General features: G+C 37.8%; 2 protein-coding genes across 2 annotated transcripts; both read right to left on the bottom strand.

The window, feature by feature from the left end:
• Positions 1-139073: 139073 nt before the first annotated feature.
• LOC129766825 (craniofacial development protein 2-like) lies at positions 139074-139706 on the bottom strand. Its single transcript, XM_055767423.1, has one exon. It carries the CDS (start codon positions 139704-139706, stop codon positions 139074-139076), a length of 633 nt encoding a protein of 210 aa, XP_055623398.1.
• Positions 139707-149994: 10288 nt separating this feature from the next.
• LOC129765492 (protein escargot-like) lies at positions 149995-271682 on the bottom strand. Its single transcript, XM_055765864.1, has 2 exons — positions 269825-271682; positions 149995-164101 (listed from the first exon to the last, which is right to left on the bottom strand). The coding sequence occupies exons 1-2, from the start codon at positions 270168-270170 to the stop codon at positions 162645-162647; spliced, it is 1803 nt and encodes a 600-aa protein (XP_055621839.1). The 5' UTR covers positions 270171-271682; the 3' UTR covers positions 149995-162644.
• Between the last annotated feature and the right edge of the window lie 16676 nt (positions 271683-288358).

Genomic DNA, 288358 nt, shown 5'->3' with positions numbered 1-288358 from the left:
TTAAAAAAAAACTACAACCTGACGTTGTACAGAACCTTATGGACGGGGTAAAGAGGAAGGTGCGAGCATACGGGCTTGGGCTCGATGTATGAATAAAAAGAAAATGCCAAAAGTTGTTTAATAGTTTTTATTTTACTGTCTAAAATTTTCAAAAGGATCGGTCTACTGGGCGAATTTCTTCAGCGTTTTTTCCGTGATGCAATTTGATGTGACACATCCTTTAAAAAAAGAGGTCACCGGGTAGAAAAAAAGGAAGGTCCGAGTCGGTGTCCGGGGTGTCCGTGCGTGTGATTGTGGGGAGTGTTATCCGAGTGAGTTGTGGGAGAGTTTCCCACCCGACCAGGAGGACCGAGCTCAAGGACGCAGTGTCAGTTTCCCCGAGTTTCCCTCAAATCTGAGCCGCAACATCCGGTGACTGGCAGTCTCTACCAGAGTGCCGTGAGTAACCCTTATTCCGAAGTGATAAACTCTATACCCGCGAAATGTCGTCCTTCCCCCCTTCTGAGTTGCCTCATTGTGGGTAGGAACGCCCCTGTGAAATGAAACCGCATGGAAGAGGGTGTTTGAGACCCGTGAACAGTCCGCCCTGCTGGTCTCTAGCTGGACTTCTGTCTGGTAACAGCCTTCCTCGGCGTTAGTGGCTTGTCACGGTCAGGGAAAGTTCGTTACACATACACGCGCGCAACTCTTTTCGTTTGCTGGTTATCGAGAAGAAACCTGGAAAGAAATGATCTTTGCTGAAAAATAATCTGCCAGTTCCCCTTGGAATTGAAAATTACATCCAAGCGAGTTTATTTTAATGTTTTCTATCCATATAATACTGCGACCACATACATTTGGTTTTGTGATTTGTCAATCAAGTGCAGTTAGCAGAAAAGCTTCTGAAGATTATTCTTCAGAACAAGGTCATTTGTATCCAATATTGGATGCATAAAACCTTGAGCCTCCAACGTAACGCTCTCGTTTTTGAAGTCACCCAAATATTTATTTATTCATTCATTCAGGATGGATTTAGATTAAACTTCAAACAAATGATCTCTAATTCAACGATAGTCCTACGTCACCCTTGCGGTTATACCATAGATATAACCCACTTCCTGTTTTTGACCAATAGAACTATCCAATCGAGCAAACACAAACATGGCTCTGAGAATTGTGTTTGATCTTCTTAATGCCAACGAGCGTTACCCGATTGTACCAGGCAACACACATTAACTTGAATAGTGTTATAATTTATCCCTAAAAACTTCTCACAAGTAGGGTTTACCTCTATTACAATCCGATTGAATTATTATCTCATCATGCAAAAAATAGATCACAGGAGGGTTGCGTCCGAGACACGACCGCATGGTTGACGTAGGATTCCGCTAGGTTATCTGTTACATGCTGATTTTGGATATGTTCGGAGAATTACATTGTTAAACTCTTCGATAGTGATTTGGTGGCCCTGAAAAGGGCCGTTTTGTCTGGTTGTTAGATATTGTTTGTTCACTCCACCAATGTCCATAACCGAGTGATTATGATAGAAAGATGGTGTTTGGTCATTTGATGGTGCGTATCACGATAGAAGATGCCTATATGGAATGAGGTATGATGAAAGCCGCCCTCTGTGGCCCTGGACGAGCTGGCTCCTGTGTTATGTATGATAGAAAAAAAGAAAAATACTTCATCAATCTAATATAAGATAACTATCATTATCGAACACAATTATCAAATTTTCTCACCAGAAAAAAGTGTTCTTTTATTATAGAGAAAATATATTTGAAATGGAAGAGGTAATTTCATTTATAATTTCAATTGGCCATTGATATTAAATTTCACGAAGCAATTAACATAAAAGCTCAAAATTTAAATTTTATTTATGATCTATCAAACATAAGTTCTATTCAGTTCATTGGAATATCATTCTTCAATTAATCCATCGAAAGATTCTTTTTGGAACGAAAACCAGCACGTATGCAATCAGCAATGCTCAAGCTAGTTACAATGAGCACTATCCATTTGTGCGCGTCGTTAGTTAAACTATCGACCACGAGGGTATTTACATGGAATGGAATGGTTTTGTACTATAGAGACTTTAAACTTTTCAGTTCATTCGTCTCTAGCCTTGAGAAAGGCCCTTGGAAAACTCTACTCTAACTCCTGCACTACACCTCTACCCTCACTGCCTTGAGAAAAGCACTCGATCCCTCGCCGTCCAGCTCGTCCAGCAACGGTGTTGTCCAGTCGGTGTCCACACAAAGAATGAATTATTTACATGCTGATTTCCCCCAGACATCTTGGATTTGAAATCTCTGTTAGGGAATATATTTCGGTGGGAATAAAAGATCTACTTTGATGTGCCGATTTCTCCGTATCCCCGTTTTTCGTATCAGAACGTATTTCAATCAGAACGAGGTATTTCCGTTTGGAGATTTTTTTGACGTGGGACTGCGTCTAACCGGAATATATGGGGGGGTAAAATGAAAACCAAATCATGCAGGAAAAAATTAAAGATCTCGAATGTTTAAATTCGAACATTTCTTACTGGATCGGAAAGATGTTTGCATCAATTGATAGCGAATATTTTTACGCATCTATCGCAACTAACAAAATGTTATTTTTCATTAGATAAACAATTGAATAACTATAAAATATTAGGCGTTATCTAAACGCCCTAACTGCCTTCTTTTTATTTGGCCCGATTTACGGTTTCCCTAGCACAGCCATTAAAATCAAGCAACCTTGGGGAAACCGGCATTGCAAATACATGAAAGTAGGGGGACTGTTGTTCTCACCGAAAAATGTTCCCTAACACAGACTTCAAAACCAAGCAGCGATGGAGAAATTGGCATTGCAAACATATGAAACTAGGGGAACTTTTGTTCCCACCGAAATGTGTTCCCTAACAGAGATTTCTAAACCATGGTGCCTGGAGGAAATCGGCATTTCGAATTCATGCAAATCGAGGGTATTTTCGCTCCGACTCAAATGTGTTTCTTCAACACAGACTTCAAATCCATAGAGCGTAGGGAAATCGGCATTGCGAATTAATACAAGTCGTGGGTATTTTTGTTCCGACTGAAATCTGTTTCCCTAACACAGACTTCAAATCAATGGAGCATGGGGAAATCGGCATTGCGAATTCATACAAGTCGGGGTAATTTTGTTCCGATTGAAATGTGTTTTCCTAACACAGACATCAAAACCAAGGTTTCTGGGGAAAGCGGCTCTGCGAATAAATGCCTTTGTGCAGACTGGAAAATGTCTGTCCTAACATGGTCTTCTAATCTTAGGAACCTGAGAAAATCGTGCAGACATTAGAAGCGAGTGAACTTTCCAGTTTCAAGCAAATTCGCGGTTCGAGAAGGGCGTACACTTGAGAGATGTAAACTTCAGAGGGAAATGTAAAATAAAATAATCGTTTGATAATTCTTCCGTACATATATTGTGTCCTGGGCATCATACCAAACGTAAAAGGTCTGTCATTAAGTTTACTTGTAACGAAGAACAGTCTATCATAATGCGTGAATTGACTTTACATGGCATTTGTTCAATCTTTTTACTCACAAAGCAAAAATATTGAATTCAATTGGATTTGGAAACTGTTTAATTCAATCAAGAATTTATTAAATACAAACGAATGATTGCTAAGCTAAGGTAGTCCCACGTCAACCTTGCGGTTATATCATAGATATAACCCACCCATTGTTTTATTGTTTGCTAGTTAGTTTCATATGACATATTATTTTATCAATTGTGATGAATTGTTATGGAGTGCTCAATAATTGTAAGTCATGAGCCACCGCATGTGTCGTCCATTTCGACCAGTCAGAAGTGGGTATTTCCGTTAGGATAGGGGTTGAGCTTTTCTAATTATTCGATAGTTAGCTTCATGACAAATATTATTTGATTCAATGTAAAAAATTTTTATGGAGTGCCGAAATTGATTGACGCAAAAAATCTCATCAATCCATCATGAAATGACTGAGCAATAAGCGTTTGAAATTGGATAATTTTCACGATGTGCTCGATTTTCGATTTTCAATTTGTACCCCAATATGTTCCCGAAAGACGTAATCCTACGTCAATTTTTTTTGGGAAGCTACATTACTAAAGCTAGTTTGTTCGTTAAACCTGAATACATTGATTTTAAAGTTACGAACGTGTAATATTCCGCAACAAATTTAACCCTTTCACGCCCAAGGGAAATATTTTTCGCTTCTACAAAAATCGTTATCGATTGCTCAATTATTATTGAATCGATATTTCTTTATTGAATGTCAAAATAAAACGTATATCCAAGGCAGCAAATGCGTTTCTGAACGAATAAAAAGAAGCTGTCAAACATGGTCCGGTCTGACTTAGCAACGATCACATAATAAATATAATAATGCCTTTACTTGCTCTTTCGAGTGACAATCTATGTATATGCTCTTAACTAATATACTGGTTTTGTTTGTATTATAAAAGAAATCCATATATATATATATATATATATATATATATATATATATATATATATATATACATATATATATATATATATATATATATATATATATATATAATATATATATATATATATATATATATATATATATATATATATATATATATATATATATATATATATATATATATATATATATATATATATATATATATATATATATATATATAGTTATCAAAGAAAATTCGTCCAGCTCAAATCGTTGTAGGAAAATAAAGTGGGACCGTCATCATTATTACATAATGAATAGAGTACTGTTTTAGGTGTAGGTGCATGTGTGTGTGTTTTTTTTTATCTTTAGACTATGATGATGATGGTATGTTGTTTTTATTATTTTTTTTCTACAATTTTTAATAATTTTAGTTATTAGATTAGTTTAAAAATAATTGTGAAGTCTACAAGAGTTTGAGCATCGCGCGCGTGAACCGGCATAGTAAAATTTGAAATTGAACATTGGCAAAAGTGATTTTTTTCTTTGTTTTTGTTTTGTTTAATAAGATCGATCCATTCCAAGGGATTGAAAGTGGAAACTGAAAAGAAGCTAGGGATAGCTCAACCGGAATACTTGTAAATTTATCCTTTTGACAGATGATTGACGAGATCTTTCTGTGTTGTGGCAGATCTCATTGCAGATTCAGATTGACGCGATTATACCCCAGGTTGAATGAAGGGCCTGAAGTATCGGCTGGAATTAGGCTTAGGTTTGCTCAGCTGTCTGGTCTCGAAAACGATTAACAGATCGTTGTCGGGTATCCAGTAAAGCGGGATTTCCTTTGTAAATTCAAGGCTGGTACTGACATAGGTATTAGGTTCAATTCCTGATCGGTCAAGGGTCTTCCCGGGTTGGAAATTCTCTTGACATGCCTTGGGAGAGTTACTGGGCCTGAAGTGTCGGCTAGAATTAGGCTCGGGGTTGCTCAGCTGTCTGGACTCGAAAGCGATCGCATTAGTAGATCGTTCTCGGGAATCTAGTAAAGCGGGAAATCCCTTGTAAATTCATGGCTAATTCTGATATAGGCATTGGGTTCGATTCCCGATCGGTCAAGTGTCTTCCCGGATTGGAAATTCTCTTGACATGCCATGGAATAATTAGCGTTTAGATAATGCCCTTACTTGTTCTTTTGATAAACAATCTATGCCAGTGGTACAACCGGACCGTTTTTTGTTTTTAACTAGCTTACTGGTTGATTTGATATTACAAAGAAACTCCTCCATATAATTATCCACAAGATAACTCGTCCAGCTCAAACCTATGTAGGGGAAAGAGGTGGGACCATCATCATTTTTTTTTTATATAATAAATGTGTTATGTGTAATGCCCACTTGTGCTTCACAAGTAAACGAAATTGTTTCGTAGAATACTACAACTAACTATTTATTTTACTTTTGTGATAATTTTTATTATGTTTTTGTATTACAAAGCAATAAATAATATACCGATATAACAAACCTAACTCTTCGTTTATTTACTTTTATGGTCCATATGGAAAAATATTTCCCATGAAATTATAGGAAAACTATACACCCTACTATGTTTTCATGGTGATATACTCTTACTTTACACCCACAATAGCTAAAACATTGTGTTGTATTGGCTTATTTAGCCTTGGGCATCTTATGGTTCTGAAAGGGTTAAGCAATTAACACAGCGAAGTGTTTCTCGCACACAGGAAATTTAGTTGGGCGAAAAATCGACTGAAGAAATGAAACCGTTAGCCAATATCTTCTTCCCCCGGCATTGCACCACGCTCGGACCTTGCATTTTCTTGAACTTTGTACTTTTCACTCGTTTTCCCCTCATGCGTTCCCTTCACAATTTCTTCTATTTATTCTGTCTGTGGAGAAGATTTTCGAACTGCGATACACTCTGATTTGTTTCCTCTCGACTGGCTTTCGTATGCCGTGGCGAAGCAATGAATGAAGCATGGTTAACGGATTCTCCAGGAAAAACGTTACGTTCCAATTCGTACTTGGAGCAGTAGTGTAGCATGGTCCTGTCTTCGTTATGTAATGATTTGGAAGGAGGGGTGAAATGTTGCTACAAGTTGAATTTATACGAGGAGCAATCCGGGGAGCAAAGAGCAATGGTTTTCTTGGTTAGCAGCTGCTTATAGATGCACATATTTAATGGTCTCAAGTTCCTTCGCAAAAGCTGCGGCAAAAGCGAAGGTGTTGTGGTTCTCGAGCAATCTGCCGGGAATATATATTGCGATTCTCAATCAATCGAAAGAAACTCTACAAGTGAGAGGTCACAGGTCATCCCATTTCATCAGTGAACCGTTTCGTGGAAGCGTGTTCGAATATCTTGGCACATACAGCTGGTAGATTACGGTTCGAAAATACAGGAATCACACCGAAATTCACAATTCACCCACCTTGTCTTCCAAATGTGTTCACATTCAAACCACACATCCATATTGATGACCCGCCGAGCAGACACAGCAGGAAGCATTCTCCTTAATTAAAACACGCTAAGCAACGACGTCCTTATCATGTCATAATCATTATCTCAAGAAACCAGGAAAAGATTTCCCGGGCAGAGCACTCCGTCAATCTAGCGTTCAACATACACACAGTTTTCCCCCACACCCCCTCTCACCATCCGATAGTGTCTCTCTTCCGGGTGATAGGGAGAAAGCGCGAGGGTGGGCGGTGGCAAAATGTCACAAACTATTTTTTGCAGTAAATTTTCGATGTTCCTCCTTGGAAATGAAAGCCGAACATGGAAAAGGCACGGCTGAGAAAAGGACATGCAACTATAAGAAAAGTTACACCACCAGGCAGGCTGAAGAAGAGTGCTGGGTTGGATCTCTTCTACCCTTGATGTGTGGGTGTCGGCGGCGTGGTCCTTCGGTTTCAGGCGTAGGATGGCGGTGGGAGTGGCCCGGTAAAGTGTTTGTCTAGGGTTATATCCTTTATCTAGCTGTTTTCGTCTGTTGAAATTGCGCCAGCACCTCATATATATATATAAATATCATCACACACACGTTTGTTCCAGTGTGGGAAAGCGAGAAGATGGAAAAGCGATAGATAATGTTCATTAAAATAATATGTCAGAGGGAAAGAAGTCAAGAAAAGACAGCCCTTTGCTGTCTTGGTAAAGATGACTGGAAAGAAAAGTGCCGGAAGTTGTCTTACGAGATTGGGTGTGATGAGTAAGCGCTTTTAGCTTCCGCTTTTCTTTTCTTCTCGCTCCTTCTCTCACGACTTTGCCTCTCATTTGCCACAAGAATTCACTGTTTTAGTTTTACTGGCTGGCCCCCGTCATGTGTGCTTAATCGGAAGTTGATTCTTGTGGATGACTTTCGGGTACCAAGGTAGGGCTACTTCAGAATTTGCGACAGGATTAAGGAGCGATCTGTTGCTGGCATCATCAGTTTAGGAAGTTTGAGTAGAGAGATACCTTATGATGCGAAGAATTTTCCGACCAAATTGATTAGCAAAACACACCGCACCCATCGTGGCCGGATATAGCACAATACACTCATTCAGCAGTTTTTATTCTCTTTATCTCTCTTTCCGGTGTTTAGAAAACCAACAGGCATCGATGGAAGTAACTGGCCTTAACGAGCATTCATGATAGAAAAATCAACAAACAGTTATCTGTGCTATTTAACTAACCATCGGCATTGGATCACGCGATCCGTCATAACCGCGCTTCGTGTTGTATTTATGAGAAGCGAAAGATATGTTCCAATTGCACCGCTACCGCTACGAACTGCTAACGATTTTCGATTCGTGGAACAGAAAAAAAATCAATAAGAATTGAGCGTTGAACGAAAAAAAAAACACATTCAAACCCGGCGCTCATTTTATTATCAATCAATATAGTAATGCTACTGGTGTCTATCGATCAGTTCGATGCAATTTACAGGTCACGTTTTTATGAAATAAAGTTGATTTTAATAACTATTTTTGCTGCGAACGGATTTTAACGATTTGCATATCAATCGGATCGGAAATTTTCTATAATTTGTTTGATATGCTATACATTATTATCCCATAGTCTGTATATGGTTTAAATTTATGAAAATAAGAAACATTCCCATTTCCCCATACATTTGTTCTGTCCATTTGTGTGCTTTCCCGAACAGAGTTGTCAATAACGAGCAACCTATGCAACCGCTAGAATAGAAACAGTCGGAAACGAATGAATCGTTGGATTTAAAGTTTCCGTAAATGCAGAAAAAGACGAAGAAGAAGACTAGAAACAACGAAGGGGGATAGCGAAAAGAGTATATTTGCGAAGTAAGTAAGCTGTCGCTAGCGTATAAGTATAAGTAATTCTCAGAATCTTTCAGTGCCCGAAACAACAAATGTCGTTTATTCTGCTCGTTTTGTGTTTTATGTTTCCCCTCGAGCTGTGAACGCTAGCGAATATTTCACTTGAAGTTTATCGCTGCAACTGTGTGCATATATTAGACGCGTGTTTGATGCTTGTTGAATGGCGATGTACGGAAGGTGCCTCTCGTTAAATACTCAGTGCAATGCGTGCATTGTTATAAAGAAACAAATTGCGACATATGACCATTTAACGGGTATTAAATAAAAAATGAGAACTTTTTCAATCACATATAAAAAAAAAATTTTTTTCATCGATTTCAGTATTTTTTATTAATAACATAATGTATTTTCTTCAAAAAAATGTCAGTGAATGTTTGAGTAAGGGCAGTGGTCTGCTGTTCGACGCAACTTTGTCGCGATGCTCTCACAAGAACGTTGTACGGCACTTACATCCATTTTCCGGATACAATTCCGGATTCTTGTAGTCAGTTGCTTCGTGTCCTTGGCCCTCCAATTGTTTTTATACACTAGGGCACTGAGTGAGCCAAAGAAATCCTCTATTGGGCGGCACTGGGGCAAGTTTGTTGGGTTACGATCTTTCGGCACGAACGGTATCTTTTTCTCCTCAAGATACGCCAGCGTCTTCTTGACGTAATGGGAAGACACCCTGTCCGTCCAGAAGACGTACTTCCCATCCACGTGATGCTCGTTCAGGAACGGCAGCAGGATTTTATCGAGGCACTCTTCTCGATAGATTTGTTGGTTGATTGCCAGACCGCTCGGCTTTGAAATGCCCCGGTCGGAAATGGCGATACTACATAATGGCGTTGTACTACATAACCTTTTTTTCAAACTTGTACTTAAACTTGTATTTCACTTCAGGCGGTGTGGATGACTTGTCGCTGGAGTAGTAATTATCATTTCCTGGAATATGCGTTTGGACAGCGGAAAAAAGTTTTCGTCGTCCAGAACGAAAAACGTCCCGCGGTATTTTTTGGACATCCACCGACACTGTGATTTAACCGTCTCAATCTGCTCCTCCGTGTACTCCGGCGACCTCGTCTTCTTCCTGCAGACGATTCCTTCCATCTTGAGGGTCCGATGGATCAATACCCACGTATTGCAGCCATATTTCCGACCGGCGTCACGCAGGCTGGTTGCGTCCTTGTTGTCAAACAGCTTCTTTAACGATGTCTTCCTCTGCTTCGTCATTATCGTCACCGGACGACCACTTCCGACCTTCCGCTCTACGTTCAGGGAACCCAGGATACGATATACCGTACTGACAGGTACATTTTCTTCCTTAAAATGTGCCACCGTGAACTTTTTTCCTTGCTGGAAATGCGTTTCGTAGAACCGTACAATGCGTTCGCGGAGCACGTGCTGTTTCGACGCCATCTTTGCTTTGACTAAATTCAAACTAGCAAAACCAAACATGCCTACTGTTTCTAGGGAGCCCAAAGAGCAATTTTCTTGGAGAAAGAAAATTTTACGCTCTTTATTTGAGTTACTGAAAGGTATTGTAAAAATTCTCATTTTTTATTTAACACCCGTTTGTGTATTGTTTTCGCAAACGCAAAAAAGAATCGTTGTTTCTCGAAATGATTCTACAAAACCCCGCAAGCTATGATACCTACAAAATTCTTGTCAAAGGATGAAATGTTAGAAATTGTTTAAATTTTTACAAAAAAATACCAAAAATTTCGCTGACAAAAAAGTTATTTAAAAAATTAAAATTAAAATTAAAAATTAAATAAAAATTTAAATTAATTTTTCTCAAAAACGTATTTTTTTAAAATTCCCAAAAATATACATTGTAACCATATATTGTTACAATTAGAACCTCACATAAAAAAGGAAAATTTGATTCTCACTATTTGGTTTACGGGAGGGGTGGTCGAAGGAGAAAAAACAATGTTCAACGACAGCAAAATGCGGGGATCCCAAACCAACGGGAAAACCCTATTAAATTTTGAATCCCCGCCATGATGGGTGGTTGGGTGGAAATAACCACTAGGTGGCTACGATGAGCAGGACTGGATGACAGGTTGGAATGGTAGGAAAGTGGAATGGTTGGAACGGAAGAATTCGGGAAGAAGGAAAGGAGGAGGTTCGAGAAAGGAATTGGAAAGGAATTGAGGCCTCTTGGGTTTCGACCGCGGAAGCGTGCAGACCGATCGAACCGATCTAAGTTTTATTTCAAGTTTATCTATAATTTCGGTGTGTAATACCACGTTGTGAATCCGACATATCAAGCGGTGAAACCGGTTAAAATAACCCTGGTCGCTGATCATCAAGGTGTTCAGCTAAACGCCAAGGACCAGCGAAAAGAGTGTGCCTGTCTCGCCCTCATCAGCTGTCTCGCCGTTATCCCACATCGGTGGTGGTCGACGACGCCATTCCCGACCACGCCGTAGCCGAACACCACCCGCCAGTACCCGCCACCAATCTAGTAGAAGACCGATATCAACCAGTAACCGGAGAAGGATCCGTGAGTCAATAAATATTGTTCATTAACCTGAAAATTACTTCTTTTCGCTAACCCAAATCCGAAAGCTTTCCCACACAACTCACACGACGACCCTGAGACCCGAGGACCCAAAAGAGTCCTTTCGCGCCCACCTCTGTACGGTCATAGATAAGGCCGAGGGGCTTTGCGTTCCTTTCCGGAACCAGCAGATTATATCCTCGGGGGCTGAGAGCAGAGTAAATCGTAACAACATATATATATATATATATATATATATATATATATATATATATATATATATATATATATATATATATATATATATATATATATATATATATATATATATATATATATATATATATATATATATATATATATATATATATATATATATATATATATATATATATATATATATATAAATAGCCCTTACAATTTTCAACAAGTCATCCATACTTCGGAAGATGGGCTCTTTTACAGGGAAAAAGTTATTCGAACAACAACTTTTTCATATTTTCTTTGAAAAAAATACAACTTATCTTAATTTTGTTGTCTACAAAAAGTTGGTCACAGAATGAAATGTAGAAAATTACTTAGGTTTTCATTAAAAATTATCAAAGAACTTTTTTGAAAAAAAATTTCATTTTAAAAAAAAATTTGAAAATTAAAATAAATTTTTCTCGAAAAAATATGTTTTTAAAATTCTGAAAAAAATAGATATGAATAGCCTTTAAAATTTCCAACAAGTTTTCCATACATCGGACGATGGGCACATTTGAATGAAAAAAGTTTTTCGAACAACAACTTTTTCATGTTTTTCTTTGAAAAAATACTATTGATGTTCAATTCGTTACATTTTTATGTATAAATTATCGCATTTTAAATGCTGTGCTAACTTTTCTCTATTTAGAAACATGTCAAGAACATGTCAAACGTGAGAATTTACCCACAAAAATGTTACGAGCAAAACATTATTTTTTTCAGGAATCTCCATACAAAAATGACTTATATTCCAAAAACCATAAAATATAGAAAGTTGATGTCTTCGACGAAAGTTTATATTTTAACAAGATCTAAAACTTTGTCGGATATATTATATCGCTATCTTAACTTTAAACAAAATTAGGATTGGTTGTATTTTTTCCAAAGAAAACATGAAGAAGTTGTTGTTCGAAAAACTTTTTCCCTATAAAAGTGCCCATCTTCCGATGTGTGAACGACTTGTTGGAAATTTTAAGGGCTATTTATAAATTAAAAGGAAAAACGTTTTTGAGAAAAATGAATTTTAATCTTAAAATAAGTTTTTTGTTAGTGATTTTGTAGGTATCATAGTTTTTATGTTATAAATTTTTGTAAAAAATTTAGAAAAAAAATTTGGCTTTTTCCAAAAAGTAGTCTAATTATTTTTCGAATATTTCAAGTATGTAAAGTTGCTTAAATGACCCATGTCTTTACACCCACAACGTTTCACTGCTATCTGAAATAGTGCTGCCAAAGGCCAGTCGAGTTGGCATGAAATTCGTCATATGAAACTATTGCTTGAAGACTGCTGAAAAACTAATGTTTTACTCATTATATTTTTGTGTCTGAATTCCCGGGATTCATACGTTTCTAGATGGTGAAAAGTCTGCAGAGCATGTCAATCGCGAAAATTTACACACAAAAATGTTGCGAGTTAAACACTAATAGTAATCTCAAAAAAATATGTAAAAATTGTTGTTGGAAAAACTTATTTCCTGAAGGAGTACCCATATTCCAATGTATGGATAATTTGTTTCTAATTGTATGGGCTGTTCATATAATTTTCGTTCAGAATTTAAAAAAAAACAATGAAATATTTGCTTGACGAAAATTTTAACAACTTCCAGCATTTCCTTCTTTTACCAATATTTTCTAGGATTTATAGTGTTTAATGTAGAAAGTTTTGTGAAAATAAAAAAACTTTAGGTCTTTTCAAAACGTAGTTTTATTTTAATTTCGAGTAAGCAATGTTTCAATGACCAATGTCTTCACAGTCACCACTTTTCACTGCATGAAATTCGTCAATTTTGATATACTTCCTTACATTACTTATTTCTACTTTTCAGGCTTTTTTCCAGGAAGATTCACAGCCGGAGCAGGTTTTTAAATTGTCTGTGATTCAAAATACTATATGACTTCTACGATTTAACACATCAATCTATATCGTTTATATATTTTTTATATACACTCCGCAAAAAAAAAAAGAGGAACAGAGTGCGAAGTCGAAAATTTTGAGTGATTTCTGACATGTTTTGTTATGTCGTTAAGGGCAACAATATCAAGAAGAAATAAAAAATCGATTTTTCTCTGTTCTTTCAAAGATTTTTTGGACTAACAAATTTTTTTCATACCTACTCAATAGCAAACTCAATTAACCCTTTTCGGTCGTATGAAATTTGGAAATCAGTGATATATAACTTTATGAGATTATATGCAGTATATTCAGAACATGTGAGATTATAAAAGATGAACATGATTATTTTTTTTTGTAAACTTCAGATAAGTATTTTCTAAACATGTATTTCAATGTGTTTCTTTCTTATAAAGAATATGTGTTAAATTTCTCTTCGTGTGATATCTTTAGAAACAGCCCCTAAAATGCAGCCCTGGTTTTCACATATATCACAAAAATAATTATTTTGATATCCTTGATATCCGCCTTCAATCTTTCTGTTTGAACATACAGAACAATGTTCTTTACATCTACACATTGTCGCAATACAAGAAATTTCGCGTTAATCTTTTCCTCAAGCTTATACTGAGTACCCTTATTTATTGTTCATAGAAGCACCGTTTTGATTCGTGAACAAGTAGGGGAACTTTGGGTAAGATGCACCGGGTCGGTAAAACGCACAACCATGAAAAATCATGGAAAACGCAGTAATCGGCAGGATTTTTCTGTGCTTACAACTTCCTTCTTTCAATATAAACACAATTAAATGTATTGTAGCACCAAAAATCACGTCTGCCTTCATAAAATAATAATATATTATAAACTGCATGATTTCATGCAACTTTGACCGTTTCTGTCGTAAGACTTTTGAAGCATTCAAAACTTATTTAAATTTTACAAACTCCAATACATTCTCAATTGTTACCACAGCTATCAATTGAGTTTGAATGAAAAAATATTGAAAATTCATTTTTTATATCAAAATGCAATTTTATAATCCTTCTCATAATGGGGCACATCGCTCCAGTATAGAGAATAATAAAGAGTTAGTCAGTTCCAGTGTTACCAATTCACTCAGATATTTTCTGCAATTGTTTCATACCCAGATGGTTTCTGAAAACCATGAAACCATTTTCACATATTATGTAACAAGAACCAGAACGAACAAAATTATTTCTATATTTCTGACTACTGAAATCCACCCATTACTAAGAATAATGCAAACCTTAGAATCAAAACAATAACTCATAAATACAAAGGCCAAAAGTTTGGCAGCACTTTTGTGAACAACGGCACGTAGCAATATATTTATGAACAGCGGCACATATTGATACGTTTGTAAACAAAAATAAAGGATTCATAATTCTTTGGCGTTTTCGGCGTTTGATAACAAAAATGCCTCGAAAATTCGAGATCATCTGATGATTCTAACTGGTAGAAACATAACGGATCTGGAAGATATAAGCAGCGAACCAAGAGTTATCCAAAATAAACGCTTCGATATAGTTTGACATTTTGACTCGTTGTCGTGCGTTTTGGACACGCATATGGGCATCTTACCTCGCTTATTTGAGAATGGTGTAATATGAATGCGTTATTTCTGTTGGTTTGCCTATCCGTAATCGTTATTGCTCATTTCATTACAAAGAAAACAAACGTGGTTACGTTGTGGATATGAAAAAACATTGAAATATGTAGTAAAAATACATGTTTCATCCTGTTTTGCTTAGCAGGGGCTTCTTGCCCGGACTTCCCCTACTCATAAATTGTTGCGTAAAGTATAAGATTAATATAGATCCTTACTGTGGTGGCTGAGAGCAGACAAACGACCCCAAAGAGTTAAACTTATCAACCAGCTTTCATTTGGTTATGCGGGCGCTACACGATTCGTCCACCGTTTCACTCGAATGTTGGACTCAAACATTTGACTCGATGAATCGACAAATGTTGTGACGAATGTGCTGCTACACGGTGAAGTGAATGTTCGATTCAATGCAATCGGTCCAAACAATCCGCGAGTATGTGGATCGAATGTTTATTGTTTTTATTTACCATCAAAAACGTTAGGAAACTGAATGACGATGTGAGCATTGAAATTGCTGCCGTAGCAATTGTACTGATATCGGGCAGTAAATTAAAAATGCTTGAAATCAACATTATTAAACTGAATTATTTTACCGAATATTTTGAATTTTGTGAATCAATTTCATAGTTCCTTCATCTAAAACTTGTAAACAAACCAATCTGTCAAAAATAGATTCGGACGAATCGTGTAGCGGTGTATCGAATGTCATCGAGTGTCGAATCAACGAACGACAAAAATCCTTTGACTCGTGCCACTCGCGTTGGAAGGTAATCCACAACGAACGGATTACCTTCCAACTCGAATATTCGACACTCGACATTGGAGGTTCGTAGCTCGTCAGTCGACTACACGATGCGTCCAACATTCGAGGGTGTTCGTAGCATCGTGTAGCGCTGGCTTTACTATAGCATTCCTGTAGGACCTTCCCATACAGAGATATTTCAGTAGAAGAGTGCGTGCATATATGTGGAAATGGACCGCATACGTGTGAGTATCATCACTCCTTGGAATCTTCGTACCTACAAACGCATGAAAACGTTCGTTCTGAGAGTCACATAGGATTTTGTACTTCTGGTACGATTTGCGATTAAATACATCCTTAATCCAAACTTTGAAAAATCGGCTGAACGTATCAATATCGTTCACAGATGTTTAGAGAATACACTAGGCTAACAATTTATCCTTCTGCAGAATTTAATGGAGTTTTCAAAACTGCCTTTCGATTTGCAGTACGATGGTTGTTCATTGAATAATTCATCATCAAAGGATTTTTTTACTCAAACTGAAATATATTTGTATGGGAAGGTTCTACAGGAACGTTATAGAAACTAAATGAAAACTAAGTGATGATGATAATTGGATTTGCTGCTGAGTTGGTTAGCAAAAAAAACGTGTCCAGAAAATCTTCGAGAAAAATTTATTTTTAATTTCTTCCCGATATTGTTGCACCTGATATTGTTGAACCTGAAAGTAGTTTCAAAATGATGTACATCCCATCGATATGCGTTGATTTTTCACGAAGTTACAGTATATCAAAAATCAGTTAAAATTTCTGACTTCGCACTCTGTTCCTCTAATTTTTTTTTTGTCGAGTGTATATAAGAAGCTCGTGTCACGGTCTGTGTGGTTGAACTCCCCCGAAACGTCACGATTTTGATGAAATTATGTGTAAAAACTTAGCAGACATGAGAATAGGTAGTAAACTACACATGGAACCGCTAGGATACTGATTACCATATATTTAATACCGAATAGCGTGGCCGTATGCAGAAAAAAAACAAAACAAAGAACAAATACATACATATAACCCCAAATATTAACCCCCATTCCCTATTTTTAATCGCGATTTTAGTATATTTGTATGTACCACATTCAAATAATTATACCGTTCTCGTTTTTCAAACAGAATCTCATGTCTAACTACTAACTACTGTGCAATTTGCAATTTAAAGGAACCTAAACATGTAACACAGTCATTCCATGTCAAATCGATATAGTAGTTCTCAGATTTTCGTGGTAATGTGGTAATTTCGTTGTTTATCGCAAAATATTAGACCCATATTTTTTTTTATTTTTTTTTAGGGTGCCCTTTTTCCCTTCTTTTTTCCAAAAATGTAATTTTTAAAAAATTCATAACTTGTGGACTACTGAACCGATTTAGACGATCGACATATCAAATTGAAACTTAGGGGAAGTGGGGACATAGTGGTCTCCCTAAGGAATATGCCCATTTCCAGCGCCCACATACCGATTCAATTCCCGTTTATCGAAGAATATTATAGTTCAACTCATTGTTGGCCTATTCACCTAGAGTCTCAGTTTAAATTTTCTCTTGCATACAAAACGTAGTAAGAAACATATAACGTTCCGCATAATGAGGCTTGGTTTAGTTTGAATGGCATATTTATCCAGAGTCAAAGCCACAAAAGGATCTTCTTCAAGAGCATAATGTGGTGAGGTATATCAGTTTTAGTAAACAGAACATTGCAAGTTGTTATTTACCTATGACCACTTTGCCCCCAAACATCAAAATAATTTCTATGCTAATTAATCGCTGAGATTAAACAAAATATCTGTTCACCTCTTCTAGAATATGTGAACAACCCAAGTCCAAGCTGATGATATATCCAATATATCAGATTGAATAAACTAAAATTCACGATAAATTCCTTAGATACCATGCGCACAGAACTACGACCGAATGGCAATCGAGATAGTAATTTCTGTTTTTATTTGTATTTTGACATGCGACAGCTCTACTAAAGTATCGAGTGACTCGAAAGTCATTAAATTCTTCAAACATAAAATGACTATCAATACGGAATCTATAGTCAATAGCTATATTACCAAACAAGCAGGTGACCACTTTGCCCCCCATGACCAATTTGCCCCCACTACCCCTTATAAGCTAGTCATTCTTGGAAAAATGCTACGCTTGCAAAAATTAAAGGTTTTGGTTTTGTCATTATTGATTGTATTTGTTTTTTATAGTTTTCATGGTCTCGGAACCAAGGGCGCTATATTTTTTAATATTTTTTATGGAAAGCTTAGGAATTTTCACACAACATATCTCGAAACCAGGGAGGCGTTTTTTTTTCGTTTGTGAGTTATGATTTTTCAAAGTTACTCGATGGTTCAAAAAATCATGTTTCCCTTTTTTCCCAAGAATGCCTTTTTCAAAAAATTATTACTTTTGAACTACTGGACCGATTTAGATGATCGATATATCAAACTAAGGCATACTAGCTAGCCTTTCTTGAAAAAATAACACACTTGCCAATTAATTGTATTATAGTCACATACATCCAGTCTAGCCGCATAGAAATGTTGAACGAAAACTGAAAACATGTTATCTTTGAAAAATCATAACTTAAAAACAAAAAAATAAGACCTCTCTGGTATTCGGATATATTATGTGGAAAAAACCTCAGCTTTCAGGAAAAAATATAAAAAAACATGGCGCTCGTGGTCCGGAAACGATGTAAGCTATAGAAAACAAATATAATCAATAATTACGAAAACAAAATCCATTTCTATTCTGAGTGTAATATTTTTTCAAACAAGGCTAGCTTATTGGCTTTAATTTGATATGTCGATCACCTGAATCGGTCCAGTAGATCAAAAGTTATGACTCTTTGTAGTGGAAAAAATGGGAAAAAAATTATTTTCGGACCATTGGTTATCTTTGAAGAATGACTCAAAAACTCAAAAACGAAAAAAACGACTCCCTGGTTTCGAGATATGCTATGTGAAAAATTCTCAGCTTTCCAGAAAAAATATAAAAAAAATAGCGTCTTTGGTCCCGAGACCATGAAAACTATAAAAAACAAATACAATCAATAATAACGAAACCATAACTAAAATTTTCTGTAACTGTAGTATTTTTTCAAAAAAGACCAGCTAATTGGCTTTAATTTAATATGTCGTACATCTGAATTGGTTTAGTGGTTCAAAAGTTATGAATTTAAAAAAAAAGTCATTTTTGGCAAAATGCGAAAAAATGAATTTTTCGGACCACCCTAAAATGGAAATGGTCACCCTAACAAAGAAATAAAGAAATACGACTCTAATAATTTACTATAAAGAACTTCGCACTCTGTTCTGACTTCGCACTCTGTTCCTCTAATTTTTTTTTGTCGAGTGTATATAAGAAGCTCGTGTCACGGTCTGTGTGGTTGAACTCCCCCGAAACGTCACGATTTTGATGAAATTATGTGTAAAAACTTAGCAGACATGAGAATAGGTAGTAAACTACACATGGAACCGCTAGGATACTGATTACCATATATTTAATACCGAATAGCGTGGCCGTATGCAGAAAAAAAACAAAACAAAGAACAAATACATACATATAACCCCAAATATTAACCCCCATTCCCTATTTTTAATCGCGATTTTAGTATATTTGTATGTACCACATTCAAATAATTATACCGTTCTCGTTTTTCAAACAGAATCTCATGTCTAACTACTAACTACTGTGCAATTTGCAATTTAAAGGAACCTAAACATGTAACACAGTCATTCCATGTCAAATCGATATAGTAGTTCTCAGATTTTCGTGGTAATGTGGTAATTTCGTTGTTTATCGCAAAATATTAGACCCATATTTTTTTTTATTTTTTTTTAGGGTGCCCTTTTTCCCTTCTTTTTTCCAAAAATGTAATTTTAAAAAAATTCATAACTTGTGGACTACTGAACCGATTTAGACGATCGACATATCAAATTGAAACTTAGGGGAAGTGGGGACATAGTGGTCTCCCTAAGGAATATGCCCATTTCCAGCGCCCACATACCGATTCAATTCCCGTTTATCGAAGAATATTATAGTTCAACTCATTGTTGGCCTATTCACCTAGAGTCTCAGTTTAAATTTTCTCTTGCATACAAAACGTAGTAAGAAACATATAACGTTCCGCATAATGAGGCTTGGTTTAGTTTGAATGGCATATTTATCCAGAGTCAAAGCCACAAAAGGATCTTCTTCAAGAGCATAATGTGGTGAGGTATATCAGTTTTAGTAAACAGAACATTGCAAGTTGTTATTTACCTATGACCACTTTGCCCCCAAACATCAAAATAATTTCTATGCTAATTAATCGCTGAGATTAAACAAAATATCTGTTCACCTCTTCTAGAATATGTGAACAACCCAAGTCCAAGCTGATGATATATCCAATATATCAGATTGAATAAACTAAAATTCACGATAAATTCCTTAGATACCATGCGCACAGAACTACGGCCGAATGGCAATCGAGATAGTAATTTCTGTTTTTATTTGTATTTTGACATGCGACAGCTCTACTAAAGTATCGAGTGACTCGAAAGTCATTAAATTCTTCAAACATAAAATGACTATCAATACGGAATCTATAGTCAATAGCTATATTACCAAACAAGCAGGTGACCACTTTGCCCCCCATGACCAATTTGCCCCCACTACCCCTTATAAGCTAGTCATTCTTGGAAAAATGCTACGCTTGCAAAAATTAAAGGTTTTGGTTTTGTCATTATTGATTGTATTTGTTTTTTATAGTTTTCATGGTCTCGGAACCAAGGGCGCTATATTTTTTAATATTTTTTATGGAAAGCTTAGGAATTTTCACACAACATATCTCGAAACCAGGGAGGCGTTTTTTTTTTCGTTTGTGAGTTATGATTTTTCAAAGTTACTCGATGGTTCGAAAAATCATGTTTCCCTTTTTTTCCCAAGAATGCCTTTTTCAAAAAATTATTACTTTTGAACTACTGGACCGATTTAGATGATCGACATATCAAACTAAGGCATACTAGCTAGCCTTTCTTGAAAAAATAACACACTTGCCAATTAATTGTATTATAATCACATACATCCAGTCTAGCCGCATAGAAATGTTGAACGAAAACTGAAAACATGTTATCTTTGAAAAATCATAACTTAAAAACAAAAAAATAAGACCTCTCTGGTATTCGGATATATTATGTGGAAAAAACCTCAGCTTTCAGTAAAAAATATAAAAAAACATGGCGCTCGTGGTCCGGAAACGATGTAAGCTATAGAAAACAAATATAATCAATAATTACGAAAACAAAATCCATTTCTATTCTGAGTGTAATATTTTTTCAAATAAGGCTAGCTTATTGGCTTTAATTTGATATGTCGATCACCTGAATCGGTCCAGTAGATCAAAAGTTATGACTCTTTGTAGTGGAAAAAATGGGAAAAAAATTATTTTCGGACCATTGGTTATCTTTGAAGAATGACTCAAAAACTCAAAAACGAAAAAAACGACTCCCTGGTTTCGAGATATGCTATGTGAAAAATTCTCAGCTTTCCAGAAAAAATATAAAAAAAATAGCGTCTTTGGTCCCGAGACCATGAAAACTATAAAAAACAAATACAATCAATAATAACGAAACCATAACTAAAATTTTCTGTAACTGTAGTATTTTTTCAAAAAAGACCAGCTAATTGGATTTAATTTAATATGTCGTACATCTGAATTGGTTTAGTGGTTCAAAAGTTATGAATTTAAAAAAAGCCATTTTTGGCAAAATGCGAAAAAATAAATTTTTCGGACCACCCTAAAATGGAAATGGTCACCCTAACAAATAAATAAAGAAATACGACTCTAATAATTTACTATAAAGAACAGAACTACCACTTTTGACGACAATCTGAGAAACACTATATCGGTTTAGCATGGAACGGCTGAACATGTACACGATTAAAACCCGGCTCTGTTACAGCTAAAATGCTTAGTAAACAAAGGGGGTGAAAAAGAGTTATTTTCTAGGAAAATAAAAATAGTTCCATATTCAACTTTTGAGTTGGTTTTCCAACAGTATATTGTATTTTAAGAATAATTTAGTCTAAAATCACATTTTCAATTCGGCGAGAAATTTTCTAGTCATTCGTCACTGTCTAGTTACTGATTTTGCCCTTATGGAAAAAGTCTGCAGTTAAGTTTATTATAACACGGATTATTTCAGAAAATTCTTATCTATTTGATATGTCAATCATCTGAATCAGTATTCAGATGATTGACATATCAAATAGATAAGAATATAATAGATAAGGTTCAGTATTTGAAAAGTTATAAATTTTTGGAAGAAGTCATTTTTGGAAAAATTTGAAAGAAAAATATTCTTCAGACCACCCTAAAATGAAAAGGGGGAAAAGGGGGGGGGACGAGTCTAATGAATTGCGATGAGGAACAATACCATCAAATTTGCAAAATCTTAGAACCACTATACACCTATACCTCGCTATACGGCCGCTCTTTATACGGCTTTTCGTCGAACAAGCTTGGAACCGATCCGATAGAGTTTGTATGAATTTGTATTGGATTAATTGATTCGTGATACAAAAAGCCGTAGCGGCCCAGGAACTTATCTAGGCCGTAAAGCGAGGTATGGGTGTATCGGCTTGACATGGAATGGCTGAATTGCTTTATTTCTTATCATTGTTTCTCACTTGTCTCTCTGGTTATTCACTTGTCGATAGTCGAATTTTGGCCCCATAATAACGTCAGACGAATGGCGATGGGCGACGAACCGCGTGTTTTCCAAGACCGTGTTTTTTTTAATACACAATAATTTTGGGAACCAGATTTGTGTTTTTATACTGTAATAAGTAAAAAAAATATCTCCATGGTTTTGAGAGAAAAAAAAACATTATTTTTATATTCAAATATTGGGTCGGTTCTTCAACAGAGTATTTAAGATTATATTGTATACTAGCTAACCCGGCAAACTTCGTCCCGCCCATTTACTTGATTAATTCTCGAGTAATGCAGAAATTTGTGTTTTATTTGTATGGCAGCCACCCCTAAGAGAGGGGGGAGGGGTATCTAACCACCATAGAAACATTCATTGCACCCTAAAATTTCCATATGCCTAATTTGGTTTAATTTGTTTGATTAATTCTCGGGTAATGCAAAAATTTGTGTTTCATTTGTACGGCAGCCCCCTCTAAGAGAGGGGGAAGGAGTATCTTAACACCATAGAAACATTTATTGCATCCTAAAACCTCCACATGCCAAATTTGGTTTCATTTGCTTGATTGATTCTCGAGTAATGCAGAAATTTGTGTTTCATTTGTATGGCAGCCCCCCCCTTTGAGTGGGGGAAGGACTGTCTAACCATCATAGAAACATTTATTGCACCCTAAAACTTTCACATGCCATCTTTGGTTTCGTTTGATTGATTAATTTCCGAGTAATGCAAAAAATTGTGTTTCATTTGTATGGCAGCCCCCTCTAAGAGAGGGGGAAGGAGTATCTTATCACCATAGAAACCTTTATTGCATCCTAAAACCTCCACATGCCAAATTTGGTTTCATTTGCTTCATTAATTCTCGAGTAATGCAGAAATTTGTGTTTCATTTGTATGGCAGCCCCCCCTTTGAGTGGGGGAAGGACTGTATAACCATCATAGAAACATTTATTGCACCCTAAAACTTTCACATGCCAACTTTGGTTTCGTTTGCTTGGTTAATTTCCGAGTAATGCAGAAATTTGTGTTTCATTTGTATGGCAGCCCCCTCTTAGAGAGGGGGGAGGGGTCTCAAAATATCACGAAAACCTTCCCCGGCCCCAAAAACCCCTACATACCAATTTTCATGTCAATCGGTTCAGTAGTTTCCGAGTCTATAAGAATCAGACAGACAGACAGACATCACTCCATTTTTATATATATAGATTAGTAAAGCCCTGCAATTCTCCAATCAGTTTATCGAAATTCACATTTCAATCAGATGTGGTTATGGTTTTTTTTAAGTCTCAACTGAAATTGATCATATTATGGTAAAAATGACATTTCGGATATTCAACACCATATGTATAGAGTTTGGAGAACATCGGAAAGGATCGTATCAAAGATGAAAGATTTATGATCGATTACGCATAGAATTTAATTACAGAGAACTGTGAGATGACAGAAAGGACAGGTTTTGTCAGAAATAGTATTGGGAGAACTATAAATTTTGAAGAACATTTGAAGATTTCCCAACTCTGCAATTTATCATATTTTAATCGATGTTCGGGAATTAGATAAGCCTTCCTGTACTCGCGCACCGGATCTCACTGAACGAAAAATCGATAATTCTGTTTTAAGGAGGCTGAATTCAATGACGATTAAAATTAAATGTTGAAGTTGAAGAAAAAATATTTTCTGGTTTTTTTTGTCAATTATATCCTTTTCTTTAAAAAAAACCAATAACACAAAAAAAGGACACTATAGGAATATTACAGACAAACACGGTCTGTGACACTGCGCGCGAGTATGGGAGTTATGTCTTTGCACGCGAGTACAGGAGGGTTAAAATATAAAATACCGAATTTAATCACAACTTTCGTGTAGTTATCCTGTGAAATAAAAATTGAAAAAATATTAACCAAATGAGGTTAAGGTTGAGGTTAAGATGGGGATTGTCATTATAAATGAAAAAATGAATAATACTTTAACTCGACTTACCAAAACTTACCTATAAAAAAATTAGTGGGTTATATCTATGATATAACCGCAAGGTTCACGTGGAACTACCTTAGCTGAGCAATCATTCGTTTGTATTGATTAAATTCTTGATTGAATGAAACAGTTTCCAAATTCAATTGAGTTCAATATATTTGCTCTGTGAGTGAAAAAAATGAACAAATGCCGTGTAAAGTCAATTCATTTATTGTGATTGATTGTTCTTCGTTACAAGTAAATTTAATGACGGACCTTTTACGTTTGGTATGATGACTAGAACAAAATATATGTACGGAAGAATTATCAAACGTTTGATGAACCAGCCTAAGGCTGAAAATCTTTCCAATAAAGACAAAAAAAAATTATCAAACGATTATTTTATTTTACATTTCCCTCTGAAGTTTACATCCCAAAAGTGTACATACTTCTCGAATCTCGAATTTGCTTGAAACTGGGAAGTACATTCGCTTCTAGTGGCTGCACGATTTTCCCAGGTTCCTAAGTTTAGAAGATCATGTTAGGACAGACATATTTCACTCTGCACAAAGGCAAGCGAGGACAAAAGTACTCGCAGTTTGCATTTATTTGCAGAGCCGATTTCCCCAGAAACCACGGTTTTGAAGTCTGTGTTAGGGAAACACATTTCAATCGGAACAAAAATACCCCCGATTTGTATGAATTCGCAATGCCGATTTCCCCACGCTTCATGGATTTGAAGTCTGTGTTAGGGAAACACATTCCAGTCGGAACAAAAATACCCCCGACTTGCATGAATTTGAAATACCGATTTCTCCAGGCACCTTGGTTTAGAAATCTCTATTAGGGAACACATTTCGGTGGGAACAAAAGCTCCCCCTACTTTCGTGTGTTCTTTTTCTTCTTTTTGGCTATAAGAGGGTTTAAACTTTTCAGTTCACTCGCCTCTAGGCTCTTTCGTGTGCTTGCAATGCCGATTTCGCTGCTTGGTTTTAAAGTCTGTGTTAGGGAACATTTTTCGATGAGAACAAAAGTCCCCCTACTTTCATGTATTTGCAATGCCGATTTCCCCAAGACTGCTTGGTTTTGATGGCTGTGTTAGGGAAACCGTAAATCGGGCCAATCAAAACGATGCAGTTAGGGCGTTTAGATAACGCCTAATATTTTACAGTTATTCAATTGTTTATCTAATAAAAAACAACATTTTGTTAGTTGCGATAGATGCGTAGAAATATTCCCTATCAAGTGATGCAAACATCTCTCCTATCCAGTACGAAATGTTCGAGCTATAAGCATTCGAAATCTTTCATTTTTTCCTGCATGTTCTGTGTTTAGGTTTTCATTTTACCCTCCATATATTCCGGTTAGACGTAGTCCCACGTCAAAAAATTACTTACCTATTAATACTGGGTGATTTCGGATGATTAAAATAATTGCATCATTATGCATTTTTGCTTTCTACGGTGTTTATTATGAAAATATAATAATATACAAAATCGTTGTTACAGTTCGTTCATTCGTGTGTTTCGAAAAATGTTCAGCGGTTTTCCCATTGCAATGCGTCATCCAAATCAAATGCCATTTGTAGCGCTCAACTACTCTATTCTAAGTTTCAATTCTATTGCTTCTTGTTGAGTTTGGCTTCTACTTCCATCGCCCTTAGCAGTGGTTAATTTGCTTAAACTAACGTTCAACTCTCCAACATCAAAACTTTTCTTTTCATCTAGGAAACAAAAAAAAAATAAACGGACAAGGAAAAAAAGTGTTCCGGGCCTCACGGCTGCCAAGCACGGAATCTAATTAATATGATCAGGAAACTTTTTCATTTTCCCTCAGCAATTCTTTTTTCCGCTTGTTTAGATTCAGATTAATTGCTGGACTTTACTTAACTAAAATTAACCTTCTCCCCGGGAATCTCATTCGCTATTATTCCGACTCTCACTCTCATTCGTCCTTGTATACACACACCTTCAGCAGCATCTTGATTTTTTTCCATCTTCTTCTGGTTGGTTTCACTTTTTGTTCATCTATTTTTCTTGTTTGTTTCATCTAAGTGGAAATTGTTAGGAACTCCAAACGATGGTGCCTCTCAGCACCATCGTAACTGATTTACCGTTTCCCGTTAATTCATACCATCCTTTCTCGAGAAGCATTACTTGGAATCTGAATTCGAGATTCCATCTTGTTTTGTTTCTTCTTATCTGTATTTCAGTAGAATTCAATATTAACACATCATTTTAAAATATTTGAAGTTCTGACAAAAATGTCTTCCTTTCTCAAGAACGTTCACTCTAAATCGCGCACCACTTCTTTTATTAAATGCTCGTTTTTTTTTCGTCCTGTAAGGCTCAAGTTGCATTTCTTCTCAATCTCGTTTTCTTGTTTTTTTTTGTTTCTTTTTGTTTCTTTATACGATACGAGCAGAGGGCAGCTTTGCCGGCGGGGTGCAAATAAGATTACTTTCCCGGAGAAGATCCACACTCCATCATCGGTGGTGGGTGTGATAAATAGCATCATTTGCGGAACCTTGAGGCGAGCCGAACCGAAGAACAGTGAAGATTGTGGGGAGGCGAGAGGAGCGGACTGTCGCTCACGTGGGTTGGGGGATTTTTAAACAGCAGCAGCATTACAGGCGCTAATTTGACAGAAAGTGAAAGCTGTTGCAGCGCTGGAAGTGTATTTTTTTATTGTGCTGTTTTCGGTCCTTGTTGTTCCGTGACAAGCGAGATTCGAAAATGAATGAGCGCAAGATTGATGAAAGGCTGTTTGTCTCCTAAGCCCGGAGCGATTGAAGCATCTTCCATCAGAGGACCTTATTGGGACTGAAGGACTGGGATTGGGGGAGAATCTGTGGCGGCCCGGTTGGGTGAGGATAATGACAAACGAACGTTTAATTGGAGTCATTTTTATTGAATCTTAGGTAGAGCGATATGCTCAGATAGACAGCTTTTTGTTTGTCTTATCGGTATTAATGGTAAGAGTTTTAAAGTAAATGGTTAAACTAGTTATGGTAACTAGATAATAACTTTATCTTCTTCCTTGAAAATTATCGTTATATAGAAAAAGAGTCTTATAGCAGTATCACTCTAACGCTCCCCGCTGTAACCGTCTTTGCCACAAGAACATATGGGAAAATATTCCCAATTTATAGTTTTTTCTAGTTATAGTTTTCAATTACAAAAAATTTAAATTAAATTTTTCTGATCTACTAGAAACACGACCATCGACCTACTACTCCTCCTAGCTATTAAAATTACTATGATAAAATACAGTTTTGAATTGTTAGTAGATCAACGAAAAGCATTTTAAAATGAATGGGCATAACATAATACTAACCCTTCATCATCCATTACTGAAAAATATTATATGTACAGATAAAATTATTGAAGTTATGACTAGAAATCGTTATTAAAAACAAGTTTGGTTCGAGATTGTTTCATTGTTTGCAGAAAACTTTTCAAATTGTTGATGGGGATCTTTATTTGATACGAGAAATTTAATTTTCATTTCGAAATGTGTTGATTTCTCGTACGACTATGAAGGCTAAAGTTGCTGCATTCCTCCAAGCGATAAAATGTGTAGGGTTGAAGAATAATGATAATGCGGAATGGAGTGATTCTTGCTGATAATGTTAATGCTACTGATCGTGAAAGGCCCGTTTTACAGTCACCAGGGGAAAGGAAGGAATGTTAGTATGATATTCGCGGCCATAAGGGTCGCCTCTATAGCGTGGTTCCCTTGCGTTTATCATGGAAGGGATAGATATTAGTAGCGATTGTGTGCTCTGTAATCCGTCCGTAATGCTCGAAAAACATTTGCCGGTTTTTCATCATTTTTATAGTATAATTTAACAAAATTAACACATTGTGCGATGCTAAAACGATCCATATTGTAAAATGGCAGACATTCAACTAACGATATGACGCTTTGGTTGACAGTTATGCCAAACGGTTGTCAGCGCAGGGCTGTATACTTTCGGAAGCCCGAAATGGAAAACCCTGTATTGAAAATTAATTTTTTTTTCAAAAACATGTGTTTTGAAAATTTCGAGCAAGCAAAATTTTGAACAAGTTATTTATACATCGGAAGAAAGGTGCTGCCACAGAGAAAAAGTTTCCCTAACAATACCCTATTCATGTTTTTTTTTTTTGAAAAATTACTATTAATGTTTAGCTCGTAACATTTTAGTGTGTAGATTGTCGCGATTGACGTTTTATGCAAACTTGTTTTGCTATTTAGCAACACGTCAAGAACATGTCAAACGCAAGAATTCACACACAAAAATGTTATGAGGAGTTTTTCAGGATTCTCCACATGAAAATGCCATATATTACAAAAACTTTAGAATATATGAAGTTGATATGATCGTTTGATCGTTTTTTTTTAAATTTGTTTAATAGTTTTTAATGAAAACATAAATAGTTTCCAACATTTCATTCTTTAACCAACTTGTTATAGTTCCTATAGCTTTTGAGTGAAGATTTTTTTGAAGTTTTGAGTTTTTTTAAACAAAATATTGGCTAATGGATAAAATGTAGGAAATTATTTAAGTTTTCAATCAATAATATCAAAAAATTGAAAAAAATTAATTTCATCGAAGCAACACTATTTTGAAAATTAATATATTTTTTTTCAAAAACATGTATTTGAAAAATTTTGAGCGAGTAAAATTTTGAACAAGTTATTCATACATCGGAAGAATTGTACTACCACAGAAAAAAGTCTTCCTAACAATACCCAATTCATGATTTTTTGAGAAAAATTACTATTAATGTTTAACTCATAACATTTGAGTGTGTAGATTATCGCGTTTGACCTATTATGCAAACATGTTTTTCTATTTAGCAACACGTCAAGAACATGTCAAACGCAAGAATTCACAATGTTATGAGGAGTTTTTCAGGATTCTCCACATGAAAATGCCATATATTACAGAAACTATAGAATATAGAAAGATGACATCTTCGACAAAAGTTCATGTTTTGATTAGATGTAAAACTTTGACAAAGACACTACATTGCTATCTCGACTCTCTATAAAATTATTATAAGTTGTACTAAAACTCTTTTGACGTAGGACTACGTTTTTGATTTCTATATAGGGTGGTCACTCCACGAAAAATGTAACGAAAAATTGAGAAATTTTACGCAAAATCGTTCTTACAATATATGTTATAATACACCGTTCTGAATCATATTTCGGACACTGTAATAATAAATTGAAATGCTTAATGCCCTGAGATATTGCTGCCAATGGCCAGTCGAGTTGGAGTGAAATTCATCTGGAGACGTGCCTTCAAACGTTTGAACTTGCCAGTCCACAGAAACTCTTTTAGAAAAACATCCTGAGAAGAGCTGATAAATTATTTCCTTCTGCTTGGTAAATGATGGAATAAAAGACAAGTGGGTAATGGAGTGTACTTAACCGGACACACGTAGGATTATACCAAAGGCTGGGAATTTAAATATATTCTTTTATTCTCATTTGTTCGAATTTTCCAAAAGGTGATGTGGCTTATGAGTGAGTTGATCTATCAAAAAAAAAAAAAAAATAATAATAATTGTGTATTTCTTGTGAATTGAATGTGACTCGAAAAACTAGTTAATGTTTTGCTCAATTTCATCTTTCATACTTCATAGAAAGCGAAAGACAAATTGCATTATTGTGCCTAAATCCACGAAAAAGTTTAGATTATTATTACACGGTTCTCTGAAGGTAAGTTATTTCCATTTTGCAAACAACCAACACGGTGCAAAATTCGGTTGCGCTGTTATTGACGGCGCGGCAAGAAATGAAGATACCGACTTTAATTACTTTCCTCATCGCGAATACCCATTGTTCATTCCGACGTGACGACAGCAATTTCGCTCAGATAACATAACTGTTGCCTTCATCAGCACCCTTTCGCGAAACAAGAAATGACTTCTCATTATGCTGAGACTTCCGGTTTTCGAAATGAGATTCGTTTCCCCCATCTCGCTGTCCGCCCGCCTGCCGCAACCGTCGTCCGGTGGTGCAAATTAATGTCTTTCCTGAAAAATGACGATATAATCATGGGTTTCGGTCTTTCTTGACTCGCGTTCTTTTTTTTTTTTTGAAAGGAAGAAACAAATAATATGATCGCGCGCGATGAACAGCCAAACAGGGAAATCTAACACTTCGATATGCACTCCTCTGTCTGAAAGTGATTTAAATCGCATCCAGAAATTCTTCAATTAACTCGATCCCTTCATTTTTCGTGGAAGAGAAAAGCTTCCCTCGCGCTTCATCCTCTGCAGCGCCTATTGCAATCCATTGCGAAGAGCGGAGCGGATTAAAATTCTAATTATTCCTTCTTGATTTTCCAAGCGACAGCCAGACGACAATGGGTTCGCTTTCCCAACCCTCCCACAGCAAGTTGCATTGGTGGAAAAATTCTTAATATTTGAAGCGTTGAAAATGACTCCGAATTGCAGAGGACATTTGTGTACAGTTCGTAGATTTTAATGACGCCACTTTCGGCTGGGCGTGACATTGCCATCTGCCATTTTAGTGCCAGCGTCGCCAGCCAGCTTAAAAGTTAATCCAATTAATTATGATAATGATGACACAGCCGTAGTGTTCTTCGCGCCACCTGAATGAAGTTTCCAACGACGCCACCAAAGTCAACAACATTAACCATATTCTTGGTTTAGCCCCCGGGCTACTCCTTTTTCCCCGGCGCGGGTGGATTAGTTCGGGGAAAAAGGGGGACCCCCATCGTGTCGTGTGATTACAAGTAATTAGTATTCAATTAATCCATAAAGGCAAAAAGCAGCTTTTATTGGGTTCCCTCTTTCTCCTTCTAAGCTGGAGGCAGCCATCAATCCCGAGTGTGGGTGGTGTCGTCCGATGGGAGGAACTGGTGCTCAGCATGATGCATTTTTTCCCCCGATGCTTTGCTGTTTCGTTTTTCCTCAATCATTGGATTGCCAGAGGGAAAGAAGGAAAAAAAGGGGGAATTCGACGCCAACCGTTAATGGGTCGGTTAATTTGGCTTCTGTTTTGGAATGGTTATTTTTATTGCGGCTCCCTTTTAGGCTCCCTTCGATTGTGATTGTAAATCCGGGCTTACGCCGCTTGATTGATGTTAATTTTGTCACTAACTGCCTTCCTTCATTGACACCCGTTCGTGGTTTGATCTGATCATTTCTTTAATTTAACGGAGTCTTTTCTTCGAATTACAGTGTACTTAATGCACTGCGATATCAATACAGAAGTGTAACCATTGAATCGTAATAATAAAGGATTGTTAAGACTACCTTTCAATTACCTTGATACTGTTTTGAAAAGTGTTCATTAACTAAAAATTCAAAAGCATCTTAATCTGGGTTTAGTAGATTTCAAATCATTCGATTCATTCGTCTCCAATATATGATTTAAGTCTTTCTGAATAAATCAGGTTCGTAACATTTCGGACAAGTACTTGGTCGATAAAGCTGTAGGGGAACTGGGGATAAGCGCGTCACTGAGGGTAAGACCAGCACCCTTTGAGTATTACTAGAAAACTCTCATTAACTACTAGCTGACCCAGCTAACTTCGTCCCGCCCAAAATTATTGTTTTGATATAAGTTCTTTAGTACAATTTTCTAAACTTTTTCTCATAATAACATTGTTCTATGGGCAGAATACAAAAAAAACAATAAAATGAAGACGGCTCCTTTTTCGGATTTAGCGATTAGCAACACTTTTGGCATTCCTTTTTTATTTATATATAGATAGGAATGCGTTATTCCGCCTGAAAATCCATTTCCACCTTCAAACAAAGATCAATTTCGTTGGCCGAAACAACGAACTTTCTTCAGACGCCACTTCGGGTGCACGAAGCCGAAGCCCCATCGGATGTACGAAGACGTCACGAACAAACGAAGCATCATGTCGTCAATGCTAATTTTCTTCGTTTTTTTTGGTTCGACTTTCTCGAACCGGACCCACTTGTTTCGGGTTGGGTTCGGTTTGATTCGAGTCGGTTTTCGGCACGTCGGCAAGCCCGGGCGGTACGTCCACATTTGGTCGGCTTTACCGGGCGGCCAAGGCCGCTCGGCGTAATGTGGACGCGTCTTTAGCAACACATTTGGCCTTCCATTTTTATTTGTTTAGATATAGAAGATATATAGATATAGGAGTGCGTTATTTCACCTGAAAATCCATTTCCACTTTCAAACGAAGATCAATTTCAATAGCCCAAACATCGAATGGATCGACAATGTTTATCATGATGCAATTTAAAAAAAAAGGATAAAAATTTTCTGAATCTTCCGACCTTCCTTCAGAGTTTTCCGAAAATTTTCCGATTTTTCTCTCCATAACATTGATATACGGGCAGAAACGAGTACATCAAAATAAAGAGGGTTCAAATCGGACGATTCCTTCCTCAGGTTTCGCGGTTAGCAACAAATTTGACCTTACATTTTTATTCACATAGACTTGTTGACCCGGCGAACTTCGTCCCGCCCAAAATTATTGTTTCGATATGAATTCTTTAGAACAAATTTCTAAACTTTTTCTCATCGCTAATCTGCATTTTTCAAAATTGTGTTCAACCACAAGTGTAATGCATTCCTTAATCAATTTGTTTTCATTTATTAAGATATTATTTTGTAAAAAACAGCAAAAGTGAGTCAATATAAATACCATTCAAGGAAATTAGCCGAGAGCCGTTGCAAAATACTAATGTGTTTTGTGATGATATTATGTTAATAACTAGCATGTAGGGTAACACGGATTTGGTCATATGGGGTGATTTGGACCACCCCTTCATCTCAAAAACTACGGCTCAACTTGGATTTTTTATAATGTCATTTCCTTCTATTGTTGAACCGTATGTACCTAACGTAAAAAACTTTGGTAAAACTTCACAAGTAGAGGGAAACGGTAGCATGAACACAGCAAGCACTTTGATCGTCAAAAAATGTGAGTTTTCCGATAGTGGTTTTAAGGTTTTTCCCGCTAATTAAACAAACTTTTCGTGTTTTGTGCAGTAAAGTTCTGTTCGCCTACAGAAGAGGAACAATTTGATGTAGCGAAACTGTAAGTTTGATAACAATAAGTGAAATTAATTGCATTTTAATTTTTGCGTGTTGTGTGGGGTGACATGGACACGTTTCTGTGGGGTGAATTGGTCCTACAGGTTTGAGACTTTTCTTTGGTCTAATTGACTCCAGATGTCGTTGAATTACAAAAAGAGGATGGACAGACAACGTTGGAAGAAGGAGGAGCTTGAAAAAGCAACGCAGGCCATCGAGAACGGATTTTCTTTGACCAAGCATCAAAATTGTTTGAAGATGCTCGATCAACAGTGAAAAGATTCATGCAGAATTCGAGATGGTGTCAATTCAACTTTTCTGGTCTGGAATCTGGCCAAGACACCTGTTATTGATCGCAAAACATTGTTACTGATTGTAACATAATCCCAAAATACTTTACATAAACATAAGTATGTTTTTTTCGATGAAACACACACTGGTCCAAATCACCCCACAGATGGTCCAAATAACCCCGCATCAAATTTTAATGTCCAAAAATCATCTCTTTTATTTTATGATATATTTGGTAGATTGAAGCTTTATATAATGATTAAACATTATTTATTGGGAGAAAACAAGTGTAGCTCAATATACAATGGGACATTTTTTATTTAGACCGTATAGATTTGGAAATATTAGGCGATTTGCTTAGGTGGTCCAAATTCCCCCCTTTTCCCCTATTTGGTTCGCTCCGGCTGCAAAGAGAAGGAAGTTTTGCGTGTCAAGCAGAAACATAATTTTGATTCATATTTCTGAATCTTTCTGATTTTTTTTATTCAGGTTCTGATTCTGAATCAAAAATTGACGACGATGTGTGCTTACAGCATGAAAAGTAGTATTATGTTTGACATCCTGTTTGTAGCACGTGAGCGGTAAAATGATAGGTTCGATCCGACACAGTCAATTAGTGGGAGCCCAAACTTCAAATTGAAATATCTCAAAATAATGTTTTTGGCGCTTGGTTCGCTCTGGCAGAACCCCGAGCATATGTGATATCAATTTTCCGAATTTTCCGACCTACCTTTAGGGTTTTCCGCAAATTTTCCGATTTTTCTCTCTATAACATTGATCCTTACATTTTTGTTTATATAGATATTTTTGAACACTGTACATTTTAGTATTCATTCTTTTTATTTAATTTGTTTTATAAAATCCAACCCACCGTGATTCGTCAAATGTTAAAATATCAATAAAAACAAACGCGAGTGCCGATGATGTGCAACCGGATGTAATTTTTCGGTAGTGGATTTTATGCTTTTATTTTTGAACGAGGTTTAAACCCCTTTTCCATTGTTCTACAGATTGTCCCATGGATTGTTAATTATCACTGGGAATCGAGTTGAGTTAAGCCGAAGGTGGAATGTAGCTATTGTAGTAGTATAGGTAAAACCACGTGTAAAAATGGGGTAATAATGTTTGTGAGAGAAGAGCAAAGCACACGTAAAAAGATCAATTCACTTATCAGACTGTGTTCACTGACACAAGTCTTAGAATTCATTTGAAAAAAAAAAAAAAATAAGTATGAACGATGTGTCCCGATGAGCAAATGCAAATGCAAATATAAATATATAGAAGGTGTATTTGCGTATGAAATAAAATTCTGATTATACGCGAGCGTAACATGAGCAAATTTATAACACATGTGAAATGGGGCTCTTTTGGTATTAACAAGTTCTTCCGCACAGTAACTCGATGGAGGAGTAAATTCGAAAAATTCAATCTGATTGTGTTCTACAATGGATTTTAATATATATATATATCGCCTATATCGCCTTCTATCTATATAAAAAAATGGATCGCCGAACGTTTTGATAAGAGCAAAACTCTAGAAAGGAATTGTCCAATTTAGGGCTGTCTTCATTCTATCATATTTTCTGTATCAGACATGTTATTTATTATGTTATTTGCAAGTGGATGACAAATCTTGTACGAGAATTGTGTCCGAAAATAAACTGATATTATAATGTCGAGTGTTGGTAGAAGTACTGAAATTTTATAGTAACAAATATTTTCAAAAGGTAGATTAGAAGATCAATCAATGAACAGCTCTGCGAATGGATCCATGAACGTGCGCTTAGTAAGAAATTGTTGATGTGATAACGAAAAATAATTTTTGGACGGGACGTAGTTTACCGGGTCAGCTAGTTGCCCCATATTTTCCTTCGTTGATCGTATTGTTTTCATATATTCACGCTGGAGAGCTTTAATTGAATGTAATACTTTTCCCTTTACTATTTTACTGCGAGTTTACTGCGAGCACAAATTCTTTATAATATATGTCTTGAACAATATTGACATTAAAACCAGCCGCAGGAAGTTTATGGAGATGCTTTCATATCATCTCATTATGCCCCATCTGATTCCAAGTTTACCTAGAACACTAAGACAACGAATATCAGAAGTATCTAAATCTGATATTCCAGAACCTTCATCATCTGGTAGGAAGGTCGTTATACATTATACTATTCGAAAAAAACGAAAAACAAGTTATGAAATGTGAAATGTGGGAATATACTTTTGTATTGAGCATGTATGAATGGTATGCTCGGATTGTTACAACAATGGAACCTTAATTGATTAATACGTTTTTATGTTATTTTATAGTTCTTTACACTTTTGTTCATTATATTCGATTGCTTAAATTTAGTTAATAAAAGAAAACAAACCCAATTTTTATATTTGTGTTGATGTACCAAAATTCAATAACTATTTAGAGGCTGAAAAAATTACTGTTAAAACTGAATGAAATGAAAGAAAAAATATTTTCTGGAGTTATTTCATTCAATTACATCCTCTTCTTCAAATAAATACCAAGAACGCCTTAAAAGTACACAATAGTAATATTACAGAAAAGTTCAACTTTCGGTCTGTGACACCGCATGAGTTATAATTTTGCACGCGAGTACAGGAGGGTTAAAAGGCCACAACTCAGCATTAACCTGGTCGCCTGGTCTTATAGAAGTTGGACAGAGTGTATGTGGTAGCGTTTGCTAGTTCACATCGACTAAGAAGTAGGTTTAGAAGATGTCTATTGGTTGTTTGGCAATTGTTGTATGAAAACAAAACAAAATACTTATACAAAACAAATACAAGCTCTGCTTGCGCCAGTGTATCTTATCCAAAATGCGTTCAACTCTGCAGCATTCTAAGAATATATGACCAACGTTTTTTCGTTTTTACGTTTTTTCAAACCAATGAAAAGGTGTCTGGGTTACTATACTTGAAGCCATTGATTACTAATCTTTTACTGATCCAAATTCATTTCCCAAAAATAACCTGCAAAATAGAAGTGCTTCGTTGAATTCCACAGATCCTGTGAATAAGACTATCCCTGACACAGTATTCCTTTACATTTGTGCTGTTCGAAATTTGAGCCAGTGCAAAAAATAGTATTCAGAATTTGAGTTGAATAAAATTGAAAGTATTATTAGTTATCTGTCATGAATAGGTATTTACAAATCAATTTTGATGTAGTTAAGTGGAAAAAAGACTCTATCGCATTCAAAAATCCAATTACTATCACGAAACAGTTCAATTCTGAGTAATTAGACACTATTAAAAGACCAACGCAGCTCAATTGTTCGGAATTTGAGTACATCATATTTCAGCATTGTATTTCGATATAAAATGCGAGCTGAACGACTAAACATTTAAAAGAAGTTTATTTTGATTTCGTCGAGGTACCTGAATTAATAATGTCAAAAATGCATAACGCACAGGTGATTTTGTCGCCTAAAATGTTAGTTAATGACATGTTAGCAGTCGTGACGATTTCCAGTAGCTACTAGCCGACCATAAGACAGTTTCATATAATTTGCGAAGTTGGTAATCCGACGTTTACATCAGTTTACGTAAAAATAATATTTTTTTCGCCAACCTAAACTATCTACGAAATTTACTGCATTTGTTGTTGAAATTACAGTGTATGGGAACTATTCCATCATGAGCTATTTTTGTGGTCATAGTTATTCAACTATTTATTTGGACAGTTCCGCAATGGAGAATGATTCGTTTATGAATGTCCCTCCGGAGACTTTTGGAACCAAAAGGTTTTACAGAGGATCTTTCAGCACAGTCGGATCGTAGAAAGATTTTTGAAATATGTCCCAAGATTTTCGGAGACTACAAAGAGCTTTCATGCCTAATTTACGCCTGCATTTCAAACGGCGATACCCAACAATTTTCGTTAACCATTCAGTGTGTCAAATCAACCCTAGATTAGGTCTATGGTCCAAATTGATACTATAAAAGTTTTGTCCTTCGAATGTTTTGTCTTTAGGGGAAATCAGGATAAATCCTACACCCTAAGGATTTACACATATTTTCAAGATCTCTCATGTTTCTGAAAGTTAAAATCGTTACAGAGCTTTCCTCCTCTGTCGATCTTTATTAGGTAGAACTCCAATTTTGATAGAAAACAAAAATTGATGTTTTTAGGTGGAATAAATGGTGTGTGGGTAAAACTTATACTTTCAGAAAAACTAATGAAAACTTGTTACAATAATTTCAAAGTACTAGGAGATTATCCATATAAAGCCTGTCCACGTTAAATTTCGGACACTTTTCTTTCAGTGTAGTTTATGAAATGTTTCACTAATCAATGAAATATTTCTCTTACATGACAGCTGAAACCCTCCTCTTTATTTCGATGTCCAACATGTTTACCTTCTTCTTAAGTTTGGTGAAATGGCGTCGAATCAAGTGGAAGTACGCAAACGCATTTTGCGCGAATGGCAGCAAAATCCAACACTGTCGGTACGCGATCTCGCCAAAAAGCTAAAACTGCCGAAGAGTACCGTGTTTAGTGTGTGCAAATCGTTTGACCAGCGCTTAACTGTGGATCGGAAGGTTGGAAGCGGAACAAATCGAAAAGTATGCTCCCGACAGATGGACCGAAAGGTGGTTGCCATTATTGAGAAACATCCCAACCTTTCAGTTAGAAATGTGGCTCGAAAGGTTGGAAAATCAAGATCATATGTACAAAAAATGAAGCAGAGGCATGGACTGAAGGCGTACAAAGTGAAAAAGGTGCCCAATCGTGATGATAAGCTAAATTTCTCTGCAAAAAAGCCGTGCTAAGGTGCTCTACATCCAGTTTTGGCAAAAATGTTCATGCACCATAATGGACGAAATACTCATGTTCTCGAAGACTTCAAACAGCTTCCGGGTCTCGCTTTTTATACTGCAATGCGAAGGAATGCCGTAGCCGAGTGTTTCCGGACCAAAAAGCAGTCTAAATTTCCCAAAAAGTACTTGGTTTGGCAGGCCATATGCAGTTGTGACCGAAAATTCAAATCTTTCGTCTCTACCGGCACTATCAACATGTCTACGAGAAGAAATGTCTCCAGAAGCGGTTGCTACCATTCATAAGAAGCCACGACTTCCTAGCGTTGTTTTGGCCAGATTTGGCCTCTTGTCACTATGCAAAATCCATCCTGGAATGGTATAATGCACATGAGGTCAAATATGTGCCAAAAACAGCAAATCAACCGAATTGTCCAGAACTTCGCTCAGTGGAAAAGTACTGGATTCTGATTGAGCGAAAACTATTCGAAACTAAGAAGAAAGCAAATGGCATTAATGATTTCAAGAGGTGACAGAAAAGCGCCGCCGCCAGCATATCTGATGATACTGTACGGAACCTAATGGCAGATGTTCCCAAGAAAGTTCGTGAATTTTACAGACAACGTAATAAACATCGAAGTGAGCTTTCTTTGCTTTAGATACAAGTCTATTTTACTGAAATAATCAATCGGTATTGTTGTATTACGTGAATTTTTGTTTTACTGTTGGTGTCCGAAATTTAACGTGGACAGGCTTTACTAATAGTTCGGCTGAAAAGCTCATAAGGTTGATGTCTAGATAGCACCTTTCGGAAAAATCTACTTGACTATCACAAAGCACTATCTTTCAATGGATACGTGTCAAAATTTGACAGCAATCAGTCGATTGGTTCGTGAATTACAGCATTGAGAGTGGACCAATTTTTGTTATTGTGAAAAAAATGGAAAAATCACAAATCAATGAAAACGATGGCAAATTTGCATAAATTGGGCTTCGAATTGCTTCCGCATCCATCGTATTCTCAAGATCTGGCCCCCAGCGACTATTTTCTGTTCGCAGATCTGAAGAGAATGCTCGCTGGCAAGAAATTTAAGACCGATGATGAAATGATTACCAAGACTGAGGCCTATTTTGAGGAAAACCCGAAAGAGTACTATAAAAATGGTATCGAAGAGATGCAAGATCACTATAATTGCTGTATCGCCCTCGAAGGCAACTATACTGAATATAAAAATTGAATTTTGCAAAAAAAAAAATTGTTTTACTGTGTTACCTTACTAACTTTTTAGTCGAACTGTTATGTGGGAATTTGGAAAGGGGTGAATGGGGATAGTTGCAGTTACGTAATTTATTGGTATAAGACTATTGAACCCCATAGCTATCGCTGCTGATGTGGGTTCGCGGAACGAATGGTCTGGATTTTGGGCACGAAATCTCAGCCAGCAATTATCTTTTTGGTAATGAAAGGATGTTTCAAGTTGTTTTATTTATTGGCCAATTCAAAAGCCAGATGACGGATATCGGTAATAGGAGCTCATAAAAAAGGTACCTAAGACCAAGCAAGTTCATATGCTCATATGTTTTAAACTCACGAGCGATGCAACGTACGTGAAAATAGATTTTGAGCATGTTCACAAGGACATGGTTCGAGGATATATTCTCATCAAGTTCGAGGTTATTTTCGACCCGAAACCTCCTGCAAAATTAAGCAACCGGTCGCCGTAGCGTCCCCCTTTTTTTTGGCTTCTCTCGTGGACTTATTCCATCATGTTTCGATTATTATGAAAATACTTCGCGCAACAGCTACAATTAGGTATATTTTATTGCGGTTAAAATTATTGGAGTGAATAAATTTATGAATGACACCAATCAATCTGTTGGTGTGTTGTATTTTTCCCGTTGTTTCTTTACTATTTTCGGTCTCCGTCATGTTTGAGTGCAGTACCTGTCATTTGGGCGTCTCGTACAGACGAATGAATGAGGTTTGCTCAGTCGTTTGATGGATTAAAATTATATCCAGACTCGTTTCGCCTGACTGACAGAACATTAACCGATTGTTTTTCCAGACCAAGTTGAATTTTCTGTTAACAATCCCCCATAGTCGACTCGGGCCAAAATGCAAATCCTTCCGAAAAATCCACTGAGCTGACTAAATTGTGACGTTTTGCTTCCACTTTGCGGAATATCCTGTTAAGGGGGAGGGGGGGGGGTAAGGGGTAGTGTGGGCGTATTTTTGGTACTTTACTTTGGGTATGTATGGTTTTGGTATAAATTATGGAAATGAATATGTTTATTACGATAATCAGAAGCAGCAGCAGCAGTAGTAGCGGCACCAACAACAACAACCCATCGGTGGGAAGTCGGCAATGCGCGCGACTGGTAGTCACATCACTCATTTCGCTCGTTTCCGGGGGTGGTAAGCGGGAGGAGCGGTAGGGAGAGTGTCAAGAACGGAACTGGCTTCCATATTCAGTCTCATTCTCGCGGTTTTACGCGCGCGCCCCAATGCATTAAATTAGGGAATGTGTGTTTATTACAATGATTGAAGAGTTTTATGCGACAGCGAACGATATAAAAGGACAATTTTCGCAATACAGTGTGGCAACCGCAGCCATGTCGCGGAGCAAGGACGAAAAAAATCATAAAATCAAATGAAATGGCTAAATTCAGCAAACAGAAAAAAGGAAAGCCAAAGGGTCCAATCTTGTTTTTTTTTGCCGTGGTTTTGTTTTATTTTGGAGCCATTGCTGGTTGATTGGTGGTGGTGGTGGCAAACTCTTTGACTTGCCAATCTGGAAGAGGTAATAATATTGCGCCGTTCTGTCGCAGGATTTTTGCGCTCGCTATACGAGTGTTGCTAAATAATTGGAGCCACTGTTTTATGTGATTCCTAATGTTTAGTGGGAATCATCAATTTTTTGTATAATTCTATTAGCTTGCAGAGATGAGCCGTGTCGATGGGTTAGGGATGCACAGTTTTCTTGCTATCCACGCTTATTTGTGCTAGCCTTCAGGCTTGTGAGCACATGAGTAGTTGCCTACCTACCTACACACAACAGAGAAAGATATGTACGTAAAATTATCAATACCTGAAAGTTGTAGCTTCAAAATGATGTGCATTCCATCGATATGCGTTGATTTTTCACGAAGTTACAGCATGTCAAAAATCATTTAAAATTTCCGACTTCGCACTCTGTTCCTCTAATTTTTTTTGTCGAGTGTGTTTGGTGGTCATTAAAATCTAAGCAGTACTCAAATTGCCAATTAAATAATATTATAAGTTGATATTAATTTAATTTCAGAAAAATTCTGAAATTTAAGTAATTAAACCTTATTAAGAATGTTGTATCAATGATGTTTTGGTTTATCTTCCTTTAATTAAAAATTATTGATTTTCTCTAATATCCGTTATCCTGCCGGATAGTAGGTCACAATCCGGTATCCGGTCGGATAGCAAATATTGCCCGGAGAGACCGGATACCAGATACTAATCCGTTTCATCTGTAATGATAACCCTCGAACAGCAGAAGTGTAAATGGGTGCTTTGGGAAATCTCCATAAAATGCCACTGCTGCCTTAACCTTACTCCTCGAAAATGGGTTCACGCCGTCATAAACGTCGATTCTCCAGGAAGAGCAGCCCATAAAGCGTCTTAGTGGAATTACATGAAATTATCTGGGCCGCACTCAGGTGACCATAAATGCATTGTCTCGACTGCAGCTGTCAAATCAGAAATGAATACACACTCGCAAACATGACCGTCAGTTGAATGCTTATGTTTTCTCTCTTTCAATCGAAAGCACCAAGAAGAGCGGTAAGTGTATACTATTTACTTTCTACCATTCGCCGACATAACTGTCCTATGATTCCTGTTCATTTGATTTTAGTACGAATGTCATTTGATTGCCAATGATTTGAATATCGTTGCTCGTTGTGAACACGGTTTTTTTTTTATTACAGAGCGATAAACGTCAATGAGTAAAAGGAACAAATGTCAAGGGTTTAAATTCCGAAAGTAAATTGAAATAAAACACACTTAGAATTCGAATTTCGATGAAACTTTTATTTCAAATTAAAGTTTAGTTTATGCCATTATGTGTGAAATACAACACCATTCAAATGTCCACCTAGGGCTTCCTCGCACACCTTGATCCGGAACAGGTAATTTTCGATGACTTTTCGGCACATATGGGGCGGTATCTCGGTCATAACTTCACGAATGTTGTCTTTCAAATGTTCAAAAGTTTGCGGAGAGTTGGCATAGACACGGTCTTTCGCATAACCCCACAAAAAAAAGTCTAGCGGGTTCAAATCGCATGATCTGGACGGCCAATGGGCATCACCAAAACGTGAAATTATGTGTCCCTCAAATTTCGTTCGCAATATGGCCATGTTCGGTCGTGTTGTGTGGCACGTGGCGCCGTCCTGCTGAAACCACATGTCATCCGTATCCATTAAGATGCGGCCATAGCGCTCACCATTCACAGTTACCGTCTCGCCGTCCTCATTTTCAAAGAAATACGGCCCGATGACTCCACCAGACCATAATGCGCACCAAACAATGACTTTTGGCGGATGCAATGGCCTCTCAACAATCACGTGTGGATTTTATGAGCCCCATATACGGAAATTTTGGGTGTTCACATAGCCACCGAGCTCGAAATGTGCCTCATCGCTGAAGAAAATTTGATGCGAAAATTCAGCATTTTGCTGCCCGACGCATTCCATGGTCACCACGCTCTAATTTTTGTACCAGTTGGACTTTATATGGATGTAGGTGCAAGTCCAAATGCAAAATTCGCCACAATGATGTGTTTGACAAGCCCAATTGCTGAGCACGCCGTGGAATCGAAACATTCGGGTCATCCTCCACACTGGCAGCAACAGCAGCAATATTTTCGGCCGAACGCACATTACGATGACGCTCAGGTTTCACAATATCCGCTACGGATCCAGTTTGTTCGAATTTACGCACTAAATTAGCGATTGTGTGCTCTGTAGGCCGTCCATGACGACCAAAATCCGTCCGTAATGCTCGAAAAACATTTGCCGGTTTTTCATCATTTTCATAGTATAATTTAACAAAATTAACACGTTGTGCGATGCCAAAATATTTTGTGCGATATGACGCTTTGGTTGACAGCTATGTCAAACGGTTGTCAGCGCAGGGCTGTATACTTTCGGAAGCCCGAAATGGAAAACCCTGTACAATTCTAAATTCAGACGTCGATTAAATGATCCCTTTATGATGATCATTAATGACATAGCACAAACGCCTCCATAAATAAGCCTGTGATGGCGACCATTGGGAAGAAATTGGATCGGGCATACTCAGAATAAGGACACAAATGAGTCTGGAAGGAAGCACTCGGTTGGAATCGCAGGAACCGCAAAGATTATACAGAAGAGTTAGATCCAAAAGCTCATTTGCGGCTGTAGTAGTTGTTGGCGATAATCTATTTTGGCGACAAATCAAAACGATAGCGGTCAATCGTCAGCAGCGGAGATCTTTTGGTACAGTCTTATGCGCGGGACCAGTTATTTGGTCAAAACCTAAGCACTCCTCAGTTTATAGCTGCCTGTGTGTGTGTATAGAATGGTTTCTCTGTTTTGATTTTGACGTTTTCTATTCAGTTCTTAAAATCTGACAAAACTGGGGAAATCGGTTTAGTTTACACGGTCATGGGAAGGAGAAAAGTGGCATGGTTTTGAAGATGGAACTGTTCATATTTCCAAAAACAAATTTGTTTTGAGAAATCATCAGCACCTGCGACTGGAAAAGCTATATTTTCATCGCAATCAGAACCATCAACCATGACATATACGTCGAGACACGATGAATCCATTCGGTAAACTGGTGTTATTTTCTGCGACGAATAAAATCGACGACTTTTTCGTTTTTTTGCTTTCGGAGGCTTCATTCGTCTTCGGACGAGGCCACTGTACAAAAATTTCAAGCGTTGTTCCTCTTGCTTGGACTTCATTTTGAGAACTCAAGAGCAATCTTCAAAATTAAAATTAAGAAATCATTCTACATCTACATCGTATATTGTTACAATTTACATTCTCAAATAATAAGAGGTGAATATTTGATCCTCAAGGCGAAAAAAAATGTTTTGCGACAATAAGGGTTCACCCCAAACCAATGAGCAGACACACCAGAAACTGAATCGTATCAACACACTTTCAAAATTAAAGATGTTCATTTTTTTTTTAAATGTGCACTCGGAAATTAGGAGAATTAGATGAAATTTTTGATGACCAAAATTCAATCGCTTCACCCTTAATTCAACTCTTCAACATTCTTATCACATCAAACTCTACTATGATAAAAGTGACTAAATCTTTATGTGTTGCAACGGTTATGTGGAAATGCCACCATGGGAGATGTTGTCATACACTGTGAAGTAAATTCTCTCGAAATGTGTCTCTCAATCCTAGGGATTCAAGGTAATGAAATTGGCCGGTTCAAGCTTTTAACAGAAACCCCTACGAAACTTTGTAGGGAGATGAATAAAGGACAATTAATTTTTTTAATGATTTTTGTTTAATTTATAGTTTTGCTGCAAAGCATGACCGAAACAATCTATTGATTAACTAGTGAAAGGGGGTCTCCGTAGCCACATTGGTTGCGCGTCCGCTTAGTAAGCGATCGATCGTGAGTTCAAAACTCAGGGCCCTCATTGACCATATTTGTGTTGTTACAGAATAGCTACATCCACGCAACAATCATCAGCGATGGAGATCGATCCACGGTCGAAATAAGATCGATTCATCCATACAACTGCTTTGCTCTGCAAGACACATCGGACTGCTGTTCTATAAATAACTCAACAATGATCAATGACCTGTCTCTGTCGCTGTCCGGTCTAACTGGATAATGGAAGAACAGAAGGAAAACTCTTACGCCTAAATGGCTACTGTGTAAATGTGTACCATATGCAATGGTATAGAAGGGAATACTCTAACGCCGAAAAATGGCAACTGTGTAATGTGCTAATTATAGATATGATAAACATGTGACATGTACACGATTAAAATTCGGCTCTGTTACAGCTAAAATGCTTATGAGCCTAAAATAAACAAAAGGGATAAAAAAAACTAATGACAACCAGAACTAAAGATTTTTTAAGGGTGTTATACTCAAAACCAAAAAAAATATCAGAGAAAAATGAGAGTGCGTATAAAGCTCGAGTCACTTAAAACTTTGGCGTCCGGCGACACCACAGTGGTTACGCACGAAAACAAGCGGCTGACTGCCGGCGACACCACAGTGGTTACGTGCGTATATTATCTCAGTGGCCGGCGACAGCACATTAGTATCGTTTGCATTCTGTTGAGATTTTGTTTAGGTAACATTAACTTGCAAACGCCAACATGTTTTATGTTTTTTATAAATTGGGGAGGTGGGGAAATACGGACAAAGAACTTCAATTATATCTTTTGAAACTCATGTTTCTCTAAACTTAAACGCAGTTTCTTGCAATTCAATATACTGTTCCTCGAATTGAAGGGCCGAATGTTTTTTCCTGTTTTTACTAAAATTATAACAGACCGAAAAGTAGAATATTTTTTCGATGATCACTCACATGGACATATAGTGGGCGGATTATGGACAGGTTTGTAATATTTGCGTCTGTATATTGTCGAAATATCATGAAAGTAGAGGAACAGGGTTGAGAACTTATGCAAACTAACGATGAGATTGGTAAAACTCAACAATTTATAATTTCCCGATAATGTCAAGAACGGGCGACAACAAGCCAAGTAATCCGAGTTAGCGCTACCGGCGCCAAGCGAATATTTTTTTTACGAAACGCGCGGACGTCAAAGTGTTAATATCTGTAAACACTGTTTATTTCACTGATGCGCTCTAGTGGTCGTATCTGGAATGTTTTGACAGCAGTTTGTTTTTGTATATTTCCTCTTTCAATACTGAAGAGTAGGGATTACATTACCGTCCCAAATTTCAATAACCGGTTATTCGGTAATGGAAATTTCAGTACCGATAAAACCAGTAAATTACCGGTAAAAAAAACTTCAAAACAAACCATTTTCTTAAAGGAACGGCTTTTATTGATAATTATTAGTTTACAAAAAAAATGATTTTGCTACTTAGTTTGTTGGTTAGAGTAATACTTGAGGAATCAAATAATCTTAATTGTGTCGTCTTCTAATCTAGATGGGAACTCATGGTTGCTCCAATAAATGACCTAGCATAAATTGCAATCCGACGTCAGCTCCATAAAGGGTGCGGTTCTTACGACATAGCAATTCAACAGCGACCAGAACTGGTTCAAGGGCATAAACCCATTCCTTCATCGCTGTCTGTTCTGCATCGCTGAAGCTTATCCTGTGTTTCGTTTTCAGATCGAACACCGATGTTTGAACTGAAGTTCGGAGGCCGTAAAATCGACGCAACACTGCCAGTTGTGTTTTTTCGATCTTATTTTGATTCTCGGGTAATGTTTTAAAGCGGCGTAAAGGCAAATATTATTTATGGTGTAAAAATGAAAATTACCGAAATAACCGGTTATTGATTGTAAAATTACCGGTAATTCAGTAATGAAAAATGATCCGGTATTACCAGTAAAACCGGTTAACAATCCCTACTGAAGAGTTCGCCATGATTCATTTTGTTACAAAGAAATAACACATGATAGAAACCGTGAACCGAAGATTGATTTTAGATACCATTTCGAAAACCCGATAGGTTCAAAAATCACGAAGCCGTTGAAATTGGCTAAATCGACCATGTGCAGCATTTTCAAACATTTCCTTGAGCAGCATACTATCGATCGGCAAGATCTGAATAAGCAGCGTAGTGGAACTAATGCTCGGAAGCTACGATTGAACGTGTTGAGAACGATTAGGGTAAACTCAGAGCTGTCGGATTATGATATCGTTAAGAAATTAAATTTCTGATAAAAATTAAATTTTTGAGAAACTAAATTTCTGATTTCTGATTTTTATCCGGGTGAGTTATCAAACACTAAGGAGGTTCTTACGAAGTACGAATGATGCATTCTCATGGACGATGAAACGTATGTGAAGAAGGATAATGGACAGCTTCCCGGCCAAAAGTTCTACAAGTCCACTGGTCGAGGGACATCCTAGCAAGTTCATTGTCGTTTAAATTCGATAAATTCGCAAGAAAGTATATGATCTGGCAGGATATTAGCTGCTGTTGACAAAAAACAGGCTTTCGTGACAAACAAGACTATGACTGCCTGCAAAACGTGCTATTCCATATATTAACATATTGAGCCCCGATTAAGCTAGGGGACTGACAGTGAACATAACGTCTGGCCCTTGTCGGCCTCGGGGATCAACAGTGGATTTTTATAAAAATCATCGAATCAGCTTTGTTATTGTCGTTCACAATGCGGTTGCTCTTCATACAAAAAAATCCACTGTCGGTCCGATGAGACCGGCTTGCGGAAAATTCAGTGTCAATCCTCATGGACCGACGCGGGGCTCAACGTGTTCAGGCTCACAATCGTCCTATAATTTTTTGGCTTGATTTGGCAAGTTTTTACCGAAACAACGGGATGTATTTCTTCAAAAAGGATATCAATCCACCCAACCGCCTTCAATTCCGCTCAATTGTCGAATAGAAGTCGGAGGAGAGTGGGTAGGTGACTCGGGATGCGATAGAGATGAAGAGATGATGGAACAAAATGGTCGCTGGTGTTAGCCAACAAAGTGTCCAAAATATGATTTGTGGTATTGGAAGATACGTTCGAGATTGCATCAAAACCAAATCGGACTTATTTATTCGCTATATTTCCTTTAAATATTAGGCTGTCAAAAAAGTCCTGCGGTATTTTTTTTTGAATTTTCATTTGTTCATAAAATTAGTTACAATCATCTGTTTTAAGTCAAATATGCGCCGTTTTGTTCGATGACTTGTTCCCAACGAGATGCCAACTTCATAATACCCCTGTTATAGAAGCTCGCTTCCTTATTGACAATAAACTCGGATAGCCAATTTTCACAGGCCTCTTTTGTGGCTAACTTCTGACTACCTAGCTCGTTCGCCATGGACAAAAACAGGTGGTAGTCACTTGGTGCAAGGTCCGGACTATACGGCGGATGCAAAAGAACCTCCCATCCGTGCTCCCGGAGCTTCTGGCGCGTCACCAAAGAAGTGTGTGGCCTGGCGTTGTCCTGATGGAAGACAATGCGGCCTCTGTTTATCGAAGATGACCTCTTCTTCATGAGTGCTACCTTCAAGCGGTCCAGTTGTTGGCAGTACATGTCCAAATTGAGCCATTGGCCATAGGGAAGCAGCTCATAATAGATTATTCCTTGACAATCCCACCAAACACACAGCAGAACCTTCCTGGCCGTTAATGAGGGCTTGGCCACCATTTGAGCCGCTTCAGCGGGCTTCGACCACGACCGTTTGCGCTTCACGTTGTCGTAAGTGACACACTTTTCATCGCCAGTCACCATCTGCTTCAGAAACGGGTCGATTTTGTTACGATTCAGCAGCGATTCACATGCGTCGATACGGTCAAAGATGTTTTTTTGCGTCAACGTGTGTGGCACCCATACATCGAGCTTCTTTGTGAATCCAAGCTTCTTCAAATGGTTAATAACGGTTTGATGACTTATCCCCAGCTCTTGGCCGATGCTACGGCTGCTACTATGCCGGTCTTTCTCGACTAATTCAGCGATTTTGTCGCAATTTTCGACGACAGGCCTTCCGGAGCGTGGCGCATCTTCGACGACCTCTACACCAGAACGAAAACGTTGAAACCATCGTTGTGCGGTGGAAATGGAAACTGTATCGGGTCCATAAACTGCACAAATTTTATTGGCAGCTTGAGATGCATTTTTGCCTTTGTCATAGTAGTACTGTAAAATATGTCGGATTTTCTCTTTATTTTGCTCCATATTTGCGACACTATAACTCACGAACGACTTAACCAAACAAAACACTGTCAAGGACTATATTATAGCGCGCAAAAATACCTTCCCAACAAGCTATAGTATGACTCGATACAATGAATACAATAGAATTACGCGCTTACAACGACACCTTGCGGAAATACCGCAGGACTTTTTTGACAGCCTAATATATGACCGTCATATTGAGCACTCAAAATTTGTATTTCATTCAAGCGGTTCCGTGACAGATTAGAAAATAGATTGACATGGAACCGGAACATGAAGGAACATTATCACGCATTCATGAAGTAATATACGGATATGCAAGCAAAATATACCGGATTAGAAGTTCAAACAAGAAACCCACGGAACGGACCGGTGGAAGGTACTTTATTTGCCGTACCACACGGTGATCCAAAGATCAAGTACAACTACAATAAGCGCGCGTCGTATTCGATGCTGCGGCTTGAACAGCCGATGCTTCCACAATGACGTTCTTTTGGAGAACCCGTAATTCCGGAAGATTTACTGATACTGTTATTGTACATCCGCAAGTATTGAGTGGTACTTGTAGGAGATGCAGAATAAAAGTACAGATATGTTCTTCCTGATTTCGAGGACAATTTACATAATTGAGGGGCTTAGAATGCAAGGGGTGTAAGTGACTTGATCGATTTCTCTTCATCAAATTTTTCTTTACTTAATAACTCAACTGCAAAAAAGATCCAATTTAAGTTTGCTATATAATCCGGTAGATGAGGTTCTGAACTATCTTCCACATTGTCAAATACAGCTGGGAATGTATTTGCAGCTAAGTTATGACCAAAAGAGAGAGTTGATGTAGAGAAATCGATCAAATCACTTACACCCCTTTCATTCTAAGCCCCTCAATTAGAATGGATCTCATAGATGTCTACGAACGACCCTTAGTCACGTATGAACCCCCGTCGTTAGCTTTTCTGATGACGCGGGTGTTGCAAGAGTTAACTGCATACATAGGAATGGAAGGTTCTAAGACTTGATTAGCACTAGAAAAGGTGCTGGTGAGCTTTCTTCGTGCATCTTGGCATTTCCTGAGGTCGAATGATATGTATACGCTGCAATAGAAAATTGTTAGTTAGGACCAGTCTTCAGAATGCAACTCGGTGCTGATGCGCAACAAGATTTTTGTACCCAGTTGAGCTCCCACTCTTTGTGCACACATGCGCTATGGCGAATGAGCACGCTCCGAAACACAGATGAAATGTTTGGTTGTCAGCGCCGTTCTATCGCAGAGATTCGCGCCCAGTGTTAAGCTGAGTTTTACGCTGAAATTTGCGCCTTGTTTGCGCCGTATTTCTATACTGCGCGCTTGAATCTGGATTGCTCTCTCTGTTGAGATATTTTTCTTCACATTAGGGTATCCGATTCAAATGGGGGCGCGCTGTTGTTTTTATGCTTTGATTAGAACGAACGAAGACAAAGCGGTCGCTACAGTTTGATGTGTATGTGTGTGTGTATAGAATGAGATGCGCATCACACAAGTGAGAAGAAATGTTCAGTATCTGAGTACTGCGCCGGGTACATTTTGCGCTGTCGCGCTTATGAATTTTGTGCTCTTCGCACCAAGATAGAATACGAGTTTTCTTTGAGCGCGCGGTGATGAAAATTAGAATCAAGCGCAGCGGTGCGTTTGTTTTCTGAAGACTGGTTAGGACCCGTTGATTTCCTGGGCTCTTCCTGGCTTTAATACATGGTTGGTTGTATATTTTCGTTCTGGAGTTTGACATACCATAGATAATCTCAACGCTCTGAAATTGTATGGTTGACTATCACTATCACTATGACTTCATCTATTAATGGCTGGTAACGGTTCGGATTATCCCATTGGCCGGTGTCGGTTGATATTAGGCATTTTTATGTTGTTATTCTCAGTGAAAAACTCTGCTGTTCATTTAAATACTGCGAAATCAGAGGATTTACTGGCTATCTTCAGGAGTCAAATCACTAGGCCAAACAATTAAATGAGGGGCTTAGAATGCAAGGGGTGTAAGTGACTTGATCGATTTCTCTTCATCAACTTTTTCTTTAGTTAATAACTCAACTGCCAAAACGTTCCAATTTGAGTTTGCTATAGAATCCGATAGATGAGGTTCTGACCTATCTTTCACATTTTCAAATACAGCTGCGAAAAAGTTTGCAGCTAAGTTATGACCAAAAGAGCGAGTCGATGTAGAGAAATCGATCAAATCACTTACACCCCTTTCATTCTAAGCCCCTCAAATAGTATTAAATAGTGAATTGAATCCCGAAATAAAGATTAAATTCCTTGTGGACTAGAATGTTGTCATACACTGAGAAAATAGAAGTATATGTCCTGGTAATGTATCTTCCAGTTGGATGCTGATTGTAAATATATAAATAATGGCTTCAAAATAATAATAATGAATGAATGAACTGATCGACTTTACCTTCTTAGCAACCATTAAGTATTTTTGGAGAGATATCCATAAGGCCAGTTCACGTTTAAGTTTAGTTAACACTCCTATATTCGCGCATTGGTCTGTCAGACCGAGAAATCAATAATTCGTGCATTTCTCAGAAAATATCAACACTACGATTTTGAGATTCTATCTAGCTTTGTTATTAAATAGTCGTTCGTCATCGTTTAGCGTATCGCATGTGTTGATACAAAGGGAACGTGTGCCACTTTTTAACACTTTCGGTCTGACACACCGACGCGAGTATAGGAGTAACTTTTTTGGACAAGTGCCTTTTTTCATATTCTAGAATATTGTTGAATGAAATGTAAAAATTAATGTTAGTGGCGTGGAATATTTATTGAATATAATGCACAAGGTCATTATTGGACTATTCTTATTTGATTTCAGTCCCTTTAGTCCCTTTTGTAACAGGATTGAACGGATTTTACTATTCGTCGTTAGATTCATATGTTCAAAAGCAAAATATAAATGTTTGACTTTCGTATAGTTATTCGCTAAATATAATGGTCATACATATACACACTTGTGAAAGCATTTCACTTGTGGAATAATTGTAAACAGTAAACTATAAACTAATCGGTGGCTTATAATAATTTTTAACAGTTACAGTTTCGGGGATTTTGTTTTTATAATGAATAATATTGACAAGAAAAAAAAGAAAAAGAAAAGGAAGCTCCTAGAAATCCTTTTATATCATCTTTTTATGCCCCATCTAAAAAAAAGCATTAATTCTTAATTTACCAAGAATACAGAATATTAGAAATATGCAAACTTTATATTCCAAAATCTTTATCATCTGATAATTATCAAAAAGGTCGTTATACATTCTTCTCTTCGATAAAAGACCCGAAAAACATGCAACAACTGCATGAAATGTAAAAAAATATGTTTGTTTCGAGCATGCGGTTATGCTATGTTCTGATTCTTACTCCAATGAAACCACAATCTATTAATACGCTTTTATGTTATTTTATAGCTCCTTATACTTCCATGAATTATATTCAGTTGCTTATTTTTTATTAATAAGAGTGAAAAATTCGAATTTCGTTATTTGTGTTGGAGTGTCAAAAATTACTCTGTCTTGAGGTGCTGATTTAGATGACTATTAAAACTTAATAAAGACGACAAAAACATATTTTTTGGAGTTTTTCATTCAATCATACCCTCTTCTTCAAAAAAATGCCAACGAAGCCTGAAAAATACACAATAGCAACATTACAGAGAAGTTCAATTTTCGGTCTGTGACACCGTGCGCGAGTATACGTGTTATGATTTTGCACGCGAGTACAGGAGGGTTAAGAAAAGTATTGTTTCGCTGCTATTGTTTTGAGTATGGCTGGAAAGATCTATCGAATATTTCGAACCAACTTTTTTCCTAAATCCAATCTTATTATGACACATAAATAGAATACATTGTGCATCGAGCAGAAATACTCTTTAATGACTAAGTGAATAATAACCTTCAGAAATTCAAAACAACTCTTATTAGTAATTTATGTTCGGTTCTTTAATTTTTTTATGTGTGTTCTGTTTCGTCCATAAACCTGTTTCGATGTAATTCGCTCATGCATAATTTCAACTGATTATTTTTTTGTCGTTTGTTTTACAATCAAATGTTTTTCTTCGGGTTGAATCATGTTACATGATTTTGAAATATTTCGAGTTATTCGGAGCAATCGAACATCCCTCGTCATGCAATGATTCCTACGTAAGCATTTTTCCTTCATTCATATCCACGCTTCCCTCCTTCCCCCAAGAAGCTCATAATTCGATGTCACGAAAACCGTGTTTCATATTTCATGTCCTGCTGTTTCGCTAAGTACTAATTTCCACTTAACGCTCTTTGTTGGGTTCTTTGGTTGGCATATACAAAAAAAGCAAAATCTCATTACTCACACACATACACACTCTCCCACCGCACTCCCTATTCGCTTAATCGAAATCACAAATTGCAGCACACGCCTCGCGGAAAATCACCAATTTACGACCTCTTCTTATCCGCCCAGCAGCCTTCCCCATCCCGAGAACCATCACGCCTGTTTGACACAGTGTATCATCCATGATTCGATTATTTACAGCTTCATCCACAAAATCGCTTGCTTACGCTAAATTGCTCTTGCTGTCTTGTAATATCATTATCATTATTACTACTTCACTGCTGGCGAACTGTATAGTGAATCCTTAATGTCTAATTTTTATTTGCCTTTTGATTCACTTCCTTCTTCTTCTTCTTCTTTTTTTTGTTTGGAAGGGGCACAAATACTTACATGCTAAGTTTTATTGCTTTTCGATACTTCGACACTTTTCATGTTTCATTTTCGGCTTTGGCGCCCCGTCCAGAGGATACTTACTGTTGTGATGATTTGAAATCTGTTTTTTTTTCGTTGTTGGTTATCGTTGTTTTGGTTGTTATTAATATGAACGTTTTATCGCGATACAACTCATGAAGGAACACTTACATCGTTGACCATGCAACTTGAAATTGATAAACGTGTTAAAATGCTGATTGGCCACAGTTCGGAAACACACGAAGCTCCACGCTTAGTTAAACTATCAGTTTCATTGACAACTTGTAGCATTTCCTTCACCCATGGAGAAGCATTACTTAGAGAATGCAGTTTCCCAGAAAAGTAAGTCGCTCGTGGCGAGGGCACTATTCTTATCCACTCAGTGAATAATTCAGCATACAGAACCATCGTTCTCCATGACCCAAGTGTATGTGTAATGGTGGAAAAAAAATTCAATTTTCCAGCACCAGAACGCATCTGGGCGGGAAGGGACTTTTTTTTCTCGGAAAGCACCAGTGCAGTCTGGGAAACGGGAACGAGTCGCGGTAGACCATACCAAGCATAAATAACTTGTTGTTCTTGTATGTTCTCAGAAAACAATCAAATCGTCTGCCAGCTGGAAGGGCATACAAAATTGATTCCAATTTGTCAATTAAGTATCCGCTGCTCGGCAATCTAGTTTTGACGTTGATTTTAGCCAGGCCACGATTTGCGGGCCAAATAATGCATGATATTTTGTTCCCCCGTCTTGCAGCAATTCCAAAGGAAGGAATATGGAAATTTAGCAAATTTAGTTTACTGAATGGCAAAAAAAGAACGATTATTTGATCAGTTCTCTGTAGTGTATTGAATAAGAATTTAGATTAGTTGAATTTCAGGATGTTTTCGAACATCTATTAAATGAGTATATTGTGTGTTCGTAAACTCAAAACTCCTACATCTGCATTGCATCCACGAACCACAACATTCCACTTCACCCTATCACGGATCAAGCTCATACTCGCCGTTAAACGGTTGACCACTAGTGATAGTGGTGCGCTTAGGAGGCTGCGAGTAAATTATCTCGGAGAGGACTCTTCAATGCACGATCAACTAGTACCAAGATACGTCGTGGAATATTTTAGCATTTTCATACTTTATTCCTCAATTCCATTTATAATTTACAAAATTAATTAGTTCAAATAAACAGATTTGTTTCTGTATAACCTTGTTCAGGAATAATTTACGGCCAACCAGACGTTGGAGGACAAACGCGCGCTAGCGAGAACACCGTCGTATATCACTCCACTCCGGCTGTCGATCATTGGTCCTTCGAGCCGGATAGACGTCGATAGGAATCCGTCTATCCGGCCCATTCGTCCTTTCAACGTAATTGTGGAACAATATCGTTGGCTCTACTTACACGGCTTCATTGCGTAATTGGACAATAGACTCAATTCATCGCATTGTGATTCCCTCACGAAGGCTTTACCATAATACAATTGGAAGGATCATCGTACGCTAAATACTGTTCACAAGGATAATTGAATCAATATTCAAGGCATTTCGTTTGCCTTGAGAAGGTAATTAGCGTTCCTTTTCAATTATTTTTCCTGCGCGTTCTGCGTGGTTTTTCGCTTGCAGATCGTTTCGCTCTATTCCACGATGGCGACGGGGGCTGAACGTAAGCTTCGGGGATTGAAGAATCGTAAACGCAGTATACTGCCATCGTTTGCGTGCATCACAGAATTCGTCGACAATTTCCAAGCAGAATGTGATGCACTGGAACTTCCTGTTCGTTTAGACAACCCAGCTGCATTATGGCCGGAGTTTAACTCAGTGCAGTCCTAATTGGAGGTTTTGGAAGACGTGGACGAAGTAATGGATGCGTATCTGAAGGATCGCACCGAGTTCGACAGATGCTATTATCGCACTAAAGGTAAACTTCTTCAGTACAGTAAGGAATTACCTGGTGAACAGGAAGGACAAAACCCACAACATGATCCTTCTCCTCAAATGAGCTATAAAGGGCGAACACGAAATTATTGCGACACATTCAACAGGGCATAACTTTTTTACCATTGGGTAAAAATCAACCAAATTTTGCACACTTTCTCATTGATGTGTATTGCATACATGCTGTCAAACTCGAAGTCGTGTTTTTCGATTCAACGGAAATGGAGGTGAACCAACGCGAGTCGAGAGAACAAATTCTTTCCAAACACCTTGAATTTCCTGACCTGTCGCACCGGCAGTTGGGAAAAATGTTGAACATTCACCATTCAACCGTCTCCAGAGTGTTGAAGCGGTTCCAGGAGCGGTTGACGTTGGACCACGGCAAAGGAGCTGGAAGAAAACCGGGACCGAAGAACAAAAAGACGGAGGGAAAGGTGAAGCGGATGATTAAAGCAAATCCCAACGTCTCAAGCCGTGATTTGGCTAAAAAGATCGGCATGTCGCAGAGCTATGTCCAGAATGCAAAGAAGAGAGCTGGACTACATACATACAAGGTACAGAACTTCCCAAACCGCGATGAGCGGCAACAATCGACGGCTAAAACTCGGGCACGGAAGCTCTACGAGAAGATGCTGACAAAATATGGCTGCTGTGTGATGGACGACGAAACGTATATAGAAGCCGATTTTAAGCAAATTCCGGGGTTGGAGTTTTTCACCGGCAAGAGCAAGTTCGATGTGGACGACAAATTTAAGAAGAAGAAAATGTCGAAGTTCGTCTCCAAATATCTCGTTTGGCAGGCCACCTGCTCTTGCGGACTGAGGAGTGAGCCTTTCGTGACAAAGGGCACAGTAAATGGCGAGATCTACAAATCTGAGTGCCTCGAGAAGTGCCGTTCTTGCAGCAGCACGACGAAGCTCCGCTATTTTGGCCAGATTTGACATCATGTCACTATTCTAAAAGTGTCCTGGAATGGTATGAGGCCAATTCTGTCCATTTTGTTCCAAAGGACATGAGCCCGCCAAACTGCAATAATGGGCAATAATGAAGCGGGAACTTCGGAAGAGCAAGAAGACAGTCAAAGACGAGAAGGACATGTTAAGAAAATGGAAAAAAAAACTGAGAAACTGGTACCGGATGACACTGTAAAGACTTTGATGGAGGGCATCAAGCGAAAATTCAATTTTACACTCAAGGCTCCATCGATTAACTTTTCTTTTGATTTTTGAAGTAAATATATGTATGAAACTTCCCTTAAAATTTTGGTTTGATTCTAAACATTATAAGAAAATTGGCATGACATTTTCGGTGTCGCAATAATTTCGTGTTCGCCCTTTATAAAACTACCAGACATCAAGTTTATCAATGCAGCGCATTGCCAAAAATGTCCGCAGAAGAGAAAGAACGATTCATTCGGCGTAATCAGCTTTGCCGTAATTGCCTGCGTCGAGGTCACGTTTTAAAGGAATGTCCATCAGAGGGCAATCGCCGCAAATGCGGTGGAAGACATCACACCCAACTCAGAGGTCAGATGTATCGAAACACACAGTATCAAATCAAACATCATCAGTCACAAATCAACCCAGTCACTTGAAGAGGAACGAATATTATTTATCATCAACACCCGCAGTGCATATAGGAATCACGAATTGTATGAAAAATTATAACGTTAGTCGCAGAGTTTTACTGGCTACAGCAGTTGTCCTATGAGTAGACGACAATGGTGTCTCCTGTTCGAGTCCTACTGGACTCTGGAAGCGAGTGTTGCTTCGTTACGGAACGTGTGAGTCAGCTGATGCACATACAACGCAGAAAGGTGAATCTACCAATAGCAGGAATAGGTCGATCCTCAACGCAAGTACGTTTCATGTTCCGGTCGATGCTCAAATCCCGACATAGTGATTATTCTGCTGAGATTGATCTATACGTTCTTCCTCGGGTTACTGTAGACTTGCCTAGTGTCTCAGTAGACGTATCAACATGGGACATTCCAAACGGAATTCAATTAGCCGATCCTTCGTTTTAAAAACCGAGTAATATTGATGTTATTATAGGGGCAGAACTATTCTTCGATATTTTCAACCCGTCGGAACGTATATTATTGGGAAATTCATTGCCATGGTTAATAAACACGAAGGTTGGCTGGATCGTCTCCGGCAACACACATCATAAGTACACAAATATCCCATTTGCATGTAACATTGCTACTACATACTCCGTGATATGGAGCGTTTTGGGTCCATCGAAGTTGATTCGATGAAGGCATTCTCACCTCAAGAAACAGCGTGTTAAAATTATTTCGCGGACACGACATCTCGTGAACCAGATGGTCGATACACGGTTCGCCTTCCTTTCAAAAAGGAATTTGTGCACAACCTTGGAGATAATAAACAAACCGCTCTTCGCCGTTTTCGGCACATTGAAAGCCCCTTCAATCGAAATCCAACTCTTGCCAAGGAATACCGAGATTTCGTGGACGAGTATTTGAGACTCGGTTATATGCAACAAATTGAGGAAGTTCAAACTACTACAAGTTCAAACTAATCCACATCATCCGGTCATCCGTGAAGACCACACAACGACCAAGGTTCGCGTCGTGTTCGACGCATCGTGCAAGTGAGCAACTGGTTTGTCATTGAATGACATTCTTGAGGTTGGACTAGTAATCCAGGACGATCTACGCTCAATTGTTATGAGATCGCGGTTGCATTCTTTGTTACTGATTGCAGACATAACAAAAATGTTTCGTCAGATAGATCTCCACCATGAAGACACACCTTACCGAAGGATATTTTGGCGTTCCTCATCATCGGAGCTAGTTCGGATGTATGAGTTAAAAATCGTCACATATGGTACTGCATCGGCCCCATATCTTGCAACTCGTGTACTCAAGCAGTTGGCGAAGGACGAGGAACAAACTTAACCACTTGCATCCAGAGCCACACTGGTTGACTTTTACATGGATGATTTCGTTTCTGGTACAAGCACTATACACGAGGTAATCGAACTCCAAACCAGATGGATTCCATGTTCTAATCTGCCGGCATGCAATTCCGAAAATGGGCATGCAACTCATCGGAAGTTTTAAACCATATTCCTGAAAACAAACGAGCATTAAAATCATCCGTTGACCTTGATAAGGACAAGTGGATCAAAACATTGGGAACCCATGACTGATAGATTGAAATACATGATACAACTGGAGCCCGACGATGTTACACAGCCAATAACGAAACGTACAACGCTTTCTTGCATTGCGCGGATATTTGATCCGTTAGGATTAGTCACCACCGGACCGGTGGTTACTGCAAAAATACTCATGCAGATTTTATGGAGTCTGAGAGAGGAAAATGGAAAGATATACGACTGGGTTTGCGAATTGCCCGCAAACATTAAAAATCAATGGAATACATTCTACATGCAATTGGATCGTCTTAACGAATAGCGTATCGAACGACAAGTGCTACTTCCGGATGCAACGTCTATCGAAATGCATATTTCCTCTGACGCTTCTGAGCACGCTTACGGAGCGTGCGTATACTTACGCACAACAAACAGTTTAGGCGAAATCAAGGTTGCACTTCTTACGTCACGTTCCAAGGTGTCGCCACTGAAACAATTAGGTATCCCACGCTTGGAATTGTGTGCAGCTTTGATTGCCGCAGAATTGCATCAAAAGGTTTTGGATTCCTTATGTCTGGAAATAATGACCAATTTCTGGGTCGATTCAACGACTGTGTTGAGTTGGTTAAAATGTACTCCTTCTACATGGACCACCTTTGTGGCCAATAGGGTCTCCTTTGTGGCCAATAGGGTCTCCAACATGCCACTCCCAACTGCAAATGGAGTCATGTTGCTGGCAGCGAAACCCCTGCTGATATTATTTCGAGGGGACTCTCGACGACGGATTTGATCACTAGTAGGCTCTGGTGGGAAGGTCCTCAGTGGTTAGTACAAGACAGGACATTCCGGCCCTACCAGGAAAACATCCGTTCACGACTCTATTAGTTCGTTGTTATCACGAGCGTTTACTCCACGCAGCTGTTCAACTGTTAACTAACACCATTAGATTACGATTTTGGATTTTGGGTGGTCGCAGTATTGCACGTCAGGTTGTCCACACACTGTAACATGTAACATGTTTTCGGGCCAAGCCGATATTAGTCGAACAGTGTATGGCCGATCTTCTCACTAAACGAGTGACTATCTCACGACTATTCTCCGTTGTTGGCATCGACTTTTGGGGACCGATCCACCTGCAACATCGTCACCGCCGAGATGCACCAGTAAAGGCGTATGTCGCAGTTTTTGTATGCTTCTGTGTCAACGCCGTCCATTTGGAATTGGTCACCAATCTCAGCACTTCCAAATTTCTTCAAGCTTTCCTCCGTTTTGTTTCCCGAAGGGGACTCTGTTCGGAGATCTATACCGATAACGGCAAGAATTTTGTTGGTGCCGCAAATGAGCTCCGGCGACTGATACGGAGTGATGAGTTCAAGACATCTTTCGCTCATGAGTGCAGTGAAAACCAAATTCACTGGCATTTCAATCCTCCTAGAGGGTCTCATTTCGGAGGACTTTGGGAGGCAGCAATTAATTCGGCACAGGAGCACTTCGTTCGTGTTCTGGGCGAGAGGAACTCGCATTCGACGACATGGAAACTCTATTGACACAGATAGAGTGATACGCATGGCCATTTCCTGGTTGGCACCTCACTGAAATCTGTTCCAGATTGCAACTACGAGAACATATCGATTAATCGTCTTCAACAATGGCAACAGGTTCAGAAGTTGTATCATGACACTTGGAAACGTTGGCAAGCAGAATATTTGTCATCCCTTCAACCTCGAACAAAATGGTCGCCTCCAAAATGGCAAGCCTCCTATTGAACTTCAAAGGAACCAACTTGTTCTGATAATGAACGAAAATACGCCACCAATGCAATAACTAACCGCACGCACAATTGAGCTACATCCTGGAAAGGACGGGGTAGTGTGTGTCGTCACACTGAAGACACCAAATGGAATTCTTACTCGTCCCGTGGCAAAAATTTATATATTACCGATAGAAACACCGTCTGGCAACCCTGCAAAACAGCTGAGCAGCGAACAAATGAATGTAACATCATATCATGATCATCATCAATTTTTTTTATGCAATTAATACAATCTATTTAGAGGGTCCAGGTGAGGATCTTTCCAATAATTATTTTTCTCAAAAATAGGCTACTGGTCTTTATTTTACATGCGAACAAGTCTACAAGAGGAGCAGCTCCAACGCACCAACATTCTCGAGAGGAAGTTATCTTCAGAAATGGTTATTTCTGCCGGGGCCAGGATGTTCGTAAACTCAAAACTCCTACATCTGCATTGCATCGACGAACCACAACATTCCACTTCACCCTATCACGGATCAAGCTCATACTCGCCGTTAAACGGTTGACCCACTAGTGATAGTGGTGCGCTTAGGAGGCTGCGAGTAAATTATCTCGGAGAGGACTCTTCAGTGCACGATCAACTAGTATCGTCGTGGAATATATTAGCATTCTCATACTTTATTCCTCAATTCCATTTATAATTTATAAAATTAATTAGTTCAAATAAACAGTTTTGTTTCTGTATACCCTTGTTGTGGTACCTAGAATAGAAGAGGAATCTATCCTGTCCCTGTCCAGGAATAATTTACGGCCAACCAGACGTTGGAGGACAAAAGCGCAAGGGAGAACACCGTCGCATATCACTCCACTTCGGCTGTCGATCATTGTATAGACATTTTAGATAACTTAATTTATTCGTGTATTCAGCATTCAGCGTGATAAACATTCTACCGTCAAAGTAGTTAGTTGGAATAAAGTTTCTTTCCGATTTCGACTCCCAAACAAGTCACTCTATGTTAGAGAGTGCTTGTCATAGATCGTGTTTTCCTATGTAAATCATACTATATCGAATAGAAACAAAAACTGTCGACAACACATTATTAAAATAAGCATTCATCCATATTCTATGTGTTTTTTTTGCGTTTTGCGCAAGATTTTTTTTTTATTATTCCCATTGACACAAACCATATTCTCTTCGTGATCGCAGCAAATTAGCCGTAGTAAAAATACGCACTAATTAGTTTCATCGGAGCGTCATAAATCAATACCGGAATGGCTTGTCGCTTCGATTCCAATCGTCTAATATGCCCGCGCTCAGTCAGCAGAAGATAATTGATGAGCATTATGACTGGCGATTGACTGCAGCAGTAGACAAAGTCATTAAAGTCATTAAATCAGGAAGGATTTTGCACTCCTAAATCGAACTAGTCCTATGGCGCCTAAATTTGGGGGAATTTTTTAACGTTTGCTAATAAACATCGTGTTAGTTGTCCAAGTGACAATTTTTACTTGACGTGATATTGATCCAACAGTCAAACTGCAGTTGTCTTCCCATTGACAGTGTACACTTCAATATTTCAATATCTCGCGACTGCAATAATAATTATTCATTGTTGTATTTATTACCTATCGCTCTAATCAACCCCACTCTGCATTGACTCGAATAGCCGGTGGGGGTAAGTGCCAACCAGCGAGGCAAAAACAGGCGTATTTTTTTAATGACAACCATTCCTCTGGTTTGTTGTTCTATTCTTGTTTGTACAATGCACTATGATTAGCGATTAAGCAGCCGCCAGTCTTCGAATTTTCACATATAATGCGCGACAACAGAGGGGTACAAGAAAAATTTCCTCGTCGTAAGCCACGCGGGGGTTAATAAAACTTTTACGATCAGTGCTGAAAGCGCTCCAGGCAGTAATTTGCGCTGCTGTTCGTGGAAACTACTCCAAAAAACGGCAGCCATCAATCCATGGTGCCATCAGTGAGATGTTATGAACAAGAATTAATGACAGCGAAGGCATAAATGTTCTGCTAGTCACGATAGGGGAGGACGCACTCTTTAACTGCGTAGGGTCAAGCTTACCACGTTTGAATGTCGCTTCAACCCTGCCAATTAAGCAACCGCAACAAATCATAATCCACTGATTTACCCTCCCGAAATATAAAATTTTGACAATTCGTTCAGAACCTATATCTTTTGAGTGCGTGGAAATGAGACAACTGTGGAAGAATATTAATTTAGCATTTACCGAGTTATAACGTAGTTTCTCGATTTCCAAATTATCGCAGTCGGGATTCATTACTAGTTTCACTCGACCGCGACAAGACTCAATTTACGATGATCTTGTGTTTTACCCTTCCGCTGGGCGCTAGAATCTAGTGACCAAAAATGGCTAGTTGAATCCCACGACTCAAACTGGTAGACACAAAATTAGGAACTCATTCGGTCTAATATCGCTCAATTAATCGCGTCGTATTTCTACTGTTTCCATTGCCGCTTCCAGCATCACGGCTATTCTTTCCACTCGATAAATATTTATAGAAAGCTCTAAATGGAAATTCCAGATGTGACTCCGCTATGATTGTCTCCAGCAGTTAAGACAATTTTGCGGAAGATGAATACGTAAGAATGAAAGTCATAACGAGGACGCAGAGATGAGTGGGTTGACTTATTTTCAACGCGGAAACAAATCTGTGTTTCGCTTATTTATTATGGGATGTGTATCTCGATTCAAATGTATTTTGACGTAATTGAAGAAGCTCTATTATTTAATGCGTGAACCCGTCATTCACAAACGAAGGCAAAACGGACAAGCAAAACAGTCAAATATAGGATCTTGAATCATTAAATCAAATAAGTAAATAAAATAAATAAAACATTAGACGAATTAGAGACGAGACTAGATGAATCATCTAAATTCAAAACTATATACAGTGTGCCACTCAAGTTTTGGGATCGGCTGTGGAAATGAGTTTTTTTGAAATTTTATTAGCGTATTTGTTTTTGATAATATTGTCGAAAAAATCTTTTTACAGGATGTACAAGTATGAAACCGATTTCCGTTTTCTTTGAGGAAACACAGGTTTATTGAATTGAAATAAAAAATCCTATACATTTTTCACACCTATCTAACAATTTGTGGATGCCACGCAAAAAAAGGTTTTGACGTAGAATTACGTCTTTCGGGAACATATTGAGAGTACAAATTGCAAAACGAAAATCGATCGCATCGCCAAAACTTACCAATTTCGAACGCGTTTTGCTTAGTCGTTTGCTGATGGGTTTACGAATTTTTTGTATCAATCGATCTGGCCACTCCATAGCAATTTATTGAAATGAAGAAAATTATATATTTTACGAAGCTAACTATCGAACAAGTGAAACTCTCAAGCATTATCTTTATGAGAATTCCGCGTTTTGATTGGTCGATTCGCAGAAGTGATTCACTTCCAGTACGTCTGCATTCTTTAGAAATGAGAATACGGAACTGTGCAATGAAATATTTGTATTTGTGTCACACATAGCACATGTTGGTGTAGGGAGAGATTAGTTGTTGTTCAAGTGTCTTTGTTCGTGCTAGAGACTGCAAACTCGGAGAGTTCATTCGCCTGAAGCTTGAATTTTCCAAATTGTCATTTTCAAGCCCACATTTATAATTATAAAAAATCATCGGCATCACTGACTATACAATCAAGCTGCAGTGCCTCTTCTACACAATCCATAGAATTTCGCATACATTGGTGCAGATTGCTAGGTGTTCAGACCCTGCCGAGGAACGAGAGCTGCATCTCAAGCAATTCACTGTCCTCGAACTTAATGATAACTCTCGCTATAATACGGCAAAAAAGGGGTTGTATCTAGGACACGACCGCATATTTTGGACGTAGAACTACGCAATTATATTATGCAAACTACTTGTTTACCACTTCGAATATTATTTTAGAATGCATCGAATTTTTTGTAATATATTATGTTCTTCGTTACAAATAAATTTGATGAACGTTCTTTTACGTTTGATATGATGCCTAGGACTACCAAAATATATGAAGGGAAGAATTGTCAAACGATCATTGTATTTTACATTTTCCTCTGGAATTATTGTACATCTCATGTTTACATAGTTCTCGACCCGTGAAAGTTCATCCACCAGTATCTGAAATGACGGTTTTCCCAGGCTTCTCAGTTTCAAAGTACGTTTTAGGGAAACATATTCCGGTCTGCACAACGACAAGCGAGTACGAAAGTACTCAACACCAAAAAATACCCTCGACTTGCATGTTTTTGCAAAGCAGATTCCCCCAGACAAATTAATTTGGAAGCCCGTGTTAGGGAAACACTGCTCGGTGGGAACAAAAATACCCCCGACTTGCATGTATATTTGCAAAGCGTATTTCCACAGGTACATCGATTTTGAAGTCTGTGTTGGGGAAACCGTAAATCGGGCCAATCAAAACTTGGCAGTTAGGACGTTTAGATAACGCTTGACATTTTACAGTTATTAAATTGATCAACTCATGAAAAATAACATTTTATTAATTGTGATAGGCGCGTAAAAATATTTCCGTAATATTTAGCGTAAAAAATAAATCCGATCTGTTAAGAAATGTACGAGTTATAAGCATTCGAAATACGGGTAGGGTTAGCACATAAATCGGCAGAACAAATGTATGGAAAATAGTGGAATGGTCTGAGCCTAGGTGCACAGACGGGAGTTTGACGTAGGACTGTGATTGTTCAGAACACTTTGTTATTTTAAATGTAATTCTTTTCATTGTTCAGAAAACTGTGAGTTTGACTCTTTTGAAACTCTAAATAGTAGACCTGAAAAGGGCCGTTTGGTGTATGTACTCATAACCTTCAAACGGTTTGTAACGAACAAAGAAAGACAATAAGCTTCTAGCAGGAAGTTCAATTACAAGTGATTATATTGAATATGAAATTTATGGGGAAGAAATGAAAAAAACAAGTTGAAAATACTCACGATTTCGTTATATTTTGAGGTAAAATACACATGAAATCATGAAGTTGCTTTATTTTTAATGGATAGCTATGGTATTATGTTTTCTTTCCATTGTCTTATTCTTATTATTAGGCATTGGGAGCAGTAGCTTTTTCGGTGGAATAATGTTCATTTGCAGACTATCATAATCAAGTCGTATTGGTTCTACTGCTCAGTCTATCATAGAAGGAATTGAGTCATTGAGAATTATGAATATGAGTCATGAAGAATGAATATTTCATTTCGTTTAATTTTTGTGATACGATGTAATTAATTAATGAACGATCACTGTATGGGTAACACTTTCCTCGTTACTTTGATGAAATCTTGCATGAAGATTGAGTGATGCATGAAATCTTGCATTTGATTACTTTAACATGTTGCTAATTTGTTCGATAGAACGCATGAATTGCACGCAATTTTGTGTTACATACAACATTCATGGGAACGAAGTTGGAAGAAAGAATGCATTATATTATACATGATTTACCTTCGCATCCGCTCGCAAAACATACCTCTTTTGTTTGTAAAACAGCTCACTTGTTTTATAATTTCCACTGTTGATGTCTCAGACAAAATAAAACAAAAATGGGTGGGTTATATCTGTGATATAACCGCAAGGTTGACGTAGGACTATCTTAGCTTAGCAATCATAAAATCATAGCAATCATGTTGATAAAATTTTTGATTGAAACAATTTTCGAATTGAATTGAGTTCAATATATTTGCTTTGTAAGTAAAGAGATTGAATAAACGTCATGTAAAGTCAATTCATGCATTGTGATAGATTATGTTCATCCTTACAAGTAAATTTGATGACAGTCCTTTTACGTGTGGTTTGGGAATTATCAAACGATTATTTTATTTTACATTTCCCTCCTCAGCAGTATTGAATAACCGAGCCAAAGCGTTGTGTTCGCACTCGCTTTTGTAATCCATGAATCAACAACTTCAACTTCTACTTTTTATACTATAGAGGCTTTAAACTTGAAAGTTCATTCGCCTCTAATGTCTGCACGATTTTCCCAGATTCCTTAGTTTAGAAGACCGTGTTAAGGAAACATATTCTAGTCTGCATAAAGGCAAATGAGTACAAAAGTACACGCAGTTTGCATTTATTTGCAAACCTGATTTCCCCATACACCTTGGTTTAGAAGTCTGTATTAGGTAAACACATTTCAGTCGTAAGAAAATTACCCCCGAATTGCATGAAGTTGCAATGCCAATTTCCTCACACTCCATGGGTTTGAAGTCTGTGTTAGGGAAACACATTCCAGTCGAAACAAAAATACCCCACAAAAATACAAAAAATGTATATGCAATGTCAATGTGTTGGGGAAACACATTTCAGTCGTAACAAAATTACCCCCGACTTGCATGAAGTTGCAATCCCAATTTCCCCGCGCTCCATGGATTTGAAGTCTCTGTTAGGGAAAAACATTTCAGTCGGAACAAAAATACCGCTGACTTTCATGTATCTGCAATGCCGATTCCTCCAACACTGCTTGGTTTGGAAGTCTGTGTTAGAGAGCACATATCGGTGGGAACAAAAGTGACCATACTTTCATGTATTTGCAATGCCGATTTCCCCAAGGCTGCTTGGTTATGATGGCTGTGTTGGGGAAACCCTAAATCGGGCCAATCAAAACGAGGGAGTTAGGGCGTTTAGAAAACGCTTCACATTTTACAGTTATTCAATTGTTTATCTAATGAAAAAAAAAAATTTTATTAAACGCGATAGATGCGTAGAAATATTCCTTATCAATCGATGCAAACATCTTTCCGATCCAGTAAGAAATGTTCGAGTTATAAGCATTCGGAATCTTTCATTTTTTCCATCATGTACTGTGTCTACGTTTTCATTTTACCCCCATTATACTCCGGTTAGACGTAGTCCCACGTCAAAAAAATTCTGGATAAATTTTCCGTCTAATTGTATATATTATAACATATATCGTAAGAACGATTCTGCGTAATATGCACTTGAAAACACTTAATAAACGTTACATTTTTCGTAGAGTCAAAACAAATTTCCTCTCGGTATACGTAATATAGTTATGATTTGTACTTATTTATTTAACGGTTTTATCTAGGTTGACCCGTTTATATGTTTGTGACTTTGTAGCTTTGTAACTTTGTCTGTAGCGCTATACCACATTTATAGAAATTGAACCCTCTTCTTGTTGACCGATTGATCTGAAGTTGCAACACATCTTTATCTCTGGTGTCATTATAAAACTGCGTGTTCCATGATCTTGAAAATCCAAGATTTTTGGCGCTACCAAATGGCGGATTATGGACATATTTTCTCAAAATACCATCAATATGGGTTTTCCCAAAACCCCATCAATATGGGTGTCGAACAAAAGGAAAGGGCTTGACCAATAGAATACAGTTATCTATGGAAAATGAAAATCCAAGATGGCGGCCAGTCAAATCATTTCAATTGATACCAATATTGAGGGGATTGCAAAAAATACATAGTCGACCATTTTGTGGGGGCGACCTTTTCGAATTTATGTTGTTCATAGTTTAGTGTATTCTCCAAATCAAGCCATTCAGCAATTTTTAGCGGCGGCAAAATTGAATTTTTCAAGATCATCGTATACGCAGTTCTATAATGGCAGTAGAATTGAAGGTATGATCCAAATTTCAGATCGATCAGTCAACAGGGGTCAATTTTCTATTGATGAGGAACAACCCTAAAAAACACTCAAACGTTAATACAAACAGGGCAAGCTGAATGGAACCATTGAAAAGGAATTGTTTATTTGGGACCTGCGGTCATCTTGGATTTGGATTTTTTATGATCTACTGTGTTCTACCAGTCAAGCCCTTTCATTCAATACCCATATTGATAGGGTTGTGAAAAAAATATATATGGCGCCATCTTGTGGCGGCGGCCATTTTGGATTTGCATTTTTCATAAATAAATGTGTCCTACTAGTCAATCCCTTTCATTTGGCATACATATTGATGGGGTTCTGAGAAAATGTGTAATCCGCCATTTTGTAGCGGCCGTTATCTTGGATTTGCATTTTTCATAAATAACTGTATTCTACTAGTCAAGCCCTTTCATTTGATACCCATATTAGCTATTCAATATGGAGTGATTATACAAATTATTAAAAATTTACGAAAATAAAAAAAATACTCCGGATAATCGAGTCTAAAATTCCGGATAATCGAGTTCGACCTGTACTAGTAATATGGCCCAATATTCAATTCCAAAAATCTCATTTCTCATTCATCATTGTTGTTCTTTTCCTTTCTTGAGAGAAATCTGCACAATTGATTCACATTACTCATCATAGTTGTAAAATAAAAATAACAATACTTCATTAAACTCGCATTCGCAGTCTTCGAAGGCGAGGTTTTCTCCAAAAATTTGGGTTTCTTTGATTTTCGAAACCATATTCCGGATGTTTCATATTTCAAATAAAAAAAAAATTAAATTCAAAAAAATATATTACAAGTTAAGTGTTCGGCCTTAACTTGTAATATATTTTTTTGAATACTGGGTGTGGTAATATAAAATAACTAACAATCTGGAAAAAGATATTAATACGGTAACTTTGATGAAGAAATATCTACCCTTACAACTAATATGTTTTATTGAGCTTAGCATGAACACCTTATAAACCGATCAAGATATGAAGTGAAGTTGAAGTGAAGTGAAGGTAAAGGGATATTTAATCCCGGTGAAGGGATATTTTATCCGGTAGACCGTTTGGCCATTCCTGCTATATAAGGAACTGTACACTCTGTATCATGTATTTTAGTGACGAATGAACTGCAAAGTTTAAAGTCTCCTAAAACAAAAAAAGGCAAGTCAAGTATCTTGTATTTGTTCTGTCAAAGTTGTAAAATATAAATTCGATTTGGGGAGCTGCGACTGCCTCAAACCATGCAAAGAGTACAGAATCGGTGTCCAAAACAAGTTTCGGCTCTTCGTAAATTCCAGTACATAACTCAAATTCAAAAAAATCCGAGTCAATACATCCGCTCAATCATTCAATACTTCATGACAGCAGCAGGGTTGCCACATATACAGAATATTCTGTATTTTACAGATTTTTTACAGATTTCGAAACTGTATAGAATTACAGATGTTTAGCAAAGATGCAGAATAAAGCAATTTAAAATATTAAATTTATTACAGTGCATTTTATAATCTATCTTCTTACTAATGAACTTAGTTTGTTTTTCGTTGAGTCATAAAGATATCAAGACATATAAAAATGTAAGACCATATGCCAGTTTTTTCATTTTTTAGAATGAGATGGTGGAACATGAAGGTAATATGATTTATTTTGTTGTATTAATATTATTTTGACAACCCATAAATACATAAAATAAATTCAAAATGAAAATAAACCTTTTTTTTTTCATTTTTTCCGTTTATTTATTGATACAGATTCTTTTGCTAAAAATACAGATATACAGATTTTTTCAGATAATTTTATAGAATTTAAAGGGGCAACCCTAGACAGCATAGCTATCTGTTATGGAACCAAAACGCTTTCTCTATCAGACGATCGAGGGCCAAACCAACGAAACGACTTTCAAGTTATGGAAAACACCCTTATAACCTGTTAAGGTAAGTAGCTTACGGACTCAGAGTAACGGAAGACTATTCAAAATCAACTACGGTTGAATATTAGGGAAAAATCCGAAATCACATTATCTGGGATTTTAAATCCTTCACTTCAGACTGCACTTCTGACTTTAACGATTTAGTTGTTCTAAGTTGTAATAAAGAAGAGTTTTTTCTACAGTTAGCTTCCCTGTTGAACCGGATCATTCAACAACTGATATAGCAAAACAATTTATGTGAATGTTTGCTTGATATTGCTGCATAATTTAAATTTTCCAAAGCTGTATCGATTGTGAAAATTAAAATCTGCATTTTCGCCTTGTTCTACGTATCGTAGACGTAAAAATGCTGTGTAACGAAAACGTAAATTATACGTTGCCTGAATAACTTATTAACTGGACAATGGTTATCTAACTGAAAATTATTCTCCAATTTTGTTTTTCGTTTTCACTTTGATGTTCTTTCCAACTAGGTATTGTAATTCGAATATAGAAATAGATCAAATAAAATTACATGGTTCATGGCTTCATACAGTGAATTGCTACATCGAAATGATGATGGAAAGATAATCCAGTATCCCACGTAGATCCACGATGCAAATGTTTCATTCATTGCTCACCATTTCATGCCCATTTCCTTGAACCTCATTATCATCACACGAAGTAAGTTCCCCGAGATGGGGCGCCGTGTTGCCTTATTGCTTATCATGTCGAAAAATTGGTTTCCCTAACACAAAATTTGAAAAAATTGCTCTTATTGTATGAAGACATTAGTTTGCTTTAATTGCATTATTCTTACCGCTAGTCTACGAACTACAGTTTCGTTGTATTTAATTAGTCATTAAACTATATATGTATTGCTTTGCTAATATCGCTCTAATTGCTCGCATATTGCTTGATAAAATTTCACTACTATGCATATTAATATTGCTATGTGGTTCTTCATACTAATAAAATTTGAAAAATCGTTCAATATAATCGTTGTTTTCTCTGTACACTGTTCAAGTCGTTGGATTAGTTGCTGTGGCCTGGCGAGACGATATATTTTTCTTATATAATAGTTTATCTACAACTAAATTACTAGCCCAAAACAATCAAGTGTTATTAAATATATTCTTGCTAAAAGATGCAGTTTATAAAACAGTAAGTAATGTAGTTCGTGCAATTTGTATCAAACAAAATGAAAATAAATATGTTATAAATATTGTCAATATACAGTAATAATACATGCATAAAATATATACAGTTCAACATATCAAACTAGAAAATGTTAACTAACTACAACCTTCGGGAAAGAGGAAATAAACCTAGAAAACCATCATGTTGACTTCAATAAACCGCTGAACTTCATCTTCCGAATAGCTTTCAGCGAACGAACTGCCATCGTTTTCCTGATAAAGAAAATCGAATAAACCTCAAATCTTACCAATTTCCGCTCTCAATTTGAACGATAAATTTCATAAAAGGACCAAATTATCACCCATTTTTTTTTCTCTCTTCCTAGTCCTCCAGTGCCAATCCAGGGCCTCTCCTTCCGCAACCTATTAAGTGATTGATTATCGATTCCTTTCTCGCTTCGAAGCACTTTTCGTCCACCCCTCACTTCCTCATAGAAGTAAACTGCCGATACCGGGAAGTCACCCTCCGAGGATAACCCAGTGCCGCATAATCTTGAATGTCATCCTACTCATTTGTCACGACACCACCCGTTCAATAGTGGCCAACCCTCGCTCACCCCACGATCCAACCAATCACAAAACCAATCGTCGCAGACTGGCCGACTAAGCTGGTCAGAGGAACTTGTATAGCGAAACCGAAACCATTGTTTGTCCTCGAAAACGGTTCTGCCACGGCCACCGACAGTCGACATTTCGTGGGGGGAGGTGCTCTCACAAAAATCAACACTCGCTCTAAAAGTGTTAACACGCCATCCATCAAATAATAAACGTTAAATCAAATTTTATTTTTATTTTCAATATTCCGCGCCCTTTTCGATTCGTTTTCAATTCCTAATCGAATCAGTGCTGCTGCCCCATCCCTGCCTGCCCTGCCAGAGGCGCCGACAGGCTTTGGGGGCCTTGGAATGTTTTGAGAGGTCGAAACCGGAAATGTATCGAAAGTGGAGTTGGTAAAACTGGGCGAAAGGATGGGGAAGGTGGCGGATCGGAGGAATAGCCTAGATAGCGCGGCACTCGGGTGGTGTCGGTGTCGGGTCAGGTGCAAAGCGAGCCGGAAAACGTTCGAACGAAGATCTTCAACAACAAATACCTAACCGTCATAAATAATCAATTTTCACCGTAATAAACTCGATTTATTTCATTCCGGAACTGATTCCATTACAAACGGTTCGGTGCGGCATTAGACTTGCACCCAGCGCGGATAGTGTTCCGCTGTTCCATTTCGATTGCTGGAATTTTGTGGGGCTAGTTAAGTTCATTTGGGTAATAGTGTTTTCTAGCAACTGGCACAGAGTAATCTCCACTTCTCCGCCAGTGGCATTTAACTTCATAGATAAACACTCGCCTTCTCAAGTTCCTTCACCCACTTACCGGAAAAACTCCGGTCATTAGCTATATTTTCCCTTATCTCTCAGGAGCATCAAACATTGGAATTTATTTCGGTGCGAAGCGCCATTGAACTATTGATTTGAATGAGCTAATATGTTTGTAAGTATTATGTAAAGATGATATACCAAGAATAAAGAAGAGAAACATAGAACTTTTCTTTTTCTCCTCTGGTTGATTGATAGCGCACTAACGTGAAGCAATTTATAGCAAATTACCCTAAATTGTACTTTCATCATACATTATTCAAAATGTGAATTATAGATGCCATGTTTATTCAACGCTCTGGAACACCTTAGCCACGATGGGAAAGTAAAAAGTGTAATTTTAGCAGACTATTTTGCGTTCGTGGTTTGAATTTGCGTGTCATTTGAATTTTTTTTTTACATTCAGAATATTGAGCTCGAGGGGGGTAATCGATCGATTATGAAGCGCAACCTTTACGTAAAATATTACCAGAGAACAATATTTATTAAGCTGTTAATTTGATCGGGGCAAGATTTCATGTAAAAGTCGTGAACCATGTCAGAAAATAGTAAGACTATTTTGAGTACGTCAAATACTCGAAGTTAGTTTTATTTGAGTTCTGATGGTTCACAATTTCGCAATTCATGTTGTATATCAGTCATTCCTAGCCCAACCGATATAGTGGTTCTCAGATTTTCGTGAAAAGTGGTAGTTTTGTTCCTTTTCGCAAAATATTAGACCCATATTTTTTACTTTTTCAATAGGGCACTCATTTCCATTTTAGGGTAGTCCGAAAAATATTTTTTTCCCGTTTTTTTCAGAATTAATTTTTTTTTCAAATGTTCATAACTTTTGAACCACTGAACCTATTCAGATGATCGAAATCTCAAATTAAAGCCTATGAAGTAATCTACTTTGATAAAATAGCATTTGGAATTGGATTTCATTTTGGTAATCATTATTTCTTTTTATACTTTACATGGTCTCGGAACCAAAGACGCTATATTCTTTTTAAATATTTTTTCTTGGAAGCTGATTTTTTTCCACAAACTCCAAACTTTGATCGATCGGCTAGAAAAAAAAACTACTGAACGTATCAATATAAAACGTTCACCAGAATGTAAGGGATACACTAGGCTGTAAAATTTACAGAAGGTTTTACAAAATAACAGAAAATTTGTGTTTTTGGTACGTGAAACATTCTATTTTTTTTTTTTGTTATATCAACAAGTCAGCGTTATACAAAATTTATTGGAGTTCTCAAAACTACTTCCTTTCGATTTGCAATGCGATCATTATTTATTTAATTATTCATGATCAAAGACGAAAAAAAACAGAAATAAATATGTGAGAAATGTGTGAAATGTGTGTTGGAAAAAACAGAAAGAAATCGGTTTTTTATTTTTCCTGGATAAAAACAAACTCGTAAAGTATTTATTCCAGAACTAGAAAGTTGAAGCTTCGAAATGAGGTACATCCTATCATCATGCGTTGGTTTTTCACGAAGTTACAGCCAGGGTTGCCATTAAATAATCTGTGTTTTTGATCTCAAAAAATCTTTTTATCTGTGTTTTTCTCAGAAAATCTGTATTAAACCTTTGCGGTCCTTTGTCTGCTAAGCGGTCCCACAGCCAAGAAGTGTTCTAATATTATAATTCATGCAACAATGTATCAGTTCACACTTTTTTATTTTAACTTATTCACGAGCCAAATCGGTGTAAATATGAATGATAGATAACGGTACGGTATAAACAAAAGTTGTCATACATGCTTGAGGAAAGGATTAATGGAAAACTCCATGTATTGCAGCACTGTGTAAAGACCATTGTTCTGTATGTTCAAACAGAAAAATAAAAAGCGAAAGACGCCAAACTAATTATTTTTGTGGTACATGCGAAAGATATCACACGAAGAAGCATTATAGCAAATATTTTTTAAACATAAACATAAGAAACATTGTTTAGTAAATACTTATCAGGAGATTAGAAAAAATAGAAGGAATCTTGTTCATCTTTCATAATCTCACAAAATTATATATCACTGCTTTTTCAAGTAATAATGATTGCGACCAGTATGACACACATGTCAAAATTTTATACGATCGCAAAGGGTTAAGAATTTTGAAGCATAGTCTTAGCTATAATATAGCATTGACTAGCTGACCCGGCAAACTTCGTCCTGCCCAAAATTTGTTTTTTGTTATCAATACCTTCAAACATTCACGTTTTCTTACTAAGCGCAAGTTCATGAGTCCAATCGCAGAACTGTTCATTGATTGATCTTCTAATCGACCCCGTTGAATTTACCTTTTACTATAAAATTCCTAGTACTTCTACCAAAACTCATCATTATAATATCAGATTATTTTAAGACACAATTCTCGTTCAAGATTTTTCAACCACCTGCAAATAACATGTTTCTCCGTTACATGGAATAAATTTTGATACAGAAAATATGATAAAATAATGACAGACCCCTTCCCTCTTCTTCCCTTTGAGAGGGGGGAGGAGTGTCTATTCACCATAGAAACGTTTCGTGCCTCCTGAAATCTTCACATTCCAAATTTGGCTCTATTTGCTTGATGGGTTTTCGAGTTATGCAGAAATTTGTTTTTCATTTGTATGACAGCCCACCCTAAGAGAGGGGGAGGAGTATCTAACCACCATAGAATCATTTATTGCACCCTAAAACCTCCAAATACCAAATTTGGTTTCGTTTGCTTGATTAATTCTCGAGTAATGCAGAAATTTGTGTTTGATTTGTATAACAGCCCACCCTAAGAGAGGGGGAGGAGTATCGAACCACCATAGAATCATTTATTGCACTCTAAAACCTCCACATGCCAAATTTGGTTTCATTTGCTTGATTAGTTTTCGAGTTATGCAAAAAATTGTTTTTCATTTGTATGACAGCCCACCCTAAGAGCGGGGGAGGAGTATCTAACTACCATAGAACCATTTATCGCATCATAAAACATCCACATGCCAAATTTGGTTCCGTTTGCTTGATTAGTTCTCTGGTGATACAAAAATTTGTGTTCCATTTGCATGGCAGCCCCCCCTAAGAGAGGGGGGAGGAGTATTTAACCACTGTAAAAACATTTATTGCACCCTAAAACCTTCACATGCAAAATTTGGTTTCGTTTGCTTGATTAATTCTCGAGTAATTCCCCGGCTCCAAAAACCCCTACATACCAATTTTCTTGTTGATCAGTTCAGTAGTTCCCGAGTCCATAAGAATCAGACAGACAGACAGACAGAAATCCATTTATATATATATATAGATTGGCAAATTATGATTTTGACGATGTTGATGGTATCCACGAAAAAATTCACTGTGCTTTAGTAGGAAGAAGATAAACAGTGTTAGTTATTTATTGTAAAGCAAGCCGATGAAGCGGACTTTTGCATCTTTTCGCCTTAGATTGAACATGAGAAAGCAGTACTACACGCTACATATGAATGCCAAAATGACTTTCATTCAAACTGATTCGAATGCTATATGTACAAAATTGGTGAGTTGGGAAAAAATATTGAGATCAAGCCATAACTAATATTGGATCGTTATTTTGAAAAATCTGTAAATATGTATGGAAACTAGAAAAATCTGTAATCTGTATCTACAGATACTTGGTTTCAAAAAGTCTGAAAAATCTGTATAAATACAGATTATTCTGTAGATATGGTAGCCCTAGTTACAGCATTTCAAATATCACCTAAAATTTTCGACCACGCACTGTGTTCCTCTATTTTTTTTTGTCGAGTGTGTATATAGCCTCTCATAACGGCTTCTAATGAGCTTCATGAGATCATCCAAGTATTCAAATATTAAGTAACGCAGTCAGGGAGAGAGGAGGAGATGCTTTGTGGAATAAGGTTTAAAAATCAATAGATATTCTAAACATTTTTATGCAAATGACCGTTTGTTGCGTGTTGAGAAGAGAAATTAAAGTAGAAAATAGAAGAAAATTTGCTTTACGTCATATTTAAATGACCCCTAGTTGGAAAACTAACAAATCTGACTTGTCTCTGAGCAGGAACGAAATAAAAATGTTTCTTATTTTTAAAACTTATCATCATTCACTCATACAGAAATCTCCAGTGAATAACCTCCGACATCAGTTAATACATTAAAGCTTGCAGCAAAGTGTGTTAAAGGTCGGTTCTCACTGCTGTTTCAACATAACCCTGCGGTGGAATACAGAAAAAGACTTTTCGGCTTCATTTTTAAAGTCACTACACTTAATGATCACTGTTTGATTGTGTGCTATTGATGACGTACAATTCTGATATTTTTTTTTCATTTAGATTTCACGAACGACGAAAAGTAAACAAAGGAGCGGATCGCATTCCAATATTCATAATTGTCATAAGGTATATTGTAGAAGGTAATGTTTACTGATAAAATATATCACGTCAATCCTTCATTCCTGGTAAATGTTATGGCTTCCGTTTCAAATTACACCAGTGTTCCTTATCTCAAAATTATGTTGCAGTTCGCTTCCCTATTTTTATGAGGATTGTATATTGGGAATCGTTTTAAGATTTGATTTTCTGTATTTTTAATTATTAAAATCGATAACCCTTATCTTATTTTGAATTCTGATCTGTTTTCAAACATTACTGAAGCTCAATCAGTACAAACTCCAGGACTTTTTTCCATGCTAAGTGATCTAAATCAAAAATGTGTTGATATTTTTCGATGATGCAGCATACTTGCAGCAGCTCAGATTCTTTGCCTTGGAACGGCTCTCCAAGTCTTCCCAATTATGAAGATTACAGTAACATGTACTTGTACTAGATTTACTTTACTCTATGTAGAGACGTGTCTAAGTCGATATACGTATCAGACCTAATCCTGAAATATCGACTGTTCAGACTATCATTGATTAATCGATAATTATGAGGCTCAGTGGCCGCGTGATTAGCGTCATGCACACCATGTACGAGGTTACGGGTTCGATTCCCACCTCTAGTCGGGCGAATTTTCATCATAGAAATTTCTTCCGATTTGCACTGGTACATAGAATACACAGAATCAAGTCATGCAATGGGCATAGAAATCTCAACCATGTACTAGTAAAAGAACCATTAAATTGAAGTAATATATTTTGGCGTATTTGGCGTGTTTCAACCGCGTTTTTACTATCCTCGACTTGAACTTCTTTATATTTGAATGAAAATTCTATTGCTATCGCTTTTGAACATTAAGAGCAACCATGATGAGGGAATTCAATTTTAGGTCTGTTGATAATAAATCATCTTCTAAATAAGGTACACCGGTGCAAGTTGAAATTCGGGATAAGTTAAAACGGAAATCATAACTTTTACTAGGAATGATGGATCGACATGATGAAAATATATATAGTAAACATTATCTTTCACCTCACCTCATGACAGCCATTACCAGAATATTTGGACGCCTTAACGCTATCCGTGCCTTTGTTTACTTTTCCCTGTTCCGTGAAATCAAAACAAACATTTTTGCGCGCCGACTCAATCGGTCCGAAAACACTGATATTTTCAAAAATATCGCCAGAATCGCACGTCAGTTAATCAAGTAAAGTCAACTTTGTTAATTATGCAACCATGGGTCGTTCAAATATTACGTAACGCAATTTTTTACTATTTAAGACTCCCTCTTCTCTACATAACATGTAACAATGACCATTTGCATGAAAGTGATTAGATTTAGTCAGATTTATTACTAAACATGTTTCGACAACCCACCTCCTACTCCCTTTCAGAGTGCGTTACGTAATATTTGAAAATTTGAATGACCCCACAAACCACATTAGTGGCCGTTTCGAGTGGCTCTACTCTGACATGAAGGCGTCCAAAATAGTATTCTTGAGGTTATTGTTTCGTATATTAATTCCTAGTATATAGTGTCCATTTCGTGTGTATTAGACTACACCCCCATTTTTTTATCGAAAGTCATCTGTTATGAGAATATAGTCACGATGCAGGGTATTCTATTCATGAATTATGAAATATAATTTTTATATAACATCATTAAGCCATCAATTTCTAGTGAAATTCCGACGAAAACGACGCCTATATCAACGTTCGATACAACCGTTAGGGTTGAAGGAGATTTATTCTGAACGGAAAATTTAATCATCGTTAATTATGTTTATGTAAAAATGGGTTTGTTACTCCCTAAAACGTTATCCTTCATTTGCCTCACACACATGCAGTTTCTTCCATTTTCGTATTGGAAAATAAAGAGCCGGATATTCGGCCACCCGGCCTCAGAACCAAAACTACTATCCGTTTCATCACTGATAATACTCTTTGATACAAATATTTGATAGCAATACGGGAATGTTTCACGAAGCAATTTGCGGTGGAGGCAAAACCAATAGCATCGAAACAAATTTTCACATTCAGTCGTCCACCGAAGAACACAATTCTCAACGCTGAAAAACGCGTCGTTGCGTCACTTTTAACCCAATAATAATAATTGAGGGGCTTAGAATGCAAGGGGTGTAAGTGACTTGATCGATTTCTCTTCATCAACTTTTTCTTCAGTTAATAACTCAACTGCAAAAACGTTCCAATTTGAGTTTGCTATAGAATCCGATAGATGAGGCTCCGACCTGTCTTCCGCATTGTCAAATACAGCTGGGAATTTATTTGCAGCTAAGTTATGACCAAAAAAGAGAGTCGATGTAGAGAAATCGATGAAATCACCTACACCCCTTTCATTCTAAGCCCCTCAATTGAAATCACGTAAATTGAATGATCGATTGAAAAACAAAAACAAATAAGTCATTCACGATTTATGAATCATCCAGCTAGCTACTGGATGGCAACACGGTTTTCCAAATGGTATTTCTCAAGACCGAGTTGTTTAGTCTGATTTTTCAAATAAGTGTTTTTCAAGGCTAGAGGCGAATGAACTGAGAAAGCTTCTTCCTCTATAATTTAAAATACACCAATAAATAATCATACACTCCTGGATTCACAAAAACTCCCTTCAGCTAGAAATAAATATGAAATAATTTTTTTGAATGCATAGAAATTTCTAAAATAACTTTCCACTCGAAAGTTTTAGTTGCCCTGAAAAGGAAAGATGGATTTGCGTTGTTTTGTAGACGCAGTTGAAGATGGTCTGCTCTGCACTATCCTTGCTTCTTGCATATTTTGACGGTGCATTCTGTGGCGAAAAGCAAAATCACTGTGTGTGTGACATCAGCATTGAAAAAGACTGCTGTCTGATAGCTGTAGCGAGCAATTTGAATGATGATGATGATGTTTACAATTATAGAAGCTTCAGAAGCTTCATCAGTTCATTCGTCTCTGGCCTTGAAAAGGAAAAAGGTCGCTAGCTAGATGACTGATGAGTTGTGAGTACTGTAATTTGAAATTGTGATCGGCTTGTTTATACTCATTGAATAGAATACGGCGGAGCTGAGTTGCCAATATTTTCTCCATCCACATTGTTCGTAGAACGTTTGCTGCATTTGCAATTCGAGTGATCGATTTACGCTCGTCTGATTAGCAGTGATATTCAATTATTGTACCTCGTTCATACATATTCGGTCACGGTAATACGATGGGAAAATGTGTATTCTTCCAATTTTCCTTAAATCTAATCATTTATAGGTTTGGGAACCGTAACGTAGAATGTACCGAAAAATTTTATAAAATTTCCGACTCGATTGGAATCCAAACCATCATAATCCCGTTCAGAGCTAAAATAAATATTAACGGAAAAACTATTTCATAAAAAAATGTGAACTGTTTTCTTATTTGGTACTTTTGCTGAAAGACGTAGTCTTATGTCAAAAATGGGTAATGATTTCATATTCATATTTTCATACCCATATTTTAATTTTTATTCACTAATGTCGACAGGATTAGCCGTAATGATCGGATAAAATATATTTGATAGATATTTAATATATTCTTACAACATAACTAGACAACTAACTAATGTGTTATAAAGTGTAATGTGTCAGACTCCATTATTCTCATCTCATGTTTCCTAAATGATTAAGTTTACGTGATAGTAGCACATACAAAATGGTATCGGGTCAGACGAGCCAACCAGAAAAGCCCGGTGGGCCACAGGTTGGGTATAGCTGTTGTAAACCATACATTTAATACCAATTAGGGTATATATGGTTATATCAAAAAATTAAAAATTCCGAACATGTTTTTTTTGTATTTTTTCATTATTTTTAGCATCAAAAACGCATATAATCCCAAATCTACACCTCCAACCCTATATTTAAATTGCGATTTTAGGATTTCTGTATAAACTATATCCGAACAATTTGACCATGGTCCATTTTTCAAACAGAATGCACTCATTCACGTTGTATGACAGATGGCGCTACGTCCGCTTCATCGAATTTTTATCCATGCATGCGCAAGTAACCCCAATCCATCTAAAGCCAGGTGCACTGCCGGCGAACTGGGAGCAGTTTTGAATGAGCACATAGGATTATTGAAATTCACATAGATCCAATACACATTTTGTTGCAGACATTGCCGGAATTATGGTAAGCGACTGCACAGCGACGTGAGAAATTATGATTCGAACAAGAAACAATAATTTGGAGTACATCGTCGACACACTTGCGTTATTTTTATTAGTACTTAGTTCAGATTTCTATGCCAAGAAACACGCCTTGATTGTATTTTGAGTGGCAAGCTCTACAATATATGTGACGACAGTGCAAGTCAGAGCAATTTATTTGACGAAAAATCCCCCGGCCGCTCTGAAGTGATAACACGAATATTGCATAGACATTAAACAACGAGATTCCGCCAGAGGAACTTCAATCAGTATGAACATTATTACACATTTTTAATCAATATGCAGGGGATTAGACGAGACGAAACAAACAAACAAACGATTCGACCCGGGCTGGACAACATCATTCTACGATGTCGTGAGCTGTGTCAATAATTCGTGTACGTGAAGGTAGATAGCGAACGATTGCGATTCCCACGACACAATTAACAGAAGTGGCGTGAGGAAAAATAGATTTACTTGCGAAATGCTATCATAAGCAACACCGACATAACCTTTGCTGTTGCCAGGCCAAAACGCATGCAATGTCATAACATTACAGCACATGTATTCAAACAATAAATGAAGTCTTCAATCAGCTTCATCACAACATTACACGTATTCTGTTCAACACGTAGCAGGATGTATTAGGTTGGATGGCAAAAGCGAGGATTACCTTATACACATATTTTAAATTTGGTTAGTCGACAAAATACGCCCTGTGGAAATCGTTAGTGTAGTTTCATTTGAAATACTAGATATGTCTACTGATCAGACACATCACAATATTGCATTCTATAATCCGTTCAACTCAAGTCAAACCGGGTTGTGCAAATGTGGCAACCTTGCTACGAAATTCGATGTAAATTACATTGAAATTCGTGTTCCATTTCTGTCAACGCTTTCAAAACAGACACAATAAATAAAAATAGGCTCTACCGAAAAGAATAAAAGTAGGCTCTAATATGTGTGCTATGTAAAAAAGTAGGGTAAATGATCATGGTTTGTCCGATTTAGGGTGTTTTCACGCGACTAGTGAATGCGAATCGATTGCGAATCGATAATCAATACGAGTTTGGGTTTGTTGGAAAGCCCCAAGTCTTTAGTTGCTGATGCTACTATAAGGCGTTTAAATTATTCATATTTTAATGTTTGTTAACGATTTTCCTCAAAGAGAAATTATGATCATGGTTTATACACCTCTGATCATGGTTTGTCCAAAAAATGATCATGGTTTGTCCGGTTTTAGAAATCAAAATTTTTTAATGAAAAAATCGAATTTTCAAGTAGATGTTGCACTTTTAATTGCTTGAGTTTACTGTCATCATATTGATCTATTCATAATTTAGACTTTCTTCAGAATATTGCATTTTCTGTGGCATTTTAAAAGTGTTCACCTCAACACACTCAACACAGAGAAACTTTGTTTCTGCTATGCGCGAAGGACACCATAAACAAACATGCAGCGCACCAAGCGGTTGCCATAGAGATCATGTGGAGAAAACAACATCAGTGAATCGGACAACTCATGATCAGAATTGAGGTTATCGAAATATATTAATTAACCATGTACTAGGCGGTGGTAACACTGGATGCAGAAATGTGGTCGTACGAATTGTGTGCAATTGTGAAAGTAAACAACCACATTGAGTTGTATTGGTGTGGTTACATTGCGTCCCCCTTGTTTCGTTCGAATTCGTTAGCTTCTATCGAACAAAATTGTTTGTTTCTATTCGTACAATCAAATTTTCCTGCGTACTCCGAGCCAATGTCACCTTACCTTTAGCTAAGTAAATCTGATACAAATGGTGTGCAAGCTTAATGTTTACAATATTTGTAAGTGTTATAATCCAGAAAAGGTTTGAATCATCTGGTTATTGATTAAAAGTTATCTCAAATGAGGGGCGCATTGAAACCAACAGAAGGTGGATTTTAGAATCCTTTAAACATGTGAATCCGTAAAAATATACTAGAAACCACTGTAAATCATGAAAAAGACAATTTTATTTATATGTTTTGAAACATTCGGATACCTGATTCGACACAGGTGCGTTGAACTAGAGCATTCAAAAAAGTGAACAAACCATGATTATGTTTTCGACTGGACAAACCAAAATCATTTACCTTACGTGAAGATTATGGTCAGCTGGTCAACTGATGGTGTCCCTAGCAATTCCAAATTCGTTTTTGCCGATAAATTCGCACAAAAGCTTATGATCTGGCAAGGTTATTGCAGCTGCGGTCAGGTTTTCTCCAAATTTTAGTAGCAAACAATACTATGAATTAAAAAAAAAAGTGCAAGCATATCTTGAAAGAACATTCTTCCATACATTCAAGCTCACAATGGAACTCTAAATTTTTGGAAAGCTGCAAGACAATGGAGACGACAAGGACATCAGTTCACCCACCTGCTCTCAGTTCTACCCGATTGAGAAATATTGGACAATTGTCCAACAGTAGTGGAAGAAGACTGGACATGTGACTCCGGATGCGACAGAGATGGAAAGATGGTGGAACAGAATGGTCGCTCAGGTTATCTAACAGAGTATATAAAAAAGATGAGTGGTATTCGAAAAAAAAAGATCGAGATTTCATCAAAACAAAATTAGAAAACATTTCTAGTTGTTTTTCTCAATGAGTGATCTTAATTTTCAGCACTCAAAATTCTCATTTTATTAGCATGGTTCCAAGACAGATCCATTTTTTTACGTCCATATATTAAATGACTTTACTTTAACCGAGGGAAAAATAACTATATAATTTTCACGAGGTACCCCCAATTTTCCAATAATTTTGCGCTGTCAAGAAAAGGTTAACATTGTACCCATTCGCACAAAAAAGCATCGCCGATACATTAATTCAATTCGAAACGCAACACAAAACCTGCGGGATGGAACAATTCCGACGAGTTCGTGCAATCGAAATTACCTTCCAGCGCGATAGCTCATCTAGCCGAATAATTACACATTTCCGTTCAACGCTTCGATTTGTTTTTTTTTTGCGTAAGGAATTTCAACCGAACAGAACAGAACAGAAAAAAATCATTGAACATGAAACCAACCACAACACAGAGCATCGGGTTAATTAAGAATTTCCGAGATTCGTATAATGACTCGGACCATACCGGGGGCGCGTTGATGGCCTAGGCTAAAAGAACCAAACAAAAAAAAAAACGCCGAGAGTGAAAGTGACGAAAAACCAGCAATGACGATAAAACAAAATCTCGCTTGTTTTCAGTTAATTAAACCTCAATAAAATATTTTCAATCAACACTGAATGAGTGCAAAAAAAATATAGGAGTGAGTGAAAACACGCAACTGTTCAGGTATGTGATGAAATGCGAAATCGGCGTGAATTTGCTCGTGATGGGCAGCTGTTAAGTTCTGATGATTGCCAGCAATTGCGTGGTTTTAATCCCCCGAGGATTGTGCTATTGTGTTCAACACGCCGTTAAGTTCACATTTCATTGTAGTAATTGTAGTTGGAGTTGTTTGTTCGACTTTTGTTGTTTTAACAGCCCCTAAAATTGCTAGTGGGTTGTTAGTTTTAGGATGTAAGCGACAGGATCAGTTAAATTTATGATGATTTGAAGAAACTGGAATCCATTTTGTTTGGTCGCTATATGATCTTTTTGAACATGCCCAACTGGCAGGGTTACTATATCTACAGAATAACTTGTGTTTATACAGATTTTTAAGATTTTTTAAACCCAATAAACTGTAGTTACAGATAACAGATTTCTTAGATTTCAATTAGAATATACAGAGTTTTTAAAATGACACTCTAATATTACTAATGGCTTCATGTCAATAATTTTCTCTCCATCACACCTATTTCATGAAATAAATCTCTTTGTAACATTCGTATGAAGCGTGATGTCCTGTTTTCTCATGTTCGGCATAAGATGTAAAAATGCAAAAGTCTGCGTCGAACATAAATCGTTTAGCGTGTAATAAAAAAATAATATAATAAAAAATATATAGCGAATAGTGAATGTGAAAATTTAATCTGCGCTCATACTGGTATCAGTTCCCATTTTGCTAAGCTCTTGTTTTAAGGATTGAGATAATCTGAAAGAACCATCGATATCTTTTGGATTACTTCTTCCAGGAATGTATTGGGAGTACAACTTCAAGAATTGAACATTGATCACTTCATGAAAATTGTCGATTTGAGCGCTCATTCTTCAATAAATTCTTGATTTGGATACTCCCCATTCATCTATTACGATATAGATGATTAAAAAATTGCCAATAACGTGTTAAAAAAGCGTTGAATTGAGATCTTCGAATAACCCATACATTTGTATAGCCTGCAATGCGTTTCTCTAACACGGACAAGGATATCGGTCTAGTCCATGTTAGAAGAACGCATTTAATAGATCTATAGAACTGTACGACTTGTGCTGCCATACAAATGCAATAAATATTTTTACGGTGGTTAGATACTCCTCCCCCCCCTCTCTCAGGGGGGGCTGCCATACAGATGAAACACAAATTTCTGCATTACTCGAGAATCAATCAAGCAAATGAAACCAAATTAAGCATATGGTAGTATCGACACGCAATCTTGACAGTGATAATCTTAGTATCACTATCGATGGGCAAACTGTGAAAGAACCACATCAATCAAATATCTTGGCGTTATTCTTGACGAAACGCTGCGCTTCGACGAACATATAAACTATACTATAAAGAATATAAGAATATGGAGTGCTTTGTAGAATTAATCGATTCTTGACCTTTGAAAGCCACCATCTACAAAGCATTGATCGCTCCACATTTCGATTATTGTGCATCCGTGCTATTTCTCGCAAATAAGAGGCGAATGAAAAGAATGCAAATTGTTCAAAACAAGGCCATGCGCTTGATATTGAGATGCGATCGACTTATTCCACGAAGATTTATGCTTGAATGCCTACAATGGATGTCAGTGGGACAGCGTATCAAATACTGCACTCTTACGTTCATATATAAGATTATTAGCGGTATGACACCGAAATATTTACAAAACACGATAACGTATGAAAGAGATATGCACCGATATAACACAAGACAAGCAAGTGACCTCAGAACCATGAACTTTCGAATGTCATGTACTCAAAACTCACTTTTTTATAAAGGATATCGCCTGTATAACACATTACCAAATGAAGCAAAGACAGCAACAAGCCTTCAAATATTCCGTAGTATATGTAAAGAGGTTTTGAAGCATGATTTAGATTTTTGACCGTGCATATAATTAATGTTAGTATGTAAGATGACGAAGTTTTAACGGATATTTGTATTTTCTTATCTATAGACTATAATGATGATGGTTATTTTTTTTCCTTTACCTGTAGACATCAACTCAAACAAAACTTGTGAAATCTTCAATAGCTTGAGCCCGCGCGCGTTAGCAAACATAAACAACTTGAGATAGAACATATGAAAAACGATTATTTTTTTAATGAAAGTATTCAAATGGGTTTAATGTGGAAACCTGAGGTAAGCTGGGGATAGCTCAATCGGAATACTTGTAAATTCATCTTCTCAACAGATAATTATATCAAGACTTTTCTGTGCTGTGGCGGATCTCATTGCAGATTCAGGTTGACACGTTTATACCCCAGGTTGAATATAGGGCCTGAAGTATCAGCTGGAATTAGATTTGCTAGGTTTGCTCAGCTGTCTGGTCTCGAAAACGATTAACAGACCGTTGTCGGGTATCCAGTGAAGCGGGAATTCCTTTGTAAATTCAAAGCTAATGCTGACATAGGTATTGGGTTCAATTCCTGATCGGTCAAGGATTTTTTCGGGTTGGAAATTTTCTTGACATGCCTTGGGATATGTAACATGATGGGCCTGAAGTATTGGCTAGAATTAGGCTTGGGTTTGCTCAGCTACTAAGACTCGGAATCGATCTCAATTGTAGGCCGTGGCCTGGGATCTGAAAAAGCAGGATTTTCCTTGTAAGTTCATGGCTAATATTGACATAGGCATTGGGCATTGGGCAATCCCTCATCGGTCTAGGGTCTTCCCGGGTTGGAAAGTCTCTCGACATGCCATGGAATAAATACGTAAGTAGAAAAGTTAAAAAATAATTGTGAAGTCTGCAATAGTTTGAGCCCGCGCGCGTTGGCAAACATAGAGTGGTTAGATACTCCAAACATAGGTGGTTAGATACTCCTCCCCCCTCTCTCAGGGGGGGGGGATGGCTGCCATACAGATGAAACACAAATTTCTGCATTACTCGAGAATTAATCAAGCAAATGAAACCAAATTAAGCATATGGAGGTTTTAGGGGGTAATAAATGTTTCTATAGTGGTTTGACACTCGCATAACTCGTGAATCAATCAAGCAAACGGAATCAAATTTTGCATGTGGAGGTTTTAGAGGGCACGAAATGTTTCTATGGTGGTTCGACACGCTGCCATACAAATACTTCTGTATAACTCGAGAATGATGTGAGGGTTTTTGGGTACGAGAAATGTTTCTATGATGGTATGACGTCCCTCTTCTGGAATGGAGAGGGGGTCGCAAAAAAAAATTACACATATTTTAACCAAACATGATAATTGAAAATTTTCGGAAAACTCTAAAGGGAAATGGGAAAATTCGGAAAATTCAATTCTCATTAGATACAAGCGTTGTTGATCCCGTCGATGTTAAAGCATACAAGGTATTGATAACAAAAAATATATTTTGGGTGAGACGAAGTATGCCGGGTCAGCTAGTTCAAAATAAATATTGAAACCGAAATATGTGGCATGTGTTGTGAATTGAAGATATCACAGGTCAACTATATTTTATGACGACCGTGACGCCAGAAAATCGGTACGGTACATTAGTCATGATTAGTGAAGAGAATTCTGAAAAGAACAATATTTGAAATTGCTGTCGTAGAATCAAACTGTGGTGATTTTGAACAGCACCTGAAGAAGCTGATTATGATATCTACGTTGGAATTGAGGCTGTAGAAACAGCTACTGAGTTGGGCAAGTACAACTTTTACAATCATCTGCTGCAATAAGTCATCAAACGGTTGAACAACTAACGTTCAACTATAAATAAAAATATTGAAATATTTGTTGACAGTTATCCAGATTCCGAGTTGTTATGCATTATTATGCTATATGTGATAATGAGAGAATTTACGTAGCTCAATGTAAAATGTATACCTCGGTAACTATTTAGATTTCCATTAAACCTCAATAAAGCATTTTATAGTGTATATGTTTGCTGGCGCTACATGAATACCATCACCATCGTTAAATCAATAATAACTATGCGAAACAATAATATTGAGGCTAAAATTATGGCTAAAGATTTTTTTAGAACAAAAACACATATTTTATTATGACAACCCAGCCAACTGGCTTAAAACTCTCGCTTATTTCAAAATTCTTTGCTGAGACCTAAAAACCAATGTTTCAAGAACTGTATGGCCCTTACAATTTAAGGAGTCTGTTAAGGCTCATCCTGAACTACCAAATATTAACATACTAAAAATAGCAAATTTGAATTCGTACACATTTCATCATGTACAAATGTGATGATTATCTGCTGTGATTTACGATTCTTCATATCGATTACCATAATATCGATACAATCGATGCGGCTGATTTCGTGCCAATGCCGTTTTTATTTGAATATTCAAATCGCATCATGCAAATCTTCGTTGAATTGGTTGCGTCTGTGCAAACTTCAAATCGGTGCCACAAACCCACATGGTTCCACCACGACTCAATTATCGACCTTCAGCACGCCCTCCTCTCTCATTACTCATTTCGTCCCGTTCGATTTCCATAAGTTATCATATTGCCAAACCATTGCTGGCGTTATGGAAAATCGAACAGATATCCGTCCCATCTCAAGAAGAGACAAGTGTCGAGTGGCATTATAGGAACGAATCGAAAAGCCCACGCACGACGGTCGACGCGTGTGGCTGTGAATACAAATGCGACAAGACTTCCGTCATCGTCCATCATCGATGTCGTAGAACTCCCAATCGTCCCAAACTTCTTGACTCAGATTCACCTTGTCAAGTGACAAACCGCAAACGTTGTTGCTCCGTGTGTAGACCCGAAAAAACTCATTTGACCTGTGAGCTTTAATCAACCGTACAAATCTGTTGAAAATTATACCTTCTGCGACTCCACACCCCCCTCGTCCACCCCCCACCCGGTAGACCGGCGGTAGAACAGAGTCGTTACGCGCCAATGGAAGGTAAACGATGCTCTCTGATTGATGGAAACATGTGAGTGGAAATCTGAACCTGTAGGCGAAGTTTTTCTTATGGTTTTCCGCCTCCAGCTGGGGATACCAGAGAAGTGTTTCGTGGGTTCGGTTGTGGTTGGACAGAAGGAACGCTGCGCTCTACGTGGGCATCCCTACGTGCTTATTAAACAATCCTTCGGTTCGACTCATGTGGCTATTGATTTCCACTGATGTGTGAGATGTTATCTATCATATCATCAGACTGAATGAGCATGTTCGTTGTCTAGGTGAGACCCTCCCTCCCTCCTCTAATAGTGAAAAGCCGAAAAAGCCACATGTAGCAATAACACGCGTGCAAACGATACTTCTTTTTCCCCACCATCTCAACCCTCCTTCCAGTTCAGTTCCTTGAGTTCGGGAAAAAGTATTACAACTGGTGCGTCGCACGTCGTCATCGTTTTCCGGTGGAATTCATTTGAAAAGAGTGATTGACGAACGGTGATAACAAACGCCAGAGAAATGAGAGGAAAATTTGATTTGGTTTTCCTATTTTTTTTTCTGCCGTGTGCGCTCACCTTCATCGTCATCGTCTCAAGATGTGCGTGGGAGTGGATGTGTGTGGTTCTGTACTATTTAACTTCTAGGAATTCCGAAGGAAGAAGAAAGCCAGCACCAGAAGTGACCGGCCAAAGTTTGTTGAACGTGACGGGTGTGTGCTTATTGCGTTTTTCGTTCATTTCGTTCTCGATCGCATTTATGGGGGGTGGTTCAGGTGAAATATCGTTGATTGGTATCGTTGGAGGAGGGCTGTTTCGGGTGAAAGTGTTGCTTGTTATAATGGAAGTTTCGGGAATGTGGCGGGCTCTTGGGGGTGATTTTTAAAGCACTTTCTGGTGTATGAATTTTTTGAACTAGAAACTAGCGTATGAGGAAATATTGGAATCAAAACTTCACTGGATTAAGATCTAAAATTGTTTAAAACAAACCATGGATAGAGATGTGCTGTGATCGAAAATTCGTCATGAGACCCAAACCAATGTTTTGAAGTTGTTTTTTGTTGTCATTTTATTATCTAAATGTTTTGCAACTCACGCAGTCATTTGCCTAATTTGACTCGAGAAAATAAAATAAAAGCATTTTCAGCGAAGCACCTGGTTTTGTGATAAAATCACTCTCTGAATTTTTCAATTCAATCGGTTGAAATTCTATTAAAAATTTGTATGATGTTTTGGCTATAATATATTCACTTTGATTACCATACATCTTTTATTCTTATGCTACATAGCTCAACATACACAGTTTGGTAGCTTTAATAATAAGGAATAACTTAGCTGAATACCGCATAACGATATGGGTCGAAATTGCCTAGATATTCGCATTTGATAATGTGAATGTTGAAGCATCTAGCTCGTTTACCCTTATCTACGAAACATTGATTATTGGGGTAAAGTTTATCTCATCACCACACAATGGAACTAGAAGATTCATGTCTTCAGAAAAGTTGCAGCTTATGGTATAATGAGCAAAATTGTTGAATATTACATAACGCTGGTAGCTATGTTCACTGAGATATTGAATGTTGAGAATGCGGAAGCGTTGTTGTTCGAACAACAACTCTTTCATTTTTTTTTAATAGTATTAATGTTTAATTCGTATCATTCTTCAGTATAAATTATCGCAATTTACATAGTCTGCCAAATTTTTGTCTATTTAGAAACATGTCAAGAACATGTCAAACGTGACAATTTACACACAAAAATGTTACGAGCAAAACATTATTTTTTCCAGGAGTCTTCATACAAAAATTGTAATCCAAATGCTATAAAAGATAGAAAGTTGATGTCTTCGAAAAAAAATTATATTTTAAGAAGATCTAAAACTTTGTTCAATTCAGTATATCAGTATCTTGACTTTAAACAAAATTAGGATAAGTTATATTTTTTCAAAGAAACATGAAAAAGTAGTTGTTCGAAAAACTTTTTCCTTGTAAAAGTGCCTATCTTCCGATGTATGGACGACTTGTTGGAAATTGTAAGGGCTATTCATATATATATTTTTGGAAATTAAAAAAAAACGTTTTTGAGAAAAATCAATTTTAATTTTTAAAATAACTTTTTTGTCAGCAAAATTTTTCCAAAAATTTTTTGATATTTTTTTGTGAAAATTTAAATAATTTCCTACATTTCATCACTTGACAAGAATTTTGTAGGTATCATAGTTTTTAAGTAAAGTTAAAAATTTAGAAAAAAAATTGGGTTTTTCCAAAAAGTAGTCTAATTATTTTTCGAATATTTCAAGTATGCAAAGTTGCTTAAATGACCCATGTCTTTACATCCACAACGTTTCATTGCTATCTGAGATGGTGCTGCCAACGGCCAGTCGAGTTGGCATGAATTCCTGTATACTCTCTCAAATCACGGAGACTTCGTTTCCGTTCCCAAGTTCGGTAGACTCCTTACCATATTTGCGATCTGGCAGGCATCAAATCAGCTGTATCTGTTAGTATCTTGAACACAAGTGAAATTTCGAATTGTTTAGAAGCATCATTAAACGAAAAAAGAAAAACGAAATCAGCTCGTAGAATAGCTTGTAGACGTTCTCACGGATTACACTTCCAGTATATTGTTTCGTTAGTACAGGTAAATTAATTTTCATTTCTTCTACGATTGTAGCCCTCGTAGCTTGGGAGCTGAACGCAGATTGTAGCGATTTTTCCTTATCTTTAGACCAGTGGTACTCAACCCACAAATACGTTTTAGTTAGGGTATCGGGGGCCCCAAAAATAAATAAATAAAAAATCATGGTATCTAAGCCACAACCACATTGCTAGCGTAGGACTACGAAATCATAAACGCCGAGAAACAAATATCATAGAAATGCAAGAATGGAACTCTTTAGTACGAATATTTGGTAGCACAGACAAGGGACGATGAATGAAAGCTTTCACATAGTGAGGGGCGCGAACGTTTCATGAACCAATAAAACGCCAATTCGAACAGATTTATGAATTCCACTCAAAATTAACATGTATTGTTGATTGTTCGCTGTCTAGAGCGACACTGAAACGCCGAGCTTACTGAGTTACCAAGTAGTTATTCAGTGTCTCTTTGCAAAATTACATTTCCAACGCTCTCAAAAACAACGCTCCAATGAACACTCAGAACGGAAACAAAAATCCGAACCAAATCTGGGTTTGAAATGCGCTTCATTTTGGCACTATTTTTATCCCGAAAAACAAAGCTCGAATTGACTAAAATTTATTGATCGATCGGAAAGCCAATAAGCCATTCCCGATTTATCACTCATCCTGCTAACGGCCAGATAGTAGTGGCTGCGAAACTTTCAAGTGGCCTTTCTCAAGGCACGCAACACGATCTATTTAATATTTCTCTTCTGCTTTACATCTGTCCATCAGAGCTCCGTACTATGCTCACTTCGCGCATATTCTTTATATTATTTTATATTTTTTATTTTTTGAAAGTGATTGTCATACCACTTCGTTCAGCGGCCAACGAGGTATTAATGCTCAAACTCTTACACCTCAAACCTAAAGCACTCGTTCTCGAAATTTTAATTTACCGCCCCAGTACTGCTGTAGAAAAGATGTGGTGCGAAAACACACTCTACCAGGCATGAAAATCGACACGGTGCCTCCACCGAACGAACTTGCACTACTGTCTGCGATATCTATCTTACATTCTTCCTTTGTATCGAGCAACATAGCTGTGTTGAGAAAGACTGTTGTCTGCTAGCTGGAGCGAGACTGTGACTTGAATGATTATCATGGTTTGAATTGCGGTTGGAATTGTTTTGACTTGAAAAAACAGTGACGTATAACTTTCTGAGATTATATGCAGTATATATATATATATAACTTGTGAGATTATGGAAAGTGAACAAGATGTATGTAAACTTCAAATACGTATTTACTAAAAAATGTGTTTATATTCATGTTTATAAAATATATGCTATAATTCTCCTCCATCTTTCTAAACAGACCCCAATATGCAGTTCTGTTTGAGCATACAGAACATTGCTCTTTATATCTTAACATTGTCGCGATACATGGAGTTTTCCTTAGGCCTTTCCTCAAGCATGGATAACAGCTATTGTTTATACAGAGTACCTCTATCTACGAGAGTCGTTCAAAAAATAAGTTTCAGTGCCTCAGAAATCGCGGAAAAATAAAGTTAGAACAAAAAACAAGATGATTTTCGTAATCAACGTTTTATTTTTTATTTTTCTACATGATCGCCGTAGCGTTCGAGGCATTCTTCATAGCGTGGCACGAGTTTTTCTGTTTCGAGCGCGAAGTGCGTAGCGTCCCACTTTTTGAAGTACGATGTAACTGCGTCACGAATTTCTTCAGTTTTATCAAATCGTTGACCGCCGAACGCCTGTTTCATCACCGGGAATAAGTGAGGTCTGGGGAGTAAGGAGAATGCTCGAACACAGTCCATTTGAATTTTTTCAATTGCTCTTGAGTTACGCGAGCAGAATGTGGCCGCGCATTATCGTGGATGAGGAACACTCCTTTCGTCAATGAACCTGGCCTTTTGTTTTTAATCGCGGTTCTTAATCGGTCCAAAACTTCACAAAAGTACGGACCAATTGAGAACTTAATCCATGTCCTGTAGATGTTTCGCAGTTACTATAAATAAAGGTTGCGAGACACAATATTCACATATTTATCATTGGTCATATGGTCGATGTCCGGTCAGACCGGACTAAGTAACAAAATAGGAAAAATATAGTTAATAGTAGCAAATAATCAAGAATTTATTTACCTTCATTATACTTTCATCAAATCACACTTATTTTTCAAACAGCCAGGTTTATGCCTAAAATTTATTTGACTGATCAACAAAAACTGATAATAGTATGCAGTCAGAGTGAACCAAGCGCATACGACCATAGCGACCATAGAGAAGCCACGTTTTTCTGCCATCCAGAAAATGGAAGGATTTTGATGTGGAATATTCGATTTTTCCGTATCACAAAATTCTTCCCTTCGTCCACCGATTAACACGGAAAAGTAACTCATATTGAAACAAAAGGTATATACTTTTCAGATAATTCATAGTTATTCACAAGTTGTTCGAATATATTACTGTATCTGGTTGGTTGGGGAAAAAGTAAACCATTATTTTTGGGTGAAATTCAAAATCTTTTTTAATATGCTTCGAATTGTCCGATTTGTGTAAAATATGCACCGTTTAAAAAAAAAAATTACAACAAAATTCTTCTCTCTGTATTTTGCTAATTGCTCATTTATCCCGGAAAATAGGGGTTCTCTGATAAAAATAAAAATGGGTGGGTTATATCTATGATATAACCGCAAGGTTGACGTGGGACTACCTAGCTTAGCAATCATTTGTTTGAATTGATTCAATTTTTGATTGAATGTAACAATTTCCGAATTCAATTGAATTTAATATATTTGCCTTGTGAGTAAGAAGATTGTATAATGCCATGTAAGGTCGATTCATGTGTTGTGATAGATTATGATCTTCGTTACAAGTATATATTATGACAGTACTTTCACGTTTGGTATGATGACCTATTGGTTTTGAAGTCTGTGTTATGCAAACACATTTCAGTCGGAACAAAAATGTATTTGCAATGATAATTTCCCCAGACACCTTGATTTCGAAGTCTGTGTTATGGAACACATCTCGGTGAGAACAAAAGCCCCATACTTTCATGTATTTTCAATGCCGATTTCACGAAGGCTGCTAGGTTTTGATGGCTGTGTTGGGGCCAATCAAAACGATACAGTTAGGGCGTTTAGATAACGCTTAACATTTTGCAGTTATTCAATTGTTTATCTAATGAAAAATAACATTTTATTAATTGGTATAAAAGCGTAGAAATATTCCCTATCAATTGATGGAAACATCTTTCCGATCCAGTAAGAAATGTTCGAGTTATAAGCATTCGGAATCTTTTCTGCATGTTCTGTGGTTAGGTTTTCATTTACCCCCCCCCCCCCCCTATACTTCGGTAAGACGTAGTCCCACGTAAAAAACCGCGAAATTTAACCTGAAAAATGTTTCCGAAATATTTTGATTTGATATTGGAACTAGATCATACGACTTTTACCGGACAGGAAATGTTTTTTGGACCATTGTGCAGCGGTCACGATAAGAATGAAAAATCTAGATTGTGTATCACTCTCTCTCGTGCTCTCTCTTTCCACTCCGGTTAAAAGCAATCAACAGTTTCCCTAATTCGGTACACTCCGGGCTTAATCGTGGCTACTCTTAACAGACCGGAATATAACTAAACAGCACAAAAGTGGAGCGGAAGAAGTGCAAATTAAAACCAACGTCTCGAATAAATCAAAAACATACCGCAATTAATCAACGGCAGCAACAGCTTTTCTTTATGCTCCCGGCTCGAATTTTGTTTGCATTAGCTGGGATCGAGCGACGAATATTAGAAACGAAATGAATTCTAAGTCCATTCCAAGAACATGCAGAGTGACTGAGTCGAATATCGTTCTAGAATTCTAAAATAATATTATTAAATATTCATATACTTCAGAACCACGTGAAGGACACTGAAGAGACAAAAATGTTCAATGGACAAAATGAAGAAAAAAAAAATATCCAAAAGTTTGCCTAATGTGGACTCCGAATGGAAAGATTTAATAAATTATATTGACAGATAGATCAGAAGTGAACATACCATAAAAGTGTGTGATTTCAAACAAAACAATGTTCATGTAATCTACCCCTTTTGACTGAATCTGCTAATAAATAAGGGACACGCGCCCTAAATCTGTGATCCAACGGTTGTTTATTGAATTCGATGTATTATACACTCCGGAGTACCCGACGCGCCATAATCAGGCACATCAACGTGAGCCCACTTAACTCCCACGGAGCATACAAGCGGACGAATGAGTGTCACCAAATGAACCGGTAATCCCGTTGAATTATTGATGACTTAAACATTTATCTAACCTGATGCCTGATGCCTGATGCCGCTACTACACTCGCTTCAATTTGTTCCTACCAAACTGAATCCGGGTCGTAACATTTCGTTTAATCATTAATCCATCTTCCCGGGGAGCTACTAGAAGCCGGTCCGGATTCTCGCAAGACGGGGCCATACATCAGAGAGCAAAGGAGGAGGAGAGGCGCCAGAGAACCTGTTGTAGGTAGTAGGAAGTAGATTTGTGGAAACGCAACAGCATACGTGGGGGAGGATCACTTTCCATCTCTCTCTCTCTCGCTCTCATAAACACACCAGGAACGCTCGCTCATGTGATTAGCTGAACCGGTAATTAATTTAGAGCTCTATTAGCAAAATGCTACACATATATCGTATCACCGCTTATGCCAGCAAAAGTGAAGCCCCACAATCTCTCCCCCCACATCGGGGATTTCTTGGAGGACATCTGCGGGAGCAGACTGTATTCGAGTGGCTCCATAAATGTCAATTAGCGAGACAGCCTGCCTCCGGATGTGGGACAAGCGGAAAGCGAGAGGGAAGCGAGGTTGGATTTCGAAGAAGCAAATAGATATTCCTCTAGATCCATATTCGAGTAGTGGTTTACCGGGCCAGATTTCCGTCTCAAAGAAAACGCAGATAAGCGTCGTCCCTCGGTATGACTTGGTGGTCCACAATTTGTAGGCCCATACTTAATTTGGCCGAAATTGGACGATCTCTATTGGCTTCGGTGGGGGTGGGCTGCGGAAAACAAAAGTTTTCTTCTCGCTCTTGCTGCTTCCAGCGGATGGTTTGGCCCCAGAGAAGCATCACCAGCAGCAGCAGAACAAGACTATAATCAGATAATTTTATTTTATTTTGATTAGGATATACGTTTTGGCAGATAACAGAGGTTCAATTTGTTGTGTCAAGCGTTTGTGACCGACGAAGAAGCTGTTATGTGTGGTTATTTGCTGCAATATAACATGATGTTCATTGTAATAGAGCGCAAGCAGCGGACTGTCCGTTTTCTGCGACTGAGGAAGATATCAACGGATTGCATGTTTTTTTTCAACTTTGGCGATAAATTTCTGGAAGTAATCTAGAATCCGACGCTGGGAAAACTGTTTCGTTGAGTAACGAAGCGACTCATATTAATAAAAAAAATATATATATTGCAATCAAATGTGTTATTCAAGTCTGTTAGAGTCGAAAATCAAGTCAATGGTAATCAACATTAGAACAATACATGTAAATTATTACCGTGACAAGTGTAAGGATATGTTTTCATTGGATGTTTCATTAAACATTATATTGAAATCAATATACACCATTTCAAAGCTCTAAATAAACAGCTTTGAGAGGTCAGTTTGTATGTTGTACGATCATTCCCAAGTTTTTATCCTTAGAAAGGTATTTCAAATACTACTGATGTTGAGAAATGTGACAGAATAATAACCTGTATACTGTATAACTGTATAAACTCTCACAAATTTGTGCCCTTCATTGGCTGCTAATGACTTCATTTAAAGATTTGGCCATTTCACGTCATTCTCCAAACAGAATAAGAATAGGGGAACTCAATATTAGATTTCAATATCAAGGTCAGTTGACCAGTAAATTTCATCAGAAGGGGACGCACAAACGAATCACTGGTGATTATTTGTGAATTGTGTGAACAGTAGGCTTTGTACACTAACAATAAAACGGAACACTCAATTGTGTATTGAGTTTGAAGAATGGAATCAACAAAGAAAAACACACTAATGTTTGAACTCCCGATGGATGCCTCGGGACCGTCTTTGTTTGAGATGAGCCGTTTTGGTAAGAAACTGACTGCAGATCGGTCGAATATGGACATGTGCTACAGGAATGTCGATGAAAAAAGGGTTTACATCCGTTTCAAAACAGCAGACGCTTCTAACGACGCTGTTTTGTACAGGGGTTTCCATTTCGGGCTTCCGAAAGTATACAGCCCTGTGCTGACAACCGTTTGACATAGCTGTCAACCAAAGCGTCATATCGTTAGTTGAATGTCTGCCATTTTACAATATGGATCGTTTTAGCATCGCACAGCGTGTTAATTTTGTTAAATTATACTATAAAAATGATGAAAAACCGGCAAATGTTTTTCGAGCATTGCGGACGGATTTTGGTCGTCATGGACGGTCTACAGAGCACACAATCACTAATGTAGTGCGTAAATTCGAACAAACTGGATCCGTAGCGGATATTGTGAAACCTGTGCATCATCGTAATGTGCGTTCGGCCGAAAATATTGCTGCTGTTGCTGCCAGTGTGAAGGATGACCCGAATGTTTCGATTCCACGGCGTGCTCAGCAATTGGGCTTGTCAAGCACATCATTGTGGCGAATTTTGCATTTGGACTTGCACCTACATCCATATAAAGTCCAACTGGTACAAAAATTAGAGCGTGGTGACCATGGAATGCGTCGCGCATTCGTCGATTGGGTGAACGAACAACAGCAGCAAAATGCTGAATATTCGCATCAAATTTTCTTCAGCGATGAGGCACATTTCGAGCTCGGTGACTATGTGAATACCCAAAATTTCCGTATATGGGGCTCAGAAAATCCACAAGTGATTATTGAGAGGCCATTGCATCCGCCAAAACTCACTGTTTGGTGCGCATTATGGTCTGGTGGAGTCATCGGGCCGTATTTCTTTGCAAATGAGGACGGCGAGACGGTAACTGTGAATGGTGAGCGCTATGGCCGCATGTTAACCGATTTTTTTTGTTGCCACAAATTGAAGATATGGATACGGATGACATGTGGTTTCAGCAGGACGGCGCCACGTGCCACACAACACGACCGAACATGGCCACATTGCGAACGAAATTTGAGGTACGCATAATTTCGCGTTTTGGTGATGCCAATTGGCCGTCCAGATCATGCGATTTGAACCCGCTAGACTTTTTTTTGTGGAGTTATGCGAAAGACCGTGTCTATGCCAGCTCTCCGCAAACTTTTGAACATTTGAAAGACAACATTCGTGAAGTTATGACCGAGATATCGCCCCATATGTGCCGAAAAGTCATCGAAAATTACCTGTTCCGGATCAAGGTGTGCGAGGAAGTCCTAGGTGGACATTTGAATGATGTTGTATTTCACACATAATGGCATAAACCAAACTTTAATTTGAAGTTTCATCGAAATTCGAATTCTAAGTGTGTTTTATTTCAATTTACTTTCGGAATTTAAAGTTGAAAAACCCTGTATAATCCAGAAATACACATTTTCGAATATAACGATGGATCAACGGTACAGGTGAAAATGTCGGTAGCAGGAGGAATATACAAATGCGTACGAATTTTCAACTTTCCTCCGGAAGTTAGCGATGACGAAATACTGACTCGATATGGGAAAATCGGGAAGCAGGTGAGAGAGAAATTTCCAACTGAATGTGAATTTGATGTCTACTCAGGAATTCGCGGAGTGTACATGTATATCAAGAAGCAGATTCCTGCATCCTTTTACATACGGAACAGCAAGGCACGAATTTACTATGAAGGATTCGAAAATCGGTGCTTCCACTGTAAGGCGGATGAACACCTAAAAGTCAACTGCCCTCAGCTTCAGGGAGGCAACCACGTGCGGGAATCAGTTCGGTGACACATGAAGGAGATTCTACAGAGCAAGGACCACTACTATATGCAAAGGTGGCATCCGGTGCAAGTTTTTTGGCGCAACGACTTGAACTGGCTAGGAAGATTGAAACTAGTGACGAACTTCAGACACCGGTGAATTCGGTGGTTGAAACCAGCCAATCGGTCCCCAGCAAAGAAGCTGTGTGTTTTGGAGAGATCAGCATAGCAAATGACGAAGGTGAGCAGAGCGCCATAATGGTAATCGACGAGAATAAGAACGAGGCTACCATCGGAACAAAACGAGCAAAGGTAGCATCACGGTCAGCATCAGGCGATTCAAATGATGAGCAGGTAAAACAGGGTAAGACAAAGAGTTTGCAGAAACTACGCCATTCGGACGTGATAATTGGAAAATCAATTCTGTTTTTTTGAGTGATGATGACACAACAAATGATTTCAAAACAGAATATGAAAAACTAAAACTACGGAAAAAATATCAAAACAAATTTTCAGAATGGTGGAGCATTGATTTTAAAGCGAAAGTCAGACAATTTTCTAAAACGAAATCAATTAACTTCAACAACAACTTAAACGATGTTTAAACGCAAATTTCACTGCGTTGAAAAACAACAATCTGGGGAGAACGTAGATGTTGAGCTAGGAATTATCAAGTCTAGAATCTCTGTAATGAAGCGTCACTTCTGGAAGAAGAAAAAGTGAGCATTTATCATGTTTCGAAAAACGCCAAGTTTCAAAATTCAGTATCCTTCAATGCTAAGGATAACAACCGTTTGACACCAACAAAATCAGCATCCGAATTCTTCAAGAAAAATTAGTGATGATCGAAGCCTTAACTATGATGATTTCCTAGCGTTGAGGCCTGTGCAAAAGTTTTTGAGTGAAATGCTTTGGTTGATATCATTGACGAGGATGAGCTTAAGATGATACTTAGAAATGCAACCAAGAAAAAATCTTCTGGTCCGGATGAAGTAAATTACGAGTTTTATGTGACCCATTGTGAGATTCTCATAGGAGATTTACTGAAGCTGTTCAATGGTCTTTTGGGCGGCAGCTTGAAGCCAATGGAAAATATTTCATCGGGAATAATAACTCTCATTCAAAAGAGATACAAAAAACCTAGACAATTTCAGACCAATAAGCTTATTAAATACGGACTATAAAATCCTGATGAAAATAATAGCAAACAGGTTTGCGAAAGTGATGGATTCGTTACTTGATGTAGGACAAACCGTAGGAAAACAGAACCAATCATGCGTTAACAATCTAGATGCAATTAGAAATCTAATAGTCAAAGCGCAACAATAGAAGAAATATGAATTTATTCTTATGGCCATTGATTTGGAAAAGGCCTTTGATTCAGTGAGCCACGTGTGTTTGTGGAACATTTTGAATAAGTTTAAAATTCCAGTAAAAATAATAAATTTGCTGAAAATGATGTACAAAAATGCATCGTCAAGAATTTTGATCAATGGATTTTTATCAGAAGAAGTTCATATTAATCGGTCGGTAACACAAGGATGTCCCATGCCAAAAATTCTGTTTTCGTTGTATCTTGAAACTTTGATAAGAACTTTGTACATAAACTTGAATGGTGTTCTTATCATGGAGAATTTTTTACAAACTATTCGGACGACCTGATATTGGTGATCAGGAATGAACAGGAGCTCGATTTAGCTCATAGTTTTATTGAAGAGTTTTCTCAATTCGCAAAAATTAGGATGAATTCAAAAAAATCGGAATTTATTCGATTCAATGAATGCAAAATGGGTCCCGCTCGATTAAAACAAGAAAAAAAGCTCAAAATCTTAGGAATGCTAGTCGAATCCAATTATAAATCAATGATTAACAGTTACTATGGCGATTTGATAAGGAAAATACAGGCGACAATTTTCACAAACTCTGCAAGGAACCTTAACTTAGTGCAAAGAACATAGATATTGAATGTATTTACCCTGTCAAAACTATGGTACATTTCTCAAATTTTGCTTATATAAAACAAACATCTGGCAAAAATAAGATTTATAACAGGAAGATTCCTTTGGGCCAGGAACCCTATATATAAAGTAGCCAGAAACCAACTATACAAATGTCCAGAATGAGGAGGACTTAACCTAGTAGACGTAGAGAGTAAAACCAAGGCGCGTAGAAGTATATACTAAGGTGGGCCAACTTGCTAAAACCACTCTTCAGCCATCTTGGAAGTCTACTGTGTTTTGTTTGTAAACAAAACACAATACGCTTGTGCCCAAGCTCGCTCGTGATCAGTCTGTCTCTTTCACGCTTCAAGAAAATAATTCCCCTTCTGCTTTCTTCCGTATTGTTTTCATATACCGCTCCCCTAACCAACTTAGTGACGAAACGGCCTCACCTAGTACCGTAGACCCGTCTTGAGTAAAACCAAAGCATTATTTGAGAATTATTTGATAAATCTGAACAGACATGTTGCTGAGGAACATTTTCTGATGCAAACTCGAACCCTGAAAAATATAACTAAAAATATAACACCCCACCCTGAAAAATATAACTCAAAGTGTGGTGAACTTGATAATAACCTACATAGGATAAAAAAATGCACAGATGCACGAAAAATATGGAAATGGATTGAAGAAATTGTTAAAATCAAACTCAAACTAAACTATAGAACACCCGAGCAGGTATTGTCAAATGACATATCAGGGAAAGATAATATCAAAAAAACAGCTCTTTTTCTAGTAGGAGAGGCAATTAATTATAATGTGAGACATTTCAAAAATGGAAGTTTATTTGATTTTCACCGGCGTTTACGTAACATACGTTGGAAAAGTATTCGAATGACACATTAGATCGACTCTCAATGCGTTTTGATAAAACGTGTGAATGAAGAAAGAGAACAGCTAGGAATGTTATGTATGTTACTTGCCAATATTTGTTTGTAAATAGTGTAGTAAGTAGTTATGAATATTGTAATTAGGAAATAATTGAAAATAAATAAATGTATAATTAAAAAAAAAAGTTCAATAACAGATAATTCAAATGATTATCTTCGCAATTTCGAATGAGAGGTCTCCGTAGCCAAACGGTTTTGTTTCCGCTTACTCTGCAAACAATCGTGGGCTCAATCCCAGAACTACTCATTGGTTAATCTTCTATCTGGTCTTGTTAAAAGTTAAGGGCGAATGAACTTTGTAGTCCAAAGCCTCTATGGTTCAGAGAATAATAAATACGTGAAGTGAAGCAATTCTAATCACGGGGAACGGGGGTTTTCTGTATCATGTTAGTGAACCTAAAGGCAGTTTGTAACTGTTGATATTTGTAAAATTTGAATGAGAATTGTTACTTAATAATATTAGAATAAATGAAACACGAAGTATTAACCCTTACTGAACCGTTTCGCTGTAAATTTTATAATATTTCCACCTGAACTCATCATTACAATATGAAAGCATTATTAGAGACAAATCTTAATCATGATTCCTTCATCACTTACAAAAACATGATACTTTATTACATGGAATACATATTTGTTGTAGTGAATTATAATTCATAATTTTCATTTTTTAAGTGAGTTATTCCAGGTGAAAATCTATAACCGTTTTCGCTTCACACCAAAGGAACACAGCATTCAATGTCGTTTACGCAAATATAAATTGTAAACCCAGAAGTAGTTTTTAACACATGTTTTGGCTTCCCGATTTATTACAATAAATGAGCTCAAAAATGTGCTACTCTCCCATACTGGTATATCATTAATATATGAGGGGCTTAGAATGAAAGGTGTGTAAGTGATTTGATCAATTTCATCAAATTCATCAACATTTTCTTCAGTTAATAACTGAACAGCAAAAACGTTTCAATTTGAGTTTGCTATAGAATCCGATAGATGAGGTTCTGAGGCTGAGGCCTATCTTCCACATTGTCAAATATAGCTGGAAATGAGTTTGCAGCTAAGTTATGATCAAAAGAGAAAGTCGATGTAGAAAAATCGATGATGCGATTTACACCACATTCATTTTGAGCCCCTCATATTTGCTCTAGTAATACACTCTGTCCAACTTCTATAAAACCACCCTGCTTCTATTTCGTTGCAACAGAAACAGTCAGAATTTCAACAAGATACATTCATACATTGTTGACTGCTTAGAATAAAGTATATTTAACGTCAATTTCGTTCAAAAGAGTTGTTTTTTTAATTATTGTGCCTTAATATGATAATTTCAGCTGTCCAGTTTCTATAAGACCATTTCAAAATTCATAAGTATTATCAATGAAAAATTCAAAACAATCAGCAGATTTACATGTCAATAATTGACAACATTGCCATTTCGGCTAATAACCTACAACAATCGTGTTGGAATACTATTTACCAAATACTACTGAACGGATTTCTAGATATTTTCCCATGTTTCCGAAATTGCAACCTGGAGCTCTTCAATCGTGGTGTACCGCTTTCCCTCAATGTTGATTCTGCGTACAAGGATCCCCCTAATATTTTCAGCAGGATTCAAGTCTGAAGAGCGAGCCGGCCAGTAAAAAAAAATATGTTTTTGGTCCTTAATCCATTGCTTAGTTCTTCGCTGCTATGAATAGAAGCATTGTTTTGCTGGAATGTGATTTTTTTTTTGACGATATCCACGCAGAAACGGTAAGAGAGAGGATTCCAGAACATGTATGTAATCCTAAAAGCTATCTTGAGCTTTCCGGTTGCACAGAATCCCGCCCAAACCATGCACGAACCTCCACCGAAATTCCTGGTTGAAAAATACTGTTCCTTCTTCCGTAAATCACGCCAGTACCCGTTAAAACCATCAGGACCATTCTAATGAGTGAAGGTAACCTATACATCGAAGAACTTTTCGTTATGGCATATAGCAAAATGTATTCTTTTGGAAACATTCTCTGTCACAACATACCATGTCCCACTGTAGGTTCATGTGAGCTTTGGCAAAATTTAGACGTCTTCCGATGTGAGATGGTGTAAGATGAGGAGCTTTAACCTTTTAAACCCTCTTTATGTGAGGATTTTTTACCAAAACTTGACGAATTGTCACCCGAGTGACATTTAAATTTTAATATTACTTTATTTGCATAAGCGAATTTGAGGTATTCGAAGCTGTTCTAGCTATTTCCCGCTTATCCCGGTCAGAGAGCTTCGATTTACGTGGAGATCTCTTCTTCTTACCGTATACTTGAGGGTTCGTCAACTAATTGATCACTACTTGATGAGTTCGTCCAATTCGACGAGAAATTTCTCTAATACCAGCATTTTCTTGGTGAAATGCATCAATTTGTCTTTTTTCTCTCTCCGTGAGAACTTTTCCCCTCGACATTTTCCAGATTTATTGATCAAAACAACTAAAACAACAGAAAAATGTGACTGGTCTTATAGAAACTTGACACTTGCGAAATACAAAACCTTTGGTTTACGCTCAGCGCTTGTACAAACACATATGAAAATTATGCAATGTATAGCCAATCCAACACACTAAAATATAAGTTGTAGCATTGTTTGTTTACAATGGCACAACGCAGCAAGATCATCACATGGTCTTATAGAAGTTGGACAGAGTGTATTTGTGCAATATGAGCGAGTAAAACAAGAGACACTGCAAATGGTACGCATTGACGGTTTTCGCATACTTTGCCACATACGCGGCCCAGACCGAGAGAGAAATAGGTTCATGTTTATGCTTTTCTTTTAGCTGTTAGGAAACACTTTCCAACTTCATTTTATAATGAGGTGTAAAATTATCACGCATTTATACAACAGCACCAGTAGCTATGTGGATAGCGTGGTCGTATAAAACAGCCTTGCATTCTAGCCAGCCTTGGCTCGATCCCTGTGGACATCATTCGGACTTTCTTGACGTGGGACTACGTCTAACCGGAGTATATGGGGGGTAAAATGAAAACCTAAGCACAGAACATGCAGGAAAAAATGAAAAATTCCGAATGCTTATAACTCGAACATTTCTTACTGGATCAGAAAGATGTTTGCATCAATAGATAGGGAATATTTCTACGCTTCTACCGCAATTAATAAAATGTTATTTTTCATTAGATAAACAATTGAATAACTGTAAAATGTTAAGCGTTATCTAAACGCCATAACTGACTTATTTCGATTGGTCTGATCTGCGGTTTCCCTAACACAGCCATCTAAACCAAGCAACCTTGGGGAAAACGGCATTGCAAATACATGAATGTCGGAGGTATTTTTGTTCCGACTGAAATGTGTTTCCCTAACAAAGACTTTAAATCCATGGAGCGTGGGGAAATTGGCATTTTTGTTACTCACAAAGCAAATATATTGAATTCAATTGAATTCGGGAATTGTTTCATTCCATCAAAAATTTAATCAATACAAATAAATGATTGCTAAGCTAAAGTAGTTCCACGTCAACCTTGCGGTTATATCATAGATATATAACCCACCCATTTTTTTTATTTAGATACAATGTATTTAGACACAATATTTCATGGAAGAATACTTTAGATTCCCAGTACGAAAAGCTTACTGTTGCATGCTCAAGGGTTCGATCACACCTTTCCGCTTGAGGAAAAAAAAAAGTGTTTATAGTTTGTCATCGCTATCTGAGTGGGAAGGTCTGGGACACTCTGGCAGCGCTGTTCAATCGTAAAGTCCCAAAGATGCGGACATATAAATGATACACGAATCAAATACTGAAGTAGTAAAATTTACTAAATAACTAAAAAGTTATTTCAAAAATTTCGATGCATTCTAGAATAACATCCGAAGCGATAAAAAAGCGGATTGAATAATATGATTCGTAGCAGTGTTGCCACACGTACAGATTTTTTCGTTATTTTTGGTACATATTGTACAGATTTTGACGTAGGATTACGTCTTTCGGGAACATATTGGGGCACAAATTGAAAATCGAAAATCAAGCACATCGTAAAAATTGTCCAATTTCAAACGCTCATTGCTCAGTCGTTTCATGATGGATTGTTAAGATTTTTTTGTCAATCTATTTCGGCACTCCATAACAATTTTTTACATTGAATAAAATTATATATGTCATGAAGCTAACCATCGAAAAATTGGAAAATCACAACCCCTATCCTAACGGAAATATCCACTTCTGATTGGTCGAAATTGACGACACATGCGGCGGCTCATGTACTTACAATTATTGGTCAGTTATTTTCTGATGGATTTACGAGACATTTGCATCAATCGATCTGAGCACTCCATAACAATTCATCACAATTGATAATATATTAATATCATATGAAACTAACTAGCAAACAATCAAAGAATCTCCAAACGGAAATACCTCGTTCTGATTGGTCGAAATTGAAGATACAGAGAAATCGGCACATCCAAGTAGAGGGAACTTTTGTTCTCATCGAAGTGTATTCCCTAACAGAGACATCAAAACCAAGCTGCCTGGGGGAAATCGGCATTGCAATTACATGAAAGTAGGGGAAACTTTTGTTTCTACCGACATATATTCCCTAACAGAGATTTCAATCCCAGGTGTCTGGGGGAAATCAGCATGTAGATACCCTCGTGGTCGATAGTTTAACTAACGACGCGCACAAATGGATAGTGGTAATTATAACTAGCGTGGACATTGCTGATTGCATACATGCTGGCGAATAAGTAGGGAGCGATGGATGAGTGTTTTTTTATTTTCGTTCCAATAAGAATCATTCGATGGATTAATTGAAGAATGATATTTCAATGAACTGAATAGAACTTATGTTTGATAGAATATAAATAAAATTTAAATTTGGAACATTTATGTTGGTTGTTTCGTGAAGTTTCATATCAATGTCCAATTGAAATTCGCATTGAGGCATGTGGCATCGTATTCCGTTGGGTTTAAATCGAAAATGGAAATGGATTGAGTAAACACTCAGAAAGTAAGTATTATGAATGAAATTAACTTTTCCATTTTAAATATATTTTCTCTGCAAAAAACAGGAAGTGGGTTATATCTGTGATATAACCGCAAGGGTGACGTAGGACTATCGTTGGTTTAGTGATCACTTGTTTCAAGTTGTATCTGAATCAATTCTGAATGAATGAATGAATGAATATTTGAGAGACTTCGAAAACGAGAGCGTTACGTTGAAGCCACAATATTCAGCAAAAGAAGCAATCACACGAAAGTTGTATATTACATAATACATTGCTTGTATTGTGATATGATTTGTATTCCATTTCCAATAGACAAAATATCTGTTGCATCAAATCAGTCTACATAATTTTTGCGTTCGCTCATCCTTTCCCACAACACCTATTTCTCGTTTGAGAAATTGTAGAGTAAACATCGTTTGCCAGTACGCGTAGAGCGGGAATTCCTTCTTAAGATTCATTGCACCTGCAATAAATTGCCGAAAGACGTGGTCTTTCGTTGATCGCACTTGATTAAAAAATCACAAAACCAAATGTATTTGGTCGCAGTGTTATATGGTTAGAAAACATTAAAACGAACTCTTCCGCTTGAATGTTTTTTTTTCAATTCCCAGGGGAACTGGCAGATTATTTTTCAGCAACGATAACATCTTTTCGGAATCTTCTCGACGCTGGACGGCAACCAAACTAAAATAGTTCCGCACGTGTATGTGTGTGTGTGTGGCGGCTGCTCCGATAGCTCGGATGTTTTTCGATGCTGATATTCTCTTGGTCGCCTTCTCTCCACCTCCCTATGGATCGGGTTTTCTGCGCTCCCTCACAGTTCCAAACAAACTGAATGCGTTTCAGGTCAGGTCGGGTCAGGCCAGGTAATGAATCCTTCGATCCCTCGTCGTTCAGCTCATTCAGCTCGTTCAGTAACGATGTTGTCTTGTCGATATCCTCACGGAAAATGAATGCATTTCACCACCAGAGTATCGCTCAAGTATGCTTTTTGTCCGTGATTGAATAGAGAGAAGGTGTGGTTTACGATGGAAATTTGGAAGGCAAACTAGAGGCGAATGAACTCTCTGAGTTTGAAACTTTCAGCGACTGAGCAATAATCGATTGAAAATTATATGATTTTCGCAATGCGAAACATTTTCCGTTGTGCGCGCATCCAATATTGGATACGAAAATATCCTACTGATGAGAAAGAAAAATCTTCAGAAGTTTTCCTGCTAATTGCACTTGACGATAACGATAACATCTTTCCAGATTCTCATCGATACTCAGAGCCCACCAGTGGTTAATGCAAACTCGATAACCACCTGTTAATTGCACTTGATTGAAAAATCACGAAACCAAATGTATTTGGTCGCAGTGTTATATGGATAGATAACATTAAAATAAACTCTTCACTTAAATGTATTTTTCAATTCCAAGAGGAACTGGTAGATTATTTTTCAGCAACGATGACATCTTTCCGGAATCTTCTCGATGCTGGATGGCAACCAAACGAAAATAGTTCCGCACGTGTATATGTGTGTTTGGTGGTTGCTCCGATGTCTCGAGCGGAATCGTTTGTGGCATCACTCTCCTCCTGATGGATTCCCTTCTGGCCTAAGGTGCACAAACAGGCTCTTGGTGACACCGTTCATCAGCGCTTTCATGATAAACCAAGTTAGCTTCACCACAACAGCGACTACATGCTCCAATCGCTGTTCGATTATAACTGAGTGGATTTCCGAGCGGCGCTCGCTCATATAGCGATTGGTTATTAAAATAGCCTGTTTTGAAAGCAATTTTAAGGCTATTGAAACAGTTTTTTGGATGAGAAAGTAACAAGTATATAACGCGTAGACATTTTATCTTTCAAATGAATTGTTTATCATACCATTTCGTTCGGTTGCTTAGGAGCTATTAACGCTCAAAATCTCGGTCTCCGGCGTAACGCTTTCGTTTTCGAAAATTTGATTTTACACCCCGGTATAGAAATGAAAGACGTAGTCCTACGTCAAAAATGAAATTTATTTTTTCTGGTGAGAAAACTTGATAATCGTGTTCGTGATACGCACTATCAAATTACTAATCACCATCTTTCTATCATTATCACTCGGTTATGGACATTAGTGGAGTGAACAAACAATACCTAACAACCAGACAAAACGGCCCTTTTCAGGGCCACCAAATCACTATCGAAGAGTTTAGCAATGTTATTTTTCAATCATAATCAAAATCAGCACGTAACAGATACCCTAACGGAATCCTACGTCAACTATGCGGTCGTGTCTCGGACACAACCCTCCTGTGACAAAGCAACATTCAGCTACATGACGACTTTAACGTCGCAGTATCGCTTGATGCTGCTGATCTTGAGAGCTTTTACAATGCAATAATTGATCAGTTTCATATGGACAAAATTCGTTTCCAGGGTTCTACGATGGGAGTATACAAGATCTGGAGAATGAATTCCGTACCCCGAAGGTAAAATTACTCCGTAAGGAAATCACAGTTTCAGAAACTACACCTCACTACTCGGCATTTTTTCTGAAAGTAATCAAAACAAAAATAAATTTAGAAATCGGCTCAGCAACGATGCGATGAACGCTATTTCGAGATCAAAAGATTTGATTGAATATAGTGGTTATGCATGAGCATCATCAAACGCACGAATGACTTGCAAATGTAAATGTAGTGTTTGTTCTAAATAAATCAGTATTTTTTTCATTCTAATCATATATACTTATTCTACTACGAATATTTTCGATAGTACGGATTTTTGGAAGAAAAAGTACAGATGTGAATGAGTTTTAACCCTTCTGGTACAGATTAATATGTGGCAACACTGTTCCGTAGTTCTACGTCGAAAAAGCGGTCGTGTTCTAGATACAACCCCTTAGAATTTTTGACTCTCGAAAACCTTCTAAGAGGAAGTGTACCTCATGAAATCGGGGTTTAAAAAAAATGGCCATCAAAAAAATACTCATCTCTGTTTTTTTATACATAAAAAATTAACTACTTGGCATCCAGTTGATTTCATATCAGTAGATCAATATAAAGACATTTGGCATCAAAACATTTTTTTTTCTAAAATCCAGATTTCATGTACTAGATGTTTTTGAAAAACTCGGTTGTTGACGTCGGCGACACTAAAAAAAATGGGTGGGTTATATCTATAATATAACTGCTAGGTTGACGTGGGACTACCTTTGGCTTAGTAATCAATAATCATTAGTGATTAAATTATTGATAGAATGAACTAATTTCCTAATTCAATTCAATCCAACATATTTGCTGTGTAAGCAAAGAATTTGAACAAACTCCATGTAATGTAAGGCACCTTGGATTGGATGGCTGTGTTGGGGAAACCGTAAATCGCTTTTTAATTAGCGCTATCTAATTAAATTAGATTTTTAATTAGATAGCGCTTGACATTTTACAGTTATTGAATTGTTTATCGCAGGAAAAAATAGGTGGGTTATATCTATGATATAACCGCAAAGTTGACGTGGGACTAGATTAAATGTTTGATTGAATGAAGCAATTTCCGAATTCAATATATTTGCTCTATGAGTAAAGAGATTGAATAAATGCCATGTAAGGTCAATTCATGCATTGTAATAGATTATGTTCTTTGTAACAAGTAAATTTAATGATAGTCCTTTTACGTTTGGTATGATGCCTAGGACAAAATATGTGAACGGAAGAATTATCGAACGATTATTTTATTTTACAAGTGTACGTACTTCTCAAACAGCGAATTTGCTTGGTTTGATGAACTTCAGGCACTTAGTGCCAGAAGTTCTGTGAGCAGAAGATATGAATACATATCGTTCAATGCAATCTTGAATGATCGAGCCAAAGCGTTGTGTTCTTACCCGCTTTTGTAATCCGTGCTAGGAAAACACTTTTCGGGGTGCAAAAAAACATGCGGGTGCAGAAGTACCCTCGGCTTGCATGAATCAACAACTTCAACTTCTTCCTTTTTATACTATAGAGGCTTTGAGCCTGAAAGTTCATTCGCCTCTAATGTCTGCACGATTTTCCCAGGTTCCTAAGTTTAGGAGTCCGTGTTAGGGAAACATATTCTAGTCTACACAGAGGCAAGCGAGTATAAAAGTACTCGCAGTTTGCTTTTATTTTCAAAGCCGATTTCCCCAGACACCTTGGTTTTGAAGCCTGTGTTGGGCAAACACATTGCAGTCGGAACAAAAATGCCCCCAACATGCATGTATTTGCAAAACCAATATCCCCACGCTCCATGGATTTGAAGTCTGTGTTGGGGAAACACATTTCGGTCGGAACAAAAATACCCCCGACTTGCATGAATTTGCAATGCCAATTTCCCTACGTTCCTTGGATTTAAAGTCTGTGTTAGGGAAACACATTTCAGTCGGAACAAAAATACCTCCAACTTTCATGTATTTGCAATGCCGATTTCTCCAGGGCTGCTTGGTTATGATGGCTGTGTGGGGGAAACCGTAAATCGGGCCAATTAAAACGAGGTAGTTAGGGCGTTTAGATAACGCTTCACATATCACAGTTATTCAATTGTTTATTCAATGAAAAATAACTTGATATTAACATTTTATCATTTTACCTCGATATAACATACACATTTCCAAAGTGTGAAGGAATAATTTTCTGAATATTTTTTTTCTGAAAGAAAATTAAACTATCGGTATTTTGATACTAAAACATGTTTTGTATTTTCAACCAAAATACAACTGGTTGTGTGAATTCCGGATTCTAGATGAATCAAGCTCTAATCAACAGTACGAACGGCAACAGGCTGGTTTCGTCTTCTAGAAGAATTTTAGCATGAACCGTACCCAAACAGCAACACAATAAAGTAATATAAGCTACGTTTCTGAGTTCTTTAGTATGCTTCGATATAACGTAGAATTCGATACAACGTACAATCATGATAGGAAAATGTACGTTATATCGAAGTTACACTGTATTCCGAAAAAACGACTCCCAGCCCAGTCACTGAGAGACGATTTGAAAAATATCGACGTTCATACAATTCGAAGATATTTAGCATCAACATTTTTCTTCAAAACCATGATTTCATGTCCCCTCCCCCTCTTTTCACCGATTAGAATAAGGAACAAAAAGCGCAAATTGTAATATGAATGCGGCCACGCTCTAATCTGTACGTTTGTTAGTAATGGAACAAATTCCAAGCAAGTAGCACATTTAAGAGTACAAGTAGTAATCAAATGAGCGGAATATTCACTACTTATGCTGCGCTCTCATAAAAACTGTCTCAAATTATAAAGAAATAATCCATTTTTGGTACATTTCGGGCAGCCACCAACAACATATGAAGAAAATTATAAATGCAGTTGCTTTTAACGTAACTGTCTGCTCAGGTAGCTACTTCACGGAAGTCGAAGACACTGCTGTATACTTTATGTTTCGTAATGTGGACAGTACTTAAATAATTATTATTTTTGATAAAAAAAAATCTTTGAATGAAAAGTATGAATCGTCTCCTGAGTTGCTTCCAAGAAGGAATGAAAAACACCAGACCGGAGTTGATTATTGAAAACATTCATTTGTTTAAATTAAAACCACACTTAAGGTTTAATTTTTCATGAAACAGATTTGAAAAGCGAAGAATGTTCATTGTTAGATGAGATGAATGCACCATGGTAAAGAAAATAAGCCATTGTTATGATTTCGCACATTTTGCACATAAGCGCGCTTTGGTAGCAGCATGCGGCTGCTTCTCTACTTCTACTCCTTCCCACCACATAATGTGAGTTAAGAATCGCCGCAAATCCGCACCAAAACTGCGTCAAATTTCCTTCCACACAAAACAGCAGTATGGGGCAGAACCATCGTCGGCCCATTGAAACATTCCTTCAATTAAAATTTCATACCGCAACCACCAATCACAATAAAACTGCAGACATATCGCAGGAACAATTTAATCTCTCGGCACAGGGTCTCTTCCCGCTCATATTCGTCCTGCATCGTCCCGGAATCCGGCAAAGGGTCGGACGACGGGCGCTTCAAGTTGCACATATTTCTCCCGCATCGTCTGCCACATGCATTCGCACATGCACTCAGTTAAGTACATGTTGAATTGCTGCAGCGTAGCCAAAACTTCCGAACGGTGCCGCCTACCGCCCACACCACACGACCCACGTACAGATACACGTACGGGTGGAGATAGAGAACCAGTTTAACTTCTTCACCGCAGGATTCAACAATAGAAAATGTGCAACTGTATAGGTGGGGGCTCTGTGTGTGTATGAGTACCTATGACTGCAGTCATGGCGGAAGCTACATCTGCCAACTATCATGTGTGGAGGCGCGCGCGTGGCAAGACACAACGAAGCGCTCGAAAGCCAGTGCCCAACACGATTGTGCCTGGGTGGAGCAACGGAATAACTCCTAAATAGACGTTTGGAAAATGACAGGGTTGAATCACTCAGAGTTTTAGTTGGAAGGTATCAGGAAGATAAGTAAATAAAGTCCCAGTATTTTGAAATGTTGAAAACACCGAAATCTATCTGAATTTAACAAATTATCTTAAATGTAGATCAAATTTTCAACGTTCAATTATTCCAACCACTAGGTTGAAAGTCAAAAAATCAATATGTCATAAATAACCACAAGCTTTGGAATAAAGTTTTATCGAAACTTGAGCTCCTTCCTTCCTGATCGGTACCTCCATTGTTACAGAGAAAATAAGCTCATTAACGTTCGACTGGGTTCAGATGTTATAAACAGCAATGAAACGAGATTTGACCAGTCTTTGTCGAACTCGAATGAGGTCGTCCAGCGAAGATATAGTCTTCAGAGAGCCTAACGTCCGTGTATGATTAATAGCAATCGGGAAACATGGATTTCAAGGGATGCTCATACATTCTCCTAAATTGCACCCATGTGCCGCTCGCTCGTCCACTTTCTTGTGTTGTTTGTTATAAACAAGAGGATATTTTTCGAAGAGGCGGCTATTAAGTACATCTTTTATGAATCTTGCTGTCCCACCACTGGAACCACGAGTACTATGCGTAAATCATGTCGAGAGGCGATGTTTTATTCCCAACGGTCCGCGCTCGAGATGATGTTACATTTCTTTTTGCGAACGCAACAACTTGAAATAATCAGAAAGAATATGGGAAAAATTGTAAGGGGTTGTGACTAGGACACGACCGCATAATTTCGACGTTGAACTACGAAATTATATTATAGAATCCAGTTTTTTTTAGCACTTCGAATATTATTTTAGAATTTTTGTAATATATTATGTTCTTCGTTACAAATAAATTTGATGTACGTCCTTTTACTTTTCATATGATGCCTAGGACTACCAAAATATTTGAACGAAAAAAATTGTCAAACGATCATTGTATTTTACATCACCCTCTGAAATTATTGCACATCTCATGTTTACGTAGTTCTCGAACCGCGAAAGTTCATTCACCTTTAGTATCTGAAATGACGAATTTCCCAGGCTTCTCAGTACAAAGCGAGTACAAAAGTACCCAAAACCAAAAATTACCCCCGATTTGCATGTATTTGCAAAGCGAATTCACCCAGGCACATTAACCCTTCACGTACACCCTCGTTCCTCTCTCCGTAGTGCGCTTGAATATCATACGGCGATAAAACGCCAGAGTAGTGAAATTACTCGATGCGTGACCCATCCATGCGTTTGGTCCCCTCTTTCGAAAATCAAATCGTACGGGAAGGGGTTAATTTTGAAGTTCGTGTTAGGGAAACACAGCTCAGTGGGAAAAAATGCCCCCGACTTGCATGTTTGACGAAGCGAATTCCCCCAGGCACATTGATTTTGAAGTCCGTGTTAGGGAAACATAGCTCGGTGGCAACAAAAATACCCCCGACTTGCATGTATATTTACAAAGCGGATTTCCACAGGTACATCGATTTGAAGTCTGTGTTGGGGAAACTGTAAATCGAGCCAATGAAGACTTGGCAGTAAGGGCGTTTAGATAACGCTTCACATTTTACAGTTATTCAATTGTCCATTTCATGAAAAATAACATTTCATTAATTGTGATAGACGCACAGAAATATTTCCTATCCTGATGCAAACATCTTTCCGATTTGTTAAGAAATGTTCGTGTTATATGCATTCAAAATACGGGTAGGGTTAGCACACAAATCGGCAGAACAAATGTATGGGAAAAATCAAGTCCTTCCAGTTTTCATGAGTTTAAACTGTTTAGAAATTAACGAATTTTAATTTATAGCACATCAAAAAAATCTTAGAAAATTCCCGATTCGATTGGTATGCAAATCATGAGAATTCGTTCACAGTGAAAATAGTTATTAACGTTAGCTTTATTTCATAAAAACGTGATCTGTTTTCTGATTTGGCACCCTTCCTGAAAGACGTAGTTCTACGTCAAAAGTTAGTGCTACATTTGGTTCAATCAAAGTGGCATTGTGTATAAAATGATTGATCCTACTTATATTAAAAACTTTAGTTCACATCGCAATAATTCAAATTATCAGGAGTACCTATTATTAAGGAAAATTTCTTTGTGTCCCGTGGCTGAGTGAATAGCGTCACACATTATCATGTCGGAGCTTCGAGTTCGATATCAGTTCTGATCGAAAAATTATTTGTTGAAGATAATAGACTGTCAAAAAAGTCCTGCGGTATTTCCGCGAGGTGTCGTTGTAAGCGCGTAGTTCTAGTTGTATTCATTGTATCGAGTCATACTTTAGCTTGTTGGAAAGGTATTTTTGCGCGCTATAATATAGTCCTTGACAGTGTTTTGTTTGGTTAAGTCGTTCGTGAGTTATAGTGTCGCAAATATGGAGCAAAATAAAGAGAAAATCCGACATATTTTACAGTACTACTATGACAAAGGCAATAATGCATCTCAAGCTGCCAATAAAATTTGTGCAGCCGAAATTTGATTCAGAGTCCATGGACCCGATACAGTTTCCATTTCCACCGCACAACGTTTCAACGTTTTCGTTCTGGTGTAGAGGTCGTCGAATATGCGCCACGCTCCGGAAGGCCTGTCGTCGAAAATTGCGACAGAATCGCTGAATTAGCCGAGAAAAACCGGCATAGTAGCAGCCGTAGCATCGGCCAAGAGCTGGGGATAAGTCATCAAACCGTTATTAACCATTTGAAGAAGCTTGGATTCACAAAGAAGCTCGATGTATGGGTGCCACACACGTTGACGCAAAAAAAACATCTTTGACCGTATCGACGCATGTGAATCGCTGCTGAATCGCAACAAAATCGACCCGTTTCTGAAGCGGATGGTGACTGGCGATGAAAAGTGGGTCACTTACGACAACGTGAAGCGCAAACGGTCGTGGTCGAAGTCCGCTGAAGCGGCTCAGACGGTGGCCAAGCCCTCATTAACGGCCAGGAAGGTTCTGCTGTGTGTTTGGTGGGATTGTCAAGGAATAATCTATTATGAGCTGCTTCCCTATGGCCAAACGCTCAATTCGGACCTGTACTGCCAACAACTGGACCGCTTGAAGGTAGCACTCATGAAGAAGAGGCCATCATTCTTTGTGTGGACACCGACTGGACAACATCGTTGCTGGACGGGCTGGACGGCGAGGGATCGAGTGCCTTTCTCAAGGCAAGAGGGCGGAGGTGGTAGCGCTGGAGTAAAATAGAGTAGGGTTTTCAAAGGGCCTTTCTCAAGGCTAGAGACGAATGAACTGAAAAAGTTTAAAGTCTCTATAATACAATACCATTACCATTACCAAGAAGAGGCCATCTTTGATAAACAGAGGCCGCATTGTCTTCCATCAGGACAACGCCAGGCCACACACTTCTTTGGTGACGCGCCAGAAGCTCCGGGAGCTCGGATGGGAGGTTCTTTTGCATCCGCCGTATAGTCCGGACCTTGCACCAAGTGACTACCACCTGTTTTTGTCCATGGCGAACGAGCTAGGTAGTCAGAAGTTAGCCACAAAAGAGGCCTGTGAAAATTGGCTATCCGAGTTTTTTGCCAATAAGGAAGCGAGCTTCTATAACAGGGGTATTAAGAAGTTGGCATCTCGTTGGGAACAAGTCATCGAACAAAACGGCGCATATTTGACTTAAAACAGATGATTGTAACTAATTTTATGAACAAATGAAAATTAAAAAAAAATACCGCAAGACTTTTTTGACAGCCTAATATTTCTTCCGACTTGCACTGTGGCATAAGAAAGTTCAACTGAGTACTACTAATAAAAATGTAATATTTACGTTGAAACGGCAAAAGTTTCACGTTAAACGTTAGTGCCATACAAGAAGAAGACAAACAGTAGGATACCGTTCTGAATCATATTTCGGACAACATCATATTTCAGACACTTTGCTCTAATATCTTGAAATGCTTAATGCACTAAATATATAACTATCAAATTGATATCACAATTGCTTCTTTAGAGCAATTCATGGGTTTCATTATCATTTCACATGAGAACTACATTTAAATTATAACATAATCGGCAGGAATCTTACAACGCTTCTCATTATCGTTTGTGTTTCACGTTTGCTTAGTGTGAGCACGTAGAATTTACCCGTTCATAAATATTTAAATTTCTCCCGTGTTTCATCAGTTCCCATCATTGTTAACAGTTTACTGTGATTGCTTGGTAAGTGTTTCACAGTTGACTATAAAATATAATCAAACGTAATGTAATTTTCGTCCAAAAAATTACTGAATAAAGTGTCCGAAATTTGAATTGAATCTGTCCGAAATTTGGTTTAGTGTCCGAAATTTGATTCTTATTAGCTTCATTTGAAAAGCATTTTATTCGATGTTTTTTTTATGTTTTCAATCAAATAGGTACCAAAGTAGGAAGCTTAAAGGCATATTGAACTAATTTATTAGAAATATCAACCAAATAATACCTGTGCGTAAAGTTTGGATCTGTTTTCTGCATCATATGCCTTAAGCGTCCGGAATATGATACTTTGGTACCTTATTGATTGAAAACATAAAAAAAACATCGAATAAAATGCTTTTCAAATGAAGCGAATAAGAATCAAACTTCGGACTCTGAATCAAATTTCGGACAGATTGAACTCAAATTTCGGACACTTTATTTTGCAATTTTTTGGACGAAAATTACATTACACTTGATTATATTTTATAGTCAACTGCGAAACACTTACCAAGGAATCACAGTAAACTGTTAACGATGATGAGAACTGATGAAACACTGTCTACGTGCTCACGCTAAGCAAATGTCAAACACAAACGATAATGAGTAGTGCTGTTGGGTTTTTTCCTACTATGTGATAATTCAAATGTAATTCTCAAATGAAGTGATAGTGAATCCGAAGGATTACTCTAAGGAAGCAATTGTGATATTAATTTTATAGTTATATCATCAGTGCATTAAGCATTTTAAGATATTAGAACAACTTGTCCGAAATATGATTCAGAACACATCAAAATCCGTTCGCATATAAATTAATAATTAACGTTAAAACTGTTGCATAAAAATCTGATCTGTGTTCAGATTTGGCACCCTTACTGCAACACGTCCTACGTCAAAAGAATTCCATTTGCAACGTGTATTTCTTTTTTCTTTTATTACAATGTAGGGTAAATGATCTTGGTTTGTCCAATTTGGGGTGTTTTACGCAACTAGTAAATGCAAATCGATTTTTTTTTTCATGAAAATTACATATAATCGATACGAGTTTGGGTTTGCTGAAAAAATCCAAGTCTGTAGATGCTAATACTACCATGAGGCGTTCAAATTATTCAAATGTTTATGTTTTTTAACGATTTTCCTCATAGAGAAATTATGATCATGGTTTGACCACCTCTGATCATGGTATGTCCAAAAAATGATCATGTTTTGTCCGGTTTTAGATATCACCATCTTTGAATGAAAACATTCGAATTCTCAAGTACATGCGGCAATTATCATTGCTTGAGTTTACTGATAACAGTATTGATCCATTCATAATTTAGGCTTTCTTCGGAATATTGCCTTTTTTGGGGCATTTTAAAAGTGTTCACCTCAACACACTCAACACAGAGAAACTTTGTTTCTGCAATGCGCGAAGGACACAATAAACAAACTGCAGCGCGCCAAGCGGTTGCCACAGAAATCATTGGACAACTCATGATCAGAACTGAGTTCATCAAAATGCGTTAATTTAATGGTTTAGCTATGTAAATCTGATACAAATGGTGTGCAAGCATGATGTTTACAATATTTGCAAGTCTTATAATAATTGTGGCGAAACATTGCTTGTTGAATTTATTCAATCGGTTTCTGGAGAATAATATTGTTCCAGATGATTGGAGACAAGTACGAGTTATAGCTATTCAAAAACCCGGAAAACCCGCGTCCGACTTCAATTCGTACCGCCCAATAGCTTTGCTGTCTTGTATACGGAAATTGTTGGAGAAAATGATCTTGTTTCGCCTTGATCGATGGGTTGAAACGAATGGCCTACTCTCAGATACACAATATGGATTCCGCAGGGGCAAGGGGACGAATGATTGTCTTGCGTTGCTTTCTTCAGAAATTCAAATGGTTTACGCCGAAAAAAAACAAATGGCTTCAGTATTCTTGGACATAAAGGGGGCTTTCGATTCTGTTTCAATAGAGGTTTTGTCGGACAAATTACACTCTCGGGGTCTTCCGCCTCTATTGAATAATATGTTATATAACTTGCTTTGTGAGAAACATTTGAACTTTTCTCACGGAGATTCGGCAGTAAGTCGGGTCTCTTACATGGGCCTCCCCCAGGGCTCATGTTTAAGCCCCCTTTTGTACAACTTCTATGTAAGCGACATCGACAATTGCCTTACACAAAATTGCAGCCTAAGACAACTTGCAGATGATGGAGTGGTGTCTGTCGTAGGATCAAACGAATCCGACCTGCAAGGACAAGATACTTTGAACAATTTTTCAACCTGGGCCATTGGGCTAGGAATCGAATTCTCCACGGAGAAAACAGAGATGGTGGTTTTTTCTAGGAAGCATAGACCAGCAAAACCAAAGCTTCAACTTTTGGGTAAACCGATCACTCATGCTATGTCATTCAAGTATCTTGGGGTCTGGTTCGACTCCAAATGTACTTGGGGGGCCCATATTAGGTATCTGAGTAAAAAATGCCAACAAAGAATAAACTTTCTCCGTACAATTACCGGCACCTGGTGGGGAGCCCACCCAGAAGATCTTATAATGTTGTATCGAACAACTATTCTCTCAGTGATGGAGTATGGCAGTTTCTGTTTTCAATCAGCTGCCAAAACACACCTCATTAAACTCGAGCGAATTCAGTATCTTTGTCTCCGTATCGCGTTGGGATGTATGCCCTCAACGCATACCATGAGTCTCGAGGTTTTGGCAGGCCTACTCCCACTAAAAGATCGCTTCAATTTATTATCTTTTCGGTTCTTCATCCGGTGTAAGGTTATGAACCCATTGGTGATCGGAAATTTTGAGCAGCTGATCGAGCTAAATTTTCACTCTGGATTCATGAGTTCATATCATGAATTCATCTCCATGCAGGTTGATCCTTCTTCATATATTCCCAACCGTGTTTGTTTCCTTGACTACATCAATTCCTCTGTGCATTTTGATCTGTCCATGAAGCAAGATATCCATGGATATTCAGATTACCAACGATCGAGGATCGCTCCAACGATCTTCGATGAAAAGTATGGGGGTATCAATTGTGATAATATGTACTTTACTGATGGGTCCACTATAAACGAGTCCACAGGATTTGGAGTGTTCAACGAATTTTTTAGCACCTCACACAGTCTTCAGAATCGTTGCTCAGTGTATATTGCTGAATTGGCAGCAATTCATTGGGCGCTGGACAGCGTCGCCTCACGACCTGTTGAACACTATTACATTGTAACGGATAGTCTTAGCTCCGTCGAAGCTATCCGTCCAGTGAGGCTGGAAAAGCACTCGCCGTACTTCCTTGAGAGAATACGAGAAATTTTGAGTGCTTTATCCAGACGCTGTTATGCCATTACCTTTGTGTGGGTCCCTTCTCATTGCTCAATTCCGGGTAATGAGAGGGCTGACTCATTAGCAAAGGTAGGTGCGATTGAAGGCGATATTTATCAGCGTCAAATCGCCTTCAATGAATTTTATTCTTTAGTCCGCAAAAATACCATCGCTAACTGGCAACGCAAGTGGAATGAAGATGAATTGGGCCGGTGGTTTCACTCGATTATCCCTAAGGTTAGCTTCAAACCGTGGTTCAAAAGTCTAGACTTGAGTCGGGACTTTATTCGCACCTTCTCCCGACTCATGTCCAATCACTGTTCGTTAGACGCGTTACTCTTTCGTTTCAATCTGGCCGAGGTTACCACGACATCGAACACGTTGTTTGGTCGTGTGAGGTGTATCTTGTTGCCAGATCGAATTTAGAAAACTCCCTTCGGGCTAGAGGAAGGCAGCCCAATGTGCCGGTGAGAGATGTGTTGGCTCGGTTAGACCTTGATTACATGTCCCATATATATGTTTTCCTTAAAGCTATAGATCTTCGTGTGTGATTGTCGCTACATCCTTATACCCTCCTTTCCTTCCTTTGCGGGTAATTCGTCCCCTTGATATAAATAGTAGAATAAGTTGTAATGTAAATACACTATAGATATACGAATAGATTTAAGAAATGAGTGTTCATCAACATTGTTACAATTTCCTTATATCCCATCCTTCTCCTAAAAATATGTCACCCTTCTAAACTCGAGTACACCGCGAGTAATCGGTTTTCCACCTTACTAACCATAGATGTAAGAAAATTGTTTATATATATAGTTTTAAAATTATATTTAAGAATTCGGCTCCTTTAAACTTAAGTAACTGAGCCTGTAAAAATAAACGAATTAATAAAAAAAAAGTGTTATAATCCAGAAAAGGTCTGAATACGTGCCAAATAATCATCCGGTGATCGATTAAAAGTCAGCTCGAATGCGCATTGACACCAATAGATGGTGTATTTTATAATCCTTTAAAACATGTGATTCCGTACAAATATACTATAAAACTACTGTAAATCTTGAAAAAGACAATTTCGAAACATTCGAATACCTGATTTCACAAAGATGTGCTGAATTAGAGCATTCAAAAAAGTGGACAAACCATGATCATATTTTCGACTGAACAAACCAAAATAATTTACCTCAATAGACAATCAAAGTACATCACTGACTTCAGCACTGCAACCGAACCGAAACAAAAATTTCCGCAGCAAGGACGACTATCGATGGAAATCGCTGTTGCTCGGCCTACCGGACTGGAGGAAAACTATAAATTGCGGAAGTGCAGGTGTTGTTTGCAGCAATCCTTTTCCATCGCTGCGGTACCCTCGGAATAACAGAGTGAACGAGGAAGGCAAAGGAAGAGCAGCCACACACAAGAAATCATTGAAGAGTGGAACGAACGATGTTAAGCGTGTTGTAGCAATAATAATTAAACCAACGACGCTTTACACAGATCCTGGTGAGTCCGTCGCACTGTGGAAGTGATACCGCATGGTTTTCCAATCTGGAGAAAGCCATTCCCCCGCACTAACTTATTAGCTGAAATGATTCTACAATCGGCGGAACGCTTCCCGCAGTCGTTGCACTTGTTTTGTGGTTTTGAGGATGGCAAATGCACACACAATTTGCTGGCATTTTACGATACCTTGCGCCGATTGGTGCTCTGAATCGATGGCACCAAACTAAGTACGAAGCACCGTGTTCAACCCATCCTGGTGGCATCATGATGTACATGGAGGGAGAAGTAATTTATTGAATCTTTAACCGATTTATCTTGAAAATTTATCAAATTGAATTGAACCTGGAACTGTTCAATTGCTAGCCATCTACCTGGCCGGTTGACGACCGCAGATGGGATAACCTGCTGAGAGCGAATGTGTTCTGTTGCGTGTCCGTGTTGTTACTCGCCGGAACTGCTGCTGGGAGGTGGTCAAGTGGGTGGCAATTTGCAATAACCAAGTGAGTGCAAATATGAGATTAATTTGCATTTCAAAAACACAGCTTCGTTTCGCTGGCTGATTGTTCACCACAGATGTTCGGTGGGTGGCACACAGTTCTGTATGCGCAATCGACCCACGATCAGAATGATTACTGCTGGAATCAGCATACCATACCATCAAGGTGGACTGGATGGGTGAGAGAAAAAATTTCCAAACGCAAACGCGTGGTATTTCGTGGATTAAGGGAATGCCGCGAGTAGTATCAGAATCGTTGGATGATATTTTCCCCTAAAAAATGATTATTTAGCCACCCTATCTCATCCAATCGAATCGTAACCGCAATCGTCATGCCTCTAATAGAATTCTTGTAGTCATATCCGGTAGTGACCAACACACTGATGGACTTGCCGATCCATACGCATGCATCTAGGGGAAGTGGGGGCATAGTGGTCACCCTAAGGAATATGCCCATTTCCAGCGCCCACATACCGATTTAATTTCAGTTTCTCGAAGAATATTATAGTTCAACTCATTGTTCTTCAAAATAGCATACGGCTTTTACTATAAAAATTCAAAATAGTACACTTTTCATCATTAGAAAAAAAGGTGAAAAATCGAACTTTTTTTTTGCTTGGAGGTAAAGTGGTCACCTAGTGGGGGCAAAGTGGTCACCCGCCCATATCAAGCTAAATGGGATAGATTTATGCATTATTTTCGTCCAAGTTTGTTCAAATCATATTTGTTATAGTAGGTACATGCATGAAATAAGCTTGGACTATTCACATAGAGTCTCAATTTAAATTTTCTATTGCATACAAAAGCGTAGTAAGAAACATATAACGTTCCGCATAATGAGGCTTGGTTTAGTTGGAGTGGCATATTTATCCAGGGTCAAAGCCACAAGAGGATCTTCTTCGAGAGCAGAATGTGATGAGGTATATCAGCTTTAGTAAACAGAACATTGTAAGTTGTTATTCACCTATGACCACTTTGCCCCCAAACATGAAAATAATTTCTATGCTAATTAATCGCTGAGATTAAACAAAATATGTATTCACCTCTCCTATAATATGTGAACAGTCGTCCAAACTGATGATTTGTCCAACATATCAGGTTGAGTACTAAACTAAAATTCACGAGAAATTCCTTAGATACCATGCGCACAGAACTACGGCCGAATGGCTATCGAGAGAGTAATTTCTGTTTTTATTTGTATTTTGACATGCGACAGCTCTACTGAAATACAGGGTGACTCAAAAGTCATTAAATTTTTCAAACATAAGGTGATTATCAATACGGCATCTATAGTCAGTAGTTATACTACCAAACAAGCAGGTGACCACTTTGCCCCCCATGACCAATTTGCCCCCACTACCCCTATTCAATCGAAAGTACAGTGCGTCAACTTCCCAACCCCACCCACATCGCAAGGATGAAAACACACTTTCGGAAATTGTTTGTAATTAATATGGCTGATTTATGAAGGTGAGATCAATCGCAAAATGTGTACCACCTCCTCACCACCGCAGGTGTCCTGCTCCTGCCCATGTGCAACGAAATGCTGATTTGACACAATCACGCGCATACAGATTGAATCACCCAAACCCAATGCCCCGCAATGGGTCGGAGGCCAAATGTTTTGATTTGTGGCAGCATGTTCGGATTTCAAGCACTTCGATTGCAATATTCACTGGTAGTGAGATTTGTTTCACCGCAGCCACCTGCTGGGAGCTCGAATCGGTACTTCACCTAGACCACCGCAGAACGAACGGACGGAAGTGTGGGAGTTGGTTGGTTCTCTGTATTTTCGGTAGGTGAAGTGGATTGCACTGATTGATTTATGAACAATATAGATGTTGGAGATCTGGTGGCAATGACTGTATCGTTTGATTTGTGTGCAGCGGCAATTGCATTCCGTAGTTTGACGTTGCAGAGCATCTTGAAAGGATGTAGTTAGAACTAAGCCGTAATAAGATGTTACATAATATTAGTTTCAGAGGGAAAACTGTGATGTTTCCTTAGTGTGATTGTGAGTGAGAAATGAATCTTTTCTCAGGATGATAGCAAAGCTTGAACCATGGGCGGATACTCGTGTTGATCGTAGGATCAACAATCGATTACAAGATACTTCGGAAAGAAAACATTCAAGGGGTTGAATCCGAGACACGACCGCTTAGGACGTAGGACTACGCAATCTTTTTTTTCGAAATTTGTTGGTTTATCATTTCGGATATTATTTGCGAATACGTCGAAATTTCATGAATAACTTTTTATTAAAAAGTTCCGGGGACCCTGAAAAGGTTTAATGGCTTGCGTGGTTTTGTAGAATCATTTCGAGAAGCAACGATTCTTTCTTGCCTTTTCGAGAACAATACACTAAATGGTCGTTTTTCTTTATATCAATGCACGTATTGCACTGAGTATTTAACAAGAGGCATCTTCCTTGCATTCAACAAGCATCAAACACGCGTCTAACATATGCACACAGTTAGGCAAGGAGCAAATTGAGACGCATATAGCGCGAGTAACTTGGCGCGATATAGCGCCTGTTTTTGTGACTAATGAAAACAGATAGAACGGCGCAAATTGGCCAGATGACGCGAGATGGTGGAGCGCTCGTGAGACACGACTCGCGCGACGCTGTGGCTGAACCACAGTTTCTCGTGCTGGTCATGCATGGTCATGTCTGTTCACACAGAGATTCCCGATATATTCATTTACTAACGCAATCACCTGACCGGTAGAACCATACGGTGCAAAACTCACGGCGCTATATGATTGTTCAACAACACAACCATCACAACCGGCACGACCAGCACGAGAAACTGTGGTTCAGCCACAGCTTCATGCGAGTAGTGTCTCACGAGCGCTCCACCATCTCGCGTCATCTGGCCAATTTGCGTCATTCTATCTGTTTTCATTAGCCACCAAAACAGGCGTTATATCGCGCCAAGTTACTCGCGATATACGCGTCTAAGTTTGCGCCTGGCCTTACAGCGATAAAAATAAAACAACGCGAGAATGACAATTAATAAAAAAATCTTGTTGCATCAAAACAGAGCCGATGCATACTAGAGCAAATACCAATGGCAATTAAAAGTATCGAAGGTGTGCTATTCACGTGTACAAAAAATGATAAAGTTCTAAGTTTCGCTCAACGAAAACAAGCAACACACACAAAGCCACACACACACTGATGGCTAGAAGCGACCAATAATCAGTTGCACTCTTTTCTTTTTTCGCCAGCTTTGCCATGGCTCGGATGGTTGTGTTAAATGCAATACCAGATGCACTTCAAGTGAAATATTCGCTAGCGTTCACAACTCGAGGGGAAACATAAAACACAAAACGAGCAGAATAAGTGACCTTTGTTGTTTCGGGCACAGAAAAATTCTGAGAATTTTGCTCAGAGGAGATGCAATACTTATACGCTAGCGACAGCTTACTTACTATGCAAGGGTGGAGTTTACTTCGCAAATATTCTCTTTTCGATTCGTTGTTCCTATTCTAGCGGCTGCATAAGTTGCCCGTTATTGAGAGCTCTTTTCGGGAAAGCACACAAATGGATAGAGCAAATGTATGGGGAAATGGGAATGCTTCCAATATTCATCAATTTAAACCATATACAGACTATGGGGTTGTATTGTATAGCGTATCAAACAAATATTAGAAAATTTCCGATTCGATTGGAATGCAAATCGTTCAAACCGGTTGGCAGCAAAAATAGCTATTATCGTTAACTTTATTTCATAAAAACGTGATCTGTTTTCTGATTTGGCACCCTTAATGTAAGACGTAGTCCTACATCAAAAATTGAGTCAACATTCCACTGTAGCAGAGTACTGGTGTTGGAATGTCCCTAATAAATTTCTCTTCTGTATTTGTAGTGGATGAATTCGATCGCCTCTAAGTTTTATATAGACTTTTGCTTTCTTTTTTCCGTTACCCCTTTGTGGTCGTTAATCTGCTCTCAGCCACCACAGCAAGGAATCATGCTAAATACTTTATTCAACCATGTACAGGTCGGACTCGATTACACGGAATTTTAGACTCAATTATCCTGAGTATTTTGGTTTTGATTTTTTTTTATCAGTAATTTTGTATAATTTGTTAATATACTTCTAAATATGATTATTTGAACAAAATTGAACGTAGCTAAGTAGAAGAGGGGACTGGAATAGAGGTTGTTGCATACAACAAGTTTAGATTATCCATAGTAGATTTATTTACGTTGAAAACTCAAAATTTAAATGAATACATTATTGGACGTAGTAAGGAAAAGGAAAAGTTTGGGTAGTAGTGTTGAGATTGTTACAAAAAATACAAAATAGGTGATAAACCTTTGAATCCGCTTGGATAGTCCTTCGATTTATTGGATTCTCAAAAGATGTCTAAGATGTCTAAGCATCTTCATATGTTACGATATTATCGCAGAACAAATCCAATTAAACTTGTTTGGCAAATTATTATTTATTTCAAATTAATGAGTAACGATGTGAATAAGAGTGCCACTGAAAATGGTAATCTCAAATTTACAACTGGGACTGAAAAATGTTGATTTCCTCGAAAACATATACTATACAAAATTCCAGCTCGGACTTTATTTACTATTGTCGAAAAGCCGCCAAAGTTTGAGTCTTCCGAAAACCGTTAAATAACCCAAGAGAGGTCATCTAAATCCCGAAATTCGATTTTTGATAATCTCCCTAGAGTGATTTAACGGTTTCCAAAAAAAAAACTGAAACTTTGAGGGATGTGCGACACAAGTAAATAAAGTCCGATTGAGCTGAAATTTTGCATAGGGCATTTTTTCGCGGGAATCAGCACTTTGAAAGAAGTCTCTTTCGAAAATTTGCAGGTCACTTTTTTTGCATACATTGGCACTCTAATGTGCATAATATGCAACAAAGCAAAAATTAAAAATTAACATTTTTCTCTAAAATATTTTCATATAATTCTCGCAGCAGGAATTGTCTTTTCAATGGCAATCCGTTTTCCTTAGTCCAAGTAATAACTTTTCCGATTTCACATAGGAGGTTTTCATTTGAAATCCTATTTTCGGACTCTTCAACTTCATCAACCTGATGAACAGGGTGGCGCATAAGTCACGCAATTTTCGTAAAGAAAAAATGTCTCACGATACAGAATCTTTATCTATCTATTTATCTTTATCTTTATCTATATATATATATATATATATATATATATATATATATATATATATATATATATATATATATATATAAATGGATTTCTGTCTGTCTGTCTGTCTGATTTTTATGGACTCGGAAACTACTGAACCGATCGATGTAAAAATTTGTATGTAGGGGTTTTTGGGGCCGGGGTGGGTTTTTACGACAGTTCCCCTGCCCCCTCTCTAAGGGGGGGGGCTACCATACAAATGAAATACAAATTTCAGCATAACTCGAGAATTAATCAAGCAAACGAACCAAAATTTGGCATGTGGAGGTTTTAGGGTGCAATAAATGTTTCTATGTTGGATAGACACTCCTCTCTCTTTCTAAGGGGTGGAGAAACTGCCATACAAATGAAGCATAAATTTCTGCATAACTCAAAAATTTATCTAGCAAACGGAGCCAAATTTGGCATGTGGAGCATTAAGAGGGCAGTAATTGTTTCTATAATAATTTGACAATCCTCCCCTCTCTCTGAAGGTGTGAGGGGCTGAATAACACGATAACTGATCAAGCAAATGGAATCAAACTTGGCATAAACAGTTTTTAGGGATGGATAAATGTTTCAATGGTGGTTTGACACTCCTCCTGCCTCCCTCAGGGGGGATGCTGCAGAACTCGAGAATCGATGAATGATAATAATATATGGGGCAATAAATGTTTCAATAGTGGTTTGACACTCGCATAACTCGAGAATGAATCAAGCAAACAGAACCAAATTTTGCATGTGGAGGTTTTAGAGGGCACGAAATGTTTCTATGGTGGTCCGACACTCCTCTCCCCCCTTAGTCCATTTGGTGTATGCGCCAACGATGATTTTTGTTCGAAAGTGGAAATGGATTCTAAGGTGATAAAACGCAGTCCTATATCTTCTTCTATCTATATAAATAAAAATGGATCGCCGAATGTGTTGATAAGAGCAAAACTCGAAGAAGGATTTATTCGATTTAGAGCTATCTTCATTCTATCATATTTTCTGTATCAAACATTTATACGATGTAACGGAAAAACTTGAACGAGAATTGTGTCTAAAAATAATCTGACATTATAATGACGAGTTTTGTACTAGGAATTTTATAGTACGAGAAGTACTAGGAATAGAAGAGAAGAAGTACTAGGAATTTTATATTAAAAGTAAAAGATCAATTAGAAGATGAATCAATGAACAGTTCTGCGATTGAACCAATGATCGTGAGTAAGAAAACGAGAATGTCTGGAGGTATTGATAGCAAAAATTTAAATTTGACCGAGACGAAGTTTGCCGGGTTAGCTAGTTCTCGAATAAAAACCGATACAAAGTCGACAACTGAACCGCTTAGGAACCAACACGCTCTATAGTTGCAGCGCGATCGTTATTTTTCTTCCTCCAGAGAGCGTTGCGTGGCTTATGCGCCATCCTGTAGTTCCAAAACTGATGAAGCATTCGCATCCTCGGCAGTCGAAAACGATTTTTCATCATCTTAAAAATATGTGTTTGATGCAAAACAATGTTGACTATGCCATCGTCGATCAGGGTCTCAAACTCCACATCCTCATCGTGCACGGTATTCTTCTGGTCAATCAATTTCTTCAGAATCGAAAGTATGAATTCTTTTACAACCGACAACGGGATATCAGCATTTTCCATGACTTGAAAGTGGAATCAGTCGGTACCTCATTCAAAGCTTCGGCTACCCAAAACATAGCATGCCGCGCGTTGTCACATTTTTATCTGTACCAGAGGGGTTGAAAATATTTTTCGTCTGTACTTTTTCTTCCAAAAATCTGTACCAAAAACTGTACTGTCGAAAATATTCGTTGTAAAGAAAAATCTATTTTATTAGCGTTAAAATAATACTCATTTATTTACTACAATTACTACATTCACATTTGCAAGTCGTTCGTGTGTTTGATGTTGCTTATACATAGTTTTTCTGAATCTAGATTGCATTATTTATTAAAAATTCCGAGCGCCGCCACAATCAAATATTTTGATCTCAAAATAACATTCATCGACTGTGCCGATTTTTAAACTTATTTTTGTTCTGAATATATTCTGAAAAAAACAGGAAGTGGGTTATATCTGTGGTATAACCGCAAAGTTGTCGAGTTGTCGTGATCATTTGTTTGAAGTTGAATGTGAATCCATTCTGAATGAATGAATAAAGGGTTAATGCATCCAATAAATATAAAATGTTCTATTGATGGGGAAAAATAATCTTCAGAAGTTTTCCTGTTAATTGCACTTGATTGAAAAATCACAAAACGAAATGCATTTGATCGCCGTATTATATGAATAGAAAACATTAAAGTAAACTCTTTCGCTTGAATGTAATTTTCAATTCCAAGGGGAATTAGCAGATTATTTTTCAGCAACGATAACATCTTTCCGGATTCTTCTCGATGCTCGATTACCACCAAACGAAAAGAGTTGCTTGCGTGTATGTGTGAATGTGGCGGCTACTCCGATGTCTCAAGCGGAAACAATTTTCGATGCTGGTACTTTCTTGGTCGCCTTTTCAGTGGCATCACTCTCTTCCCGATGGATTCCTTTCTGGCCTAAGATGCACAAACAGGCTCTTGGTGACACCGTTCATCAGCGCTTTCATGATAAACGAAGTTAGCTTCGCCACAACACCGACAACATGCTTCAATCGCTGTTCAATTATAACTGAGTGGATTTCCTAGCGGCGCTCGCTTATATATCGATTGGTGATTTCCATAGCCTGTTTTGAAAGCAATTTTAGGGCTATTGAAACAAGTTTTTGGATAAAAAGTAACAAGTGTATAACGCGTAGACATTTTATCTTTCGAATGAAGTGTTTATCATGCCATTTTTTTCAGTTGTTTAGGAGCTATCAACGCCCAAAATCTCGTTCTTCGGCGTAACACTTTCGTTTTCGAAAGTTTGAACTTACACCCCAGTATAGAAATGAAATACGTAGTTCTACGTCACAACTCGCTCGACTTTTGCCGAGGAGTGAAGCATAGTGAGATCTTTAGAAATAAGATGGATTTCTGTCTGTCTGTCTGTCTGTCTGATTCTTATGGACTCGGAAACTACTGAACCAATCGACATGAAAATTGGTATGCAGGGGTTTTTGGGGCCGGGGAAGGTTTTCATGATAGATTGAGACCCCTTCCCCCTCTCTAAGGGAGGGGTGCCATACAAATGAAACACAAATTTCTACATTACTCGCGAATTAATCACCCAAATGTAACCAAATTAGGCATCTGGAGATTTAGGGTGCAATAAATGATTCTGTGGTGGATAGATACCCCCTCTCTTAGGGGGGGCCTCCATACAAATGAAACACAAGCTAACGAAACCAAATTAGGTGTATGGAGGTTTTGGGGCGCAATAAATGTTTTCATGGTGATTAGACACTGCCATAGAAATGAAAGACAAATTTCTGCATGACTCTAAAACTAATCAAGAAAATACCAAATTTGGCATGCGAAGGTTTTAGGGGACATAAAACGTTTCTATGACGAATGGACACTCCTCCCATCTCTCTGAGGGGGGGAGGGGGGCTGCCATACAAATAAAACATACATTTCCGCATAATTCAAGAACTAATCAAGCAAACGGAATAAATTTGGCATGTGGAGGTTTTATAGGGAAGAAACATTTCTAAGGTGGATCGACACTCCTCCCCTCTCTCTAAGGGGGGGCTGCCATACAAATGAAACACAAATTTCTGCATAACTCGAAAACTAATCAAGCAAATGGAGCCAAATTTGGCATGTGAATATTTTACGGGGCACGAAACGTCTCTATGGTGAATAGACATTCCTCCCCCCCTCTGAGGGAGAAGAGGGGAGGAGTCTGTTTTTATTCTATCATATTTTCTGTATCAAACATTTATTCCGTGTAACGGAGAAACATGTTATTTGCAAGTGGTTGAAAAATCTTGAACGAGAATTGTGTCTGAAAATAATCTGATATTATAATGATGAGTTTTGTTAGAAGTACTAGGATTTTTTTTTAGTAAAATGTAAATTCAACTGGGTCGATTAGAAGATCAATCAATGAACAGTTTTGTGATTGGACTCCGTGTAGCATCTGTTGATCTGGGACAAACCATACTCCAAAAAAAGATCAGAGGTTTGTCATTAAACCTTTGGGGGAAGTCAATATTTAGTCAATAACAAAATCAACTCTGAAAATCGTGATATGCACCTCTTTACCACCGCTGCTAATAAGAGCCAACGGGTGTAAGATTTGAGATGGTTTGAGCTCCAAAATTTCCTGTATTAGCTTGAACTGGTTAGTTCTCTTTGGGCTGTTGGATATATGGGTACCGTTCTGAATCATATTTCGGAAGCTTAAGGCATATGATGCAGAAAACAGATCCAAACTTTATGCGCAGGTATTATTTGGTTGATATTTAAAACAAATTAATTCAATATGCTTTTAAGTTTCTACTTTGGTACCTATTTAATTGAAAACATAAAAAAATCATCGAGTTAAATGCTTTTCAAATGAAGCGAATAACAATCAAACTTCGGACACTATTTATAGAAAAAATTGTAGGGGGTTGTATCCATGACACGACCGCATATTTTCGACGTAGAACTACGCAATTATATTATGCAATCTACATGTTCACTACTGCGAATATTATTTAAGAATGCATCGAAATTTTTGTAATAGATTATGCTCTTCGTTACAAATAAATTCGATGAACGTCCTTTTACGTTTGATATGATGCCTAGGACTACCAAAATATGTGAACGGAAAAATTTTCAAACGATCATTGTAGTTTACATTTCCCTCTGAAATTATTGCACATCTCATGTTTACTTAGTTCTCGAACCGCGAAAGTTCATTCACCTCTAGTATCTGAAATGACGATTTCTCAGTTTCTAGCAAACATATTCCGGTCTGCACAACGACAAGCGAGTACAAAAGTACTCAACATCAACAAATACCCCCGACTTGCATGTATTTGCAAAGCGGATTCCCCCAGGCACATGAATTTTGAAGTCCGTGTTAGGGGAACACAGCTCGGTGGGAACAAAAATACCCCCGACATGCATGTATATTTGCAGAGCGGATTTCCACAGGTGCATCGATTTTGAAGTCTGTGTTGGGGAAACCGTAAATAGGGCCAATCAAAACTTGGCAATTAGGGCGTTTAGATAACGCTTGACATTTTACAGTTATTCAATTGTTCATCTCATGAAAAATAACATGTTATTAATTGTGATATACGCGTATAAATATTTCCTATCAATTGATGCAAACATCTTTCCGATCTGTAAAAAAATGTTCGAGGTATAAGCATTCGAAATACGGGTAGGGTTAGCTCACAAATCAGCAGAACAAATGTATGGGGAAAAAGGAAGATCTTCCAGTTTTCTTGAATTTAAACCATTTAGAGATTAGCGAATTGTAATGTATAGCATATCAAACAAATCTTAGATAATTTCCGATTCGATTGGTATCCAAATCATAAGAATTCGTTCACAGTGAAAATAGTTATTAACGTTAACTTTATTTCATAAAAACTGTTTTCTGATTTGGCACCCTTCCTGAAAGCCGTAGTTCTACGTCAAAACAAATTTCGGGCAGATCGAATTCAAATTTCGGACACTCTGTTTGCATAGCGGTTTCTTGTTGTTGAAATTGAATTGTGCCTAAGCACAATTTAGATTTCTCTCTGAACAATTACGAATACTATAAAATGATCAAACATCCGAAAATAACAACGACTTGGCCTGTCTAAAAGTGTGCTGCAACCTTCCATGCACACACAAACGTATTAAAAATTGTCTACAAGCATTGATGGCTGGTTAAATTGTACTAGAACTTTAACCGATTGATTTTTTAATTGATAATTTTCAACAACCTCTTTTATGATATTTTCTATTTTCACCGAAATGCTTGTCGTTTTTTGATGTTTCTTTGTAGCTTCATGGTTTAAAATACCGTAAGGCTTATATTGCTTTAATGATAATTATATATTTTAATTCAGGTTATTTGTTGTTCAAACTAATAAAATAATTGAAGGCATCAGAGCATGATTTTTAATTTTTGTTTGAAGAACTGACTATACATCTATTTTGTCATTATGCATTTGTACAAATTCATCTTTCTTAATTCTTGAATTTGCAGCTTTCTTTGTCTTTTTCAGTTCTTCAAGTTTTTCTGTCTGCTACATCCGTTCTTTCTGCTTTCTCAGCTAAGCTAATGTTTGAATTTCTTTTTCTTCCCATTTCAACTCAGTTTTCCTTTTCTTTTTCTCGAGTTTTTCGGCGCTTCGTCAGTTCAATCAACTTCTTCGCATCTTCTATTTCTTTATAAAACATATCCCAGAACTCGCTTGTGGCCACTGCAGCAGTAACGTGAGACTTACTTTTACCATGAGTTGATGCATTACCAGGATAGACGACAACATAGGGAGGATTCAAGGTTTCTTCTGTTAGAAGTTCATCCAGTTACACATTGTCCAATGATTATTCAACTTCCCTCATATCTATCTGTTGGTCTGAAGGTGAAAAACATGTGTATTATTTATACAGGATTTCAAAATATTTTGGTGCGTTATATGAATATACGCTTTGCATCCATAATAAGCCTGAAAATTCACATTGTAGTATCACCAATTTCAACTGTTCGAAATATGAATCGTAGGAAAAAAGTTCGAATCAAATTACGGACACTTTATTTTGTAATTTTTTGAACGAAAATTACATTACACTTGATTATATTTTATAATCAACTGCGAAACACTTACCAAGCAATCACAGTAAACTGCCAACGATGATGAGAACTGATGAAACGCGGGAGAATTTTAAATATTGATGAACGGGTAAATTCTACGTGCTCACGCTAAGCAAACGTCAAACACAAACGATAGTGAGTAGTGTTGTCAGATGTTTGCCGATTATGTAAATAATTCAAATGTATGATGTTCTCATATGAAATGTTTTCTCATGTGAAATGATAGTGAAACCAAGGGATTACTCTAAAGAAGCAATTGTGATATTAATTTTATAGTTATATCATCAGTGCATTAAGCGTTTTAAGATATTAGCACAAAGTGTCCGAAATATGATTCAGAACGGTGTATATGTCCCTCAACAAATGCTTAAGATAGTCAGGAATTCGACAAGGAATTCGGAATTCCGTCCCTATGAAACTGATCAATTATTTCATTGTAAATGCATCTATGATCAGCAGCACCAAGCGATACTGCGGCGTAAAAGTCATCATGTACCTTAATGTTGCTTTGTTCAAATGTAAGAAACTTCACACGCAGAAAAAAACTGTACCAATCTGTACTTTTTGACGAAAATCTGTACCACAAATAACGAAGAAATCTGTACTATAAAACTAAAAGTTGGCAAAATGAGTATGGGAATTATTTGTGTTTTGAGATATAAAAGTTTTTAATACATTTATTGTTTAATTCAATTTTTGAGCAAGATTTTTTTGCAGTTCATTTAAATTGTTATTTTCCTAAATAGTTCATCAATTTTCCAACAACTTTGTCAAACATCATATTTTAATCAGACATTTTGATTTTTTTAAAGAAAGATTAATGATTTTGAATGTTTACTTACTTACTTATGAATCCTGCGCCGGTTGGTCGGCGCATAGGGCCGAGCAAAAAGATCTCCACTGCTGACGATTGCCTGTTTTGCACTTGACTTGACGCCAGATGAGGTTCTCAAGCCTCTCCGCCATGAGCCTCTGGGCCTGCCTCTTCTCCGTTGTCCTTGGGGATTCCAGTCGAGTGCTTCTTTGCAGATCTCGTTTGCGCCCTTTCGCAATGTATGCCCAATCCACTTCCACTTGCGCTCCCGAATTTTTTTTTCAATCAGCCTTTGCTTTGCTTGAAGATCCACATTGAAAATCCAATTGCCTGGCCACCAAGCGCGGATGATGTATCGCAAGCACCTATTGACAAATACCTGCAGTTTTTGCGTTGTCTCGGTCGAGACACACCACGTTTCGCAACCGTATAGTAGTACGGGTTTGACGTTTGAATTGAAAATTCGGGTTTTCGTTCGTTGCGAGATTTGGCTTGAGCGCCAGATGTTTCTGAGACCCGCAAAGGCACACCGAGCCTTCCTAATCCGTGTGTTTATATCGGCCTTAGTGCCCCCATCTGACGTAAACTGGCTACCAAGGTCTTCAAAGGTTTCTACCTTCTCAACCTCTTGCCCTGCTATTGTGAAGTTGGAGGAATTGTTGCTATTTACTTCCATTGACTTTGTCTTTCCGACGTTTATTTTGAGACCTGCTGATTTGGAGTTTTCAGAGAGGTCATCAAACTTGCTCTGCATATCCACTCGACGTTGGGCGAGCAAGACAACGTCGTCGGCCAAATCAAGATCATTCAGTTGCTACATGGTTGAAGGATTTCACGGTAATCCTCAGTTCGGTCTGCTGTCAATAGCTCCAACTAAAATCTCGTCCATTACGATGAGAAAGAGTAGCGGCGATAATATACATCCTTATCTTACTCCAGCAGTAACCCTTATAGGGTCCGACAAGACACCATCATGTAGGACTTTACACGAAAATGCCTCGTATTGTGCTTCGATGGGATGGACTAGCTTCTCCGGGACTCCTCTACGCCTAAGTGCATCCTAGATATTTTTGTGGTTGAGTCGGTCAAACGCTTTTTCGTAACGAACACCAGCAGGAGAGAATACTGGAATTCGTTGATTTACTCCAGTATGATCCGGAGCGTGGTGATGTGGTCCACACAGGATCGGCCAGCACAGAATGCGGCTTGCTGCCGTCGGAGAGTAGCGTCGATCTTCTCTTGTATCCGATTAAGGATAACTTTGCAAAGTATTTTCAGAGTCACACATAGCAGCGTGATGCCACTGTTGGGTCAGCTTTGAGCATTTCAGCAGGAATGTTGTCTATTCCTAGGGCTTTATTGGGTTTCATGCTTTTAATTGCCGCTTCTATTTCAGCTAATGACAGTTGACGCGGTTAATGCGCCGCACTGTAGGTACCGTACGCTACGGGTTTTGTTGGTCATCCTCGCTTGGAACTCGGAAGAGTTCGCCGAAGTGCTCAGTCCAACGCTTGAGCTGATCTGTGCCCTCTGTCATTAGTTGACCTGCTCGGTCTTTCAGCGGCATTCTGGCATTTGTCCTGACACCACTAAGGCGGCGAGAAATATCGTACAATAGGCGGATATCTCCACTGGCGGCGGCTATTTCTCCCTCTTCGGCTAAGGAGTTGGTCCAGTCTCTCTTGTCCCGTCTACAAGATCGTTTTACTGCCTTCTCTAGATCAGCGTAACGCTGGCGGGCAGCTGCGATCTAGTGCGCGCCTGCCCAATGCTCCAGGTTTCATCCGTCATCCATTCCCTCCTCCCGCTACGCAGCTTACCGAGAGTTTCATCACTTGTCGTGGTAAAGGTGTTCTTGATGCCTGTCCATTGTTCTTCAACTGTTCCACCGAGTGGTAATTCAGAGGCTCGGGCTTCAAACTGTTCGACTAAGGCCCTTTTCACCTCTGGGTTCTCCAACCGGCGGATGTCGTAGCGACATCCGATTTTCTCCTCGCGTCGTTGGATGATCAGATGGTGATGATCAGATGCAATGTCAGCGCTGCGCTTGTTGCGGACATCAAGGAGACTCCTTCTCCTCTTTCGGCTGATGCAGATGTGGTCAATTTGATTTTCTGTTCAGCCATCCCAGGAAACCCAGGTGACCTTATGCGCTGGTCGGTGAGGGAAGAGCGATCGACCAATGACCATGTTATTGTTGCCACAAAACTCAGCAAACAGCTCTCCGTTTTCGCTCATCTGTCCTAGACCGTGGCGTCCCATGACGCGCTCGAGGTCCTCGTTGTCGGAGCCAATCTTCGCGTTGAAGTCACCTAGATGGATTTGGATATCTCCTTTCGGAATCTTCTCAACCACGCTATTCAGCTGGCTGTGGAAACTCTTTTTCTCTTGCAAGTTGGCAGCATCGGTTGGCGCGTAACACTGGATCGTAAGGTTTCTCACCCGTGTTCTAAATCTGGCGACGATTATTCTTTCATTTATCGGTTCCCATCTCATTAAGGCCGCGTGGGTCTCCGGGCTTAATAGGAATCCAACCCATCGTTCCCGAGTTGAATTTTCACCTCGGATGCCAGAGTAAAGCAGGGCTTGCCCGGATGGTGTCTTGTGTTCTTCTGTGGTCGGCCAACGGACTTCGCTCAGTCCCAGGATTTCTAGCTTAAGGCGGCTAGCCTCTCTGGTCAATTGGGCCAGCTTGCCCTGCTGGGCAAGGGTTAGTATATCCCATGTTCCGATTCGTGTCCGTGTTTTCATGCCAAAGGTCGTTGCCAAAAATCCAGTTGATCTTCTTATTTCGGTTTCTGTAACTTTTTAATTGTTTCGTAGACAGTAGGTTGTTGGCCTAAAGTCACTATCCCGCTATGGGGCTGCCATCTTAGATATAGCTGGCGGGAACCGCATTCCATATAATGATTTTGAATACACCTTTCTAAAAAATCAGACGTAATTTAAATTACTCATATGATAATGAAAATTGTGATTTTTGGTAGTTTCGTTAAAATCGAACAGGATTGCGTTTCTGTTTTTTAACTGATCTGACGTGTAATTGCTCTATTGACAAATTCAAATGAATTGCCTGTGAGGTGTTATCCCAATTACCATAATCACCGCAAAGTTAAAAGCCGCTACAAACGTGCTAAGAAATACAAGGAATTAGTCTCCACAATCAGTCCAGACAGTACCTCAAAGGTACTCTGGGACGATATTATTATTCATCAGCAAATCATATTATCGGTGTTCAGGACATATTACGTCATAAGATGAATTTGACACATCAATATTTTTGAAGTTTATTCCAAGACGTATCTTTGTTACAAGGTGCGGTCATTTGGTCGCTGAGTTAATTAGGGAAGTGGTAGGAGTAGTGGGGGCAATTTGGTCATGGGGGGCAAAGTGGTCCCTTGCTTGTTTGATAGTATAACTATTTACTATAGATACCATATTGGTAGTCACCTTATGTTTGAAGAATTAAATGAATTTTGGGTCACCCTGTACTTCAGTAGAGCTGTCGCATGTCAGTTATAAACAAAGACAGAAATTACTCTCTCGGTAGCCATTAGGCCGTAGTTCTGTGCGCATGGTATCTAAGGAATTTCTCGTGAAATTTATTTTACTCAATCTAATATGTTGGACAAATCATAAGTTTGGACGACTGTTCGCATATTCTAGGGGAGGTGAACAGATATTTTGTTTAATCTCAGCGATTAATTAGCATAGAAATTAGTTTGATATTTGGGGGCAAAGTGGTCATAGGCTTATAACAACTTACAATGTTCTGTTTACTAAAGCTGATATACCTCATCACATTCTGCTCTTGAAGAGGATCCTTTTAGGATTTGACCCTGGATAAATATGCCACTCCAACTAAACCAAGCCTCATTATGCGGAACGTTATGTGTTTCTCACTACGTGTTTGTAGTCATGAGAAAATTAAAATTGAGACTCTAGGTGAATAGGCCAAGCTTATTTCATACATGTACCTATTATATTAAATATGATTTGAACAAATTTGGATGAAAAAAACACATAAATCTATCCCATTTAGCTTGATATGTGCAGAATACCACTTTGCTCCTACTAGGTGACCACTTTACCTCCAAGCAAAAAAAAAAGTTCGATATTTCACCTTTTTTTTTCTTCTAATGTTGAAAAGTGTACTATTTTTATTTTTTATAGTAAAAGCCGTTTGCTATCTTGAACAACAATGAGTTGAACTGTAATATCCTTTAAGAAACGGGAATCGAAGCGGTATGTGGATGCTGGAAATGGGCATATTTCTTAGGGTGACCACTATGCCCCCACTTCCCCTATATGAAAACACAGTACGAATGAAAGCGTTTACCTGAAGCATGAAAGAAAGAGGTTGATCACAAGAGATCTGCATTCTCTCAATAAGTTCAGTAGAATTCAGCTGGTACTAGTACTAGTACTTCTGTTTGAAACACAATAGGGTTTCAAGATGGCTGCAGAGTGATTTTGTCATATTGACAAACCTGGTAGTACACCCAAAGTTGATTTTTAGCTCATGTTTTGTCATCTCGATTCATTACATTAAATGGGCGTAAACATGACAGGAAATGCCATGACTCACAAATACTGGTATGCATTTGTATAATATATATGGTACGGCAATATATGATTAATACAGACGAGCGAAACAAAAGACACGTTTCAAATAAGCACGCATTACTTCGCCACATATGTACACGGCCCAGACCGAGATGGATATAGTTCTCCTTCATGCTGAAAAGTGTTTTCTAAGAGTAAAATAAGAAAACACTTTCCAACTTCAATTTGTAATGAGATGTAATAGTATCACGCTTCTGAATACCAGCATCATTAGTTATGTGGATAGCGTAGTCGTGTAAAACAGTATATCATTCCAGCCGGCCTTGGTTCGATCCCCATTGACGCCGTTTGAACTGTTTTTTTGTGTGCAATCCCAAAAAAATACGGAAAAAAGAAAAAAAGAAAGAGATGTCTGTTTCCATACATACAAACATTTTGAAGCGTTGGGAGACACATGACATTATTTGCCTATTTGACGCTTCAAGGCAGGAAATGACATATTTTCTGTCGAAAATTAAATGCTATCTGACAACGCTAGTTTGGGTGTAGCTTTAAAGCGGCTTGGTTTATTTGACTTCGCATGGCTGCCATGTGGTTTGCAAATAGTGTCCAATTATGTAAAACTACATTCTGGAATAATTGAGAGAACAAATTGTTCTCAGACAAACTCGTAACTAGAGTTTGCATTCAAGGATGGTTCCAATCGTATCAACGAGCGCTCGTTACATTTTCTTATTTGATTCATTCAACGCACACAATAAAATGCTTCAAATCACTCATGAAACAGAAAACTGACGTGTCAACGAAAACACTGAATGAACACAGCGTGAGAGTTATCGTTTGGTATCTGAGCGCGTGTTCATCGATACTCGCTTGTATCATTTTATGACTCGTTCGTTAGTTTCTGCCGGCGCTTTACTTTCGTTTCCTGATCCGATTGGGTGCTTAGCCTCGGAGCTTTGGATCGAATCGCTTTGTGATAGAGTGGTGTCGCTCTCAGAAAAGAATTGAATCGCAAGGCAAAAATGCGATGCGATGAAAATATAACTTTTCGATGTGCTAATGGTCGCAGGTGCGCACCTAACAGTTGTCGTCCAATAACTTTTAAAAAGAAAGCCAATAGGGTTAAGTTTGCTTACCAGATAGTAACTATATATAACCTTCGATACGCAATTTATAAATACTTGGTTTTGCTTGTCCAATATTTATTATAATACAAATTGTCAAAAGCGGATTTTTGTCTAATAGTGGAGGCACAAGTTCGCAGCCTATGGGGCAAACGATCGCACTTATTGAAATAAGCTTTTGAGATAACTTGTACCAAAAATCAATGATTTATCATTGGTAGCGAGTGAAAAAATCATTAATAGCGTGTGTAGGCATCATCCAAGAGGGGATGGGTAGTTGATTACTTGCTGGCTAGACTGATTTGTTGTAAATTTCGAAAAGGCATACGATGCATCCTCATGAAGCTAGATCTCGTCCCTCTAGTTTTGTAACCTGGTTGTATCCGCGCTGGACTTTGATGGCTTTCGCAAAAACACCAAATCTTTGGAGAAATCGTTTTGTCCAATGGTCTGCAATGGATGATCAGTTTCTCAGACTGCTCACTCTCGAATAGAGATGAAAATGAATGTTGATTTTATTTTCACTCCGGATGATAGAATTTTCCGGATAATCGAATCATAAAAAAAATAAAAGGAAATCTCTCGGTAAACGTAAAATAACAATGATTCGCACTGACTTATTCGTATAATGCAGTATCTTACCCACAAATTGACTAGCGCCCCATGGGGGAGGAGTAATGTTTTGAAATTCGAGAAAAAATATCATTGCCTTGTTACAGCTCATGAACCAAAATATTATTCAAATGATCTAGTCCAAATACAAACAAAAGCTTGGCATCCAGGAGCCAAGGAGAGTTCGATGAGATGGTTAAGCGAATCAACATTAGGGATGCTATGTTTTGGGTGGCCGAGGCTTGGGATGAGGTACCGACTGATTCCATTGTGAAGTCAAGGAAAATGTTGATATCCTGTTGTCGGCTGTAAAAGAACGCACGAACGCATGAACGGTGATGTTATGGTTTTCGGAAGACTCAAACTTTGGCGTCTTTACGACAATAGTAAGTAAAGTCTGAATGAGCTAAAATGTTTTATAGTATATCTTTTCGAGGTAATCAATATTTTTCAGGAAGTCCCATTCGTAAATTTGAGATGATCATTCTCGCTGGCACTCTAATGCACATCGTTACTCATGAATTAATTTTCAAACCGAAATAAATAATAATTTGCAAGAAAAAAAAATTAAATTAAATCAAATCTATTCTGCGATAATATCGTAACATATGAAGATGCTAAATAGACATCTTTTGAGAATCCAATAAATCGAAGGACTATCCAAGCGGATTCAAAGATTTATCACTTATTTTGTATTCTTTGCAACAATCTCAATACTCCTACCCCAACTTTTCCTTTTCCTTACTACATCCGTGATTGTTCGAAAGATCATATTATATATGATGCACTGTGGATAACTGAATTAAAACATACTAAACAGACCATGCTCATCCTAACTACATCCATGTTTCATTGAATTATCATATTAGGTATGTTTAAATATTAAATCGATGTATTCATTTAAATTTGGAATTTCCAACGTATATAAATCTACTGCAGATAATCGAAACTAGTTGTATTGACCAACCCCTTTTCCAGCCCTCTCCTCTATCTAGCTTCGTACAAATTTGTTCAAATAATCATATTTATAAAGTATATTAACAAATTATTCAAAATTTCCGATAAAAAAAAATCAAAACCAAAATACTCCGGATGATCGAGTCTCAAATTCCGGATAATTGAGCCCTCTGGATAATCGAGTCCGACCTGTACTTACTCTTTCTTAACTAATTTTAAAATTATTTCAATATATTCCCAAAAAATCATAATTGTATCCTTTCAATATTCTTTCTGTTCAATATTCCTTGCAGAAAACGTGATACTCTATTAATATGTGTTCTTCGTCTTCAATCAGTTTTTAAAGTCATTTATCCTCTATAAAACAAAATTATTGATTGTCGGTCTGGGAGACCATTTGCGCGAGTATATTAGGGTTAAAAACAGGTTTAAAACGTTTTGTTGGGAGAAATAATGCATACAATCTGGCACGTAACGTTATTTGATTGTGTTAAAAGTTCTTTCGGATTTACATTAGAACATCATTTCTTTTCTGAAGAACATTCCGCAAAAACTGAAATATGTATATTCGGAAGATTACTGTACCGTATTTATTTTCCATCGATTGGTGAAACGCTATACTCCATGCGAAAACTGGTAAATATTGACCATCCGGATAACAGAAAAATTGTTGCTATCAATTTCATATCACATCTGTGTGTATATTCGCATGCATCAGACTTTTTTATTCGATATTTTCTTCTTTACGTTAGCCGTGTGGTCCTGTTTTTTGTCGTTAAAAGTTACCTGCTGGCGGTTTTCTAGTTTCCTTTAATGCTGATATTCTTCGAAAACAAACTACTGTACCACAAGCATTTACAAAACATAACATATTTAATCGCATATACAATTAGCCCACATTAATCTAAAATATGTATTACACCTGATAAATTTTTTAGAATAAGTAGGGGACATTCAAAAACAACTGATCGAATGAAAATTGCCGCTTTGTCCCTGCTTATAAATGTTTGTACGGTATGCATCACAATATACAGATATTTGCTCCATTGGCCGCTAAAACGCTTGCTGTCGGTATGATAATCGTTCAAATGAGTGCAATCACGGGAAAATTATCGCTTGGCGATCCTTCTCTGTCTCATCCGCAAACAAATCCGATCGATGGAGAGTGAATCATTGGTCGACAAAGCTGCTGTTCTTTCTACTTACGAGACAGAATGAACTTGTCTACCACATGTTTGGATTCGCTCACTCACTGATTGGTATCGTATGATGCGAGACCAACACATTGATTGAAGAAGCTGTTTTCACATGCTGAAAAAAGTTGGATGCTTTCGTCGATTCTCTCGTCAATCACCAACATTGATTGCATTACCGTGCCTAAATTTCAATAACCGGTTATTCGGTAATGAATATTTCATTACCGGTAAAACCGGTTAATTACCGGTGAAAAACACACTTTAAAATAAACCATTTTCTTAAAAAGACGGCTTTTTTGATAATGATTAGTTTACAGAAAAAAGCCTTTTGCAAGTTTTTGATACCTAATTTGTTGGTTAAAGTAATACTTAAGGAGTATTCTAGTGTACAGACACGAATTTCGGACGTTTTTTCTGAGCTCCGTAAAAATAAAACAAAGAATATTGTTTGTATCCATTATACCATTATTTGTTTAATTATCTTTAATTTAGCAATAAAACAAAAATTTAATGGTGAAGAAATATTCATAATTAGAATAGTTACAAGCTGATGAATTAAGGGGGTTCAAAAAAGTTTTGCCATAGCGTACACGATTCCAACCCTTCTGGTTATCTGAAACTAAAAAATCGACCATATTCTGAATCAGTAAAGATGCCGCTATCGCATGAACCTCGGACAAGTCAAAAACAAAATAGCGGCCGTTTGAAGACAAAAATTCGGTTTACAACGTTTTTTTAAAGTGAAATTAAAAAAATATCTTTTTTTATTGGCTCATGCTATAGAGAGATGCATGCAGATTGTATTCATATCGACATTCGACATGAATCGGTTCAGTAGAACTTGAGATATCGTGTACGCCAGTTTGAGAAAAACTAGTTTGAAGTTTATTGTTATGGCCGTACCAGATTAGATACCGCATCACTAAAACTTCTCTAACTCGGTAAATAATAGCATTTTCGAAAAATCCTCTTCGGGGTTATATTCTTGAATGCATAAACTTCAGAAATATGAAGAAAAAAATTTAGATTTTTTTCAAATTTCTAGACTAGAATACTGCCTGAAGGACACAGAGAATGTTAATTTTGTCGTCTTCTATTCTAGATCAGATCTCATTAACAAAGTATCCAGAAGAGAAAAACGCCCGTTCAGAGTCCAATTATGTTGGGCGTACAGTACGCAGAGCATCGAATACCATTGTCGTGTATTTGCCTCTGATGCCCTCTGTACGAGAACTCTCCGAGGGTTTTCATTAATCTGTTTATAGACGTAGAGCTTGGCCTGGACGTTGATACCTTTGATTGTGGCAATCGTCGTTCACGTTTTTCCTTGATGCTCAACTGTTCTGCAGGTTTCGCATCGTCCAGTGGATTCTCTCTTCCTGTTCTGCCCATATTTGCATAGGTGACGTAACCACCGACACCGCTCAGTGATCTAAAATGCTTTTTTCTTGGTTTTAGCTGAATAATCAAGGCTGGGAACAATTTATATTGATTAATCTGTCTCTATTCAATAAATATTAGCAGTCAAAAGTGACCCGGAGGAGTTATATGATTTTTGTTATTTTAATTCAGTAGGAAAACACAGTTGGCACTTACGTCAACCATGCATATTTGGGCAGTGTTGTCCTGCTACTAAAATAATATTATCATCGTCGAATTTGATCAAGTCAGGGACATTTTCAAATGCTTTTCAATGTTCTTGTGCTTGTTCAATGCAGTCCGTGACGTTTGATAGAAAACGCCAAAGTCATCATTAATTGTGTCATGACCACGAGTAGAATGATAAATCATATACGGGAACAGATCTGCATATACGAAACGTCTTTCTGCAATCCTTCCAATCAGGACTTCAAACAGTTGCTTCCAAATTTCTGGTGGTTGCTCCGAAAGCTGTTCTAGCATAAGTTACAATCTGCCATCAGATTCATGAATGGTGCATTTCTCCCACAATAACAGTTCAACAGCGAACAGAACTGGTTCGAAGGCATCAACCAATTCCTACATCGCTGTCAATTTTTTATTCGCTGAAGCTTATCTTGTGTTTAGTTTTCAGATCGAGCAGCGATTTTTGAACTGAAGTTCGGAGGTCGTAGAATCGATGCAACACTGTCAATTGTGTTTTTTGATCTTATTTGATTCTCGAGTAATATTTCAAAGCGGCATGAAAGCAAATAAAATTTATGGTGCAAAAATAAAAATTACTGAAATTACCGGTAATTCGGTAATGGAAAATAAACCGGTATTACCGGTAAAACCGGTTAACAATCCCTACTCGTAACTCGTGCATATGAGTTTTAACTGTTCCAGCATATTTCAGATAGCCGTGCGGGATAACTGCTGCTTGATAATCCTCACAACCGGATTTCGATTTTCCAATCGGATCAATTTTCATAAACAACGCCGCTATTACTTTCAAACATTTATATTCCACTCACATTAAAAGCTAATTGAATAGGCGTATCATATACAACCCAAAATATGGGCACATAATATGTATACAGCATAAAATATATGTATACGCTAGTTAGACGATTAAATGTTTGCTGGGTCCAGTCATAGAAACACTTTTCATAGCAGTATTCAGGAATTGCCCTCAGTTCACGCAGTGAATTCATTTTTTATGTCTTCAATGCTGTCAAAACGGATCCCACGAAGCAGTAATTCGAGTTTCGGAACATATACGGTGCATGTTCAATCAAATTCGTGCCAAAAATATCTTATCACAATACCTTTTTGTTTTGATTGTTTGTGATGGTCCTTCGTGTTGTTGCGGTCGGCATTGTGTTCAATGCAATTGGTTTTTGTGTAATTCGTCGACGGCAATAGAAACTATTGTGACTAGGGAAAGGATTTCCCTTCGATGTTGGGGGTCCACAAGAGCTATCGAGTTGTAAAATTTTTTCAATATTTTTTTTCTGATAGAACAATGAATTATCCGTATTGTGATGCTAAAACAAGTTTTGTACCTTGAATCAATCCCGAAATACAGCTGGTTTTGTGATTCCGGATTCTAAATGATTTTTAATCAACAGTACGAAGGGAAACATCAGCTAAGGCTAGCTTCATCTTCTGATTGAAGTTATTTATTAACTGTACTAAAACAGCAACACAATATTGTATTATAGACTACGTTTGTGAGTACTTTATTATGCTTCGATATAACGTACAATTTGATACAACGTACAATTTTCAATGTGAAATGTACGTTATATCGAAGTTTACCTGTATATGCATTAATCGACGTGATATACGATTGTGCGAATCCAAAATTCCACTGTATATACGACCTACAATATGCCAAGTTATACGATTCAATGTTTGCTAGGGATTCGTTGGAAAAAGTGTATTGCTTCAGAAGAATCTAGTTTTGAAAACGATTAAATACATTTGGATGATAAATAAAGTATTTTCATTTGAAAAACACAAATTCTCATTATATGATTTGATTTGAAAGCTGTATTTCTTTAGTTCCTGTAACGATGGCAGTTAGAAAAAAAAATGGAATTGGTGTTAGCAGGCTCTAGCTGCAAGCGATGTTAACGCCCCATAGCAAGCCTAAGGTATGTATATACGATGTAGTAGACATAAAAGGTTTCTATAGACAACTGAAAAATGTAGATATCGAAATAATTGTTTTTGGGTCGAATACTGGAGAGAGCAGTTGAGAAAAGGGAACCCAATTCAACAATTAATAAATAATCTATTTTTAACATTGGTAATACACACGACATATAAGAATTGGGAAGTACGCAAAACAGATTAAACGTTCACATAAATATTATAAAGAAAAAGCTATTGAACTGATTATATACAATACGAAAAATAGGTAAATTATAATCTCTACTGAGTTACACCAAGTTTACGTGCATTACTCCCAAAAATGAATGCAAAAATGAATAAATCTACAGATGGTTATTTTTAAACATAAAAATGTGTGTATATTGTGTGTTTAAGATGTGAGAGTGTGATGGTACATATTTGCTAATTTATATTACCATATTATAGTCTTTCAAACTGTACCTATCTACAATAAAACTTCTTCTACATTTTTTTCGACTCGGGCTCGTTAGTGTTGCCCCAAGGAACATTCTACCAACAAAGTCCAATGCTTGTATTTTATTTACTTTGTGACACTCATACTTCAATTTATCACTAGCACAAAGCATTTAGGAAAATAACAAAAAAAAACTTCAATAAAACACAACCCAAAAATGGATACAACGGGAGAAATTCAACCCGCATTGCATTGCTTCCAAGCTCTTTAAGTATTCTACAATTTCATCTAATCAACATCACGAAAACGAAAAGCAATAATTTTCAAGCGAACCAAGCATATTTCGATTAACAAATGGTCAAAGTTTTGGAGGTACTTACCCTGCCACAAAATGGATTTCTTTTGCGAAACGAGGTGAATTTCTCCGACAGGAGGAAGAAGAAAAAGGGAAAACACAACCAACCAAATTTGGGTTTGACAGCCGACAGAGAAGAAGAAGAGTCTAAATCAACACAAGGGGCAGACCGAAAGGAAGGTGAAATTTTTGGAGTGTAACCAATACGAAAATGAAAACAACTTTTGCTTTGCTTTATAAACTTTCAAATGTTTTTTTTATGTTTTCTATATTTCATTCGATTTTTCTGTTTTTCTCATCTCAATCAATAATAATATAATAATAGAGTTTTTTTTCTTTGAATGTTTCACTTCCAGTTTAGGTTTTCTATCTTAAACAATAGTTTTTTTTCTGTTATTGTATAATATCAATAATTTAATCAATAAGTACTGTATGCGTTTTTCCTTGTTTTGCTAGCACTTTTCATTACTTTCGTTACTTTTTTTCTCTCGAAGCGCTCTTGTTTTTTTTTGTTATTCGTTTGTTTGTCGGGAAATATTCCTTAAACCGTGTGCCAAACTTTGTGTGTGTGTGTTGAAACATTTCAAACGTCCAAACAACTATGTTTCCGTTGTTCGTTACTAGGTTCTTTTTGTTTGCTATAAAAATACTTTTGTTTCCACTTTTTTTTTCTTTTGTATGCGATGTTTTATTCTGTTCAATGTTTCATTTAAATATATTGTTCACTACTACTGTTTTTTTTTGACTGTTTGTTCTGCTGTGTGTTTTTTGTTGGGTGTGTGTTGATTGATTTAAACATTAATCATCGCCGCGCTTCGCTCTGTTTTAAAACTTATGTCCTTCTATATATTGCTTATATACAATTGCTTCTTTTGCGCTTCTAATTGCTAGTCTTGTTTTCATTCTCAATTAAAAATCAAGAATCGATCGAGTATATGCTTGAGTACTGGTTTTGAGAAATTTGTTTTACTTAGTTAAAATCTGCTGGATAAGTTAGATAAATTATAGAACGGTAGGGAAACGAATCTACTTAAATAGAGCTGAAAGAGAGTTTCTGCAAAACTTACTTCCTATGTTTGTTTGTTTGTTTGGTTTTGCCGTTTAGCTTTTATTATGTTTTAACGTCTCAATGGGCGTGGACTACATTATGTGACTCATCCGGGAGTACAAAAGAATATCAACTATCAACTATGCTAGAGTAAATGTCACTTTGTTTACGTTATTGTAACTCTGCTTGTTTTCCTCGCGTTATTCTTAGTTGGACTATTTTTTGGTTTTCATTCTACTGTATGGGACCTTCCCTCGGTTTTATTATATATACAGTTTCCAAGACGCGTTTGCGTCATTTTGAACCCTAACGATCCTGAGAGAGGGGATTTCCTTAAAACGTAATGAGATCATTAAAAAGCCTAGCGCGTGTCTTTTTTTTTTAATTTTGACTAGAACACACTCCTCTTACAATCGCTTGCGAATTGCTTACCAATTGCGTAGTTTTGGGGGAGGTACTCCCGCGTTGGATCCCGGGACTTTTGCGGAGATCCAGCGGCGCGGGAGGTTTTATAGTTAACTCTACTGCTGAGAACGGGGGTAATGATTACAAGGGGTTTTTTACCGAAATTTAGTGTTGAGTATATATGATGGTTGAGTAAAAGTTATCTAGGATAAGATACTAATTGCTCGATTATTATGGACCTAAAGCTCTTGTTTTCCCGTTTGGATGGATAACTAATTGTGTATGTCATATGAGAGTACAAATTAGAATTGACAATCGCTGTCCTCCCTCGCGAACCAGGCGAGACCAGCGGTAGGGATCTCCCGTATCCGAAGAAACGAAATTCAAATTGACTATACAATGCACAAAAGGCTGTCCTCGACTTATACTAGTTTCTCTTGAAATGCACACAATTTCACATTCACCACTCCAAGGTGTTGGGTTGAGGGACCCCTTCGGGGTCGCACCCAGCTCCAACCCTGCCAAATACTATTGCACGTGTTACCCACATCCGTCCACATAAGCCCGTTCCATCCAGTTTGAATGCTTCTTGGGGATTGGAATAAAAATGAAATCAAAAAACAGTGGAGGGGAAAAAAGCTATCCTTTACAAGTCTTTTCACAAGTGTCTGCTTATCATACTTTCCTCACAAATTAAATCAGATAAAAAGGGATCGCCTTTTGGATGTCGCCCATTTGACACCTGTCAACCCAAGCCAGCCGAAAGATAATTCATTATCGGTTTCTACTTCTTTTTTCTAGGGAGAAATGGCGACCCCAAAATTTACAACCGAAATACTTGAAAAAAAAACATCACGATAGAAAATTCAACGGGAACGCAAACGAAGATGATTGATTCGACAAAAACAGTTTTTTTTTGTGTTGGAAGGATAATGAATGTCATCTATTTACAGTGTCCTGTCAACTCTGGTTGAAAGCTTCACATATAAAATCTAAGGCTACCAAATCTAGCATCCGTATCTACGTATCTACATATTTGCAGCTCGGTGTCTTATATATTTGCATCACCTTTTTTGCTAGTTTGTTTAGTTTTTTTTTTGCATTGTGTGTCTCCCGTTTTTCCTATCGACTTGCGTTGCGTATTGCGAGAAATGATACATCCATTTGTTCGTGATCGGTATTTTGGAGAATATTTATAAGTTTCAGAATTTTTTTTCCTGAGATATTTTTATTCTGGAATCCGGTTGCACTGGAGACCGCTCGACTCTATTTTGATCGGGCAACACAAATGTGGCAACCTTGCCATGATGCAGAGCACGTGTCGAAATAATTCATCCGTGTTTGTGAAACAATTCACATACTCTATCAGAACAGCAAGACCGAACGCGGTTTTAGCGGGTTAAACTTGAATGAAAACTATTAAGTAGGTACTTGATTTTATTTGAATACCACATGAATGAATTTTCTTATTTTCCGCTGAAAATCCACGTTACAAAATCAAAATCAGTGACAATTTTCATTCGAGATTTTTCCTCTACTTGCCGAAAATGTGTTTTCATTTATAATTTATTTTTAAAAATGTACTTATTTCTCCTGAAAATCCACCTGCGGTTAACACAAATGACACACGGAATATGTTTCAATTTCGATCGTTATCCTGAACTTTGGACTTCCTGAATTTTCCAGAGGTCCAGAATTGATTCTATGAAAACCACGGAAAAAAATGAATTTAACTTCTCAGTTGGATTTTCTCCGAGTCAGCGGGGGAAATAGAAATAGCAAAGAATTATTTTCCGAAAAAGGTAAAATGCATGGAAATCAGTATCATTTATCTGTGTTCAATTTATAAAAACTTTATCTGTTGATGGATTCAGGTGTGTTAAATAATTTATTTTTTAATTTGTTGAATATTTATAATCGTTACACTGTTTTAACAGTTTCACTGTAAACTTTGAAAGTGTCCCAATTCTTCGTCAACTTGCACTTTTGTCTTGAATATTTTTATGATTGTTTTCATAATCCTCTGTAAAAAAATGAACTGTATTTTTAAAGTAACGAATCGGAATCCAAAATCGTTTACTGAATTCTAGAACCTGTGAATGGAACACAACTCTCGATTTGTCATGTCACTAGAATCAGGTTCCGTATCCGATATCATGAATCTGTGTCTGGATTTTGGATATGACGCGTAAATTAGCAATCTGAATCTGTCGCTTGATGAATCTTTCTGCCACCTAGAATGTGGGTCCAGAATCCATTCGGTCGATATAAATTTAATATGCGTATAAATTTTGTATTCGGTCGTTCGAATCGGAAACTAGAGCCTCTAAAATTTTAATATCGTGGCAGAGTCCAGAAATTTATTTCAAAAATTTAACTGTGTCAATCCACCCGCAGACTTAAACTTGAAAAGATTTCTAGTCTCTGTAATCATTGACATTGAAACATTTTGAATATTTTCAAATCTCATGAATATTTACACTTTTTGAATATTAATTTTCTTCGGAAAACACCGAAATGTTTTATTCTCCTTTTTTTAACTCAGAATCTAAGTCTCCTATTCGTTTTAATCGTTTGAACAGCTTTATCTGAATTCGTCGAATCGAAAGCATTTAAGTTTATTGTTTCGATTAGTGAATACGAATTTATTCAATTTGTATTTCGAATCATGAATCGGAATCCAAAATCGCCAACCAGAATATCAAACTAGAGAACAGGATACAAATCAAGATTTCTGAATCTCATAGATCCATTAAAATAGATGGATGTCGAATTGTTTACATCGTGCGAACTATTTGAACCAGCCATTGGAATATTAAAGCCTCTGTGATCATTGGGTTGTTAAGAATAACTAAATCGGAATGCGCTGTAATATTCAAATAGTAATGAATTGTTTGAATATGTAGAATCTTTGGAGTATATGGAATGTTCTGAGTTTCTTGAAGATTAATCTTCTTTGGAATCTTTTGAACATTTTTTTCTTTAATACTAGTTTGGGGAAAAATTTATCCATTATTTTCTCGGTAGCTGGCTTTAGTGTTCGATATCTCGCATAATATCGATCAGACTATTTCAAGTTTAGGCTCGTTATGAAGGTGATATTTGACACTAAAAAAAGCTTTAGCTGTTTTTTGTTTGTTCCATTCAGTTGTGAGTCACAGGGCGGTAAAAATGGAGGTCAACAAAGAGAAAATTCGGTACATTCTACACTTTTTCTTTTATAAATGCGAAAATGCAAGCCAGGCCGCTGAAATTATGAAAGGTGCTTATGGTTCCGAGAGCTAAATTGGGATGTTTTAATGCATACACCATATAGTCCGGACTTGGCACCAAGCGATTACTACCTTTTCCTCACATTTCAACATTTCCAGAGTGATAAGAAATTGGTATCATTTGAAGATTGTAAAGATCTATTGCTGGAGTTTTTCGTAAATAAAGACCAAGACTTCTATGATGGAGGCATTACGTAGCTACCCTTGGAATGGCAACACATTCCACAACAAAACGGTGCATATTTGAACCAAATCGAACAATCTGAAGCATATTGAAAATAGTTTTGAATTTCACCCAAAATTATGGATAACTTTTTCCCCAAGCTATTATCAAAGTTTGAGCCTTTTATCCGTTTTAGTCATTTCAACAGATTTAACTTGTTTTGGATCGTTGAAAGCATTTGAATCTATCGAACGGTATAGTTTTGAGCGGTTTTATTTTTAGGTGGTAACCAAAATCTCAAAACTAGAAAACAAACACCAAATCTGAATTTCTCATCTCAATGGAATAATCCAAACCTGTCGAATCGTTTGAATCATCTGAACTGTTTGAATCAAGCTTTTGTTTAGTTTGGTCTATGTAGTCATGTGGATGATGAATTGGGATGAGTCTAATATCCTTTTTTTTTAGATTTTGATTGGACTGATTCTGAATTTTTGAAAGTATTTAGTTTTTTTAGCAAATCATTTGAATTTTTTATCTTTTTATCTGTTCAAGCGTTGAAATAATAATCTTTTTTTTTCATTTGTTTTTAATGTTCCTATGGGTTTATTTGAACTTTCGAATTTATAGAATATTATAGATTTTGCCAGCTTTCAAGCTGTTTTGATCTAATGAATTGTTCGAATATTGACAACTTTTTGAATCCATCAACACCGTGCAAATCATTTTCATTAAGATTTGTCTTTGTTATATTGCGGAGTATTTCGAATGTTTAAAAGCTTTTGAATGTTTATAATCTGTTGACTTTCTTTCAAATATAAAAGCTATAAAAGATTCGTTTTTCTTTCAAAATTTTAAACTTTTTCTTGGGTTCTTTTTGGATCTTTGGAAGTATTTGAATCTATTTATTGGTTCATTTATATTATTTTTCAATCCTTTCAATCTGTTCAATCGTTCCAAAAAAATTTCTATTTTAAAAATCTATAATAGTTTATTATAGATTTATTTTTAATTGTCTTCGAAACTATTGAAGGTCGTTTTTCAATCGTTTTTCAATCGATCAACCAAACTGTTACAATGTTCATTATTTTGAACTTATCATATCCGTTTAAATCCATTGAATTTTAATTCAATCCTTTCTTTCGAATATCAGCTTCTTTTGTTCTATATTTTTTGGCTTATTTATATCTGGTGCGAACGATATAGTTTGTTACACATGGTGGAACAATCCAGAAAGTAAGTCACCATTTTTCGTGTGTCAATTTTTGGTATGAAATCGCGTCTGTGTCTTGAAGCATCCGCCATATTTACCTCTTGTTGCCTTGTAGTTGTTTCTTGTTTCCCAAAAGTGAATCAATTGAAGAAAAAAAAACATTTTTGACGACTTTAAAGCCATTTGAACGCCATCGTATATTGTGAAAGGTTCGAAACTTTCAGAAGAAATTTTTTATCGGTTAAATCAATTTAACAATCAAATTCTTCAAACAGGCAATCAACAGTTTTAGTTTTAATTTCATCTTTAAGCTATTAGAATTGACCCAACATCTTTGGAATTCTTTGTATTCTCTTCGAAACTATTGATTCTTTTGCATCTTTTTAAATTCCTCTATTCTTGGCAAAGGGTCACGCACCCTAGTTTTTTGTTCATGTTTTGGGACCATTTGTGGGGAATCGTTAGGCAATTTAATATTTTTCTTTTATTTATTCATTTATTTGTTTCTTTGTTCATTTATATATTTATTTGTTCATCTATTTATCTATTTATATATTGTTTATTCTTTTAGCGGTTCATTTTTATGTTTGCTTTTCTCATCTTTTGATTTTTTTCAATCGTTTCAGATGTTCAGTTGGCGCCATTTTTTTGTGGGAATTCTGGAACTGTTTCAACAATTCCAGGACTCTTTGAAACGATTGATCAGTATTAAATCTTTTATATTCCTCGATTCTTGGAGTTTTTCAGAACCTCGAAACTATTTTTATTTTTGGTCATGTTTGTGTTTTTCGAACGGAAGCGTTAAGTAATTCGATTCTTTATTGTTGGATTATTTGATTATCTATTTAACACAAACAATTCAAACTACTCACATTCTTCTAGCGGTTCATATCTGTGTTTTTAAATTCTTCCAAATCTGTTCAAATGGAATTGGGACCATCCTGCACCGATATGCTCGGGGCTGTTTTGGAATTTGAGAATTGTTCCAAGTTTAGAACTCTTTGGACTCTCTTCGAAACAATTGATTATTATGGATATTTATTATTATTCGATTGGTGAACCCTTTAAGTTTTTTTTTAAATTTTGTTCGATCATTTCTGGATTCGTTAAGCCATTTAATAGTTTAATTTGATTTGTTTATTCATTCATATTTTTTTAATAAGAAAAATAACATTCAAGCTGTTTAAATATTTTAGCGGGTTGTTTTTGTTTTTTTTAATCTGTTCAAACGTCCCAACAACTATCTTTCCCTATCGATTTGTTCGAAACTATTTGGAAGTTGTTCCAATAATTTCAGAGTTCTTTGGTGTCTCTTAAATGCTATTGATCTTTCCAGATCTTTCGAGTTGATCGATTCTTATGAATTCGAGTTTTCAAACTATTCTGAACCGTTTATTTTTTTCATTGGTTCGTTTCAATAAGCAATGCATTTCATTCATTCAATTAACTTGATTCGTGTTTTTTTATAATTCATTTAATTCATTGAGGTTATTGAAATATGTTAATAATTTACCTTATATGATTCATTCATTTCATTCAATTCATTCAATTCGTTTAATTAATTTAGTTCATTTAATTCATTTAATTTATTTCATTCATTTAAATAATTTAATTAGTTCAATGAAATCAAATTTAGAATCTTTTCAAACGTTCCAGCAACTTCAATTTGGTCGATTATTTATCCATTATGATTTTTTTCAAGTGTTTGAATATTTTTATTGTTTCAGTTTTCCAAACTATTAAATTTTCGTAACCGTTTTAGCCGTTTTAGCCTGTGTATTCATTGTATTCTGATTTGATGTGTTTGGGTGTTTATGATGTTTCAAATATTTTCTAATATTTTTTTCTACTCCAACTAAATCCAGCAAGCGTAAAATCGTATAAAAAGCCCGAATTGGAGACGATATACTTATAATGTCGTATATACCGATATGCGACATAATTCGATAATGATACGTAAAATCTTAGTTTTTCAAATGTGCAAAACGTATATTTTAACTGGAATATACGATTGTAAATTGATTCGTAATCATATACCATTTGTCAAATAAAAACTTATTCGATCATCATGATCGTTGCTGAGTTGATGGGCTCAAACCGTCTAAATGTGTTATCGGTCTAAATATATTAGTGGTAAAAAATGTAACACTAATATATCAGAGTCATCCTATAATTTAACACTTTTCAATAGGTCCAATTAAGCCTTAATTTTAGGCTGTTGGAATCGTTGAGTTTTTACATGGAGGGAGTTTGCGTAACCTAAATGACTGCGCGGCCCATTACCAAGCGATCGAACGTAGGTTCAATCACAGGGCTTCAAGGGCCTTTTTCAAGACTAGAGACCGAAAAACTTTGTAGTTTAAAACCTCTATAGTAGAAAGAGTAGAATCAATGTATCAAATGACAAGAAATTGTAATTTGGATTTTTGGAAATATGGAAATTCGGAAATTTGGAAATTTGAAAATTTGTAAATTGAAAACAGATTATTCATGCCAGATGGCAATACTTGTTCATGCGTTGTCGTATATTGATGACATATGTGTCATTTGAAGTGTCGTCAAACGTTCTCGCGTAGCAATCAATTCAGTATTGATAATCTGGAGAGAATGAATCAAAGCATTAATTAACCTTGTTGACAGCTGTCAAGTCGTTTTGAGTAACTATAATAGGTGGAATGATGCGAAGACATCTTCTGTAGGAGTGGTACCATCTGCGACGATTAGTTTGATATATTGTAGTATGCGGAGACATACCTCTTATTACTATGGATGATCATTTCTATCAACACACAACTCATCATCTATTGCAGCCTAATTTCGCTGATATCCTTCACGGGTAGTGTTCGCACTATGCAAATTGTTGTTAAAATTGTGTAACCAGCAGTATTCTATTTACAAAACATAAGCTCGGGAGCTAAGGTAGAAAAATTCAGCCTCCCGGGAAGGAACGATAAAAAAAATATTCACTTCACTTACGCCCTAATTCGTTGTCTAAGAAACGTTGCTTTTCGTTCAGAACTTTCGTTGCTTATTTGAACAGTTTTTCGTTTACTCTTAGTTTAGTTGTAAATTGGGGACTGTGTTTGTGTGAGGAGCGCTCCAACACAACCGAACAAAACTCAGCACATCATCTCACGAAAAACTGCTTGTTTCGTTGTCTGTTTTGCATTTTTTTGTTTTTTGTTTTCGAGAATGGGAAGGAATTTTTCCAGTATTAATTGTTAGGCTGTTAGTAGAACTTCCGGTGTGGAAAAGCGAACTAATGAAGCAAAACGGCATCTACAGAAATGTACACTCGGGGATCAAGAAACCGGCTCTCCTCAGGTTTGAAGGAAAACTGAGTCCACTGGATTTTTTTTGTTCCCAAATAAGACTAGAATAGTACTTGCTATAAATAAGTTTTCTTTGATTACACCTTAAGGACTAGGAAAATTGAAAGGGGGTGTTCTGTACGTGTGTGTGTGCTCGGTATACCATTTTCCCGTCGAAGGAAACCTGGCATACCTTACACAGCATTACCACTAGACTAGGTGAAGACTAGATTTTTCCGTGTTTGTTTTTTGATCATTCATCTTAGATTCGCTAAAATTATTATCTCATTCACTAACTCACAATTTTTCACATAACTTTTAACAATCTTTTCTTCTCGCGTTTGCTCTTAACCACTAATTGCCCTAAAAAACCCTTAACTGCTAGGGGTGCTTATATTTTCTACTATTTTACAGGTTTTTCTTTTTCAAACAAAACGGGGGCTGTAACTGTTTTTTTTTTCTTTGTTTTGATGGTTTCTTCGTACCGAAGAAATGTTCTGTTTGTTTTTAAAACTTTTATCCACTATATACCTAGTAGTAGGGACTGCAAATTACATTTGCAACTTCTTGGGGGGAAGGGGACTAATACTTCTTAGTTCTCTTAAACTCTACTTACAGATTGCTTGGACGTTTTCATGATTTAGATTTTCCTGCTCTCGAACCCGAATTGCTCTCACTTCTCTAGAAAATACTTATCATCATTCAACTGCTCCGTTATGATGGGACTGAGGGATGTTCGGCAGAATGACAATGGGCGAAACATGGCATTAGTGATAGAAGTAGGCGCGCCATGAATAAATAATTCACTAAGTAGTGAAGTAGTGAATCAGTTTCTTGGTAACAACAACATGGGGTCATCCTCGCTATTAATGTGATTGCATAGAAGAGAAAAGATCAAAAGAATGGAATAGTGAAGGAAAACCAAATTCAAAGGAAAATTCCGAGGGTATACCAAATGTGCTGAACGCTTGCAAATAATATCGCATTTGATTGCTTCTGGGAATGAAAACAGTCTAACGTTATTAAATTATAGCGCAGTAGAAAGTACTAATTAGTTTCTCAGTAGTATTGTCCATTGAATGCACGTTGTTATTGATACTTTTGAGAAAAAATAATCCAGCTGAATGTTATCTAGACTTTAAAAACGCTTGTATTAAAAAGTAAACAAATTTTACTAATTTTCATGTGTTCACCTTAATACCTGACGAAGAGACCACTTGTGCATCGTCAATCGTAGCAACCCATGAGTTTCTTAACAAAATTTGACAGTGCTGTCAGCTGAACTGCGGGAGTTATGGCGAATAAAGAAATGTGCTCCATGGTTTGTGAGCTCCATTCCGTGCCGAATAAGTAGTAAGTAAGTTGTGACTCAGAAACAAAGACTGCAAGTAATTGAGAATGAAGTTTTTCGGGCCCAACGGAACGTCACGGTCGTCATGGACGATGAGACGAACCAGTTTCTTTACGTCCCCCATCATGGGAGTAAGTTCCGACGTGAAGTACATCTCCCACATCCGGGTTCCCAAAAAAGGGTGTTTCGGTGCCTAACCATCAGCGAAAAGGGAATGTCAAAGCTGCTTTTCTTCCGTTCAGGACTTGCGGTGAACGGGGAAATTTACAGCACAAACTGCTTGCCGGAAGTTGCCTCCTTCTTCCAAAAATTTCACCCGGGCGAGGATGTAGTGTTTTTGCCGATCAAGTCTCCGCCCATTACGCGAAGGAGTCGCTGTGCAGGAGATGAACCACTTGAAGATAGATATTGTTCCTAAGTCCGCCAATTCTACGAATGTCCTCCAACTGGGTTCCATCGATAATTTCTGGGAGAACTCATAAATAAAGCTAAGCAAGAACTGAAAAACATGTCAACAAGTATGTTTTCCAGAGCAATAGCGAAAGCTCCGACCAACTGCCGGAAAATAATAAGTTAACAACTCAATTTTTATTTTCATTCAATAATTTCGATTGTGAAGATATTTATGAAAATCGTCTGGCAACCATCACTTCACTCGCGGCAAAACACTCCACAAACAGTTTGGCCGCATTGAAATCCGCATCGCATCGCATTTACTATGTCTTCGGCCTTTCGCTGTCTTTTTTTTAAAATCTATGGATAACTTTACTGCTAAGTGAAATAGAAAAATTACTAATGTATCGAAAATTGAAACAGTTATGCAAAACGCTTCGAATCTGTCACTAATGCCTTGTCCACCCGTCGCCATTGGTACTCCAGCAAAGTTAATTGTATTCTGCTTGAGCAAAATGCACTTCCCGCAAAAGCCAGCTTCGCTACAGTCCACTTGAAGTTGGTGGCGAAAGCTGTAGAACCTAGGTCAAGAAACAACCCACCTTGGTTTGATTGACGTGACCCCTGACATGTCCACCCTCCTAGTTATCGGCGACGGCTTCCCAATCGGGGTGACATTTTATCGAAATACAGATCCGTTATTACGCGATAGGAGTTAGCCACAAGTCCATGGAAAGAGAGCAACATGCGCGGTGACACGCTGTTGACGTTGTTCCCGATAACCGCAAACTTTTGAGCCCTGTCCGCCATTGCTGCTTACCCCGGGTTTTGTTCTTTGCTGTTAGACAGCGCGCGATAAGTGATAATTTGGACTTTAATGCCCGCTGAAAGTGAGTGAGAGACGGAGCGGAGAGCTAACGAAGTCGATTCTCGGGGTTGAAAAGCTAATTAACTCGCTGGTTTCATAACTTGCTTTAAATATTACACATGTTTTTCTCTCTAATAGCTTTTTGTAGCCTTGCTCTTTGTTTTTCAATTTTTTTTTGCTCTTGTTTTGATCTGTGTTTTGGTTTCTGTGTCGAGTGTCAGTTTGTTCTAATAAAAATAATAATGATAATAATAGTTTAATAAATATTATAAGAAAAGTAGCATCCTAGGCATTTAGTATAATAAATAGAGGACTGACAGCAGTGTCAAAAAACCTCACCTCACACGCTGTCAACGTATAATTGAATTCTAGTACTTCATGGGTAATTGAATTAAATTGCTTCGTTCAAAACATGAGATAGAAATGTATAATACGGGGTTTGGGGTTTGTGTAAATACTTGCTTGTTTTTGTTTCTTTTTTTTTTGTTTACATGTTCATGTGTTTTGTGTATTTATATATGTATATAACGTACGCGCACACTTTCGGCTTGAGTATAGTTTTGCGAAAAGTGTGGTTGCCTTTTTTTTGTTAATTTGTTAGATAAGAGAAGAAACAGTCAAGGAACGGGGAAATGAAAGATTCGTTAAAAGTAAAATTGCTACTTACAAATGCGCCTCCCACTCTAAAGCTTTGGAAACAAAGAACTTCAAAACCTTCTACCTTCTAGCGCAATTGCATCTGTCTGTCAGCTGAGTTTTTGAGTGAGAGGGGGGAGCGAATAGAGCTTCACACTGAACTCAGTTTAAAATAATACGATACGCCTTGGTGGCGGCCAGAGTGGCCACGTCCACTATCGGTTACCCGCTGAAGTTGACGTTTATGTGAACAGCCGCCGTTGGATGGGTGCCGCCGGTCGTCAGAATGGCAGCCGCCCCGTTGACGACCGATCCGAGCACTGCCGTCGCCGCGCTCGGGTTCGTTCTCAGAATGGCCGCCGTCGTGGCAGGAGATGAGCCGCTACTGCTCAGCAGACTGCCGGCGACATTCTTCATCACGAGTATGTTGCTTGGACCGGTGATACCACCACCTACCCCCCCAACCGTCGCCGTCGCCGCAAGGGTGGCAAAGTTTTGATTCAATGCTTCATCGTTGGTGTTTTCCTTTTTCAACATCAACTTTGGGCCCAACGTATCCAGTGCCAGTTTGCTATTGTTGTTATCGATGACTGTGTCCAGATTATTATTCGACCCAAGCACTTGGGGACTTAAACAGGAATCTTCCTTGAAGCAGGCCGACTCCAGGTGCTTGTTGAGGTATGATTTCAGGGCGAATGTTTTATGACAACGTTGGCACTGGTAGTTCTTATCGATCGAATGGGTCTGCATGTGGGCCCTTAGATTTGATCGATCCGCGAATGCTTTGCCACAGTGGGCACAGCCGTACGGCTTTTCGCCGGTGTGTGATCTCAAGTGACCCTGGAGCAGCCACGGTCTGGAGAACAGCTTACCGCAGACCCCACAACTGTGCGACAATTTGTGCGTTAGGACATGCATCGCCAGCGCGGGCATAGAAACGTAGGCTTTTCCACAGGTCATACACTTCTTCGCCGACTGCGAATCAAGACTCCGGTGCGTTTGTTTGTGCCGCGAGAGATTGCTGGATGTTGCGTATTGTTTGCCACACTCCGTGCATGTGTACTTGGCTTTAGATTCTAGGACCGTTTTTGGATCTGCGATCTTTTTCTTGGACCGTCCATCACTCACAAAAAATGCTTCATACGTGTACGCTACAGTCTTGGATGGCACTTCGTCCAAAGTGTTTGTGCTGTTCTTGTTCTCGTTCTGTTCCGGTGATCCGAGCGAACTCGGTACCGTTTGGGCTCGGTCCTCTTCCAGCAGCTGCTGGTGCTGGTGCTGCAGGATTTGATGGGGTGCGGGTGGAGGAAGGAATGCCGTCGATGCGCTGAGGTCCAGAATGGCGTGCGCCGCGTGTAGGTCTTCCTCGGCAGGGATACGAATCTCATAGTTACGAGGCCTATCGTCCAGCGAGTAGGGTCGGTAGATGTCTTTCTTTTTGGGCGGAAGCGACAGTGCCGTTCCGGAGCTGCTCGTGAACAGGGGTTTCTTAACGCATGAAGGACTGCCGCTGCTACTGCTGAGAGGTGAACTTCGCAACGAATCCGCTCCGGGTGATCGTGGAGGAGAGGTCGGAGTTGGCGGCAGGATGTAGTGGGTGGTTTGCTGCTGGTAGCCGCTGTCGTGTTCTAATTTCGGCAGAAAGGCGGAGAAGTGGTGCGAGATGTCCGGGGAGTAACCTGAATCGGAGCCGGGAGAAAAACGAGAAAAACATTATTAGAAGTGAGAAGAAGTTTTATTTTGTTTGAGAAACATTACGTGGAAGCGCATTTTGATTACACTATATAATTACTGAAAAGTTTTGATAGATATATTGAGAAAAGCAAAAGATGGATTGAAAAACCCAGAAACGTTTCTAGAAAGAGTAGTAAACTGGTCATGTGAATTTGAAAATGAATTTCTTTTGTCGTTATAAATAAATACACAAGCCGTGAAAAACTACTCTGTATATTCTGAAGCCACAAAATCGTTTCGAACATTCTTAAAATTGAACATACCAGGTTCTAATTCGGTTCAAAATGAAACAGCATATACTAAATTTGTGTTTTGAATTTGGAAAAATCTTTTCATCTTTCTTTTTTATTCGAAAATTTGTATTGATATCTGTAATAAAGTATGAACTCAACTTTTTCCCATATATTTAGCAAAATAATGGTGTGAATCACGTAGCGTAAATCATTGTAGCAATAATACTCATTTGAAGTGTAATATAGATTTACAGGGTTTTCCAACTTTAAATTCCGAAAGTAAATTGAAATAAAACACCAAATTAATTTCAATTTAAAGTTTCAAATTAAAGTTTGGTTTATGCCATTATGTGTGAAATACAACATCATTCAAATGTCCACCTAGGGCTTCCTCGCACACCTTGATCCGGAACAGGTAATTTTCGATGACTTTTCGGCACATATGGGGTGGTATCTCGGTCATAACTTCACGAATGTTGTCTTTCAAATGTTCAAAAGTTTGCGGAGAGCTGGCATAGACACGGTCTTTCGCATAACCCCACAAAAAAAAGTCATGCGGGTTCAAATCGCATGATCTGGACGGCCAATTGGCATCACCAAAACGCGAAATTATGCGTCCCTCAAATTTCGTTCGCAATGTGGCCATGTTCGGTCGTGTTGTGTGGCACGTGGCGCCGTCCTGCTGAAACCACATGTCATCCGTATCCATATCTTCAATTTGTGGCAAAAAAAATCGGTTAACATGCGGCCATAGCGCTCACCATTCACAGTTACCGTCTCGCCGTCCTCATTTTCAAAGAAATACGGCCCGATGACTCCACCAGGCCATAATGCGCACCAAACAGTGAATCTTGGCGGATGCAATGGCCTCTCAACAATCACGTGTGGATTTTCTGAGCCCCATATACGGAAATTTTGGGTGTTCACATAGCCACCGAGCTCGAAATGTGCCTCATCGCTGAAGAAAATTTCATGCGAAAATTCAGCATTTTGCTGCTGTTGTTCGTTCACCCAATCGACGTATGCCCGACGCATTCCATGGTCACCACGCTCTAATTTTTGTACCAGTTGGACTTTATATGGATGTAGGTGCAAGTCCAAATGCAAAATTCGCCACAATGATGTGTTTGACAAGCCCAATTGCTGAGCACGCCGTGGAATCGAAACATTCGGGTCATCCTCCACACTGGCAGCAACAGCAGCAATATTTTCGGCCGAACGCACGTTTACGATGATGCACTGGTTTCACAATATCCGCTACGGATCCAGTTTGTTCGAATTTACGCACTACTTTAGCGATTGTGTGCTCTGTAGGCCGTCCATGACGACCAAAATCCGTCCGTAATGCTCGAAAAACATTTGCCGGTTTTTCATCATTTTTATAGTATAATTTAACAAAATTAACACGTTGTACGATGCTAAAACGATCCATATTGTAAAATGGCAGACATTCAACTAACGATATGACGCTTTGGTTGACAGCTATGTCAAACGGTCAGCGCAGGGCTGTATACTTTCGGAAGCCCGAAATGGAAAACCCTGTACTTGGGGCATGTTTTTCTAAGTTTGTCACATTTATTGTTATTTTTTCTGGTACAATTTTTCTTCTTGAATGACGTTAACGTTCACTGTGGAACTTTTGCGCCGTCTCAACGTATGCATTAACTAGCGTCATTTATTAATACTTAGTTGAGATTTCTTAAGCCAGATAACACGCCTTGAATGTATTTCGAGGGGCAAGCTCTAGAATACGCGTGACCACAGTCGAAGGAAATTTTTTTGACGAGAAATTCCCCGACCAGAACAAGAATCGAACCCGAACATGATAATGTTCGAACATGATAATGTGAAACGCTAACCACTCGGCCACGAGTACACACAAAAACTGAAAAATAAAGCATAATAAAGCCATTGAAACCAACCATTGAAAAATTGGATAACTGTCAACGCATCTAAAGATGATATAAAATTGCTATGAGACCATGTAGTCAGGGTAAGGAGAGTTTCTCAAAGATTTATTCTTTCTCGTCTGAATTCAAACTGACTCAAAATGAATGAAACATATCGAGTAGGCAGTTTCATTAGCAAATAAAATATGTGAGGTGATATTTTAATTATTACTTCCTTGCTCGAAGGCTGAAACTGAAGCTGAGAAGACCCTTGCCCGAAAGAGGAATCTTTTTCAGAAACAGATGAACATGAGAATGAAGTTGGCGGAAATGAAGTCGACGCTGGAGGAAAAAAAAAGAGAAATAGTGTGGAAATCCGAAAATTAGGAGATATAAATGAGGTAGAAAAATACAATCGAAAGAAATAGTTGAAAACAAATTGGATGCAATGTAAGTTAGATAGCGTGATTGAATGAAAAAATAATATGAAGTATTGTCAAAACCCGTAGAAAAAAGTTCGAGACTAAATCGAGCAGTTCAACACTCTTATAAGATAGGAAAATGTAGAGTGCTAGAAAGTTAGGAGAAACAAATCAAAAACGTCTAAAGTGAACGCACAAAACATGATGATAGCGAATCTTCATCGGAAAAGACGAAAATTGACACTGACACTACAGTGATTAGAATGCCATTAGATTCATAAGGGGGGAAATATAATATACAAATAAAAGTTTATACATGAAAAGGGAACGACTCGAAATAACACCTACAAAATCGCAGTTGTCGGCCGCCCATTTCTCTCTAATGTCTTCCAACTTTCTTTGGAAAACCAGAAGAACGAGTTTTGTTCAAAACTAACAACCAGACAACCACGAAATATTTGAATTCAATAGTGCTTGTGCTGTGTTCGATTTTAACGTGTCCAAAACTGTCTTTAAAAATAGGATTAAGAATTTAATATAAGGATTCAGTCTGAGGAATTATAAACAATTCGAGACGGTGATAAATAAATAAATAAATAAATAAATAGTGTGGTCTCTCCAATCTAGAATATCTTGCATGGCTACAGGATCGGTTAAGTCGATAATTATTGCGACACTTTCAAACTTGCGTAAGTCCTGTTTATACTTGATCGTAATTAGCAATTTTTGCTTATTTTTTTCTCTTTAGAATTTTTGTTCACATCCGTTCACATCCGTTCAGTTCTGTAGTTTTCAGGGAGTTTCCGGTCGAGATGGATGGAAATCAGTAAATCGTTCGCGAAAAGATTTTATGCACCCACATGTAAAATCCTGGGTTATCGCATCGCGCATTGGGAAAACTGACTTGAATAAATACATCATTCAACCGTCTCAATGGACCTCCAAAGGTTCCAGGAATGGATTGTTGTTTTTCGTTAACTATAACCGATTTACAAATCAATCTAAGGTTTCGCAATAATTATCGACTCACCCTTTAATCACGTAGCGCTGATAAACGTATATACTATGATAAAAACACTTTGTATCATTATTGGAAGCGTATTGGAAGTTTGCACAGTTCCCAATACTTGCGTTACTTGAATGCTCTTATGGTGATATATCTCTGGTAGAAAAAGGGAATTTCTTTTCTAGTCCTCATCTATATGAATAAAAATGGAAGGCCAAATGTGTTGGTAAGCGCAAAACCCGTGAAAGGAATGGTCCGATTTTAGCGATTTGAGCGGGGAGAGACTAATACAGTAAGCCATATTTTGCTGTATTCGTCTCTCCCCGTAGATCAATATAGTGGAGAGAAAAATAGGAAAATTTTCGGAAAACTCGGAGAATTGAATTTCCATATACTCTACAAATTCATTCATGATAAGCGTTGTTAGTCCATTTGATGTTTGTGCTAACAATTTTGTTAGTTCTTTGTTCGAAAGTGGAAATGAATTTTCAGGCGAAATAACGCATTCTTACATCTTCTATCTGTATAAATAAAACTGGAAGGACAAATATGTTGATAAACGCAAAACCCGAGAAAGGAACGGTCCTGTTAGAGCTGCCTTGATATTTTAATTGGACCCACAAACGTTCGCTCAGTAAGAAAACGCGGATGTTTGAAAGTATTTATATAAAAAAAATCCATTTTGGGCGGGACGAAGTTTGCCGGGTTAGCTTGTATATATATATGAATAAAAAAAAAGATTTGGTGTCCGTTCCTCGCGATTTAACTCAAGAAAGGAGCAAAGGATTTGAACAATCAATATCAGGGTTGATGTGTCTTAGTCTGCATCAGTTTTATATGCCAAAAAAGAAATTATATACCACGAATATACATCACGTACAGAAATATAATTTCTGTGGGAACTTGAATATCCGAAATTATTCAAATGAAAACATCAATTGTGGTTAGGACGAAGCTCACGCCGACCTGGTGAGCTTCGTCCTAACCACAATTGATGTTTTCATTTGAATAATTTCAGATATTAAGTTCTAAATAAAATTCTGCTGATTGACATCGAAACTTAAAAAGAACATTCACGGTACTACTTTTAGAAACTTTTTTGAAATTGAATAAAAAAATTTGAATTTTTTTTTTCGTCAAAAAAATTATTTATTGAAGTTGAAGTTGTAGAAATCAAATGAAAGCTAGTTGATAAGGCTTATTGAATTTGCTATTGAATTAGATGGCAAAAAATAGTGTTACCCCTCAAAATCTTTCAAAAATCAGAGAAAGTTTTTTTTATTTCTTCCACATATTTCTGTTCACTACATCTACACACACCAAAATAAAAAATTGTTCGTGAAATATTCCTGAACTTGATTCTATTTACAAAAAAAGGGTTTTATTTGTGATGAAAAAAACCGCAATTGCTTTCGTGGAAAACCAATACTTGTAAGCATTGTAAATATATTTATGTGGAACATATTTGTAAGAATCACACTAAAATATTTATTGCATTAAAGAAGAAAATATAAAAATAACGAAAAAAGTTGATGGGTCTGGGCTTAGGAGCACGGACGGGATCTTGACATAGGACTGTGATTGTGTGTAGTAATTGCATTTGAATTGAGTTTTTTCATTGTTTAAAACCTGTGTTTTTTAGATGAGATAAGGTGGTAGAATCCGGAACCACATTCTGTTTATAACTGGAGAGATGGGCTTGGGCATTCGAGGAAGTGAAGCGGGTGTCTTAGGAAGCCATATATGGGTGGAATAATATAAAGATCGCGACTACTCAATCTATCATAATCTGATATGCGTGAGTATACTCTTTCGATCTTCTAAATCAGCTGCCAGTTAAATTCATTAATTGCATTTTTTAACATAATCAAACAACATGCTCGATATTATGACATCCTGGACTACAATTATATAAATTGTTAGTAGCAAGACCTACATGATAAAAACGGTAATTGAGCACGAATTTATTGAGAAACATACAATACAATAACTGATAAATGTCTACTATCGGTAAATGGAGAATAAACTGAGCGTGCAACATTTTATAATTTCAATCGGATCCCGAGTCATCTTTACACTTTTTTGGACGTTGTTTAGAGCTCTGAACAAATAAAACAAACAAACCCTGACATCTTTATCCCAACCAACACAAATTGATCGTTGGCAGCAGGGCTCACGCTCAGGGCTCAAGCTGTCAATTCAGTCAACCTGCGAGTTTATTTATTTTACCATCTTCAACTACGTCTACAGACTGTTTTCAAATTGTCGTAGCATTATAAAATAATATCTGCAGTTATAAACAAGCAACTTGAATTAAACCACAGCGTAGTTCTTCGTCAACAATGCGGTCGTGTCTTGAACACAACCTCCTATTATTTTCTTCTTCTTCTTCTTCTTTTTGGCTTTAAGAGGGTTTAAACTTTTCAGTTAATTCGCCTCTAGTATTATTTTTTTGCATTTTTGAAATGCTTATCCTCTCAGAAATGTTGTCCAAAAGGATTTTTTGATATTTAATTTCGTTGGAAAGTTACAGCCAAAAGTGCTGTACCAGCGCGTTTTTTCTCGAAACCAAGTTTTTCAGTTGGTGGAATCGATATTTCAGGATCTATTCGACCGATTTGGCTAAATTTTTTTCTTAGCATGTAGAAATGAATTGTCTAAAGCGTTACATAGTCGTTTTTGAATTTTTGTGAGCTACTAAACTGTTTTTTAGGGTTTAATGCCATGCCAAAGTTAAAAAAAATAAAATTTGAAATTCAGGATTTTTTTTTTTAATAGAGCCATCCTAATCAGTATTGAATATATGGTAATCGGTTTCCTAGCGGTATCATATATAGTTTACAACCTATTCTCATGCCTACCAAGTATTTTGCGCATAATCTCGTCGAAGTAGACCGAGCCGTTTCGGAGGAGTTCGGTAACAAACACCGTGACACGAGATTTATATATATATAGATTAATATAAAGTATAAACAGCACTAAAACATGATAATATACTTAACCCAATTATTGTTCATCAAACCAACTAAAAATTCTCACTCAGTTACATTATTTGCTTGTTATCGACCACACGGGAAGGTGATCAAAGAAATGAACAGACCAAATGTTACGTCAATTTAAAACATTTTCGGGTTCGGGAATCGTAATGTATAACATATCAAACCAATCTTAGAGAATTAGTATTGGTATGCAAGTTATTACCGTTGTGACTATTTCATAAAAACCTGACCCTTATTCGTCAATAAACGTAATTTGTTCTTATCGATTATATACAATCTATTTATACCAGAATAATGAGAGAACATTGAATACAAACTTCACTGTATGGAACAACATTTATACCTTCCTGAAATAGAGAAGCTGCTCGTCCTCATTCATCTTTATGTTCGCATCCCACAGAATCGTTATTTTCACGTTCTTAATTGATAATTTCTTCCGTCCACTGCAGCGCACTTGCAACTTATGTTCGTTCTCACAGAAGACTGCACCGCGTTTTTCCTATTTTATTTATTTTCTTCGCATTGATCCGCTCCTCGAGCGGCAACAATATTTGTGTTTTTTTTCTCGCTGCGGATTTATCCCAAAAGCGCGCGCTTTCAATTGTGGAAAAATGCTTAATAACGGTTTCCTTCGCTTTTTGCGGCATCCCCTCCCCCCTTTTTCTCAAGCAAGATCGTTTTTTCCTTGCAATACACTTCTCAAAGAAGCTCAACTCAAGCAGGACACAACTGGAAATGAATGATAATTTTATGTGTGTTTTTTCCCTCTTCCGTTTTCTTTTTTCTTTTTGCTACACAGCTTGTTTTCATTCATCTCGGGTGGTGTGGATAGTGGAGACGAGGAAACTGCCGCAATGGGGTGGCACTGCGGAAGTGAAAATCGGGGCGGGTGATGTATTATAGTGTGAGACAGAGGAAGAGAGAGAACAAGCGGACTGTTTCGTGAGAAGACGGAAATGTTGCGAAAATTATCCTGTCTCCGTTTGTCCGCAGTTCGTAAAAAAAAATGGACGGTCAGGATTTGTTGGGGTTTTTTTCTGCGCTACTAATTCAAAATATGGCTGTGTCATCAGTGAGATGTACAGCGTGGATTCATCGATTTTGGCAAAATTTGGGTTGGTAAGCACGTGCTGGAATCTCAATTGTGTCAGTAATTGGGCTTTTTAATTCGATTGTGATCTGTTTTTCGTACCAATCATCATCACACTCAGTAGTAAACAAGATAGAGTTGATTGATTCAAGGAATGTATATTTGTCATAGTTAAATATAGTACATTTTTTTTAAAGTTAAAAGCAAAAAATAAATGAATGACATGGTTTACAACCATAGTCATGATACATGACAACCAACCAAAACATCACACTAGCAGAAGAATTACACTTGTTGACAAACTTTTGCCAACCGAACCCAAAGCTATAGAGCGGCACATCCGCCATTCGCCATATCATGGCAGGCAATAACCGTCGAATCCGTACTCCTTTCACCGGGGAGGGACCATAAAACGACGAAAGCCCGAAAGGTGATTACGTTTGCAAATGATGGAATAGGTCATAAAAACCTCAATGTTTATAATAACGTGGGATAATAAAGCAATTTAAATACGACAGAAAAGTTTCACATCCAACTGCTTCCTGTCTCCTCGAAGCAGCCCCGAAGTATGACTCATAAATTCACCTGTTTTCGTAAACCTCCCAAATCCATAGCCAAACAAAAATGATGGAGCAAGAAGGGGCAACAAAAAATGATCCACACATACAAACCATATTTGGAAACGAAGAAAGTCGGCGAGAATGTTTTTTTCCTTTGAGCGGCAAAGGAAAACAACTCATCATTCTTTCCTATGCTTCACTGCTCCGAGTTTGACAAAACCATAAATAAGAAAGCTCACCTGCTTTTATATATATATATATGTTTCCTCCCCCTTCGGTGGGAGGTGGGCGGACTTGCAATTGAAATATAAAACCTGCTGAATCGGTGCCAACCGCGCTGGGAAAGAATTACAATTTTTCCCTTTGCATCTCACTCAGCTCGCCAGCCTGCTTGGGTCCGGAACCTGGTGGGTAACCCTATAATTTTGAGAACGCCCGCGGGGAAGCGAGGCAAGGTGATGCAGTTTAAATCCATGATGTGGAACGTTCTGCAAAAGCCTGGGCTAGCCTCCAACACTCCCCGTGCGGCTGTTCGTCCTTCCGTCCGGAAGGGAAGAACCATTAAAAACGGCAGGTGGGACGAACGGTAGAAGTCATGGAATAGTTTTGCGGTGAAATTTTGTCGTTAAAATATTTTCGCTTTCATAATTATTATTATTGTTATAACATAATCGTAAATGGCACTGCAGTCATCGTCATCGTTGTCGTCGTTGATGGCATCGTTTCGCATGAGGCTTGGGAGAATGAATAGCTGAGGGTGGGTTGAGGTAGCGAAGGTTTTTATGCCCTGTTTGGTTCCGCCAGTCAGCAACCATAAAAGGTGCTGCGATTCCCTTGACGAGGGACAAAGAGGTTTGCGGTTTCGGAAGCAAACAGGTCGACCGGTTTTGGGCTGAAGACTTCCACCGAAGTCAGCCCCGGTTAAATGGACTGTTGCTTTTTATTGTCCCACCCCAACAAGTGCCCAGAATCTGAATCGGAGGGATGAAAAGGACCTCTCTTAGCAAGACTGTTTAGCTTTTCGGGGGTTATGATTATAATGATGGAATGTAGTCCTAATGACGTCGATGATGACGTTGATGGCGAATGTGGAGAAGTAACGACTGTTTATGGTGGCAGTCAAAGTTATGATTCTTCGCCTGGAACAGGAATTTATGGCCCTCCGAAAGTTGCGGTAGTTTTGTTGGGCACGAGAACTTGTGTGTTAATTGAAAAATGAACGACAAGTTTTACTGCGATTCGAGTACTCGTTGAATCGTTCATGTGATGACATAGAGCTAAATTTGGAAAGCTGAAGACAGTCCTTCGCAAGTATTTCCGCATTACAATCAATTCGCTGAGAATCTGTTTCCGATAACAACACTCCGGGGGAACATTTCGATAATAAAACAGTTTCACATCACGATTACGCACAGAGAAAAAAAGACCTCCAGATAGCTTTAAGTCATTAAGCCTTATCGATGCCGGTACGCGGCATACATTCGGAAACGCGCTCCGATACCCAACAGCAGAAAAGTGTGTGTTTATGGCCTGCCTGAATTGCATTTAATTCTATCATTACCACAAAGTCCCCCCGTTATGAGCCGGGAAATCGACAGCTACTGTCCCGGACCGAACGAAACACGGGTGCGGGTGCGAAGTGGGAGAAACCATAATCTCACTTAACGTCCCCTCTCCCCTCTCTGTCTCTCTCGAGGGAATTGCGCTCCGCATCCGCAATCTGCATCACCACCACCCACACACGAACACGGGCAACCAGTAGCTCATCAATCGCTTACAAACGATAGCGAAATTTATCCCATATCTTCTCTGGCACAGAGCGGATGACTGTATTTTCTTCCTTCCACTCATCGCTTTACGACACTCGGTGGTATCGATACCACCCACCCACCGGGCGAAAGTGCTAAGAGCGTGGGTGTGGGGAAATTCTTTTATCTTTCACCATTGCTTGCCTCGTTCGCGTTGTTGAAGACAGGCTGAATTATTGGATATTTCATTGATAACTTGATCGTCGTTAAACGGCTGGAGGTGGTGAGGGTGGTGGGTAACAATGCTCTCTCCCTTCCCCCGTTTGCTCCGGTGGTGACAAACAGGCTGTTATGTGGGGAAAACCTTCGTCTCCTGCAATGAAATTGACTGAACTGAATATACAGTGCGGGTGCGATGGTCTGTTGTTTGTTGTTTTACCAAGATTCCTAACTTAATTTTGGATTGAATTCCAAAATGTACCACCACTGTGCTAGGATTCCGATGAGCATTCCAGCTTTCTGTGAGTGGGCGACATTCGGGGAAGGCAATTCACGAGAGCATTGCGCTTCCGAATCAGATTAGGAACGAGGATTTGGAATCAGATTCAGAAGAATTCATAGCGAAAACAACGTGATGTTTTCACGTTTTTGCGTGAGTTTTTACACTTTTTGTTTTGTCTGACTCGCATTGTTCCCAACTTCAGAACTGTATTTCATATTTCATGCGATCGTTTTTTTTTTTTTTATTATGGAGCAATTCCAGCAAATTTTGACGCGACCCTATTCGATTTTATTGAAACTTGGTACATATGATGGAAGACCCACAATCACAGTTTTCAAAGGGCCCATTCAAACTCATTGATCCGTCTATCGAAAAAATCGTAACCCAAAATCCGGATGTCCGATTAAAATATCATGTTTTACAAAGTTGTTGGAAAATTAATGAACTATTTAGGAAAATAACATTTTAAATGCACTGTTAGGAAATATCAAAAAATGAATTTAATATTAAATAAAAAATATGGGTGGGTTATATCTATGATATAACCGCAACGTTGACGTGAGACTATCGTTGGCTTAGTAAGCATTTATTTGTATTGATTAAATTATTGATTGAATGAAACATTTTCGAATTCAAATGATTTCTACATATTTGCATTGCAAGTGAAGAGTTTGGACTATTTGCCATGTAAGATCAATTCATGCATGGTAATAGATTATCTTCATCGTTACAAGTAAATTTGATGAAGGCCTTTTTACGTTTGATATGATGCCTAGGACTACCAAAATATGTGAACGGAAGAGCTATCAAACGATCATTATATTTTACACATTTCGGTGTGAACAAAAACACCCCCGACTTACATTGTATTTGCAAAGCGGATTCCTCATGGTATATTGATGTAGAAGTCTGTGTTGGGGAAATCGTAAATCGGGCTAATCAAAACGAGGCAGTTAGGGCGTATAGATAACATAGAATTTAAATTTAAATGTTTCCCGGGGGACATCCACTGCTTACACTGCCGGTTTGACATTTGAGGGGCTTCGAATGCAAGGGGTGTAAGTGACTTGATCGATTTCTCTTTAACCACTTTCTCTTTTGATCATAACTTAACTGCAACTGTTCTGCAACATTTGATAAACATTTTGTCTTATAACAACCTGGATAGCAAACATAAATACATATATCTCAATAAACACTATACGATTCCTTTCAACTGAAATGATGCTAAATAGATATAACTTGAAGCATATAATAGAGCAATTCCATCCCAAATCAGCCGGCCGCTAACCCGACCCTCTTTGATTTTTTTGAAACTTGGTACTTATTATGGAAACTACCTAAAATCCGTACTTTCATTGTCATATGACCAATTTAAATTAGGACTGATTTTTTTTTCGGGGGCGTATTCAAAATCAATCATATAACAAAGATAATTGTGATTTTAGGTGGTTTCCATCATAAGTAAAGCAAGGAAACTAAACAATGGACTAAGAACCAAAAACTCAATTTTTTGGTCGGCTCACTCTCCAGGTTTGAATCATGTTGAAAATCTTAGGGGGATCCTTGTACGCAGAATCTACACTGAGGGAAAACGGTACACCACGATCGAAGAGCTCAAGGTCGCAATTTCGGAAACATGGAAAAATATCGAGAAATTTGTTCAGCAGCATTTGGTAAATAGAATTCCAACACGAATGTTCCAGGTTATTAGCCGAAAATGGCAAGGTCGCATGTCCTACATGTCAATATGTAAATCAACCGATCGTTTCGAATTTTTGCATTGATAATACTTATGAATTTTAAAATGGTCTTATAGAAACTGGACAGCCAAAACTACATATTTAAGAATCTTGTTGAAATTCTAACTGTTTGTGTTGCAACGAAATTAATCAGGGTGGTCTTATAGAAGTTGGATAGAAAGTATATACAATTTTGGACTCGATTATATACAGTTTGAAACAAAATTTGAAACAAATTACAATTCAAATATGACTTGTTTCGAGAGAAAATGTAACCTTCGAACGTTAAGGAGGAATTTAAGTGGCTATTATATATACAGTGGGGTAAAAATCGTGACTTTTGAAGTTTTTGCTTGAATCTTCCCCAGGAATTGTTTATATCGATATTGCAGTCAAATTAGAAATTGGGTGTCAAAGAACAAATTGTTAAGTGGTTTGAGAACTTTAATTTTATTGATAGAAACAATCAAGTTCAATATGAATTTTTGGGATAAAATAATAATCACACATTAAAAATTACTAATTTTGAAATTTCACTCCCAAAATAGTCGTTCAAATCCACTTATTTAGATGTTCCACTACTACATCTTGTACTAAATTTTCTCACTTTCAAATGAAGGTAACAGAATTTGCTTACGCAGCATACTTTTTAGTGTAGAGTCAGTTCGAGGCAACAGAGTCTGAAACAAAAAAAACTATAACTCTGTCATTGTTGAAATTCGAACATAGGCGTAGAAGGATATTTTTCATTAAATATGAACATATATCACCTTCGGAGAGATTCTGGGAATTTTTTTTTTCGTGTCCGAAACGTGTTTTCTGAATTTAAGGGGATGAATCAAAAATTAAATTCTCGCGTAACTTTTGAAAAGGTCCTAAGTAACAAATTTAAACAAATCGAGTTAATGGATACACACTATTAGTTCTTAATCATTGTATGCATTGCAAAAACAGTCGTTCAAGTATCTATCTTTTTTACCTTTTTATCACCGATACAAAAAATGTCCAATATACTGATTCGAATATTGAGCACTCGGCTGTTACTTCGGACGCCACTTTCCTCTGACACTCGATACGTCCAAAGTAACAAAACAATCAAAACAACACAAAGTCGCACTTCGGTCATTTTGAGTTTTTGTTATTTTCGGTTGTTGATATTGTTTTTAGTGCAATTCAACGAGTAATAACGACAATGATATGTCTTTAGCACGAAGTGCAAGCATATGGATCGTTGTTCAGTAGATATTTTCAAATTCTCATCGTGCAACGTAATTTGTCCACTGTACAAAGCGGTCAGTCAAAACGTCCAATGTAACATTTTTCACTCGTAGACTTCAATTTCAAACTAAAATCACATAACAACAGTCACGATTGGTTTTTCAGAGTTATTATTGACTGCTAGTGGTAAAAGTAGCGATAAAGATCATTTCCTTTTGAAACAATCCGCGAAACAATATTCCGATTTTCAACTTCGTTTTTCTCGAGTTGATGTGAATGTTACATAGGACCTTTTCAAAAGTTACGCGAGAATTCTTCTTTTATTTTGGATCAATGAAAAATATATGCATAAAAACGATTTTTTTTTTGACTCGATTATTTACAGAATTCGATAACATAAATTATATACGATTATTAAATAAAATAAGTAAAAAAAAACTTTTTTAGTTAAACGGTTTAATTGTGATTAAACATAATAATGTACTAAAAGCTAGAAAATAATTAGGCAAGTAGTAGTTAGCAGTTATCACACATCTCCTTCATTAGTCTAGGGCATTGATAAGACTAAAATGAAATCGTGAGACATATGATGAACACATATGATGATGGATAATGGAAATCCAACATGCCGTTATTTGTCAATTTCTTAATCCTGATCAATGTTATTGATGGGTTTTCACCCAAAAACTCATGATTTCAATTTTAATTTTCTCAAATACAAAAAATAACATATCCTTAAAAATCACATATTGTCTAGAGTGAAATTTGTTCTTTCAGATTCCGTCAACAAACTTTTTTTATGTTTGCCCCAGAAAGAATGGCAAGCAATTGAAGAGAGCGTATTTTTTGGGAAGAAGTATCAATAACTTTGAGTAAAGTTGAGATATTGACAAGTTCTGCACCGAAAAATGTTTGTATTACAGCGCGGACTCGATTATATACAGTTTTTGATTTCTTTTCACTGTATATAATCGAGAAAAAAAAATTATTTATTTTTTTGCATGTATTTTTCGATTTTTTAAAATAAAAGAAGAATTTGATTTTTGATTCATCCCCTTAATATCAGAAAACATCTTTCTCACATGAAAAAAAATAATTTATCTCGATTATCTCAGGAGGTAATAGACGATCATATTTGATGAAAAAATCCTCCTACGCATATGTTCGAATTTCAACAATTTATTATAGAACTTTTTTTTTGTTTCTTACTCTGTTGCCTTAAACTGGCTCTACATTTAAAAGTACGCTACGGAAGACGATTTTGATACTCTCATTTGAAAGATGAGAAAATTTAGTACAGGATATAGTAGTGGAACAACTAAACAAGTGGATTTTAATAACGTTTTGAAAGTGAAAAACTTAAAAGTTTATAATTTTAAATGTGTTATTATTATTTAAACCTGAAAATTCTATTAAACTAGATTGTTTCTATCAATTGAATTGAAGTTGGTTAAAGAAAAAAGCTCTACAATTTGTTCCTTGATATCCAACCTCTATCTTATTTAATTTGGCTGAAATATCGATATAAAGAATTCCTGGTGAAAATTCAAGCAAAATTTTCAAAAATCACGATTTTTAAGCCACTGAACATGTAATAGACACTTAAACTTCACCTTAGCGCTGGAAAGTTACATTTCTTCTTGAAATAAGTTATATTTGAAATATAAAAAAAAATATTTTTTTCAAACTGTCCAAAACGAACGAATCCAAAATTGTATATAATCGAATCACATATAATCGAGTCTGTATATAATCGAGTCCGACCTGTAGTATGTTCTAAAAGTCTTTCGAAGACAGTTTATATGTAGAATTTGAGATATAAAAGTTAGAGAAAAAAAACAGTTTTTTTTTCTTGGTAACCTCAACGTAATATAGAAAAATGACGCTATATCAGTTATTTCAAGAAATAGAAAAAAAAGGTCTACAAAGATGTTTCAAATAACTGGGACTACAATATTGTCGAACTATGTTTACCTCTTTCTATGAATAGAAAAGAGTTATATTTTTTATTTCATCGACAATTTTGGTCACCCTATTTTTAATAACATGAAAATGAGCGCTCTATCATATGTAACAACTTTGTCGAAAACAGTTCCTGTCTAGAAAATAACTGTCGAGCTCTAAATGCTAATTTCCACTTAAATTCATCTCCTGGACCATTGTGCACCGGTGGAGCCATGATGTAGACAAATGAAAGTATCCTGACAACCGGAGTTTACTGTGACTCTATAAACTCTTAGCGTGATTTTTTTGAAAAATAGCGTTTCGTGCCCGTTTTTATTCTTGTTCAAATTGAGGAAATGAACAGTAGTAAAAAAATTTAAAAAAAAAAAGGGAATAAATTAAATAAAATTGGTACACCCATGCCTTGCTATATGGCCGCTTTTTATACGGCTTTTCATTGAACAAGCTTGGAACCGATGCGATAGAGTTTGTATGAATTTGAATTGGAATAATTGATTCGTTATTCGGCTTTTTTCTTATCGGCCCAGGAACGTATCTAGGCCGCAAAGCGAGGTATGGGTGTAACGAATCACTCATAGGTTTTACACCGCGAATTCGCAAGTCTTTGACTCAGAACAATACGAGTTTACCTTATAACAAAGACCAATTTATAAAAAAATATATTGAGATATCGATAGTCATTAAAGGGTGTGTCACATCAAATTGCATCACGGAAAAAACGCTGTAGAAATTCGCCCAGTAGACCGATCCTTTTGAAAATTTTAGACAGTAAAATAAAAACTATTAAACAACTTTTGGCATTTTCTTTATATTCATACTTCGAGCCCAAGCCCGTATGCTCGCACCTTCCTCTTTACCCCGTCCATAAGGTTCTGTACAACGTCAGGTTGAAGTTTTTTTTGAACAGAAATCCATTTTCTCTTGAAGTCCGCCTCCGATTTGACAATTTTTGGGTTCTTCCGGAGGGCCTGCTTCATAATCGCCCAATATTTCTCTATTGGGCGAAGCTCCGGCGCGTTGGGCGGGTTCATTTCCTTTGGCACGAAGGTGACCCCGTTGGCTTCGTACCACTCCAACACGTCCTTTGAATAGTGGCACGAAGCGAGATCCGACCAGAAGATGGTCGGGCCCTCGTGCTGCTTCAATAGTGGTAGCAAGCGCTTCTGTAGGCACTCTTTAAGGTAAACCTGCCCGTTTACCGTGCCGGTCATCTCGAAGGGGGCGCTCCGCTTTCCGCAAGAGCAGATGGCTTGCCACACCATGACCTTTTTGGCAAACATGGATAGTTTCTGCTTGCGAATCTCCTCCGGAACGCTGAATTTGTCCTCTGCGGAGAAGAACAACAGGCCCGACAGCTGACGAAAGTCCGCTTTGACGTAGGTTTCGTCGTCCATTACCAGGCAATGCGGCTTCGTCAGCATTTCGGTGTACAGCTTCCGGGCTCGCGTTATCCGCACCATGTTTTGCCTTTCGTCGCGGTTAGGAGCCTTCTGAACCATGTATGTACGCAGGCCCTCCCGCTGCTTGGTCCGCTGGACGAATGAACTTGACAAATTCAGCTTATTGGCGACATCCCGGACCGAACTTCTCGGATCACGTCTAAACTGCTTAACTACGCGCTTGTGATCTTTTTCACTGACGGAGCATCCATTTTTGCCGTTCTTCACCTTCCGGTCGATGGTTAAGTTCTCGAAGTATCGTTTTAGTACTCTGCTGACCGTGGATTGGACGATTACCAGCATCTTACCGATGTCCCGATGTGACAACTCCGGATTCTCGAAATGAGTGCGAAGGATTAATTCACGACGCTCTTTTTCGTTCGACGACATTTTTCCAAATTTACGAAAAATTGACAGTGAAACATGGTCAACGTGATCTATACACTCTTATCTGATTATAAGCGAAAGCTGAAGATATAATTCCTAAAAATTAAATTTCTACAGCGTGTTTTCCGTGTTGCAATTTGATGTGACACACCCTTTATAAAATTACAAGTTGTAACAAAGTTGAAATGTAAAATCACATTTCGATTCATATTCTCATTCTTCGAGTGGATCATAAACTGAAATCCGCAAATACAAAATTCGCGGACAAATTGCTCTTTTCCCACAAATGACTCTCCCTTTTGATTTTATTTTCCATCATTTTCGATCATTCATCACCGTCAATAGAACTGCATTCTCATCGTCAGCTAGAAAACAGCAACAGCAAAAAAAAAGATGGACCTCTCGCGACTGCGAGAAACAAAGCGCGTCGTAATCGATGCCTTCTTACTTTCAGCCACATCCTCCGCCCACTGGATTCAACTTTCCCTTTCCGTTAATCGGAAAGTGAGTCGGACAAAAATATGGATAGCTAAAACGATGGATGACCTCAACTGTTGAAGACCGACCGCCGCTCCTAGACAATATCGTAGACAATGTGTGCGCACGCGAAAAAAGGAATAGTATTGTCCATGGATATCGAGCCGTCAGTCAGTCAGGCCAGGCAATTTCCAGAGCCACAGGACAGTTTTTGTTATGATTTCCCGAACCCAAATTAGATCTTCGAAAGGCCAAACTTGGAAGCATTGGAGGACCGTGGGAGGGGGGAAGGGCAGAGACACAGAATCAAATTCATCATCATGACTGCCAGAGTGGTTGGCTTTCCGGAATTGGAATGAGGGTGTAGATTTTTCATCGATGCGGATAAGGGAAAAAAAGAGATGCCGATAAGCAAATACGATGGCTTTTTAGGGGGAGAGAGAGGACAAAAAAATGGTATGGGGCAGAGATATCGCGAACAATGAATGGGTGGAGAGAAGGAATCAGTACATAAAACGTGGCGGTTGAAGAAAATCCCCGAAAAAAACAACAACAGGAATGAAAAGACGAGAAAAGAACGTTGGAAAAGCGTCGATTTAATGCCGAGGGAAGGAAGCACACAAAAACATTAAGAAAACGAATCAATCAATCTCGTTTCGGTATATTGCTTTATTGTTGCGAGAATGGAGCATTTTTCTTATGCTCATCGGGGTGCTGTTGGAAATGTCATTGTGCGTGAGTCTGACGGGGATTTGGACACACTTTAATGTGGTTTCAGAAGTGTATGTCTTGAAACCAGAGAACCACTGAAAGCTGAGCAACAAGCAGCGGAAGCATCAGTTGGCTAGGAGTAAATAGGAAAATGTGTTTATACGAATATTATCATCCACGGTTGGCTCTATGTCCTGAACTGGTAGACAAACTTTTTGACGCAGTAAGCAGCTACACTGCGAACAAACTCGGAACTTATGATGTTGAGGTGTTTTAGTACCTTTTCTATTGCGCCAGCAGATGACGCTCGGCGTGGTACTCCTGCGAGTTTTGCCTGCGAAACATATTATGATAATCCAAAGCAGCGGAAGGGAATAGGTACACTAATTCACTGGTGTTTTGTACGGTGCAATGATGTTCATAATATGAAGAGCACTTTGACAAACTATGCGAGTTTTCGCATCATTCATTGGTCGTAGAGCTTCGGAAAGTGTGAATGAATTATTTATGGACCGATTTTTTTTTCTCACTCAGTCAAAATACCACAAGATTGTTTCCCTGGGTGTCGCTAATATCGCATCCTTGCGGTGTGGTGTATACCCACAAGGATGCAAAATATTCCTGGTAAGTCATACTTCTCCTCAAGTCATATTTCTTGTACGACTTTGAAACGGCAGCAGCGACGGAAACCGGCTCCCGATCCCGCTCTCTCTCTCTCTCCTGGGGAACGGATTCAGTATTCTTCAAGGATTGCATCAGCAGCACCTTTCCACCTCAAAAACGTTCACCCGTGCTGGCGAAGGCACAGCGCACGGAGGCAGCCTTACTTCTCAGAATAATGGCGTGCTGTTGAAGGGTTTTACGCAAAGCATTGTGTATGTGGGAAAATACCACCCACCCCATGCCAAACCCAGCCATGGCGGCTGAGAGATGCTGTGTAAGTGAGCAAGCATCTTCCACTGTCGATATAAAACTGAGCAGCTAGATCTGATTATTGGATTATGTTTAAAGCTGAAGGCTTTCAGTGTTACTCTGTTAAGAAGTTGTTTTGCAAGAAATGGATGGATTTGCTGCATTTTGCAGCCGCAGAGAATGGTAGAGGAATTTTCTCATCGAGGGCCATTGAGGGCTGAGATAGAGAGCAATCTCCGGTTTGAGTGGTCTATTTTGCGCAAAGAGATGGATTATGGAGCATCTAGTTTTCGATGGCTTCATCGACTGTTTCTTGTAACACAAACTTTGGTTACAGAAATACCGGTTTGAATACCTAGTAAAGGGTGTGTCACATCAAATTGCATCACGGAAAAAACGCTGTAGAAATTCGCCCAGTAGACCGATCCTTTTGAAAATTTTAGACAGTAAAATAAAAACTATTAAACAACTTTTGGCATTTTCTTTTATTCATACTTCGAGCCCAAGCCCGTATGCTCGCACCTTCCTCCTTACCCCGTCCATAAGGTTCTGTACAACGTCAGGTTGTAGTTTTTTTTGAACAGAAATCCATTTTCTCTTGAAGTCCGCCTCCGATTTGACAACTTTTGGGTTCTTCCGGAGGGCCTGCTTCATAATCGCCCAATATTTCTCTATTGGGCGAAGCTCCGGCGCGTTGGGCGGGTTCATTTCCTTTGGCACGAAGGTGACCCCGTTGGCTTCGTACCACTCCAACACGTCCTTTGAATAGTGGCACGAAGCGAGATCCGGCCAGAAGATGGTCGGGCCCTCGTGCTGCTTCAATAGTGGTAGAAAGCGCTTATGTAGGCACTCCTTAAGGTAAACCTGCCCGTTAACCGTGCCGGTCATCACGAAGGGGGCGCTCCGCTTTCCGCAAGAGCAGATCGCTTGCCACACCATGTACTTTTTGGCAAACATGGATAGTTTCTGCTTACGAATCTCCTCCGGAACGCTGAATTTATCCTCTGCGGAGAAGAACAACAGGCCCGACAGCTGACGAAAGTCCGCTTTGACGTAGGTTTCGTCGTCCATTACCAGGCAATGCGGCTTCGTCAGCATTTCGGTGTACAGCTTCCGGGCTCGCGTCTTCCCCACCATGTTTTGCCTTTCGTCGCGGTTAGGAGCCTTCTGAACCTTGTATGTACGCAGGCCCTCCCGCTGCTTGGTCCGCTGGACGAATGAACTTGACAAATTCAGCTTATTGGCGACATCCCGGACCGAACTTCTCGGATCACGTCTAAACTGCTTAACTACGCGCTTGTGATCTTTTTCACTGACGGAGCATCCATTTTTGCCGTTCTTCACCTTCCGGTCGATGGTTAGGTTCTCGAAGTATCGTTTTAGTACTCTGCTGACCGTGGATTGGACGATTCCCAGCATCTTACCGATGTCCCGATGTGACAACTCCGGATTCTCAAAATGAGTGCACAGGATTAATTCACGACGCTCTTTTTCGTTCGACGACATTTTTCCAAATTTACGAAAAATTGACAGTGAAACATGGTCAACGTGATCTATACACTCTTATCTGATTATAAGCGAAAGCTGAAGATATAATTCCTAAAAATTAAATTTCTACAGCGTTTTTTCCGTGATGCAATTTGATGTGACACACCCTTTAATACATTTTTCCGATCTCATCTATTTTCCGTATAGCCTTTGAATTTGTTTAATTCTGATGCAAACGTCTGCGTTATCGGTTAGCGTTACAATTAATAAATAACACGTTTGATGTTTTTCTTACTAAAGCACAGAGAATGAAAATTTCAAAAGTGTGCTCATACTGTCGTGGAAATTCGTTTGCTTTGAAACTTTTTTTTTTTAATTGTAAATATCTTAAAGAACCATCAAGACGTTTTTTACGCAGGATTATGTTTCGGGAGCACATGGATAATACAAATAAAAAAAAAATCAAATTTTGAGTGCTTTGTGCTCAGACATTTTATGATGAATTCATGATGATTTTGCGCCAATAGATTTGAACACTCTCTGATAATCTATTGCAATACAATAACAAAATCCCCTTGGGTGTTAGCGTTGAAAATAGAGCTTCTAAATTCCCATTAATTTGTGTAAAACGCATGGCGTTTTCCTAACACGAACTAGAAAATCGGTCTACTCCGTATAAAAAAACATATTGCGGTTAAAGTTATCTTTAGCACACCTTAAAGCGAAAAGAAGAAAATACTTTGGTTGAGAAAATATTAAAGCTCAAACTAATGAAAATGCAAAATTCTCCGGCAAAAAAAATATTCTCACTGGAATCCGTCGTTAAACATAACCTAGAGAGATTCAACTACGACCGAAACCAAAAACTGACACGAATTTTGAATCATTTAAACGTGTTGATGACCAAACCTATTTTATTGTTTTTTTTTTAACTACGTGTCACTATAGAACAAATACACGCTAAATCAGCCGAAAAACGGTAGCTTCAACGTGATCCTCTCCGATTTTTCTACATATGCTGGCAACTACCCAAAATTACTATTAGAATTAGCATATGATCTATTTTATTTACGACTATTTTTTGACGTAGGACTACGTCTTTGATTTCTATATACAGCCATTCCATGCCAAACCGATATAGTGGTTCTCAGATTTTCGTGAAAAGTGGTAGATTTGTTCTTTATCGCAAAAAATTAGACCAGTATTTTTAAATTTTTTCAATAGGGTTACCATTTCCATTTTAGGGTTGTCCGAAAAATCAAATTTTTCCTCTTTTTACCAAAAATGACTTTTTTCAAAAAATCATAAAATAATATCTTTTTTGAAAAAATACTATATCTGCAGAAAATTCGAATCATGCTCTCGTTATTATTGATTGTATTCGTTTTTTATTTTTTTCATAGTCTCGGGACCAAAGGCACTATATTTTTTTATATTTTTTCTGGAAAGCTGAGGATTTTTCACATAACATATCTCGAAACAAGAGAGGTTTTTTTTCGTTTTTGAGTTATGATTTTTCAAAGTTAACCGATGGTTCGAAAAATCAATCATTTTTTCCTCTTTTTACCAACACAAAAATTCATAACTTTTGATTTACTGAACCGATTCAGATGATCGACACATAAAATTAAAGCCAATAAGCTAGTCTTGTTGGAAAAAATATTACACTCTGAATAGAAATGGGTTTTGTTTTCGTAATTATTTATTATATTTGTTTTCTATAGCTTACACCGTTTCGGGACCAAGAGCGCCATATTTTTTTATATTTTTTCCTGAAAGCTGAGTTTTTTTTACATCACACATCCGAATACTAGAGAGGTGTTATTTATCGTTTTTAAGTTATCATTTTCCAAATTTAACATGTTTTCAGTTTTCGTTCAATATTTATATGCGACTGGACTGGATGTATGTGACTATAATCCAATTAATTGGCAAGTGTGTTATTTTTTCAAGAAAGACTAGCTAGTAGGCTTTAATTTGATATGTCGATCATCTGAATCGGTCCAGTAGGTCAAAAGTAATTCATTTTTGAAAAAAGACATTTTTGGGGAAAAAGGGAAAAAAGATTTTTTGAACCATCGGGTAGCTTTGAAAAATCATAACTCAAAAACAAAAAGAAACACCTCCCGGGTTTCGATATGATATGTTATGTGAAAAATCTTCAGCTTTCCATAAAAAATATAAAAAAAAATATAGCGCCCTTGGTCCCGAGACCATGAAAACTATAAAAAAGGAATACAATCAATAATGACAAAACCAAAACTTGGAATTTTTGCAAGCGTAGCATTTTTTCGATATTTCTTCACCCTATCAAAAAAATAAAAAAAATACGGGTCTACTGTTTTGCTACCACTTTTCACGAAAATTCGACAACCGCTATATCGGTTTGCCATGGAATGGCTGTATAGGGGGGTCACTCTACGAAAAATGTAACGTTTATTAAGAGTTTTCAAATGCATATTACGCAGAATCGTTCTTACGATATATGTTATAATATATACCGTTAGACGGCAAATTCACCTGAGCCAGGGGCACGGACGGAAGTTTGACGTAGGACTGTGATTGTTCAGAACACCTGGTTATTTTAAATGTAATTCTTTTCATTATTCAGAAATCTGTTAGTTTAACTCTTTTGATACTATAAATAGTAGCCCTGAAAAGGGCCGTTTGTTTTATGAACTCATAAACTTCAAACGGTTTGTAACGAACAAGAAAGATAATAAGCTTCTGGCAGGAAGTTTAACTGTCTAACTGGAAATGATTGATGAATATCAGTATGAACACATGACAGGGTGGAATTGTAGATGAAGTATATGTGAATCGGTAAACAAAACAAATTATATCGTCATTTATTACATTTTATATGAAATTTATTGGGAAGAAACGAGAAACAAGTTGAAAATACTCGCGATTTCGTGATATTTTGAGGTAAACTACACATGAAATCATGAAGTTGCTTTATTTTCAATGGATAGCTATGGTATTGTGATTTCTTTCCATTGTCTTATTCTTATTATTAGGCATCGAGAAAAGTAGCTTTTTCGGTGAAATAATGTTCGTTTGCAGACTATCACAATCAAGTCGTATTGGTTCTATGCCGATCTCAACAAGTCTTCGCATAATAATCGCTGCCTCCTCCTAATTAATGATCTATCCCTGTATAGTGACACCTTCCTCGTTGCTTTGATGAAATCTTGCATGAAGTTTGATTGATGCATGAAATCGTGCATCTGTTTACTTTAACATCTTGCTAATTTGTTAGATAGAACGAATTATTGCACGCAATTTTGTGTTACATATAACATTCATGGGAACGAAGTTGAAAGAAAGAATGCATAATACATGATTTACCTTCGCATCCGCTCGCAAAACATACCTCTTTTATTTGTTAAATTGCTCACTTGTTTTTCTATTTGCACTGTTAATGTCTCAGACGAAAAAAATTGTGGATAAATTTGCCGTCTAATGGTATATATTATAACATATATCGTAAGAACGATTCTGTGTAATATGCATTTGAAAACACTTGATAAACGTTACATTTTTCGTAGAGTGACCCTTCTATATAGAAATCAAAGACGTAGTCCTACGTAAAAAAAAATTAGTCAAAAATTTAATTTAATGTTATAAGCTTTTATATTTTAAAAGAAAAACCTCCCTCCCTTCGATATTTTAAGCATTTGTTTACAATTAAGTTGCGTTTACATTGGAAAAATAGCAAGAACTTAGTTGTGTGCCCAATATTGTTCGCTTTCGGTTTTTTGACAATTATCTGTTTTTCTATACAATTTATTTATTAGTTATATTTATTGTCAGTTGGTAGCTTATTGTCACATCGTGTCACACATCCGAAAAAAGTTTTCAATGCAAGAAAAAAAAATCAATAAATATGTTTATTTTTCACCCCGTCAACTGAAAGGGGCATAATTGCTTGCATTATTGATAGATTCAAAACACCGAGCCTCGATATGGAGCCCGGTGATGGGGCTAGATCCGGGGTGCGAAAAAGACCAAATAACGATGCCATCCGACCGTTTGGAACAGTTCCAAAAAATGCACAGTGCTTTTCCACTGTTTATTCCTCGTTTCGTGTCCAATTGGCGCTGCTGTTGCTGCCGGTTGCAGACCGGTGTTCCCCGCTGCCGTAGCAGAAGCCACGCTCGATTAAACAATTCACGCGTTGTCCGTTGGACGCATTGCTGCATCCTTTTCACATCCCCACGCCCGCCGTCCGCGTAATATGGTGATCATAATGGCCACCAACGGAGGGGATCGGAATAATAGGAAGTTGATAGCTGCTCTACCCCGGGAACAACAGGACGGTAAACCAACAATGTGCCGTGTGCCCCGTAGATTGGAAAACTAGCACAGTGGAGCATCGATGACTCGAAAAAATAGGGAGATTTCATGGTGATACCGAACAGATAACGTAAGCTGGTCGAGCGGAGCTCATTTTACCGGTTGCCTTTAGGATCTAGTGAGGAATATCCGCGGATTATCTTCCGATTATAAGCGTTTCGACTTTCGAAGAACGTCCACTTTTTTTTGCTACGAAACACAAATAGATGCTGAGGCTTCCTTCGCAGGATTCTCGTCTAATTTTGCTCTCCGCCCTACCCGTCCAGAACGGTTGCCATGCAATTATTTGTATGATCACTTCCAGAAGTAACAAGAAATGAAACCAGAAGCATTTTTTCCCCCTTTTTGTGGGCTATCCGGGGAACATTAAAGAGGTTTTCGTTTCGTTCGTTTGCTATACTTTTTTTTCGCGTTCCACAGTTTGGAGCCAATGTTGCACAGGACGATACCCTCTCTCACTCGAGCTGGCCGGCTGGCTGGCTCGCATCAAGGATTGATATGTCACGATGGTAAAAACTGCGTCCACTAGACCGAGGCGACCGCACTCTGGGTGCAAGGGTTCACCACAGAGGTCGATGTGTAGCTCTCCAGTACATGGTTTTCAGCGCCGGACGATGTACGTACAACATCAGGACCAAACCACAATTGCCTTTTTTTCTGAAGCGGATCGCGACTGTTGCTTGCTTGCGCCAGTATCTAACAATGGTCTGTATTGGACCAGCGTTTACTTTTTTTTTTGTTTTGCCCATCTCCATCAACCGCAAATTGAACCGAGTTAGAGGAAAAACAAAAAGGACTAGCATATCGCTGCTAGCTGCACTATAGGATTTAGCTTTGAGTCTAGGAGATAAATTCATACTCACTAATGATATAGTATTCGAAGCAAGTGCTTACCTAAAAAGAAGCAGAAAACAATATTTTATTAGAAATATTCAACATTTAAATTAGACATCTAAGCATAACCCATAACTCTATTCCCACCCGTCCGAAATCCTTCCAATAAGGATCCGGATAACACTATTTAAGTACGTACGAATGTACAGACCGTGTGTTTGTGATTTTGCTCTAATGATTTATAAACACACCGTCGCAGTTGTGCCAAAAAATGTTGCAGCAGCCCTCGAAGATTTCCCAGCTCTCCTGCTGCTGCCGCAGCCGTCGTTCGCCCTCCTTGAAAGAGACCCCGTTTGTTTGCTTTTAATATGTTTGTTGTTGCAGCAGCAAATCTATGTTCCACTTCATAATTTAGCCCACATCGGGAGCGAGAGTTTTCAGATTGGGGCCCAGGCCAAAAAAGTGTGTGGCTTTTAGGGGCACAGACAACCCGGGAACGGGGACGGGACGGTACAAATTTGGGTTGTGTTCGGCACTCGGCCGATGTGCTTCACTTTTTTTTACTCTTGGCTCCGGTTCAACTTTATTGAATTGTATTTTGATTAACAAGAGTTTTGCCGCAGTTTGCGAGCGAGTGTCTGGCTGCATGTCACCCCTTTGCCCCCGGCACGAGCCACGGCTTTTTACGCCCTAGTCTAGTAGAATGAAAAAAAAAATGAAAATCTTCTTTCCGTTTATGCGCTTGAATGGTTTGAGAAATTGGTGACAATAACGTGAAAGTGCACATAAATATATGGAGGGTTTTTCTGGATCGAGGTCGACTTTTCTTTGGTAAGAAATGACTTTATTTACGAAAACAAGTGTGCCCGATGCCGTGCCTATACCGTAGAAAGTTGCCTCTCAAAAAACGACTTTGAGAAATGGACGTTTTGGCAGTTGATGCATCGAGGATTGGGGACTAGATCGGTTTGGATTTGGTTCAAGTTTTGTGCGGAATAAACAATCGATCATGACGTGCAATGAACACTACAGGAAGTTGTAGAATTTTCTTATATCGGTGATTGAATGAAAACATAACAAAACGTTCCTATATAAGCTTGATTAAAAAACTAAACTTTTACGGAGAGCTCCCAGAATATAATTCGTTTTTAATATTTTATGTTCGTGATACAGCTGGATGAATAGAACGAAGTTCATAAAATATTGTGCAAATATTGTGAATGACGAATTTCATGCCAACTCGACTGACCATCGGCACAACATTTTCATGTTTTTTTTTATTACCCTAATTTTGTTCAAATTCAAGATAGCGATATAGTACAGGGTTTTCCAACTTTAAATTCCGAAAGTAAATTGAAATAAAACACACTTAGAATTCGAATTTCGATGAAACTTTTATTTCAAATTAAAGTTTGGTTTATGCCATTATGTGTGAAATACAACATCATTCAAATGTCCACCTAGGGCTTCCTCGCACACCTTGATCCGGAACAGGTAATTTTCGATGACTTTTCGGCACATATGGGGCGGTATCTCGGTCATAACTTCACGAATGTTGTCTTTCAAATGTTCAAAAGTTTGCGGAGAGTTGGCATAGACACGGTCTTTCGCATAACCCCACAAAAAAAGTCTAGCGGGTTCAAATCGCATGATCTGGACGGCCAATTGGCATCACCAAAACGCGAAATTATGCGTCCCTCAAATTTCGTTTGCAATATGGCCATGTTCGGTCGTGTTGTGTGGCACGTGGCGCCGTCCTGCTGAAACCACATGTCATCCGTATCCATATCTTCAATTTGTGGCAAAAAAAAATCGGTTAACATGCGGCCATAGCGCTCACCATTCACAGTTATCGTCTCGCCGTCCTCATTTTCAAAGAAATACGGCCCGATGACTCCACCAGACCATAATGCGCGCCAAACAGTGACTTTTGGCGGATGCAATGGCCTCTCAACAATCACGTGTGGATTTTCTGAGCCCCATATACGGAAATTTTGGGTGTTCACATAGCCACCGAGCTCGAAATGTGCCTCATCGCTGAAGAAAATTTGATGCGAAAATTCAGCATTTTGCTGCTGTTGTTCGTTCACCCAATCGACGTATGCCCGACGCATTCCATGGTCACCACGCTCTAATTTTTGTACCAGTTGGACTTTATATGGATGTAGGTGCAAGTCCAAATGCAAAATTCGCCACAATGATGTGTTTGACAAGCCCAAGCTAAGCACGCCTTGGAATCGAAACATTCGGGTCATCCTCCACACTGGCAGCAACAGCAGCAATATTTTCGGCCGAACGCACATTACGATGATGCACAGGTTTCACAATATCCGCTACGGATCCAGTTTGTTCGAATTTACGCACTACTTTAGCGGTTGTGTGCTCTGTAGGCCGTCCATGACGACCAAAATCCGTCCGTAATGCTCGAAAAACATTTGCCGGTTTTTCATCATTTTTATAGTATAATTTAACAAAATTAACACGTTGTGCGATGCTTAAACGATTCATATTGTAAAATGGCAGACATTCAACTAACGATATGACGCTTTGGTTGACAGCTATGTTAAACGGATGTCAGCGCAGGGCTGTATACTTTCGGAAGCCCGAAATGGAAAACCCTGTATATTCTACAAAGTTTTACATCCTATGAAAATATGAACTTTTGTCGAAGACATCAACTTACTATCTTTTATAATTTCTGGAAAACATGGCATTTTTGTATGGAGACCCCTGGAAGAGTAATGTTTTACCCGTACCATTTTTGTGTGGAAATTATCGCGTTTGACATGTTCTTGACATATTTCTAAATACAAAAAAGTTTGAAGAACATGTAAATCGCGATAATTCAGAATTTAAAAAAACATGTTTTTAAGAAAAATGGATGTTAATTTTCAGAACAAATTTTTTTCAATGATTTTTTTTTTAATTTGTTCGATATTTTTCTTACATTTCATTCTCTAGCCAACATTTCGTAGGTATTATATTTTAATAAACTTTGTCGAATACGCTATATCTGGTAGTAGTTTTTTCAAAAAACATGAAAAAGTTGTTATTAGAAAAACTTTTTCGCTTTAAAAGTGATATCTTCCGATGTAAGGGTGACTTGTTGGGAATTGTAAGAGATATTTATATAATTTATTAATAATTTAAAAATAAGCGTTTTTGAGAAAAAATGAATTTTAATTTTTCAAATATTTTTTTTCAGTGTAATGTTTCTTTTATAAACTATTGGTATTTTTTTGTGAAAAATACCTCATTATTTTAGAACCAAATAATATATCATTTAGAAAAGAATTAGCGAGTTAATAAATTTTATGATATAATTTCAATCATACATTTAAAAAATCTTACAGTGCATATCGCAGTTTATAATACGAAAAATTTGCGAAAGTAATACAAATTGTGATTTTACGTAGAGTTGTTTTCACACTTTTATCAACGGTTTCGCACTTTCAACATTTTTGTCCAGATAACTCGAATTGTCCATTGTCCAGATAACACTATTGTCCAGATAACTCGAAAACTTCAATTAATCAATAATAGATACAAAATTAGGGTGAGTCAATAAATATTGGGTCACTTTCAAACTTGCGTAACTTTTTTCCATACTTGACCGAAGTTAACCAAATTTTTCCTAGTTTCTCTTCAAAGAGTTTGTTTACATCCGCTCAGTTTTGCAGTTGTCAGTGAGATTCCGATAGAGACGGAAGAAAATCAGCAAACCGTTCGCGATAGGATTTTGTTCACCATTCGACCGTCTCGAGGAACCTACAAAGTACACAAGACAGGAGCTGGACAAAAGCCGGTAAAACTCGATTTTCGTGAAATTTCATCACAGGGCCATGGAATGATCCGCATTGCAAACGTACAAGATACATAACTTCTCAAATCGGGACGAACGCCAGCAGAGTGTTGCCCGCGACGGAAGACTTTACATGAAACTGCGTCATTGATGATGAGAATTTTTAGCAGGGATATTTCTCGGGTGAGTACAAGTTTGCTGTGGATGACCGTTTCAAGCATTCCATATGTACTTGTGGCAAACAGAGTGAACCATTCGTGACCAGGCTCCTCAATTTACTAAACTTTTAATTTGAAACTTCTTTTCATTTCAAATAGTCCTAGAAAATGATTTTCTTCGAACGAAGTGATAATAGCATCAATTGAAGTGTATTCCAACATTTCCCTGGATTTTCATTTCAGATATGGAATCCATAAAATAGACGACCATTGGTACAAGTGTATTGCAATTCAACGAGACTACACAGAAAAGTAAATGTATTTCATATCATTAAAACCAAAATGATTTGTATGTAAAAGGATCAAGCTCATTCAACAGATTTTGATTAATTTCTGTAGAAATTCTACATATATATCTTTATGTAGATAGTAGCAAGATATATATTGTAGAATTTCTACAATATATATCTTGCTACTAATCTGCGTCCTCCCTTGAACATGTAATAAAATGTAACGGACATTGAGAAAAAAGAATGCAAAACATTGAGAAACGGCGCTTGAGAACAAGTCAAAGATAAATTACTTAAGAGTTTTCGGGAATTTGGTCAAGACAAACAAGAACAGACTATAGATCGAAAGCATTCCATATACATATTTACTCCATCGAACCCTACCAAATGATTCTATTTCACATCAACTGTCACTTATAACTAAGAATCAGTGCCACAAATTATCAAAATTGAGGTTACGACTGAACGAATTAGCTTTTTCCCAGTGTCGGATGAATTCTCTTCGGTTGACACTCAACACCATATACCATATACTCATGTAAATTACATTCAGATTTCAATTTTTATATATAACTAATATATAAATTTGTTTTTTGTTATCAATACCTTCAAACATTCACGTTTTCTTACTATGAGCAAGTTCATGGGTTCAATCGCTGAACTGTTCATTGATTGATCTTCTAGTCGACCCCGTTGAATTTAACTTTTACTATAAAATTCCTAGTATTTCTAACAAAACTCATCATTATAATATCAGATTATACTCAGACTCAATTCTCGTTCAAGATTTTTCAACCACTTGTAAATAACATGTTTCTTCGTTACATGGAATAAATGTTTTATACAGAAAATATGATAGATTAATGACAGCTGGTATAGATAGAAGAAGATATAGGAGTGCGTTTAATCACATTAAAATCCATTTCCGGTTTCGAACAAAGATCAATTTCGCTAGCGCAAACATCAAATGGACTAACAGTACTTGTCACTATGTAATTGTAGAATATATGGAAATTTAATTTTCCGAATTTTCACTTTTTCCTTCGGAGTTTTCCGAAAATTTTCAATTGTCATGTTTGGTTGGAATATTTTTGGTTGAAATATGTGTAATATTTTTATGGGACCCCCTCTCCATTCCAGAGGAGGGAGAGGTGTCATACCATTATAGAAACATTTATCATACCCAAAAACTCTTACATCCCAAATTGTGCTTGACTAGCTATCGAGTTATGCAGAAGTTTGTGTTTCGTTTGTATGGCAGCCCCATTTAGAGTGGGGGGTGGAGTGTATTCACCACAAAACGTTTCGTGCCCCGTAAAACCTTCACATGTCAAATTTGGCTCCATTTGCTTGATTAATTAGTTTTCGAATTATGCAGAAATTTGTCTTTCATTTGTATGGCAGCTCCCCCTTAGAGAGCGGGGTGGAGTGTCTTACCACCGTAAAACATTTGTTGCACCTTAAAACTTCCATATGCCTAATTTGGTTTATTTGCTTGATTAATTCTCGAGTAATGCATAAATTTGTGTTTCATTTGTGTGGCAGTGTTACCACCTTTTGCCTCAATTACCGCTTTCAACCTTTCCGTCATATCTATGCACTTCCGTATTGTTAGCTGGGGTATGGTATGGTAAATTCGAGTAAGGGCTCTTTCTAAATGGTTTAAATTTTGCTAAGTCGGATACTCTCGCCGCAATCGCCGGTTCATCAAATCCCACACATGTTCTATGGGGTTACAATCTGGGCTCATCGCTGGGTGCCTCAGCACAGTGATGTCATGTTCCTCGAAGAATTGCCTTGTAATTAGAGCCGTGTGAGGACGAACGTTATCTCGCATCAAGATAAATTCTATCGAAGACTGTCGGAGAGGTAACACTACAGGATGCAGAATTTGATCTACGTAGCGTCTGGTGTTTAGATATTCGCGGATTATGACTAGCGGAGTTCGTGAATGTCAGACCCTCCGTTAAAAGCTGCAACGGGATGAACTTTATTCTGCGAAATGCGTTCTCCTTGATGGCGCCAAACCCGTAGTCGACTGTCATCGCTGTATAGGCTAAATCGTGACTCGTCAGAGAAACAGACATTATTCCATTGGCACCAGGTCCATTGGATATGTTGTTTTGCATACTCTAAACGAGCTCGACGATGTCTGATGGACAACATAGGCACCCAGATTGGACGCCTTGCTCGCAATCCGGTTTGTCGGAGACGGTTCCTAATGGTTTGAGATAAAATGTTTATCGGCCATTGGTGTGGTAGCCCTTGTTGTAGTTGTTGTCTCTCAGGGTAATCACGAGCAATATCGACCGCCTTCAAAAATGGCTCCCGCCGAACTTAGTGAACTATTGCTTGATGGGCCCGAGGAGTTGTCACACGCATCGGCCCTGCCCATGTCTACGACGGTATTCTCCGGTTTCTCGGAAGGGATTATAAATACGTGATAAACAGAACACGAAACGCCCATGAAGTTACCTACCACGCGGTAAGTGTAACTCTCTTCAATCAGCCCTATTAATCGAGCCACTGCAAGTTCACTCGAATGACGTATAACCATGGCAAAATATTAGGCTGTCAAAAAAGTCCTGCGGTATTTTTTTTTGAATTTTCATTTGTTCATAAAATTAGTTACAATCATCTGTTTTAAGTCAAATATGCGCCGTTTTGTTCGATGACTTGTTCCCAACGAGATGCCAACTTCATAATACCTCTGTTATAGAAGCTCGTTTCCTTATTGACAAAAAGCTCGGATAGCCAATTTTCACAGGCCTCTTTTGTGGCCTCGTGCAGCTCATAATAGATTATTCCTTGACAATCCCACCAAACACACAGCAGAACCTTCCTGGCCGTTAATGAGGGCTTGGCCACCGTCTGAGCCGCTTCAGCGGGCTTCGACCACGACCGTTTGCGCTTCACGTTGTCGTAAGTGACCCACTTTTCATCGCCAGTCACCATCCGCTTCAGAAACGGGTCGATTTTGTTGCGATTCAGCAGCGTTTCACATGCGTCGATACGGTCAAAGATGTTTTTTTGCGTCAACGTGTGTGGCACCCATACATCGAGCTTCTTTGTGAATCCAAGCTTCTTCAAATGGTTAATAACGGTTTGATGACTTATCCCCAGCTCTTGGCCGATGCTACGGCTGCTACTATGCCGGTCTTTCTCGGCTAATTCAGCGATTTTGTCGCAATTTTCGACGACAGGCCTTCCGGAGCGTGGCGCATCTTCGACGATCTCTACACCAGAACGAAAACGTTGAAACCATCGTTGTGCGGTGGAAATGGAAATTGTATCGGGTCCATAAACTGCACAAATTTTATTGGCAGCTTGAGATGCATTTTTGCCTTTGTCATAGTAGTACTGTAAAATATGTCGGATTTTCTCTTTATTTTGCTCCATATTTGCGACACTATAACTCACGAACGACTTAACCATACAAAACACTGTCAAGGACTATATTATAACGCGCAAAAATACCTTTCCAACAAGCTATAGCATGACTCGATACAATGAATACAACTAGAACTACGCGCTTACAACGACACCTCGCGGAAATACCGCAGGACTTTTTTGACAGCCTAATATAAAAATCACAAATAATTTTAATTTTTAAATTTTAATTTTCAGAAAATGAGAACTTCGACCAATCTGTGAAGAAAAACGACTGAACGCATAACGGAAATCGCAGGGCGTTCTCGGGATAGATTAGGCTAAAAAATATCTCCAACATAAATACTCCCTGCAATATTTGTTTATGTCATTTATTTCAATTCTATTTTTTGAAAAACGACATTGTTTTCGTCAACGCAAATGAATTTTGTACAGAATTTATTGGAGTTTTCAAAACTGTTTTTCGATTTGCGGTGCAATCATCATTTATTGACATATTCATCATCAAAGACGTAGGAGTAATTATTCATTCAATCAAAAACATATCTGTAGTAATAGACCCTCTAGGAACGTTCTAGGAATCGAATGAAAGCTGATTGATAAGGTTATTTAGATTTGCTATTGATTTGGTTAGTGGAACATTTTGTTACTCTACAAAAGTTTAAAAAAGGGAAAGAAATCTTTTTGCTTAGTTCTTCTCTATATCTTTGTCCGCTACACCTACATACACTGACATAAAAATGTGTAGGTAAAATATTCAAAAACTACAAACTTTAAGCTTTCGAATGACGTACTTTCCATTTTGATGCGTTGATTTTTCACGACGTTACAGCTTTTGAAAAATTACCCGAAAATTTCGATACTGCACTCTGTTCCTCTGTTTTTTGTAGGGAATTATTTATCCAAAACTTTGAAAAATCGGCTTGCAAAAACGGCTGATATGTAACATTCACAAAAGTTTTGAGGATACACTAGGCAGTTCACCTGCAAACATTAGTACTTTCTGCATTATTTGCATAATTACAATAAAATTTCTAAAACACTAAAAAAATGCTGTTTTTGATACTTTCTTAAAATTGATTTAAAAAATTTCGATAATTTTTTTTTTCATCAAAGTAACAAACGGACCTTATGCAGAATTGAATGCAGTTTTCAAAACTGTTTTTGGATTTGATGTGCGATCATTATTTATCGAAATATTCAACATCAAAGATGAAAGGACAGTTTTTCATTCAATCCAAAATTTATCGGTAATGAAAGGTCCTACAGGATCTTTCTAGCAACCTAAAAACATCTGATTGATACTGTTAACAAGATTTTGTATTGAATCGGTTAATAAAAAATTGTGTTAGTCTGAAAAAAAACTGGAAAAAAATGACATTTGATTTCTTCTCGATAGTTTTGTTCACAACACATACACATCTAAAGTTGAAAAAGCGTGAAATATTCCAAAACTAGAAACTTGAGGCTCTCTATTGATGTACATTTCATCTTCATGCGTTGATTTTTCACGAAGTTACAGCATTTCAAATATCACCCAAAAAATTCGATGTTGCACTCTGTTCCTCTAATTTTTAAAGTAAATTTTTTTTTCAAATAGCATAGAGTCCGTAAAGTATTGAAATTAAATGTTTTTTTTTTAATTAATATTTTCATTTTGGAGATTACGACATGGCACCACATTGCTTTACATCATATTCAAAGATGCATCTGGATTTCGGGTTACGACTTTTTGCAGGAAAGGTCAATGATTCTGGATACGCGCTCATTAAAAATCAATCGTAATTAAAACGAGTGATCTGAGAATGAATATTATAGTTTATGGTAGATGCTACTACATGTAGAAACCTTCATATAAAAAAAAATCGAAAATGGTCGGCATAACGGTCGGCTGATTTTGCGTGGAAATGCTTTGTACTAAAAACTATATTGATCGTTCCTAAATTATTTGATTATTTGAAAAACAGTGATACACGTATGATAGAACTTCCACACTCCCGCAGATTCAACGGATTTGAATTACGCTTCAATCGCTTAGAACCCATTATAATTGTTTCATCGTGCGCGTACCGGTTGAACAAAAAAAAAACTCGTCCCTCATCTCTAAATTAGGGAACAACAAAAAAGCATCCCGTGTACACTCTACACGAAGCAGCAAAAAATAAATAAAAATCCTCCACTAATTCAACCGCTTCGTGCACTGCGCTTCCATTTTCACCATTTCCACCGACGACTCTCTCTCTTTCTCCTCGAATGCTGGAGGCGATAGCTTAACGCTTACTTCCCGACACCCCCGCAAGGGATGGTTAGTGCTGATTGCTAATGAATGGTAATTTACGCTGACTACGCGCGAAGCACTCTTCCCTCCTAGATCACATCAGCCATACCGGAGAAGTGCGGGCCAAAAAAAACATCAAAGTGAGAACAACATCACGCAGTGCGAGAAGAACTGTTGCTCGGTTCGTTCGCCGAAATCTATTGGTTTTGTTTTTTTTTTGTTCCAGGGAAGTTGAATTTTTACCTTTTTTCGTGCTGCCAAAGGTCTTCCGGTGCAAACAGTTCGAAGACTTCAATATGGAAAGAGGGTTTCGCGCTTCGATGCGGTGTTTTATGATCCGCGATATTGAATAAGTTTGAATGTTTTAAAACGGATCAGGATCAGATGAATTGAACCCGTGTTTGAGCGATCCATCTTCCGAGAAGTCCGACTTGGAATCAATAACCACCAACAACTTTTATCTCCTAATTGCACATCTCGTGGAGGTCTGTAAAGGACAGTTCTTCCGTTCTTTCCGAGATCCCTTCCGCTCAACGGTAACCCCAGTGAAGGCAAAAGTGTAGAATTTCAATTTTCAACAAGTTGGTTTGGAAACATTTGTTGAGTTCCATCGCCGTCACCGTCGTCGTCGTCGTCCTCGACGGGGACAAAGGAATGTTCCTTCCCTGCTCCTCCACTTCCACTAACAGACCACGGTTAAGGTTCGTTTAGAAGTTCGAGTACTGACGTGGAGCGGGAGGGTTGGAATTCTCATCCGAGAAAGCAACAGGAGAGGTTGTTCTGCCTGCTCCAGTGATTAGATTCTCCGCGCAGAACTACAGACGAAATGTGATGCTATGCGCGATGTATGTATGTGTGCTGCCGTTGTCTGTGTGTCGGGACGGCAAGTATCAAGTTAGGAAAAAAAAAAAAAGAAACAGGTGGAACAGGTGGGAAAATTGAACTATGGAAGACTGAGCCAGAAGGAAGTAAAAATAATTTGAATTTTTCACTCGTCTCCACTTGGAGTTGAAATTCTCATTTCTCCTAATGTCACACACAACGGAAAATGGGGTTGGTTTTTTGTGGCTTGCGCCGGCAGTGGAGTCTCGCAAGTAAGTGTGGCGACGGGTTTGGGGATAAATAGCACCGAAGCGCGTCGTGTGAAGCTGCGAATCGAGGGGTCCAAGAGTGGGGGTGGTATGTGATGCGGTTCTTCAGAAAAGAGCGCAACAGCTGTTACCACCGTGTGTGCTTTGCTATGCTGCTCCACCGTGGAATGGCGGCAGCATATTTTTGTACGCATACGTATATGTATGCAAAGCGGGTAGAGTGGGTCTCGTTTGGGTTCCTGGATCGTTACAACGAGGAATAGAAGTGCCACTTCAAGCATCAAGTCGTTTATGGATGCAGAATGCCGGAATTTTTAAAGTGGAAAAGTTTCAACAATTTATGGAATCGATTTAAATGAGAAAGATTCTTTGCTATCGCTGAGATAAGGCGAAGCTTTGGCTCATTTGAAATTCCGTTCCCCAGAAGTGTGCATAACATTTATCCGACACATTCATTAGTCAGACAATGATTGTTTGAATGAATATCCAACATTCGAAAGTGTGTTTGGTGGAACTTGACGAAGGAAAAAATAGATTTTCGCTTATATTCACAAAATTTAAATTTCCATCTACAACTGAAAAGTTTTCCCGCTGAAAGACTATTGATCACGGACCTCGCAGCCGCTCGTCAGATAGCTCGTTTATACTATTTCATGTAGACAAATTGTGAGCACTGCGAAACTTTGCCGCTATATAGTGCACAAGCTCAAGTCACCCCCCCCCCCATCCCCTCTTCTCTTCCCGGATGAAACTTTTTACCATTCCCGCAGTGTTCAAGAGTCTGCCGAGTCTTTCAGACCTTTGAATCCGGTAGAGCAACGCAACAGCGCATAGAGCAATTTATTTTCCTCTCGTCTCGTCTCCCTCCCCACTCCCATCCGTCTCACGGGTATTGATAGAATGTGAAGTTTTCTCGTGGGGGGAGGGTCAGTGGGTGGAGGAGTTTTTCGGCATCAACCAAAAGTTGTTCTACTAGCGCGAACGGGACGGCGCAGTGCCGTCACACGGAAAGAACGTTTCCCATTTTGCTCGCTAACGATTTCGTTCGTTGGTTGGTTCTTTTTTTTTATTCCAGCGACCGCTTGCAGTTTCCGGTTCTATTTTCTTTGCTGAAACGAAAATTAAATTGAAATCCATACATTTTCGCGCTAGGGATCGTCGCAGCTCACAGTGGATGTGAGCTACGTCCCATTCCTATTAGTTTCGCTTTTGGACTTGTGTGACATCGTTCCTTGGATTTAGCGGGCAACAGCAGCAGTCCGAAATTTATGGCCACCGTCAGTCAGTCCACCCCGCCCCACGCCACTCACCGAGATGCAAATGCCGTCCCTTATCGGAGAAGTAAACTCTGGCGGGTATGTCGTGTGATGGGATGCTTCAAACCTGGGGGGTGGAGAGACTGTGAAGCGGGTTCTTGAAACTAGTTTTAAGAAAAGCCGGGCATAGCCGCAGGAGCCATGCCTTCAGAGTAGGGTCTTCGATTGGGTGCCTCTTGTGTGAAGGAGCAGCAATCACTTGCCGCTGGCTGGATGTCTTTGGTCGATGAAGGTACACTCACTCGGGTTCACAAAGTAACTGCCGAAGATGGCTTTTGGCATTTAATTTATCGATTCTGAATACCCGGGTCTCCTCCCGGGTAGGCATGATTCAACTTTAAGCGAACGGTTGTTGCCATGATTTCGTGATCGTTTGGAAGACATCAAATCAAACGGCAAATTGACTTTGCCAGCGTTGACTCGTCGAAGAAACATCTTCTCCTCGTACACAGGCTATCAAGCAGTCTATTTACAGAGTGCGCTGATCAAAGATGTGAGCTACAATTGAGAGTGTATTCGGTAGTCTCCATCAAGCAATCAGTTATGCATATTAGAGTGTATTAGAGCACGGGAAACTAAGCAAAACTAAAATAAAGGGTGGGTCTGTTATTTGAAAGCTGAATCGTATAATTTATTTGTATGGCAGCCCCACCTAAGAGAGGAGGGAGGAGTATCTAACCACCATAGAATCATTTATTGCACCCTAAAACTTCCACATGCAAAATCTGGTTCCATTCACTTGATTAATTCTCGAGTAATGCAGAAATTTGAATTTCATTTGTATGGCAGCCCCACCTAAGAGAGGGGGAGGGGTCTCAAACTACCACGAAAACCTTCCCCGGCCCCAAAAATCCATACATACCAATTTTCATGTTTATCGGTTCAGTAGTTTCCGAGTCCATAAGAAACAGACAGACAGACAGACAGAAATCCATTTTTATAGATATAGATTAACGGTGGGCCGGAGAGGTTGTATGTTTTTGGTTATCTTAATTTAGTTAAAAACCCAGTTATCAATTATGGAAAAATTTCAATTCATTCAAAATTCTTTCATTATTATAGTAAGACGCCGTGTGCATATTACCTAATGAAAATAAAAATTTTTGATCCCTCTCCCTTCACGTAACACAAGTCGTATACCATGCCATGAAATCGGATTTGAAAAAAAAAATGCTGCCAAATGTCTCCAAGCTGCATAAAACGTCGAGATTCACTATTATCTCAAAAAAATTGTTTATCAAAAATCAACTTTTCAGACGGTAAAACGACCGAGTGCTAAAAAGTCAGTTTATGGCCGAAAATAAATTTCGAGATAGCATTAAATCTCGACGTTTCATGCAATTTGAAGACATTTGGCTGCAACGGGAGTGTTCATTTTATCACCTCTTCCCCTGCTACTGTTTCCGGTTACTAAAGTTTGTAATGACCCGGGTCTGATGATTCTGTTTTCTGATTGCTGATACAAAGCGGGCACAGAAATATGAATAGTGTAATATGATGCTAATGCACGATGGTCTTCGACAAAGTTATTACATATGATAGAGCGCTCATTTCTATGTTATCAAAAATAGGGTGACCAAAATTGTCGATGAAATAAAAAATATAACTTTCTTATCTTTATGGATAGAGATAAACATAGTTCGACAATGTTGTAGTCTCAGTTATTTTTAACAAACTTTGTTGAACAAAACTTTTTTCTATCTTTTAATATAATCGATTTAGCGCTTTTTTTCTAAGTTGCATTAGGGTGACCATGGAAAAACAGTTTTTTTTGTTGCTTTTACTTTCATATTTTAAATTCTACATCAAAATAGTCTTCGTACGACTTTTAGATCTTATCAAGATCAACAACTTGCGATGCAAAAATTGTCAATATATTAATACTACTTATAGTTATTGATGGTTTTTCACTCAAGAACACATTATTTCAATTTTAATTTACTCAAACACAAAAAATAAAAATCACACATAATGTAGAGTGAAACACGCTCTTTCAAATGCTGCCAATAAACATTGTTTATGTTTGCCCCTGAAAGAATGGCAAACAAATGAAAAGAGTGTATTTTTTGGGAAGAAATATCAATAACTATGAGTGTAGTTGGTTTTGATTAATTAAATTTTAATTATTTGATTAATTAAATTCAGCATCGCAAAATATTAGTAAAAAAACAGGATTTTTTAATGGTGACCCTAACGCAACCTAGAAAAAAGGAAAGGAAAATTGTACAAAGAGATCTCAAATAACTTGGGCTATAACATTGTCAAATTATGTTTACTTCTATCTTTTTTTTTCATCTTCGCTTATTTTTCGTCGGTCTATTTCCCCCACTTTAGTGCCAATCACCGACATCAGGGAGGCGACTCCACCTGTTCCTACCTATCAGACTCAACAACTCATGAGCCGGGCCAACTTCTTTTACTTCCCTTCCGAAGGAAGACGTAACCAGAGATTTTTCGCCTCAGAAAATCCCAACGACGCCAGCTGGGATTGAACCCAGGCCGATCGGATTGTGAGGCTGTAACCACACAACCACTGGCGCCGTCTACTTCTATCTATAAAGATAAAAAAGTTATATTTTTTATTTTGCCGACAATTTTGGCCACCCTACTATTGATAACATAAAAATGAGGGCTCAATCATATGAAACAACTTTGTCGAAGACAGCTTTCGTCTAGATAATATCTGTCGAGCTCTAATTACTAATTTCCACATAAATGCACCTTCTGTACCATGGGCAATGCAATAGGATGCCAATGAATGTATGGAAAAAAATCGACCTTAAAATTTCAAGAAAACTATATGCATAGCTTCAGCTCAATCGGATTTAGGGGGAGTGTCGCAAAGCGAAAAGCGGTCAAAGTTTGAGTTTCTTTTTAATCAAAAAATCGCCGGAAATGGGGGTTTTCGAATTTTTTTTTTTTGATGCCGGATGTCCTCAAATTGCATGTCACGTCGAGATTTACAGTTATCTCTAAACAATTTTTTGTCAAAAATCGATTTTTCAGACGAAAAAACGACCGAGTGCCACAAAAACAAATTTTTGACAAACAAATTTTTCGAGATATCAGTAAATCTCGACGTAAGATTCAAGAATTATAAGCCATTTGGCATCAACAAATTTTTTTTACTAATAAATTTGCATATTTTATCGTGTGAAACAACATTTCGCACGAAGTTCCATATGAAAAATCGAGATAATCATTTTCATTGGCAGCCTAAACCATATGTTTTGCCTCGTATTCCCAAAAAAAGAATGCATATTTCGGACAATTGTTTTTAGATGACAGTAGATTTTGTTATTCATCCAATTTGACGACATTTGACATAAAAAAAGTAGAAGAGTCTGATCCTAGGGGCACGGACGGAAGTTTAACGTAGGACTGTGATTGTTCAGAACAGTTTATGTGTAATTCTTTTCATTGTTCAGAAATCTGTTAATTTAACTCTTTTGAAACTTCAAATAGTAGCCCTGAAAAAGGCCGTTTTTTATATGTACTCATAACCGTCAAACGGTTTGTAACGAACAAAAAAAGAAAATTAGCTTCTGGCAGGAAGTTCAACTGTCGAACTGAACATGATTAATGAATATCAGTGTGACACATAACAGGGTTAAATAGTAGATGAAGCATATGTGGATCGGTAAATAAAAAAAATATATTGTCATTGCTTACATTGGATATGAATGTGAATAAATTCACCGAAAATATGAGTATGTTCATTATATAGGTTCGCGCTAGTGTAAAGGGTTGATGCGATTTCTATAAATCTCATCATATTTCATCTGGCTTCTTACTCTTACTCTTCGACCAAGCGCGAGCAACAGGGCTTTCCAAATGAGATAAAGTTTCTGAAGACTATTTTTCCACGTCGCTAACATATGTTTTCGTATCATATATTCTATGAATAATGAAATCTTGCATGAAATTTGAATTATGCATGAAACATATATCGTAACATATTATAACATATATCGTAAGAATGATTCTGCGTAATATGCATTTGAAAACTCTTAATAAAATTTACATTTTTCGTAGAGTGACCTAGGGGGGTCATAGAAATCAAAGACGTAGTCCTACGTCAAAACGAAAACATCATGTTGATGTAACCACCCAACGTGATTTTTCGGTTTTCGAAAAACTCAAACTTTAACGCTTTGCGCCACTTTCCCTTGAGTCCGATGATGTTTTCCATGGGGTGTTTTTTCGAGGTGTTCAGATGGGGTAACTTTGGATTTTCATTGGCACCCTATTGTACATGAAGCATAAACCGAATCCTGAAATCGTCCGTTGAAGTCAGTACATAAAGATTTACATCGACACCTAAACTTACCAATGCAACATAAACGCACTACTAAACAACTAGAAGACCAGGACCTACAATGGCTACGAGACAGCTTGAAAATTTTCAGATAAACTCTCAAGACGGTTCGCTGTCTGGACCGAGACTAGAATTCAATAGTTTGTTTTAGAAGATATATAATATTCCTTATTGTGATAGAAGTATAGAAGTATTTGAAATTAATTGACACAAAAATCTTGGGGATTTATCAAGAAATGGTCATGTTATAAGTGTTCGAAGCCCTACATTATTTTTGACATGTTCAGTATTTAGATTTTCATTTTAATCCTCATATATTTCTATTAGACGTAGTTTTACATCTCTCATTTTCCCACGCAACGACGGAAAAATTTCATACTTTAAATGTAGCTCAAAACAACGTTGTACCATAAAGCCGCGAATGGAGTGGTTCACTACCATTTGGTTAACGTTGAATGTTTCATGACGATTGGGCCCGTTTTTTTTTTTGTTTTCGCAGATTTCCAACAAGTATAGCAAACAACTTTGTGTAGAACAAAACAAGTCGAGTTTGGGACCAGAAAAATAATTGTGAAAACTTCACAGCACTATTTTATTCATATGAGGCGAAGCACACAAACACACTTATTTAGATTTACTACCACTGTGTATTGAAATATGATTTAGGCGCTACAAATATAATTATTCTAAAATTGAAGACAAAGAACACTTTGGCGCACAATTGGTTCCCGAATAGGAACCAAGTTAGGAACTATCACTGGTCCTGAAAATGACCATTTCGAACTGTACTAGAGATGCACTATTCTGAGCAATCTTTAGATTCACCACAATCAGATAAAGATGGTTTATGATGGTCCCCATCCTACTGAACCCATATTTGGGTAAGACTCACGTTCGCAAAATCTGTAAGTACCTTGAATAGAACTCAAAAGTCTGTGGAGACCAAGGGAGGTTCCAAAAATGGAATCAATCGTTCTCACTAGCACTGCAACTGCTCCGAAGCCACGACTGAAAGCACTAAGGTGTTGAATACGAACAAGGAATTGGCAGGAATCCAAAAGTCGATTTTTAGTATCCGCGTGATTTTCAGATAATCTATTGGTCAGGACTAAACAGATATAGGGCAAATCAGGGAAAAGCCGACACCCCCCGATTTTTTCAGTAAGTAGTCATTTTTTGAAAATTTTCCGATATTCCGATGTACACACTTGTCATTTCTTACGTTTCGAGTCACCCCACAGCTGCGGAAGTCGCTTTGCTGTCAAAACAAACAACAAAACAGAATCGGTTAGAAAACAGGAGACAGTCCATGTAAAATTTCGCTCGTGGAATTTAAGTGGTTAAGTCGGAACATTCTGAAAAATTCAAAACTTATATGAGCTTAATTCATCGTAGATCATTGTTCAATGTAGTTTGTGAGACACAGGTGGTGTTGTTGCTTATCAATGCTTGAAAACATTGTTCAGAAATTTCGAGTCCATTCGGGGTAACACCGACACCTGGTTAGTGTTTCACAGACAGGAAAAATGCGTTCTTACTTTTTGTATATGCCTCGTGTTAATATTCGAAAGACAAAACGGCTGAGCTGAACTGATAAAACAGCCAAAACCAACGTTGAATCACGCATGTCAACAAAATTCTTCGATGTTCTTCTAAGGGGCTGTCCACATAGCACGTGGACAACTTTAGGGGGGTAGGAGGTACGAAAATGTCCACGCTTGTCCACGGTGAGGGAGGAGGGGGTTTAGATAATGTCCACGTGGACACATAAAATTAATATACATTAATATACATGAATATCTATAATAAAAAATAAATGAAATCTGCTCTGCATTTTTATCAAATTCCAATCTTGCCGCAACTTACGATTACTTCGTATTTATCAATAAGAGACCAATTTTTTTTTCATATCGGTGAAAACTGTTCCGCTGAAATGTGTATTCTGAGAGTAACGCACATGAACTGAGAGTGATGGATTTATTTACATTGGCAGAAGAGGATCATACATTCCGCCAGGACGAAGACACCACCAAAGAATGTTAGATTCTTGTAATTTGAAAAATGCACGACATAGTTTTCTAAGGTACGGGTTTGTTGTTGTATCTGTCTTTTGAAAACTCCAAAGGTGATGAACCAAAGGAAAATGAACAATAAATTACCTGGTGAAGCTTCGTTACGTATCCGTTCCATTCTATTGCGTCTTGTGTCAGGTGAGATTGGAAAGGAATTCCGTTCTATGTGCTTCTACAAAGCTTCGATAAATTCTAACAAGTACTGCTTGCAACTAAACTTAATTAAGGTCGGCGTTCCAGAACAAACTAACAAAATTAGCTAATATGATAGACATCGTATTCCACCAGGACAACGTCAAACCTCATTCTCTTTGACATCCGGGCCGAAAATGTTAGGTTTGCCTGTGAAATAGCACACCCGCCACTTTTTTTGAGCGCAATAATTTTTGAAATTGTGGAAGGATCGATTCAGCAATACCTTACACTGTTTAAACTAGGCATAAGAATTAACTAATCAATATTTTGAAAAAAAAACTACGCAGAGGAACTCGATGTTTGGAAGCCGCATGATTTATTGTAAATTTTTGCAACATTTTTTAAATTTTTAACTGACTTTTCATCAGCGAAGAACGACTAAGTCAACCCATTTCTAGAGCAAATCATCACGGGTCATAGAAATTGGTAAAATACGATATCGTTCTCAAAAGATCATGGGATAAGCAAGACAAACCACTATATATAACATCAAAACCTTGACTTCACAGAAAGGGACATTGTACATTGTACATGTACATTGTATTAATTCGCTTTAATAAAGATTTATGTGGAAAAATTACACTTTTAAAAATCAATCGTCAATCGGAAGCACTTTTTCTTCGAATTATCGAATGGAATATTTGGAAAATTCGAAGCTTTTTAAAAAAAAAAAATGTTAACGTATGCATTAGAAAATTTAAAAAAAAAATAGAGTAATTTCGGATGGCGATGGGAAAAAAAACTAGAAAAGATAATACAATGAACATTTTTTCTTTGAATCTTATGTTTATTAAACCTTCAACAAAAATGGTTCAACGCTGTTGATCCCCAGCAGCCTTGGCGAAAGCCTTCAAGCAACTTTATGATTTTTTCACACTGCAAGCTCCACCCGGAGCGAAGAAGATGGACATCCTGAGACACTTCGTGTCCGCCGGATATAACCGATATGGTATTTACAACATCCTCTCCCTGCCGCTCCTCAAGCCGGAAGATCGAAACAACCGGCCAAACGGCGGAGAAGAATCTGGCCAGAATGAACATTTTTATGCCGAAGCGTCGGACGAGGTCGGATGAAGTAGCTGGAGGTGTTGGTGAAAAACTTCTTTCCGACGAAGCGCTATGTCGTGCTTATAATGAATGACGAAACCTACTTGGCGTTAGAATTCAACGAATGGCAGGGGGCCGGGTACTCTACGTTCCCCACCAAGGAGATAACGTCTCTGGCTGACGATCGGCGAGAAGGGAATGTCCAAGCCGCTCTTCTTTCGAGTCTTGCGGTGAACGGAGAGATATGCAGTACGAACTGCCTGTCGGAAGTTGCCGCCTTCATAAAGAGATATCACGCAACACAAGATAATTGGAGGAGATGAATCGGCTGTAGATGAACATCGTATCAATATCCCCCAGCTGCGAAGGATAGAAAGATTTTGGGTGAACTTCAAACGGAAGATTTCTTTGAATAACTTCATGGATAAAACGGAGAAACAGCTGACCGCTAAAGCCACGTAAAGGTTAAAGAACATGCCGACATCCATCTTTTCATCGGTCATGGTTGAGGTTCCGGCCGTAAGTCCGCCTGGCACTTCATTTACGATACTTTATCAACCATCTCCATCTCTGTCCCGCGTAACACGGGACGTCTGGTCAGTTTACGTTTAAGTGTTTCTCGCGGGATACAATGCGCTAAGGCTGCATGTCACACTAACGTACCACTCTTCACTGCCTCGGTGGCCGCATTCATACAGGTCTTTGAACACTTTTGACAATCGGATGTTCTGATATAATTATGTACACATTTTGACAGCTGTATTTATAGGTTATGCTGAAAAAATACCTGGTCATACTGCCCCAAGCAGGTATGCCCATTCCGTCCCGTATATTTACGCTCAATAAAAATCAACTGATCTTTTACATGAAACGGTAAAGCAGCGCAACAAGTCAGTGGAAATGTTCAGAAATAATACCGGTACGTATTGATATAAAGAGCAGAGTCATAAATTTCAGTATGAAGAGAACAGAGCTTATTTTGTTGGCAGCTTTTTTATATGTTTTTCGTCATAATCAGTCAGTGTGAGATTTCTTTCAATATCTTTATAAAACAATTGAACTTGAATACGGTTTTCATGGAGATATAATAAGAGTATTTGTAACACAATTGTTGGAAAATGAGTGTTATTGGTTCAATAACAAGCCCAAACGAAGGATGGACCAACAGCTCAACAACATATGTCGGTTAATAATTGTATATGATAAAGAATAATAATAAAGAACTCCCGAGAGTAGATTCACAAGTGAATATTTCATATGAATTTCAGCGGTAAAAACAGCCTGACATGGAATTTGGAAGAAACTAACTTCCCAGGGAATGTTGGAGAGAGAATGAACGAATTCAAAACAAACCGTTATTATTAATTAAGCTACCATTTTGATCCACAAATCTATAGAATAGAAAATAGAATCAATCCCAAAATGAAATTGAAGAGATGTTTAATATTATTTTGATTTTTTTAGAAATAATTGGTTTAATGTCCACGTGGACAACAGGGGGAGGGGTATAGGAAATGTCCACGTTTGTCCACGGTGGGGGAGGGGGTGTTCAAAAACATGATTTTTCTGTCCACGTGGTATGTGGATAGCCCCTAATAGTCAATTTATGTCTGGAATAAAACCAGTCCGTTTTATTTGATATACTGGTTTTCATGTGTAAGGTTAAATTCTTAATATTATCTTAATGATGAATCGTCCAGCTAAAACCATTATAGGGGTATGAGGTGGGACCATCATCATCATCATTAAAAAAAAAAAGCCTGGCAGAGCTCATGGTATCTCTTCGTTCAACGTTCATCGCCACGCTCCACATGGATGTTCACCTAAGTTGGGATCTTATAGTGTCCACATAGTATATAGATAACCTCTTAACGATTTGAAATTGTTGTAACAAGTTTCCATTCTTTTCTTCTAAGGTGTCGGTTTTACCCGCACTCCCATTTATTTCACCTGAAAACATCGATTTTTGTATTGTGTCAAAATTCGAGTTCTACTAAAACAAATGATCACCAGATACTGTAGAATGGTTCATAAACGGTTGAAGAGAGGTTCTGTAACAATTACATGTCGAAGACATATGGTCGATCTTGGGAATATATTGAAATCCTTAGGGTGTCGGTTTTACCCTGATTTAACCTACATTCAAAAAAGCATCGATTGTAAATTTTATAGTTAACTCTCAAGCTATCATTACGAAGCGCGCTCACAAAAAAAAGTTGCAGACTTCAAACCACCAACGATTTTAGATGTGCATATTAAAAGTTTAGTGATGCTTGAAATAGCATCTCTGTTCGGTACAACAATTCTGACTTTTAGTCAGTTTGCTGTTTGCATCCGCCACACTGCCGTTCTACGCATAGTTGTCTCATGTTCCAAAATCAGCAACTGAGAAAAACGCAATCAAAGTTTTCTCGCATATTTGTCTACCAAAAGCTTAAAGCATTTCAATTTTCCAATACACCGGGTTTTTTATAAGCACTATACTATTGTTTAATGTGTTAAATGTGATAAGATCCCCTCACTGAATCAATCAAGCTTGATTATGGGTTTAAAAATTCATGGTGGGACTGTTATGCCTAAAATATCAACATGGGACAATTGAGCTTGATGTTGTTTTTTGATATACTGGGAACAAACAATATTTTTTGTGTTTTTCCGAAAGATTATGCATAGAAACATCGTTTCATGAAGAAATGAGTGATCTGCAAACCTTCGCAAAATATAAATCGCATTGTTATTAGGCATTCGCTAACAAGGTGTACACGTGTTAAACTTTTTCTTATTTGTTTGAGAATTAGTTCGTTCTGTCAAACCAGAAAAGAGTGCATTAGGCCTGCTGAAAGTGTGAAAGTGTGATTTTTGTACTTGAACCGACTTATTCGATATAGATCTACAAAAAATACATGGTGGGACAGTTATGAATAGAATATCAACATGGGACAATTGAGCTTGATGTTGTTTTTTGAAAAGTTGGGAATAAACTATATGTTTATTCTGTGTTTTTCCGTAAGAATATGTATCAAAACAACGTTTTATGAAGAAAAGCGAAAATCGTCAAAAAGTAACTTGGGACAACTATGCGTAGAACGGCAGCACAGTGCCAGGAAAAATAACCCACGAAACCGGCCATTGAATGTATCTAGAGAAGCGAAAAATTCAAAACAACATTCCAGATCCTTGTCGTCCGCCCAGCTTCTGGACTTTTACCGCCGCTTTTCCTGTCTGGAAAACCGCTCACCCCCCGTGTGCAAAAGCACACACATGACGCACACACGCTTTCTGTCGTGGCGAAGCGGAAAAAAAATTGTGAACACATGGAAATCAAGCGCTTCAGAGATAACGGAAATGGGCCATCCCTGTGGCGATGGTGCACAAACCATTGTTTTCACAATTACGCGAAGAACGACTTGATATTGAGGCTAATACGGAAATCCTCACCTGCTGTATGAAACCCCTGTCGAGTCTGATCCACCTCTCATTTCCGGCTGGTGTGGCGGATACATACGGCGGCCTTCTCAAAGTGGCGAATTTGAATCCCAGAAATAATAATATTCAATTATATTTTGCTAATTTTCTTTTCACCCTGTTTTACATATTTCGGTTGCGGTCCGTACTTGGCAGTGCTTATTTGCATAGAACTGTGAGTAATGCTTCGAACGAAAATATGTGACATTTATAACACAATTTTCCTAAGATAATATAATTTCTCGTTCTAAACCTGAAATCTGGAAAAGTCCAAAAATCATGAGTAACAATCCATTAAAAACCGCTTAAAATTTTCCCTCGGTGTCTCTTCCGCTGGATGATAATAAGCCATGCCGTGAAAACACTCACACGGGAAGAGCGAAGCGTTAAAAAATACGGAAAACAGGAGGATATAAATGTCGGTAAAATGGCGAGGAAAATCATTATGGAAAAGGATGCCCATTTCAGCAACACAAAAGTAATGCTGTTTTGTATGCCTCTGCCTCTTCGCCTTCGCCAAAACCGGTTCCGAAAACCTACCGGTTGGTAGACGACCGACACAGGTTGCATACATTCTGGCGTTCAGTTTTTCGTATGAAAGCACACAGTTTGCGGCGCTCTCGATATAAATTTTTTTTTCGCTTCGAGGAGGGGAAGGATTTCGTACCTGTCTTTTGTGCGCTTCCTTCCCCATATATTATTCTAATGCGGGTTCGCCTTTCCTCACCTGTGTTCTATCGCGCTGTTTGCTGCAAAGTTGCTGGTCTACAGTAACTTCTGCCACGGGGAAGTTGTTGTTTGTAACTAAGGTTTTTTTTGCACCGAGGAGAATATGAAGAGCCCGGTTATGCAAAATATGTGCCAGAATAAAGATGCTAAAATGTGGGTTCTAATATGTCGCCTATTTGGGAAACTGTTCAATCTGCCACTGTGTGTTTAGCAATTCAACCATCACGACTGCCATTTTGTTTGAGGAAGCTAGTGTATAAGATTATCAGCATTCAGTACAGTTTCGCACGATTTGAATTTTTTTATAATATAATTATTCCCAAAAACCAACTATGTAACTCCCAACGGAGCTTTCGAACGACACGCCAACGGTGGGGGAAAATCCTTTCAGCTATGATATGACGACGGGGAAGGGGCGCTCCGGTTTCCGGAACGAGACGGAAACCAACTGTTGAAATTAATTTTTCGTACCTTGCTTCCCCGACGGAGTTGAACTTTTCATGTTGTATCCCTCGCGGGGGAAACGAAATATATGTCGATCCCCTCATCCCAGGATTTGGAGAGCGATGGGAAGAAAATTTGTTGCGAGAGCGGGGGAAAACGGAAGATGTCAGACCTGCAAATATTTAATTTAATTCCGAGTGATTTTCCTGTTTCATCTTTTTTTTTGCGCGCGCGTTCATCCTTTTCGCGATTTTTCTCCGTCTTCCCGATCATTATCACCTGCCTGTTCGGAGCTGGAGCCAGAGTTTTGCACCTGTTCTGGTGTGAACAGATTATCCACCCATTTTGCTTGACGAGAGGCACGATGATACGTGGCGCGACGACCGGACCGGGGGAGGAGTGGTCTTCCTCATTGGATTTCGCTGCGGCAAAAGGCGCTCAAGCGTGTGGCAGCTTTTTGTCGGCAAGTTTCAGAAACTTGATCATAGTGCGGCATTTTTTTTGTTCTTGTCACGCTGTACCGTCTGTTTGAAGTTTTTTATGCTTTTTTCCTCGCAAATTTTTACTACACTTTGACCGTATCGATTTTCCGCTTAAGTTGACCAACCGACGATTTACGGTGCGCGAAGATAAATTGTTGCGGTTGTCAATTAAGTGGCGGACTTTCGGGATGTATTTCGATCCGTTGATATCTTATATTTTCTCCGTTTGGGAAAACATGCAGTGAGATTCCATTCGCTGGATTTGGCTCATTCTATTACCAAGAAAGGGATGATGTTACCTTTCTGTTGTAATGCATCACGCGTAAACGAAAGAACTTTTGAAAACAGCTTGTACATCGAATTTCAAAAACCTGGTTGACATATATACTGGATAAAAAATTAAATCCTGAAACCAACGGTTTAGCCATCAATGCCTTAGATAAGTCATCCTGGCAGTTCGAAGAGTTTCAGTGCGAAGTCTGCTGACAACGGCAAAACTTGTCAAGGTAAGATGTTTCGTTACATGCTCCAAAACTCAACCTACTGGGAATCGACAGGATTGAACAGCTGGGACTGTGGTCTGTTCCTAGTGACCTGATCTTCAACCAACTTCAAACGAAATCGGAGGACGAACTAGCTCGTGAATTTCAAGCGAAGCACGCGGTTGTTTGCAAAGCTTTGGCAACAGAGGTTCCGATCTCTTCAGAAGCACTACGGAAGGCTACAGCAACAAGCACTACACTACAAACTGCTGATAAGCATAGGGGAAGGTTGCCCTAATCCGACCGGTGGCCCTGAACCGACCACTCCTTGGAACTAGAAAATGGCTCGGCCTACCGAATTTATGATAATGTCAAGTGAAAGGTGTCACTACGCTGACAATTTGGTTGTATGGTGACCATTTTCCTGCTCCCTTCATTGTAGCATTTTGGGGCCGTTTTGTGTTTTCAATGCTTAAAAAAAGGAAAAGATAATAGGAGTACCGGTAAGTTTCTTTCTTCTTTTTTCAAAAATTAATGCTTTACTCTGCAAAAATGGTTACAAATTTAATATTTAAAGTATTGCCCATCGCTAGTCACAACTTTTTTTTCCATCTTTCTGGCAATTCACGGATCCCTTTGCGGAAATAATCGGTCGGTTTGTCGGCTAACCACGAATGGATCCAATTTTTGACTTCATCAAAATTAGAGAAATGTTTGTCAACCAGGCCATGTTGCATCGATCGAAAAAGATAGTAAACGGACGGAGCAATGTCTGGAGAATACGGCGTGTGGGATAGGATATCCCATTTCAGCGTTTTCAAGTATGTTTTGACCGGTTACGCGACATGCGGTCTGGCATTGTCGTGCTGCAAAATAATTTGATCATGTCTTTGCTCGTATTGTGGCCGTTTTTCCTTCAGTGCACGGCTCAAATGCATCAATTGTCGTCGGTAGAGGTCCCTGGTAATGGTTTCATTCGGTTTTAGTAGCTCATAGTACACCACACCCAGCTAGTCCCACCAAATAGACAGCATAACCTTCTGGCTGTGAATATTCCGCGCGGCCGTCGATGTTGATGTATGGCCGGGGTATCCATACGTTGCCATTTAGGATTGTCGTAATTGACCCACTTTTCATCACCAGTAACGATTCGATGCAAAAAACCCTTTCTTTTATGCCGTTAGAGCAGTTGTTCGCACGTGAAAAAATGGCGTTCGACGTCTCGTGGCTTCAATTCATACGGCACTCAATGTCCTATCTTTCGGATCATTCCCATTACTTTTAAACGATCGGATATGGTTTGCTGAGCTACTCCAAGTGTATCTGCAAGTTCTTGTTGCGTTTGTGACGGATCTTAATCGAGTAAAGCCTCCAATTCTTCATCTTCAAACTTTTTTGGCGGTCCGGAACGTTCTTCGTCTTTCAAGTCAAAATTACCACTTTTAAACCGTGCAAACCACGTCTGACACGTTCGCTCAGTTGGAGCATGGTCACCATAAACTCCCACCAAAATTCGATGGCTTTCCGCAGATTTTTTCTTCATATTGAAGTAATGGAGTAACACTCCCCGCAAAATCACTCTCATTGGTACGAAATTCGACATATTCGAAGTGGCAAAAAGTTGATGGGTCTGAGTTTAAGGGCACGGACGGAATCTTGACATAGGACTGTGATTGTGTGTAGCAATTACAATTGAATTGATTTTTTCCATTGATTAAAATCTGTATTTTTTCTCTTTTGATACATCAAATGGAAGCCCTAAAAAACAGTTTCTTGTTTGTACTTGTATCCCTTAAACGGGTTTTATAAGATAACGTGGTAGAATCTGTTCAAAAATGTACACAAAAATACCAATAAAACCATTACTACTCTTGTCTTCAGTTTATTCAATTACGCAAAAGAAGACAAAGAGTCATCATGTATCATTTTTAAACAGAAGTTCTAATAGGGGGCTGTCCACATACCACGTGGACAGAAAAAGCATAATTTTGGACACCCCTCTCCCTCTCCGTGGACAAGCGTGGACATTCCTTATATCCCTCCCCCTGTGGTCCACGTGGACACTTCTCCAGTTTTCGGAATCAAGAGAATTCTATATTTTTCGCTTAAATTAAATTTCAAGTTTGTTTCAATTTTCTATTACATGTTTTTATTAATAGGAATAATAGCCTTATTAATAGTAACGATTTGTTTTAAATTCACCGATGTTGATATCATCGCGCTGTTCAAATTGTCTAAATCTAGTAATATACTGCTAGTTACAGATCGTTCAACACACTCGTCACATTCTCACTCAAACGAATAAACAGTATAGTGTCCAAATTCTGTTGCTGTTCATTTAACTGATCCGAAGATTTAGAATAACATTAGTTTACCATTCGCGTTTGTATTTGTATTTCCTGCATTAAACTTTGTGCTTCGTTTATGGGAAGGGATAATGACAATGGATTGGTGGATTGAACACACTTTGAAAATAAAAATTATTTATCAAAATTTACTTCTCCGTATCAAATATGTTTTCTATGTAATTTAAAATTATATTATTTTTCGAGTGGTGAAAAATTTTAAAGGAAGGTTATGTCTAAAAATGATTTTATATTATAATGATCACTTTTAGCGGTAATATCATAGTAGTTAAGTCGGGGTCAAGACTACGTGTTTCAAGTAATCAAATAAAGTCTAAATTTCCATTCTAAATTGAAAATAATATGTTTCAGAATCCGGATGTCGCAACTAGAAGTTGACACTGTACATTCATGATCGCGGATTGCGGAATATTTTCTCGTCTTACAGAAATCTTAACAGTTGATAATCTGAAGATACCATATCTGGTGAGTAAAGTGGGTGGAGTTGTGAAAGTGCCCTTGGAGCGTTCTAGATCGTTGATTTTAATACGTTCAGCTGCGAGCAGCACTTGATGGAATTCATCGAGACTAGTTGCTTGGTAGAAGCTCATAATGCAGATCTTCTTCCAGTCCTCCCAGATCCAGAGAACCTCCTTCGGGGTTATATTCAAATGCCCAATATTGTTCTAACTCAACATTATTGTGAATGATTTGCCCTTCACAGTCGTGCCCCGTGGCCGAGTGGTTATCGTCACACATTATCATGCTAGGGATTCGAGTTCGATTCCCGTTCTGGCCGGGGGCTTTTTCGTCAAAGAAATTTCTTCCGCCTTGCACTGAGGTCGCGCGTATTCTCGTGCTTTATACTCCTGAATACATTCAAGGCGTGTTATTCAGCAAAGAGATCTCAACTTAGAGTACTACTAATAAAAATGACGCAAGTAATACCTACGTTGAGAAATCCAAAGTTCCACTGAGAACGTTGAAGCCATCCAAATCAAGTCATGCATTTTTGTTGCGTTTATGAAACGAATCGTAGATTAAAATGCATTCTTTCAAATGTTTTTCGATAAAATAAACTCCCGGAGTCCGGTTGGATTTGAAATTAGCACAATATTGCGTTCTTTCATCTGACCGAGTCAAATCCAATCGGGTTGTGCAAATGATGCAACCTTGGATTGCAGTATGCAAAAGAACTAGAAGCGTATTACAAAAATTACCAAATAGCAATAAAGAAAAACATCATTGCAAGAAACAGATCTCCACAGATACGGCCCGTGCACCCATGAAAAATTTTGTTGTTCGTTTCAATTTTCGGAAAACCTTGGGAGCTCTCGGAAAATAAATACGAAGCCGTTTTATCATCAAGAGCAGAAACTGAATCGAAACCCGCCATAAGTCGTGATTTTTCATTCTACAAAAATTCCAACATTCTTTGTGTCTTTATCCTGACGGAATACATGGTCCTCTATTACCGATTGGAATGAATAAATCGATGCCAGTTCATGAATATACATGAATATCCGGAAAGAAATCGAGCCATATGAAAAAATATGGATGTTTGACCGGGCAGCACACTCAGGCAACTCAGTCTTTTTATTGTTGAATACAGAGTACTCAGGGTAGGCGTAAAGTTAAAAATATCTTGTAAATATAGAGCAGATCTCATTAAGTTTTTACTATAAATATGAATGTTTTACTTAAAACTATACTTTACGTGTCCACGTGGACATTATCTAAACCCCCTCACCACTCCCCCTGTGGACAAACGTGGATATTTTCGTAACCCCTACCCCCCTAAAGTTGTCCACGTGGTATGTGAACAGCCCCTAGTTAAGATCTACATAAGTATAAGCCTAAGTCAATTGAATCTCTGACTACAGAAAAATATTATTGATAAAAATTGCATTTTCTCCTTCGTTGCCACGTTATCCGGAACATTGTTTGTAATAACTTTATAGCCCGATGATGTATATTGAGTATGCTATGGCCATGAATGCTCTCTTGGGAAATTCGTGTTGCTGCTGTAGTGAATTGATCTCATTGGATGCTAAGTTCTGCTTATGTATCGGAAAGGGAAAAGAGAATGGGAAAGTGCATTCGAGGAAGTGGAGCGAGCTTCTCAGGAAGACATATATGGGGAACATAATACAGCGCGGACTCGATTATATACAGTTTCTGATTTCTTTTCACTATATACAGGGTTTTCCAACTTTAAATTCCGAAAGTAAATTGAAATAAAACACACTTAGAATTCGAATTTCGATAAAACTTTTATTTCAAATTAAAGTTTTGTTTATGCCATTATGTGTGAAATACAACATCATTCAAATGTCCACCTAGGGCTTCCTCGCACACCTTGATCCGGAACAGGTAATTTTCGATGACTTTTCGGCACATATGGGGCGGTATCTCGGTCATAACTTCACGAATGTTGTCTTTCAAATGTTCAAGAATTTGCGGAGAGTTGGCATAGACACGGTCTTTCGCATAACCCCACAAAAAAAGTCTAGCGGGTTCAAATCGCATGTCCTGGACGGCCAATTGGCATCACCAAAACGCGAAATTATGCGTCCCTCAAATTTCGTTCGCAATATGGCCATGTTCGGTCGTGTTGTGTGGCACGTGGCGCCGTCCTGCTGAAACCACATGTCATCCGTATCCATATCTTTAATTTGTGGCAAAAAAAATCGGTTAACATGCGGCCATAGCGCTCACCATTCACAGTTACCGTCTCGTCGTCCTCATTTTCAAAGAAATACGGCCCGATGACTCCACCAGACCATAATGCGCACCAAACAGTGACTTTTGGCGGATGCAATGGCCTCTCAACAATCACGTGTGGATTTTCTGAGCCCCATATACGGAAATTTTGGGTGTTCACATAGCCACCGAGCTCGAAATGTGCCTCATCGCTGAAGAAAATTTGATGCGAAAATTCAGCATTTTGCTGCTGTCGTTCGTTCACCCAATCGACGTGTGCCCGACGCATTCCATGGTCACCACGCTCTAATTTTTGTACCAGTTGGACTTTATATGGATGTAGGTGCAAGTCCAAATGCAAAATTCGCCACAATGATGTGTTTGACAAGCCCAATTGCTGAGCACGTCGTGGAATCGAAACATTCGGGTCATCCTCCACACTGGCAGCAACAGCAGCAATATTTTCGGCCGAACGCACATTACGATGATGCACAGGTTTCACAATATCCACTACGGATCCAGTTTGTTCGAATTTACGTACTACATTAGCGATTGTGTGCTCTGTAGGCCGTTCATGACGACAAAAATCCGTCCGTAATGCTCGAAAAACATTTGCCGGTTTTTCATTATTTTTATAGTATAATTTAACAAAATTAACACGTTGTGCGATGCTAAAACGATCCATATTGTAAAATGGCAGACATTCAACTAACGATATGACGCATTGGTTGACAGCTATGTCAAACGGTTGTCAGCGCAGGGCTGTATACTTTCGGAAGCCCGAAATAGAAAACCCTGTATAATCGAATCAAAAAAAAAAATTTTTTTCATTCGTTTTTTTTACATGTATTTTTCTTTTTTTTTTTAATATAAAAGAGGAATTTGATTTTAGATTCATCCCCTTAAAGTCAGAAAATACCTTTCTCACATGAAAAAAAAATTATCCAGATTCTCTCAGAGGGTGATAGACGATCATATTTGATGGGAAAAATCCTTCTACGCATATGTTCGAATTTCAACAATGACAGAGTTATAGAACTTTTTTTTATTTCGGACTCTGTTGCCTCGAACTGGCTCTACATTACAAAGTACGCTACGGAAGACGATTCAGTTGCTTTCATTTGAAATATGAGAAAATTTGATACAGGATATAGTAGTGGAACATCTAAATTAATGGATTTTAATAACATTTTGGAAGTGAAAAACTTAAAAGTTAGTAATTGTTTATGTATTATTATTAATGTCATCCTGATTTTTTTATTGAACTGGATTGTTTCTATCAATCAAATTGAAGCTCTTTAACCGCTCTACAATTTGTTCTTTGACACCCAACTTCTATCTATCTTAATTTGGCTGCAATATCGATATAATGAATTCTTGGTGAAAATTCAAGCAAAATCTTCAAAAATCACGATTTTTACCCCACTGTATAAAAGTTAGTCACTTAAATTACACCTTAAAGTTGAAAGGTTACATTTCTTCTTGAAAAGAGTCATATTTGAAACATAAAAAAATATTTTTTTTTAACTGTATATAATCGAGTCCAAAATTGTATATAATCGAATCACATATAATCGAGTCTGTATATAATCGAGTCTGTACATAATCGAGTCCGACCTGTATCAGGATCGTGACTACTCAAGCTATCAGAATCTGATATGCGTAAGTATACCCTTTCGATCGATTTCGATTAAATGAGCAACCAGTTAAATTCATCAATTGCATTTTTTACATAACCAAACATGCTCGATATTATGACATCCTGGACCACAATTACATAAATTTTTGGTAGCAAGACCTACACGATAAAAACGTGAATTGAGCACGAATTTGATTGGGCAACATACAACACAATAACTGATAAATGCTTACCATCCGTAAATGGTGAATAATTCATTATACGCATCAACTCACATTGTTAGTTAACGCCCGAATTTAGACAAAAAGATTGCGTGGGGAGGAAAGCGAGTGGTTAGTGCAATCGAAAGAAAACAGAGGGGTGCCGCGGGTAATACGGAGGGGTAATATGGACATGTGGTTGATTTGTATAGTTACATTTTAAATTTCCGATTTCTGTTAATGAGAACACCTTCTACATGTTATTCTATATTATTTAAGCCACCCTATGGCAATGAATACTGATCAAAAGTGGAAAAGGGAAACAAAAACCGAAAATTGTACATGACACCGCGTGAGGATGTAATTTTAGCTGCCTCGATATTAAGCATTTTGAGTGGTTTAATATCAAAACTCAATTCGCTGATGGTTATACTTCGGTTTGTGAGTTAACAGAGAAGCGATTTTTGGTATGTACGGAAAAGTAAATTCATTTTTGAGTGGAAAAATTTAAATTATTGAAATAATTGTACTGGTGAGATAAAACGGACAGTTGCCAGCGGAAGTGAGATGAATCGTGAAAAGTCTGCTTAATTTTGGTGATTCCAATTGTTCGTTTTTTTATTTATTTGATTATTTATTTATTTATTGGAGGGAAAAGTCCATAAAGTGGGCGCAAAACCTCATCTTTTAGATATCAACAGACTACATAAAATCCTATAGATACATTTACTTAAACCTAATCTTAACTAAACGCGAACACATTTAAAAAGGTCTGGATACAAAAACAATCAATCAATTAGAAGAATACCGTAAAACAAAATCTTAAGCCTAACACGGGACACATTGAAATCGAAACAATTGTAACACTTATTGAACGCCTTGCACATGCCGGTTATCGGCTCATTTGCACCGTAGTTCGTACGAAAGACTGGGACGTTTAAAAAATAGTAAGAACGTAGATTCACGCGTCTGATGTTTATGTTCAGTTGTTGCAATAATGCACCACAATCAATATCAGATAGATCAGCGATAAATATAGATTTCGAAACGTCGCGGCGAACGCTTCGTAACTGTAGGTCCATTAAAATGCATCGGCACTTATAATCTGGAAGATTGAGCCGATTCCTCCAAGGTAACCAACGAAGAGCAAACCGTACGAATTTTCGTTGGATGGATTCGATGCGATTCACACCGTTACCGTAAATAGGAGCCCAAAAAAACCCAGCAGTACTCCAGTGTTGAGCGAACCAAAGATGAGTATAGAGCTTTCAAACAAGAAACATTCCTGAATTCTTTGGCGAACCGAAATATGAAACCGAGTTGACTTGATGCCTTGGCGGAAACGTAATCAACCTGATCCTATATGCGCCAAATGATACTGGAAACGATTCGAAAATATCATCACCTATTTTTACTGCCATATGTCGACCGGTAAGGTATGAGCGAAGCCAATTAAGAAGAGAGAACCGTGGAAGCCAAGTAACTCTAATTTGGAAATTGCAATGTCATGATTAATTTTCTTAAATGCAGCCGAGAGATCGGTGTAAATAAGGTCGACTTGATGTCTCTTTACCATCTCGTGTATGATTGAAGAGGTGTATTGTACGAGATTTGTAGCAGTAGATCTCTTCGGCATAAACCCGTGTTGCTCAGAGGCAATGTAGCTGGAACAATTGTATTACAAATAATCCAGCACCAACAGTTCAAATTGTTTAGAGACTGCACATAAAGCAGCGATACCGCGATAGTTCGTAACCGATTGCTTATCACCCTTTTTGAATATAGGAAAAACGAACGAGAGCTTCCAGATCTCGGGGAAAATTCCAGAATTCAACGAGAGGTTGAAGATCGATGCTAATGGTGAGAACAAAACTTCAATGCAGTTCTTGATGACGAGCGAAGGAGTCAACGGAGACAGAATTCTTGAGACGGAGGCTAGCTTTCCGTACGTCATCACCCGAAATTGGCGGATGCGACCGATGTATAGGAACCTCACTAGGGGCAGCTGATATATGGTCTCTAGACAAATGTTCGTTGACGAAAACACTGCTAAACTGCGACCGGAACAGATCAGCAATTTCCACTGTATCCGTTGCCTCTTGATCCGAATTAAACATAGAAGAAGGTAACCCTGACTCTTTCCGTTGATCATTCACGTGTCTCCAGAAACTTTTCGGATTCACTTTAAGCTTGTTTTGTAGTTCACGTTGATGGGCTTGATAAAACCGATTGTTAAGTCGCTTATACTGTTTGTTGGCGTTGTTATAATTCCGTTTTGACACGACCGTACGCTGTTTGCAAAATTTCTGTAAAGCAGCACGTTTATATGAATTTAGTCGCATCAGTCGAAGATTGGACCAAGGTGGGGACGGAATTTTCTCCGGTACGAACTGATTGATTGCATAAACAACAATATTCGAAAAAACGGATGAGGCTGCGTTCGCGTCACAATCCCGAAGTTCATCGTCCCAGTTAATATGATCAATAAAAGGGATCATCCCCTCGAAGTCAGCTTTACGATAATCGTAGGAAACGGTGTCTATTGTACTACGAAACGAACAAGCCTGACGTAATGTTACTTGCAGCGGTTGATGATGTCTGTATCGTTTGACTAGTGGTTCGAGTGCCTCAAAAACCGCGCAATTAGAAGCAAGTTCGCGGTTGACGAAACAAAGATCGAGTAATCTGTTGTTGTCGTTGAAGACCCCATTCAATTGCTGAAGACCAGCGGTATTATAGCAGTCCAGCAAAGATGTTACTAGAGATGTTGTACTAGAGCCATTTATGTGAAAGTTGTGGAATCCAGTTGATTAAAGCCAAGTTGAAATCACCGACAACAAATATATCGTCATTAACATTAATCGTCGATAAGATCCAAAAAATCGAATTTATGTGTTGATTTACCAAATCAAAACCGCGAAGTCGGCCCGGAGGAAGATATACCACACAAATAAACACCTTTTTTGTTGGTAGGGTCACAAAGTAGTTTTTCAGCTATTGAAACAACTTTTTGGGTTCATAAGTAATAAACATCACTCCTATACCTTTTACTTCTCTTCGTTCAGTTAGCAAAGAGGTATTAACAGTAAAAATCTCACTCCCCAAGCCAAACGCTTTCGTATTGAACATACAACAAACAAAATCAGCAAAACGAAGGGTGTTTAGATTTTTTAAATGCACACTCAAATGGAATACGTCAGCTGACGCGTTGGTATTTTGATTATTTGTGTCTACGGTTTGAACACTAGACTCAAATAGCCCAAAATATGACATTCAAAATATATTTTCTGTGATCAGAATGCATAACAAACAAAACCGCTTGGATGAATGCAAATCACAGAATGCGTTGATTTCACCCCTTAGGATGCGGAGAGCATCAACACATGCACACATCAAATCAAAACTGAACGGTTCGAAGCGCTTATTCAATACCCGACATCCTTTGATTCCCCCTTAATTAAAAAGATATCACAGTTCCGTTCGAATCGGGGCAATTTACAACTCAAAGGATAATTGACAGTCTTGTTTTTTTTGCTGTTGTTGCTTTTCTTCGTCGGGAAGGATCAGATGAAAAACGGACCGGCCGCGTCACCGTACCGAGGTGTGAAAATGCTAATTCGTTTTTTGCCTCCTTCGCTTCACTCGCTCTTTCCCTCCATCTCTCTCTTGAGTTTTGTCTTCCCCGTCAGATGAGTGCAAATTTAACGCCAAAAGTTGGACGTTTTGCGGATCGCAAACGGATCGGAATTAAATCTCCTGGCGGGCGGAAGAAAAAGAAACACCGTTTCGAAGGCGGAAGCCAAACAGCACCGCCGTGTCTGTAGCAATAAATTTATCTTTGAAACATGCATGAAAAGTTGCGATAAAATTTTATGAATTTTTAATGATTGCAAAACTTCTAAAGCTCAGGGCTCAGAGCGCATAGTGGCGGCTCAGGGCCTCGGAGCGGATGAATAGGAATGTTTATCACTAAATATTCGGACCGCCCGGAACCACCCCCTTTTATTTGGGCATGGTGATGACGCAGAGAGGCGGGGTGAGGAATGAGGGAGGACCATAGTTATGAGTTTTTACGATCCAAACGAGGCTATCACTTTGCTCTGGTAAACCTCTTTCGGTTGGTCGGTGGCAAAAACTAAGTCATGGACCTGTTTCCGTTTGACCAAACGTTTTCTCTTTTGCACACACTCACACAAAAACGGACATGCGAGGACGAATGCTGCCACCGTTGGTTGTGTAGGAAGGAAGGGTGCCCTGCTATATCATTAATCCGCATAAGAAGCTTAAATTATTCAATGGTTTATGTTACTCGTCCTCTGCGCCGCTGCAGCAATTCTATATTTATCCTCAAATATTCGTTCAATGGAGCCACTACTAAAGCCGAACGAACGAAACATACCAGTAATATTATTCGTTCTCGGCCCGGTCCGCTTTTTTGTGGACCCGGTGGGAGGGGGCGATCTATGTTGAGAACTCAGCTCAGCAAACCTCTTCCCGGCACATTGTAAGAAGAAACACTTGTGTGCGGAAGGATTAGTCCGGTAGCGGTTGGTTTAGTTCCTCACCCCCCCCCCCTCCCCCACACGAGTTTCCCTCCGTTACTTAACAAACGGGTTTTCCCCCAGCTCGGAACGGACCGGGACATGTGTGACTCCTTTACTGTGCTGTGTACGATAAGAATTTATTCCTTTCCACTTCCATAGTGGAATGCAGATTTTTGGGTGATTTACTTTTGATACTTTAATGAGGTGTGGCCGAACTGTTGGCGGCGTCTATGCGATTCGTAACTTGCCCGATGGGTGCTTCAGGTTTAATTCCCGTTCATTTTTTTTTTCAGGTAAGAAAAGTTTGTATGATTTTTAGAAATTTCGCAAAAGCATCGAGAAACATAGAAAAAAAGGAATAACGTATGATTATTTGTGTAATAAAACTAAGGAACTTAGTTTAATTAGGTGGATAAGTATGTCTTAATAGATCTTTTTCAATGCGCTCTGTCGGAAGCCACAATCTTGGTTCATCTTCCAGGCAATACACGAATTCCTAGGTGGACAATTAGGCATTGTCGGAACGGTTCTTCAGGAAGGACCGAAGCCATGAACCGGAACTAATAGTAATAAATAATAACCTGAGGGAGCAATGTCTGGGGAATATGACGGCTAATTAGAACTACCCAGTACACTTTTTCTGAATAATTCTTGACAGATTCATGTAGTCTGGCGTTGTCATGCTGTAAAGTTATCATTGTCGATTAAAATTTGGTGTATTTTACTAATCGTCCATTTGAGGGACATGAACATCCCTCATTTGTAAATTTGTACGTACAAAACGGTATCTTTATTTTGACGTAGGACTATGTCTCTCATTTCTATATAGGGGAGTCACTATACGGAAAATTAAGAGATTTCAAACGCATTTTACGTAAAATTGTTATTGATATGTATCATTAGATAGAAAATTTATTTAGCAATGTTTTTTATTACAACCTAAACAGTGGAGATATTCAAACAAGTAAATAACATGATGAATAATGTACCAATGTCTTTTTTAGATTTTACTCGCTGCTCGTACTATGGGGGAAGAGCAACAAACACACGTTCGCATACAATTCGGTAGAGATGGGCAAACCGTTCGCGAACGGTATGAAAGAACCAGTGACCCATTCCATAAGATTATGTTTGAAAAAAAAAACAAATTTTAGAGTTTGTGAAATTATTGGTTGGGTACTTGGAAGGGAAAATAGGATCTCAGAAGAAAGTGAGTAGGATTCATGAAAAGAACTAACAATAATATTAATATACAGCTTTCTCGATGCGGTGAAATTCACATTTGATATACTTTTATCGATTTTATGATGTAAGAATTCATGAATTGGGTAAACAAATAATCTTATTTTGGGAAAGCAGATTGAGAAAATGTTTTTTCTTTGCTTGCAATCCATTATTTAGCCTATTGCATGTACGTGTTATCGTGATAACCGTTATAAAATTGTTTGGGGAAATCGTCAAATATAATCACGGGATTCTTGTTCTGATTGAACTATTATAAAACATGTTCATTGGTGAGAACTGGGTTGAAAATACGAAGAAATAGCGCGAATTATTACATACAATATTGTCGGGTGAGAAACATATTTTTACACACAATTTGCTACTTTTAAGAAAGAAGCAGCTGTTTCTTCCCCCGTTAATTAAAATAACATACAAACTAGAAAATGTCTTATCTTATCTAATGATATCAATGTCAGCACATGAATAGCTGTGAAGCTGCCTATGTTTGAAGGGTTATGTGTGCCCCTTATTAAACCAAATTAGGCTTATTGGGGTTTTAGGGTGCAATAACTGATTCTACGGTGGTTAGATACTCCCGTGTTGCCCGTGTTGGGCATGCCATCCGCAAAAATGTTTCTTACATTTTTACATAGCACGGTCGTCCTGGTCCCCATTCTTATCATCATCATTTTTTTATACGGTCATTCCGATCCACAAATATTTTTACTTCCATTTTTACACAGCATGGTCGTCCCGAACTAATTTGTTTATATGGTCGTCCTGGGCTGTACTTGTTCTGCCGGTCGTCCAGATCCGCAAATATTTTTACTTTCTTTTTTACACCGCACGGTCATCTTGATCCGTATTTCTTCCCATTTTCTTTTGTACCCATACGGTCCTCCCAAGTCGTACCCGTTTGTGCGGTCGTCTCGATCCGCGCTTATCCACTTATCTGCTACTGTTTCATCGTACGGTCGTCCCGATTCCTATTATTTATCTATTTTTAACTTGCTATATTTTAAAAAAGTGGAACATATCGGTGTTAATAACTCGTTCGTTTTGCTTATGCATCTTTAGAGTAACGCTCATTATTAATATAAGACCCGTAATCTTGAGTTTCAATACGTTACTGCGAATTAATATGTACTAATGCAATGGATTTACAAGACTGATGCGCAACAGTACATTTTTCATATCACGTACGAAACATAAAAAGCATAATTAAAAAAAAACATTTTATTTTCTTAACTTATAGCAACAAAGTATTGCGCTGCATTAATTCTGTAAGTGAACTGCTTTGCCCATCTCTACTCCATGATCTGGTTTCCTTATTCTTTCTTCCACGTTTTTCCTGACGGACAAGGTGAGTCGATGCATATTGAGAACAATTCTAGTTTTGTCGACAGCAAGCTTTTATCAAAATCACAGGAGAGGAGACGATTTGGACTATTATTCCCATTGTTTCAACGAAAACCTGGTTAAACGTTAACAGAGATTTTATGAAAAGCGTGGTGGCTAATCATATCATGCTCAATGCGAGTCTCTATCATGTAGGATATGATATTGAGTACGTTGGTAATGTAGGAAATTTGGAAATGAGAGAACAACACTTCGCGATGTCTTTCCCTTCCACATAAATAGGCAGCACCCGTTGGGGCTAGTTTTCTACAGAAACCACAAAAACTTTACAAGGGAGCACTCACGATCAATAGATATCTAATCTGAATCACCTGGCAATATAATTATTACGATGTACTACAGGAAAATTTTCTGACAAGAATAATATCGCCGAGACAAGCTAGCTATTTAACACTAGGTTTACGCGGCATTTTGACGCATTTCGTATTTTATAAGGAAAATTACAAAAATCGGCTGCATTTATATTCCATTTCCACATATTCCACTTTTATGCATTGATCGTAGGTATATAAAAACGTTCGTAAACCTAGTGTTAAATGCAATTAAGAATGAAATGTAATATGATGACTTTTATCGTATTCAGCCAAATTAAATAAAGGAAAGAAAATAGGACATGGATCGTTCAATATTTCTGTAGTTTTTATTAATAAGAATTTTTATGTATATGTATACCAGAAAATACCGAATTTTTCGTCTTAGTGTTGAAATTTCTACCTGATTGAAAATAGAAAGCATTGATAATTGATGGTTCCGGATTCATACTACCACTACAACACTTACAACTCCTTTGAAGTTCAGTTCAGTCCATGTAACAAACAGCTTTTTTAGGGTTACCATTTGGAATATTGAATGAGTTAAATTTTCGGATTTCTGAACAGCTATAAGAACTCAATTCAAAAGCAATTCTCCTCGAAGTCCTTCGTAAAGTTTTCATCCATGCCTCTAGGTACAGACTATTCTATCTTTCTTTTGCTTTTTTCTATTTAGTTGTCAAAATGGTGTCGAAGCAAGTACAGGTCGACCTCGATTATATATGATTCGATGGTATGCAATTTTGGACTCGATTATATACTGTTCAGCAAAAAAATTGTTTATATTTTATTTTAGGCGAAAATGAAATATTTCAATGTTAAAGTGAAAATTAATTGACTATTATAGATCTTCTTCTTGGACGGCACTAACGTTCCCAGTGGATCTTTTGACTTTTCAACGTATGTATTACTTGCGTCATTTTTATTAGTAGTATTTAGTTGAGATTTCTGTGCCGAATAACACGCCTTGAATGTATCCTGGAGTGGCAAGCTCTAGAATACGCGTGACCTCAGTGCAAGTCGGAAGAAATTTCTTTGACGAAAAATCTACCGGCCAGAACGGGAATCGAAACCGATCCCCGACATGAAAATGTTGGACGCTAACCACTCGGCCACGTGAGCATCCTATTATAAGTACAGTGGAGAAAAAATCGTAATTTTGGTTGATTCTATTTGAAGATTCACCAGGAATGGTTTAAAATGATACTGCAGCGAAATTTAAAAAGATAGGAGTTGAGTGTCAAAGAACGAATTGTAGAGCGGTTAGAGTGCTTTAATTTGGTTTATAGAAACATTTAAGTTAATAATATTTCTCTTGCATAAAACTAAGAATAACACCTTGAAAACCACAAGTCTTTATGTTTTTCACTTCTAAAATGTTACTTAAATCCACTAATTTGGAAGTTTCACAATTGTATCTAGTATTAAATGCAACAGAAGCAACATAATTGTCATCAGAGATCGAAACAGAGAAAAAGTTCAATAAATCTGTCATTGTTGAAATCCGAACATAAGCATAGAAGTATTTTTTTCATCCAAATACGATCCTCTATCATATACTGAAAGAAAGAAGAATTGGAATTTCTTATGTGAAAAAGGTATTTTCTGTATTTTTTTATTTATTGGGGTGAATCAAAAATGACATTCTTCTTTTATATTTAAAAAACGAAAAATGTACGTATGAAAAACAAACAAAACATTGCCATGTATATCGAAATTTTGCGCGAACATTTACATTTCCGTTTTTTTCTTCAAATTTATACAATATTAAAATGTGGATAACTAATGAACTACGAAAAATACAAATTATGCCATCTTCTGAGAGCAACATCCGAAAGCTGCATCTTACACAACTCTGCTAGCTTCAATGGCATTGAACCCTCAAATCGCTATAAACTACGAGACCGAAACTACCCCGGTTTCCACCCATCCACCAAAAGCGAGAGAGGAAGATGCCAAGGATGAATCTCCGGCTTACGTCATAGAACCAAACTTTAAAGACTTCCATAAACTAGAAAGCATTCCACGTTCCACTTATCCAATTAAAAGTGTCAATAAATTTTCCCCCTTTTCTCCGTTGTGAACCCTTGCCGTTTGTAAATAGAGACACACATTCGCAACAAACAAGACAGAGGGCCCCGATTCGGAATATTTTCCGCCTCGTAATTCTCAATGTCAAAGCCTATGTTGCGTCGTTCCGGGATATCTTCCGTTCTTCTGGCTGCCATCACACACCATCACTCGTGTATTTAGACCTTCTCCGCTTTTGGCCCATAGTGTGTTTTCGGAGTTTAACTCGCCATTTAAGCTCTGATGATCTAAATTTAGGCGCCACTAGTGTCGTCTACCCGAAGAAGAAAGGGGTTTATTTGATTAAAAATTCTTTCGGAGAAAAATGTGCCCTTCCCTATCTCGATCTCTCTCTCGCCTCTGCTTCTCATCCTTCAGAGAGCTGTGTGACGATCAAGCAGAACTCTATCGAATCACAAACACATTCATACGTATAGATAGGGAATACCAATGTCAGCTGACGGGTCGAAGGGGGGGGTGAAAATTTAGCACCGTACGACCCCTCGCAGTATTTTACGAGCATCGGAAAAGCTGTAAATTTGAAGCTACAACCAAAAGGAAGACTGTCAGCACTTTCCGGTTGCAGATACTAGGTATCACACGCCGCGCAACAAGAAACAGAGCGAGGGCAGAGACTAAATTTAATTTTCCTAAAATTCTACCTCGTTCGATTCTGTTTCGGCTCGACTGGTTTGGAAGGGGCGCCGCGCGAAGTATCAAAGCGGAACCAGTATGTGTCGTGTAATCAGCGTGGAATACCCGACTAATTCCAGTCTCGAACCGTTTTCTGTTACGAGATTTCTCCGGAATTGGAGCAGGAGAACGGTGTTGAGTTTTTTTTTTGTACTGTTGTACCGACACACGAACCGTAGGCGTTCACATATCTGTGATTACTTTCTCGTATTTCAGAGGGTTGGCAAAGGAAAGGATTGTCGATCTATTAACAGATTGTTTTTCAATACGCCCTCTGCCTTCACCGAACATCATTCCCGCGAGTGAGAGGAAGCAGAGAGATACGTAAATTATTAACGCGAGCGATAGATCAAAGAGATGCGTTTGCTTTTTGAGCCGTCGTGTGTGTACAGACACACACGATGCCGGAGGGTCCTTACGGGAGGATTCAATTTTCTGCAAGCAAGGGTGCTTCGAAGAGGATTTTAATAGGGGAAGGGTCAAGTAGGTTCGGCGCCGAATTCAGCATCCTGTATTTGACTCAAATTCCGCAGTGACAACTGACAAAAGCAAATTGTCAAATTGTAGCATTCCACGAGGGTAGCAAAGTTACTGCTATCGTACGCAATTGATAGTTGAATAACCCCAAAGTTGAAATCAACAATTATTTTTTCCACCTTCAACAGATTCATGTATGACAAAAAGACAACGCTCAAAAAATGCCACAGCCGAACGACGATAAGATCACCTCCGAATGCCTGACTTGGAAACTCATAATGCTCTATTTATTTACCTTTGAGATTTTGTTTTTATTTTCACTTTCCGCCAGACTTTTCATATCGTCGACGATTTAAATTTTGCTACTTTTTTTCAGGCGCTAACTTCTCTATACCATTTTCGCATCTTCTATGACGTTTCGTCTGGATGCCAACAATTTTTATGTTTTTGTTTTCGTGGATTAATATCACTGCGCCTAGCGAGCCACCATTTAAATTTCCAAGAACTGGTGTACGGGCCCATAAGAGGCATTCGTTCTGGTAGATTAGTCAGCTGACGATCTCAGATGGAATCCAGAGTTGAATCATTTGCCTCATATACAGATCAACTGCCATATAAGATTTTGACGTTGGACTACGTCTTTGATTTCTATATAGGGGACATCCATGCCTCTCACGCTAAAGGTCACGAGTTCAATTCTCACTCCCGACATTCTTCCAAAATGGAAGTTAATGTGACGAACCAGCCAAATGAGTTGAATGTCACTATAATACAGATGAAAAAAAAATTCTATATAGGGGGGTCACTCTACGAAAAATATAGCGTTTATTAAGAATTTTCAAATGCATATTACGCAGAATCGTTCTTACGATGTATGTTATAATATATACCATTAGACGGCAAATTTATTCAGCAATGTTTTCGTCTGAGACATAAACAGTGGAAATAATTAAACAAGTGAGCAATTTAACAAATAAAAGAGGTATGTATTATGCATTTTTCTTTCAACTTCATTCCCATGAATGTTGTATGCAACAAAAAATTGGGTGCAATAATTCTTTCTATCAAACAAATTAGCAAGACCATTTTTGAATGTAAACATGTTGAAGTAATCAGATGCAAGATTTTATGCATCACTCAAGTTGCATGCGTGATTTCATCAAAGCAACGAGAAAAATGCCACCTTTGCAATGACCATTCGTTAATTGGGCCGGGAAATCAATACACATATCGAATTGCACTCGTTAACTGGACTTCAAAACACCAAAAGCATTGAAGTATTGCTTGAAGATGACATCTACTATTGACACATAACTGATCTGCAGCCCAGTTAACGTATGCCCTGTTGTAGATAAGTCCAGTTAGCGGAAGACTTCTGTATATGACGGGGTGACGAACATCTCAAGCGAGTGTCTACCGGGCTGCGGCAACATGGGAAATTGTACGGCGAAAAATGGTATCAATAGGAGGATGGCAGCGATTTCAAGCGAGGACTTATTGAGATCGGCATTACATCGCATCACAAAAATGAAACGAAATGAAATATTAAGGTAAATAATTTTGGTTTGTCCAGTCGAAAATACGATCATGGTTTGTCCACTTTTATGAATGCTCTAACTCAGCACAGTTTTGTCAAATCAGGTATTCGAATATTTCCAAACATATGAATAAAATAGTCTTTTCCATGATTTACAGTAGTTCTATAGTATATTTTAACGGAGTCACAGGATGGATGGATGATAAAATACACTTTCTATTGATGTCAATGCGCCTCTCATTTGAGCTAACTTTTAATCAATCACCAGATGATTATTTGGCACGTATTCAACGTTTTTCTGGATTGTAATGCTCACAAATATTGTAAACATCATTCTTGCACATCATTTGTATAATGTTTTCATAGCTAAACCATTAAATTAACGCATTTCGATGACCTCAATTCTGATCATGAGTTGTCCAATTAATTAAAGTTGTTTTGTCCATATGATTTCTATGACAACCGCTTGGTGCGCTGCAATTGGTTTATTATGTCCTTCGCACATAACAGAAATAAAGTTTCTCTTTGTTGAATGTGTTAAGGTGAACACTTTTAAAATACCCAATAAAAGGCAATATTCTGAATTCAAATTATGAATGGATCAATATGATGACAGTAAACTTAAACAATAATAAATGCAACATCTACTTAAATATTCGATTTTTTTCATTCAAAAATAGTATTTTCTAAAACCGGACAAACCATGATCATTTTTTGGACAAACCATAATCAGAGGCGGTCAAACCATGATCATAATTTCACTTTGAGGAAAATCGTTTAAAAACATAAAAATTTGAATAATTTCAATTCCTTATGGTAGTATTACCAACTAGAGACTTGGGCCTTTTCAGCAAACCCAAACTCGTATCGATTATATGTGATTTTCATGAAGAAAAATCGATTTGCATTTACTAGTTGCGTAAAAATACCCTAAATTGGGCAAACCAAGATCATTTACCCTAATAATCTTCATGACTCATATTCATAATGCTCAATGACTCAATTCCTTCTATGATAGAATGAGCAGCAGAACCAGTACGACTTGATATTGATAGTCTGCAAACGAACGTTCTACCGAAAAAGCTATTGCTCCTGATGCCATAGACTAAGACTAATAATAAGAATAAGACAAGGGAAAGAAATCACAATACCATAGTTATCCATTGAAAATAAAGCAACTTCATGATTTTATGTGTATTTTACCTCAAAATATCACGAAATTGTAAATACTTTCAACTTGTTTTTTTGTTTCTACAACATAAACTTCATATTCAATGTAATCAATGTGATATATGATATGATATTCATTAATCATTTTCAGTTAGACAGTTGAACTTCCTGCCAGAAGCTTATTTTCTTTTTTTTTCGTTACAAACCGTTGCACGGTTATGAGTACATATAACAAATGAACCCTTGCAGGGCATTTAAATTTAATACAAAATAATTACATTTAAAAAACAACTGTTCTGAACAATCGCAGTCCTACGTCAAACTTCCGTCCGTGCCCCTAGGCTCAGACCCTTCTACTTTTTTTTCCTTAATTTTTTACAAAAAATACTATCTCAAAAACTATAATACCTACAAAATTTTGGTCAAAGAATGATATGTAGGAAATTGTTTAAAAAAAAGTTTTTTGAGAAAAACAAATTTTAATTTTCAGAATGATTTTGTTTAATGATTTTTTTTTCTTTGAAAATGAGTTTGCAATTTTTTAATAAAAGCTTTAATAATTTCCTATATTTCATTGTCTAACCGAAATTTTGTAGTTGTTATAGTTTTTGAGTTGGATTTTTTTTTGAAATCTTGAGTTATTTTCAGCTTTTTAAAAAAAAAATTAAAATCTTTGAGACCTACAACATTTAAATCACAGAATAAAATATAGGAAATAATTTAATCTTTCATAAAATTTTCGGAATTAGTTTCCTTTGAAAGAGATCCTCTTATTTATCCACGTTAATAATATTCTGCTTACAACGAGTACCGGTATTTATTATCCGTAGAAACTGCGCATTATTTCGTGAACAAGTTCACTAGACATTAAAATTCGTTTAGAAAAAGTGTTAACTATTACATATGCTGCCGTTCTACGCATAGTTATCCGATGTTCCAAAATCAGCAATTGAGAAAAAACGCAATCAATGTTTTCTAGCATATTTGTCTACCAAAAGCTTTGAGCATTTCAGTTTGGCAATACACCGAGTTTTTTTTTGATAAGCAGTAAACTATTTTTTAATGAAATGGGAAGAGCTCCCCTCAATTGAATCAATCAAGCTTGATTACGGTTCAAAAATACATGGTGGGACAGTTATGCCTAGATTAACAACATGGGACAATTGAACTTGATGTTGTTTTTTGAAATACTGGGGACAAACAATAAGTTTTTTGGTATTTTTCCGAAAGATTATGCATAAAAACTTCGTTTTATGAAGAAGGGAGTGATTTGCAACACCTTTGCAGAATATAAATCTCATTGTTATTTGGCATTCGCTAACAAGGTGTACACGTGTTCTGTTATTTTTTTTTATTTGTTTGAGAACTAGTTCGTTCTTCTAAACCAGAAATGAGTGCATTAGTCCTGCTAAAAGCGGGACATAAAATTCTTGTACTTCAACCGATTCATTCGTTATGATTCTGCAAATAATATACAGAGGGACAGTTATACCTAAAATATCAACATGAGACAATTGAGCTTAATGTTGTTTTTTGAAAAGCTGGGAACAAACAATCAGTTTTTTGGTGTGTTTCCGAAAGATTATGCATAAAAACATCGTTTTATGGAGAAAAGTGAAAATTGACAAAAAGTAACATGGGACAACTATGGTTGGATGAAGGATTTAGTATGATTCTTTGCTGTGGTGGCTGAAAGCAGACATACGACCGCAAAGGGTTAAAAATTGAAATTCAGTTTTCTGAAAAATATATTTTTTTTAAATTCCGGATGAAAATTCTGTTGGTAGTCCATACAACTACCAACGAGATTCCCCATCAGAAACGGGCACTGTTACAGGGAAAAAAAGCTGTTTTAACAAGTAAGCGGTCAGCTTATCTATTTACTCTCAATCAACAATATGAAGAGAAACAGCAGGAGAAAGGTTGGCTTCACCTTCTAGTTGGATTTTGTCATCATTTTTTACTAACTCTACCCAATCAGCATCGCAATAAAGTAATATGCGCTATGTTTCTGAGTTCTTTATTATGCTTCGATATAACGTACAATTTTTATAGAGAAATGTACATTATATCGAATTTGCCCTGTAGCGCAAAAGTTGTAATTGGAAACTTCGAGAAAAATATGTGTTAATCATTAAACAACCGCATGAACTCACCTGACCGAAAACAACAGTCTCGTGACAACAACCCAGACTATACGTCCATCAAGCGCACAATCAGCAAGAATAGAATTGCTGTGTTTGATTCTAAAGTAGGGTATACATCTCACATTTGGGCGACTTCCTCAGAATACCATATTGACAATTTACTGAGAAACTTATTTCAAACTTCACCAGTCTGATCTCTGGAATAAGGGAAACTCCAGAGATGCCCCACTTTCACGCTCCGAACTTCAACGATGTAACCAAATTCGAGGCGCTAACGAGAAAGCCAGGTCGTCTCATCACGTCCCAACTAGCAGTGGCACGTTTGACTGCGGATGCACGTTCCGCCGTTGCTCGGAACGGCACGATAATAGCAACATGGCAGTTATACTACGCGGAAATCACATTTTTGCTCGTACGCATTTTGGGTCTGACCCGTTTCGTTTTTTGTTTGTTTCACCAATGCGGTAGAAATGCCCATTAGAGGCTCCGAATCGGATGACCACGATGACGCAATGTCTAATAACCGAGTGGGATCTCTTGTTGTGGAGACTTTATAGCTTCGGTTACTTTCTTCGTGGGACACGTTCGATCATTTGTTATTTTTAAAGTTCAGTATCGAAGCGATGGATGCTTCCGGAGAAATCCTCCGAGAAAGCATTTGCTGGTTTCATCATCAAATATTATCTGCTGCTTGGACACGTTTTTCTCTCTCCCTCAACTAACTCGTTTGATCGGGAATTCAACAGTCTCAATGTTTCCCATTCCGTTGGGACCGGAATCCCACTTACAGCGAGTAACTTTACGATTTTTTTTCCTGTTGGTTACCACAGCTAGCCCACCGAAAGCTAGCACAAAAAAAAGCCCCCAAGCAAAACAAATAACCAAAAAGCCAGCGGCGATAACGCCCTTTGCCTCGAAACCGCAAAACAAACAAATAAGACCCAAACGAAAACGCGCAGCCAGTTAAAAAGGCCATCATCATTCCGCCCAACACCCCTGGCGTACTGTTTGCTGAGGAGTGAGGGGGAGTGAGAGTGCCCAGAACATATCATACCACCTCCACCTCCACCTGCCACCGTTGGTGGCGTTGGTTCGTGCGGGGGTGTTGTTGCTGAAGAGCGTGAGGATAGCGAAAGGTATTTGTGCTTGGGCGTCTTTTTTATGTCCAACCCGAACGGCCGCCTCTCGTTTGCGCGCCGCTCGCTTCTGACTCATTTAACACTCACTTTTATTGCGCACACGTTTGGTTTTATTTTCGGGAAGAAGCCACACATTTTCTACCGCCCCCACCTCTCAGCGCCACCCCCTTCAACTGACACTCAGGATTTTTTTTTCTGTCTGTTATCACGAATGTGTTTGGCACGAGAGGCGAGTGAAAAAAAAATGGATTGAAGATTATGGCGCTATCTCTTATCTCGGACCCGGGTTTTAACGATTTTGATGTCTTTCCTGGCAGCTCATTTTCGGCAGCTGAGGGGGTTGGAGTTCCATCACCTCCTCATCTCAGACGAGCGGAGAGCAAGCAAGGAAGGCTAGGTGGGAGTGTCGTTTATGGGCCCCTCGTCATATCACACACTCCGAGGGCTGAACTTCTGAATGAGATTATGGTCATGATTATGAGGCTCTTCAATTCTATCATTTTATCATTTCATTATACTCTTCCACTCCTTCGGCCACCTCTTTCACCTTACTGTGGCAACGGGGTTATGGGCCAGGCAGTATGAGGGTTGGGGGAGCCGGTATCGTCAAGGTGAACCGTTTATTGTCTCTTTGTTGTGTGGGCTCGTTAAAGTTGCATCCTTAAGGACGAAATGAGTTATTTGGGTAGAAGTAAGGAGGATATGTAGTACTATGGCTGTCACTAGTGAGCAGAGACGGCAACAGATGATAGTCTTAGCTATGGGCGGCATACTCGAATATATAATATATTGGGAGCTAGAGTAAAATCTCGCTGGTTTTTGGTGAGCATCATTGCTTTTATTAAAGAAAGCTCCAGAAAACATATCACTGAAAGTGTTCTTCATCTCTGATTTTTAACATCTTTTCGATGTAGAGATCGAGAAGAAAGGTTTTATTGAGTGGCTCAAAGCTAGGCATTTTATTAACCCTCCTGTACTCGCGTGCAAAATCATAACACGTATACTCGCGCACGGTGTCACAGACCGAAGATAGAACTTCTCTGTAATGTTGCCATTGTGTATTTTTCAGGCATTTATTTGAAGAAGAGGGTACTATTAAATGAAAAAACTCCAAAAAAATATGTTTTCTTCGTCTTTATTATGTTTTAATAGTAATCTTATTCAGCCTCCTCAAAACAGAGTAATTTTTGATACTTCAACACAAATAACGAAATTCGATTTTTTTCTGTTATTCATAAAAAGTAAGCAACTGAATATAATTCATGGAAGTATAAAGAGCTATAGCTCATATATATCATAGCTCAAATAACATAAAAACGTATTAATCGATTGTGGTTTCATTGGAGTTAGAATCAGAACATAGCATAACTGCATGCTCGAAACAAACATATTTTTTACATTTCATGCAGTTGTTGCGTGTTTTTCGGATCTCTTATCGAAGAGAAGAATGTATAATGACCTTCTAGATAATCACCAGATGATAAAGGTTCTGGAATATAAAGTTTGCATATTTCTAATATTCTTTGTCTCTGTATTCTTGGTAAACTAAAAATTAATGCCTTTTTTAGATGGGACATAGAAAGATGATACAAAAGGATTTATAGGAACTTCCCTTTTTTTCTAGTTTTCTTGTCGATATTGTTCATTATAAATAAAATATCCCCGAAACTGTAACTGTTAAAAAATACCATAAGCCACCGATTAGTTTATATTTTACTGTTTACAATTCATCCACAAGTAAAATTATTTCACAAGTGTGTATATATATGACCATTATATTTAGCGAATAACTATACGACAGTCAAACATTTATATTTTGCTTTTGAACGTATCAATCTAACGACGAATAGTTAATATATGGATCCGTTCAATCCAGTTACAAAAAGGGCTGAAATCAAATAAGAATAGTCCGGTAATGATGCTATACATTATATTCAAAAAAAATTCCACGCCACTAACATTTCATTCAACAATATTCCAGAGTTTGAAAAAAATTGTAAAGGGTTGTATCTAGGACACGACCGCATATTTTCGACGTAGAACTACGAAATTATATCATGTAATCCACTTTTTTACCACTTCGAATATTATTTTAGAATGCATCGAAATTTTTGTAATATATTATGTTCTTCGTTGCAAAAAAATTTGATGAACGTCCGTTTGATATGATGCCTAGGATTACCAAAATATGAACGGAAATATTGTCAAACAATCTTTGTATTTTACATTTCCCTCTGAAATTATCGCACATCTCATGTTTACATAGTCCTCGAGCCGCGAAAGTTCATTCACCTCTAGTATCTGATATGACGATTTTCCCAGGCTTCTCAGTTTAAAAGTAGGTTTGAGTGAAACACATTTCGGTATGCACAACGACAAGCGAGTACAAAAGTACTCAACACCAAAAAAATACCCCCGACTTGCATGTATTTGCAAAGCGGATTCCTCCATGCACATTAATTTAGAAGTCCGTGTTAGGGAAACATAGCTCAATGGGAACGCAAATACCCCCGACTATATTTTGCAGATCGGATTTCCATAGGTACATCGATTTTGGAGTCTGTGTTGGCGAAACCGTAAATCATTCCAATCAAAACTTGGCAGTTAGGGCGTAATAAAGCTTGACATTTTACAGTTATCCAATTGTTCATCTAATGAAAAATAATATTTCATTAATTGCGCGTAGAAATATTTCCTATCAATTGATGCAAATCCGATCTGTTAAGAAATGTTCGAGTTATAAGCATTCGATATACGGGTAGGGTTAGCATACTAATCGGTAGAACAAATGTATGGGAAAGAAGGAAGTTCTTTCAGTTTTCATGAATTTAAACCGTTCAAAGATTAGCGAAATGTAATGTATATCATATCAAACAAATCTTAGAGAATTTACGATTCGATTGGTATGCAAATCATGAGAATTCGTTCACAGTGAAAATAGTTATTAACGTTAACTTTATTTCATTATAACGTGACCTGTTTTCTGATTTGGCACCCTTTCTGAAAGACGCAGGTTTATTTCGTGATCTAGCCGTAATAGACGGAACGCGAAACACGAGAAAACTCGTGAGCGGTCCGAAATTTGTTAACACCCCAAAGGTCGATTTTCAACCAAAAAATTGTTTCCAGATATTACCAGATCTCGATGTTTTACGCATTTTGAACTAATTTGGCATCGAAAACATTTTCATGGTTTTCCTAATTTTTCCCCCCTTGAGAGATTTTCGAGGGTCAAAAAATCAAAACTTTGAGCGCTTTCAGGCACTCATAAATCATGTCCGTGGTTTGCACGGTTTAAAAGTGGTAATTTTGACTTGGAAGACGGAGAACGTTCTGGACCGCCAAAAAAGTTTAAAGATAAATAATTGGAGGCTTTACTCGATCATGATCCGCCACAAACGCAACAAGAATTTGCAGATACACTTGGAGTAGCTCAGGAAACCATATCCGATCGTTTAGAAGCAATGGGAATGATCCGAAAGATAGGACATTGGGCGCCGTATGAATTGAAGCCACGAGACATCGAACCCCCTTTTTTTCACGTGCGAACAACTGCTCCAACGGCATAAAAGAAAGTGTTTTTTGCATCGAATCGGCTTTAAAAAGTGGGTCCATTACGACAATCCTAAACGTCGGGCAACGTATGGATACCCCGGCCATGCATCAACATCGACGGTCGCGCGTAATAATCACGGCCAGAAGATTACGTCTGTCTATTTGGTGGGACCAGGGTGGGTGTGGTGTATAATGAGCTACCAAAATCCGAATGAAACCATTACGGGGGATCTCTACCAACGACAATTGATGCATTTGAGCCATGCACTGGAGGAAAACGGCCACAATACGAGAAAAGACACGATAAAGCTATTTTGCAGCACGACAATGCTCGGCCGCATGTCGCGAAACCGGTCGAAACATACTTGGAAACGCTGAAATGGGAGGCCCTATCCCACCCACCGTATTCATCAGACATTGCTCCGTCTGATTACTACCTTTTTCGATCGATGCAACATGGCCTGGTTGACCAGCACTTCTCCAATTTTGATGAAGTCAAAAATTGGATCGATTCGTGGTTAGCCGACAAACCGGCCGATTATTTTTGCAAAGAGATCCGTGAATTGCCAGAAAGATGGGAAAAAGTTGTGACTAGCGATGGGCAATACTTTGAATATTAAATTTGTAACCATTTTTGCAAAATAAAGCATTAATTTTTGAAAAAAAAACGAAGAAACTTACCGGTACTCATATTACAAAAAATATGTATTGTAAATAAACAAAATATTTCAGTTTGAGCTAATCCTAAAAAGACTTTACATCGTTTCGAATTCGTAACACTGCTGAACTATGAACTAAGAACTATGTTTCACTGTGGACTTGCAAATACGAGCGTTCAGATGCTCGCTTCCACCGGAGAACCGTGGGCCACTCGACCAGAACCTTCGCTCTCGTGACAGCGATCCAACAGTGATTTTCGTCGTCTGGTGGGGATTGCTTTTGTATTTTTACATCACACGCACATATTGTTTTTGCTCTTATACGTTGCCAAAGGAAGATCGAAGTTATAAGGGATTGTGGAACAATGGTGCTGGTGAAACAAAATATAATTGTTGGGTAGCCCCCACCGATTATACCACAACGACTCGTCAACTGACAGTAGTCAGGTTTGACAGATGCTATGACGGATGGGTCGGCGGCAAGAGAACTGTCATCTTCATTGTTGTTAGTCATGAGATTGCAATACCACGAGTACCACGCTTTTTGTATTGTCATAACGTTTTAATAAAGTTATTTTAATTTGTTGTTTGTGAGTTACGCGTTTCACTCCAACGCCGAAACACAACAGTTGGCGACGAGGAGGTGGAAGTTTTCGCGGAAAAATCGTGCGTGATAGTCCGGAAAAAGTACTCGTGAAAAACGTGGTCAGGAGAAAATCGCGATGGCGGAGAACAATGCCCATCATCTACAGCAGCAGCAGCAACCACCAAACATCCAGGAACAGGTGCTGCAAATTCTCTCCAACCAACAGCTGCTAATGACGCAAATTATCCAGCAACAAAGCGCCACGCAGCTTGCCATCCGCAATCTTTCCTACGACGAAAGGGTGCTGGACTCGCTTTCGAGCAACATGGCGGAGTTCGTGTATGACAAAGACAATGGACACACGTTCGACGCATGGTTTTCCAGGTATGTCGACCTTTTTGACAAGGACGCCCGGAAGCTCGATGACGCAGCGAAAGTGCGATTGCTCCTGCGAAAGCTTAGCCCACCCGACCACGAGCGCTACAATAGCTTCATTCTGCCGAGACTCGCTCGTGAGTTTACGTTCACAGAGACCGTCGATAGGTTAAAGTCACTATTCGGAGCGACAGTTTCCATCTTCCGCCGACGATTCTACTGTCTCCAGCTCACCAAGGAGGAGAGTGACGATTACCTGGCATACTCGTGCAAGGTGAACAAGGCATGTGTTGATTCCAAACTTTCGGAATTAACTGAAGAGCAGTTCAAATGCCTTATTTACGTCTGTGGTCTGAAGTCAAATCAAGATACCGAGGTTAGAATGCATCTCATCAACAAGCTGAACGAGAACGTCAATCTGACGCTACAGCAAGTCGTGGATAAGTGTAACAGCCTCATCAACCTGTTTCAACAGGACACCGTGTTGGTGGAAAATCCGTCGTCCGTGGTGAATGCCGTTGTTTACGACAAGCGGTCGAAATCGAAGCATCAGTCAGCAGCATCGAGTTCTTCCAATCAACGTGAGCAACCAAAGACGCCCTGCTGGTCATGTGGGGGCATGCACTACAACAAGGACTGCCGGTTTCGAGACCAAAAATGCAACGAGTGCGGCAAGGTTGGGCATCGAGCAGGTTATTGTGCTTGCTTTCAATCAAGGTCTTCATCCAATGCAAATACGGCATCTAGGAAGAAGAAAAAGCAACCGTCGACGAAGACGGTGACAATCCGAAACATCATCCAGGGTCGGAAATTCGTCAAGTTCCAGGTCAACAACGTACTCCTTCGCCTACAATTGGACACAGGGTCCGATATTTCGATAATTTCGCACCGATCGTGGATCAAACTCGGTCGTCCCCACACGAAACCAACGGTTTGCACCGCGCGAACAGCTTCCGGAGAGCCACTCGATCTTGTTGCCGAGATGTGGTGCAACATTTCCCTCAATGGAGTCACAAAAGGGGGTAAGTGTTTCGTCGCCGCTCCTAACGTCAGTCTCGACATTCTAGGAATTGACTGGATGGATTTGTTTGGGTTGTGGAACCAGCCAATCACATCGTTCTGCAACCAGGTCAGCGCTCAACCAAGTCAGACGCTGGCTACCCTCCATACTCAGTTCCCCGAAGTTTTCACTAACGAGATGGGTCTCTGCAAGAAGGCTCCCGTCAAGCTGGTCCTGAAAGGCGATCCGAAACCAGTTTTCAAGCCGAAGCGTCCGGTAGCGTACTGCATGGAAGGTGTGGTAGAGGACGAGATTTGTCGCTTAGAGAATCTGGGCATTCTGAAGAAGGTGGATTTCGCTGAATGGGCAGCACCAATCGTAGTGGTCCGGAAACCCAATGGCACCGTCCGGATTTGTGTTGATTTTTCGACTGGCTTGAACAGCGTACTCGAGCCGAATCAGTACCCTCTACCGCTACCCGAAGATATATTCGCCAAAATGTCCGGATGTCGGGTGTTTAGCCACATCGACCTTTCTGATGCCTACTTACAGGTCGAGGTCGATCCGGAGAGTCAACCGCTGCTCACCATAAACACCCACAAAGGCCTCTTTCAATTCACCCGCTTGTCGCCCGGCATCAAATCTGCCCCAGGCGCATTCCAACAGCTGATGGACACGATGCTCGCTGGTTTACCGTGTACCGTTGGTTATTTGGATGACATCGTAGTGGGAGGTCGAACGGAAGAGGAACATCGCCGCAACCTTTTCCTTGTGTTGCAACGACTGCAAGCATTCGGCTTCACTGTCCGCATAGAGAAATGCAGCTTTCACATGCGGCAGGTGAAATATCTCGGACAGATCCTCGATGGCGATGGAATTCGTCCAGATCCGGACAAGATTGCTCCGGTTGTCAACATGCCAGCTCCGCACGACGTCACCACGTTGCGCGCATACCTTGGCGCAGTAAACTACTATAGCAAGTACGTTCCAGAGATGCGCTCCCTTCGACACCCCATGGATCAGTTGCTGAAGGCAGGAGAAAAGTTCGAATGGTCACCGGCTTGTCAGAAGTCGTTCGACCGTTTTCGAGAAATTCTTCAGTCCCCGCTTCTGTTGACGCACTACAACCCGAAACTTGAATTAGTTGTGTCGGCAGATGCTTCCTCCGTTGGTCTGGGTGCCCGGATCGCACACAAATTTCCGGATGGCACCGTGAAAGCCATTTGCCACGCTTCGCGCAGTTTGACAGCAGCGGAGAGTAATTACAGCCAGATAGAAAAGGAGGGCTTTGCTTTGATATTCGCCGTGACCAAATTCCACCGGATGATATTCGGACGGCGTTTCGTGCTCGAGAATATGGCGACCACAAGCCTTTGCTCGCCATATTCGGGTCGAAAAAGGGCATCCCCACGTACACCGCCAACCGGCTCCAGAGATGGGCGTTGACACTGCTCCTCTACGATTTCGACATACACTACGTGTCGACAGATGCTTTCAGACACGCGGACATCCTGTCCCGCCTTATCAATCGCCATGTTCGTCCGGAAGAGGACTATGTTATAGCCAACATCGAGTTCGAGAGCACCATCCGCAGCATCATGAACCAATCCCTGGAAGCCCTACCAGTTTCGTTCAAGACCGTTCAAGCCAAAACCCGCATAGATGAAACCCTGCAACAGGTGATCAAGCACGTCAACACCACGTGGCCTACCAAGAAAATGAGCATCACAGATCCGCACATTCAAGAGTTCTTTCAGCGTCGCGAGTCCCTCTCCATCACCGCTGGCTGCTTGATGTACGGCGAACGTTTGGTGTTACCATCCGTTCTCCGAAAGAAGGTTCTCGTGGAGCTGCACAAAGGTCATCCCGGTATCGAACGTATGCGGTCCCTTGCTCGACAGTACGTCTACTGGCCCCATATCGATAAGGACATCGAAAGGCTGGTGCAGACGTGCAACGAATGTTCGAGTGTGGCGAAAACGGATCGTAAAACCAACCTCGAGTCGTGGCCAGTCCCGGAGAAACCCTGGCAACGACTTCATCTCGACTACGCCGGTCCTATGGATGGGTGGTACTTTCTGATCCTAGTGGACGCCTACACCAAATGGCCGGAGGTGGTCAGAACAAAAGACATCACTTCTGCAGCGACAATTCGCATGCTCCGTGACATTTCCGCCAGATTCGGGTCCCCGGAGACACTGGTTACCGACAACGGGACGCAGTTTACCAGCGAAATGTTCGAGGCCTACTGCGAGTTTAACGCCATTCTTCACCTGAAGACCGCTCCCTTCCATCCGCAGTCGAATGGCCTCGCGGAAAAATTCGTCGACACTTTCAAGAGGACGTTGAAGAAAATAACCGCCGGAGGGGAAACGCTGCAAGATGCCATCAACACTTTTCTACAATGCTACAGGTCCACACCATGTCGCACCGCTCCGGAAGGAAAGTCTCCTGCCGAACTTCTGCTTGGCAGACGAATTCGCACGTCGTTAGAGCTGCTTCGACCACCGACTCCGGCGCACAAACTCGAAAACTCCAAGCAAGATCAGCAGTTTGACCGGCGGCATGGTGCGAAACCACGAAACTACATCCGTCAGGACCTCGTCTGGGCCAAAGTGTTCCGTAACAACAAGTGGCACTGGGAAGCAGGAGAAGTGCTCGAACGCATTGGCCAGGTCATGTACAACGTCTGGTTGCCTGGGAAGCAAACCATGATAAGGTCCCACTGCAATCAGCTGCGAACACGTCATCATTCCGAAAATAAACTGCCTGCGACCGAACCAGCAAAAGCTCCGTTGAGTATCCTGTTGGACTCCTGGAACCTACAGAGTCCGACACCCGTGCAGGAGGAGCGGCCTTCTCTTCCTCTAGAGATGGATGAATTCCCGCCGCAGGCCAGTGTTCAACGACAACGCAATCCCCCTAGACAACTGCAACAACCAACAGCAGCTCGCAGATCTTCGAGGACTCGAAGACTTCCTGCGAGATATGATCCCTACCATCTTTTCTAAAAGGGGGGAGGTGTTGGGTAGCCCCCCACCGATTATACCACAACGGCTCGTCAACTGACAGTAGTCAGGTTTGACAGATGCTACGACGGATGGGTCGGCGGCAAGAGAACTGTCATCTTCATTGTTGTTAGTCATGAGATTGCAATACCACGAGTTAGACGCTTTTTGTATTGTCATAACGTTTTAATAAAGTTATTTTAATTTGTTGTTTGTGAGTTACGCGTTTCACTCCAACGCCGAAACACAACAATAATCGATTGTGACCGAGTGTGTGTTAACTGCGGGAAAGATTGCCGTGATAGAGTTCACGATGAGTACTCAGTACAGTGCATATATTGACACAGGGAAACATATTATGACATGACATAATAATTTTTATCATTCCACCCAGCTTCTCTTCACTGCATATTTATCCGACTAGAAAAAACGACTATGATTTCATGAGCACACACAACGCTTGGTCTGAAAGCAAAAATAACGGACCAAGAGAAGCACAACGCAATGCTTACAAAATTCATTCGACATTCTTGGGCGAATCTGTTTAGTAGTAACTACCAGAAGCATTTTTAAATTTCTTGTGAGAAAAATTAATGTATAATTTATGTTTCGTATACAAGTGAGTCCCCAAATAAGATTTGTTCTTCACTGGGACGCTCATGCAATAAAATTACTTCTCTCTGAATGCACTACACAAATTGGGCAATCTAGCATTGAAATGTAGATTGGGGACCACTAGTAACATACGTTTTTCGACATTATTTGGGTTTTCTTTCTGTTTTCCTGAAAACTTTTTAAACTATTTTTTGTTATGTTACAGAATCAGTGTAGGGAATCGTCAGTGTTTGCCAAATGATCCATTCACTGAAAAAAAGTTGATGGGAGCACGGACGGGATTTTGACATAGGACTGTGATTGTGTGTAGTTTTGCATTTAAATTGAGTTTTTCATTGTTCAAAATCTGTATTTTTTTTCTCTTTTGATATATCAAATGGATGCCCTGTGAAAACCGTTTCCTGTATGTACTTGTATTCTTCAAACGGGTTAGATGACATAACGTGGTAGAATTCGGTACCGCATTCTGTTCAAAAATGTACACAAAAATACCATTAAAGCCATTACTACCCTTTTCTTCTGTCATGTATCATTTTGAAACACAAGTCTAAATAGTTAAGACCTACATAAATATAAGCCTGAGTCAAATCAATCTATGACTACAAAAATATATTATAGACAAAAATAGCATTATCTCCTTCGTTACCACGTTGCACGGAACATTGTTTGTAATAACTTTATAGCCCTGTAAGATCGCGACTACTCAAGCTATCATACTCTGATTTACGTGGGTATACCCTTTCGATCTTCTAAATCAGCAGCCATTTAAATTCATTTACTGCATTTTCACTTAAGGGGGTATTCTAGTCTAGAAATCTGAAAAAATCGAAATTTTTTTTACCATATTTCTGTAGTTTAAGTATCTAAGAATATACCCTGTACAGGATTTTTCGAAATTCTCATTATTTACTGAGTTATGGCCATTTTAGTGACGCGGTATCTAACCTGGTACGGCCAGAACAATGAACTTCAAACGCGTTTTTCTCGAAACTAGTTTTTTCAAACTGGCGTACACGATATCTCAAGTTCTACTGAACCGATTTATGTCAAATTTATATAAAAATAATCAGCATACATCTCTCTATCGCATGAACCAATAAAAAATTATAACTTTTTAATTTTACTATTTTTAAAAAATCGGTAAACGCAAAAAAAAAACGTTTTAAACAGCATTTTTGTTTTTAAACGGCCGCCATTTTGTTAAAACCCATGTTTTTGACTTGTCCGAGGTTCATGCCATAGCGACATCTTTACTGATTCAGAATCTGTTCGATTTTTTTGTTTCAGATAACCAGAAGGACTGGAATCGTGTACGCCATGGCACAACTTTTTTTTGAACACCCTCACTTCACCAGCATGTAACTATTCTAATTATGAATATTTTTTTTCCGTCCTATTTTTGTTTTATTGTTGAAAGATAGATAAACGAATAATGATATAATGGATAGTAAAAATATTCTTTGTTTTATTTTTACGGAGTTCGAAAAAACGTCCGAAATTCGTGTCTCTGCACTAGAATACCCCCTTAACCAAACAACATACTCGATATTATGACATCCTGGACCTCAATTACACAAATTGTTAGTTGTGAGACCTACACGATAAAGACATGAATTGAGCACAAATTGATTGGACAACATACAATATAATATAGAATTAATGCCTATTATCGGTAAATGGATAATAATTCATTTTACGCATCAACTCACATTATGAGCTAACGCCCGAATCTAGGCAACAAGATTGCTCGTCGCGTCGGGGAGGAAACGAGTGGATAGTGCAATCGAAAGAAAACATACCCAATTAAATCGTCAAATTGTTAACTTTTTTTACTATATTCACTGTTCATGTTTCAAGCAAAAAATGGATAAATTTCCTGTCTAATGATATATAACACAACATATGTCGCAATAACTATTTTGAGTAATATGTGTTTGAAAACTCTTAAGAAATCGTTACATTTTTCGTAGAGTGACCCCCTATGTAGCAAACAAAAATATAGTCCTATGTCAAAATTGCTTTCGTTTGGAATTCTTTTGTAAAACGTGCTACAAATCACGACACAAAATAGAACAAGACAACTCTGCAGTGGTTCGCACTTCATGGTACACCAGCACGCATGCAAAAACATCATATTTAACGCTACTATCCCTTGAAATATATATATATATATATATATATATATATATATATATATATATATATATATATATATATATATATATATAATTTTTCTTGTACCATTTATTGCTTTGCACTTGTCTGTGCTGTGGGTTTCGCTATAGTAGAGCGGGACGATATATGCGGTTCAAACTTGTATGCAGGCTTCGAAAATGGTGTGCGATGTTTGGTACAGCTCGAATATGCAAACAACAATCTTCGTTCCTCTCCTGGTTTAATCATTTTTTGTAACACAAGTTATTACTGTCATTCATACAAGTATCTGTGTGATCCACTCATATTTGGTTATATGTTCGTGAGAGGTTACTTGCATGACACATTGTGTATCATTCGATTCTGATCGAGATCCAAACACTGGGAATCGTAATTATCAATGTCAATTCGTAGCTCTAATGAATCCAAAACATAGGGGAACCGCGGGTGATAGGACAGTGGGGGTAATATGGACAGGTGGTTGATTTGTATAGTTACATTTTGAATTTCAAATTTCTGTTAATGAGAATACCTTCTACATGTTATTCTATAATATTTAAGCCACCCTATGGCAATGAATACTGATCAAAAGTGGAAAAGGGAAACAAAAACCGAAAATCATACATTATTCCGCGTGTGGATGTAATTTTATCTGCTTCGATATTAAGCATTTTGAGTGGTTTAATATCAAAATTAAAATCACTGATAGTTACATTTTGGTTTGTGAGTTAACAGAGAAGCGATATTAGGTATGTACAGAAAAGTAAATTCATTTTTGAGAGGAAAATTCCAAATATTGAAAAATATTGTACCGGTTGGGTAAAACGGACAGTTGCCAGTGGGAGTGAGATTGACTGTGAAAAGTCTGTTTAATCTGTTCCTAATGTATGCCCTGCGTCTAAAAAAGGAAATCAAATCACCAAATGTGGACTGTTCAGAAGCTGACTGGAACCAAAAGCAAACTAGGGTCTGTTCATTTGTACTGCTGAAAAGCACGATATCACTTCGAGTTTAGACGTTGGTTGAATAAAATTATTCCTCTCGCGATAGATAAATCTCTACGCATCATATATTACAAACCTGTCCATAATACCCCCACTATATGTCCATTTTACCCGCATCGAAAAAAATGTTGTATTTTTCGGTCTATTTTGATTTCAATAAAAAACATTGAAAACACTTTTTTGTATAATATTTGACCAATAAGGTAGAGAAACAGTACAATTGAATTGTAAGAAACTGCATCAAAGTATCGGGAAACATGAGTTTCCAAAGATATAATTGAAGTTCTTCTTAACATGTCCGTTTTACCCCCACCTCCCCTATGTGTCACTCTATTTCAAATGTTACCGCAGAATCTCTAGCATAAGACAAGATGTTCAATGATTTCAGCAAGGAAATATATTGACATTACACTATTCGAGTGGCTCCCAACAATCGATGAGAACCAGAATCCATTAACTCAAATGCAATCAATAGTAGCAGAAGTCCAAAAAAGCGCAACGCACTTGCCATTAATAACCCCTCGGAAGCCATCCCCTGACGCTCCCAATCTCTTATCCTTCGGTTGCTTAATTAGTCTCGCTTTCACTTTTCCCGGTTCTGTTCCGAATCAGTCACTCACAGCGGTTCTTCATCCACGATATTCCCCGTGGGAGAGATTGCTATAATTTCGAATTCGCAAACTCAAATTAATCCAATATTTGATCTTCGCTTTCCCGTTTCAGCACACACCGCCCCGCCCGTCACCGCTTGAGCTGTTTTTATTCTGTGCGATCGTGGAATTTCCCAAAAACACAGCGCACATGGGGGATGCGAAAATGGTTGCACAACGGATCTCAGAGGGATGGTGGCGATGGGTGAGAATGCACTGAATGCAAGCGCCGGGATCGTTCAGCTGGAAAGTCTGTTTGGTGGAAAATCAGTGAATAACAGCGAAGAAGAACAAGAAAGGAAAATAAAATCCTCTGACAGCAGCTAGTGCATCACTGTGTGAGTGCTAAAATCAATTTCGAATTCGCATCGCTTCTCGCACTTAGCAAAGCATAAAATATGCAAATCGAGCGGCATTCAAATAAAATTTTATCCCTGTTTCGAGAGCCGATACCAGCAAATCTCGACAATTTTTGTTTTTTGTTCGGACGTTTTTGTTGTGTGCGAATTGAATGAGATTCCAGTTAATGCGGAAAGGGTTTGAAAATGGGAGACAGCGGCCGAATTGGGTCCAAAATTTTATGTTCGAATTGTGGGTTGAAACGCCCGAAGCTACCAAATATTTGTGATCGATGTTATTGTTCTGATTTGACCTAACTTGGCCAATTGATTTATCCCATTGAATATCAGCCCTCGGAAGTGATTAATATTTCAAACCGCCATACAAATTGTCAATAACTTGTCAACACAAGCCCCACTGTCACAACAATACAAATCAATTTGTCCTGTTTTGCTCGCCGCGGTCCTATGTTGAAGGGAGACTCACGTCAGCTACCAAATTAATGATTCATAAGCAGTAATCTACATCCAAATCCAGAAGTAAATAAACTATTTAGCATTCATTGATTGTGCCGCATTTTGGCCCGGAGGCTAGAACCGATCGGTTGATAAAAACGCAAATGGAATTGTATAATGCCTCATAATTTATTAATGCTTCAGTACTATGGAAAAATCAACTCACACACACACACACACTCCCCCACACTCACCCCCACACGCCAACTCTAAATATTCTAGCGGCGATAACAAAAACAATAATTAACGATTATTGCGCTACACAAGGCACTTCCGGCGGTTCGCTCGGCTGATCATCCATTCTGCACTCATACACCCCACAGTCGAAAGCTTCTCGTCCTCACCGAAAGGACATCCGAATGCGGAACACTTTTATCAAATGTCACCGAGCCGTTCCCTTGCTGCACACAACCTGATGTGTCAGGCCGGGACAGGGAGAGAAAGTAAAAAAAGGACCAGCATGCAAATGGTACCACCGTTCGAATGTCGAACCGACAGAGCGCAACAACTCGTTCGCGCATTCGACCATATAATATTCAGAGGCGGAAATTATTTATGAGTTCGATTCTCTGATTTTGATTCGGAATTCATTTTCCCCCACTTGTTTGTTAAATCGAATCCTCCGAACACCTTCTCCGTCCCTTTGATATCCCCACACACAAACACACACACTCGCGCTCACCAGACAGCTCTCCGTCTTTCCCAAACCGCTGCAGGTCCTTTTTTTCCTGCTGGAAACCCTTCCTTCGAGCAGAATCCGATGTGTTTTGTGTGTGTTCGACAGGTTGCTTTTTGCCCCTCTGCAACTACACCTCCACCACCTCATTGTGTCAAATGGCGGCATTTGTGGCATCGTCAACCCGGTTTCCGGGTATCCTAGCGTTCGATCAATCGAATGCAACACTTACCATCAACCCCCTTTCCCCGCTCGGACCCGACGCATTACTAACGGGCCTGCATTATATGCACTTGGCGAGGCGAGGATTGAAATTGCTTGCTTTAGTTAATTTCAATTTAATTTCCACATAGCGACACCCCCTCTCTTTTTCCCTCTTCCAATGGCTCCCGAACTGACTGACCACAGTATCCTTGGCTAGGACACACGCTCTCGCTCTCATCATTAGAATGATTATTGTTTGCTTTTGCTGCGCGGTCGTACCTTATGAGGGTTCATATGACAAAAATCGAAATGTGCTGCATTCTTGTAGCCAGCGGTGCCAGACGACGGAGATCTTCAGGTCTGTTCGAGCATGGATGCTTCGCTGGTTCGGACATTCACATCTGCCGAACCTAATCAAGCAGGATAAATATTTACGCCAGCGTGAGTTTGTATTGCATTGAATGACGCTGAAATCGTTATGAACAAATGTGGAAATCGAATTGATAATGTGGATATCTAGGACACGACCGCATATTTTCGACGTAGAACTACGCAATTATATCATGCCATCCACTTTGTTTACCACTTCGAATATTATTTTAGAATGCATCGCAATTTTTGTAATAGATTATGTTCTTCGTTCCAAATAAATTTGATGAACGTCTCTTTACGTTTGATATGATGCCTAGGACTACCAAAATATGTGAACGGGAAGAATTGTCAAACGATCATGGTACGAACCGAACGCGAAAGTTCATCCACCTCTAGTATCTGAAACGACGGTTTTCCCAGGCTTCTCAGTTTAAAAGTACGTTTTAGGGAAACATATTCCGGTCTGCACAACGACAAACGAGTACAAAAGTACTCAATACCAAAAAATACCCCCCAGGCATATTAATTTTAAAGTCCGCGTTAGGGAAACACAGCTCAGGGCGAACAAAAATACCCCCGACTATATTTTGCAGAGCGGATTTCCACAGGTACATCGATTTCGAGGTCTGTGTTGGGGAAACCGTAAATCAGGCCAATCAAAACATGGCAGTTAGGGCGTTTAGATAACGCTTGACATTTTACAGTTATTCAATTGTTCATCTCATGAAAAATAATATTTCATTAATTGTGATAGACGCGTTCCTATCAATTGATGCAAACATCTTTCCGATCTGTTAAAAATGTTCGAGTTATAAGCATTCGATATACGGGTAGGGTTAGCATACAAATCGGTAGAACAAATGTATGGGAAAAAAGGAAGTTCTTTCAGTTTTCATGAATTTAAACCGTTTAGAGATTAGCGAAATGTAATATATATCATATTAAACAAATCTTAGAGAATTTTCGATTTGATTGGTATGCAAATCGTGAGAATTCGTTCACAGTGAAAATAGTTATTAACGTTAACTTTATTTCATAAAAACGTGACCTGTTTTCTGATTTGGCACCCTTCCTGAAAGACGTAGTTCTACGTCAAAAAGAGATTTTCTTTTGGATAGTGAAAATGCATCTTGCGCGTTATGAAACAATATTTGTATTAGTAAGTTTTTCACCATTCTTTTTTCCCAGTATGTATATTTATTTAGCGTTTTTTGGCGTTAGCCTGACGGGTCCAAGAACTCATTAATATAAAATATGTTAAAACAGGTCGGACTTGATTATCCGGAGACTCGATTATCCGGGATTCGATTATCCGGAGTATTTTATTTTTGTTTTCGGAAATTTTGAATAACTTGTATAATAATTCTATATTGAATAGCTAATATGGTTACAAAAGAAATGGCTTCACTAGTAGAATGCAGTTATTTATGAAAAATGTAAATCCAAGATGGCGGCCATTACAAAATGGCGGATTGCATATTTTCTCAAAACTCCATCAATTTGGGAATCAAATGAAAGGGCTTGACTAGTAGAACACAGTTATTTATGAAAAATGCAAATCCAAAATGGCCGCCACTGCAAGATGGCGCCATTAATTTTTTTTCGCAACCCCATCAATATGGGTATCAAATGGAAGGGCTTGACTAGTAGAATACAGTTATTTATGAAAAATAATGAAATAATGAAAAATCTAGTTTCAAGATGGCCGCAGTCCCCTAACAACTAATTACTTTTTGAATGGTTCCATTCTGCTTGACCTGTTTCTATGTATGTTTGAATGTTTGTTGGGTTGTCCCACATTGATAGAAAATTGACCCCGTTCCTGTTGAATGATTGATCTGAAATTTGGAACATACATTTAATTCTACTGTCATTATAAAACTGCGCATTCCATGATCTTGGAAAATTCAATTTGGCCACCGCAAAAAAAAAGGCTGAATGGCTTGATTTGGAGAATACACTGCACTATGAACAACATAAATTCGAAAAGGTCGCCGCCACAAAATGGTCGACTATGCATTTTTTGCAATCCCCTCAATATTGGTATCAATTGAAATGGTTTGACTTGTAGAAAACAGTACAGGTCGGACTCGATTATATACAGACTCGGTTATATGTGATTCGATTATATGCAATTTTGGACTCGATTATATTCAGTGTGGATAAAAATATTTTTTTTATTTTTCAAATATGACTTATTGCATGAAGAAATGTAACCTTTCAACGTTAAGGTGAAGTTTAAGTGGCTATTACATGTACAGTGGGATAATTTTCGTGATTTTTGAAGATTTTGCTTGAATTTTCATCAGGAATTGTTTATATCGATATTGCAGCCAAATCAAGAAAGATAGAAGTTGTGCGTCAAAGAAAAAATTGTGGAGCGGTTAAAGAACTTAATTTTAATTGATAGAAACAATCTATTTGAATATAAATTTTTAAGATAAAATCAATAACAACACATTAAAAATTATTAACTTTTAAGTGTTTCACTTCCAAAAAGTTATTAAAATTTACTAATTTAGTTGTTCCACTACTATATCCTGTACTAAATTTTCTCATCTTTCAAATGAAAGCATCAGAATCGTCTTCCGTAGCGTACTTTTTAAGTAGAGCCAGTATGAAGCAACAGAGTCCGAAACAAAAAAAAAAGTTCTGTAGCTCTGTCATTGCTGAAATTCGAACATATGCGTAGGAGGATTTTTTCATCAATTATGATCGTCTATCGCCTCCTGAGGGAATCTGGAAAAATTATTTTTTCTCATGTGAGAAAGATGTTTTCTGACTTTAAGGGGATGAATCAAAAATCAAATTCCTCTTTTATTTTCAAAAAACGAAAAAAATGCAAAACAAAAACCAATAAAGAAAAAAAATAGTTTTGTCTCGATTATCCGGAGGATTCGATTATCCGGAGTGAAAAATAAATCAATACTCCGGATAATCGAGTCAGACCTGTAGTACTTAACCGATTACTCGTTATTGACTTGAGGTTAGTGTTACAATGAATTTGTAGGTTATTCTGTGCGAAGTCGATGCGTGATACTTTCTATTGGGATGCAGCTGACCATTAATCACCAATTGTAATTAATCAGGTATATGTAACAAATTTTTGCACCATTAGATTCAAACGGTGGAAAAATTGTGATATCTAGAGTTACAATCGCAACAAGTTGAAACAGGATGAAACAATATTCATGAGTATTATCTGAAATGAGTATTCATAGGACAGCCACTTGTCCTGCATAATACTTAAAAAAATACGTCCCTCTGCGCTGGACTGCAATCCGTCACGAACGAACTAGGCTCCCTTCCCCTGCCCACCTGCCAGGATAAAACGGATGGCTACCAAACAGCAAAACATCGTGTAAAACATAAATATCTCGCAATAAAACAAAACTACTTCCCCTCGCGACGAACTCGGACCGCAATTTTTCCTTAATTTTTCTTGTTTTATTTTGCCTACCATTCCGTCATTGCGGGTGTAGGCGAACTCCAATTCTCCTCCACATTGCTCCGATTGCCTAAGACAGGAGAGACAGAGTTTGCCAAAAAGTTTTCCGTATGCTCCATTTCTGCTGCCGTGGAGCCGTTCGAACAGCCCGAAAAGCAGGACAAACGTGTTTCTCCATCCGGTTGTTATTGTTGCTGCCTTTGTTTTTATTATTATTATTGCGATGCGTTTTTTTTGCTGGTGCTCCCCCCAAGAGCAGCCTTCGAGATGCGAAGAATAACAATCATAACAAGCCCGAGAGTGAGAGAATCGTTTCGGTCCGATAGCGGCGGCGGCAGAATCCGGAATCCGAAGATCCTATGGATCCGCAGTGTGAAACAAAACACAAGGGCACCACGCCAAGCTTGCTGCTTGTTGCCGGCATCCTCTGAAATGGGTATATAGGAGAAACGCCACCCGCCGCAGTGCCACCCCCATCAGCGACTGCGGCGGGTTGCAAGGGGATGATGATGGTAAGCGACAGCATGGAGCACACGAAACAACAACAAAAAAAAAAAGATTTACCGATTGCGGAATTATTTATAGCATAAATTATCTTGTCAGACTTGGACACGGGACCGTGGTTCGACTAACGAACGAATCGCCATCAGAATATACACACACACACGCTCGCTGATGAGGGTGGTGGCGAGTTTGCGGAGTTTCTGTAACGTAGTTTTTTCGACCCTCCCCACCCACTATATAAAGTTGCGATGGTTTGCCGGGGTTTGTTGGGGCGCTATGCGACAAATTTATATGATCACGAAACGAGCGAACGGCCGCTGGTTCGGGAGGAGGGGTGTTTCGGTTGCCAGATTTGATTCCATACTTTTCAATTGACACTCCCCCGCAACAGCGATTGTTTTGCAGATTGTTTTCACGTTATGTGAATTTGCATTGCATTTGTAGCAAATGTACTGCGCTGATTTCAAGGCTTAATCCAGTAATCGAGGGGTTTGGCACCACCCTTCCAAAATTCGTCAGACTTTGTGAACGTGAAGATACTAATTGACTTTCCTATACTCGCGCCTACACTCGCGCAGTCTGACAGACCGAGAATTAATGAAGTGGCTGAATCAATCAAATGAGACCGAATGAAGAATATTTTCTGGAGTTTTTTCATTCAATTATTCAATTATTATATATTCAAAGAAAAAGATTTCGAAAAAATAACAATAACGCCTAAAAATACACAATAGCAATATTACAGAGGCGCGCACAGTCTGTGAGTACACGAGTTACGATTTTTCGCGCGAGTATAGGAGTGTCAAGCATCTTTGTATACTCAATTCATGACAATACTCAATAATGGTGAGCCCTTGAAAAATGTGTCCTTCAAAAAATGTCACAGTAGTCTTAAAAAAATATGAAAAAAAAACCAAAATGGTTCGACCAAAACGCTAACACAACTTCAACTTTATGATTTTAAGGGTTATGCCGTGAGTGAAAACTATCATTTTGCATATTTCTTCGAACATTAATGGGCCAGAATCTGAATTGTTTTACCATAACTGCCTAAAATGTGTAGGCGATAAAATCATTACTGAAATGTCTATTTTGACCAATGCTACTTAGCTTGGTCATCGTAAGTTCTTTTGTGTTTGTATACTTTCCGTGGCGAAAGAAATTAGCAAATCGACACAAATTTGGTAACATAATGTAATGGAGAGATTTACAATCCATTTCTCAACGATTCCGAGGATTTTCTAGATTTATCAAGAGGTTTTGGTTCACTTCTAGATATACAGGCAAGCATTCTTTTTTGTCTGATCATTTAGAACAATCCTGATTTTTTATATTTTGATTCATGTATTATTAATTCTAAGTTGATGTAAAAGATTTCATATCCTTTTTTCAGGTTTTTTTTTCAAATACAGGGCAACTTCGATATAACGTACAATTCGCTTTCAAAATTGTACGTCGTATCGAATTGTACGTTATATCGAAGCATAATAAAGAACTCAGAAACATAGCTCATATTATTTTATTGTGAGCTATTTGAGAAGAGTTAGTAAATGATGATGACAATATCCATCTAGAAGGTGAATCCAACCTTTCTCATGATGTTTCCCATCATACTGCTGATTTAGGTTAAATAGATAAAATGACCGCAATTTTTCCCTGACCTTTTCGCGATGGGAAATATTGTTGACAGTTGTTTGGACTATTCATGTAATTTTCGTTCAGAATTTAAAAATAAATATTTTTGAGAAAAATGAATTTCATTTTTCAAAATATTTTTTTTCAGCATTACTTTTAATTATTTTGTTGTAATTTTTATGAAATATTAAATTATTTTTTATATTTCATTCTTTGGCCAAAGTTTTGTAGGTATTATAGTTTTTGAGTTAGTCTTTTTGTGAAAAGATAAGAAAACAAACTTTGACCCTTTCCAAAAAGTAGTCTAATTCTTTTTTGGAGGTTTCAAGTATGCAAAGTTGCTCAAATGACCAATGTTTTATACCCACAACAACTCACTGCAGTCGGAGATGATGCTGGCAGCTCCTAAGGCAGCCATTGAAAATGTGTACGTTATATCGAGATAAAATGTACGTTATATCGAATGATGTTATATCGAGGGTACGTTATATCAAAGTTTTCCTGTATTCACCATATTACAGTCAAATTAAACGGTTAATATGATGAGTATGAAGATGTAAAACCATCGACGAGTTTTAAACTCAATAAAATAAAATCAATTTTCTGTGGCTTATTATCCACCATTTTTTCTATCAAACTATAATCAATCTCTCAATTTTTAAAAGAATTGTCATCAGAACCGTTAGGGTTGCGGCACAGATGTCTACCAAGCAAGCAATGTGTGCCCTTCATTAATGGTGTAACTCTTTTTTTGCATCAGAAATAAACTTTTCGTTTCAGTTTATATGGACGTTAAAATAGGATTCTGTACGCGGACGACGAGATTCATGTCAGAGTGAAGTAGTAGTGGTGGATTCAAGTCAGGTTGAATGAAGAGGCATATTTTTATATTCTATCGTCACGTCAAATAGAAAAACCATTTGCTAAGATAGTTCATCAGTCATCCTAGCTCTTAACTCTCCTCAATTCATTTCTAATCAACTCAAGTCATGTTGACGGCTAATGCCGAAGTAGTCCTAGTCGAAGCGAAGCAATTACGAGGAGAGTCGATTTTCATGGTGTGCCTTCGAAAATGTTGGATGTTGTTGGACTCGGAAACAACAATAGAATTTTAAAGAAGACTTGGATTCAACTTCCAAAACAAAATACTGCGTCAAAATATTGGGCTTCTACATGACAACGCTACACCCAAACTAGCGTTGGCAGAAAACATTTCATCTTTGGCAGAAATTATGCCATTTCGTGTGCTGGAGAGTCAAATGCACAAATAATGAGCTGTTTCAAAAGCTTAAAAATGGTATGTATGTATGCGAGCAGACATCTCTTTCTGTTTTCTTTTCTCATTTCATTTGGGAGTGTGCCAAAAAAAATTTATGCGACGTCGATGGGGATCGAACCAAGGACGGCTGGAATGCAAAGCTAGTCTACACGACCACGCTATCCACATGGCTAATGATGCTTAAGAAAATGTTCAGCAAATACGTGATAATATTACACCTGATTATAAAATGAAGTTGGAAAGTGTTTTCTAAGAGTAAAAAAGAAGCACATGAAGGAGAACAATATCTATCTCGGTCTGGGCCGTGTATGTGGCAAAGTATGCGGAAAGCTTATTTGTCTTTTGTTTCGCTCGCTCGTATTAATCTTATATTTCTGTACCATGTATATTATACAAATGCTTACCACTATTTGTGAGTCATGACGTTTTCTGTTATGTTATGTCTTATTTAATGTCATAAATCGGGATGACAAAGCATGAGTTAAAACCAGACAGATAGAAAATCCTAGTTTATCACTAGAAAAAATAAATTTTTCTGCCGAATCGCAGTTTCGATCAGAGTTGAAAATATCAGAGGTATCATTGTGTGACGGATTTATGTCAACAGAATACAGTATAACAATATTGCTGAGCGGAAAAATGTGTTTTAGGATCTGTGGAATCTCTCAAAATGAAAATTGCAAAGAACGTAGAAACGGAAAAATCGTAAAAAAGTCGTAACTTGAAATTCAGCTATCTGTACCCAGAAATAATTTTTAGCACATGCTTTGGCATACCGATTCATGACATTAAATGAGCCTAAAAATAACAGAAAATGTGCTATTCCCTCACACTGGTATATCGTTTGCATAATATTAGGTTGAGGAAAAAGTTATCCATTATTTTCTCGATAACTGGCTTTAGTGAACAATATCTCGCGTAATATCGATCATTCAATTCCAAGTTTAGACTTGTTGTAAGGTGACATTTCGCACTAAAAAAAATCTTTTTGGTTTTTTTTTTGTTTATTCCATTCAGTTTTGAGTTACAGGGTGTTAACAATGAAGGCCATCAAAAAGAAAATTCGATATATTTTACACTTATTCTTTTATAAATACGAAAATACAAGCCAGGCCGCTGAAATGGTGAATGGTGTTTATGGTGCCGATAAAACAACAGAAAAATACGTGAAATTTAATATATTTTAAAAAAAATATTTTTTTTCCAATTTTTTATTTCTAATTAAGTTTTTAGTACAATACACCAGATTAAGATCTCTACTGTTAACAACAGGACCGTTTGAAGCTAGCGATAGATCAGAAACGTCCAGAATTGACAAACAGAAGAGGCGTTGTCAGGACAACGCAAGGCCACACAATTCCGAGAGCTTGATTGGAATGTTTTAATGCATTCACCATATAATCCGGACCTGGCTCCAAGCGATTACTACCTTTTCCTCGCATTCAAAATTTCCAGGGTCATAAGAAGTTGGGATCAATAGAATATTTTAAAAGTCTATTGCTAGAGTTTTTCGTCAACAAGGACCAAGACCTCTACGATAGAGACATTATGAAGCTACCTTTAGAATGGCAACAAATTTTACAACAAAGTGGTGCATGTTTGACCCGAATCAAAGAAGATAATCAAATTGTTTCCATTTTGTCTTTCCTTTCGGTGGAGTGACATGATAAAATGAGGAAAAATTACAAATTACATTGATCATTTTTCAATTAGAACTAAAGAACTATATTAGGGTGCCAATGAAAATGGTCATCTCGAGTTTCAAAACGTTACCCCATAAAAAAAACCTTTTGAGTTTTTTGAAAATCGAAAAATCACCCAAGGGGAGAGCAAAGGAAATCGGGGTTTTGAAAAAAAATATTTTTTAATGCCAAATGTCTTCAAATATCATGAAACGTTGAGATCTAGTGTTATCTCGAATTTTTTTTTGTCAAAAATCGGCACTCTGGGAATACGAAACGAAAAGCATGGTTTTGGGTGCCAATAAAAATAGTTATCTCGATTTTTCATTCGGAAATTGCTAAGAAATGTTCATTTGCACGATAATATACCTTATGCAAAATATTAGCTGATTAGAACTTCATTTATTTTACTCCATTTGAGTTTTTTTAAAAAAAACTCAAATCGATGTTTAAAAAAAAAAGTTGATGCCAAATGTCTTAAAATTGCATTACTCGTCGAGATTCACAGTTATCTCGATTTTTTTTTGTCAAAAAAAAAGTTTTTTGGCACTTGGTCGTTTTTCCATCTGAAAAATCGATTTTTGAAAAAAAAATTTTTTTTTTGAGATAACTACAAATCTCAACGTGTCATTTTAAGACATTTGGCAGCATTTTTTTTAAAAACCCCGATTTGCGGTGATTTTTCGGTTTTCAGAAAACTCAAATTTAAACGTCTGCAAACCAGCAAATGAAGTTTGAATGAGCTAATATTTTGCAAAGGGTATATTATTGAGCAAATCAACATCTCTGAACGAAAAATCGAGATAATTTTTTTTTGGCACCCTAAACCATACTTTTCGTATCGCAAGACGAAAATATTTTTTTGAGAAGACACTAGATCTCGACATTTCTTGCCATTTTAAGACATGTGGCATACACATTTTTTTTCGAAAACTCCAATTTCCTTCATTCCCCCCTTGGGTGATTTTTCGATTTTCAAAAAAATCAAACTTTGACCGCTTTGCGCCACCTTCCCTTAAGTCCGATTGAGCTGAAATTTGGCATAGGGTGTTTTTTTCGAGGTGGTGAACATTTTGTATAGGGTAACTTTTTGAAATTTTAGGGTCGATTTTTCCCATACATTGGCACCCTAACCTATATACTATGTGTCTTAAAATATAGAGAGGAGAGAGGAGAAAGTTACAAATTGTTGCAATTGTAAATGGATTGCTCAGATATTGAATGTTAAAAAAGCAAACAAATTCATGTAATTCAACTGTTCTCACAGTTCTCGCCGATGATGCAGTCTTAGGTTTGCGGAACGAATGATTCGGATTCCGGTCGAGAAATCTCATCCAGCACTTATGTTTTTGTATTATTATTTTTTTCTGTCCAATTCAAAAGCCAGACTCAAGATGAAGGAGGCGATGGATAAATTCCTGCTCCTGGTCCGGAGTATATAAGAGAGTTTTTATCCCAGCTTAGGTGAGCATTCACGTGAGATGTGTCGATGGGCGTTGAACGAAGGGATACCATAAGCTCTGGCAGGCTTTTTTGTTGACATGCTCGGTTCAACGTTGGTTTTGGGTGTTTTATCAGTCTAGCTCTGCCGTTTTGTCTTCCAAATATAAACACGAGACACCTACAAAAAGTAAGAACGCATTTTTCCTGGTGTCGGTTTTACCCTGAATGTAATCGAAATATCGAAACAATGTTCTCGAGCATCGATAAGCCACAACTGTCTCACAAAATACTCTGAACAATGATCTAAGATGAAATACGCTCACAAAAGTATCGAAGTTTCCAACTTAAACACTTAAATTCCACTATTTTACAAGGACCAACTCCCGTTTGCTGACCGATTCTGTTTTGTTATTCGATTTGACATCAATGCAACTTCGGCAGCTGTGCGGTGACTCGAAACGTAAGAAATTACAAGTGTATGCAGGGGACATCGGGAAATTTTCAGAAAATGTCTTCTAACTAAAAAAAACAGGGGGTGTCAGTTCTACTCTGATTTCCTCTACTACGGCAAAAAAAATCTTCGTTTTTGAAGATGACGCTAGTATTCTCAAAAGCTATCTAGTTTATCAGTAGGAAAATTTCATTATAACGGCGGATTATTGTCCAGAACTATGTTCAACCGAAAATATCTGGGGTATCATTGAGCGACAGACCTCTGCCAAAAGAATGCAGTACAACAGCATTGCTGAGTCAAAAAAGTAGCTCTGGAATAGTGGAAACATTTTGAAATAGACATTTCAAATTATTTTGTTGGAGTCTATGAAGTACTTTCAAAACTTTTTTTTTTATCTTTTACCCTTTCAATGAAAAATAACCAGAGAATCAATTATTTGATATTTTTCTATTATTTAACGTCTTTATATTTCAGAATAAATTGACCAACTAACCCCACACACGGGGTAAGTTAGTCAATAATAGGCATGTTTTTTTGAGCAAATAATAGACGTTTTAACATTAGAAGTTCCCTTTATTATAAAATCATTAATTAAATCAAAACAAAAACAGTTAACTAATATCATGTAGCAAGTAAAAAAACAAATTAATGAAAATTTCTAATTATCATCGTTGTTGAAAATTAGTCAGGCAATCTTTTCTAGCGATTTCGTCTCTCTTCCACTTTGGGGCGAACCAGAGATGACAGGGTTGAAGACATGTCTCCATTTTGAAGACATTTGATTTTGTGAAGACATTATGAAATATGTAAAGACATTTCAGTGTGATAGCGTACGTGGATTATTAAAAGATATTATTTCGATGAAATTCTAACTATTGGCCGAATATATCGTCAAAAAAGTAGGGCTTTAGTCTCATCGAACGGAGCGGTATAAATACATATTGTCTCTAGAAGACATTAGTTCATGCGCTCGAAAATTGTCATGATTGTGACATTGAATTTCTATTATTTTGTGCCTACTATAAAATAGATTAACCTAGATCTTTCAAACGACCACTTCACAAATCGAAGGTTTTCCGGTTACATACCTTTTCTATAATTAGTTTCATGGATACGGTTTGAATAACAACCGAAATTTCAAAGCTAAAATAAACAAATAGAGTTATCACAGTTCCGTTTTTGTGTGAAGAACTTTCCTCCGATATTATGGTGAAGACATTTTCTCCAAAGTATATAGAGATATTTAAAGTATATATTATATTAAGTATATATTATATTTCATGAAAATTTTACGGCAAAAAATATAAATATGACAATTATATTGCAAGTGGTTTGTGTGGTGGTTGTCTCGTTTCAAATACACTGGGTTTAGCGGTAAAACATATGCTTTCTACATTTGTTTATAGCTTGCGTAATGAAACACGGCATACCTGAAAATTTTATATGCGTTGCTCTCAAACGAGCAATTTGTGTGACCAACTAGCCCCTCTATATATGAAAAAGAATATTGATTAAAATTCGATAGAAATAATTTTTAATAATTTTTTCCATTAACACTTAAAGCTAATACGTACAATGAACCTTTGTCTTGCGTTTGAGCCGATTTTTTTCATGGTTATTAACCAGTTTTAGAACACATTTTATAATGCTCAAACCGTGAATGATTTTTGGCAAAATCAGAACCATGTCCGTATTTTTTAACCTACATAATAAAAAGTTTTTCCAATTTGCTAATGTTATTACATCAGCAATTCGCTATTTTTCATAGAACGCCAATTTTTTGAACGCTCAGTTTACAAGATATTGTCACTGACCAACTTACCCCTATGACCAACTAGCCCCGCCCTTCCCTACTATAAAAATGGTATCGAAAAGTTGCAAGATCGCCATAATCGCTGTATCTCCCTCGAGGCAATTATGTTGAATAATAAAATTGAATTTTGCAAAAAATTAAAAATTGTCTAACCTTATAAACTTTTCAACCGAACTGTTATTTCAAACGAATAAAGACGAATAAAGACGAATGAACTTTGTAAATCAAAGAGAAAATTGGTCAATTAATCCATTCGCGATGACGAAGGTACAGTGATGTGAACCAATTTATTTATTCCAAATTATCAAGCGTGAATGCAATTTCAAATTATCACATTTTTAATGAAAAAATAATACAGGTAAACTTCGATATAACGTACATTTCACTTTCAAAATTGTACGTTGTATTGAATTGTACGTTATATCGAAGGATAATAAAGTACTCACAAACGTAGTCTATAAGACATTATTGTGTTGCTGTTTTAGTAAAAGTTAATGAATAACTTCAATCAGAAGACGAAGCCAACCTTTCTCATGATGTTTCCCTTCGTACTGTTGATTAAAACTTTATTCATTTAGAATCCGGAATCAAAAAACCAGCTGTATTGCGGGATTCATTGAAAGTACAAAACTTGTTTTAGCATCACAATACAGATAATTCGTTGTTCTATCAGAAAAAAAATATTGAAAAAAAATTTCCTTTACACTTTGGAGATATGTACGTTATATCGAGGTAAAATGTACGTTATATCGAGTGACGTTATATCGAGGGTACGTTATAACGAGGGTACATTATATCGAGGTTTCCCTGTACTTAGTGTTATTTCAATACTTTGAATACGCGGTCCCGACCTTTACTTACTCATTTTTCTTCAAATAGCAGAGTATTTCTATCAAACCTCATAATAAAATTATTACCAGGCAAAATTTTTAAAGTTAAATTAAAATCATATCTTTATTTCAAAAGTGCACATTCCGTCTGGTAATAGAACACGAAGCTCAATGCAGTCTACACGAATTTCAACCGAACTAATAGTAGGTGTATTAGTACGACTGAAATCGAAACAATATCACAATTTTTTTTTCCTATGTTTGGTCTTTTTTTTTAGTAAAAAGCTCAAATCGGACGCCCCGTTCTCGAGTGATGCGCGGACAAACATTTGCGGCAATTGATTTTCATAAACATATTTCACACTCGACAAATAAATTAGAGGAACAGAGCGTGAAGTCGAAAATTTTAGGTGGTTTTTGTCATGCTGTAACTTAGTGAAAAATCAACGCATATAGATGGAATACACATCATTTGAAAGCTCGATATTTTTAGACAATAGAATGAAAGACGTACATATTCTTATCATGGTATAGTGGATAACAATACCAGGAAGAAATAAACGATCTTTTCGGTATTTCCAAAGATATTGTGGACCAAAAAATGTTTTTTTGCCAACCAACTCAATAGTAAATTCAATAAACTTTATCAACCATATTTCATTTGATTTTTGTAATGTTCCTGTGACCATTTCCATACAGAGATATTTCTGTTTGACCTTTTTACGGGTAGTGGCAACTATAATGCCATCAATGATTTTATTTGTTTTCTCTTCTTTAACAATAAATTATCACTTCTGGCCTTATGTGGTAACTAGTTCTGATATCCAGCAACATCCACTAAAAAAAAATTAAAAACTATTAATTTTTCAGCCATTTTCGTGTTAACAAATCCCAATTTAGAGCAGTAAGAGCAAATTTCCTTCTGTTGATGTGAAGGTTTGTAACAGAGAGATATATGAATTTTGGAAGATTCAAATGTATTACTTGGTTACGTTAAGAAAAGCATTGAGATAACGAAAATCGATTCCATATTTCTAAATAAACATTTCAAATTAGTAAAATTAGTATTGGTTCAAAGCATCGCTTAAATTTTGTCATCTTCCCATATTGCACCAATTACGAAAACATCTCAACTCTTTCCTTAAATTCATCGAACGCAATTTAAGGACCAAGTAAATACATAACAATCCAAAGTTTTCAAAACTCATGTATCATTCATCACTCGAGAAAATCTCTCGTTCACAAACTTCACATCGACAGTTTCGCAACCAATTTCCCGCGGCGAAAAAAAACTAACACCGAAACAGCGTGGAGCATTTTGGGCTTCGCTGCCCCCCGAAAATGCGTTCAGCTTGTAAAATATTCAGCAACCGTTTACAGAATTTGCTTTACAGACTCAAAACGAGTCGTAAATCCTCCTCCTTCCCCCCATAAAGTATTCAACGCGGAAGCGAAACCGGCGGCAGTCGATGGTCCATCTGTCGCAGCCGTTCCATCCCTCGGTTACGACTAACTAACAGACTGAACGACTGACTGACTGACAACTCAATCCTTTCGCCCTTCGTCGAAGACGCCTCGGAGACGGCAGTTAGTAGCGCTTTCCCAGCCGTCCCTCCACCTTATTGTTCAATATTCCACTCAGATCTTTCGCAAGGAAAAAACCCCTAAACACCCAGGAGAAACCAAAAAAAAAAATGAAAGGAAACTTACCGTTGTAAAGAATTGTCGAGGGCACATCGCGGGTGGCCGCTTCCGGTGAGTGCGGTGGTGGACTGGGCGCAGTAGCGCCAGCTGTGGGTGACGATGGGCCCCAACAGGTGGCTGTGCCGGTTCCTGTGGATGCTGTCGGAATTTTGGTAGTGGCACCAGCTGCCAGGGCGGCTGGCGAGTCTCCAACCACGTCGATTTCTTCGTCCTCCTCGAGCACTTCGACCACGACCGGTGTGACCGGTGGCGGGGGGGAAGGCGTCGGGGGAGCAGGACTGTGTGTTGTTTCCTCAACCCGATCCGGCCACGGATAGGCCTTCCATTTTTTCGCCATCAAACAGCGAGGCATTTTTTTTTTGGTTGGTTGGTTGTTGCTGTTGTCGAGGGATGGACTTCGAGCAGAGGGAGCAGCAGAATCAGGTACTTGTTTGTTGTTTGTTTGTTGTTCACGACACAAACGACACAATATTTTGGAGGGTGTGGAGACAGCAGGTCGCGCGAAGAGTCAATTCATGTTTTCGCCTGGGAGGTTTGTTGGGCAAAGTCCGGAGGTCATTTCGTGCAAGAGAAAAAAAAAGTCACTTTCCTCCACTGTTTGAAAAAGTCACAGTCACAAGGACCGAACCCAAAGTGCAGGAAATAAAACGCTCTTCGGTCGAAACGGGGAGCCGGTCCCGAGGAAAATCGATAGTTTTCTCGCTTTTGGGACTTTTCTGGTTTTTCGCGTGCGAGCCAAGAGGGGGAATTCGTCTGCAGAGCTGTGGTGCTGCTGCTGGTGCTGCTGTTGGGGCGTTCCTTGAGATAGAATAAATTTTATATCCGAACGTGACACAGATACCAAAAACTTTGCTCCTATTCCCCCTCGATCCCACAGGTTCCCGTATTCCGAAGGTCTGCACTAGCACAGAAATTGTACGCCGGGACAGCGGCAGAAGTGATAGACATAGTTCAGTTCAAGCACTTAGATGTAGTAATAGTTTTACGAGTTCTGTTCTTAGGATCAAACCGAAAAGTAACACTTGATAGCTCACTTCGAACGCATAAACACCGTTACCTTTCAACACTTAAAGTCGGAACAGAAAACTCCATAGTTCACGAAGGACGACAGTTCAGCGAAGGTGATGCATGATGTGATGCATGTAGCTTTGAGAGTTACGTATCCAAGAGTTTCAGTAGCACATTAACGGTAGACGACGGCAGCAAAATCTTCATCTCGTGGTCTCAAACAGGAGCAAATCAACGAACGGAAGCTTATTAGATCACACTGCACACGTAGAACTGAACACCGGAAAGGACCACGGACCACGAGATTACAGTTTATTCGAGGCAACCTCTAGCCACAAAGTGACCACCAGCAGAATTTGGGATCATTCAAGTTGCCGCAGTGAATCCGCCGAAATGTTTTACCGGAAATTACGTTGATACACATCGAACCAACTAAAGAGCGATCGATTTGGTAGTAAATTGCGTGTATTTATATATTTATGTGTATGATTCGGGATCGGGATAATCCAATGAAACTCAGGAAAACACTTTGCACAGCTAACGATACGAGATTCTTCTGTCAATGCACAATTGCACACACAATTGTCCTTCTTGATGTGAGGAGAAGCGCGCGCGGAGATACGACAGAATAGCAGAGAATCAACAAATTACAGTTATACGATATATATGTAGATATATGCAGTACACACGAGTAGTTGGTAGTAAATTGATTTTTTTATTAATTTGCGGTAATTAGTTACTGTATACAAGGAACGGCACTCAGAATCGATTCATAAAGTTCATAATAAATAACAGAAAAATTGATACAGAGTGAAACACGACAGAGAGAAAAAATGTGTTACGAACCGCACTGTTAGAACCGTAAAAGTCTTTTGAATCCTGTCGTGCTCGGCGCAGTCCCTTTATAAAGTTCGGCCAGCACGAGTTCGCCCGACCGGCTTCCCCTGACTGTTCGCAACCTGACGGATCCTTCGAAACTATGTTGTTTTGTACCTCCCCTCCATACAATCGAAAGGACTTCACGCTAGCAACGTGTTGATGCGAAGGGGAAACAAGCAACAAACGATTCTCACCCCCGGCACACAAGGTCCACACTCCGCGCGATTCGGAGCGCAACAATTGCGTTCGGTTTTCCCTTCGGGACCTCACTCGCTCGCTCTTCTTTCACCACTCTCGCTCTCGGTGTGTCCTTCTTTTTCCGAACCAATCGAAATCCCACTCTCTCCCTCTCATCCTGATCAACAATTCTAGCCCATTATGCTGGATGTGGTTTATGCTTTATGCTTCAGTGATTTTCTCTCCGGAATTCCTTCGCGTTTCATTCGTTTCGCTCTCTGTGTTTTTCTCCCGAATTCGTCCCTCGCACACGGAGCGGAAAAAAAGGGCACGCGACGCACGTCATTCCGTCATCTGGTGCCACCCGGTCTTGCGTCCCGTCTCCACAGCACAGCACAGCAATTCTATGTTCTTATGTTGCTTTTATGCTTGCGCTGTTCTCGTATTATGTGGCTGTGAAGAATGGGAACGGCGCTTTCCTTTCGCACGGCTCGCTCCGGAAGTGTGTGTGTGTGTGTGTGTGTAGCGAAAGGGAAGTGTACGGAACGGAACCGCCACTGCGGCGAATACGGTTTGACTATCTTCTGTCTAGAATTGCGGACTATTTCCTCAAATTTGGTTTGTTTGCTTGCAGCGCGGGATTTGAAGTTCCGTTCCTGGGTCAATGCATTCAGGTTTTCCTGTTTTTTTTTCAGCTGAGATTCAAGAATGTATGCGGAAGTGACGTGGATAGCACAAAGTAAGCAATGATTGGTGTTTATATCCTTGTCTGAAATATGTGTAGCAATTGGACCACTTTTATGTTGAATGACTCTTTCGTTTGTGAGATGAAATCTGATCCGATTCGAACCTAAAAACAGTTTTAGAGAGAATTCATTTGCAATATATTATTTCCTCCCTGCCTAAATTTTTGTCATTTATTTTGGAGGACATACAAAAAGGATTGAAAATTCTTCAATGCTTACGCTTAAACTGGTTCAAAACTTTTGCTCAAATAAATCACGAGCCGTCAGTTTTCATGCCCAGTTATTCATTCTGCAATTTCATTGGAAAAACCAGCCACATGCAACGAGAAATATCACTGAAGTTGCTTATCCAGGAGACCAGATGAGCAATGATTTCTAATTTAAGACCCGAATCTAATTCGTTCGCGTCTTTGTCTGTCGTACTGTAGAGCAACACTTCCAGAAATAACCGACCGGTTCAGGATCTTATCGTTGCCATGAAGCATTTTTTGACGTAGGACTACGTCTTACATTAAGGGCGCCAAATCAGAAAACAGGTCACGTTTTTATGAAATAAAGTTAACGTTAATAACTATTATTTTATTCTATTTATCACTGCAACTATGTGCATCTGTTAGACGCGTGTTTGATGCTTGTTGAATGACGATGCACGGACGATGACGATGCCTCTCGTTAAATACTCAGTGCATTGAGTGCATTGATATAAAGAAACAAATTGCAACATATGACCAATTAGTGTATTGTTCTCGCAAAGGAAAGAGAGAATCGTTGCTTCTCGAAATGATTCTACAAAACCACGCAAGCCGTAAAACCTTTTCAGGATCCTCGGAACTTTTTACTAAAGAGCTATTTATGAAATTTCGACGTATTTGCAAATAATATCCGAAATGATAAACCAACAAATTTAAAAAAAAAAAAGATTGCCTACGTCCTACATCCTAAGCGGTCGTGTCTCGGAAACAACCCTTCGATTTTTTTTTTAAATGAGGTCAAATTGGCTTTTTTGTTCTGTAGCTTCGAGTTAAGTGAACTCAGGTCCTCATAAATATCTGCAAGCTAAACGAAACGCTCATGTTGACCTTCCTCCATAAAATTTGTAAATAATTCGTTTATTTCTAAACACTAGAAATACAGTTGTTATACAGCTATTTTTACTGAATTTGTCATTTTAATCGGAGTGATGTTTAGTTGTCAAAATATAGTTAGAAGATATAGGAGTACGTTTTTTCACATGAAAATTCATTTCTACTTTCGAACAAAGATAAATTTCGTTGGCGCACACGTCAAATGAACTAAAAATGCTTATCAAGATGTATTCGTAGAACAATTGGGGATTCAATTTTCCTACTTTCCTTTAGAGTTTTCCGAAAAATTTTATTTGGCATGTTTAGTTGTTAATAAGGTTGGTTGATATATGTGTAATATTTTTATGGGACCCTCCTTCTCCTTCCAGATGATTTACATTACATTTCCTGTATTCTTAAATCTTTATATTCCAATTTTGGTTCCATTTGCTCTATTAATTCTGGAGTTATGCAGAAATTTGTGTTTTGTTTGTATGGCAGCCACCCTCCTAGACAGGAGGCGAGGAGATGATGGTTCGACATCATAGAAAAAATTATTGTCCTCTGAAACCTTCACATGTCAAATTTGGTTTCATTTGCTAGCTCTCGAGTTAGGCAGCCCTTCCCCTTATTAAAGAGGGGGGATGATGTCGAACCATCATAGAAATATTTCTTGTTCGCTAAAATCTCCACATGCCAAATTTGGTTCCATTTACTTGATTAGTTCTATAATAGTACAACCAATCCCCCCTTAAAGAGGGGGAGGAGTGTCGAACCACCATAGAAATATTTCTTGCCCCCTGAAACCTCCACATATCAAATTTGGTTCTATTTGCTTGATTAGTTCTCGAGTTATGTAGAAATTTGTGTTTCTTTTGTATGGCAGCTTCCCCTTAGAGAGGAGGGAGGAATTTCGAATCACCACGGAAGCCTTTCTTGTTCCCTAAAACCTTCTGTTGCGTACAACGCAATATAGGTGGAGCGAACCAACCAAAAGCCAGCCGTTCCATTTCTCCAACACAGACATCAAATTCCATCATCGACGAGATAAATCCACATCTTTTTTATAAATTTTTGAAACCTCGAATTTTTGTTTGTCAACAATTATTTTTAGTCACAAACTGTGAATCCTGATGTGATTTAAAATAAAAAATCTCTCTATCAATCTCCTTCTAAATGCAGCCATCCTCGAGATATTTGAAAAAACGTTTCTAATTTATTGTCTTTTTCAATTTTATTTTTTTTAATTTATGTACCGTTTTGTCTCATATTCCGAACAGTCTCAAATTCCGAACACTTCATTTTTTAAATGTAAATTTAGCACACTTTAATGTTATAAATAATTGAATAATGAAAGCCCTGACATTCTTTGAGGTATGAGCTACATTTTAACATCATTTACAGGCATTGGTATAGCTTATAATTTAAAATATTAAACATTTGCAAAAAGTGACATTCAAAACCAAAGATAAAATGTTTGCGTCAGCAAATTGCGTAAAAACCAAACATCGTTATTTTTTCAGTTTTTGTATTTCTTTAAATTTTTTTGTTTTTTTTTCATATTAAGTGCTAGAAAATGTGAGAATCTACAATAAATTGATGAAAAAAATGATATTTCATGCAGAAATATTCAATAAAATTAGTATTAAAGTACTGTTCGGAATTTGAATCAAGTTTCTTTGCATGATTCAAATTCCGAACACTTCATTTTAAATGTAAATTTACTAAATTTAATGTTATAAGTAATTGAATAATGAGAGCCTTGACATTTTTTGGGTTATAGGCTACATTTTCACATCATTCACAGGTATCGATTAATTTTCCAGTTTTTGTAGTTTGTTCAATTATTTTGTTTATTGTTTTCATTCTAAGTACTAGAAAAGGTAAGGGACTATTATAAAAAGATGAAAAATAACGATATGTTGTGCAGAAATATTCAATAAGATTAGTATTGAAGAGGTGTTCGGAATTCGAATCAAGTTTCGACGCATGGATCGAAGTTCGAATGAAGATGTTGGAACACACTATTTTCCGGGAAATACAGCGATAGTTCACAAATTGGGGAACAAGGACAATCCAATTCTGGAGCAACAATAAAAAAAGACCATTTGTTAACAAATGTTTGCAAGCTCTTTCCTTACAAAACGCAGGTCGCAGATGCAAACCAACGAGAGTAAAATTGGTTTTCCTAGCCAGGTTTTCAACTGAAACCACAATAACAAAACCGGGGTCCTGAAGTAACAGGTCGAACTCGATTATATACTGATTCGATTATACAACCATTCCATGCCCACCCGATTCAGTGATGCTCCGATTTCCGCGAGAAGTGGTAGTTTTGTTCTTGCAAAATGTCAGACCCGTATTATTTAATTTTTTTGTTAGGGTCACCTTCAATTTTATGGTAGTCCAAAAACTCAGTTTTTCTAATTTTTTTTTTCCAAAAATGACTTTTTTTCAAAAAACCATAACTTTTGAACTACTGGACCGATTGTCGACATATCAAATTGAACCAGTTAGCTGGTCTTTTTTGAGAAGATACTACATCTGCAAATTTGATTAATTTGAATTTTATTTTAATAATACGTATTTGTTTTTTATAGTGTTCATGTTCTCGGGACCAAGGGTGTTATATTTTTTTATATTTTTTCTTGAAAGCTGAGCATTTTTTACATAAAATATCCAAAAATATGTTTATTTTTCTTAATGAATTATGATTTTTCAAAGTTAATCTATGGTCTAAAAATGTTTCCCTTTTTTCCAAAAACGTTTTTCAAAAATTTTTGAACTACCTAACAGATTCGGATAATCGACATATTAAATTGAAGTCTAAAATATTAAATTGAAGTTGCTAAAAAAATGGAATCCTATTTGTATAGAACTCGTCTAGTGGCATAGAAATATCAAACGAAGACTAAATCATGTTAACTTTGAAAAATAATAATTCAAAAACGATAAAAAAACACACCTCTGATTTTTGGATATGTTATGTTAAAAATCCTCTGCTTTCAAGGAAAAATATAAAAATATAGAGCACTTGGTCCCGAAACCATGTAAACTAGAAAAAACGAACACAATCGATAATTACGAAAACAAAATCCAATTTTCTTGCAAGTGAATCATGACTCAATGACATACATGGTTTTCGGAATTTGAGACAAATGTGTTTAATGTAATTTTTAGTTTATCACCATGAAAATATATTTGTAAATCAATTTTTTTGAAGTCAAATGAAAAAGAAGGCTCTATTGTATCCTAAAACCAAATTAATTTTGCAGAAAAAGTACCATTTTGAGTAATGAGACACTGCTGAATGGCCAACAAAGCTTAAGTGTTCGGAATTTGAGACTAAACGGTATGTATTTTTTAATTATTTTTTTTGTATAACATAGAAGTCATGTGGAAAATCTCAAAAATGAGCCCAAGATGGTAAAACTATTGTTGACGAACATCGTTTTACTATTGTTGCCGGAAGTTTTGTATGTTAACTATCATTTTTAGCCACAAATTAAGGATTCTGATGTGATTTAAAACAAAAAAGTTCTTTATCAATCTCGTGCTAAATGTAGCCATTCTCGAGATTTTTCTAATTTATTGTCTTTTCTATAGTAAATAGGCTCTTTTAATATGTTTGCCGTGTTATACCGCCATGTTCATGTAATTTTATGAATTTGCTTATAATTTTCAACAACTTTTCCAAATACATTATTATGGTAAAACTATATGTTTTGGAGTTACGTTGAAAAACATTATTGTATTAATCCACAAGCATTCAAATGTTTTACAATGTAACTTCTAAACATATATTTTAACCATAATGATGTATTTGGAAAATTGTTAGCAATTATGAACAAATTCATAAAATTTGCTGTGCTGGTGCTGGTGCTGGTCAACCAGGCCATGTTGCATCGATCGAAAAAGGTAGTAATCGGACGGAACAATGTCTGAAGAATACGGCGCGTGGGATAGGACCTCCCATTTCAGCGTTTCCAAGTATGTTTTGACCGGTTTCGCGACATGCGGCCGAGTATTGTCGTGCTGCAAAATAAATTTATCGTGTCTTTGCTCGTATCGTGGCCGTTTTTCCTTCAGTCCACGGCTCAAACGCATCAATTGTCATCGGTAGAGGTCCCCCGTAATGGTTTCATTCGGTTTTAGTAGCTCATAGTATAACACACCCAGTTGTTCCCACCAAATAGATAGCAAAACTATCTGGCCGTGAATATTCCGCGCGGCCGTCGATGTTGATGCATGGGCGGGGTATCCATACGTTGCCCGACGTTTAGGATTGTCGTAATGAACCCACTTTTCATCGCCAGTAACTATTCGATGCAAAAAAAAACCCTTTCTTTTATGCCGTTGAAGCAGTTGTTCGCAAGCAAAAAAAAACGGCGTTCGACGTATCGTGGCTTCAATTCATACGGCACCCAATGTCCTGTCTTTCGGATCATTCCCATCGCTTTTAAACGATCGGATATGGTTTGCTGAGCTACTCCAAGTGTATCTGCAAGTTCTTGTTGATTTTGTGACGGATCTTGATGGAGTAAAGCCTCCTTCTTCATCTTAAAACTTTTTTGGCGTTCCGGAACGTCCTTTGTCTTCCAAGTCAAAATTAACAATTTTGAACCGTGCAATCCACGTCTTACACGTTCGCTCAGTTGGAGCATGGTCACCATAAACTTCGACTAAAATGCGATGACTTTCCTCAGTTTTTTTCTTTATTTTGAAGTAATGAAGTAACACTCCCCGCAAAAACATTCTCGTTGGTACGAAATTCGATATATTCGAAGTGGCAAAAAACTATGTTGTTTAAGCTTCAACTTTTTGACATATACTGAAAAAGAGGCGCAATGACAGTAGCTTCCCAACGAATGTCTGGAAATTATATTCACTGGAATAATAATGAAGCTACGCCATCTGTTGTAAAACCGAAGAAACTTACCAGTACACCTAATACAAAAATTCGAACTATCGAAGATTCATAAAAAATCGATGTTCCACAAAGTTTGTCAAAAATAGTTTTACCATCTTGTACCCATTTTTTAAATTTTCTACATGACTTCTATTTTATATGAAAAAACTTAAAAAAATAATATGTATTTTAGATATTGCAAATTAAAGTTTTTTTAGTGAATAATAAAAAGTACCAATTTTTTTTCTTTGTGTATATTTTTTTCACGTTTGGACATCAATACTCTATGAGATGAAAATTATCAAATATTTCTCTTACTAAAACCGATACGTCTTGAAAATTTTCGGAAAAATCTTACACTTACACTCAAGACTTGAGTTACACTTGAGTCAAAAAATTCCCAATTGCTGTGGAAAAATCATATTTCCTCCAACCCAAACGGAATGGCAAACCTTAATTCGAATCAAAAGTACTCATGTTTAGTCATTTGTCAATTTCATTTATAATTGCTCCTATGGTGAACACCATAGTAGTTCAAAAAAAAGTCGAAATTTCTTATTTGCATACAATACTAACTGACCCGACAAACTTCGTCCCGCCAAACTTCGTCCCGTTTTTTTTTATTATCAATACTTTCGAGGGGGGTCTCCGTAGCCACATTGGTTGCGCGTTCGCTTAGTAAGCGATCGATCGTGAGTTCAAAACTCAGGGCCCTCATTGACCATCTTTGTGTTGTTACAGAATAGCTACGTCCACGCAACAATCATCAGCGATGGAGATCGATCCACGGTCGAAATAAGATCGATTCATCCATACAACTGCTCTGCTCTGCCAGACACATCGGGCTACTGTTCTATAAATAACTCAACAATGATCAAACAACTGTCTCCGCTGTCCGGTGGTCCAACTGGATAATGGAAGAACAGAAAGAATACCCTTACGCCTAAATGGCTACTGTGTGAATGTACCATATGTAATGGTATAGAAGGAATACTGGCGAATGGCAACTGTGTAATGTGCTAATTATAGATATGATAACCATGTGACATGTACACGATTAAAATTCGGCTCTGTTACAGCTAAAATGCTAATGAGCCTTAAATAAATAAATGGGATAAAAAAAAAATACTTTCGAACATTCATGTTTTCTTACAAAGGGAACGATCATGGATCCAATCGCAGAACTATTCATTGACTGGTCTTCTTATTGACCCTTTACTATATCATTTTACTAGAAGTTAAAAGTAGAAGTACCAAAACTCATTTTAGTATAAATTTTTTTTTCAGACACACTTCTCGTTCAATATATTGAAGAATTTCGCAAATAACATGTTTCTCCGTTATATGGAATGCATGTTTGATACAGAAAATATAATAAAAAGAAGACAGCTCAAATCGGACTGCACCCATACCTCGCTTTACGACCTAGATACGTCCCACGAAATTTGGCCGCAAAGCGATAAGGAATCAATTATTCTAATACAAATTCATACAAATTCAATCCGATCGGTTCCTAATTTGTTGAATAACATGTAACATGTATGGTTTATCATTCAAAATGCATTTTATCTTTTTATTTTTATTTCATTTGAATCAAAAATTAAATTAATTAAAATTTATTTCATTTGAATCAAAAATACTTACAATACATATAACATACATACATAATAACCAACAATAATCTATAAACAAAAATGAAACAACTTCATGTTACATGGAATATATGTATACATACCCAATTTTTTTCTTGCTTGAGTTATTGTCTCGCAATTTTTTTTTCACTTCTTTACAAAAGTGATTTCGAATCAATCCTCATTTTTTTTTTTTGCCGTTATGACGAAACATTTTAGGTCGTAAATCGAAAACGTGACTGAATTGAATAGAGCCGTTATAGCGAAATGCCGTATAAACAGCGGCCGTATAGCGAGGTATGGATGTATTCCTTTCTCGAGTGTTGCGCTTATCAGCGCATTTGGCGATTCATTTTTAGTTATACAGTTTAAAGATATAGGAGTGCGTTTTTTCACCTGAAAATCCATTTACACTTTCGAACAAAGATCGATTTCGTTAGCGCAAACAACAAATGGACTGAAAACGCTTATCAAGATGTAATTTCAGAACATTTGGAAATTCAATTTCCCGAAATTTTCCTTCAGAGTTTTCCAAAAATTTTCAATTGTCATGTTTAGTTTTTAATGTAGTTGGTTGAAATATGTGTAATATTTTTATGGGACCCAATTATCATAGGACATAGAATGAAGTCGCTAATTGTGGATAATGGAAATCCAACGTGCCCCACGATTTTATTTTAGTCTTATCAATGCCCTAGACTAAAGAAGAAGAGGTGTGATAACTGCTAACTGCTACTTGCCTAATTATTTTCTAGCTTTTAGTACATTATTATGTTTAATCATAATTAAACCGTTTAACTAAAAAAGTTTTTTTTACTTATTTTATTTTCTAGTTTTTAGTACATTATCTTCTTCATTACAATATTCCTCTACAATAAAACCATTGTACTGTATTCTATCAGTCAAATAATTTATTTTGATATCGATATTGAGTGTATTGCAGAAAATGCATAGTGTGTTGGCCAAGTCAAGTTTGTTCGTTTGATACACATATCTCAATCAACCTTTTGTTTTGAGATAATATGGAATCAGCTATTTTGTAGCGGCGGCCAAATTGAATTTTTCAAGATAAGCAGTTTTAAAACAACAGGAAAGATAAAGGTGTTTTATAAATCCGGTATGTTCCTATTGGTCAAATTTCTATTAATGTAGGAGAATCCTACAGACATACAAACAGTATAGGCTAAATAAAACCAAGTAATTTTCTATTCTGTGATTGCGGCCATCTTGGATTTGGATTTTTCATGATCTACTGTGATCTACTATTCAAGCTCTTTCATTTGATACCCATATTAATCGGGTTTTAAGAAAATATGTAGCCCGCCATTTGGTAGTGGCAGCCATTTTGGATTTGCATTTTTCATAAATAACTGTGTTCTACTAGTCAAGCCCTTTAATTTGATACCCATATTAATGAAGTTTTGAGAAAATATATAGTCCGCTATTTTGTAGTGGCAGCCATCTTGGATTTGCATTTTTCATAAATAACCGTATTCTACCAGTCAAGCCCTTTCATTTGAAACCCATATTGATGGGGTTTCGGAAAACCCACATCGATGAGGTTTTGAGAAAATATGTGATCAGTCATTTTGTAGCGGCCGCCATCTTGGATTTTCAAGACCATGAAATGCGCAGTTTTATAATCACTACAGAGATAAAGGTGTGTTCCAAATTTCAGATCAATCGGTCAACAGAAAGGGGGTCAAATTTCTATTCATGTGGGTCAGCGCTACAGACAAACATACAAACATACAAACATACAAACATACAAACATACAAACATACAAACATACAAACATACAAACATACAAACATACAAACATACAAACATACAAACATACAAACATACAAACATACAAACATACAAACATACAAACATACAAACATACAAACATACAAACATACAAACATACAAACATACAAACATACAAACATACAAACATACAAACATACAAACATACAAACATACAAACATACAAACATACAAACATACAAACATACAAACATACAAACATACAAACATACAAACATACAAACATACAAACATACAAACATACAAACATACAAACATACAAACATACAAACATACAAACATACAAACATACAAACATACAAACATACAAACATACAAACATACAAACATACAAACATACAAACATACAAACATACAAACATACAAACATACAAACATACAAACATACAAACATACAAACATACAAACATACAAACATACAAACATACAAACATACAAACATACAAACATACAAACATACAAACATACAAACATACAAACATACAAACATACAAACATACAAACATACAAACATACAAACATACAAACATACAAACATACAAACATACAAACATACAAACATACAAACATACAAACATACAAACATACAAACATACAAACATACAAACATACAAACATACAAACAGATTACAGGGCAAGCTAAGAAAACCGTTTAATACAAACAGGGAAAATTTGCAACAGAAAACTACCATTGTTCGAAAAGAATTATTATAATATCATTATCTCAACTGGTTGAACAAAATGTTTCAGATCCAATGTTCATGTTTGTGCAATATGTTTATGTTTGCTAGCAGAATCGCAATCCCATCTAATGGTGTAAGCAACGTGCATGTATTTCTTTCGTACTATTCGTTTGCCTGCTTGTGGGTGATCCAGAACAAATTTTATGATAATGAATTATATTTGAGATAAATATGGTATGTTTTCGATTTCACTACTCTATTCGTCCACTGCTGCGTCTATCGATTGGGCTCCACCTCTCCGCAAAAGACCAATTTCTTCGCGTATTGCAGCCAACTCTGCCATTATAGCGTTTAACTTTTCGTGCACATCCTGAAGATTTCCGAAGGACTCTGATCCGAGATCTTCAACCTTTGCAGATTCGAAGTTATTTGGCGACGAGGCGCTTTCAATGGCAGTTGCATCGGTAACAGCGATGCTAGTTTTCGTAAGTTCGTTTTTCGTGAAAATCTCTGATGCTTCTTCTTCGGACGATTCTATGGCTTTGGGAAGGCTCGGAACGGAAGACTCTATTTCATCTTCTACAATGGCTTCCGCTTCGATTTCTGCCGCATTCGGTTGTGGTTCGTTTTCTACAACATCTTCCAGCAATTGTTCCGTCTTCGGTGCTGATTCGTTTTCTACGGTGCTTTCCAACACACTTTCCGACTTTGGTTCCGATGCATCTTCTATAACGGTTTCCTGCTGGACTACTTGACCAACATCAGGAGTTTCATCATTCGATTCCTTGATAGCATCTTCGAACTGAGGAATTGGTTGGAACTCTACCGCTTTAATTCCAACAACAGGCACATCTACCGGTTTTTCCTGTTGTGTTAAATCTGATTTTTCTTCCTTCGTTAGAAGCACCGTTTTGGGAGTTTTAGATCGTACTTCCACCAGCCGGACTGGTATATGTCTTACTCTTAACAATCTTGGAGGTGCCGCCACGACAATTGTGATCATTACAGCCAGAATCAGAACAATGTTGAGTAACCCTTTGATATATTGAAGTAGAACACAATCTGTTGATTATAGTTTTTGAATAATGAAATGGACTATACTAACCGCTCATTTTGCTTGACCAAATAAGACCTCCAGATGATTCGAATGATGGTCAATAGGGAGAAATGAGTCTTTTTTATATTGTTCAAAAGCCAATTCACTTATCGCCGCGGGACGTGCTTTCGGTGGCTCAACAACACGTGTGGAGCGCTTAACCCACACGCGCGTGATATGTTTCCCCCAATTTATTTGGGGGCTCGTCTGTTTGTACATGCGCATCGAGAGACAAGTTCTTCCGGTCCGCGTCGTTCCGGAATAGAATATCTTTTTTATCTTTTAGGTTCCGTGGTTAACTGTCTCGGATGGAGACGGGCAATCCCTGTGACATGTAAGTGTCTGTTTTGACTTTATTTGTTTGAGCATTAGTTATTGTGATATACGTTTGACTTTAACCGAAATTGAACACATATAATTTTGTTCCGTAAGAGTAGTTCATTTTTAGTGTACATGTTTAAATATTTAATAAAGACTTCACAATTACTAGTTAATGTTTTCATTATTTTCGATGACAAGTATACAACATCTTATAAAGATAGATATATTATTGCATATGTATATTATTGAAAGTAGAGAAGAAATGATTAAACTGAAGCCATTTTTGACTAATCCGACTAATTTTTCTGTAGGGGAGAGGGGGGCACATTCGGACACTTTTTTTTCTTTGATTTTTAATATTATATTTTTTGTAAAAATGAAAAAAAAATCATGAATTCACCCTGGTTGTCATTCGGACATCAATGTATCATATGAGCGTGTTGAAGGTGTGCGTTGATGCGATTAAGAATAGTTTATTCGAATTTTTGGAAATTGCCTTTTTGTCCGAATGTGCCCCATGTGTGGGGCAGTTTCGGACTGTACTGGGACACTTTCGAACAACGAAAAATAAAATAAAATTTTATGTTTATCAGCAATTACTTCCATTTCCTCTTATTTCCAGCATATTCATTTTTCTGTTTATCATTGTTATTTTGAGTGTATTCTTTCACACAAATGATTTTATTATTTTAAAATGTCTGTCTTCCTGTTCTTCTTGAATGGCACAAACAATCCTAAATAAACTACAACTTTTTCACGTAGTATTCCTTGCGTCATATTATCCTATCTCTTTTTTTAAAACACAACAGGGCCTTCTAATGTCACTCCCAATGACAAATCGTTGCTCAAATATAAGTCGCACAGTATTCAAGCTGACTCCATATAGTGCCGCTCTCTGTTCACGCTCAATAAAGAAATCAAATCAGTAGAAAACACTTTTTAAGTTAAACGATTTTTTTATTCCCAAGTATGCTCTAGATTAATGAAGGAAAGGCAGTGATAACCGATAACTGCTACTTGCCTAATTATGTTTAGCTTTTAGTACATTATCTGTATTATCATTATGTTTAACCACAATGAAACCGTTTAATTAAAAAAGTTTTGTTTTACTTATTTTATTTTATAGCTTCTAGAACATCAATTGTATCATTAGTATATTTCTCTTTTTATTTCTTACCTATCTTTATAAATGTATGTTGTTCATAGTGTAGTGTGTTCTCCAAGTCAAGCCATTCATTTTTTGCTGCGACCAATTCCACACATGGGGCAGTTTCGGACAGTACTGGGGCACTTTCGAACAACGAAAAATAAAATAAAATTTTATGTTTATCAGCAATTATCTCCGTTTCCTCTTATTTCCAGCATATTCATTTTTCTGTTTATCAGTATTTGACTGAAAGGAAACTGCTTGCTATGAGAGTCAGTAATAATTCGTGATTTAGCTTTCTTCCGTTTTCGAGTGGTGGTTTTCCGCGGTGAAGTTTTTGGAAAAGGTTCAACATTTTCCGGGGAGAAAGTTTCCAAAGTAGAATCTATCTGTGATGTAGACGCAATGTTTTGCAGCATTGTTGTATTACCCGATGAGTCAGTTCCTACCTCCGCTCCAGTAGGTGAAATCATTTGAGCATTCAAAATCCTTGTCCGAAAAAACCTTTCTTAGGAATGGATAGCAACCTGTCATTTTGAATCCAGCTAGGATATTACTCAAATTGAAGGAAGCATTATAAGCCGATACAACTATACCTGAACGGTCATGTATAAAAGTAGTTTTTCCAGGATGGTTGAGTAGCCAATCGTTCTGGGAAACTGAGAGCTTTTGGTTGAAAGGGCTAATAACTGAAATATCCAGCGGTTGTAAGCGATTTGTGACATAAGGTGGAAAATGGGAGGAAATCTGGCGTAGTGGAAACATCCATATTTCTCATGCTAAAGATCACGAGTTCAATTCTAACTCCCGACATTCTTCCAAAAATGAAAGGTAAATGTGACGAACCAGCCAAAAGTGTTAAATGTCACTATAATAGAGAAAAAAACAAAAAAAAGGTGGAAAAGATACATGAATTGTCCAATTTTCTCGGCAATATTTTATTGTTTCCAAAGTGCAATGACTTTTTGATTGATTTTTGATTTTTTGAAATTGATTCGTTTACGTTGCTTTTTGCTACCTTTTTCAACTGATCCAGAACATTGAGAAACAGTTTTCCCATTATGCAACCGTTAATTGGGAAATTAGCAAAGACAATGGACCCAGTTGGACCACCTGTGAGCTAGAATCATGAAAACGTTCTATTCGGAACTAGTTCGATAGCTCTTTCCATCTTATCTTCGTTGATGCTGGTTTTAACGGTTTTCTTATTGTAGTTTCGAACCATCATTAGGTCTGAGATTCAGACGAAATTGATGTTTGTTAGTAAACAAAAATCAGACACAAATTTTATGAGGTATCAAACAGTGTCCGAATGTGCCCCGTGAACGATGTCCGAATGTATCCCACCACCATCCGAAGACAAATCATAATTTTATCTAAAAAATAAACCTTTATTTCCCCGTTGTATGTACGGTTTTTTCATATCATATTAGTTACTAACTGAGGTGGTGTACTTAAATTTCTAAATCGTTCACAAAGGAATTAGGGAAATGCTTACAACTCCCAGTTCAAAAGTTTCGAAACGTGTATGAAAAAGGGCACTGTGTTGTTTTCGTAAGTAATTAACGATCAGGAGACATGTTTTTATTATGGTACCCATTTCCAAAAAAATCAACGTTTTACCCTTTTTTACAAAAATTACTTTTTTCAAAAAAATTTGAACTACTGGACCGATTTAGATGATCGACTCTCTAAATTGAAGCCAACAAGCTGGACTTCTTTGAAAGAATACACTTGCAAAAATCGGTTTTTGTTTCCGTAATCTTTGATTGTGTTAGTTTTCTATAGTTTACAAGGCTATGGACTAGAGGTCACTATATTTTTCATATATTTTCTTGAAAGCTTAGGTTTTTTTTACATAACATATTAAAAATTGGAGGTAAACACCTTCCATTTTTGAGTTATGATGTTTCAGAGTCATTCGATGATTCGAAAAATATTTTTTTTAGTTCAAAACATTTGAAATTCTAAGCGGATTGGGATGATTGATATTAGATTAAAGCTAATGAGTTAGCAACAAATTTGGGGTTTGTTTTAGTAATTATGATTACATTTGTTTTTCATAGTTTACTCCATTTAAGATAGAGGGTGCTGTATTCTTTTTTAATTTTTTATCTGAAAAACTGATGTATCCAAAAATCAGAGAGGTGTTTTCTCGTTTTTGAGTTATTATTTTTCAAATTTAACACATTTTCTGTCTTCGTTGAATATTCATATGCGACTAGACAAAACCTGTAAGACTAGAATCCATTTTTTTCCGCAAGTGTTATTTTTCTGGCTTCAGTGTCGGTTATAGTTATGAATTTTTGAAAAAAAATCAAGGGGTTGTATCCGAGGCACGAACGCTTGGGACGTAGAACTACGCAATGTTTTTTTTTTAATTTGTTGGTTTATAATTTCGGATATTATTTGCGAATACGTCGAAATTTCATAAATAACTCTTCAGAAAAAGGTTTCAGGGGACCCTGAAAAGGGTTAATGGCTTGCGTGGTTTTGTAGAATCATTTCTACAAAATATACAAAATCGGTTCTTTCTTTCCTTTGCGAAAACAATACACTAGTTGATCATATGTCGTAATTTGTTTCTTCAAATCAATGCATGCAATTCATTGCATTTTTAACGAGAGGCATCTTCCGTGCATCGTTATTCAACACGCATTAAACACGCGTGTAACAGATGCACACAGTTGTAGCGATATAAGTGAAACATCGCGAGAATGACCGTTTATGAAAAATTGTTTCTCGACTCTCGGTCCGTCACCGTCAACAAAGCTAGGAGCTTGTTGCATCAGAACAGAGCAGATGCGCACGAGAGCAAATGCTAATGGTAACTAAAAGTATCGAAGGTGCTATCCACATGTAGGAAAATGGAGTGAGATGGACATGTTAAAAAGTACTTCAATTGCTTCTTTGGAAACTCATGTTTTCCAAAACATAAATGCACGATTTTATTTTAGTCTTATCTATGCCCTAGACTTGCTCAATTATTTTCTAGCTTTTAGTACATTATTATGTTTAATCACAATTAAACCGTTTAACTTAAAAAGTTTTTTTTTACTTATTTTA

This window comes from Toxorhynchites rutilus, chromosome 2 (assembly GCF_029784135.1).
Source record: "Toxorhynchites rutilus septentrionalis strain SRP chromosome 2, ASM2978413v1, whole genome shotgun sequence".
NCBI classification, from domain to species: Eukaryota; Metazoa; Arthropoda; class Insecta; order Diptera; family Culicidae; genus Toxorhynchites; species Toxorhynchites rutilus.
This window is presented reverse-complemented; position numbering and strand designations above follow the sequence as displayed.

Excerpts from the sequence above, each read along its gene's own strand:
- LOC129765492 (XM_055765864.1), bottom strand. The coding sequence starts at position 270,170 with ATGCCTCGCTGTTTGATGGCGAAAAAATGGAAGGCCTATCCGTGGCCG. Across the intron at positions 164,102-269,824 it reads CTCGACAATTCTTTACAACG|GTTACTCCCCGGACATCTCG; the intron begins GTAAGTTTCCTT and ends GCTCCGATTCAG.
- LOC129766825 (XM_055767423.1), bottom strand. The coding sequence starts at position 139,706 with ATGAAAACACGGACACGAATCGGAACATGGGATATACTAACCCTTGCC.